The 236,156-nt window shown below is 53.9% G+C and overlaps 11 protein-coding genes across 38 annotated transcripts; 10 read left to right on the plus strand and 1 right to left on the minus strand.

Moving 5' to 3' along the window:
• The first annotated feature begins 13,996 nt into the window (after nt 1–13,996).
• Nucleotides 13,997–30,321, plus strand: MAJIN (membrane anchored junction protein). Its single transcript, XM_061158716.1, has 8 exons — nt 13,997–14,097; nt 19,892–19,937; nt 22,610–22,685; nt 22,862–22,987; nt 23,804–23,835; nt 24,135–24,226; nt 29,322–29,394; nt 30,205–30,321. The coding sequence occupies exons 1-8, from the start codon at nt 13,997–13,999 to the stop codon at nt 30,319–30,321; spliced, it is 663 nt and encodes a 220-aa protein (XP_061014699.1).
• A 2,652-nt stretch (nt 30,322–32,973) lies between these two features.
• On the plus strand, nt 32,974–34,168 carry GPHA2 (glycoprotein hormone subunit alpha 2). Its single transcript, XM_061164128.1, has 4 exons — nt 32,974–33,082; nt 33,482–33,584; nt 33,748–33,932; nt 34,044–34,168. Exons 2-4 carry the CDS (start codon nt 33,482–33,484, stop codon nt 34,143–34,145), a joined length of 390 nt encoding a protein of 129 aa, XP_061020111.1. The 5' UTR covers nt 32,974–33,082; the 3' UTR covers nt 34,146–34,168.
• A 185-nt stretch (nt 34,169–34,353) lies between these two features.
• On the minus strand, nt 34,354–43,345 carry PPP2R5B (protein phosphatase 2 regulatory subunit B'beta). Of its 2 annotated transcripts, XM_061164116.1 has the most exons (15): nt 42,829–43,345; nt 42,279–42,389; nt 41,917–42,167; nt 40,934–41,130; nt 40,239–40,340; nt 39,988–40,080; nt 39,731–39,861; nt 38,520–38,579; nt 38,308–38,416; nt 37,714–37,767; nt 37,330–37,380; nt 37,090–37,209; nt 36,138–36,265; nt 35,770–35,871; nt 34,354–35,131 (listed from the first exon to the last, which is right to left on the minus strand). In XM_061164116.1, the coding sequence occupies exons 3-15, from the start codon at nt 42,113–42,115 to the stop codon at nt 34,987–34,989; spliced, it is 1,491 nt and encodes a 496-aa protein (XP_061020099.1). In that variant the 5' UTR covers nt 42,116–42,167; nt 42,279–42,389; nt 42,829–43,345; the 3' UTR covers nt 34,354–34,986. The 2 variants fall into 2 exon arrangements, with proteins under 2 accessions (XP_061020099.1, XP_061020089.1); XM_061164106.1 differs by having other exon boundaries at nt 41,917–42,389.
• Nucleotides 43,346–53,346: 10,001 nt separating this feature from the next.
• Nucleotides 53,347–73,795, plus strand: ATG2A (autophagy related 2A). 2 transcript variants are annotated; one of them, XM_061164137.1, is made up of 41 exons: nt 53,347–53,618; nt 55,882–56,044; nt 56,165–56,317; nt 56,443–56,545; nt 56,955–57,090; nt 57,426–57,524; nt 57,827–57,923; nt 58,017–58,181; nt 58,288–58,428; nt 58,988–59,225; nt 59,311–59,455; nt 59,549–59,641; nt 60,074–60,232; nt 60,330–60,573; nt 60,920–61,016; nt 61,117–61,273; nt 61,971–62,113; nt 62,193–62,332; nt 62,427–62,584; nt 63,046–63,196; nt 63,333–63,532; nt 63,627–63,707; nt 63,939–64,045; nt 64,141–64,233; nt 65,611–65,681; nt 65,904–65,980; nt 66,674–66,844; nt 66,981–67,107; nt 67,194–67,408; nt 67,948–68,156; nt 68,405–68,540; nt 70,009–70,209; nt 70,417–70,518; nt 70,618–70,702; nt 70,799–70,934; nt 71,020–71,092; nt 71,243–71,325; nt 71,563–71,684; nt 71,818–71,972; nt 72,907–73,059; nt 73,149–73,795. In XM_061164137.1, the coding sequence occupies exons 1-41, from the start codon at nt 53,448–53,450 to the stop codon at nt 73,383–73,385; spliced, it is 5,787 nt and encodes a 1,928-aa protein (XP_061020120.1). In that variant the 5' UTR covers nt 53,347–53,447; the 3' UTR covers nt 73,386–73,795. The 2 variants fall into 2 exon arrangements, with proteins under 2 accessions (XP_061020120.1, XP_061020124.1); XM_061164141.1 differs by having other exon boundaries at nt 66,674–66,838.
• A 13,920-nt stretch (nt 73,796–87,715) lies between these two features.
• EHD1 (EH domain containing 1) lies at nt 87,716–111,276 on the plus strand. The gene is made up of 5 exons (XM_061164150.1): nt 87,716–88,240; nt 91,807–91,904; nt 102,900–103,312; nt 108,715–108,879; nt 109,333–111,276. Exons 1-5 carry the CDS (start codon nt 87,837–87,839, stop codon nt 109,855–109,857), a joined length of 1,605 nt encoding a protein of 534 aa, XP_061020133.1. The 5' UTR covers nt 87,716–87,836; the 3' UTR covers nt 109,858–111,276.
• Nucleotides 111,277–117,136: 5,860 nt separating this feature from the next.
• Nucleotides 117,137–135,870, plus strand: CDC42BPG (CDC42 binding protein kinase gamma). 10 transcript variants are annotated; one of them, XM_061164232.1, is made up of 38 exons: nt 117,137–117,318; nt 120,092–120,183; nt 120,272–120,355; nt 120,699–120,794; nt 121,216–121,364; nt 121,854–121,947; nt 122,173–122,373; nt 122,498–122,746; nt 123,106–123,185; nt 124,011–124,108; nt 124,206–124,286; nt 124,595–124,686; nt 124,787–124,966; nt 125,384–125,479; nt 125,615–125,739; nt 125,812–125,884; nt 126,105–126,211; nt 126,298–126,412; nt 126,631–126,779; nt 126,879–126,967; nt 127,252–127,304; nt 127,391–127,471; nt 127,600–127,659; nt 127,954–128,059; nt 128,344–128,477; nt 128,563–128,702; nt 128,804–128,885; nt 129,212–129,265; nt 129,529–129,745; nt 130,614–130,676; nt 130,796–131,395; nt 132,413–132,510; nt 132,722–132,806; nt 132,912–133,032; nt 133,156–133,276; nt 133,403–133,526; nt 133,648–133,733; nt 134,663–135,870. In XM_061164232.1, exons 1-38 carry the CDS (start codon nt 117,159–117,161, stop codon nt 134,717–134,719), a joined length of 4,692 nt encoding a protein of 1,563 aa, XP_061020215.1. In that variant the 5' UTR covers nt 117,137–117,158; the 3' UTR covers nt 134,720–135,870. The 10 variants fall into 10 exon arrangements, with proteins under 10 accessions (XP_061020215.1, XP_061020148.1, XP_061020225.1 ...); XM_061164165.1 differs by having other exon boundaries at nt 133,403–133,733; XM_061164242.1 differs by having other exon boundaries at nt 130,913–131,395; nt 133,403–133,733.
• Nucleotides 135,871–145,256: 9,386 nt separating this feature from the next.
• Nucleotides 145,257–151,603, plus strand: MEN1 (menin 1). Of its 3 annotated transcripts, none has more exons than XM_061164300.1 (10): nt 145,257–145,388; nt 145,787–146,247; nt 147,177–147,385; nt 147,577–147,705; nt 147,997–148,037; nt 148,106–148,193; nt 148,819–148,955; nt 149,370–149,505; nt 149,968–150,132; nt 150,324–151,603. In XM_061164300.1, coding segments are annotated over exons 1-10 (1,851 nt in total). In that variant the 5' UTR covers nt 145,257–145,386; the 3' UTR covers nt 150,807–151,603. The 3 variants fall into 3 exon arrangements, with proteins under 3 accessions (XP_061020283.1, XP_061020292.1, XP_061020301.1); XM_061164309.1 differs by having other exon boundaries at nt 145,270–145,400; XM_061164318.1 differs by lacking the exon at nt 145,257–145,388 and adding an exon at nt 145,411–145,490.
• Nucleotides 151,604–151,945: 342 nt separating this feature from the next.
• On the plus strand, nt 151,946–170,327 carry MAP4K2 (mitogen-activated protein kinase kinase kinase kinase 2). Of its 4 annotated transcripts, XR_009696491.1 has the most exons (34): nt 151,946–152,085; nt 152,238–152,295; nt 152,531–152,621; nt 152,708–152,772; nt 153,080–153,135; nt 153,457–153,504; nt 153,591–153,633; nt 154,020–154,092; nt 154,173–154,304; nt 154,379–154,441; nt 154,807–154,888; nt 154,980–155,087; nt 155,546–155,624; nt 155,921–155,979; nt 156,756–156,799; nt 156,881–156,919; nt 157,011–157,044; nt 157,147–157,252; nt 157,333–157,421; nt 157,497–157,538; nt 157,659–157,743; nt 157,837–157,916; nt 158,003–158,063; nt 158,158–158,275; nt 162,352–162,410; nt 162,528–162,631; nt 162,722–162,899; nt 163,661–163,729; nt 163,822–163,908; nt 164,152–164,222; nt 164,307–164,362; nt 169,162–169,206; nt 169,578–169,673; nt 170,090–170,327. XR_009696491.1 is itself a non-coding variant. In XM_061164282.1 (33 exons), the coding sequence occupies exons 1-33, from the start codon at nt 151,990–151,992 to the stop codon at nt 170,112–170,114; spliced, it is 2,445 nt and encodes an 814-aa protein (XP_061020265.1). In that variant the 5' UTR covers nt 151,946–151,989; the 3' UTR covers nt 170,115–170,326. The 4 variants fall into 4 exon arrangements, 3 of the variants coding, with proteins under 3 accessions (XP_061020265.1, XP_061020257.1, XP_061020248.1); XM_061164282.1 differs by lacking the exon at nt 169,578–169,673 and having other exon boundaries at nt 170,090–170,326; XM_061164274.1 differs by lacking the exons at nt 169,578–169,673; nt 170,090–170,327 and having other exon boundaries at nt 169,162–169,423.
• Nucleotides 170,328–176,596: 6,269 nt separating this feature from the next.
• SF1 (splicing factor 1) lies at nt 176,597–190,502 on the plus strand. 10 transcript variants are annotated; one of them, XM_061164338.1, is made up of 14 exons: nt 176,597–177,372; nt 178,714–178,842; nt 181,486–181,561; nt 184,597–184,749; nt 184,954–185,043; nt 185,589–185,772; nt 185,861–185,976; nt 186,078–186,185; nt 186,863–187,043; nt 187,298–187,571; nt 187,896–187,955; nt 188,076–188,255; nt 188,962–189,166; nt 189,600–190,502. In XM_061164338.1, the coding sequence occupies exons 1-14, from the start codon at nt 176,967–176,969 to the stop codon at nt 189,727–189,729; spliced, it is 2,292 nt and encodes a 763-aa protein (XP_061020321.1). In that variant the 5' UTR covers nt 176,597–176,966; the 3' UTR covers nt 189,730–190,502. The 10 variants fall into 10 exon arrangements, with proteins under 10 accessions (XP_061020321.1, XP_061020312.1, XP_061020328.1 ...); XM_061164359.1 differs by having other exon boundaries at nt 176,600–176,997; XM_061164369.1 differs by having other exon boundaries at nt 176,600–176,997; nt 177,312–177,372; nt 188,962–189,740.
• A 5,256-nt stretch (nt 190,503–195,758) lies between these two features.
• PYGM (glycogen phosphorylase, muscle associated) lies at nt 195,759–207,547 on the plus strand. Its single transcript, XM_061164420.1, has 20 exons — nt 195,759–196,077; nt 197,140–197,241; nt 197,329–197,407; nt 197,492–197,595; nt 197,971–198,102; nt 199,577–199,688; nt 199,775–199,857; nt 200,212–200,355; nt 200,679–200,771; nt 201,016–201,162; nt 201,297–201,460; nt 201,746–201,860; nt 202,396–202,497; nt 202,841–202,988; nt 203,292–203,350; nt 203,477–203,618; nt 204,062–204,269; nt 206,617–206,751; nt 206,963–207,029; nt 207,143–207,547. The coding sequence occupies exons 1-20, from the start codon at nt 195,835–195,837 to the stop codon at nt 207,290–207,292; spliced, it is 2,529 nt and encodes an 842-aa protein (XP_061020403.1). The 5' UTR covers nt 195,759–195,834; the 3' UTR covers nt 207,293–207,547.
• Nucleotides 207,548–209,071: 1,524 nt separating this feature from the next.
• Nucleotides 209,072–223,656, plus strand: RASGRP2 (RAS guanyl releasing protein 2). Of its 3 annotated transcripts, none has more exons than XM_061164441.1 (17): nt 209,072–209,182; nt 211,019–211,160; nt 211,790–211,892; nt 212,420–212,482; nt 212,811–212,942; nt 213,531–213,681; nt 213,855–214,028; nt 214,189–214,305; nt 215,810–216,091; nt 217,038–217,115; nt 217,315–217,437; nt 217,770–217,885; nt 221,176–221,317; nt 221,584–221,620; nt 222,138–222,314; nt 223,211–223,275; nt 223,442–223,656. In XM_061164441.1, the coding sequence occupies exons 2-16, from the start codon at nt 211,088–211,090 to the stop codon at nt 223,267–223,269; spliced, it is 1,827 nt and encodes a 608-aa protein (XP_061020424.1). In that variant the 5' UTR covers nt 209,072–209,182; nt 211,019–211,087; the 3' UTR covers nt 223,270–223,275; nt 223,442–223,656. The 3 variants fall into 3 exon arrangements, with proteins under 3 accessions (XP_061020424.1, XP_061020416.1, XP_061020433.1); XM_061164433.1 differs by lacking the exon at nt 209,072–209,182 and adding an exon at nt 209,368–209,931; XM_061164450.1 differs by lacking the exon at nt 209,072–209,182 and having other exon boundaries at nt 210,981–211,160; nt 211,786–211,892.
• The last annotated feature ends 12,500 nt before the right edge of the window (nt 223,657–236,156 follow it).

The following is a 236,156-nucleotide window of genomic DNA, read 5'->3' on the forward strand; positions in this document are numbered from 1 at the left end:
CATGTATGGCTGTGAGAGTTGGACTATAAAGAAAGCTGAGCACCGAAGAATTGATGCTTTTGAACTGTGGTGTTGGGGAAGACTCTTGAGAATCCCTTGGACTTCAAGGAGATCAAACCAGTCAATCCTAAAGGAAATCAGTCTTGAATATTCATTGGAAGGACTGATGCTGAAGCTGAAACTCCAATACTTTGGCCACCTGACACAAAAAACTGACTCACTGGAAAAGACCCTGATGCTGGGAAAGATTAAAGGCAGGAGGAGAAGAGGACAGCAGAGGATGAGCTGGTTGGATGGCATCACCAACTCGATGGACATGAGTTTGAGCAAGCTCCGGGAGTTGGTGATGGACAGGGAAGCTTGGCATGATGCAGTCCATGGGGTTGCAGAGAGTTGGACACGATTGAGTGACTGAACTGTACTGAAGAAAAAAGAATCCCAGGGGACAAGGCAGTCCTCAGGCCCAGAAGGGGTGCTTCTCCCACTGTCTCATCTCTGCAGTCAGTATCTCTTCCACTTCCAGCTCCTTAAGCAGGGTCATCAGCCCATACAACCCTCCTGGTGACTCACCAAAGCACACTATAACCCTCACATCTAGTTTGACCTCAGTGTAATCCCCATAATGACAGCTAACTTTGGCTTGTTCACCAAGGTATCCCTAAGGGCCCAGAACAGTGCTTGTATAGAAGTTACTCAATAACTGTCTGTTGATTGAGCAAATATTTATTAGCTCTTTATCTCACTGGCTCCAAACTCCTAAATCCACTCTAAGTTAAATACTCATGTTAGCCTCCTCCACCTCCTCCAATAATGTCACTTGCTCTAATTCCACTCCTAGAATTTTGGCACTTAGCACTCCTGCTCAGGTGTTGGCTCCCACGAAAGGGTTTCCTGTTGTCTCAGGTAAGAATGCCTCCCAGTAGCTGTATGCCTACAAAGGAGAACAGGAAAGATATATCCATCTGAATGCAGAGTTCCAAAGAATAACAAGGAGAGATAAGGAAGACTTCCTAAGTGATCAATGCAAGGAAATAGAGGAAAACAATAGAATGGAAAGACTAGAGATCTCTTCAAGAAAATCAGAGATAACAAAGGAATATTACATGCAAAGATGGGCACAATAAAGGACACAAATGGTATGGACTTAACAGAAGCAGAAGATATTAAGAAGAGGTGGCAAGAAACACAGAAGAACTGTACAAAAAAGATCTTAATGATCCAGATAACCACGATGGTGTGATCACTCACCTAGAGCCAGACATCCTAGAGTGTGAAATCAAGTGGGACTTAGGAAGCATTACTATGAACAAAGCTAGTGGAGGTGATGGAATTCCAGCTGAGCTATTTAAAATCTTTAAAAATGATGCCGTGAAAGTGCTGCACTCAATACGTCAACAAATTTGGAAAACTCAGCAGTGGTCCCAGGACTGGAAAAGGTCAGTTTTCATTCCAATCCCAAAGAAAGGCAATGCCAAAGAATGTTCAAACTACCGCACAATTGTGCTCATTTCACACACTAGCAAAGTAATACTCAAAATTCTCCATGCTAGGCTTCAATAGTACGTAAACCAAGAACTCCCAGATGTCCAAGCTGGATTTAGAAAAGACAGAGGAACCAGAGATCAAATTGCCAACATCCATTGGATCATGGAAAAAGTAAGAGAATTCCAGAAAAACATCTACTTCTGCTTCATTGACTACACTAAAGCCTTTGACTGTGTGGATCACAACAAACTATAGAAAATCCTGAAAGAGATGGGAATACCAGACCACCTAACTTGCCTCCTGAGAAACCTGTATGCAGGTCAAGAAGCAACAGTTAGAACCAGACATGGAACAATAGACTGGTTCCAAACTGGGAAAGGAACTATATTGTCACTCTGCTTATTTAACTTCTATGCAGAGTACATCATGCAAAATGCTGGGCTGGATGAAGTATAAGCTGGAATCAAGATTGCCAGGAGAAATATCAATAACCTCAGATATGCAGATGACACTACACTTACGGCAGAAAGCAAAGAGCCTCTTGATGAAGGTGAAAGAGGAGAGTGAAAAGGCTGGCTTAAAACTCAACCTTCAGAAAATTAAGATCATGGCATCCACTCCCATCACTTCATGGCAAATAGATGGAGAAACAATGGAAACAGTGACAGACTTTATTTTCTTGGGCTCCAAAATCACTGCAGATATGACTGCAGCCATGAAATCAAGAGGCTTGCTCCTTGGAAGAAAAGCTATGACAAACCTAGACAGCATATTAAAAAGCAGAGACATTACTTTGCCAACAAAGGTCTGTATAGTCAAAGCCATGGTTATTCCAGTAGTCATGTATGGATGCGAGAGTTGGACCATAAAGAAAGCTGAACTCTGAAGAATTGATATTTTTGAACTGTGGTGCTGGAGAAGACTCTTTAGAGCCCCTTGGACTGCAAGGAGATCAAACCAGTCAATCCTAAAGGAAATTAGTCCTGAATATTCATTGAAAGACTCATGCTGAAGCTCCAATACTTTGGCCACCTGATGCGAAGAGCTGACTCATTAGAAAAGACCCTGATGCTGGGAAAGATTGAAGGCAGGAGGAGAAGGGGATGACAGAGGATGAGATGGTTGGATGGCATGATCAACTCCATGGACATGAGTTTGAACAAGCTCTGGGAGATGGTGAAGGACAGGGAAACCTGGCATGCTGCAGTCCATAGGGTTGCAAACAGTCAGACAGAACAACAAGCCGCATGCCACTCTGGGCCCTCAGCGCTAGCCAGTGGAAACAACCCTGGCCTCATTACAAAGGATAGAGCACAACATGGAATTGGCACTCTCCTCAGGCATGGAGAAAATGCCAGTGGGCCACATGGGCTGAGAAGTCACCTTGGACCCACCAAGTGTTGCTTCCATGCCTCAATAGCAGAGTGTATATGTGTACATGTGTGTCTGCCAGGGGGCACTTTGGTTCAGTCTCATCCCTTCGTACTGTTTGTGTGTTCCTTTTGTTTCCCTTGACACTCCATGGTTGTAGATGACTGGTAGTGGGGTGTTTGGGCATTTGGGGTTGTAATAATGCCCCAGGGGTTTCTGCCTATTTCCCTCCAAGTTGGTTGAAACTGAGGGCTATTTATGTCCAAACAGTGGTTACTTCCTCTGTCCTTTACATCTGGCCAGGGGATCTCCTCCACAGGAAATCTTCACACACATTACACAGGTGGTCATGTAAGACTCATGACCTTCCTTACCACAATCTTAGGTACAAACAATGTCCAGGTAAATAGATAGCAAGTAACCAGCACAGGTACACAACAGTTTTCTTCAGGCTCTCAGAAGACTGATTCCTTTTCCCTGCTTTGACCCCACCTCCACCCAAAAAGGTTTTTTTCTCTTGGTTCCCAGGCATGGAGAATGGAAGGGATGTCACCCAATAGTGGCCTGAAGGTGCCCTGTGCTGGGACTCAAGCCGTATCCACTTGGTCAACTTTTACTGTGTCAGTCAAGGTCAGAGCTACATATAGGTGGCTCAAGAGCTAGGTCTGCCCACAACTGTGTTCGTTTCAGTCCACACAACGTATTCAAGTTTTTCAACTGTTGCCAACATTTTTATTCTAAAATTTTATATATTTTTGGCTGTGCTGGGTCTTTCATTGCTCTGCACAGGCTTTCTCTAGTGGAGAGCAGGGGCTACTCTCTAGCTGTGGTGCACTGGCTTCTCACTGTGGGGGCTTCTCTTGACGCAGAGCACAGGCTCTAGGGCACGCGGCCTTAGTACCTGGCTCCTGGGCTCCAGAGTACAGGCTCAGTAGATGTGGTATACAGGCTTAGCAGCTCCAAAGCATGTGGGATCTTCCTGGACAAGGGACCCAACCATTATCCCTGCATTGTAAGATGGACTCTTAACCACTGGACCACTAGGAAAGCACCGCCAACACTCTGGGAGATTTCTCAAGAAAATCAGATTGGACATTACCAGGCCACACTTCCCTTCTTTCAGTAGGTGACTGGCTGGCAGATGCCCTCTTTGGATGGCATAGGCATCCTCCTCGGATCTAGTTTCCTCTCTCCCTCCCACTCCCACTTCTTTCCTCTCTTTTCCTGCCTTGCTTTCCCAGGCCCTTGTGGAGTACTAGCTGGCAGTAGATGCTCAGTAGTCCCGAGTATGAAAAATACACAAGACTCAGCCGTCAGCATATGGAGTAGGCTTTAAAATGGGGGTGGCCTTACCGGTGCGGGGAGGTATTCCATGCAGAGGGGATGGCATGATCAGCAAAAATGGAGACCGCAGAATGCAGGACTACAGGGATAAGAGTTGTGGCCGAGGGGTATCTCCCAAGTAGGCAGGTCCATTATCAGGAACTCAGGATACCCAGTCCGACCCACTGCATGTGGGACTGAGGGGTTTAATAATTCACAACGCAGTCAGAATTTGATCAGCAGGAAGTGGATGGGAAGGGGCTGGGCTTTGGAGTCACAAAAACTCATCTGAGTGTTCGAGTCCTTGCGTGTCCACAAGTCGCTCCTGTTTCCTGGCCTCTTTAGAGCTGGGATATTAATAACTGCTGTACAGTACAAGGGTGAGGGTTAAAGGAAAGCGCCAGCACGATGCTCGACACACAGTAGGGGCTGCGCGGTCCACAGTACCCGACCCACCCACGCCAGGCACAGAAAGACCAACCGGCCGAGGAGCTCAGGAACCAAGGAAAGACACTGGGATTCTGTGCTCCCGCGGGTGGGGCCCGTGAGGCGCGGCGCCGTCCCGGGTCTCGGTCTCGCGCGACCCCTGGGCAGTGTCTCAGCGGCGCGCACGCGCAGACCGCGCCCAGGCCTCGGAGCGCGGCCTACGTGGCGACCTGGGCGCGCAGTTGCGCGTGAGCTGAAGGCCTGGTCTACCCGCGGCAAGAGTTGAGGGGCAGACGCAAGGGCGATCAGGTCAGCAAGCCAGGCTTCCTGGGAGGTCGGCGCCCACTCTTTTATTTATTTGTTTTTTTGATGAATAAAAGTATTTATTCCCCATTGTAAAGGCTGAGGAAGGAACAGTGGGGGCTTCATAAGAGAGTTTGGAATGGTTACTCAGTGTGTAAGCTTTGAGTTATTTAGTCTTGGAATTGGGGAAACTACGCTGCCCCCGCCTTTTGAAAGTTATTCTGTTTTTTTGACAAAGTTCCGCTCTTTTTAAAGAACAGATTTTAGTGGGTGCCCTGGCCGAAGCCAATTTGATGAGGCGCGAAGAACCCCTATAAGAAAGAGCCAGGCTGCGCCTGGGAGGTTCTTGGGTCTGAGGTAACAACTGGCAGCGGCCTGTTTCTCTAGTGAGGTTGGCGCCTTTCTCTGAAGGAGATTTCGGGCCCAGCCCCCACTCCGCAGCCGCCTTCTGAGGCAGCCTTAGAAGCCCCGGGCCCCTTTGGACGCCCAGCGCAGGGCCTCGTGGTTAGGGCGGCGGCCTGGAGCTCTCAGGTCGGGGTAACCAGGTGAGCAGGGATGGAAGCCAGGCAGGCGCCGAACTCTGTCCAGATCCCCTTCCACGGGCGAGTGAGCAGGGCAGAGGTGAAGGAAACCCCAGGGACAGTTCTTGCTGCCACACCAACCCAGCACAAAGTTCTGCCTCTGGCGCAGATCCAGTCTTCTGAGCCTCCCCTTACCACAGCCTCTTAAAAAAAAAAACAAAAAAAACAAAGCTGCACACAAAAGCCATCATTCTGGTTCATAACCATCCTCTAACTTAGGAGTTGGCGTGAAAACATGACTTCTTTCATCGAAATATGTCTTGTCACATCATGTCTTAATGATTTGAATGAATTTCTTGTTTTCAGATGCCTAACTGAATCTAGGAAGTTAAGTATCAATATTTGAGTCATAGCTCTCAGTGAGATCTCTCTGTTCAGCTACTTGGGTCCTTGAATCTTGGCATCTGGGAAAGGTATACTTGGCCCTATGTCCTTGACTTTTCTGAACTTTAATTCCTTAATCTGCAGATAGTAAACCTACCAAAATATCCAACAGCCTACCTAGAATGTCTAGATATCTTGTGGGCACCTTAAGATTGATCATATCCAAAAATGGACTCAGTTATCTTCTCCTCAAAAACTTACTTTCTAAGGCTCCTTTTTTGGTGGGGGAAGAGGTGTCTTTATTTTTCAATTGTTTGTTCAAGCAGCTTACAATCATCCTTGTCTGGACTTCTTCCTTACCCTGTCAAGTCACCAAATCATGACTAAACGTCTTCTAAACCAGACTACTTCTCTTCATCTCCACTCATCAGTATAAACCAGGCTATTATCAGCTTCTGCCAGGAACCACAGGAGTCTCTTAACTGAGCCTCTTTCATCTGTTCTGGTTCTGGGTTATTTCCTACATTACAATCAGAGGGATTGTTTTGATTTTTTGGTTTGTTTGTTTTTTTTTCTAAACCCACAGCCATGTGATCATGTCATCTCTTTATTATGCCCTTCAGTGCCTTCTGATTGCTCTTTGGATAGACTTCACAGTTCATAGCCTGGCCTATGAGGAAAGCCCTCTTTCCTTCTCTATCTGTATTTTCTCCCTGGATGATCTTACTATTCCAGTAGCTTCCAATACCATCTTCAAATACCATCTAAACACTGATAACTCAAGTTTATATTTCTATCCTGATTTCTACTCCTTGCATACCAAGAGACCACCCCCTTGACACATCCCCTGGGATATCTAACAGGCCTCTCACACTTACCCAGAACAGAAAGAGAATGGCAAATCTTTTTTTTTCATTTTTTGGTGTCACCAAGCAGCTTGTGGAATCTTAGTTCCCCCACCAGAGATTGAACTTGGGCCCTTGGCAGTGAAAGCCTGGAGTCCTAACTGCTGGACTGCCAGAGAATTCCCTAGAATGGCAAATCTTTTTCTTCAGAATTCTTCTCCATCTCAGTAAAGGGTGTGTACCATTACCTGTCTAATAGCATAGGCCAAAATCAAGAGCCATTCTTGATTCCTGCATCTAGTCCATCAGTCTAAAATATACCCCAAATCTTAGTAGTTGTTGACTACTGAGACCTCAAAGTCCAAATCTGAAGCATCTTTCTGCTGGACTACCACAACTCTTCAGTTCATCTTTCTCTTGGCAGCCAGAGTACTGTTTCTAAAGCATAAATCAAGTAATTACACTTCTTTTCAGGAGACCTGGGTTCGATCACTGGATTTCCCGTCCCACTGGGGAAGGGAAAGACTACCCACTCTTAGTATTCTGGTCTGGAGAATTCCATGGACTGTATAGTCCATGGTGTCGCAGAGTCGGACACAACTGAGCAACTTTCACTTTCACTAGCATAAAATCGCAACTCTACAATGGCTGGCAGCCTTTATATGATCTAGCTCTTGCCTAGCTCTCTGATTTCATTTCTTTCTACTCAAGTCTTCATTCTCTGTGCTCCAGTCACACTGACCTTTCTGTCATTTAACTACCAATCATCACAGGGCATCTGTGCTTGTTTTTTCCTGCTTGGAATGCTTTTCCCCTTGACTTTGTTGTTTCACTTTCCATTAAGGCCATAACTCAGTTTGATCTCTTCTGAAAGACCTTCACTGGCCATACTAATGTAGTCTCCCAGTCACTCTGTACTACAGAACCCTGTTTTATTTTCTTTATAATACTTACAGTACTTCAAATTACATTTATTTATATGTTTATTATTGCTCTCCAAACTTCCTGAAATCTAAGCTGTTAAAGACAAAGAATCATGTCTTTCTTATTACCCACTCTATCATTGCTGAAAGAAATGCCTGATACATAGTAGGCTCTCAAATGTGTGATGACTCACTGTTTATCTTTGTGGTCTTAGTTTGTCGCACTTCTTGCCAACTGTGTTCAGAAGTACTATACTTCTCCCTCTTGAAATGACAGTAGTCTCTCTCAACTGAGGACTGTTGTATCTGCTTTTCTTGTACCTACATCAGACGCCTCACCCATTCGCCATTTGTGTCTTCCCCAACTCATACTCATTCTTCAAATATGAGTCACTTACATAGAGTTCTCTGACTTCTATTCTAGGTTAGGATTCTCTGTCATATTCCTATGTCACCCTGTCCTTTTTTGTAGCAGTCATCATCCTTAAAATTATTTGTAAGCTCTTTGCAAGCAGTGACTGAGTTCTTATTATTCCCCACTTTATCTCCAGCACTTAAGTTTCTGGAACATAGTTGGTATGCAGATAATTGTGAACTGAATGAATAAATATTGAATGAATACAAGATTGAGAGGATCAAATCAGATAAAAATTAGGAGAGCATTTAGCGTGAAGTATAAGTTAGCTGAATCTGCCCTGCCTACTTCAATAGATGTTTTTGAATCTTGTGAGTTAGGGATAGATGAGAAAAGCATTGTATAACTGAAAGTGCTTTTATAAATGTAAGATTTTATTCATCAGATCCCTATGGTCTGATGATCTTTCAAAGTGCTAAATTTTATGTTTCTTAGAAGTTATACCTGATTCTGTTATTTCAGAGTTATACTTAGGTGGTAAAATATAAAGATATAAAGAATTGAAGCTAATATTGAGTCTAGGATAATTCATAAGGTACCTGTATTCTTGACACCCTTAATTCAGTGGGACTACCTTGCTTTAGCAATACATCTGTGTTTTAGTCTTGCTCTTGATATATGACCTTGGCCAATTAGATGATCTCCTCATGTCAGGTTTATCTTTTTGTAAACCTAGTGAATATAATTTTTATCTTCCCAGTATCTCACCAGAATTAAAATCCATAAAATATTTCAGATTTCCTGTGTAAAATTTGCTTTCTTTGTATAAAAAGTAATAGTTTTTTTATTAACTTCATTTCTTCAGACTCTACCATTTTTTCATGCCAAGAACAAAGCTGTATATTTTAGAAGCTTTCTTTTCACACTTCGTCTTTCTGTCACTAAAACCCTTGAGATAGGTACATCAAGGACTCAAAGTTTATAGCTCAAAACTGCAAAAGATGCTTCTTTCTCTTTAGCTAAGGATATTCTCTCCACCATTTGCCCTTCTGAAAGTACTGATCTTTTTTATCATTTAAAAATCTTTGCAGGTACTGCTTCAGGGCAATTCACCCAGTGGTGTAACCAAAAAATAAAATATCCCTCATTGCCTGCAATTTTACATCCAAATGCTTTTAGGATTCCTGGGATTAGGATTTTTAGAGTTCTGCAGTGAATTCAGTGTGATGTGAATGCTAATAGGTTTATCTTCATGTGGTGATTTAGTCGCTAAGTCGTGTACGACTCTTGCAACCCCTTGGACTGTAGCCTGCCAGGCTCCTCTGTTCATGGGATTCTCGAGGCAAGAATACTGGAGTGGGTTGCCATTTTCTTCTCCAGGGATCTTCATATAACAAGCCACAACTACTGGGCAGGGTGCTAAGATGAGATACCATTCTATTGCTTTTTCCAAGTAAGGAGCACAGTCCTGGACTTACTGACCAAAGATAATTCTTCCATTAGCTTTTAGGGTGGTTAAAATGGAAGTGGAAGAGCCATTTAGGTGTAAAGAGTAACTTAAGAAGTTGACTGAATCTCCTTTCTGCCCTATTGAGTTGTTCACTAAGGCCTTTTGATTTCATTTCAGGACACTTTCCTATCCCTCTGTTAGATTTAGTTACTTTTCCCCTCCCTAACAAAACAAAACAAAATCTGACACAGTTCCAGTTGCAAATATATTTCTGAATAAATGCCAGTGGTGTTTTAAAGATTGTGTCTTACCAGAAAGAGTAGGCAGAAGTCTAATGGGAAAGGATGACATCAGTAGGCATAGAAGTATCTTGGGTAGTCTTAGATCAGCTCTTCTTGTCCTATATCTTAACACTTGGATTTGTTTTGCTTTTATTTTATTTTATTTTTTTTTTAGTGGAGTGCAGTTTATTACACCTGCGGGCCCAAGGCAGAGTCTCCTCTTAGCCAAGGACCCCGACCAGCATTTGTGAAAATCTTTTATACCCCATGTGTCCAAACCCACTACCCCAATTCCTTGAGACTTACATAAACAAAGGAAGGGTAAATACAACTACAATAACCCCATCATTCACGTGTTATGTGTTCAAACAGTCAATAATCAATAAGCCCGCAGTTACATTCCAAATAGTTAATAACTGATAAGCCTGTGTTTACATTCTGATAGATAGTGTCCGGAGGCAGGGGTTGTTTTGCTTTTAAAACGGCTATTCTTTATTGAATAACCTATGCATAGAGCACTGCAATAAGCAATTATACATGCATTATTTCATTAATCATCCTAGTCACCCTGCAAGGTGAGGAAACTGAGAATAGTTCCTTTTGAAAATAGAGCTCAAAGACAAATGTGAAAGAAACGCTTTATATCCCAAGATATAATCCTAAAAAGCTTTAATCCGGAATTGCTGCATTTTGGCTTTATGTCTTTGAACCCAAATTGAGTTTGCCACCCAGACTTATGTGATTGACCAGGGTTATAGTTTAATAAAATGATCAGGTGATGTGTTATGGAAAATGTGTCAGTCAAAGGATTCAACAATCTTGGGGGCTAATCCTTGTTCCATACTGAGTTATGTGACCTATAGGAGTCATTTCCTTCTTTGATGAATTCACTTCCTTTTTGTCCCCTCCAAAATGAAGGGCACTTCAGCTATAGGCAAGCGTGAATCTCATTGGAAATATAGGTTTTCAGTGCGTTTGGATCTATTTCAGCAAAGGCAGGCAGACTTTTGAAATTAGCCAAGGACTTCTGAAGGTAGAAGGAGAAGCCAAGCTTCTGTCTTCAGCCTCAGTTCTAAAACTTGGATGTTGGATTCATAGCGTGAGTGGGATTTCCCTGTTTTTTTTCTTTTGGCCCAAACTCATTAGTGGTCACAGAGCCTGTTATGTTAGACCTGCTCAGTAAATGTATTTTTAATGAATGCTTATGAAGTCTCTTTTATTAACACTGTAGAGGGTTTTCCCATCAAGTATCACCAGATATATTTAGTGCCAGTACTTCTGTATGATCTTTATCATATCATTATCTTCATATTGCATTCAGCACTGATTCAAGTTCTGTGCATTGACCCAAATGTTTCTTTATGTGAGACAAATTACTAAAACTTTAAAAAATCTTTCCCTTTGTAACATCAATGCCTATGTGTCATTTAAATCTATTATTGGGGATTTTCAAGGAAAGAGTCTTAATTGAGATTCATCAGATTTTGTACTGATATTAAAGCTAAACACTTCTCTTGAGTTTGCTTTTCTAGTAAAGCATTAAGAGAGGAACTCTTCAAATCTATCAAAAGAGCTAATGTTAATATAATTACCCAGCGTTTATGAAGTGCTTTTTACAGCATTATTTCATTTAATCCTCACAGAAATTCCAGGGATATTCCTCTTTTAGAGATGTAGAAATTGAGAAATGAAAAAGCTATGTGACTTGATTAAGGTTGAATGACTGATAAGAGGCAGAGCTAGGACTCAAGCCTTGGTCCTCCAATTACAAATCCTGTGTCTTTCCCACTATCCTATATTGCCTATAACTTCTCTTCTTTTGTTTTAAAGGCATCATGTTTTATGATCACCTAAAATTGGCTGAGAGTCTGACCTTTCATCTGTAAGATCTCATCAACTTAATGATATGTTCCCGGGACATAGTGTCACCATGACTACAGTACTCATGTTGGAAAATAACCTTGTGAATCTTTGAACCACTGCTGCTATATGATTGTTTGGGATTATGCTGTCTAATCCTTATTTTCAAATAGAGTAATTAGTGTGTGGTGTTTGTTTCTGAAGCAGGCAGGCAGCAATTAACAGGAACAGGCCCCAGCTAGAAGAGGATTGTTTTTACTTCTTTCAGCCAGCCAGCTGTAACACAGCACATGAAGTTTCCTCTCTGAATTGTCATTTCCAGCAAATGTTCTTCATTTCCTTTGTTCTGATGGCCCCAGTCCTCAGTCTGTGGAGAGAGGTGACTGCATTTTAGAAGAACCCTCTGAATAATTAAGGGCTCAGTTTTTGTGACAGCAACCTAAGTCTTATCAGGTGGTCCCTGCCTACTTGGTAACGTCATCTAGCACCAAAAACACTATCAAATCTAGCATGGGTTCTTGCCATGCCTAGGGCATGGAGAATGTGCAAGTTTTTCTCAGAATGTGAACAGTATTTCCCCTCTGGTAACTTTGCAGTTGGCACCAACTATTTCTTTTCACTTTTGAGTGCAATTCTAGTCTAAATAGTCTCGGGTTTTGGCTCCAGCCTCCTATCATTCTAATCCCAAGCAGCCAAGATCAGACACTGGGATATCTCTTTACTGGCAGCCCCAGACTTGAACTTTGGAAATTGTGGGAAATGCCATTCTTTGGGCACATAGATCTTCCAACTGTACATATTAGAGCCCTCCCTGCTGAGTAGGTGTGGAATCAGGGTAATATGGAGGAAAGAATAATGAAAGTAGTTCTTTATGTGTGTATAATATGTTAGTACTTGCAAAATGATTTTATAGTCATTATCTTGTTGTTGTTTTTTTTTGCTTTGCTTTCTATAACCCCAAGAAGCAGGGTGGAAAAGTGGTTAAGACCACCAAGTCTCAGTTAAAACTGCCTCAGTTTGAATCCCAATTCCAAAATCCATAGCCATAGAAAACTTACTTCATCTCTCAGTGCTTCAATTTCCTCATCTATCAAATTTAGACTACTTACTTCATAGGCTTTTTGTGAGAATTAAGTAAGATCTATATATAACGTGCTTAGAATAGGGTATGGCAAAAATTTTTGTTAGTTGTTAACATACATAAGTTGTTATTATTGTATAAATAATAAAACCAAAGCCCAGAGAAACTATGTAGGGATAATGGAACTGAGATTAAAACATAAATTATTCTTACTTTGTACTTGTTCTGTCTACCTTAGCTCAGCTGCCTCTGAAATCAATACCTTGCATTGTATATAGGTAGATGTGATCCTAGAAACTCTGGACCTTTTACTCTCATTATTTATTATTTAAACTTCCATATGAAGAGACAGAAAGTACAAGGCTTATTATCTCTACTTTACAAATAAAAAGAGGCATAGAAAAGTCCTCTGAGTGCATACCAAGTGCTCTCTTGGAGTAGAAGAGGCATGCCATACTTCATTTTCCATTTCTTCTTCTGAGTTTCCCACAGAGAGGCCCTTAAGTGAGTAGAGATTCTGGAATAGGAAAAGTAAAACTCGTAAGTGCTAGGAGAATAGGGTGCATTCTTGTGGCACAGGGTACTTTCATAAGTGGTGAAGAAGAATAGTTGAGAGGTGTGGAAGATAAGGCATTCCTTGGCAAGACTTTAAAACATTAGTATACATCCTTAATTTACTGCATTGGCTGTAGCAGGAAGGTGTGCTAATTCCTAAACATCATAGAAAATTAACAGCAGAGGTGTTCCCAATTGCCTCTTATTGGTGCATCTTTTGAACTGTTTCATTGTTTGATTTGAGCCCTCTTCACGCTGGCCTAGGTTCCAGAGAAAATGGGGGCAAGGGATGAGAACAGATTCAAGAGATATTTGGGAGATAGATTTAATCCTAACAAAAACCCTGTTATCATCAGATGTTAGTATCATTACTCTCATGGAAGAGAAGTAATTTGTACAAGGTCATAAGGTAAACAGCAAAAGTTTCACTTAGGTCTCCTGACTTCAAGTATAAAGATTATCTCAGAATATCATGTATCCTGCCCATGCAGGTGGGGAAATGGTCCAGGTAATTAATATTAAAACTGAGCCTGGGACATAGGCAGTGATACTGAGAATTGGACATTATACTGATGAAGAGATGCTACAGATTGGGCAGGCTTTATTCCCTATACATAAGGAACCATATTTAGCTTTTTAGTAATTCTTTATTTTTTTCCCATTTATTTTTATTAGTTGGAGGCTAATTACTTTACAATATTGTAGTGGTTTTTGTCATACATTGACATGAATCAGCCATGGATTTATATATATTCCCCATCCCGATCCCCCCTCCCACCTCCCTTAGTAATTCTTTAATACTTCTATTTTATTTAGGTTACTGTTTGGAAGCAATGAGTTTAAAACCTTTCACCTACCCATTTCCAGAGACAAGATTTCTTCATGCAGGACCCAACGTGTATAAATTCAAAATTAGATATGGCAACAGCATCAGGTAATTTTAAAACTAGGAGGGTAGCCTTTACAAACACAGGTTAATACATTCCCACAGGTCATTCCTTCTCTGCCTTCACCAAGTCCAGGAGACTGGCTGAAGCAGCACCTTGTAAGCTCTCTTTTCCAGGTATTTTATGTTCTATATATTTATTATTCATATAAGTTTTTAAATTAGTAATAGCATACCTTTGGGGCAGTGGTTCTCAAATTACCTCAGGACCCCTTTGCACTCTTAAAATTGAGGCTTCCAAAGAGTTTTTGATTAAATGAGTCATACCTGTCAATATTTATCATATAAAAATCAAAAGAAAAATTTTAAATAATTACTTATTAACTTTAAAATACTATAACATTTTATTTAAAATAGCCATATTTTAAAAAATTAATAAGATTGGCATTGTTTATATTCCTGGGACTACCCCAGGAATGCAAGGATAGTTCAGTATACAAAAATCAATCAATATAATACACCACATTAATAGAAAGAAGAGAAAAAAGACCACATGACCCTCTCAGTGGATGCAGAAAAGACATTTGACCAAATCGAGCACCCTTTCATGATAAAATTACTCAAACTAGGAATAGAAGGGAGCGTCCTCAATATAAAGTCTATATATGAAAAACCAACAGCTGACAACATACTCAATGGTGAAAAACTTGAGCTTTTTCCTTAAGATCAGGAACAAGATAAGGATGTCCACTTTCATCCCTTCTGTTCATCATAGTACTAGAGTTCTAGCCAGAGCAATTAGTCAAGAAAAAGAAATAAAATGCATATAAATTGGGAAGGAAGAAGTGAAACTATCTCTGTTTGCAGATGACGTGATTTTTTTTTTTCTTTTTTGGCTGTACCACATGGCTTGTGAGATCTTAGTTCCACAACTAGGGATTGAACTTGAGCTTTTGGCAGTGAAAGCATGGAGTCCTCGCCACTAGACTGCCAGGGAATCCCTGACATGATCTTATATGTGGAGAAAGCTAAAGAATCCACACAAACCAACAAAAAATTGTTAAACCTTATCAATGAATTCAGCAAAGTTATACTAAATCAACATCAGTTTATTTGTATACACTAGCAGTAAATTAGCAGTAATTTCTGAGAAGAAAATTAAAACAATTTTGCTTACAGTAGTATCACAAAGAAAAAATTCTTAACAATAATTTCAACCAATGAGGTACAAGACTCGCACACTGAAAACTAATAATATTTCTGAGAGAAAGTAAAGGAGATCTAAATAGAAAGACCTCTGTGGGAATTCCATGGTGATCTAGTGGTTAGGACCCAGCATTTCCACTGTCAGAGCTGGATTTAATCCCTGGTCAGGGAATTTAAGATTCCACAAGCCATGCAGAGAGGCCAAAAAAATTAATTAATTAGATATCTGTGTTCATCGATTGGAAGACTTAATATTGTTAAGATGGGAGTTCCCTGGTAATCCAGTGGTTGGGACTCTGTGCTTTCACTGCCAGGGGCAGAGGTTTGATCCCTGGTTAGGGAACTGTTAATAAGATCCTGCATTCTCTGTGGTGCAGCCAAATATATATATTGTTAAGATGAAAACGGTAGTCAAGCAATCAGCAGATTCAATGTAATCCCTAGCAAAATCCCCATGGCACTTTTTTTGCACCTAAAATTCATATGGAATTTCAAGGGATCCCAAATAGTCAAAACAATCTTGGAAAAGAACAGATTTGGAGTACTCATACTTGCCAATTAAAAAACTTCGTACAAAGCTACAAGTAATCAAAAAGTGTGATACTGCATAAGGACAGACATATAGACCAATAAATAGTATAGAATTGAGAGCCCAGAAATAAAACCTCACTAATATCTATGGTCAATTGATTTTTGACTAGAATGCCAAGAGCATTCGATGGGAAAGAACAGTTTCTTTAACAAATGGTTCTGGGAAAACTGGATATCCACATACAGAAGAATAAAGTTAGACCCTTATCTTACACAATATACTATAGTCAACTAAAAATGGATCAAAGACCTAAATAAGAGCTAAAACTAAAACTCTTAGAAGAAAACATAGGGGCAAATCTTTATGACTTGGGATTTGGCCGTGGTTTCTTAAATACAACACCAAACACACAGGCCTCAAAAGAAATGAGATGAATTGGACTTAGTTGATTTTATAAAATTTATATGTATAAGAACACTACTAACAGAATGAAAAGGAAAACCACAGATGAGAGAAGATATTTGCAAATCATATATCTGATAAGAGCTTAATATCCAGAATATATAAAGAGTTACAACTCAACAACAAAAAGATAAACAATCCAATTGAAAATGGACAAAGGTGTTGAATAGATATTTCTCTAAAGAAGATAAACAAATGGCCAGTAAGCACATGAAAAGATGCTCTGTATTTTTAGTCACTAGGAAAATGCAAATAAATCAAAATTGCAGTGATATACCACTTCACACCTACTAGGATAGCTATAATTAAAAAACAAAACAACAGTTGTTGACAAGGATGTGGAGAAATTGGAACTTTCATACATTGCTGGTGGAAATATAAAATGATGCAGCTACTATGGAAAATGGTTTAGCAGTTCCTCAAAAAGTTGAACATAAAATTACCATCAGTTCAGTTCAGTCCAGTTCAGTCGCTCAGTTGTGTCCAACTGTTTGCGACCTCATGAATCGCAACATGCCAGGCCTCCCTGTCCATCACCAACTCCTGGAGTTTACTCAAACTCATGTCCATCGAGTCGGTGATGCCATCTAGCCATCTCATCCTCTGTTGTCCCCTTCTTCTCCTGCCCCCAACCCCTCCCAGCATCAGGGTCTTTTCCAATGAGTCACCTCTTCGCATGAGGTGGCCTAAGTATTGGAGTTTCAGCTTCAGCATCAGTCCTTCGAATGAACACCCAGGACTTATCTTTAGGGTGGACTGGTTGGATCTCCATGCAGTCCAAGGGACTCTCAGGAGTCTTCTTCAGCACCACAGTTCAAAAACATCAATTCTTCGGTGCTCAGCTTTCTTCACAGTTCAACTCTCACATCCATACATGACCACTGGAAAAACCATAGCCTTGACTAGACGAACCTTATGACCCCGCAATTTCATTCCTAGGTATATGCCCATCACAACAGGGCAAATCTTTTATGATTCTGCTTATATGAAATATTAAAATAGGAAAACTCATAGAGACAAGCTGGGTGGAGGGAAGAATGAGGAGTTATTGTTTAAAGAACACAATGTTTCTATTTGTGGAAATAAGTTTTAGAAATAGGGTAGTGCTGACTGCAAGCCATGGTCTTGAATGTAATAGCTTATGGAAAAACCTGAACGAAATTTTTGGCCAACCCATTAATTAATGCTGCTGAATTATATATTTAAAAATAGTTAAAATGGAAAAGTTGAGGTTATATGTATTTTACCACAACTTTTAAATGTGTAATATTAATTTTAAAATAATGATATACCTATTAAGTTTTAATATATTTTTATTAAAAATAACTATATACTCCAGTATTTTTGCCTGGAGAATCCCATGGACAGAGGAGCTTGCCAAGCTACAGTCCATAAAGTGGCGAAAGAGTCAAACACAACTTTGTGACTAAACCATATTTTCTAAAGCAAAAAATTAATGGGAGGATTGACATCACATTAAATTTCTTCAAATCTCATTAATATCTGGCTTAATAAAAAACTGCTAGATTATCATATTTGCTTTTACATTTATTCTGTTGTGAATTTTTTCTTTTGGTTGAATTACATGAAAAATTTAGCTTTACATATATATGTAGCCTTACATATATTTGCCGACAAAGGTCCATATAGTCAAAGCTATGGTTTTTCCAGTAGTCATGTATGGATGTGAAAGTTGGACTATAGAGAAGGCTCAGCACCGAAGAATTGATGCTTTCAAACTGTAGTGCTGGAGAAGACTCTTGAGAGACCCTTGGACAGCAAGAAGATCAAACTAGTCAATCCTAAAGGAAATCAACTCTGAATATTTATTGGAAGGACTGATGCTGAAGCTGAAGCTCTAATCCTTTGGCCACCTGATGTGAAGAGCCAACTCATTGGAAAAGATCCTGATGCTGGGAAAGATTGAGGGCAGGAGGAGAATGAGCAACAGAGGTGGTTGGATGGCATCATTGACTCAGTGGACGCGAGTTTGAGTAAACTCCAGGAGATGGTGAAGGACAGGGAAGCCGGCATGCTGCAGTCCATGGGAGTGCAAAGAGTTGGACGCTACTAATCAGCTGAACAACAAATACTTGTAGTAGGGAAAGGTAGGAATATGTTAATAGTCTTCTCAGATCATTGTGGATATTCTTCCTTGGCCCTGCATCAAAACTTGACAAGTAAAGAAAACAAAAAAAAACAGAAAAGAAAAAAAAAAACACTTGACAAGTAATAGTTGTTTATTTTGTTTTTAAATTTTTATAATTTTTTTAAATTAAAAAAATTTTTTTTTAATTTTGGCTGCACAATGCAACTTGTGGAATCTCAGTTTCAGGACCAGGGATTGAACCCCAGGCCACAGTAGTGAAAGTGCCGAGTCCTAACCACTAGATCACCAGGAAACTCCGTTTCATTTTTAAAAAATATAGTAGTTTTTTAAAGGTTAGTTGCAATGTGGAATCTGAAATTATATCACTGTACTTTTTGAACTCTGCAACATTAAAATCCATTGGTCTGTCTTGTTCTTTGAAAGCTGATCTGTCTTTTACCTAGAATGATTTTGTAACATGAAGTGTTTCTATGGTCACTTGGAAAATATTGTTTCACTAGCTTATGCAGATTGTTCAAATGTCAACACACTTCATTATACAGTATCAAAAATCAAAAATCATATTTGCTAATATCACTGCCAACCTTATCAGAAAAATGTCTAAGTATTTGGAAGTTGTCAACCCCACAGTGGTGGATAAAAGTTTTCCACAATTCGAAATTTTGCTTGAAATCCAAAAATTTACCCTTAACAACAAATACTGTCAGTTTTATTGATAAGCTCACTGTTCACTTTTGAGAAAATGTCTGTCACATTCCCAGGTCCGAATAAGCACCGTAGTTTATCTGTCAGCTGATCAGTCAAGTAAAATATGAAAAAGTAAGTGGTTCAGTTTGCAACTTAAACAGTCATGCAGGCACTTCTCCTCAGGAGAACCATCATCTTCTGGTATGCTGCAGAAACACTTTATCCATACTTCCTGTTTTAGCACATAATATATTAAAAATGCATTATTTGGGGGGGGTGAGATTTATAGAATTATTAAGGCTTTACCTCTTCCTCTAAGATATTAAATGAAATTGGAATTTTTTTTTCCTGTGTGGTGGCGAAGATGGCTACAATTGCTAGTACAGTTTAGGGCAACTGACTAGATCTGTGCTAAGGAACCAGTATTTTCACCACCACAGATTTTGCAGTACTGATACAAATGTCAGCATAGTGAAAAAGGCAAGTAATATCTTAGTATTATTATGAAACTAGTTTTGCCCTTGGAGACTCCTTGAAAGGGTCTTGAGGACCCCTGTAGGTCCGCAGATTACACTTGTACTACTGGTCTAATCAATTATTAACTTCACCGGTGGAAATGTCAGGTCTTGGCAGGGTAGTGGAGAAGATATTTTGGTACAGCCTCCTACTGGTCTGCAGTCTACCCCACCTAGTGAGCTCTTCTTCCCTTGAGCACTGAGTCAGCACACACAATTGTTATTTAGTTATGTTCCCTTAGCTCATTGGAAATGTCATTTTTACTAGAGTCTGTTGTCTCCAGAGCTTTTCTTCTTGGCTTACTTACTTCTTGTCTGTTTACCTTCTAGAGGGGAAGAGGCAGAAAACAAGGAAGTCATCTTCCAGGAGCTGGAGGTAGGGAGAGGAGCAGACAGCTTCTGGGAATGTTGTTTTTTAAGCTGAGGATGCATCCCTACTTAGCTTTTAGTTGTTTCCTACAAACTGAGTCACAATCTCTGTTTGATTACTTGACTTCTCCCTGCCACATTTCCTCTGCAGAGAAAGGTTACTGTTTTTCCAGGGAAATTAAAGCCTATACTCTTTCTCAATTTTCCTAGTTGAAGTGTCAGCACCTTTGAGGCTAAGAGTTATTTTGTTTCCACTAGAGTTCCCAGCCATGGGCAGCTGTCTTTTGTGGCGGCTGGCATAGAGAAAGCATCCGGAGGACTGCTGCCTTCCAGGCCTCTGGGAAACCTCACCATCCCAACCACAGCCTGGTACTTGACGTTCAGGAAGCTCAACTGTAAATACACAGACAAGGCTGCTGTGTCTTCATTTTAATTGGAAACATTTGCATCTGCCATATTTCCACTTCATTTTCATTCCTTTCCTACCCAACTCTAATGGCTTTAGATTTTCCCACAAGAAGAAGACAAAGAAGGTGGACAGATTTGTAAACTGGTGAAAGCATTGGACAAGGAATTAGAGTTCTGGGTGCTGGCCCTGGTTTCTAGTCCTGGCTGAGCCACTAAGAAATGTGTGAGCCTTAGCAAATCGCTTATCTCTCTGGGTCTTATTTGCCTCATTCATAACATGAGAGTTTTAAACTAGTGTATTCTTTTCTAACTTCATGACTGAGTGATCTATGACTGCTGTGATTTATAAAGACATATGCTGCCACATTTCAAAGAATTTGAATATAATTACATACACAAATGCAAAACTGTGAAACCAAGAAGTTGAGTCAAAGCCTTAAAGGTACTCTTTAGCTATGTGTTGAAAAATACATTAGGATCTTTGAGGACTCATTATAAATAACAATTATTTTAACATAGGACCATGACAGTTATCTGCTTATTTTAATTATGAGTAAAGCAAAATTTATTTCACTTTGCTTCACTTAATATGGGCAGAGAAAAGCTCAAGGCAGTAAAGGATTGCAAACAGTCATTAGAACCAATGAAACCTGGATTTGAACTCTAGTTCTGCCTTCACAGTACGATTTTTGGGAAATTTGTCTTCCTTATCTGAGACTGTTTCTTTACCTGTCAGTAGGATTGATAAATAATATCAGTTTTCAGGATTGTAGTGAGGTTTAGAAATAGAAGTATGCAGTTCATGCTGCACAGTAGTTCATCTGATGGAAGCTAGAGAACACCTATATACATTTATAATCATATAAAAATGTTGCTTTTTTAAAACATTTATTGATTTATTTGGCTGCACCGGGTCTTAGTTTCAGGATCTTCAGTCTTTATTGCAGCATGTGAACTCTTTGTTGCAGCATGCAGAATCTAGTTCCCTGACCAGGGATCAAAACCAGGCCTCCTGCAATGGGAATGTGGAGTCTTAGCCATTGGACCACCAGGGAATTCCCTAAAACTTTTTGAAGTGCTTTTTATATGCTCCTTTTTTTTAAACTCTCATTAGTTTTGCAGCAGAAGTTATCCTTTGTCATTCACTTAGAAAACATATATTGATAAGCAGTTTAGTCTAATGGTTAGGAGTGTAAGCACTGGAGCCCCAGTGCCTGGGTTCGTGTCTTAACTTCATCTTTACTATCTGTGTAGCCTTCCATAAGTCACTGTACCTCTTTCTGTCTTAGTTTCTTCGTCGGTAAAATGAGGATAATAGAAATCTTTTATCTTAAAGGGTTCTTGAGTAGTGGTGAGTGCTTGGTCATGTCCGACTCTTTGCCCATATACTAATAAGCATAGGTTAATTAGAGACTAAATAATTAAGATTTAAAGAGAGTAGAAGAAAAGGTTTGACATAAGCAAAAGCAAAATAAGTACATATAAATAAATACCAATATTATTCACTGGGGCTTTCCTGGTGGCTCAGATGGTAAAGAATCCACCTGTAATGGGGTTAATCCCTGGCTAGAGAAGATCCCCTGGAGAAGGGAATGGCTACCCACTCTAGTATTCTTGCCTGGAGAATTTCATGGACAGAGGAGCCTGGTGGGTTGCAGTCTATAGAGTCATAGAGAGTCCAACAGAACTGAGCAACAAATCCAGTATCTATTTGTTGAGGACCTGTTATGCTTCATCCACTATGGTAGAGAAGGGATGCTGAGATAAATCAGGTATATATTCTACTTCAAGAAGATTTCTTGGTAAAGAAAATAAAAATATGTGCATAGAGGGAATTCTCTGGCAGTCCAGTGGTTAGGTCTCAGCACTTTCACTGCTGGGCCAGAGTTCAATCTCTGGTCAGGGAATTAAGATTTCACAAGCCTGGAGGCACAGAAGGGGGAAAAAAAAAAAAAGATGCCGCCCAAGGCTAACTACTGTGAAATTTGAGACCTATAGTTAATTCAACTTGGGAAATCAGGGAAAATTTTGTGGAGGACATGGCTTTTGAGTTGTGCCATAAAAGGGTAAGTAGAATTTAGTCATATGATGATAGACTAAAAGGGTATTTCAGGCAAGAGCAGAGAAGTGGAGAAGTGGAAGGTATATTCAGGGAATAGCTAGTAGTTTGACTTTAAAAGAGTATAGGGTATGTGAAGAGCCGTGATAAAGATAAATTGATAGATTGGCTGAAATTAGTCTTAAAGTTATTTCACATTTTTGTTTTTTCAGGATTCTATTCGTGCAGTCTTAGGAAACCTGGATAATTTACAGCCATTTGCTACAGAACACTTTATTGTATTTCCCTGTATCCTTTCTTTCCTGGGTGGAAATGAACTACAATTCACACTGTAGATTCAAGTGGAAGCAGCAAACCCATGCAGTTTGGAGGGTAGGTCAAGGAAAGGAGATGGAGTCTTTTCTCTAAAATAGTACTCAGGGATTCATACTGGCTACATCCTCACTCCTTAGCACATTTCCCAGATAAAAGCAAATGGGAAAGAGTGTCCCATCTGAAGTTCAAACATGGGGAAACTGTCTTGGTCCCTTATCCATTTGTTTTCACTCTGTACGTGGAGATGAAATGGTTTCATGAAAATCTGTCACCAGGTAAGTAGAAGGATGGAAGTGTAGGTAGTGGAGAAGGAAAAGGGGGAGGTTGAACATCCACAGGTTAGCAGAGCTGAAATAGTGGTGAAATAGCCAGATTGAGCCTGAACACTGACACTGCAGAAGTCCGGAGCATGTCCTCCAAGCTAGACTGCCTGGTTCAAATCTTGGTGGATTTGCCACTTAAGAGTGTGTAACCTTAGATAAATTACTCTATATTTGTATGCCTCCTTTGTGAAATGGTGAAAACTAATAATAGTCATTGAGTTGTTGAAAATATTAAATGTGTACTGGGAAATGGAAAGTACAGTGTGACTTAGGGTAATAACTCAATGAAAAATAACCTATGATATAAATAATTCCTTCCATTTTAGAGTATTTAATGACTTTCATCTTAGTAATATCTTAAAGATATCTCCCAATTTTTAATCTCTGGGGGCCATTGCTATTTTTACAAATAGAGAGACAAGGAGACATCTACCAGTTTGATTTGGAAAAAAAAAGTACAAAGGCATTATCTCAAGATACCTCAATTCATTTGTCACTGATGCTATAAGTTCCACCTTTTTTCTTTCATAATAGGGATCATCCCCTTCTAAGTGACTTATTGTTATAATATTATCTGTGTCAGACTTTTTAGCTTGTAGATGACAATAAAATAAGGGAGAAAAAAAGTTTGAAGACAGTAATTCTAGGAAAAGTGATACCAGGTGAAAGGGAAAAGGGCACACACCAAAGGTTTATCTAGGACCAGTTCTAAGAAGTCAGTAAAGAAACAGCCTTGCTTCATTATGATATTCAAATTTCCTATTGTAGGAAAATCAGTGAACAGCAGTCCTCTTGGGTTGGTAAGTTTGCCTTTTCTGTATGAAATGAAAATTGCCTTTATTGCCTCTTATTATCTCATGTTTTGCTGTTGAATCTTCTTTTTTGCCCCTTGGTTGTTGCCCAGGTCCAATAAGAATTGTATACTTGAGAATTTTTTATCTTCTTGGCTAGATTTCTGAGACTTTGTCTATCCTTACTTACAAAGCTGATGTTAAAAGCTGCCTTTGGCAATTTAAAGATGGGCAGTTCTCTTAACGGTGCCCTCATGTGAGCAACTCTGGAAAAGGAAGAGTCTCAGGAAACTGGTTGCTCTCTGAAGGTCCTAGAAGAGAGGAAAGCAGCAGAAGCTGTGCTGAAGAAACGAAAACTCAGAGAAGTGCCCAGCTCCCCAGCCAGGCCAGAGCTGGACAGGTCAGTGGTGTTGGGTGAGGCGCTGAACCCTGCATTTGAGTTAGGCCTTGCCCTCTGTTGGGGCGAGTCACTCTGTCTCAGGGCTTCATTCATAGCTGCTATTTGGGTGGGTGGACTAAGGGAAGGAAGCAAGTTGGTATTTGCAATGTAATTTGCAAATCTACTTCCTCAGCAAAGTAGAATTCTTCTGTTTATTATTCTCAGTGAGGACTAAGGGAGTTCCCTGGTGGTCCAGTGGTTAGGACTCTGCGTTTCCACTGCAGGGGCCACAGGTTCCATCCCTGGTTGGGGAACTAAGATCTTGGTGGCTCAGGGGTAAAGCATCCACCTGCCGATGCAGGAGACGCAGGTCTGATCCCTGGGTCGGGAAGATCCCCCGAAGAAGGAAATGGCAACCCACTCCTGTGTTCTTGCCTGGGAAATCCCACGGATAGAGGAGGCTGGCAGGCTGCAGTCCACGGGGTCTCAAAGAGTCGGATAGGACTGAGCCGCTAAACAACAAGCCGAGCAGTGCAGCCAAAAAAGAGAAAGGAAAAAGAAAAGGCACTCAGAAGGCATAAGATCTGAAGCCCCACAGTATTATACATGAACATAGAGAAAGCCTCAAAAGAGTGAGAACGAATAAAATATAATCTTATTTTATGCAGTGAGCAGTATATCTTTGTGCCTGCTCTCACTTTTCCGGTGGTTGTGTCTGCTGCATGTGGAGCCTGTGCAGCTTTTGGAACTCTACCTTAATTTAAGAGGTAGTACAGGCCGAACATAGTTGTCTGTAAGAGGGTATGCCTCAATTACTGGCTGAAGTGCTGCAGATTACGGGGAGTGTTGAGCACAACTTTTAACATGTTGAAGTTACTAATGTAGGGGCTGCTTATTTCTTCTTTTGATTCTCTGTCAGGGACAGAATGAGTCAGTAAGACAATTCAGTTGTTCATATTAGCACCCACAGAGAGATGCTGGAATAATCCAAGGTATGGTTTGCTCCCCAACCCAAAGTGCTTTCAGCTCAGGTTCACAGAAAGCAGCTGTTCTTTTCCTGGTACTATGTGGGCACCAAGATATACAAGGGCAGTGGGGACGTATGGGGCTGTGAGGGTGGACCACGAAGGAGCTGACCCCTACACTGTCCAAACGCACATGTCAGTGAAGAGGTGGGAAATTCCTTTCCCAGACAGGTACGATGTGAGGGTGCTTGGAGGTATGAAGTTTTGCTTGGTTCTGTTTGACTGAATTTTTCACAGAGATGGGGCCTCATATCTTCCCTTTCTCTGTGTTTTGATGCCCAAGCAAATATTTCAAAATCCTGCTGTCAATCACATTTTCCCTTTCTCAACCCCTAGATTCCCAAGTGTCTCAAATTGTGATTCTCCTGTGAATTAAAGCAGCACCCAAAGAGAATTTGGCCACACAATTTATTCTGCAGGCCAGGAGTGGCATAAAAATAGCCAACCTGCTGAAATATTCATCTGGGACACTTTTGCTTGAATGTGATGATGTTGCCGCTGCCAGTAATGTTTCTTGGGCTTTTTTCTCCCACTTTAGGGCCAAGATGGGGACTTCCAGTCAAGGGCTCAGCAAAAAGAAGCCCCCTATGGAAACCAGGAGGGTATGCACCAAAATGGAGACTTCAAGACTCTTGGCTATTTCTGTTTGGTTACGAGTCAGGATTCCTGTTACCAGCACATCTTGGTCCTAAGTACAGACTGAATTCACCGCACTCATTCTCAGGTTTCCCTGTCTGCAGAACAACTTTCAGCCATCCACCCTTGCCACAGCCTGTCCTAAATGTAGCTGCATAATACACACATTGATGAATCCTTTTGTTGAAAAGCCTTCTCTTAGCTTAAAGAGCTGCTTTTTTATACTCTGCAGTTGAAAAAGAAAATAGGTCTGAGTTGAGGTGAGATCCAGTGTAGAATTTTTTTTTTTCGAAAGCTTTTTGCCCTCATCTGCACTGGAGTCTGAGTCTGGGAACATCTAATTTTTACAGACAAAATAGGTTTGTATCAGCACAGGATACTGGCAAAAGAAAACTTCATTTAGAGCAGTGATGGGTCGGCCTCAATAATACTTGATTCATTTTGTGAGGTCTGTTCTCCATTTAGATATTCATACATCTGCTACTCCTCCATTTTAGGGCTTCTTTTCCATAATAGTCCCTAAAATAATGCCCTTTTTCCTTGAAATAGCTGTTATTTGTGACTTTTCTGACTCTCCACCATAGCTCCAAAGCAACTCTGACCTTTATTTCCTAGCTCACCTCCCTCACCTTCCCAGGATCCAAAACATGATCAGTTATTGAGTAAATATTTACATATTCATTCATGCAGGAAACATTTATTGAGTATCTACTGTGTGCCAAGTACTAACAAGCACACTCTCCCCTAAAAGTGCTGAAAGTGTAAAGCTGGGCAGACAATTTATGATAAATGTGCTATGAACGGGAATAAAGGAAGCCCAGGGGACAAAGGGACCACAAAGGAGAACCTCACTGAGAAGAGGTGGATGTGAGAGAGTTCCCAGAGTAGGTCTTAAAGGTCTTAAAGCCACCTTCAAGATCACAGGAACTCCCTAAAACATTTTTAAGCAGAAAACTGAAGTGAGTTTCATTTCTAAACAATTCTGTCCCCTGTTTGCCAGGCACTGCGTTAGGTGCTGGGGTGTACACAAACATATAAAATCTAGTTTTTTTCCAGGAGTTTACCATTTAGTTGGAGTAGAGTGAACCCTCAAAGATGAAGACCTCTGCCTCTGTGGGCAGGGGCAGGGTTCAGAGTCATGTTATACCCATGGCCAACTGGCCTGTGGAGTGATTTTAGCAGATGGTTTCCCTCTATGCTCTCATCCTTTCGAGAGGGAAGAAGAAGAATTTAGAAAGTACAGGAAGAGTACATGAAGCTCTGGAGAACAAAGACACTTTATACAACCAAGATAATTACTAATAAAGAACACTTCCCTCACTCTCTACCCTTTGTACCTTCCTATTCTTAGTCTGACGCATCATTTCCCTAAAGAACCCACAGTTTCTTAACTCAACATAATTACCTTGTCAACCTGATACCGGGTTAGAAAAAACTCTGAGAAAAAAAGAAAAGGAACATGTTTATTGATTTTGACTCAAAGCCCAAATGGTCTCCATTGTAGACCCTGTTCCCAGAGAGCAGACATCTCCTAAATTAACGTGATCACAGTGACTGTTAGTGCAAGTCACTTGAGCCGGAAGAATCAAACTTGCTGCTATGGTCCAGTGCTTAATATCTTCGCTCCCCTTTGGGGGAAGTTAAGGTGTAGAAACACAGTCAGTATGGATTGTGCACATCTGTACACATAGGGAGCCTGTGCAGGGAAAGCTTAGAATACAACACATACCTGAATAAGATCTCGGTTTCATCAGAGGTGTTTTGGGAGAATGGCTAAGAAGGACAGACTCATTCCTTTTGTTACTTCAGCTCCCAGATCTAGAGATCTAGACTTTAAAAGGATAAAAAATGGAAGAGAGCAGATGAATGGTTCAGAAGGCAAACAGACTGCCGTGCATGTAGCTTTCTTTTCCACCTCTGCTTGAACTGCACTTCCAAGCAGAGGTGACCCTGTACGTACAGTGGACAGCTTTGCATCAGGTTTTCAGGGTATTGTGTGTGGCTGGATGTCCTGGATGGTACCCTCAGTTTTATTTCAGGCTATAATGTTTTTCCTCTCTTACAACATTTGCCTGAGGAAACCTCTGTCAAGATTTCAGGAGAGCACAAAGACTCTCTTAACCACGGAAATTTCCACTGGTTCAGGGATAGGCTGTACCTCTGCCCCAGGGCCTTTGCACTTCCGGTCCCCACTTCCAACCTTAGTAGATGCTTTCCTTAGGACCAATGCAACAGGATTTAAATTGCAAACTGTAGTTTCCTTAAGTTCATGAGAATCATTCCCTCAAGCTAGAAATCATATCTAGGTCCTCTAAATTCCCCTCCACCTATATAGAAGTGAGAGGTAGTCTCCTTCTGGCCCAAGAGGTCTTTTCACTTTTATAGGAGTATGACTTAGGTAGCTGCCCATGTGGTCTGGGACTTAAGGGTTTGTGGAAGAGCTTACCAGCAGTATCAGCTCATGCTTAGCATGGAGGATCTGTCCTCCCTTTCCTGGCAATGCTGTGCCTCTGCCCCTGTGATACACCCTGACAGTCGGCAGCCCCTTGCTACAGAATTCTTCACTGGCAAAATGGCTCAAGGAACTCCCCAGCACTGCTGGGTAGTCAAGCCTCAGGTTTTGCCTCAATGAGGGAAGTGACCAGTTGTCAGTGTTTCCCAAAAAGAAATTATATAAACTGTTTCTGACTATCAAGGTGTCTCAGAGAATATTATAGGCTTGGAACCAGGCTACAGAGTGTCCCCTTCAAAGTACAAAGGAAGGTCTATACGGCAGTAGCACAGGGAGAAATAATAAGATTGTGTGGTAGTATGCTGGCTGCTTATGCCACAGTCATGTTTCTGCTGGCTCTAGCCATGTTGATCATATTTACATGTTAATGGCAATGTGCCCTTGTACATCGTGTCCTTGTCTGGAATGCCCTGTTCTCTTTGACTCCTTGATGCTGTCCATTGAGACCCCACTTAAATAACACTTCCCCTGTGAAGTCTTCTGTGTCTAACCACTACCCACTCTCTTCACATCCTTCTCAGCAACCACAGCACTCTATATAGACTGATAGGGTAGTCTTATCACACTGACTTATAGTACTTAGTTTATACGTCAGTTTTACCACATAGATTACACTTTTCTCCAAGGTAAAATAAAGGTCCTCCTGATTTCTGAAACCTTGAAATTCTGTCCTTGGCAATAGCTGGCACTCAGAAACATGGAATGGTAAGGTACACCCTGCTTGGTTTGTTCTTGTCTGTTAAACATTATGATTTTAGAAGGACAGTGTTTAGGAAGCTGAAATGGGAAAAGGACAGTCCTATAGAAGGAAAAATAGATCCTGCCTGGGCAGTCTGAAGCCAGACCCCAGCACTGATGTGAAATCTCTTCACCAGCAAATAGCATTCAGACCCCCAAGCTGGAAAAGAGTAAAGTTTAAGACTTTTCTTGGTCTTTTCATCAGAACAGAGAAAGAAAAACCCAGCAAGAATGCCAGAAGACCCCAGGATTTGATGTCACTGATGTCCAGGACCAGGGTAGGTTCTTTTTTTTTTTTTTTTTTTCAGTGTAGGTTCTGAGAAATTCATATTTGTTCTCCCCTAATAAGCATCCTGTCCTCTTTAGCCCCCTGATGAGCAAAGCAGCACGGAGCTCTGAGTCTGGGCACACTCCGTGGGCGATGTGCCTTGCTCCCGTGGAGGTGCTTGTTGGCCATGCAGTCTGGGGCGTGCTCTTGGGTAATAGAAGCCCCTGCAGTTCCCAAATGCAGTGAAAGAGGCAATGCATGTTCTTCTTGTGCTTCTGATAGCAAAATTGATGCTCCCACAGTTTCAGAACATTCCATATAAGTTTTACAGAAAAGTTGGGAGGGATATGCTTTGCTTTTCTATTCCAGAGAACAATCTCTGGGAAGCTGTCTTTCCTCGTCTTCTCTTTGGGGCATTAGTGTTAATATCGAAGGTGCAGATGGTGCTCGGCAGGGGCTGGGAATGCATGTCAGGTGTCGCCCTTTCTGCTTGCTGATCTTTCACTCAGCATGAGGATTCAGTATGGATGCAGTTATCACAGATGCAGGCACATGAGCAAAGTGAGTGCTCCAACAAGTTGTCAGTCCGTGTGTAGACACACAGCCATGGTAGGTGTCTAGGATTTGAGCTGACTTTGAAAATACTCCAAGGTCAGAATAGCCCCTTACTGAGCGGGGATGAAGTTGAGAGGATCAGAGCAAGCAGTGCATCTGGCTCCAGCCACCCTGGTTTGAGGCCGCCCTTGGCTCGTGCTCGCTGTCCTGCCTCCTCCTGCTCACGTGCAGGCCGTGCTCTCCCTGCCTGAGTGTTCCCTTGCAGATCCCAAGTGGGAGGACGGCCCGGCGGGGACGACTATCCCACCACCACAGCAGAGCAGTCCACCTCCAGCTGAGGGGCCCGCAGAGCTGGGAACCAGTGGCTTCTTTGGGTTTCTGACGTAAGACAGACTTCTCTCCTGCCATTAAACTTACCCCCATGGAAGCTCTCAGGGAAAGTAGACTAGAAAAGAAAGCAGATTACCCTTATAATCTCTATTTTGTGCAGAACAAATGATGGAAATGAGATAGAGCTTTAGGGTCCTAACTAACCTACCCCACCCTGATGTGCCCAGCATTGAATCTGATATCCTAAATGTTACTTGGAAAACTATTCTTATTGTGTTTGGGTTATTCAGTTGATTTCATTACTAAAATAGTTCCATTCTTCTCTCTGAACCTAGGCTCTGTCTTCAGAGTCCTTTTTGCAGAGTACAAAACAAATCCTTTCATCTATCTAAAGCTCAGCCGTCCCATTGCTATTGTTCTTTATTTATACATCCAGAGTATAATTTAACTTGGGTACCTTTTCAAATGCTGTTTTAGACTTGAATTTCCAATCAGTGGTCCCAGAGCAGAAATGCCCTAGCTAATAATAGAGCCCTAATGGGACCTGGGAGACAGGAACTGGACCTCTGGAGTCTCAACCTGCTCTGCTCTCCTTCTGCAGCTCTCTCTTCCCGTTTAGGTATTTCTTCAGAAAGAGCAGCCAGTGAGCCTCCTAAATGCAGCAGTGGGAAGAGCATTGGCTCCCGATGTGGCCCTCCCCACTCTACTCTCTGCTTATGACGTTCCAGTCAGGGAGAACGAAAGCCCAGGCTCCCTGAGTCCTCTTGTGGGTTTGTCCTGTCATTTGCCTCTTTACAAAGGAATGTCCTCCCCCAATTTAAGTCACTAAGAGTGTAAGTTTCTAAAATGCTCTAGTCTGAGAATTTTACAGCCCAATGGGCCAGTTGGGTCTTTCATCTCTAGCACTTTGATTTCTAATGACAATAAATTATTTATGAAGCCTTATTGACTGAGTTTTCGTGGGGGTAGAGAGAGAGCACTCTTTTCTCAAGATACAGGGATACAGTGGTTGACGGAACACTTGGGGCAGGCGGGGCCTGTACCTGACCTCACATCGGCAACGCTCCCGGCGGGGCGAGAGGACGGGGCTTGCAGGGCTCCGTGTCCTGAGTCCTGCTGCCCCTCAGGGGATCATGTCTTGTCAGTTCACCCCGTTCAGCCCCAAGATACAATCTCTTGGTAGATAAATTCTTCTCAGCTAGCTACTCCTTTGGCTTTTGACAGTAATGCAGACCAGTTTACTGGATTAACTTGAAGTCAGTGTAAGTTAGAGGCATTTTTTTAACTGTAGAGATGACCAGAATTAGAATAGGCCACTTTGTAAGGTAATGAGCCCTTGTCACTCCTACTCTTTGAACAGAGCCGATTATCTGTCATGCTGGAAGTTTCTCATGGTGAATGGAGAGGTTAGGGCTGGACTGCTAAAGGGGTCTCTTGGAGACCGCTTGTTCTGATACCTTTCCCGTAGGTGGGGAGGACAGATGAGGTGGGCTACTGAAGGGCCTGGGACCTGAGGGGAGAAGGGCTGAAGGGGAAGTCACTGTGTGTGAGGACTGGAGGACTAGGGACAGATTGTGTTTACAGCCTTTGCCCTCCTGTCCCAAACACAGCCTGCTTTACAAAGCTGTCCAGAGGCTCAGCTCCAGAGTCTGGAGATCTGAGTAGTGCTATTCTGACTTCCAAGCTTACAATGAACCCTTGGCAAAGTCACTTTCCGTCCTGGTTCTTATTTTCTCATCTGGAAAATGAAAGGGTAGGATCTGATGAGCTCTCAAGTGCCTTCCAGCTCTGGCTGGCTGTGTGGTTGGCTCTGCTTCTTTGAGCAGGTCAGTGAGACTGTAGCCCTGGGGTGTGCGGAGCCAGAGTTAGCACAGGCTTCCTTCTGATTTCTCCCCTGCCCCAGCCCCTGTGGCTCTCGCTGATGTGGGGTCTTTTTCTAACTTGCCGCATTCTCGCCCCAAGTCTAATTTAGCACCATGCATGAACAGCAGATTTGGGTTCCAAATCAGCCCTGCCATGAACTAGCTGTGTGACCTTCAGTAAATTTCCTTCTCTGAACCTTAGTTGCCTCACCTGCAAAACCAGAGCCAGGGCTGGATTAAATGATTGGATCTGCTGGGGTTGATGGCTTCAGGCTCTTCCAAGAGATGGTCCCTGTTATTCCAGGAACTAGGGGGAGCCCCACCCTGCAGCTGAACCCCAGAATGAGAAGTCATCCACTTGACAGTGCAAGTGAAGCTCTGAAACGAACTTAGAACCCCCACCCCACTCTCCTCTGGCTCTGCCATGAAGCACCTCTCAGGATATCCCCACTGATACCATCAGTGAGATGCTATCACCTCCCTTGTCCATAAGAATCTCCTCTCCACCCTTACCTTTGCAGTGGGTAAAAGAGATAGGCAGGGCTGAGTTTAATCACTAAGGTTGGGCTGGCAAAGCCCGAAACAGAAGTGTCCTGCCTGAGGTCACACAGCAAAGAAGAGAACCCAGGTGGCCACAGATCAGCCCAGTCCAGAGCCCTCTCTTCCCAGGCGCACACACTGCCCCCTCTGCCTGGGAGTGGTCCTGGCCTTCCCTCTACACCTCACTTGCTGGAAAGCAGGAACTACCCTCTGAGGACCACACCTCAGAGACGAGCAGGATCTCCCAGGTGGTTTTGCTGTGAGGCTTCGGGCAGAAGAGAGGCAGGCCTGAAAGCTGATCTCCAAGAAGGCGTGGCTCCAGGATGATGGCGAATAAAAAGTCTGAGAGCCAGCACCGTCTGGAGACCAGCAGGAGGCAAGAGGAGCCATTCAAGAATCCATTCAGAAGCGGTGAGCTCAGAGACAGCAAGAACCCGGGAGAGCCTGGGGCTGTAGCGAAGGGTCCTACACGCCCAGATGGGACAGGTGGAGGGAGGCAGAGGTTTGTGCTCCAGATGGTGGAGGAGATTTCCAGGGAGAATCACTGCAGTGGGCTGATATGCGAGTCACACTGGGACAGCTGCTCACACTCATACCCGTTCAGAGAGGATGGGTACACACATACATGCACATACACATTCACCCAAAGGCACACACAAGGAAAAGGCAGCCCCTCAAGGCATGCCTCACCCCAGTCAGACAGACCAGCCTAGCCCTGGCTCATTCACCCGGAGGCATGCAGCATTTAAAGAACTCCTCCCCAACACCTGCACACCCACCTAGAACATTTATTCACCCTCTGTGTTTCAGATGCCCATGGCGTGCCCCCAAACCCTGCTCCTCTGCCTGCTGCTCCTGGTGGCCACTGAAGGCCAGAGTCAACAGGCCGCCATCCCAGGCTGCCACTTGCACCGTAAGTGACTCTAGGAGCAGAGAGCTGGGTGGAAGCAAAGAGCTGATGGACTGGACCAAGGTGGGGCAGGCAGCACCCACGAGGGACCCAGTGAGGCTCAGGCAACAGGCACTGGGCAAGCCTTCGCCACGGCACTATCTACCACTCCCCTGTCTCCTTCTAGCCTTCAACGTGACGGTGCGAAGTGACCGCCAAGGCACCTGCCAGGGCTCCCATGTGGCACAGGCCTGTGTGGGCCACTGCGAGTCCAGTGCCTTCCCTTCCCGGTACTCCGTGCTGGTGGCCAGTGGTTATCGACATAACATCACCTCCGTGTCTCAGTGCTGTACCATCAGCGGCCTGAGGAAGGTGAGGGGGCTGAGCTCGGCAGCGGCTCACTGGGGGTGTGGGGACAGAGGAGGCAGGGATCTAAGATGGCCTGAGAAAGGAGCCTGCAACAGACACGCACCTCTCCTATAGGTGAAGGTGCAGCTGCACTGTGGGGGGAGCCGGAAGGAGGAGCTGGAGATCTTCACGGCCAGGGCCTGCCAGTGTGACATGTGTCGCCTCTCACGCTACTAGCCCATCCTTCCCCATCCCCTTCCCCTTGGTCACAGGGTTTAGAGTTGGAGTGTATCCTATATTTCCTGAACCTCAGTAAGGATAACAAGTCCAACCCTCTGAGAAGAGGGGGTTTTCTGCCTCTTTCCCACCTCCGCCTGACTTCCGAACCAGCCCTTCATCAGTTCACCTCCCCCTTGTCCTGACCCCTAAATAAAGCAAGCAGATCGTGAGTTCCTCTCTTTATTAAATCTACCCCCAGCCATGGAAAGGGGAACAGACTGTGACCACCCCCCTTGTCCCAGGACACAGGGAATCTTCTGCCTGTGCCCTTACCCCTCCCCCTGCCCAATAAATAAAAAGGGGACAAGGATGTACAGGGCCAGGGCGGGGAGGGGAAGAGGGTGCCCCAGGCCCAGGATAATGTCTGTGTTGCAGGGGAGCTGGGGGAGAATAAATAGACCACGGACCCCATGGTGGGGTGAGGAAGGACCTCGCGCTGGCACAAGGTGGGGCAGGTGAGGGGCTGCGTCCCCTTGCCCTAGGCTGGGAGCGGGGCGTGGGAACCTGCCTGCAGTCTGGAGCCCGGCTTTGTGGGGCAGGGCAGTCCCCGATGGCCGCTTCCTGATCAAGTGCACCCTGGTCCAGTCCTACCAGGAGGGCCTGACAGTTCTGTTGCCAGGACCACCATCTCTCCTCCTCTCCCCCCAGAGGAAACTGCCCATGCTGGGCCAGACAGGGAGCCCTCCAAGCCCCCGCTGGCAAGGCCAGGAGTAGGTGTGTATCTCTGTGGGCCCCTGGGCAGGAGGGAGGGTGGAGGGACTGATAGCTCTGGGTTTAGCTCCTCCCCTTCTGGGGATCTTTAGCTCTGACCTCCACCGGTGACCTGGGGTGTAAGCCGCTGGAGCGGGGCCTCTTTGGCCCCCTGGGTCCCCTGTAACCGGCGTAGCCGTAGCTCCTCCAGGCCTTGCCACAGCTCCTGCCGTTCCCGGGCCTTCTGTTGCTCCCTGGGGAGAGAGGGAGAGGCAGTTACCCTTCCTGGAGCTCCAACTGCAATCTAACTCCCTCACCACCACCCCGTCTGCAAGGAGACTCAGTGGGAATCTTCCACTTGGGGAGAAAACACGGAGGAGAGACGGGTCCCAGCCTGTGGTCATGGAGTAGATGGATCAGCCTGGCCTTTAGAGGCCCGGCCTGAAGGGTTGTTGTTATGTTGTTGTTTAGTTGCTAAGTCATATTCGACTCTTCTGCAACCCCATGGACTGTAAGTCACCAGGCTTCCCTATCCATGGGATTTTCCAGGCAACAATACTAGAGTAGGTGGCTATTTCCTTCTCCAGGGGATCTATCTGACCCAGGGATCAAACCCGCATCTCCTGCATTGGCAGGCAGATTCTTTACAACTGAGCCACCAGGCAAGTAGGAACCTCTAGACTAGGAGGAAGTACTTGGGAGGATAATTGGAGGATGCAGTGGATAGATGGGCACAGATGGCCCAGCACGTGACAAGACCATAGGGAGAGACTTTAAACATCTGACCAGATGGGATATGGGTTGTCCTTTTAGCTCCCCTCCAACCCTTAGGAGCTGGTCCTTTTCCTGCTTTTCTCCCCTCTCCCTCCATGCCCAGCCTCTCAGCACTCACTGCTGCTTTTCCAGCTTGTAGGAGGCTGTGAGCTCATCAAACAGCTTCCCATTCATCTCCATGAAGGTCTTGAGCACATTGTAGATCAGAGACACAATGGTTCTTGGCAAGGACAAGGATGAGGTGAGAGATGAGAGCAATTTCAGTTGGGTCCCACCTCCCTCTCCAGCATTCTGTCTATCTCTGTGTCCCAAACATAGCCTGCCGCCCTGAACACCACAAGCACCACCCTTCTCCTTCCCCTTTCACCACCCCTCCACCACCTTCAGATGCCTTCTCTGATCCTCTCCAGCTACCAGTAGCCCCAGTTCTGGACTGGCTGGCCCTGCCCCAGCCTCTGTGGGTGAAGTCAAAGCCTGGGCACTCACTGATTCCAGTGCTCCTTGGAGACTTGGTAGAGGGTCCCGAACACAGCAGGCAGCACAGTGTGGCAATTGTCCTCAATGAGGCTCAGGATATACTCATTGTTCCAGAAATACAGAGCCCGCTCTGCAACCTGGGGCAGCGAGATGGCAGAGTAAACGCCTCAGCGGCTTCCCTGCAGGTGCCCGTCCTGGAATCAGACCCAGCCACAAACCCAGGGCATGCTGTCCTCCTTACACCCCATCTTCAGGGTTCATCTGACCAACGTGGTGAGGTGCAAAGAACACTGGATTTGGAGTCCAGTGCTCAAAGGTGAATCCTGGCTCCACTACACACTGGCCACGTGACTTTGGGAAAGGCAATTTACCCCTCAGCCTCAGTTTTCAAATCTACAAACTGGGGCTAATAATAGCTACCACCATATGGCTGTTATAAGAATCATATGAGGTATTTAGTAAACTGAAGTGCCAGAGTACCAGGTTATGGCTTATAAAAATGAGAGAAAGTCTGCATAAACTCTCCTGCATACATGTAGGAGAACTCTGGCTACATCCAGCCTGGATGGAGTGGGTAAGTCTTGCTGGTCTCTGTGAGGCTAATGAAATTTAAAGCCACCAAGAAAGGGGGAAAGTGATGACAACCATCCGTCCCATTCATGGACATTTGGTAAACATCCATTTCAGTTTACCACATGTGTTTATGCTACCATCTCTTCAGTTCTCCTCCCCACCCAGCTGGCCCATCCTACAGATGAGCAAACAGATGAGGAACCAACTCAGAGTGGTGAAGTGATTTACTCAAATCTCCTCAGCCACTGGGAGGTCTCCTGACCCTGAGTTCAGCATCTCCACATTATCAGACCCTGGAAGGTCCAGAGGAGAAACAGGGCAGAGGAAGCTGTGTGAGGTCAACCTCCCAACCTTCTAGTCCATACCCTGGCTCTCACCCGACCCGTACCTGGAAGTGGGGGCTGGACACACAGCGGGCCACCTGTTTGAAGAGGGGCTCCTGGATCTTCACGAACTGCGAGGGCTCGATAACATCCAGAATCTCCTCCATCTCCCCCAGAAACATCACCTGGGGTGGGGTCAGGGACACAGGGACGGCGGTTCCCATCTCCCCCGACACACACCCGACTGCCTTCCAGAAGCCAAGCCTTCCCAGCCTCCCTGCAGGGGACATCAGAGCCCTTCATACCTCTTTCTGGGTACAGGTTTTTGGCCAGTATTTGAGCAGCCCCCGGATCACCTGTGGGAGTTGAGGCAGAAAGGAGTCAGGCCTGCCAGGGTTGGCCCCCAGGGTGGCCTGCCAGGACACCAGGTTGCCTCCCCCGCCAGAGGTACTTGAGGGCTTCCCTGGTGGCTCAGTGGTAAAGAATCCACCGGTAATGCAGGAGACGCACAAGATGTGGGTTTGATCCCTGGGTTGGGAAGATCCCTTGGAGGAGGGCACGGCAACCCACTCCAATATTCTTGTCTGGAGAATCCCAAGGACAGAGGAGCCTGGAGGGCTACAGTCTATAGGGCCGCAAAGAGTCGGACAAGACTGAAGCGATTTAGCACCCACATCAGAGGTACTCACATGCTCTGTCAGGGTGGCATCCTTCTCCAGGAACTGCACCACACAGTATGCCAGCTGCAAGGGAGCGGGGGCGGGGTGGTGGAGGGGGAGGCAGAGAGAAGGAGGACAGGGGTCAGCAGGGGACCAGGACAGGACACCAGATACTTGCTCATGTGCTCTTCACTCATTCACCAAGCATTTACTGACCACCTAGGACATACCAGGCGCCGTGTTTGATGTGCAGGGACACAATAATGACCCTACAGGGGAAATATTCAGCAAACTAGTCCTTATAAATTTTATAAAAGGTTCCATATCCAAAATCTGTATTATGATCTACGGGAATATAGAAAGAGGAGAGCTTAATCCTGCCCAGAGCAGGTTAAGAGGGAGGGGGCTGGGAAGTCTTCAGAGAACTGATGTCTAAGATTGGCCTGAAAGGATCGTGGCAATTCTCTAAGGTAGATGGAAGAGAATTAATCAAGAAAAAGATGAGAGAGGATCCCATGAGTTAATGTGCCTGGAGTCAGAGTGTCAGGCTGACCCTGCCAGTCCAGGTGGCTGCCCTGACCCTCAGGACCTCTCCGCCATGGCAGGGCCAGGCCTGGGCCTTACCTGGGCATGAAAGACAGACAGCGACTTGACAGAGTGCAGGGGAATCAGGACTCGAACCAGGAACTGCTTGTGCTCGGTCTTCAGGGGCAGCGCAAAGCCATTGATGATGCTGAGGAGGGGACAGGAGAGATGAAGAGGGTTGGGATGACTGGGCCTCTGTCCCTCCTCCCAGAATCCTCCAGATGCGCCAGCTGAGGCCCAGAGAGAGTCACCTTCCTAAGATCTCCAGCAGTTCAGCCACGCCATTGAAGTGCTCGAATTCATAGATGAACCTTTGAGAGGAAGAGAAGGATGCACAAGAGTTCAAGATAATTGGAGCAGGCCCAACCCTCCTCTCAGCCACCCTGCCTACCCACCCGAGCCCTGCACATCAACCCAGCTCTCTCCCAACCCACAGGCTGTGCTCTCTTCCCCAAACCCCAAACCAGGCCCACTGAGATCTCTATATCACCCTCTCAGCCCAGCCCCACTGCCACTCTGGGTCCCAGCTCAAACCTCTTCTGGAAGCATCGTCTGCCAGACCCTAACTCTCATTACCTGGTCCTCATCCAGTCCACAGGCACTCAGCCCGAGTCCTTCACTCTTCATGCAAATCAACCGAAAGAATGACAGAGTGTCTATTCTGTGCTATGTTATTTCTCAAAATCATCCCAAGAGGTAGAGCTTATTAGATCCATTACACAGATGAAGAAATCAGGGCTCAGCAGCTCAATCAAACTTGCCCTAAAGTTAATAAGCAAGGAATCTAATACACTGAACTCCTGGAGGACAGGGATCATTCCTCACCTATTTCGTAGCTAATAACAATAAGAGCTAAGGTTTCAAAGTTCTAGCCTTGGTCCAGGAGCTATAGTGAGTGAAAGCATTGCCTCATTTCATCTTGACAACTGTCTCTGTGTTAGTAGAGTTATCATTCCCATTCTAGAGACGAGGAAGCTAGGAAAGAGCTTAAATACTTTGCCCAAGTTCACCCAAATATTTGAACCAAACTCAAACACAGGCCATCGAGCTCAAGAGTCAGTCTCAACTACAAGGCCATATGGGCCCCTGATGCCAAGTAGGCAGCGGTGCTCAATACATATTTACACAAAGAATCCCTTTCTTTGGGTCCTATGGCCTGGTATGACAAAAATCAAAAGATTTAGATCCCAGGCCCCCTGAACTGACCTAGTCCCTGCAAACCATTTCCTCTTTCAGCCTCCATTTTCTCATCTGTAAAATGGAAATAAATACCCTTTCTCTGTTGATCTCACAGGATTTGTATAAGCAGTACTACTGGCAGTAGTACATGCTGCCAAGAAAATACTCAATAAACCATAGTTCTACAGGGTCCCCCAGCCCAGAAGCCTTTGCCTCTGTCTTCTTCCCACAGCTCTCCCTGCTTCCTCCCCAGGTCTCAGCTGGGCAGGAAGCAGGCACCCACCGGAGGAAGATATGGCTGCACTGTTTGCGGATGTAGGCCCGGAGCCCCAGGAACTTGCCGTAGACCCGGTGCAAGATGGTCTTGAGGTACTCACGCTCCCGGGGGTCCTCGCTATCAAACAGCTCCAGGAGCTGTGGGAGCCGGGATCAGGGGTTAGGAAAGAGACCAAGCCAGGCTACTTCCGTCCTATCCCCATGCCCCCACAGAGAGCCTGCCCCTGCCCCATGACACCACCCGGCCTGGGTTCCCCACTTCACCATCAGGACAAACTTTTGATCCACATATCTCTTGGCCACAGAGGGCTGGAAGTCTGGGCTCTCCAAGAAGCGCAGGAAAAACTCATATACCAGCTGGAGGAGGGGACAGACAACATGGTGAGTTCAGGAACAGCCTCCCCCTTCATCCTGCACTGTGGCCCTCAGCCAACAGCCCAGGACCTCACGAGACCCTCTACCCCTCCTTGGGTCTCTTCTGAAACTCATATCCCTGTCTTCCCCAGCCCTCCTACCTGAAGATGTGGCCATGAAGGCTCAAGGTTGGGCTCATCCTCCTCAGGGTCAAATTCAGGGTTCTCACTGGGCGGCAGCGTCCGAAAGATATTCACTGAGATCTGAGGGGCAGGTCAGGGTTCTTTAAGGAAGAACCCTCTGAGGCAGAAGCTAGGACATCCCTCATCCTAAGTCTAACGGGTCTCAGCACCTGCCTCAACAAGCAGTTCCCTTCTTTGCAATCACTGCCTGAACATCTGGTTCATGGAAGACCTGGGCTTGGGGTTGGGGATTGAGGGGCAGATGAGACACATCCCCACCCTCTATCAGGTGCAGTCCAACAGGGAAGACAAGATGAAAAATGGTAAGGTCTACGGACCTTCTAAGCAGCAAAAGGGAGATTTCTAGTTTGGGTGCTGAGAGAGGCTTCATGGAAGAGGCAGCAGCTGAGCTAGGCCGTGGCACAAGGAACGTGGGGAGTGCACACCGGGCCTCAGGAGAGCGTGAGCAAAAGGGCAGGGTGGGACAAGCCCAGGAGGCACGGAGGGACCCACACTGCAGGGTGCTGGGCAGGAGTGGGGCTGGGAGACCAGTCAGGCGGGAAGACACGGGCCCTAAGGCCAAGCCAAAGAGTATGGGTTTATTCTCTGCCCGGGAGCTCCGCGGGCAGGCAGTAGGGTTCCCACGCGCACCAAGCCCTGTGCCAGGGGCTCACCATGCGGATGATGTCTGGGTAGACAGGCTCAATGAGGACCCCCCGGGTGCTCCCCACGCACTCCACCAGCTCATTGAGTGCCGCCCGCTTCACCTCCTTCCCCTTCAGGTCAGCCACACAGTCCAAGAAGTCAAACATCACCCCACACTGGGCCAGCTTCCGGCTCAGCAGCTCATGCAGCTCAGAGGCTGGCACATCTGGGGAAGGAGGAGGGGTCTGAGCCCGGGCTGCAGCTGCTGCAGCTCTGGGCAGGGGTGGGCCTTCCTAATCCCTAGGGCAGGCTCCTCTGCCCCCATGCCCCATGCTTCTGGGCCATCTCCCACTCCATGCAGAAAGTAAACCACTTCTGTCCCATCCTCCATTCTTGTGAGGTAAAGGAGCTTCATCTCTTCATCCTAACTGAGGCCCAGAGAACATGACGGCGTGATTGGAAAGCATAGTTACAGACCCTGGATGACCGGGCCTTCCACAGGTGCCCCAAACAGCCATGGCCTCCCTCTCCTAAGTAGCACTCTGTTCTAAGAGCCAGAAGTGGGGAGAAGAGGCAGGATTAGGAGTCTCTCGGGTGCCCTCTGCCTCAGCTAGTGGGGCCCTGTAGCCAGGGGTGGGGGGAACGACACCATGATTGTTGCAGGGAGCCATGCTGAGCACCTGCTCCAGGACCCTGGCAGCAGCCAGGCTGCTAGCGGCTTCCTGGAACCCAGGCTGTAGGCCCCACCCTTAGCCCTGGTCTGCCCCCCAGGGTGGCACCACCTCCAGATGCCCCACCTCCAAGGATGACAGGCCAGTCCGGCCATGCGTCAGCACAGAGGGCGAGAGGGCTGGGGGTGGGGGTCAGCTCAGGTGGTTGGGTCCCTTGCTCGGAAGGGGCCATCCAGACTCCGTCGGATCACAGCTGCCAGCTGCTTCTCACTCCCCCACCCCCAAGGCTCGCTGGCCCACTCCAGGACTCAGGTCCCCTCGCGGCCAGCAGCCGGGCTCACCTTTGAGCAGGGGCAGTGGAGTGAGTTCTTGCTGGTTGCTCTGATAGCGGAACTGAGAGGAGCTGTGGGAACGCCGGGGCCGGGCCCGGCGGAGGGAACGGCGGGAGAAGCCATCCACCTTGTCGGGCGGGGGCACAGGGGATAGCCCCGGGGAAGAGGGGCTGGTGGGGGTGCTCGCCGGGGGCATTTTCGTCTCCATGGCGGCTAGGCGGTGGGTCAAGCCTTCAGAGCCTCTGAGCTTCCCTCTGGGCCTGCAGGATGCTGAGTGAGGCTGGGTTGACTAACTTGGGCCCATCCTGTGCGCTGGGGGAGGGGGGGGGGATGGGGTGGGCACAACCACAGTCCTGGGCCCCCCCCAGGACCTTTGGCAACTGCCCAGTCCTGGGGGGCAAGCACGGTAGAGAGGAGGATGGCTCAGGTTTCAGGTCCTTCCTGAGGGTCCGAAGAGTCCAGCTAGGGTTCCCAGCCTGGCTCTTTTGAAAAAGAAGTCAGGGCAGAGAGGTCGGCAAGAAAGAGACAGAGAGCCTGTCAGTTCTTTCAGGACAGCCTGTGGGGCTGCCTCTGACAGCCCGTCTTCCTGCCCTCCGACCCTGGCCCAGACCCTAAACGAGGTGCAGGTGCCTCCCTTCTCCCAGACATAAAGGCCCCAGGCTCCAAAACAATCCCCTCAAAATAGGGCCTCTCCCCCAAGCCAGACCCTGTCTAGAATGGGGACGTTGGCCCTCATCCCTGGCCCCTAACAGAATAGGGACTGCATTCCTGCTCCACTAATCAGGGTCACCAGGGACTCTTCCAAGAATGGGAACCCTATCCTCATGCCACCCCCCTCCTACAACCCGGCACCCTCCCCAACCTCAGTTTCTCCTTCCTCACCCCCAAATCTCATCTGCCTCCCACTGGGGGGACACTCACTTCTCGGATGCCCAGACTTAGGTCACGGGCCCTCCAGTGGCTGCCTGTGGGGAGGGGAGCAGCTGCTCAGGGTTCCTTCGAAGCGGTTCGGTTCGGGGCGCTGGCGCTGGGCGGCGGCGCTCCTGGGTTCTCTCTCCGGCTCCAGGGGGGCCGGAGCATGCCCCCAACTCAGCCCCGGGTCGGGGCGCGGGCTCCCGGCGGGCTCCGGGTTGGCCGGGGCAGCGCGCAGACCTCTCCTCAAGTCCGGGGACCCGACCCGCGCGGCACCGCGGGAGCCCAGGCTCTCTGCGCACCGGCACCCGCCGCCCAGCTTCTCACGATGACATCAAGTCACCTCCCCCAGTCGGCCCGCACATCCCCACGGGTTTGGGGGGCGGGGGAGGGGGGCTGCGTCAGGAAGTTCCCGCCGGGGGCAGCTGGGAGATGTAGTCCCTGCACCAATTAAAGCGGCTGCCTGACCGAAGGGGTAATTCCTGCGGGCACCAGGGAACAAGACTAAAGCAGAGTGGGACGGGGTCCAACTGGGACTGGGGTCCTGGGCTCTGGAAGGGAGAGTGCATACGGAGAAAGGAAGACTCAGGAGTCTGCACCAGGAAGCTGGGGGCAATGCCAGGACTCTGGCAGCAAAGAGGCCCAATCCTCTGTCACACCCAAAGATTTGCCCTGCTCCATCTGTGCCCCAGGCAGTCCACTCACAAGGGAATGCCACTCTCACTCCAGAATGGCGGGACACTTTAAAACCCCAGTAGAAAATGGCACTGGACTGGTTAATAGTCTGCAGTGAGCCAGTGCCTGCTGGGAGGGGTGTGGTGCCCCCAAGGCTGCTGGGAAATGAAGTCCTTCCTCAGCCTGCAGTCCCCCTCCCGTACCTCGCTGTCTAAGGTGACATCATGGTCTGGGTTTAAAGGGCCAGCCTAGGAGTGGCAAAGCATCAGAGCTGGAGGTGCTCCCTGGTGCTGCCACACCACCCCAGCAAGCTAGCTCCTCTGGATGGAACTCCCAGCCTCTCTGGGACCTAAGATGTGCTCTTGGGGTCTCTAGTTCCAAACCCTGCTGCAGGGACTCCAAGGCACAGGTGGAATTCCAGGAGTTTGGCATTCCTGCCAAAAGTTCCCAGCTTGTACTCCTGGGCCCCTTTCCTAGAATCCTGGACCCCAACACCCTTCATTCCCCTGGACTCCATCCCCTACCCTATACTGCGATATCTCCACCCAGAAATTCCGCCCAAATGAACAACTGGTCCATGGAGCACCAGGAGTGGGCAATGAAACCTGGCGATGAAGTCAGGAAGGGGCTGGGGTCCTTTTCAGAGTCTTCTCACCCTGCCCTAGGCCTTATTGGCCACTCTGCTGCCTTAGAACCACCCAGCCACCTTGCCTGCTGCAGAGGGAGCCTGGGTGCCCAAAGGGCGCCCACTTACTTGAGCAATGAAAAGCAAAGGCCGCAGTTTAGCCAGGCTGAGATCCAGAGCAGAACCCTTTGCTCAGTAGGCCTTGTCCGTCTGGCCCTTGTGACCTCATCTGTCAAATGGAAGCCCATACTCTCCTCCTTGCCCAGGCTCAGGAGATGAAGCTTCTCCAACACCCCTACAGAAAAAAGGCTTGGTGGGCCTTTTACAACCAGATGAGGTCCCTGAGGAGCAGAGAGAAGTGCTTTGCCCACAGTTACATACCCTACCATTAAAATCTGGGACCGCGGCCCAGATTCCCACCTCCCAGCCTAAGTCAGGAGCACACCAGCTCCAGCCCACAGCCCAGGTCCTCGCGGCCACTGCTCTGAACTCTGAGGGTCTCCAGGCCAGAGTGGCTGTGGAAGGTTGGTGCTTTGTACAACGCTCAGACTGAGGACTGGGGCTCTGAAAAGTGGAAAACACAGGTAAGATTTTCTGCAAGAAATAGCCTTTGAACTGTGTCTCAGAATAGATACAATGTTAAATGGTGGTTGGAGAGTTGAAAAATATGTTTTAAATAATTTTTTAGTATTTATTTATTTTCGGTTGTCCTGGCTTTGTTGCTGTGAAGGCTTTTCTTTACCTGTCATGAGCAGGGACTACTCTCTATTAATAGTTTCAGTGCAAGGGCTTCTTATTGTGGTGGCTTCTCTTGTTGCAGAGCAGGGACCCCAGAGCAAGGGCTTCAGTAGTTGTGGCACATGAGCTCAGCAGTTGCGGCTCCCAGGTTCTAGAGCACAGGCTCAACAGTTGTGGTGCACAGGGCTTGGTTACTCCAAGGCATGTGGAATCTTCCTGAATCAGGGATCGAACTGATGTCTCCTGCATTGGCAGGGAGATTCTTTAGCACTGAGCCACCAGGGAAGCCTGAAAATTATTTTTTAAATCATCTTTATTGAGATATCATTAACACACCACAAAATTCACTCATTTTGGTGTTGCTGTTTAACAAGTATAGAATATTGGTTTTGCAAGATGAAAGGTTCAGGAGGTTAGTTGTACAACAATGTAACCACGATGGTGTGATCACTCACCTAGAGCCAGACATCCTGGAGTGTGAAATCAAGTGGGCCTTAGGAAGCATTACTATGAACAAAGCTAGTGGAGGTGATGGAATTCCAGCTGAGCTATTTCAAATCCTAAACGATAATGCTGTGAAAGTGCTGCACTCAATATGTCAGCAGATTTGGAAAACTCAGCAGTGGCCACAGGAATGGAAAAGGTCAGTTTTCATTCCAATCCCAAAGAAGGGCAATGCCTAAGAATGTTCACACTACCGCACAGTGGTGCTCATTCACATGCCAGCAAGGTAATGCTCAAAATCCTTCAAGTTAGGCTTCAACAGTGTGTGAACTGAGACCTTCCAGATGTTCAAGGTGGATTTAGAAAAGGCAGAGGAACCAGAGATCAAATTGCCAACATCCGTTGGATCATAGAAAAAACAAGAGAATTCCAGAAAAACATCTACTTATGCTTCATTGACTACACTGAAGTCTTTGACTGTGTGGATCACAACAAACTATGGGAAATTCTTAAAGAGATGGAAATACCAGACCACCTTACCTGCCTCCTGAGCAACCTGTATGCAGGTCAAGAAGCAGCAGTTAGAACTAGACATGGAAAAACAGACTTAGTTCAAAATTGGGGAAAGAGTACATCAAGGCTGTATGTTGTCACCCTGTTTATTTAACTTACATGCAGAGTACATCAGGCAAAATGCTGGGCTGGAAGAAGCTCAAGCTGGAATCAAAATTGCCAGGAGAAATATCAATAACCTCAGATATTCAGATGACACCACCCTAGTGGCAGAAAGAAAAGAGGAACTTAAGAGCCTCTTTTTTTTTTTTTTAATTTTTATTTTTTTTCTTAAGAGCCTCTTGATGAAAGTGAAAGAGGAGAGTGAAAAAGTTGGCTTAAAACTCCACATTCAAAAAACTAAGATCATGGCATCCAGTTCTATCACTTCGTGGAAAATAGATGGAGAAACAATGGAAACACTGACAGACTTTATTTTCTTGGGCTCCAAAATCACTGCAGATGGTGACTGCAGCCATGAAATTAAAAGAAACTTGCTCCTTAGAAGAAAAGTTATGACCAACCTAGACAGTATATTAAAAAAAAAAAAAGCAGAGACATCACTTTGCTGACAAAAGATCCATCTAGTCAAAGCTATAGTTTTTCCAGTAGTCATGTATGGATGTGAAAGTTGGACCATAAAGAAGGCTTAGCACTAAAGCATTGATACTTTTGAACTGTGGTGCTGGAGAAGGCTCTTGGGAGTCCCTTGGACAGCAAGGAAATCAAACCAGTCAATCCTAAAGTACATCAACCCTGAGTATTCATTGGAAGGACTGCTGCTGAAGCTGAAGCTCCAATACTTTGGCCACCTGATGTGAAGACCCAACTCACTGGAAAAGACCCTCATACTGGGAAAGACTGAACAGTGTAGAAGGAGAAGAGGACAACAAAGGATGAGATGGTTGGATGATATCATCGACTCAATGGACGTGAATTTGAGCAAACTCTGGGAGACAATGAAGGACAGGGAAGTCTGGTATGCTGCAGTCCATGGGGTGGCAGAGTCGACACGACTAAGCAACTGAGCTACAACAAAGGTGAATATGCTTAGCACTACTAAATTGTACTTTTAGAAATGGTAACATTTTTTATGTATATTTTACCACAGTTTAATATTTATATTTATTTATTTGGCTGTGTCAGGTCTTAGTTGTGGCATGCAGGACCCTCCTGTGTTTTTTAGTTGCAGCAGGTGAACTCTTAGATGTGGCATGTGGAATCTAGTTCCTTTACCAGGGATCCAACCTGGGCCCCCTGTATTGGGAGCATGGAGTCTTAGTCACTGGGCCATCTATTGTCATTCAGTCGCCGGTATCAAGATTGCCAGGAGAAATATCAATAGCCTCAGATACACAGATGACACCATCCTAATGGCAGAAAGTGAAGAGGAACCAAAGAACCTCTTGATGGACCACTTGAGCAGTCTCTATTTTAGCACAATTTAGACAAAATGCAAAATCCAGGCCCTCCCCCTCGGCTAAGTTAAAAACCATCCCACTGGCCACCTTCTTTGATCACTTTTACACCTATCTTGATCCCAGTATAGATCTAGGGGCTTCCTCTGGGTGGACCATTCCTATCTAAGGGAGAACCTTCCCCCAGGACCCCTGAGACCTACAGCACCTTGTTTGTCTGACAAGTTCCCACCTATCTGATGTGTACAAGAAGCCTCCCAAAGCCTGGCCTTCCCCCTTTTCTTTCTATGAGGAGGTAACCTGGCCCCATGCTTCTCCAGGCCCCTTGAGTTCTCTGGGATCCAGCTGTCCACTGCCCAGGGCCACTGTATTTGTTGGATTTCTGTGGAGCTCACTCTATATTGTCTAGGGTAGGGAACCTCCCACTTCTGGAATCTAATGCCTGATCATCTGAGGTGGAGTGGATGTAATCATAATAGAAATCAAATGCACAGTAAATGTAATGCACTTGAATCATCCTGAAGCTGAAACCATTTACCTCAGGGTAGGTCCTGATCCCCTGTGCTGGAACTCAAACCCAGCCTAAACCCTGCCTGGGACTCTTAACGCATGTGGCTGGGACTCAAACCCAGTCAAAACCCACAGTACCTGCTTTCAGAACCTAATGAAGCTCAGGTTCTTGATGTTTCATCAAAAAACAGTTCAGTAAGAGACAAAATGATAGGTAAGAAGTGGAATTATTCAGAGAGAAACACACTCCACAGACAGAGTGTGGGCCATCACAGAGGGCAAATACAGTGGCCTCAAACTGTGGTGTGGTTAGCTTTTACGGGCTTAATGGGGGCTCAGGTGGTAAAGAATCTGCCTGCAATTCAGGAGACCTGAATTCGATCCCTGGGTCAGGAAGACTCCCTGGAGAAGGGAATGGAGAATTCCATGGACAGAGGAGACTGGCAAATTATATATAGTCCATGGGGTCTCAAAGGGTTGGACATGACTCAGCAACTAACATTTTCAGTTTTTTTTCAGTTTCAATTTCATAGGTTAATGAGTGGGAGGATGATTCCAACTATTTTGGGGAAGGAGTGGAGTTTCCAGGAATTGGGCCACTATGTGGTTTTTTGATGGTGGGTTGGAACTGTCATGGTGCCTCTGGGTATGTCATTTCGCTGATCGAGGATCAAGATCTAGTTAAGTTGACTTGTCTGCCATCTTGGACCCATATGATTCTAATCAGTTTATGTTGTGTCCTCACGCTATGTCATTTTTCAAAAGTTGTGCTCTGCCCCCTCCCCTCCTGTTCCCATAGTGCCTCCCTCATGAGCCTTTGTGGTGAAGAGTAGATGAGGTCATGCCTGTAAAGTGACAAGCCCAAGGTCCAGACTTCACATGGGCTCAATTCATAGTGTCTTTTTTTTTTTAAGATTTATTTATTTACTTGAGCTTTCCTGGTGGCTCAGACAATAAAGAATCTGCTGCAATGCAGGAGACCCAGGTTCAATCCATAGGTGCAGAAGATCACCCGTAGATCTTCTACGGTGATGGGAATGGCTACCCACTCCAGTGGGAAAGGAGTATGTCAAGGCTTATATTGTCACCTTGCTTATTTAACTTATATGCAGAGTACCTCATGAGAAATGCTGGGCTGGATGAAGCACAGGCTGGAATTAAGATTGCAGGGAGAAATATCAATAACCTCAGTATGCAGATAACACCACCCTTATGGCAGAAGGCTAAGGGGAACTAAAGAGCCTCTTGATAAAAGTGAAAGAGGAGAGTGAAAGAGTTGGCTTAAAACTCAACATTCAGAAAACTAAGATCATGGCATCTGGTCCCATCACTTCATGGCAAATGGATGGGGAAACAGTGGAAGCAGTGACAGAGTTTATTTTTTTTGGTTCCAAAATCACTGCAGATGGTGGCTGCAGACATGAAATTAAAAGACGTTTGCTCCTTGTAAGAAAAGCTATGACAAGCCTAGACAGCGTATTAAAAAGCAGAGACATTACTTTTCCAACAAAAGCTAGTCTAGTCAAAGCTATGGTTTTTCCAATAGTCATGTATGGATGTGAAAGTTGGACTATAAACAAAGCTGAGCGCCGAAGAATTGATGCTTTTGAACTGTGGTGTTGGAGAAGACTCCTGAGAGTCCCTTGGACTGCAAGGAGATCAAACCAGTCAATTCTAAAGGAAATCAGTCCTGAATATTCACTGGAAGGACTGATGCTGAAGCTGAAGCTCCAATACTTTGGCCACCTGATGTGAAGACACTTGACTCATTGGAAAAGACCCTGATGCCGGGAAAGATTGAAGGCGGGAGGAGAAGAGGACGACAGAGGATGAGATGGTTGAATGGCATCACCAACTTGATAGACATGAGTTTGAGCAAGCTCCGGGAGCTGGTAATGGACAGGGAAGCCTGGCATGCTGCAGTCCATGGGGTTGCAAAGAGTGGGACATGACTGGGTGACTGAACTGAACTGAACTGAGACACTCCAGTGTTCTTGCCTGGAGAATTCCATGGACAGAGGCGCCTGATGCGCTACAGTTATGGCGGTGCTGGGTCTTTGTTACTGCCTGTGGGCTTTCTCTAGTTGTGGCCAGTGGGGGCTACTCTGCACTGTGGCGCTCGGGCTTCTCTTGCGGTGGAGCGTGGGCTCTAGATGCTCGCGCTTCAGTAGCTGCAGTGCAAGGGCTCAGTAATTGTGGCGCGCAGGCTTAGCTGCTCTGGGCACGTGGGATCTTCCCAGACCAGGGATCCAACCTGAGAAATAGAGTATTACCTGCCACATCAGTCAGCAAGGATGTCACAGTCATCAGGATTCCCAGTCTCCAAATGTGAACTTCTGAGCCCTAAGGGCACTCAGGAAAGAGAAAAATACCTCAGATATAACAGCCATTAGATTGCAGCCACTCCCCACGCTGAGCACTGAGGAACTCAGGAAGTGAAAAGCACAAGATACTGGCCCCAGATAGCTGAAGTGCACAGGAAAGGGATGATCTCAGTGAGGCCAGACTCTTGCATCTTCCCATACAGAGAAAAGCACTTAACTCCTTAACTTGGGAGTGCTGGTTTTCTCTAATTCACAAAAATACTTTTGATGTTCAGACATTCTGCTCTTTGTTGCAAACTTCTGTTTAACCTGATTCCCCACCCCCCACCCCCGACCCAACCCAACCAATCTCAGGGTCACCTGAAATGCTGTCTCCCAGATAAAACATGACTCTCAATTTTTGTTATTGTCCAGTCTCTAAATTGTGTCTGCCTCTTAGTGACTCCATGGACTGCAGCATGCCAGGCTTCTCTGCCCATCACTGTCTCCCTGAGTTTGCTCAAACTCATGTCCACTGAGTCAGTGACGCCATCCAGCCATCTCATCCTCTGTCGTCCCCTTCTCCTCCTGCCCCCAATCCCTCCCAGCATCAGGGTCTTTTCCAATGAGTTGGGTCTTCATATCAGGTGGCCAAAGTATTGGAGCTTCAGCTTCCGCACCAGTCCTTCCAGTGAATATTCAGGGTTGATGTCCTTTAGGATTGACTGGTTTGATCTCCTTACTGTCCAGGGGAGGACTTCAATTTTTAGATTCTGGCTATTTTTCAAGTCAACAAACCCCTGTCCTCTGCACTGGCAGGCAGATTCTTAGCCACCAGACCACCAGGGAAGCCCTGTTATCTTTATTATTAATTTAATAAACACTCGATGAACACAGCTCTGCTCCTGGCCTATCATGGGGGTCAGGCAGACCTCTTGACTCATTATACAAGCATCTTCTGAGCAGCATCTTATTAGCTGGCCTCCTAGAATGGGGCCTGCCTAGGGTTTCTAACAATTCTCTCAGAGGCTGTTTCTCAGTCTCTTCAGGTAATGAGCTGTCTAACCCAACCCCAGGTTAAAGGGATTAAAACAGGCTCACCAATAGGAGCAGTGACTTGCCTAAGGCCACACAGGGCTGGGATGGGAATCCAGATCCCTGACCTTTGGGCTTCAGGCCAACTTTTGGTTTTAGATTTCAGTAGAGTTCATCTCTCTTGTAAGACTAAAATGGGATTATAATTACCTGTGAGTATCTCTTAAGTCATCATGATGCAAAGGGTCTTGTGTGACCAAACCGGTAAGGCAAGAGTGGGCAAATTTTTCTTAAAGGGCCAGAAAATAAATATTTTAGGCTTTGCAGGGCTCTGTCTCAAGTACTCAACTCTGCTGTAGCAAGAAAGCAGCCCGAAGGAGTTTCCTGCTAGTCCAGTGGTTAAGAATCTGCCTTGCAATGCAGGGGACACAGGTTCGATCCCTGGTCAGGGAACTAAGATCCCACATGCTGAGGAGCAACTAAGCTTGCACTGCAACTAGAGAATCCGTGGGCTTCATGACACAAGGAAGATCCCACGTGCTGCAGCTACACAGCCAAATTAATTCATTAAAATTTTTAAAAAGAAAGCAGCCTTAGAGTACTTAATCAAATGAGCAGAGATATCTTCCACTAAAACTTTATTTGTGGACACATGTGGATTTCATACGCTATTTAGGTCATGAAATCTTACTCTTCTTCTGGTTATTTCCACCTGTTCTAATATGTAAAAACCACTCTTGGTTCAAGGGCGGTACAAAATAATAAACCCCTGTTCAAGGGGGTTAGAATCCATTCTTTATTGGATTTTAGGATTAGAGATATTAAAAGTTATTATTATTATCACAGGGAGAGAGGCTGGAGGCCTGACCAAGTACAAAGAGAAGGGAAGATCCCTTAATCTCCTCTCAAGCATTCCAGGTGAGACCTTCTTCATTATGGGCTCATAGCAACCTTTATAAATCTGTTTCCTTTTCTATAAAATGGTTACAATAGTCTCCCTGTCCATCACCAACTCCTGGAGCTTGTTCAAATGCATGTCCATCAAGCCAGTGATGCCATCCAACCATCTCATCCTCTGTCGTCCCCCTGTCCTCCCGCCTTCAATCTTTTCCAGCATCGGGGTCTTTTCCAATGAGTCATTTCTTTGCATCAGGTGGCCAAAGTATTGGAGCTTCAGCTTCAGCATCAGTCCATCCAATGAATGTTCAGGACTGATTTTCTTTAGGATGGACTGGTTGGATCTCGTTGCAATCCAAGGGACTCTCAAGAGTCTTCTCCAACACCACAGTTCAAAAGCATCAATTTTTCGGCGCTCAGCTTTCTTTATAGTTCAACTCTCACAGCCATACATGACTCCTGGAAAAACCATAGCTTTAACTAGACAAACCTTTGTTGGCAAAGTAATGTCTCTGCTTTTGAATATGCTGTCAAGGTTGGTCATAACTTTTCTTCCAAGGAGCAAGCGTCTTTTAATTTCATGGCTACAGTCACCATCTGCAGTGATTTTGGAGCCCCCCAAAATAAAGCCAGCCACTGTTTCCATTTTTTCCCCATCTATTTGCCATGAAGTGATGGGACCAGATGCCATGATCTTAGTTTTTAGAATGTTGAGTTTTAAGCCAGCTTTTTCACTCTCCTCTTTCAGTTTCATCAAGAGGCGCTTTAGTTCTTCGCTAATATCCCAATGAATATTCAGGACTGATTTCTTTTAGGATTGACTGGTTTGATCTTGCAGTCCAAGGGACCCTCCACAGTCTTCTCCAACACCACAGTTCAAAAGCACCTCACACGTAGCAAAGTAATGCTCAAAATGCAAATGTTTTCACTTAATTGTTTCTAGAGATGAGTGCTGGGGCTCTGACACTAAGTAGTTCTCTAAAAAGCTTTTACCAAGTTTAATGGGACACTGTCGCTTTAAATCCTCTTCAACCACCTCAAGTACCAATTGGACGAGTCGGCACATGCGCATTCCTTTGAAGGGCTGGCACCTCAGGCTACAGCCTTCCCGGAGCCCGTAGGAGAGGTTAAAGGTCCACCCACACAGAACTTGTACGCAAGCGTAAATCAATATCGGGAGCTCTATATCGTACTGGGAGCCCAGTCCCTTTTTCGCGCCCGAAGGCTCCGCCCCCGCGGCCAATCAGTAGGCCTCGCCCTTTGCAGTGACCAATGGCAGTGAGCGTGGGGGGCGTGGTCGGGCGTCCGGGGGTGCGGCCTGGCGCTAAGAGAAGCGGCGGGGTGAGCCGGGGGCTCTAGTGAACAGCGCAACCGGACGGGGAACGCTGGCAGCCGGCGAGTGGAAGCGGCCCGGGCCCGGCGGTCCCCGAGATGTCACGATGGCTGTGGCCGTGGTCGAACTGTGTGAAAGAGCGGGTTTGCCGCTACTTGCTGCACCACTACTTGGGTCACTTCTTCCAGGAGCACCTCAGCCTGGACCAGCTAAGCCTGGATCTGTACAAGGGCAGCGTTGCCCTGCGCGATATACATCTGGAGATCTGGGTGAGGATCCGAACCCGGGAAGGGTCAGACTCGGGGGGCTCAGCGGCCTCAGGCTGCCTGCGAAAGGGTCGACCTAAGGGACCAGGCACCGGAGTGGCGAGGCCTTGGGCTTCCGGCCCTTTCCAGGGGTCAGAGGGACCCCAGCCAGTCGCGTCCAGAGCCAAAAGTTAGACGGGAAGGGGTCCCTGCCTCTTCTTCGCAGGAAGAGAAACTGAGGCTGGGGAGCCGGATATCACTTCTCTGGAGAATGCTAGGATAAGCTATCAAACTGGGGGCCAGAGTTGAGGGTGGTGTCAAGGGGCTACGGAGAAGGTGAGGAGGGATTGCAGGAACTTGGGGGCCCTGGTGGGACCAGGCCAGGGATGTGGCAGAGTTGGGACATACAGCTGGTTGGGGAAGTCTGGAAGGGGTCCAGGACCCTGCTGTGGGCACCTGTGGGAAAGGTGCCCTGACCTCCTGACCCCACGTCCCAGGCTCAGTGGGTGGTGTTCATCTCCGGATATGGATGTCAACAACCGCGTCAGCACCCTTGTTGATCAACACTTTGTGTGACTGCCACTGCTGCCTACTTCCTGCTTTGGGGAGAGTGGGATGGACCAAATGGGTGTTTGGGGAGGGGCTTGGGCATCAGCATCTAGCATCACCTAGAGGAAAGCCCTGGAGGAAAGGTGGAGAGGTCTGGCCTGAGGCAGAGAGGAGAGAGATTCTGGGCAAGCAGAGAGGAATAAGGTCTGGGTCAGAGGCCTGAGGCTGGGGGCGGTGAAGAGCTGTGACTCATGTACAGCTGACCTGGGAAGTTGCAAAGGAGCTTCCACGTAGAGGCGAAAGACAAGTCCAGAGCAACAGGGGTGGGCAAGGGGACAGGTGGTGGTTGGTGGTTTAGTCGCTAAGTTGTATACTTATATTCTTTGCGACCCCATGGACTGTAGCCTGCCAGGCTGCTCTGTCCATAGGATTTCCCAGGCAAGAATACTGGAGTGGGTGCCATCGAACCTTGGTCTCCCGAATTACAGGTGGATTCTTTACCAAATGAGCCACCAGGGAAGCCCCCGTGAGGACAGGGGCTTCTCAGTTTTCTAGGGGAGCAGACAGTGTGCCTCACCTCAATATAGTCTGGGCAGGAAGAGTTGGGCTTTACGGTAGACCAGGCCTTCCTGAGCAACTGGAGCAGAGGAGACCCCCAGGCCCAGAGTTGGTGACACTTCTTACCTGTGAATCCCAGTGCAGAAGACCTTTTCTGACCTCTAACCTCAGCCTCTTAGGCTGGCCCAAACCTGTAGGCTGCGTCTTTCTACACTTCCACCTGCCCTACCCTCTGGTTGGGGAGTGCATTGACTCCTAGCTAGGCTACTTTCCTTCCAGGCTTCCAGGGAGGAGTTGACCCCTGGTGGAATGCCAGTTCTTTCCCCATATGCCCACCCTTCTCCAAGCTGCTAGGCCTGCAGCCCCTACCTTGTGGATCCCCAGAGAGGCCTGGTCCCTGGGGACCCTGCAATAGGAGGAAGAGAGAAGCCTGGGCCTCAGTTCCCAGAGTACACTGGTTGACTAGACGAGTCCCTTCTGTTTAGGCCTCAAGTTTCCCCACCTGTGGATCTCTGGCTAAGGAATTTGGACTTGATCTCTGTGTACCTTCTGGTTCTGCCATGTATTTTATTCATGGATCCAACAAAGGTTTACTGAGGCCCTCTCCGGGTGGCACCACACAGTGCCTAGAGTCACACCGAGGAAGCAGGTGGGCTCCTGCCGCCGGGGAGCTCCCAGACTGGTGCAGGGGGCTGCCCCTATATTTGTAACGGGAGGCTCTAGCCTTGTGCCTCAGGGAGAGGTGCAGCTACACCAGGTGGAGTTGGGCGTCCCCCTCCAGCTCAGGTCAGCCCCTGCCTGCCTCTCCCGGACACTCCCCTTAAACCCCATGCTCGCCCAGGTGAACATGGGCTGTCGTACTCTCGGCTGGGCCTTTGCGCATGCTGTTCCCATGCCTGAAACCTTCCCTTCCATCCCCTCTGCCTGGCTCCCTCCTCTTCCTCCTTCAGCTCCCCCTTCCTCAGGTTTGAAAGACTGGGCGTGTTGGACTGTACAGTAATAGGGCAGCCAAGAGTAGTTATCAGTTGAGCAAAGGTAGGATTTTGTAAGTAGCACGTGGAGGGATGGGAGAGCAAGGGTGCTCTCCAAGGTGGAACAGCCTGGTGAGGAGTGCAGTAGCCAGGGAGACAGCCAGGTTTGGGAGTTCCCTGAGCTGGCTTTGTCTCCTGTCTGCTCCCAGTCTGTGAATGAGGTACTGGAGTCTATGGAGTCACCACTGGAACTGGTGGAAGGCTTCGTGGGCTCCATTGAAGTGGCCGTGCCCTGGGCTGCCCTGCTCACCGACCACTGCACTGTGCATGTGTCAGGCCTCCAGCTCACCTTACAACCCCGCCAGGGCCCAGGTAAGAGCAGGGTGAAGCTCAGGTGGGGGGGTGGGGGAGGGGAGCAGACAGTGGGAGTGGGCCTGGGCACCCAGGTTCTGACTAGGCCCACCTGCCCTGAGACCCTCTTCCTACCTGCAGGGCCGGGGACCACTGACTCACAGAGCTGGGCCTCGTGCATGACCACGAGCATGCAGCTGGCTCAGGAGTGCCTGCGGGACGGGCTGCCTGAGCCCTCTGAGCCACCGCAGCCCCTGGAAGGACTGGAGATGTTCGCTCAGACCATCGAGACTGGTGAGCAGACCCTTCCACGGCCCTTAGCACAAGGACCTCGGGCAGCACCCTGCTGCCTGATGGGGAGACTGTCTGGCCCTCACTGCTCTGCCTGACCTGAGACTCCCCCCACTCCCACCCCTCAGTACTGCGAAGGATCAAGGTGACCTTCTTGGATACTGTCGTGAGGGTGGAGCACTCGCCGGGCACTGGGGAGCGTGGCGTCGCAGTGGAGGCCCACGTGCAGAGGTAGGGGCAGGCTGAACAGGTGGGCTGTGTGAATGGGGAGGGGAGCGAGGGGCTGCTGAAGGGCCCTGGCCCTGCCCGCATCCCCATCCCAGGCTCCTAGGAGGTGTCAGGGCAAGTCTGAGTGGGCCTGGGCTGTGGCCGTGGCAGAGGGAGGTGGACTGTGCTGGGAGCCTGGAGTGGTGTCCAAGGGCCAGGTAGTGCAGGGCCAGGGTGGCTGGGCCCCCAGGACCAGGTCACACGGTGAGGGTCTGAGGAGTAAGAGCTGGCCGTGGAGTTCTAGGATGGCCTGGCTACGATGCAGTAGCTCTGCAGGCCAGACGTCACTGACCCCAGACTTCTAGAATACGGTGCATTGCGGGGAGCCCCAGCTTGCAGTGGTCTGGGCACTGTCTGATCCTCCACTCCCCAGACTGGAGTACTGCGATGAGGCGGTGCGAGACCCCAGCCAGGCGCCCCCGGTGGATGTGCACCAGCCTCCTGCCTTCCTCCACAAGCTGCTGCAGCTGGCGGGGGTCCGCCTGCACTTCGAGGAGCTGCCCCAACAGGTGGGCCGACTCTGGTCCTCACAGTCTCTTTCTCCATCGAATCCCTGTCCTCGACCCACCTGTCCCTCTCCACCCCTTCTGACCATGTGCGTGCTCAGTCATGTCTGACTCTTTGCGGTCCCTTAGACTGCAGCCCTCCGGGCTCCTCTGTCCATGGAATTTTCCAGGCAAGAATACTGGAGCGGGTTGCCATTTCCTCCTCCAGGGGATCTTCCCGACCCAGGGATTGAACCTACATCTCTTGTGTCTCCTGCATCGGCAGGTGGATTCTTTACCACTAGTGCCATTTTGACTGCATCTTTTCAACCCCTCCTCTCCTATATCTCGTCTCCCAGGAAGGACCCCCAGAGCCGCCCTTGCAGATCGGCAGCTGCTCAGGGTGCCTGGAGCTGACAGTGAAACTGAAGCAGAATGAGGCCTTCCCAGGCCCCAAGGTGGGTCCCCAGGCCCCTGGGGATGAGGAATTATACCCCATTTCAGCATCCTTCTCAGCAGAGCTGGTCTTCCCTGGGACAGAGCGAGGTCATTGGGGCGGGGGCGGGGGGAGCTCACTGCCTTCTAGGCAACTGGAGAAACAGGGAAACAGGCTCAGAGTGGTCCAGTTGGGGCCAGGGTCGCACAGCTAGTTGGTGGCCTAGCTCAGCGTGGCAGCTGGCAGGCTGCTTCCTAAGGGTGAGGGCAGGTGGGTGGCCGCAGTGGCTGGCATGGGCTCCATGGTTGCTCCCTCCTCCTCTAGCTGGAGGTGTGTGGACAGCTGGGCTCCCTACATCTGCTCCTGACCCCACGGCAGCTCCAGCAGCTTCAGGAACTGCTTGGCGCCGTGAGCCTTGCAGGTGAGACATCTGGGTAGTCCTGGGGGCAGGGGGGGAATGCCTGGGAAGGGGCAGGCAGACAGGACTGACTCAAGGGCATGTCCTCCCCTGCAGACCCCGAGAGCCTGGTGGACAAGCTGAACAAGAGTCGCCCACTTGGTGCTGAAGACCTGTGGCTGATCGAACAAGATCTGAACCAGCAGCTGCAGGCGGGGACTGGGACTGAGCCCCTCAGCCCAGACCCCCTTTCGAACCCCCTTGTCAACCTGGAGAGCACTGGTGGGTGTGGAGCTAGACCTGGCAATTGACGGGGGAGTCTGGTATGGGTGCAGGGGTCGGGGGGCCGAGCCCGGCCGTCTCTGAGACACCTTCCTCTGGCCCACAGACCTCTTCTTCTCCATGGCGGGCCTCACAAGCAGTGTGGCCTCAGCCATGTCCGAGCTCTCGCTCTCCGACGTAGACCTGGGCTCCTCTGTGCACAGTACCACAGCCTCCCGGCGGCTCTCTGCCCAGGCTCCCCCAACCAGTGAGTCCTCCTAGGTCAGGGAGAGCTGGAGGAAGGCGCGGTGTCGGGTCATGTTGCTTGTGTGCGTGCAGAAGGCCTGGGGGTCCACCGTTGGGGACTTGGTTCTGGGGGAACACTCAGGGGAGGTGGCAATGTGATGGACAGAGCCTGGATTTCAGAGTCAGTGACCCTGGGGGACTCCTGCAGGGCTCAGGCAGTAGAGTCGGTGACATTGGCCCAAGCACTTAAACTCTTGGAGACTCAGTTTCTCCTTTCATGAGGGATGAGATCTGACCCTGCCAGGCTGTATGTTTGGGAGCTTATATGTGTCAGCTACTGGGTAAGCGCTTTATCATCTCCAGTTTGTCCAGTTTCCTTGAAGGGGTTGAATCGAGCCTGGACTCAGTGTCTGACATAAACAAGACTTCGTGTCACCCCTGCCTGGCCAAGCTCCCGGCCGGAGTCAGGGTTCACTTCAGCCAAGGCTTCTCCCAGCCCCGAGCCCAAGTGTCTGACTGTCGCTTGACCTGGGGTCCCCACGAGCTCTGGGGAGCCTCTGGTGAAGCCTTTGTCCTCTCAGGCAGGACAGCCCCGGTGCCCCCCTCGAACTCCCTGCGCCCCGACTCGCTGCTGAAGATGACCTTGGGGGGTGTGACCCTGACCTTGCTTCAGACATCTGCCCCATCTTCTGGACCACCTGACCTCACCACCCACTTTTTTGCTGAGTTTGATGCCACCGTGGATGGGTCCTTCGGCTCCCATGACTTGCACCGTCTCCGACCGCGCTTCCAGAGGGCCTGTCCTTGCAGCCATGTCCGGTACAAGCCCAAGGCAGGCCTGAGCACAAGGGGACTCCCCGAGCCCCTGCAGTACCCCCTTCTGAGGCCAGCTTCTTCCCCGTAGGCTAACGGGTGCCGCCGTGCAGCTGTCCTGGGAGCTGCAGACAAGCCGGGGCCGGCGGGTCTCCAGCACGGAAGTGCACTTCGGGCAGCTGGAGGTGCTGGAGTGCCTGTGGCCCAGGGGCGCCTCGGAGCCTGAGTACGCAGAGGTGAGGGCTGACAGCCTGTGCGTGTGGTCGGCTGGGCCTGGAGGTGAGGCTGGGGTCGGGGGCTCACCCGCCATCTTCCCCGTCCCCGCCCAGATCCTGAGCTTCCCCAACAGCCTGCGATCCCAGGCCTCAGCTCAGCCCTGTGCTCACCTGCGCCACACACAGACCCTGCGCCGGGTGCCCAAGGTAACCCACCCGACCCCAGGCCTGGGGGCCCTTGGCTGTTTGCTGTGGGTGTTGCCCCCCACCAGCCACCCCTGGTGCCTCCCTGCTGCCACCCTCTACCCCATTCCCTGCGCTCCATCCAGAGCATACCCCCCCACCCTGGAGCCCTGAAATGCCTCTGGGCCACGTGCATGCCATCCTCTCGGCCCCTCTCCTGGCTCATGACAAAGCCCTGCCAGCCCATGGCGGGGGGTGGTAGGTTCTGGGCAGCGTGGTTGTCTGACTCGAGCAGTCCGTGACACCCCACTCCCCTTCCGGGTCCCTTCCCCGAGCTCGTCTCCTCTTGGAAGGGGCTTTGTGTTCTTCCTGTTTTCGCTCACGGAGACTCCTGCCCATCTGCCCTCACCTCCCCCGCCACACAGCCCTTGCTGACATGAGCACCCTCCCCCTCAGAGCCGGCCCCGGCGCCCACCTGCCTGCCGTTGTCACTCAGAACTGGCCCTGGACCTGGCCGACTTCCAGGCAGATGTGGAGCTGGGGGCCCTGGACCGGCTCGCTGCCCTGCTGCACCTGGCCACCACACCCCCTCCTGAGCTGCCTGCGGGCCTGCTGGTGAGAGGCCCAACCAGGGTGGAGAGCGGGGCACGCATCCTCTGGCGCCTGACCACGGGGGTGGGGGGCTGGCTGCAGCTCTGATTCTCCCTCGCAGACAGAGCCCCCGCCGGCAGCCGAGCAGCACACGCTGGTGCGGCTCTCAGCACCCCGGGCCACACTGCAGCTGCGTTTCCCTATCGCTGACCTGCGGCCTGAGCGGGACCCCTGGGCAGGCCGGGCCGTGCGGGCTGAGCAGCTGAGCCTGGAGCTGACTGAGCCCCAGTTCCGGTCAGAGTTGAGCAGTGGGCCTGGTCCCCCAGCCCCCACCCGCCTGGAACTTACCTGCTCTGACCTGCATGGTAAGACTCCCCCAGGAGACAACCCCTTGGGCAGGGGGCTGAGGGCTCTGGGAGAGGTGGGCTCGGGGCACCAGAAGGGGCTGGGTCATGAGTGGGGTCCAGGCCTCATCTGCTTTGTGTGGCGCCCTCACTGCCTGTTCCCTGGGCTCCTCTGCGCAGTGGGCAGAGTGGACCGTTTATCCCAGGGCCGTTGCAGACTGTGGGTGCAAGGGAGGGCACAGGTCCATAAACAGTAAAACACAGCTCTCGTGGGCAAGGCTCCAGGCCCCCACTGACCCACCTGGCATTGAGGAAGAGATGGGGAGAGGTGGCAGTGACGACCCCCACTCCTCCCCATCCCCTCCAGTCACCTATGAAGATGGAGAGAAGCCGCCCGTCCCCTGCCTGCGGGTCTCCAAAGCTCTGGATCCCAAGAGCCCTGGGCACAAGTACTTCCTGCCCCAGTAAGTCGGGGCTCTGCAAGGAGCAGGCAGGAGAGGAGGGCTTTGCTACCGAGGGCAGAGGGAGGCCCCGCAGGCCAGTGACAGGCCTGTGCCCTGGCAGGGTAGTGGTGACCCTGAACCCCCAGCTCAACGCACAGTGGGAAGTGGCCCCGGAGAAGGGAGAGGATCTGGAGCTGTCGGCTGAGAACCTGTGCGACCTTCGGGAGCCCGAGCCCTCGCCCTTCTCCTCCAAAAGGACCATGTACGAGACGGAAGAGGTGAGGTCCAGGCCTTCTGAGTCTCTCAGGAGCCACTTGATGACTGTGGGTCAGGGGGACAGGACCACCTGCAGGGCCAGATAGCATGTGACTCAGCACCAGTGAGAATTTCATGTCTTCCACTGTCTCTGGTCAGTGAAGAGTCAGAAACACCACAGCTTGTGGGGCCTGAGAGTGAGGGCCGTGGCGAGGGCAGCGCCCTGGGCCTTGGGCCTTGGTGGGAAAGATATGACCCCATCCCATCAGCCATTTCTCAGCAGTGGACATTTGGGCCACAGGATCCTCTTCTCTGAAGGTGCTGAGGGTCGACTGAGAGGCAGTTAAGGGCCTGGCCTCTGGTCCAAACGGCCTCGGTTCGAATCCAGGCTCTGCCACTCAGTGGCTATGTCATCTCAGGGGATTGTCCAACCTCCTGGAAAGTGAGCTCCAGATGAGCTTCTGCATCTGAAGAGTGGGTGTAATGACCCGTCTCACGGGCCTGCTGTGAGGATAGAGGAGGTAACATAAATGAGGCCCCTTGGAGCAGGGTTCTCATGCAGTCAGTCCTTCAGGCCAGACAAGATGGCTGCCACACATCCCAGCAGAGGAGGCGCGTGTGAATGATGGCTGGAGTTCAGGAAGCAGATTCTAAGTCTGGCAGCAGGCCCTGACCTCTCTCACATCCCCTTCCCTGCTCTCCCCACCCGCCCCCCTCAAGATGGTGATCCCTGGAGACCCTGAGGAGATGAGGGCCTTTCAGAACCGGGCCCTGGCGCTGTCCCGCTGTAGCCTGGAAGTGATCCTGCCCGCCGCCCACGTCTTCCTGCCCAGCAAGGAGATCTACGAGAGCCTCTACAACAGGTGATGGTGTGGGCGGGGCGGGGGCGGCCAGGGCCTGGGCCGGGCCCCCCTCACTGCCCTGGTCCAACCGTCCTCCCAGGATCAACAACGACCTGCTCATGTGGGAGCCCGCAGACCTGCTTCCCGCCCCTGCCCCTGCTGCACCCCCGGCCGGCTGCCCAGATGCCTCGGGCTTCTGGCACGACAGCTTCAAGATGTGCAAGTCTGCCTTCAAGCTGGGTAGGAGGCATGCTCCGGTGGGTCCCGGGGGCCGGGGCAGACCCTCCCCCACCTCCAGATCTTCTTGCCACACGGCTCCTTGATCTCACCCTAGACTCGGACTCAGACGACGAGGACACCCACTTCTCAGCGGGGGTGTCAGGTGCCCCCCAGCCCCTTGCCCGTGAGTCCCGGAACCCTCGCTCCCAGAGTACCTTCTCTGCACTGGTGACGGTGCTGAAGGGCCGGATCACCGCCCACTGTGAGACCAAGGTGAGGACCGCCCAGGGGCAGGGACCCCCGACTCCAGAGCCACTGGCAGGAAAACCAGGCCTGTGCGAGCTGCTCCGAGTTAGGAATGTGGGAAACAGAAGCCCCACTGAGGTCTGAGTGTGGCCTGCTCAGCCATTAGCACCCACCTGCCCCCCAGACCCACCCATGCCACCCCACCCATTCCATCACACCCCATCAGCCGCTTACTAGCACCTGCCGTGTGTGAGGCACTCAGGGTTAGGGTTAGGTAAGGCTCGGAGTCCAAGCAGGCACCATCCAGTGCTTGGAGGTAGACAGGGAGGGTGACCCTTCTCCTCTGGGTGCTGCCCCGGACCTCCAGCAGTCTGGAGAGCGGCCAGAGCCAATCCCATTCAGATCGAGGCTCGGAGGCCCCCTGACCCCGAGGGAGTAGGGGCTGCCGAGTAAAGCCTCTGAGGCCAGGCTGCGCGCTCTGTCTGCAGGACGAGTGTGGGAAGCGGCTGGAGGGCACCCACGGGGAACTGGTGCTGGACGTGGAACAAGGCACTATCTTCAGTGTCTCTCAGTACCGAGGCCAGCCGGGGCTTGGCTACTTCTGCCTGGAAGCTGAGAAGGCAGCACTCTACCACCGAGGTGTGAGGGCTGGGGGCCAGTTGCCATGGGTCCCAGGGGTCCATGGTCAGGGGTGGTCTCTCAGGAGGGATGTGTGCCCTCGGTAGAGTGGGTTGTCCACCAGCTGGGCAGGGGAGCTCACCAGATACCTCCCCAGCGGCCATGGATGACTACCCACTGCCCGGTCGCCTGGAGCTGCCCACCTTTGCTCCCCCGGCCCAGCTGGCCCAGACCATCTACCTGTCAGAGGGCGGGGTGACTGAACAAGGAGCCTCGGGCCACAGAGGCCAGGGCCGGGGCCCCCACATGCTGTCCACAGCGGTGCGCATCCAGCTGGACCCTCACAGGAACGTCAAGGTACAGGCCCACCTGCTTCCGGCCCACCTGTCTGGTCAGGGCTGTGCCTCCCGGGTCCCTGGGGCTCCCGTGCTGACTCTGCCCTGCCCCCCAGGAGTTCCTGGTGACCCTGCGGCTGCACAGGGCCACCCTGCGCCACCGCATGGCCCTGCCGGAGCAGAGCTGGCACTCCCAGGTGAGCCAAGGGGGGGTAGCGGGCAGGTCTCCAGGCCTGGATGAGGCAGGTGTGAGGGGCAGGGGCTGGGCCAGAGCTGACCTTGGACTGGAGCTGACTTGTGGGTGGAGCCCCTGGGCCAGGGTGTGGTGGACAGCTGGTGGGCAGCAAGTAGGGGACTGGGCTGGGGTCGAGGGTTGGGGAAGGAAGAAGCTCCCTCACCCTCATGTACCTCTCTTCTGGCCCCCAAAGCTATTGGAGTTCTTAGATGTCCTGGATGACCCAGTGCTGGGCTACCTGCCTCCAACGGTCATCACCATCCTGCACGTCCACCTGTTCTCCTGTGCCGTGGACTACAGGTACCCAGGCTCAGGGGCCTGGGGGCCTGGGGCTGGGGCCAGGCTCCCATGAGCAAGGACCTGCCCCAGCCCAAACGTGACCCCTTCCCTCCCAGGCCCCTCTACCTCCCCGTACGTGTCCTTGTCACTGCTGAGACCTTCACCCTCTCCAGCAACATCGTCATGGACACCTCTACCTTCCTGCTCAGGTATGCAACTCCTCCTACCCAAGCCCCCCATCCATCCCACCCCAAGTCAGCTGTAGCTACCCCTTCCCCAGGGTCCCACATACCTGCTGTGTGTCCTCAGGCCAGTCTGAGCCTTTCTGTGCATCTGAGTGATCCCTCTCTGAGGAAGTCTAGTAGGTTTCACCTACCTAGAGGCAGTCAAACCTCTGAGGCAGAGCATTTGAGCTCTTGCCTGATAATCTCACTTCTGGAGGTCGTCCTCAGGACAAAAGGATAAGAAGGGTGAAATATAAAGCCTCCATAGTATAATTTAAAATAGTCAAAACTTGTAAACAATTTAAATGACCCGAAATTACGACCTTAGTCAGTAAACATGGCCTTGTGCTCAGTCACTTCATTCATGTGCGACTCTGCGACCCCATGGACTGTAGCCTGTCCGGCTCCTCTGTCCATGGGATTCTCCAGGCAAGAGCACTGGAGTGGGTTGCCATGGCCACCTCCAGTGGCTCTTCCTGACCCAAACATGGCCTACCCAACCATTAAAGTCAAATTTAAGAATAACATTGAAAAATGCCATCATATAATATTTACTGAAAAAAATAAGATATAAAGCCATATATACATACTTTATTAAAGATTTTTGGGGCTGCGTTTATATGTCTCCGTGTCTTCACGGAAAAGACTGGAAGGAGATGGATAACCATCCCTCAGTATCCACAGGGGCTTGCTTCCAGGACCTCTCGTGACACCAAAATTCAGGGGCGCTGAAGTCACTTATATAAAAGGGTGCAACATTTGCATGTATCCCATGCACATCCTCCCATATTCTTTAAGTCATCTCTAGATTACTTTTAACACCCAACACAGTGTAAATGCTACATAAGTAACTGCTAGCATGCAACAAATTCAAGTTTTGCTTTTTGGAACTTTCTGGATTTTTGTTTGTTTTGGTCCCCTGACCAAGAATGGATTTTTTTAAAAGTATTTTTGATCTGCAGTTGGTTGAATCCTCAGAAGCAGAACCCACAGATAGGAAGGGGCCAAGGTTCTCTTCTCAGAATCTGAGATTAGCTATATTCTTACATATTTAAAAGCAGTGGGGGGAACACAGGACATTTCCCTCCCAGGGCTGCTGTGAGTTCTGGGTGAGGTAGACAGCTGGATAGATGTTCAGAAAGAGAAATGCTGCCCAGTGTCCCCGAGTGCCTGCTGGCTGGGCCTGTGGTCTCCCCATGGTACAAACAAGAATGCCAAGGCCAGAGAAGGGCCAGCACTAGTTTCTTGTCAGCTTGGGATGCCCTGTCAGGGCCCCCTCTACCTGTCTCTACGAGCCCCACCTTCTTAGGAGCTGCGGCCCTGCAGCGGCTCCCGGCCCTTCTCAGCCCTGTTCCCTGCCAGGTTCATCCTCGACGACTCCGCCTTGTACCTGTCCGACAAGTGTGAGATGGAGACCCTGGATCTGCGGCGAGGTGGGCAGGGCCTAGACTGGGCTCCCTCCCCTCTGAGGGACTGTGGCCCCGGCCACCCCCAGAGTGGCCAGACGTCCTCCCCCAGCTGCTGGCCAGGTTCTCAGGGCCCACAGACACGCGCACGCACACCAGGGCGGCACCCACTCAAACCCCAGACTCTCCCACCAGGGCCGGGGCTGGGTAGGAGGAGGCAACAGGGCCCTCTTCTGCCTTCTGCCTCAGATTATGTCTGCGTCTTGGACGTTGACCTCCTGGAGCTTGTGATCAAAACCTGGAAGGGGAACACTGAGGACAAGCTGGTGAGTGTGACTGGCGCCCGGGGTCCACCAGGTTCCCCAGAGCCAGAGCAGGTATCTGGGCGAAGGAGCCCTCCGGGCATCACTTTTCCCCACCTGCTGTCTTTTTCGTTTCTGCCCCGGGGCCTGGGCTCAGGTCACAGTCGCTGGCAGCCCTCCCCGGTGGTTATCGGCCCTCCTGGGAGCCCTAGATAGACATCCCTCTGTAGGAACCCCACCAGCACAGGGCAGTTGTGGCCCAGGAAGAGCAGGACCTGAGGAGACAGCCCTTGGGGGCCCCTGATTTCCCTGTTTGTAACAGACAGATACTAGGCTTGGTGGCTCACTTGGTAAAAAAATCCTCCTGCAATGCAGGAGACCCAGGTTCTATCCCTGAGTGGGGAAGATCCCCTGGAGAAGGAAATGGCAACCCACTCCAGTATTCTTGCCTGGAAAGCCCCTTGGACAGAGGAGCCTGGTGGTCTACAGTCCATGGGATCGCCAAGAGTCAGACACGACTGAGCAGCTAAACACCCATCACAGGCCCCGGCTCACCGGGCTGAGGTGCGGGACTCCGGGGCCTGGAGGCACAGAAGAGCCCCCGTGCCTCCCCGACAGCCCTGGGCGAAGCCGCTTTTCCCCTCTGGCTGAGTGCGCCCATGCTCTCAGCCGGTTGTTGACTGGCCACCGCAGGCTGACCCCCGCCCCACCCCGCAGAGCCAGCCGCTGTTCGAGCTGCGCTGCTCCAACAACGCGATGCACGTGCACAGCTGTGCCGACTCCTGCGCCCTGCTGGTCAACCTGCTGCAGTACCTGACGCGCGCAGGGGACCTGCACCCCCCACCCCGGCCGCCCAGCCCCACGGAGATCGCAGGCCAGAAGGTGCAGGTGAGGCCCCGCCCCTCCGGCTCCCGGAGCCCTGCCCAGGCCCCGCCCCTGCCGGGGCCCCCACCGGTGATGGGGGCGCCCTGGGGCCCGCCCCCGCTCCTAACTCGAGCTCACCAGTCCCCCCTGCCCGGCCCAGCTCTCAGAGAGCCCCGCCTCCCTGCCCTCGTGCCCTCCGGTGGAGACGGCCCTCATCAACCAGCGGGACCTGACGGACGCCCTCCTGGACACGGAGCGCAGCCTGCGGGAGCTGGCGCAGGCCTCAGGTGGGGTCGGGGTGCGGCGGGGTCCGCAGACGCAGTCAGTACTCACACCAGGCAGCCCCTTCAGCCGGCCCCTCCCTCCCCCACAGGCGGCCCCTTCTTCCAGGCCTCTCCAGTGTCCGTCTACCTGTTCCCCGGAGAACGGAGTGGGGCCCACCCCCCCTCACCTGCTGCTGGGGCTCCCACTGGCAGCTTGGGGTCCCGCTCCGGGGCCAAAGAAGCTGAAAAGGAAGAGGAGGGGGATGGAGACACTCTGGACAGCGATGAGTTCTGCATCTTGGACGCTCCTGGCCTGGGCATCCTGGTGTGTGGTGGGCAGGCTGGGCAGGGCCAGGAAGAGGGTGCTCAGTTAGGGGCCCTCCTAGAGCTCCCACTGTGAGAGAGGCAGGAGGTGGTCACCGTCTGAGGGGATGAGGGTTGGAACCACAGGTAGGGCTGAGAAGGGCTCCCTGGGGAGACAGCCCTCACTGTGGGCTTGGAAGAAGTTGACGAAGGTCCAGAGGAAGTGATAAGGCATGGTGTCCGGGGCAGAGGGGTGGGGACTTTGAGGGTCAGAGGGAGAGGAGCAGGGCAGACAGCAGGAGGGGGAGGGGACCCATTCGCTGTGAGGGCGCTGGCCTCCCGGCCGCCCAGTGCCAGTGAGAACGTCCGAGCTCACTGTCACACACAAGCGAGACCTTGGTTCAGGGAGGCAGGAGCGCGGGGCACTCAGGCCCCTCCAGGTCATGAGACTCATGAGACTCCCCTTTTGTGGAATGGGAGAGGGGAGAGGGCTGTGAGGACGGGGGAGAGAAGCGGCCTGGACCGGGGAGCAGCTGTGTTCACGTGGCGTCCCCCCTGCAGCCCGCCGACGGCGAGCCCGTGGTGACGCAGCTGCACCCAGGCCCCATCGTAGTGCGGGATGGGCACTTCGCGCAGCCGCTGGGCAGCACGGACCTGCTACGGGCACCTGCCCACTTCCCCGTGCCCAGCAGTCGAGTGGTGCTGCGTGAGGTCTCCCTCGTCTGGCACCTCTATGGCGGCCGAGACTTTGGCCCCCACCCTGGCCACAGGTGAGAAGGAGCAGGTGCGGGTGGCAGCAGGGCCCCCAAGAGATGGGGCCCAGGCTGGGGTCCCGGGCCAGTTGACCTTTGGCAGCTGGTGACCTTGAACCCAAGCCTCATCTTCTGACCTTCAGGCTTCCTCTTCCCCATGCCCCGCCTACCTCCCCGGGGGAGGGTCGCTGGCCCCAACTCTAACCAGAGGGAGTGTGGGAAGGGGATTCCCCCTGAGTCAACTGGTCCCCTGTTCCTCTGCCCAGGGCAAGGGTCGGCCTCTCAGGCCCCCGGAGTTCCCCTTCTCGCAGCTCCGGCCCCAACCGGCCCCAGAACTCCTGGCGTGCGCAGGGTGGCAGTGGGAGGCAGCACCACGTCCTTATGGAGATCCAGCTTAGCAAGGTGAGCAGGGGGCTCAGGCGGAGGAGGCAGGGGTGGGGGACCAGAACAGGCCCTCCCCTGCCCACTGCCCAGCTAGCGCTTCACTCCGTGGAACCCGCGAGTCATGCACTTGGTCAGCTGATGTGCTGTTCTAAGTGCTGGATGCAGCGGTGAGCGAAGCAGACAGAAACCTGCCTTCCTGTCCCTTGCGTCACAGTACAGGGAGCCTGATAGGACCCATGTGTGTGCTCACTCACTTCAGTTGTGTCCAACTCTATGGACAGGCTCCTCTGTCCATTGGGTTCTCCAGGCGACAATACTGGAGTGGGTTGCCATGCCCCCCTCCAAAGACTATATACACATATACTTAAATGTGATGAGTGCTTGGGGAATGTGAGCAGCGAGAGGCCTCAGGGAGCATGGGGAAGGGCTGGAAAGTCCTCGTGGAAATGTGCCGTTTTGCACAAAGGTGTGAGGAAAGGAGCCCAGAGGAGGTTTTCAGGCACAGGGCACGGCGTGAGGGCTATAAACCAGGAGCATCCCTTGCATGTTCTGGGACCAGCAAGGAGGCCAGCGAGACTGCCGCTGAGAAGGGAGGAGAGCAGTAGGAGATGAGGCCAGAGATCCGACCCTGGGCAGGCTCCATAGGCCCTGAGGACCACGGGCGGTTCTGGGTTTTACCAGAGGGACGGCGGAAAGAACCACAGGATGGGCTGCTGGACTGAGTGTCCTTGAGGGAGAGAGTGGTCCAGGCTGGCCTGAGAAATGGTGCGGGTCAAGGGCCGCTTAATGAGAGCGAGCCCGCACAGACCCACTCCCCGAGCTCACAAGGGCGCAGGTGCTGAGAGAACTCCGGGGGAAGTGCTTCAGAGGGGTGGCGAGGGTGCCTCGGACTCCAGACAGGCCCGGGGGCTGGTGACAGCACGGAGCGATGGGGAGAGAAGGCCGGGGCAAGGGCCTGCAGCTGAGGGAGGCTTTGACCTGTCAAGGGCAGAGAGGCCAGGGTGCCGCACATCAAGGGCAAGGGCCAAGGGCGGGCTTGGAGGGAGAGCGCAGCCTTTCCAGGCCATGGGGAGGAGTCTGCAGGCGTGGAGTGGGCGGGCGAACACTTTACAAAGGTGGACAGAGAAGGGGCTGGAGGGGATGAGCAGGGGGTGTTCAGGGGAGGGGGAGCGGCAGCCCCGAGGCCAGGGGCGGCTGCGGAGGTGACAGACATGCGGAGGGACTGGATGGATGTGTAGAGGAGGCAGGACTGACAGCCCTGGTGATGGAGAGATGCCGGGGGAGGACCGCACCCTCAAGAGTGACGGGGGGTGCAGGTGCCACTTGGGGGATGGGAGGGCTGTGAGAACGGGGCCGGCGGGTTCACCAGAGGCTGTGCGGAGCGTGCCGTGTCGGCGGGACAGCTGCGTGGGGCCGAGACTGGGGGGGCCGGGGGAGGGCTGAGAGTGCAGGGAGCTGCCCGCTCAGGCCGCTGTGCGCCCCACAGGTGAGCTTCCAACACGAGGTGTACCCGGTGGAGCCAGGCCCGGTCGCCCCCGGCCGGGAGCTGGAGGAGCAGCCGCTGTCCCGCCAGGTGTTCATCGTGCAGGAGCTGGAGGTCCGCGACCGGCTGGCCTCCTCCCAGATCAACAAGTTCCTGTACCTCCACACGAGCGAGCGCATGCCGCGGCGCACCCACTCCAACATGGTACGGGCTCCGCCCGGGGCCACACACGTCCACACACGAGCCCGCAGGCACACACACACACACACAGAGAATTGTGAGTCCAGGAGGGTGGGGGGCTCACAGGCGGGCTTCACTGAGGGAGCGGCCTCTGCAGGACCAGCTGGGTGAGCGCTGGGGGGGTGGGGGCCTGAGGCCCAGCGGGGCCCAGAGCTCACCTCCTGCCTTCAGCTCAAGGTCAAAGCGCTGCACGTGGCCCCCGTGACCAACCTGGGGGGCCCCGAGTGCTGCCTCCGCGTCTCGCTGCTGCCCCTGCGGCTCAACGTGGATCAGGTGAGCAGGCCACATGGGGACGGAGCCTGAGCCGAGCCCGCTGCCCCGCCCCCCGCCCCCCGCCCCAGCCTCTGACTCTGACCCCCTTGCTCCCCACAGGACGCCCTGCTCTTCCTCAGGGACTTCTTCACCACCCTGGCAGCCAGCATCAACCCCATGGTCTCAGTAGAGACCTCCGCCGAAGGTGAGCAACTGGGCCGGCAAGGGGAGGGTCCGGGCCTCCCGCCTCACCACCATGCCTGGGCCCACTCCTGGTCTGTCCCCACCATCTCCCGTCCAGCTCGCCCTGAGACCCCGGTCCCACCCAGCGGCCCCCAGGAAGGGCAGCCCGAGAGTGTGGAGACCACCAGTTCCCAGGAAGCCACAGGCGGTAGGCACGGCGCCCCCTCTGCCGAGCAGCAGCCCATCTACTTCAGGTAGGGTGTTGGGCCGGGGACCCGGGGCCAGGCCGCAGGACGCCAGGCCAGTGACCTCAGGACCCTCTCCCCACTCCCCCTCCAGGGAGTTCCGCTTCACGTCTGAGGTGCCCATTTGGCTGGATTACCATGGCAAGCACGTCACCATGGACCAGGTGGTGAGTGGGCTCTCAGGTCCCCGTCCTGCTGTGGCCTTGGGAGGCCAGGGGGCAGGCAACACTGGCCGCAGTCAGCCTCTAGAGGCTCCGGGGGGCTGGACCAGTCCCTGGGCCCCAGGGTGTAAACTCCAGCTCCTCTCCCCTCCCCAGGGCACTTTCGCAGGCCTCCTCATCGGCCTGGCCCAGCTCAACTGCTCCGAGCTGAAGCTAAAGCGGCTCTGCTGCCGGCATGGGTGAGCCTCCAGGTCTCTCACAGGGCCCTCTCTCTGTTCCTGACTCGGGCCTTGGCCAAGACCTCACTCTTCTGGCGCCTCAGTTTTGTCCTCTGTGAAATGGGCTCAGTCAATCCCTCCATACAGGGCTGGGTGGAGCTGCGGGGCATGTTGGGGTGCCTTGGGTCCCTCTGGCCCTGTGACCCCTCAGTGAGTGGGTCTGCTTCGCCCTGCCCTCCTCTCCCCGCCCCATCCCAGGCTCCTGGGCGTAGACAAGGTGCTGGGCTACGCGCTCAATGAGTGGCTGCAGGACATCCGCAAGAACCAGCTGCCTGGCTTGCTGGGGGGCGTGGGCCCCATGCACTCAGTCGTCCAGCTCTGTGAGTATCTGGCTTTGGGGGCTCTGGAAACTGCCACACTCGGGCAGCCTAGAAGCCACCCTGGGGAGTTAAGTTCCCGCAGCAGGGTAGGTGGAGGCGGCCTCGGGCATCTCTGACCACCCCATCCCCCCAGTCCAAGGGTTCCGGGACCTGCTGTGGCTGCCCATCGAGCAGTACAGGAAGGACGGTCGCCTCATGCGGGGGCTGCAGCGGGGCGCTGCCTCCTTCGGCTCGTCCACAGCCTCAGCCGCCTTGGAACTCAGCAACCGGCTGGTGCAAGCTATCCAGGTGAGCAGACCCCCAGCGTCCAGGGCGGGGAGGCTCTGCTCCACGGTGCCCAGTTCCCTCCTTATAGCTCTACCAAGCGTGGGCAGTCTGGACGTGTGAGATCTTAGGAGGAACAGTCACAGAGACAGGAGGCCAAGTGACCAGCCTGGAGCCCCCGTGGCTCCCGTGTGGGAGCGTCAGGCCCCCAGCTCTAGAGCCCGCTAGGTGTCCGTTCATGGCTCTGCCCTGACGGGGAGGGAAGGGGCTGGTTCTCTTGAATGAACCAGAGATTGACCCTTGCGCTTCACCAGGCCTGGGGGGGGAAGTCCGGGGGTTACCCTGTGAGCAGCTGTAGATGAGCGCCCCGGGTTCTGGAGTAGAGGGATGTTGTGTCCAATCTCAGAAGTGAGGGGGAGTGTGCAGATCCTCGGGGCAGTTGGGGAGGAGCAGGCAGGATCTCTCAAGAGAAGGCTGGAGGGATACGCGGGTATCTGAGGCCCTCCCAGGGCAATGAGCTGGGGTGCGGCCCGGCCAGGTGAGGAGGTCGGGTGAGGGGAATGACGCTGGGGGTGAGAGAACAGAGGAGCCAGCAGACAGACAGTCACCTCTGTGATAGCTTGGTGATCTGTGGGGGTGGGAGAGGGAAACCCAGGTCTCTGTCAGGGCTGCCCCTGGAGCTCTCAAGGAGCAGGTGGGGAGGACAAGGCGCTGGACTCAGGCTGCATCTGTAGCACCCCAGACGGGCAGGAGGAGGGTTGTGGGTCCAGAGGACATTCGGGGAGTCCCCTCAGGAGGCATGAGGTCACCCGAGAGCCCCCTGACCTGGGGGTTGGGATCTTGGCAGGACCCCAGGAGCAGCACATACAGTGTGGCTGTTGGGGAGGCAGGGGTGGAGGGGCGGTAGTGGGCTCCCTCCTGGCCCTGTCTCCTCATCTGGTGTCCCCCATGTGCCCAGGCCACAGCTGAGACCGTGTATGACATCCTGTCCCCAGCGGCGCCCATCTCACGCTCCCTGCAGGACAAGCGCTCCGTGCGGAGGCTGCGGAAGGGCCAGCAGCCCGCCGACCTCCGGGAGGGCGTGGCCAAGGCCTACGACACGGTTCGAGAGGTAAGGAGGCCCAGCCCCGCTCCCAGTCATCCCACGTCCACACCCACACCCCCACCACGGACCCCCGCGCTGACTGCTGGCCTCCACAGGGCATCCTGGACACAGCTCAGACCATCTGCGAGGTGGCGTCTCGGGGCCACGAACAGAAGGGGCTGACCGGCGCCGTGGGGGGCGTGATCCGCCAGCTGCCCCCTACCGTGGTGAAGCCCCTCATCCTGGCCACCGAGGCCACGTCCAACCTGCTGGGGGGGATGCGCAACCAGATCCTCCCCGACGCGCATAAGGACCACGCTCTGAAGTGGCGTCTGGACGAGGCCCGGGACTGAGCGCGGGCCCCGGGACCCCACCTCACACGGCCAGCCCAGGGGCACCTCCAGAGCGCTGCAGCCCCCTGCTGGTTGGGCCAGGCCTTCAGAAATGGACCAGGAAGGACCCTGATGGGCCTACTCGCTGCCAACCGCTGTGAGAGTGGACCTTCCCTGCCTGGGGCCTTAGCCCCGTCTCTGCACTTTTCCTCCCGGGAGAAAGGACACCGCGCCCCACCACCACCTGGGCCCACACCGCTGCCTTGTTCCAGAATGGAGGCTCTTGGACCCCGACCCACTCAGCCAAGTGTCTTTCTGTGTCTCGGCGGGAGATGGGGGCACAGACACCGTGTGGCTCAATGTATTTTTAAGCTCCTTGAGCGTGTGGGTCAGTGTCTGCATGACGTGGAATAAACTGCCCACTGCCAGCCCCTCCTGTGTCCCTGCAGTGCCCCCGCCTCAACCTGCACCGCCCCGTCCCCGGCTCTGTCCCCAGCACCGCCCAGCTCACCACCAAGGGTGCCACACCCTCTCCACCCACCGGGCAGGTGAACAGCCCACCGCCCCGGCCTCGAACCCCTCCACCTGCCCGCCTCTGTGCTCCTCCCCTCCGCTGCCCTGTTGCTATGCTGGGCCCCTCGCCCCTCTCCTGGGGGACTGCCACCCTGGCACCACTTGTGACCTGGCAGGCACTGAGTGGAGAGGAGAGGAGGAATGGTCCTTGGAGCCCACCTCACCCAGACCACATTTCTTGGCGCCTCCCCCAAAAAGCCCAATACAGCCCTCCCTGGGGCGCTGGGAGGGCGCTGGGAGGGCACTGGACCAGAGCAAAGGGTAGGACTTTGCAGGACCCCAAGGGGGCTCAGGCCCCGACCCTGTGACCTGAGGCCTCGCCATCCGTCTCCGAGCCTCAGGCCCCTCCCAGTAATCTCTGCCCAGCTGACCCAGGGGCCACGAGGGTCAGTCAAGGCCATTCCTGGAAGGCTGGGCCCTCTGGGGCTGCGCCTGCTTTCCTTAGCAGGTTTTCAGGTGACTGGAACCTCTGCCCTGGGGTCCCAGCTGCACCCTGGAGGGGGAAGGGGGCCTGACAGTGAGTTTTGCAGAGAAACACTCGGGGTCGGGGAAGTGGCTGTCACCTGCCCTCTCCCAACACCTCTCACCTTGTTTCTGGTGAACAAGGAAGAAGTGGCCACTCTATCGGGCCCCTCCCCACCCCGTTCTCCAGGAGCACTGCGCTGAGATGGGAGGGCCTGTGGGGAAACAGGCCCAGGTTAAGAGGCTCACCCTTCTGGGGCGTCAGTAAAGCCCCCCCAGCCCACTTTGTGCCCCTGTGGCCCCTCCTCGGTGAGGGCCTGGGCACCTAGTGAGCGGGCAGAAGTTTTGTCCTAGGGGCCCCCCTGGCCCTCACTGCCCACAGTCGCGTGGGGCGGTGGGCCACGCCCTGACAGGGGAGCGGGGTTTTGATGGCTGGGATCCTGATGCCACCAGGAGAGGCAGGTGGGGCCCAGGCTGATGCTTCCTGGAACTGCCCCACCCTACCCGAGCACAGTCCAGGGTTTGATGCCCTTCGAACTGCACTTGTGATCGGTATTGACAGGCGGCGGGGTAATCATTAACTGCGGCCAGGGGCTGGGCCAACGGCTCAAAAGGCGCTGGGTCCAGAGTGGCCCCACTTCCTCCTCGTGCCCCGAGGGCCAGCCCAGCACCCAGGTAAGAGCCTTCCCTGAGGGGTTAGGTCCCTGCAGCCCCTCTGCCCTCCCACCCCAGATGCTCCCGAGCCCAGCCCCTCTAAGAAGAAAGGAAGGGACCCGAGGCAACTCCTGGGTGACCCAAGCGAGTCCCTTCTGCCCCTGGGCCTCGGTTTCCACCAACGGGACAAGGGTCAGGACTCCTGAGTGGACGGTGGGCGGCATCTCTGCCGCTGCTCCTGCCTCTGCCAGACCAGGTACTTGGTCTTGCCTGTGGGTCTTCGAAAGAGCCTGCTCTGTGACCTTGGGCAGCCTCCTCTGCCCGCCAGGGCCTGTTTCCACTGCTGGGAAAGGAGTTCATAGCCTAGGTCCACTCTAAAAGCTCCAAGTCCCAGGTCCTCTTTCTCCCCAGAAGCTTTGGGGTCTCCAAAGAATGCCCTAGGCCTCACAGGACCGGCATTGTAAGGGGCCACAGCCTGTTTGGTGGGGATGAGAACACTGCAGGAGGGAGGCTGTTCCCCCGGGGCCCTGGGCCAGCTCAGGGACCCCAACCAATACCCGGTTCTCCCCACTGGGGGAGCAGACCCAAAGGTGGAAGGGAAGGTGGATCCCCAATAGCGCCGGCCAGGGTGACCTCACACGCCATGGTATGAGAACCAGCAGTGGCTCAGAGAGGTTAAGCCACTTGCTCAAGGTCACCCAGCTCCCACGACCCTGCTGGCTGTCAGGCCACTGAGGTGCTGAGCACTCTCCCAGAAGGCAGCGGCTCATAGCCTTGTGCTTAGCACTGTCGGGGGTGATGTCTCAAGCACTTTCTCCGGTTCCCTGTGCTCCCCGCCCCCCAGCTCTGTCCCTTTCCCGTTCTCTGCCTGCCCCTCTCATCGCCCTCTCTTGGCCCCCCAGCCTCACTCTCCCACTTTCTCTGTCTCCCTTTCTCTGTCCCCCCACCATTCTCTCCGTCTCATCTCCAGCTTCGTGTCTGGCACCCTCCTCAGGGTTCTGGGCATTCAGAGGTCCCTGGAGATCGCAGATGCCCAGTGTTCCCTCACTGTTCCTCCGCCCTGTGGCTGCAGCAGGAAGGGTGGGCAAAGGGCACAGAGAGGAGGCCGCAGCAGCAAACCTGAACCTGGGGCCCAGCTCTAGTTGGGAAAGAAACAAGGAAACAAGGAACTTGGGGAGAGGGTGTGGGGGTGTCAGTGGGCAAAGGCTGCCCGGGAGCTGTAAACGGGAGCCACTCCCGGCTTTATGAGCAGATCTGGGGTTGAGCCTGGACTTCGCCCAGAAGGAGTGCTGGCATCAGACTCCAGGTGTGGGCCCCAGATGATAAGCCTCCATAAAAAGACTGTGGATCAGGGGCAGTGAGGACAGGGCCCAGGCCTCCAACTGGCTCCCACCCCCTGTAACAGCAACTCCATGTGGAAGTACCACTAATTCCAGTGGGGCTGCTGTTATCTGGGGTGGGGGTCACGCCCACGGAGGAGGCGAAGCGGCGACTGCCCAGCACACCAGCAGGGACCCCCACCCCATGGCCACACTCCCAGCACCAGGGTGGCGACAGGCGGTGGGCTGTCAGCAGGCTGCCGAGACCGAGTGCACAGGGCTCTGACCTATGAATTGACAGCCAGTGCTCTCGTGTCCCCTCTGGCTGCCAATTCCATAGGTCACAGGTATGTTCGCCTCAATGCCAGCCACCAGGACCTGCGGGGGAAGGGGCGGGCTGGGGGTGCCTGGTGGGCCGTGAAACCTGTCGACCACAGTCCTGCCCCCTTCCGCCCTTTCCATTTTCCTTCTTGCGCGGGGAAAATGAATGAATGGCTTTAGGGCTCCACCTCCACTGGCTATGCTGTGTGTCTGTGCTCAGCCCATGTGGCTCCCTCTGAGCACCCTTCCCAGCCTTTTTGTCAGGCTTACTTACTGTTAATAACTGTTCCAAGCTTTGCTGGATCATTTGCTGCCTCTAGGAAGCCTTCTTAAAGCCCACTTGACCGGAAGTGCCCAGCGAGCACCCCCTAGCACCCCATGCTTCCCGCAAGCACTGCATTCTCCCCGTGTTTCTGTTCTCCCCACCACCTATGCCTCAGCCCCCAGCCCAAGCCAAGCCCAGGTGTGTGCTCAATAAACTTCTGGACTGACCCTGGGCCTCCACCTTGCACCCTGAGGAAGCGCCAACGGTCCAATGTGGCCAAGAGGAGCCAAGAACTCTGGGTTGCAGTTTGGGCTGGAGCACCCCAGGAGCCAGGCCCCGGCTCCGCCCACCCCTTCTGCCCTCTTGGCTGCCCGGGCCCCGCCTTGGACAGAAGCACGGCCCCCACCCCTGCTCTGGCTCCCATAGTAGCCTCATTCCTGCCTGGTTTTTATAACATGGGGTCCTGGGAACATTTTCATTTGAATAAAAAGGTTTCTGCTGCTAAAAAATTAGTATTTAAACATTGGAAACACAGACCTAGGGATAAAGTCCAAATTGCTTAGTAAATGGAATGTTTTTGAGCCCTTTCTGTGTGCTGGGAGCTTGCCTACATCAATCATCTGGAATCACCCCAGCAGCCTTGTGAGGTAGCTGCCGTGAGGCTGGTCTGGGAGACGAGAAGATGGGCTCAGAAAGGGTGAGCATCTCGCTAAAGTCACAGAGCAAGTCGACCTTCTCCCTCTAAGGACTTCCCGCGGCTGGGAAAGGATCGGCCCCCTTTCCCTTGCTCCTTCCCACGTGCAGCTTTGCTCTCGGTGTCTGTCAGCTCCAGATCCCTGGGGCCCCATCCCTTCTGCTGGGGGCCCTCCAGGATGACCCTCCTATGACTGAACAATCTGCTCCCCCAACCTGTACCAGCTCCTTGGGCCCCTCTCTCTGCCTCCTTATCTCATTCTGTGCGGGGCTGAGCGCTCTAAGAGCTTATCTTATCCTTGTGTTGATCCCAGACTCCTCGAGGGCAAAGTCCGGGACTCATTCATCTTCCCTGGCCTGGCAGCCCAACACAGTAGGTGTTCGACACACTCTGGCTGGGGGGAGGATCTGAACTCTGATCCCCTCGAGGCTGTCAGGCCCCAGGCCTAGAGTGCTGGCTTCTGGGGGAAGGGGTAGCAGGCAGCCTCCTGTTCTGGGTTTCCTCCTCCACCTGCCTCTACGGAGCCCTCTGAAGGCTCTCAGAGGCCAGAGGCAGACCCAGCTCCCTCTCCCGGTTCCTCCATCACCACTGACTTATGGCCTTTCCCCAGCAGGCGCCGGGCCTGCGCACATCTCACCTAGCCTGGAGATCTGCAGGGTGCCTCCCAGCTCACACTAGAGCCGGCTTCGCCCTCTCCCCCACTCACTGGTCCCCAGGGTGCTCGTGGCCTGTCTTAGAGCTCCCCTGACACCCCATCACCAACACCCGGCTGCTCTGCCCCCAGACTGAACCCCGAGGAGCAGTGGCCACCGACTTTGTTTCCTGCAGCCTCAGAGTGGCACAGAGTAGGTGTTTGAATAAATGCACACTGAAGGAGCAGGTCTGTGAATGAAGATGCCTGGGGGAGGGGCGGCAGAAGCCTGGAGCAGTCAGCACAGCGCCCGCAGGGAGGAGGCCCTCAGTAAATGCCAGCCAGCCGCTTCCTCACCATCTCCACACATCAGGGACCAAGGCGATGCTGCCTAGGGTGGCTGAGAGTACACACAAATTAACTGTCCACCCTCAAAGAAAGGACGTCAGGGAAGGAGTGGTCAGAGTTGGGTGCCCTTGATCGGGACAGGTTCCCCGAGGAAGGTGAGTTGAGTTCAGCTTTTGCTGAGGTGAAGCCCAGCAAGAGGTCGTGAGCACTGGAGGGGCGGAAAGAGTGACAGGGGCAACGGTGGGTGCAGAAAGAGGAAGCCGGCATTCATGCGGTCGGCCCGGGAGCCCGCTCTTCTGCAAGCCGTACTCCCAGCGGCCACCAGCAGGGGGCGCCCCGAACCGCCTCCCCGCCCAGCCCTGGTCCCAGCGGCCATACCCCGGCCCCGCCCCGCCCGGACCCCTCCCGGTCCCCTGGACACCGTCAGCGCCCAGCACGCAGCGGCGGGTCCCAGGTGTTCAGCGCGCATCTCACACTAAGTGAAGTTTCTGGTGGGACGTTTATTGTTGCTTGTGTATAAAACAAATGCATAGTATATATTCAATGAGTATAAAATGAGTCCATGTGTAACACCATTGAAGATAAGAAAATCTGCCTTGCAGAGCTTCCTTGCAGGTGTCCTTGAAGGTGGCCCCTCCCCAGGTAAGCAGAATGCTGACCTTTACCATAACCATTTCCTTGCCTTTCCCTGCGGTCTATCACCCAGGTACCTAGCCCAGAACAGTGTGTGTTGATTTGGCCTGGGGTCGTTTATTGAATCAGTGGAACCTTGCAGCTGGGTGGATGCCAGGTGGTTCCTGGAGCCGTAGTTTGTTCCCATTGGTTCACTGCCCACAGTGCTCCATTGCATGAGTAGAATCCAGTTGATTCATCCAGTGGACTGTAAAGGGACCTTGGTACTACTTGGTAATGAAGGAGCAGATATCGGAGAAGGCCACATGGTTCCTGAGAGAGGGGTACCTTGTTATAGCGCATCACGGCTGGCTTTCGGGAGCTTTTGGATCTTTGTTCGACCAGGGATCGAACCTGTGCCTGACTTCCAGGGAATTTCCTTCTTTTTGTTTTTAACAGTCGAGAAACTTTCAGAAAAGCTGCGAGAGAAGTACAATGACCATCCATATACCCTTTGCTCAGATTCACAGAAATTATCATTTTGCCACATTTGCTTTCTGTTTCATACACATTGTTTTTCTGAACCATTTGGCAGGAAGTTACGTAGGTCGTGACCTTTCACTCAAGTATTTCAACATGTATCTCCTAAGAAAACTGACATGTCTTACACAACCACAGTAGTTACCAACTTAGGCCTGGCAACCGTGATGCAACACTGATGCAACCCTGGGATATGATATGCCAGCCCCTCTCCGGTGTCTCTGTCCCAGTGAACTGGGATTACGCCTCACGTTTGGTTGTTAGGTCTCTTTAGTCTTTAATCTGGAACAATCCACAGCCTTACTTTGTTTTTCAAGACTTTAACGTTTGTGAAGAACAGAAGAGCTGCGGTCCATGGGGTCGTAAAGAGTCAGAAAAGACAGTGACCAAACAACAACAACATTTTTGAAGAGTACAGGGCAGTTGCTTTGTAGAATGTCCCTCAGTTTTTTTTCCTCTTCTCCCCTCCCATTAAGAAAATCAAAGTAAAACAAAAGAAGAAGAAAATCAAATATATCCATCATATAAAATTTGGACAATATAGGGAAGTAAACTAAAAGAAATAAACCAAGGGGATCAAACCAATTGATCCTAAAGGAAATTAACCCCGAATATTCATTGGAAAGACTGATGCTGAAGCTGAAGCTCCAATAGTTTGGCCACCTGATGCGAAGAGCTGTCTCATTAGAAAAGACCCTGATGCTGGGAAAGACTGAAGGTGGGAGGAGAAGGGGACGACAGAGGATGAGATGATTAGATGGCATCACCGATTCAATGGACAAGAGTTTAACTCCAGGAGATAGTGAAGGACAGAGGAGCCTGGTGTGCTACAGTCCATGGGGTCACAAAGAGTTGGATGCTGCTTAGTGACTAAACAACAAGGGCAACAACAAAACCAAAATTGCCCCAGCTCCTCTGACGCAAGAATAGCCCTGTAGATATTTCCTGTGAGCACTCGGGTTAGTTGCCTTTGCGGTCCTGTGCACTCTGTACACTAACATTTACTTCTAAGAGGTGGGTGCTTTCCTTAGCTCTATTTTACAGCCTGTCCCAGAGACTCTGAGTCTTATTAAAGATCAAGTTCAAGGTATGACTCTAACCTGATGGTGCACTTAGCCCTTCAGTTCAGTTCAGTTCAGTCGCTCAGTCGTGTCCGACTCTTTGCGACCCCATGAATCGCAGCAAGCCAGGCCTCCCTGTCCATCACCAACTCCCGGAGTTTACTCAAACTCATGTCCATCAAGCCGGTGATGTCATCCAGCCATCTCATCCTCTGTTGTCCCCTTCTCCTCCTGCCCCCAATCCCTCCCAGCATCAGGGTCTTTTCCAATGAGTCAACTCTTTGCGTGAGGTGGCCAAAGTATTGGAGTTTCAGCTTCAGCATTAGTTCTTCCAATGAACACCCAGGACTGATCTCCTTTAGGATGGACCGGTTGGATCTCCATGCAGTCCAAGGGACTCTCAAGAGTCTTCTCCAACACCACAGCTCAAAAGCATCAATTTTTTGGCGCTTATGCTGCACTATCTCTCCATATTGGCTGGTTTTGTGTGTGTATGTGCATGTGTGTGAACCTCCACCCTACTGACATTTTGGGTCAGGACCAGGTATTTCTTGGCTGTGGGGGGCTGTCCTGTGCCTTATAAGATCTTAGCAGCATCTCTAGACTCCACCCATTTGATTTCAGCAGATCCCTCAAGTTGTGACATTCAAGAATGTCTCCAGACATTGCCAAGGGTGTCCCCAGGGGAGAAGAGTCACCTCCAGTTGAGAGTCCTTTTGTGCGTGTGTGTGTGTGTGTGTGTGTGTGTGTGTGTGTGAGTGAAACCAGGTGACTTTATATTCAGTTTGATATCTTCTTGAATGGCTACCCACTCCAGTACCCTTGCTTGGAAAATTCCATGGACAGGGGAGCCTGGCGGGCTACAGTCCATGGGGTCACAGAGTCAGACACAATTGAGTGACTAACACTTTCACATTTTCACTTTTCCCAGTTACCTGTACTCCACGATCACTCTAGGTTTCTTTCATTTTTTTCTCATGTCCTGTTGCCAGGAGTTGCCAGTCCAATAAACGGTTGACAAAAAAACAAATCCATTGCAGTAGGAGTCTTCTGTTGCCGCACAGCAAATAACCACAAACTAAGTGGCTTAAAACAGTAGTCACTTATTAGCTCACGAGTCTGTAGGTCAGAAGTCCAGTCTCAAAAGCTGACATCACGTGTTGGCAGGGCTGAGTTCTCTGGGGGCTCTGGGAGGCATCCACTTCCATGCCTGTTCTTGTTGGCTGGCAGGGATGGACAGGATTCTGTCCTTGCGACTCCAGATGTGAGATGCCCATTTCCTTGCTGGTTGTCAGCTGAGGGCTGCTCTAGACTCCTAGAGCACCAACGTTCTTCTCCAAGTGGTCCCCTCTAATGCAAGCCAACAAGGGCACATCCTTTGCCATTCTTCTTGCACTTTGAGTCTCTGACTTCCTCTGCCATCAGCCAGAACTCTGCTTCTAAAGAGTTCGTGTGGACTTCCCTGGTGTTCCTGTGATTAAGACTTGGGGCTTCCTCTACACGGGGCACGGGTTCGATCCCTAAGCAGGGAACTAAGGTCCTCCATGCTATGTGGTGTGGCCAAAAACAACCAACCAAAACAACAAACCAAAAAATAAAGAGCTTGTGTGATGAGGTCAGGTCATTGGAATAACCTATCTGAAGTCCACTGTACCATCAAACATGACCAGATGCAGGAGTCATATTCATCATATTCACAGGCTTTATACGGGTGTGCGCACCAGGGCGGGGAGTCTTGGGAACATCTCAGAATTCTGCCTACCAAAATTACCAAAGGGCAAAGGGCTCTTGCAGGGGGAGGACTCGGGACCAAAGGGGAGGAGGCCAGGTTGGGTGAGCAGGAGATGGAGGCACCACCCCGACTGGATGGTGCCAGTTGGGGTACCATCTGGAGGTACCAGTTGGAGGCTCGACCCCAACTCCAGGAAGGGTCCTGCTGCATTCCTGCCCCTCGAGAAGCCCCAGCATGTACTTCTGGGACCGATCATGGATCCTGGGCAGACATGAGTCCTCTCTTCTCCCCCACTTCCAGTCCCTTTTCAGATGACCCTGATCTGTACTGAAGATCAGGATGAAGGCTAGGTCAGACGAATGTTCCAGCAAGGTCAAAAGGGAGGTGAGAATCCGACTGTTGGCAGGGAAGGTGAGCTGGGGCAGCTGCGTGGACCACCCAGCTCTGAGCGACCTGGGTGGAGACTGACTTGGGGAAAGGAGAGAGGTGTTGGTTAGCAGAAAGGACTGGAGGTGCTCCGGGACAAATGTCTGCCCCCACCGAGGTGTGGGTGTGAGGGGCTGGGCCAGGGACCAGGGAGCCAGGCTTGTTAAAGATGAAGAGGTTTCTGTGCCATGGTGGCCGAGTGGGGCGCACAAGTAGAGACAGCATTACTCACCAGTCCCCAGCCTGGGGGGCCCATGGTGAAGCTCAGGGCAGCCCCCAGTCACCGGGGAACAGGGTAGAGAGGCTGTGGGGAGGGAAGGGGCAGCTGGAGCAGGAGAACATGCTTGGAGAAGATGTGGGAAAGGCAAGTGGTGGCACTCCCCCACGGAGGGCTAGGAGCGTGGTCACCCAGGCAGCAACATCCACAGGGCTCACGTGCATTCTCAGTCTTCTGAGACCACAGGGACATTGGGGTTACAACCACCATTTTCACCAATGTAGAGTAAAGGGACCCCAAGACCCTTACTTGAGAGCCCCTTAGACTGCAGGGATATCAAACCGGTCAATCCTAAAGGAAATCAGTCCTGAATATTCATTGGACGGACTGATGCTGAAGCTGAAGTTCCAATACTTTGGCCACCTAATATGAAGAGTTGACTCACTGGAAAAGATCCTGATGCTGGGAAAGACTGAGGGCAGGAGAAGGGGTTGACAGAGGATGCGATAGTTGGATAGCATCATCAACTCAATGTACATGAGTTTCAGCAAAGTGTAGGAGATGGTGAAGTACAGGGAAACACACTGTACTGGCGTGCTGCAGTCTATGGGGTCGCAAAGAGCGGGACACGTCTAAGCGACTGAACAACAAAGATGCTGCGAAGGGAACCCTGATGGTACCACTGTGGAAGGCAGACCTCTCATGTGAAAATGATAAACCACTTCCCCGGAAGTCCCCACACGTGATGTGTCCACAGCAAAGGCCTGGAGGGCAGGGCTGGGATGGCAGCCAAGCTCTCCAGGGAGTTTAGGTAAAAACTGCACCCCTGAGATCAGATGGGCAGCTCCTGCAAAATGAGGTCAGAGGCCGCTAAGACTGGGACTGTTTGGAAGCCCAGCAGTGGGTGGCCTCCTCCAGCCTCGCAGTGTAGTTTCTATCAAAAGTGCTTGAGGCCTCTGCAGCTCAGCGCTGTAAAGCACCACGTGGCTATACGTACACAGTACCCTGGCAGGGCCCCCCTGCCGCAGAGCGAGGGCTGCTGCTTCAGGGCAGAGTTCACCCCAGCTGGTACCTGGGCAAAGGCTCTTCAGACCCACTTGATTTGCTCTGCTACCAGCCCGACTGTGCAACTTCAAATGGTTTGGGTGTGGAAAGAACACAGTGTTAAGATTCCAAAGGTCCAGCTTCTCATTCAACCTGGGTGACTTCAAGCAAGTCACTCAACATCCCTGAACCTCGGGCTTTTTCTCACTGGGATCTGAAGGCAGAGATCCTCAGCAGCCCTGACGCTCTGTTCCCTCCAAGCTGGACCATGTCCTGACTGCTGCCGGATACCTGCAGGGGTCTCTGGAGCCCAGCAACCCTCCCAGAGCCCTAGCGCTAGAGGCATGTCCTTGAGTCTTCCAAAGAGCGGTCCCTTATAGGTGGAGAGGATACCCTCTGGCTGGTGCTGGAGCCCCCAGCCTGCAAAAGAACAGAACTCCCTGGTTCTTTTTTTTTTTTTTGGCCACACCCCAAAGCATGTGGAACTTCTCCAACCAGGAATTGAACCTGTGCCCCCTGCACTGGAAGCTTGGAGTCATAACCACTGGACCACCAGGGAAGTTCAGAATTCCCTGGTTCTTTATTTTGTTTTGGCAAAACTGACCTGTTGGCCAAATCTATTCCTCATGACTGAGAGAAAGAAAACTGTGCTTATATGCAAACTTTCAGTGGAAAGAATGAACCACTTCTGATCCCAGGGACAAACCTATGTGTTATTGGATTTTTCCAGCCTGATGCTTCTGCCATATTTGGAGAAAAAGTCTGTTTTTCTTTTCTTTCTTTTTTTAAAAATTGTTTTTAGGAGTCATGTAGACACTGCTCTAGACCAGGCCATCATGGGGCTGAGCAGACTGGTTGGAGGGTAAGCAAGTAACCCGCTTCTGGGTGCTAGCTGGGAGCAGAGGAGACTTAGCATCACCCAAGACAGGGTTTGGCAGGTGGTGTATGTGAATTTGAAGGAAGAAAATACTGGGAGTGGGGGAATGGCCATCATTTCTGAGAAAAGGAAAACATTTAACTTCTTCTTTAGCCTTTTGTCAGGGAACCAGGTAAAAACAGAAAGTAAAAGGGGAGAAACCAAAAGTGAAATTGTTCATTCATGTTTGATGAAACCTTCCCACCAAACAGAAACTAGCCTACACAAAAATGAAAAAAGGAAAGAAAGTCAGGACATTTTCACAGTCTGGGGCATCATTAGATACAGTGACCTAGATACACTAGAAGCCACCCAGGACCCAGGTGCCAACTCGGTGAAACTGGGGAAACTAATTTCCACACACCTGAGCCTCGTAAGGGAGCGAGCTCCCTTCTTCCAATCCTTTGAGTCCTTGGAGAAAGTCAAGTGGCCATACATAACCAACAGGGGCTGGTTTCATTTATAAATAACCCAGGAACATTTTGTTGTTTTCAGTTTTTTAGGACTGGGTTTTCCCAGCATACAAGGCTCTAGGGAGACGTGAAAACCATGACAGGTCAGTGTGAGAGCTACTGGGACAAGCTTGGGCCCCCTCATTCAGGCCATTAGACAACCACCTCTTTCAGGTTCCTCAGCCTCAGGCCCTTCCCTGGAACACCCCAGAAGTTGTATCTCCGGGGCGGACCCCTCAAAGCACTATGGAGGAAGCAAGTCCTTTTGGCTTCTAAGGCTGGCCCCGGAAGTCTGGACGGGTGACAGCCCTGCCTAGGAGTCTCAATATCCTCTTTTGAGGAGAAAGCCAGAGTCTCGTGGTTTCTGTGTTTCACTGTGATTGATGAAAAGAATGCTAATGAAGTCCCAAATAAAAGCAGTTAAGTCAGAGAGCTAAGATTGCAGACAGGGCTGGAATTACTCAGCTGCTCTCTAATGGGGTGAGGTGGGGGGTGGAGGGCAGGCAATCAATTTAATGTGGTTTATTCCCTCAGAAGGCGCTGAGACCTGATCCTACAAGGGGTGGGGGACCAAACCTCCCATCTGGCCCCCTCTGATTCCCACCTGACTCAGCACCCTGATATTCTGCTGAGTCTCAGATCTGAGTTCCTGCATCTGTCCTTTTAGCCTGCCAGCCTGCTCTCTTCCCTGATAACAGGTGCCTGATAACAGGTACCCAGCCCTTCAGGTTCCCACACTTCCCAGAAGCCAGAAAGTTGGACGGGAGGCCTTCACACTCTCAGGTACATTTTAGATTTGTCCAGGAGCGTCCCCCTCACCCCCCCCCCTCCCGCCCCGGCCACTTTGGTGTCCTGATACCGGTTACATAACAATCACAGTCCTCAGAGCTCTGACCTCACCCACTGAAGATTCTCACTGGCCCCGACAGCCAAGGGGGCCTATGTGTGGCCCGGGATGATGGTGGGGGAATGAGCCTAACAGAAGAGCCAGGAACTGGTAAGGGCAGGAGGCACAGATCAGAGTAAAGCATGGTAACTGGTGGTGACCCAGAGAGGAAAGCGGAAGTATTTGGGTTTTTTAATTCCCCCAGAGTTCCCACAAGATTTCACTGTTGCCCCACATTTCCCCTCCACCCCACATAGGGAATTTCTGATGAACTTCCTCAAAACTCGAAGTGCCAGAGGGCCTAACTTCCTCTTCACCCTACTTCCCCACCCAGAGGCAGCCTCTTGAGGGAGGCGGTATCTTTTTCCTTGCGTGTTCTATGTCATGTGTGTCCTCCACTGCAGTGTCCAGCTCCCAATTCCTGGCCTGTGGGGAGCTCAGGTCTCTTGCGACGGCTCAGACTTTCCCCACCAGCCTCCTCCCTTCCCATTTTTATTTCCCCAGTCAACACCCCGCCTTGGATAGTGTACTCCCTCAGCTTTCTCCACTACCTCATTCCTGTCTCTCCCTCTCCCAGAACAGATAAAAGACGAGGGGATGAGAAGGAGTGTCAGGGAAGCAGGGGCGAGAGGAGGAGGCAAGGAAGGGCAGTGCAGACAGGGGACGCATGGCACCAGGGGTTCCCCCATGCTTTTGGGGATTCTGAGTGGGAGGAGGAGGGCCGTCCATTGCGGGAGCTGCGGTGGGGCGCGTATTCAGGGTACTGGGGTGTCCTACTGGGAATCTCGCGGGGGAGGAAGGCGTGCAGACCCTAGAAGCTCCGCGCGCCGCCCTCCGGCCAGCCGCCTTCGTGACCGCAGGACTTCCGCGAGTAGCCCCACGAGGGGCGGGGCGAAACAGGTGCGGTTGCCACGGCACCCGGGCCCGGGGTGGGGGTGGGGGGGCCTCAGCGGAACTAGCGGCGCTCGCGAGATTTGGAATCGGCCAATGAGAGGCGGGGGAGGGGAGGACGTGGCGCGGAGCGCGCGGGCGGGGCTCCTCCTTCCCTCTCCCAGCTCCCCGCGGCCCCGAGTGGCGGCGGCGCGCCCGCTGGGACGCGCGGCCGGGCCTTATAAAGAGCGCACGGCTAGGCGCGCGTTCCACTGTACAGAAGGGCACTCGGCTGGCCGCGCCGTGCGCCTGCGCAGTGCGGACCGCTCCCCGCCCCCCTGCCCCACCGCCCCCTCAGCCGGCCGGCCCGGCCCAGCCTCGGCTCCGCGTCCTCGCCCGGCTCTCAGCCGCCCCTTCGCCCCGCAGCAGCCAGCCAGGTGTCCGGCAGCATGTTCAGCTGGGTCAGCAAGGATGCCCGCCGCAAGAAGGAGCCGGAGCTCTTCCAGACAGTGTCCGAGGGGCTGCGGCAGCTGTACGCGCAGAAGCTGCTGCCCCTGGAGGAGCACTACCGCTTCCATGAGTTCCACTCGCCCGCGCTGGAGGACGCTGACTTCGACAACAAGCCCATGGTGCTCCTCGTGGGCCAGTACAGCACGGGCAAGACCACCTTCATCCGGCACCTGATTGAGCAGGACTTCCCGGGAATGCGCATCGGGCCCGAGCCCACCACCGACTCTTTCATCGCGGTCATGCACGGCCCCACCGAGGGCGTGGTGCCGGGCAACGCGCTCGTCGTCGACCCGCGGCGGCCCTTCCGGAAGCTCAACGCCTTCGGCAACGCCTTCCTCAACAGGTAGCCACCCCTCGACCCGGGGGAGGGGGCCGCCGGGGTCCCGACCGTCCAGTGACCACTGCCTCCGCTGTTCTTTGTCCGAAGCCCCCGCGAGACCCCCCCAGCGACCACTCCCCGGAACTGGGTCCCTTGCCGCTTTCCAAAGAAAACCCTTACCAAGGGGGTCTGCGAATGGGCGTCGCCGGCTCCCGCGGCTCTGTCTCCGCCCCACCCCCCGAATTTCCCAGGTTATCGGTTTAACTCCCAACCCCCCACCCTGGCAGATCCCAGACTCCTCACATCCCTCAGGTAATCTTGGTTTCCACCTCCTTCCCTGAGTCTGGGCGCACCTAATTCATTCAAACCAACCCCCTCACCCCCTCGCTTCAAGGGTCTGTTTCTTAAGTGTCCTGGAAAAGTACAGTGAAACTTTTAGATATTCACTTTGCTGGTGTGGTGTGTCTCCCCGGGGACCGGTGGTTTGTGGAGGAGGGACCGGGGAGATCTGCTGTGGCCTGCTGAGTTTGGGGCGGCCTGCAGAGGCAGCAGACAGAGGGGAGCCCCAGCACTTCTTCCAGGGGCAGCTCTGAAGGGCCTGTGTTGCTTTAAAGGTTTCTGGGGTAAGGGTCTGGGCTGCCAGGCCGTGGCCCCCGGAGCCCTGGAATGAGATTCCAGCCCTTGTAAACTCCCTAGGATGTTCCCAAACCTACTTGGGCCTCCGTTTCCCAGTTAAATGGGTAAATGAGGGTAACCCTGTAAAGGTCTAACCTTCAGGATGCTATGAATGAAATACGTCAGCCTGCTCTCTCAGGAGCGCTACAGCCTGGTTCACTTTTCTCTAAAGGAACTCAAGGTCCCAGCTCAATGGGGATTCTAAAATCCCTCCCCCCACGCCCCCAGGGGACATACCAAAGGACTTCACAAATCTGCTGTCCTCTCTGCCAAACTCCATTAGAGGAGTGACTTTACATGCCTTTCAAAGTCCCTTCTGGGGAAGGGCCTAGGAAGGAATCCCTGACTCTTGCCTTCCAGAAGGTCCCCGCCCTGTGTGATCACATTCCTTTCTAGACACAGTCCAGCCCCACAGGGTAGACCAGCTCACCCTTGATCCCAGCCAGTGGCCAGGCTGACCTAGGTGTGCAAAGCTGACCTTTTAACCGAGAAGACAGGCGGGCTTCTGTTGTCTTTTTGCCTCTTCGGGGCATTTAAACCTGCCTTCCTGTTTCATGGCTTCTGGTGTTGGTGAGTTAGGGCCAGAGTAAAGTCCTTGGAGTGAGACTCCTGAAGAGGCAGGGTCCTCCTGGCCAGGAGCCAGCCTCGGAGGGATACTGGGGTTTGAGACCTGTACCTGTAGACGGGCAGCTGGCTGACTGTCACCTGGTGGGCGCCGTACAGTCTTGTGGAAAGTTTCCCTGCCAGGCTGGGAATTCCGAGACTCTTAGGTCTGCTCTCCCGGAGAAATTTGGGAGGCTAGAAGGAAGGAGCTATATCTCCTTCTGCTGGCCTTAGGTGTCCACTATTGATTGCGAGAGCAGACCTTTTTTGTAAGGAGAAGTGGATGTATGACCTGTTTTCTGAATTTGGAGACCTAAGGTTTCAGAGCTGGAAGGGACCTTAGACATCATCTTGTTCAGGAAACCGCTGCTCAGGGAGCCCAGCCGTTGACGAGTTCACCACCGAGCAAGTTAATGCAGCGCCCTTGCAGAGCCGACTGTCTGCCTTTGTGCAGCCAGTTACCTCCTCCTGCTGCTTCTCCCTGGGAAAAAAAAAAAAAACAGAACAAAACAGCAGTTCAGGAATGCCGAGTCGAAGAGAGGCACCTTGACTATGCTGGTGCCGCAGGACCCCAGAGCTACGCTTTTATTTCCTCTGCCACTGCTTCATCGCCAGAGGGTCCCAAAATACTAACGACCTCACCGGAAGGGGCCTCATCAGCCGAGGGTGGGGATGTGGCCTTGCGCTGGAGCCGAGGCCCGAGCTGTGTCAGCCCGTGTAGTACACCAGCGCCGCCGGCCAGCCGGGGCACACAAAGGGGGCTCTTCACTGGCTGACACAGCCTCTCCCGCACCCTTAAAGAGACTCATTGAGTCATGGACTTGACTTTCCGGCCTCTTCCCCCTGAGTGGCTGCTCTAAGACTCAAATCAGAGGCAGGGCGCAGCCTGGGTACTTGTAACTGGTACTTGTAGCTCGAGATGAAATCAGCACGTCCTTGTTGGTGAGAAAACAGGATGGGACGCATCTACACTGCCCGCTCCCTTTCATGTTTGCAGCCTCACTCCCCGAGTTTTGCAGAGCACCTGATCTGAACAAATGTCAACTTATTGGCTAGGCTCTTGACTAGACCGTTTTACGTATGTTATGTCTCCGAGCCAGCTGAAAATCCTCCCGTTTTGGTTTTCTCGCTGCTGACTCCTTCCCTGGCAGGAGCGCCAGGTCGTGCGGTTTATTTGCAGCATGTGTGCTCTGCTGCTGGCACAGTGAGGATGAGGCTCAAGCTTTCTTCATCCTGAGGGTCAGCAGCTTCTGCTCGGCTGTGCTTGCAGGCAGCACCCCTTGCCCCCGGCCAGCGGCCCCTGGCCTGTGGGCTGCGGTCACTTAGGGGGTTGGGGCCACAGGGAGAAGCTCATCTCCTCAGATTCCTAGACAATGGGCCAGTATTTTCTTTGCTTGCAGTACCTTTTCTAGAGAAGTGTTTAAAGGACTTCTCTGTGTCCAGTCGAGAATCTCTGGTATCAGATGGGACAGTCCCTCTGGGCTGTTTTGAGCTCGGTGGGAACTCACGCACACAGAGCTGAGCCCTCGCCCGTGACTCTGTGGCTTCCTTCCTCCCCACTTTGCTTTGACTTTCAGAGAATCTGGTGTCTGTGCTTCCCTGCCCCACCATCCACCAGCTTGTGTGGTCCCCTGACTGTCGCTGGCCACCGCAGTACTTTCACCCGAGCAGCTGGGTGGGAGGGAGGGCTCCCTCCCACCATACCAGCCAGCCATACCAGCTGGCTCCAGCAGGTATAGGAAAGGGCCATCTCTCTTGGTGTGTGGAAATGTAGCCAGGTGGTTGAAAATCTGAATATGGAATTCCAAGGTCCCCGTTTGTCACTCTTCTCCCTTCCTTCTGGATTTGAATGGTGACTGAGGCTTGTGCGTGCAGTTTTCGCTAACATGTCAGCAACTTGGAAGTTGAACTCTCGAACTCTGGGGGGAAGAGCTCAGTAAGGGAAATGCTGATGTCTGTCAGTTGGAGCCTGCTGGTTGGATTCCCAGTTAAGACAATACGAGCAATCTGCTGGCCACCCCGGAAACCTTTTTTTTTTTTTTTCTGGCCACACGGTATGCAGGATCTTAGTTCCCCCACCAGGGATCAAACCTGTGCCTCCTGCAGTGGAAGTGCAGCATCCTCAACACTGAACCGCCAGGGAGTTCCCACCCCTGGAAACTTAAGACAGTAGAGAAACCTCCTTTAGGTTCCTTGCTTCTTAAAGGGAAGCCAGAGGCAGAGATGAGGGAGTACAGAAATCACTGCTGTTTGACCCAGGGCAATGATACCCGAATCTTGACCTCGCTCTTCGGGCTCTTGCTCTCGTGCAGGTTCATGTGCGCCCAGCTGCCCAACCCGGTCCTGGACAGCATAAGCATCATCGACACCCCGGGGATCCTGTCTGGAGAGAAGCAGCGCATCAGCAGAGGTAAACAGGCTCTGACACAGCCCGGGGCACCCAGTGTCACCAGACGACTTCGGTCTGACATCAGGGACGTGGCCCAGAGGCTGCTCGAGTCTCTCCCAGCCCGAGTGAGAACCCTTTTCCCACCAGCCTTGCTGTCTGCGTGGCGGCTTCCTTTGCTGAGGATACAGGAGCTGTCAGGGTGGGCCGACAGCCAGCTGTCCCTGGGGCCTTCTGGAAAGGAGGACAGGATCCTGGTTGGCTGGGAGGCCCAGGTACCCCGGTCAGCATGGCTGCTCTGAATGAGCCTCTGGTTCCCCTGGGGCTCATTCACCTTAGTTTGAAAACTTTGCCTCCCAGAGGTGTATAAATTCCTAGCGAGTCCAGCAGGACTGGGAGAGAACAGTTTGAATTGAAAGAGCGAGCCAAAAGGAGAAGCTGGCAGGGATCTGTTAAACATTTTGGGCTGTGGAAACATGTTTAAATTTGCTTAAATGCTGTTCATCAGCAGCCTCCCTGGGTGCCGTGCGTGGTGGTAAGTTTTACGTGCTGAATATTAGTGCACCAGGCCCATTCTAGTTGTGTAAACTCCTGTCCCAACTTCGCCAAGCTTTTCTAAAGATCTGGTTCAGGATGTGCCTGAACTGGGTTATATTTCTGCTGCTGCCTCTTTCTGTAGAGGGAGGGGAGCCTCAGGGTTTGAATGCTTTCTGGGAGGAGCATGGGGGCCAGCTCGGAGCAGAGCCTGCAGCTGCAAATGTAAAAGTGAAACAGGATCAGCCTCAGAGGGGGTTGAGGACAAGTGGCCAGATTTGTTTATCATTAACTCGCAGGCCTCTCCTGTCTCTCCCCCTTTCCCAGCGGGCTGCCTGGCATTAGTGAGCTTCGCAGCAGAAGCCAGCAGTCTGAGATTTGGGAGGCAGTATATCTGTGAGGGGGTGGGGGCCCTGTTTTCAGTGCTGAGAAAGCCTGCTGCTCCTTTTTTTTTTCCTGGCTTGTGGGCCCCTGTCGATAGGGGATTGCATCAGAACATGCTGAAACTGCTCTCTTATCTCTCCATCTGGTTTCAACTTTTAGGTTTTCCACCCTGATGATAGTTACACTCTAAGGGCTCAAGAGAGCAGATTTGGGGGCCTCTTTGAAAGTGGCGGGGCCAGTTTTTTCTTTCTTCTTCTTGTTATTGTTCCAACCTGGTTTTAAGAAAATGCCTGATAAACAAGGCTCTTGTCTTGTCATTTGCCAAAACAAGCCTTGAATATGTGATTAAGTTACTCTTAAAGAGAGACCCAGAAAAGGGAATTTCTTCTCCATCTCCCTCCAGGACTGAGCTACCCTGGGGGAACTTTCTTTGAGGCTCTGTAGAGTTCTGTCTTTAATGGCTTCAGGGAGTAGGCGGGGAGAGGGGTCTCCTGACTCCGGGAAGTCAGATCAGATTGGTCAGTTGATGTGAATGCATCTTTGGATAAGGCATAATAATAGGCTTCATAAAAAGGGCTTCCCCAGTGGCTCTACGGTAAAGAATCCGCCTGCAGTGCAGGTAGCAGCAGGAGACACAGGTTTGATCCCTGGGTCGAGAAGATCCCCTGGAGGAGGGCATGACAACCCACTTCAGTATTCTGGCCTGGAGAATCCCATGGACAGAGGAGGCTGGCGGGCTACAGTCCATAGGGTGGCTCAAAGTTGGACATGACTAAGGTGACTTGGCACGCACACACACATCCTCCCCAAACGCCACCCTCTTACAACCTTCAGAGCTGGCAGTTAAGGTATTTAAGGAAAAGCATTTAGGGTTCTTGTGGTCCCTGTTGTCTCCTGAAAGGGAACTCGGAAAGAGCAGTTTTCCACCAGTGCTGTGAAGTTCCCCTGCTGGGCAGTTTTTGAAACTTCAGGCAGGGGGCTTAGAGCTCAGGGGACTGAGGAGTTGGGCGTATCTGCCTCTTTCTTTTTTTTTTTCCCAATATTTATTTACTTGGCTATACCGGATCCCCAGTTGCAGTACGCAGGCTCTTCAGTCTTCGCTAGGGCATGCAAAGTCTTCTTGTGGCATGTGAACTCTAGTTCCCTGACCAGGGATCGAACCCAGGCCCCCTGTATTAGGAGCACAGAGTCTTAGCTGCTGGACCACGAAGGAAGTCCCATGAGTGTCGGTCTTGCTGCATAGGTTTCCCTGGCCCTGCCTGCAGGGGTGTTTCCCTCCCCTGCTCCCCTTCCGTCTGCTTCCTCACCCCATCCCTAGAAAGGCAGGCAGTGGTGTCCGGACTTGCTGCCTGCAGGGCAGGCACCGAGCAGGGCCTCAGCGTGCTCTGCAGTCAGGCCGTATGCATGTTACTGGGGACCAGGCCGTCCCGGCCCACTTGGTACCCATGCACATGGCAGATACTTGGAGGAAGAAGCTAGCAGGAGACTGCTGTATTCCCCCATCATGGGCAGGAGGAAGGAGGTTGGCTTACAGATAAGTGCATCACTTTGATTGAAGGAGGGCTGTTCTCCTGTGAGGGATCCAGCTGATTTTATCCACTGTTTCTTTCCCTCTATAACTCTAGTGGTCTTAAAGTATTCTACTAAAAGTTTTGGGCTTCCCACGTGACACTAGTGGTAAAGAACCCGTCTGCCAATACAGGAGACTTAAGAAATGTGGGTTCGATCCTTGGGTAGGGAAGATCCCCTGGAGTAGGGCATGGCAACTGACTCTAGTACTCTTGCCTGGAGACTCCCATGGACAGAGGCGGCTGCGGGGCTATAGTCCATGGGGTCGCACGAAGTCGGACACGACTGAAGCGACTTAGCGCGCACTAAAAGTTACCAAGTTGGGATTTACTGTGGGCTATGTTTGGGGTCAACCTTTTATCAGTGGAGAAAGGCCATCGGACTGGACCTCTTAGATGTGCTGGGTATGGCCTCCGGGGTGGTGTCCTCCAGGTGGACACAAAAGCGGTTGGCTTCTCCTTGGAGACCCCATTCATCTGTTGCCGCAGAGGTCCCGTGTCCCCCGGCAGAGGAAGTCGGGAGGGCAGTGCATTCCAGGCTCCCTGGTGGCCACCCCTCGCTCCCGGGGCCGACAGGGTGGAAAGCAGGTGTTTCCCTCTCAGAAAGATCGGGTCCACAGCACACGTGGGTCCCATGCAGGCAGCAGGCACTTCTGCGGTCTGCTGACCTCATTCCCTGGAAGTCGAGCAGCATTCTGGAGGCTAAAATTGGCGTCACTTATTGCATTTACCTCCAGTTCCCACCCTGTTGGCCTGACCCTCCTGACTTTTCCCCTTTCTGAACGGGGCCTAGCGTGTGCAGGAAGTACTGGGTGGGAGATAAGAGGTGGGGCCCGAGCAGGCCCAAAGCAGTCAGGACCCAGCCCAGGCCCCGCAAGAGACGCCTGAGAAGTGCTGCAGGGAAGAGTAGGGCCTCAGGGGGTCTTGGGCTGCCCCCCCACCCCCTTGTGCTAATCTCCTGAGTGCCTCTGAAGATAAAGTGCTCTCATGTCAGCGGACAAAGGTGACCTGCCGGGCCGGCATTCATTCTTGGGTGCTGCCCGTGTGACTGATACAGGGCATTCCAGAGGGCACATGGGGCCCGTGGGGCTGACACCTGGGGCTCCCAGGCTGCTGGCTGCCGGCACGGCCTGGGCAGGAGTGGGTCTTCCCACGCCGCTCCTCGTGAGCAGCGGAGGGAGGCGCTCGGTGGAAGCAGGGGCTGGGCCAGGGCACCCCCGCCACTGTCACAGCGAGGCTGTGAGCTGAGCCGCAACTTTTGTGCCTCGTTTTCCCCCTCCCCGTGGGAGTGGAGTCAGCAGGGGCCAGTCGTTTTGAGTTGCATTAGGGTATGGAGCTCGGCCGGCCAGTGTCTGCTTTCTGCTTGACCTCTGCGCTGGGAACCAGCGCCACTCGCCGGCTGCAGCAGCTGCCTCTGTCAGGAAGCCGCCGCTCTTCAGATGAGGAAACAGAGGCTTAGCACCATTAAGCAGACTAAGAGGACACGGGCCAGCACGTGCTGGCGCTGGGATTCAAACCCAGCAGAGGCTTCAGTGTGCCGGAGGACGGCGCTCTGGGCCGAGGAGCTCTAAGAGCGTGGCTCCGACAAGCCCTGGGCCCTGCTGTGCCGGGCTCGGCTCCCCGGAATGCGCAGGGTCTACCGTCTTTCTCTCCCCACCTGAGACCAGATTCCAAGTCCAGAAATGGGCCTGAGGTTCAGGGCTTTGAACAGCAATGCTGAGATTTCTTTCTGCTTTTTTTTCCCTCCCTATTCTCTGCCTCCAGCTTGAAATCTGTCCCCGCCCCCAGTCGTCCACGGACAGGACCTGGGAGCCCTGGCTAAGGCTGGATTCTTACTTGCTCCCTGCTAACTGGCCCTGGATCCCAGGCTCCATCTAAGCTCAGGAGCCATCCCTGGCCCAACCCTGGAGCCCTCTGACCACAGGTGGCCCTTCCTGCTGCCCGCTCCTAAGAGGCCCTGGCCCTGAAAGCTCACTAGGTTTTCCGTAGCCCATTGAACAGCTCCATGAGGCTGCCTTGAAGCCTCGTGAGAGGCTGAGTACTGCATCCCTTCTGGGTTCCAGCACCCCCAGCACAGATGATGGCAGAAGGTTTGGGTCCCAGGTCAGTGCTTAGGAGCTGGGGCCCTCGGGGGTTGCTGTGCCCCCAGGAGCCACGTCAATAGAACAGGGAGAGCCACCCAGCCTCCGGATCCTCATCGATGGCCACAGGAATTTGCATGTGTTAAGCTTTTGCCCTAGTGCCCACTGCCCAGTTCAGTGTTCCACAAATGTCAGCTGAAGAAAAATACACTGAAAAACCCAGGGATTCCCAGACTGTGATGAGGAAGGCCTTTCTCTGAAGAACATCCCGAGGAGACTGGAGGGGGGGCAGCACTGACTCAGCAGGCATTTCCCTTCAGACTCCAGGACCTCCTCTGGGGGCCTGGCTTAATTCAGCACAGCTACCCTCCTCAGGGTCTTCCTCTCACTACCTCCCCCCACCCCCACCCCCCGTCCCTGTCCAGCTTTTGGCCACTCTGCCCGCGGGGGCGTAGGACCAGCCCATGCTGGATCCCCACCTGTTTTCAGGCAGCTGCCTGCAAACGCTCAGTTTATATTTGGGGTACAAGGCATTCTTCACACATTAGAAGTCATTGCCCACACAGCCATCAGAATTTGAGCTCCTTGGGCCCAAAATACAAATCCTGTGAGTAAGAGATTGCAAACATTTACGGAGCGCTTAGGGCGGGTCAGGCACTCACTCAGTCACAGTGAAACTTACCACCTTCACATTGCAGATGAAGAAACAGAAGCTCAGAGAGTAGAAGGTCCAGGCCTGACTCCAGAGTCCATCCACCCACCCCCCCGCCCCCCCACCTGTTCTTTGTTGCTTATTTCTAGGCCAGATTTATTGAGGTCTTGTTACATACGATAAAAGTTCAGCCAAGGCAGCAGTTGTATAACCACTACCACCATGACCGAGATACAGCTTTCATCACCCCCAGAAAGTTCCCTGCACCCCTTTGTAGTCCCTCATCTACATCCCTCATCAGGCAACCGCTGATCTTTGCCCCAAGGTCGTGCCTTTCCAGAAAGTCATAGACGGAATCATGCAGAATAAAGCCTTTAGTGTCTGTATTCTTGCACTTAGCATGTGCTTTTGAGGCTCATTCATCTCTGAGAGCTTGCAGTTTATTCCTTTTTGTAGCTGTTGTATCCTGGGGTATGGATATACCGTAACTTGTCATCCATCCTCCTGTCGAGTGACATCTGGGTTTCTGGTTTGGAGCAGTTTTGAATAAAGCTTCTGTAAACGTTCGTGCAGGGTGCTAATTTTAATTTCTCAGTTCTCGAGGCATATGGGGTCTTAGTACCCTGACCAGGGATCAAACCGGTGCTCCCGCAGTGGAAGTGCCGAGTCTTAACCACTGGACCAGGGAAGTCCCAATTTCTCGGTTTCTTTGGGTAAATGCCTAGACTGGGGAGGCCCCATTCTGCCACCTCTCTGCCCTTCCCGTAAGAACTGTAGCCCAAGGAAACTCTGAATAAGTCCTCACGGTGTGTATTCTTCGCTCTTTAATCTCTCTGGTCCTCCTGCACCCCTTCCTCCTGGCCCCGGTGCAGGTTAAGCATATGTGATGGGAGCTGTGGCAAGAAACGCCAAGGCCCACGCAGCTTGAATGGCAGGAAACAAAAGTCGACTGGAGACAAACCCTCTATTGTTTGCATTCTAGAAACTTCTGGAATATCTGAAGCAGCTTTCCCCCCAGCTACTGGAACTAACCTGTGTTTGGAGGGTGCTGGGCAGGGGCAAGGCTGAATCCCAACTCTTCCCTCTTCACCTCTGTGCCAGAGGGTGGAGAGCGAGACTCTTGACTGGAAGGCAGACCCCGTCTGGAGGGAGCCAGAGCCACAGGGGCAGAACCCCTGCAGCAGCTGGGACCTGCAGGAGGCTCGGTGGGGACGGGGCCAAGGCGAGGGGCAGGCTGGGGCCTCCTGTCTACATGCCTGTGTAAAATATGCATGAAAGTGTCAGTCACTCAGTCGTGTCTGACTCTTTGCAACCCGATGGTCTGTCAATGGATTTCTCCAGCCAAGAATACTGGAGTGGGTTGCCATTCCCTTCTCCAGGGGATCTTCCTGACCCAGGGATCAAACCCTGATCTCCTGCACTGCAGGCACATTCTTTACCGTATGAGCTACAGGAAGTCTGAAATATGCATAGCATGCGGTTTACCATTTCAACCATATTTTAAGTGCACAGGTCAGTAGCTTTAAGTACATTCTCATTGTTGCACAAACACCACCACCACCTATCTCCTCGCTAACTTTCTTCCCCTTCCCAAGAGAAAACTCTGTCCCCGTTAAAGTACAGCTTCCCTCCCCATACCCAGCCCCTGGCCCCCACAATTCCACCTTCTGTCTGTGGGTTTGACTCGAGGCACTTCATACCGGTAGAATCATCCCCCGTGACTGACTTGTTTCATCATTTCATAATGTCTTCAAGGTCCCAGAACCTCCTGAGCCAAGCTTGTCTCTTATCCGCGCTGGCTTTTACTCACACTGTAGGCTCAGCCCTGTCTTTCCCGCTCCTGCCCCCGACTGTGTGGTCTGTGGCCTTTGTGGGTGTCGGCGCCCTCATGACTGCCCCTTCTGAGATGCCCGAGGCTGCAGCACGGTGTCCGCACTGGTGCGTGGAGCGTGGTGTCCTCCTCACTGGGCGCACGTGCCTTCCTGCTTCTGCGTGGGTTGCTGTGTGTGAGGCCTGATCCTGCTGCCAAGGCTGACCTCTAGGATGTCCCAGAGCCTGGAGGCTCAGTGCCTGGGGCAGTGTTGGGGTCCGAGAGTTCCTTTCTAGACGTGTCCTTGGTCCCAGGACTTGTCACCTCCCACTGAGCCCCTTGGGACAGAGCGCAGACTCAGTCGCTGCTCTCAGCACCCCTGATGTGGGTCGGTCCAGCCCTTTGGTGCCCATGGAGACACACAGGCTGAGGTGTTGGGGGGCCCTGCGTGGCTGCAGCCACGTGGTAGGACGTGGTCCTCCATCTGCAATGACGTCTCGAGTCTGAGCATTGAGACCCTGTGCATGACCTGTGAGCGTGCTTGGCCAGCCACCCGGTCTCTCTTACCAAAAGTGTGAGCACTTTCCATATAAACAGGAAATTTCATTCACCTGCAAAAAAATGGGCTCCGCTCTGTTGGCTCCAGCTTGAGATGGCGGCGAGTAGCTGGGTTTGCAGGCAGGGTCGCGGTCACTCTGGGCAGGGCTGGTGGACCTGGTGCCTCGTTCAGAGGCGATTCCTCCTTCTCTTTCTCTCGTCTTCCTGCTCCTTTCTCTCTTCTCTTCTCTCCCCCCATCAGCTCCCTCCACCCCCCCCATGCTGGGTGGGGTCCGGGGGTGACCTCAGCTCCCCGCATGCCGTGCTGAGTCCCAGGCCAAAGCGAACTGGGCCTCGAGCCCAGCCCATCAGGGCGCCCCTCTCCCAGCAGCTCGGTTTTGGCATCGCCGCCTCCCCAGCTGTGGGACTTGGGTCGTTTGGCGGTCTGAGGATGAACAGTGTGCCGAGGGGAGAAGGGGGGCCTCATTTTTTGCCGAGAGGGAGCAGCCCTTCAGTCCTGAGTCACTGCCTTCTCAGCACTGACCTGCCGTTCCCAGAGCCGGCCATAAAAGGCGCTGGCGGCGAGGCTGGGGCCAGCCCGCTCCCGGCTCCTCCAGGGCCCTGGGGACCTTGTACTTTGGAGCTTGCAGCCTGGCGGTGGCGGGCGGGGAAGTGACCCGGCCCTTGCCCACTGCCTTCATACACCCTCTGAGTGCAGGGAATCTGGTAGCCCGGCTGTTCCTTCGTCTGCACAGCCCCTGGAAGGCTGATGGCTCCCCTGCCCAGGCTCAAGTTCACATTCACAGGGGCTTTGCTGCCCCCGACTCCACCTCACTCCCACCCTGTTCAAAAACTGGAGAGGGCAGGCGGGCGGGCGGATCCTCCTGTCAGAGCGTCCTGGTTCCCCGCCCCCCGTCCTGTGGTGGGAACGGGTTGCCCTGGCCAGGCTGTGTGCTAAGTTGACGGAAGTCATACATTTGGGGTTTTCCTGAAGTTTCGGTGTCTTCCCACAAGGGTCAGCGCTGGCCTCCAGCCTTAGAGCAAGGCGGTGATGCACCCGGTGACCCGGAGCCTTGTTGCAGGGGGTCCTGCCCCCTCTCCCCGGCCTGAGCCTGCCTGACCCGCATGCGGTGTCATGCGGTGCCGGGGCCTGTGCTGGGAGCCCATTTAGTCCTCTCTGTGAACTTAGGAGAAGGAATTGTAATTTGACTTTTACAGAGGAAAAAAAGTGTAACTCAGAAGTTAAGAACTTCAGGTCACAGAGTCAGTGGCCTGAGCCGGGAATGGACTCCAGGGCTTTCTTACTAAGGGCCTGCATTGCCTCTGCGTGTCTCCGGGTGCGGGCAGATGCCTGCATGGCTGTGGCTTCAGGCGGGCAGGCAACCCTGGAGCCCATTTGAACCAGGGGCTGGGCAGCCGGAATGTTTGTCTAACCAGGCATAGCTTCACCGCCGGCAGGCCCCGCACGGCCTGGTTTATCTTAAAGCACCCCCCGCCCCCGGGGAGTGTTCAGGCTGGAGGGGAGGCGGCCCACGAGGCTGGACTCACGTTCAGCCCTGGAGGCTTGGCGGGACAGCTCAGCCGCCGCCTTACAAGAAAGCAGGGAGGATGGCGCTCTCTGTGGCACCGTGAGTCACTCTGGGCCTTTTGTTGACACTTGGTCCTTTTCTTTGGTCTCCCCCTCTACCTGCTACTTTGCTGTTTCCTGCCTCTAGAGAAGGCCTGTTTAAATCCCAGCCTGGTTGGGGTGGGGAGTGTGGGTACATCTCTGCAGTGGAGGGGGGGCTGGTTTCTGGCCTATTTCCGGGCAGTGTCCCAGGCCCTTCTGTAAAGGAGTGCTTTCTCTGGCACCTTCTCAGGGGCGTGACTATACTCTGGGAAGGACACAGTGGTTCCTAGGAGGGCCGGCCTGCATTTGGGGTAGCCTCTGGCCAGCAGGTAAGGAACAAGGGGACTTGCCCAGAGTCATGCAGAGAGTGGCGGCTCGAGGGCTGGGACCCAAGCTTCCCAAAGACTCTTGAGGCCTTGTTTCCATGGCCTTCCTACCACTCCTTAGTATTCCTAAAAGATAAGCAGAAGTTTTACTTCTGGGGACAGTACAGGTAGAAGCATTTTGAGGTAGCATAATTGTAAAAAGGGGTTACAAATTAAACCAGTATTGCAGAGACTCACAGATCCTTGGCTTCAATGAGGCATCTGATAGTTTGTGTGAAATACAATAGTTCTGAACCCAGAGTAGGTATTCCAGCTCCTGTCCTTACACCTGCATTCCAGTCCCTGGGGAGGGAGACAGGACAAAGGGTTGGTGCGCCTTTAATGGCTTGTTCGTTTCTGCAGCAGAGAGGCTGGGAAGTTCAGTCTGAAGCTGGGGGACCAGGAATTCAGCTGAAACCAGACAGTTCTGTCAGCTGTGCAGCCACAGACCAACAGCCTTAATTGTTGTTGGGAAACAGCACAGAATAGAGTTGGGAACCGGGGCTTAGTCTAGCCGATTCATTTTAGAGGGGGAAGTGGTTTGTAGCACTTCATAGGTTTATAGAGCAAGGGTCAGCAAGTATTTTCTCTTAGGGTCAGAGTGTTCAAAATGATTGGCTTTCCAGGCCTCGTGGTCTCTGCCACAGCCGAGCTCTGCTGTCGTTAGCATAGAAACAGCCAGAGACAGTGCAGGTGAGCAGGCTGTGTTCCAATCAAACCTTATGAGACAGGTGGCGGGCCACATCCAGCCCCTGAGCTGTGGCTTGCCAACCCCTGTTGTAGAGGGTGGATGCCATTCCCTGGGCACGGAGCCCTGGGCAAGCGGCAGCTGCAGGTCTTCCTGCTCCTAGCGGTGGCTGCCGTGCAGGGCACCCAGCTGATGGCACCCAAGTCTGTTCTCACCGCCTGTTGCTGAACTCTGCCGCTCGGCCTCCTCCTTGCTCTTGCCATAGTTGTACCCACTTTAGGACTTGGACTTCATGAGTTTTTTTCCATTGTTTGGGCTTTATCTTTCTCTATTTCTTTTTTTTTTTTTTCATTTCCATTATTATGGGCTTCCCTTGTGGCTCAGCTGGTAAAGAATCCACCTGCAATGCGGGAGAGCTGGGTTCAGTCCCTGGGTTGGGAACATCCCCTGGAGAAGGGAAAGGCTGCCCAATCCACTATTCTGGCCTGGAGAATTCCATGGACTGTATAGTCCCTGGGGTCGCAAAGAGTTGGACATGACTGAGTGACTTTGACTTTCACTTTCCATTATTTGTTTGTAAAGCACCTCTTAGTGCCAGATGCTACATGGGTGAGGGCGTTACCATGGTGGGTACGGAGGTAGGGGGTGCCTGACTGACCCGCTGCCCTAAGGGTGCTGCGCTGTCCACAGGAGTCCCTTCTGGAAACTTAGGCTGAGAAGTGCCAGGCCAAGTCAGAGATGGGAGCCATCAGACCCCCAGGGCCCCTGACCCACCCTTTCTCTTCCGGCAGGGTATGACTTCGCAGCCGTCCTTGAGTGGTTCGCCGAGCGGGTGGACCGTATCATCCTGCTCTTTGACGCCCACAAGCTGGACATCTCCGATGAGTTCTCAGAGGTCATCAAGGCCCTCAAGAACCATGAGGACAAGATCCGCGTGGTGCTAAACAAGGCTGACCAGATCGAGACTCAGCAGCTGATGCGGGTCTACGGGGCCCTCATGTGGTCCCTGGGGAAGATCATCAACACCCCCGAGGTGGTCCGGGTGTACATTGGCTCCTTCTGGTCCCACCCGCTCCTCATCCCTGACAACCGCAAGCTCTTCGAGGCCGAGGAGCAGGACCTCTTCAAAGACATCCAGTCTCTGCCCCGAAACGCCGCCCTCAGGAAGCTCAACGACCTCATCAAGCGGGCGCGACTGGCCAAGGTAGGCGTGGGGGAGCGACCGGGGGCCAGGGTGCCCTGGGGCAGCCGCTCAGGGCCCGGGACTGGGCGCCCCAGGCCCGGACCTGCACTCACTGCCCACACTGTTCCGCGCCTCGTCTGAGTCTGTGCTCTTGTGCACCCGTGGGTGCAACCTCTTCCTCACTGAGATTCTTTTTAACACATAAACATCAAAACAAGAAGGTGCCACTCTACTGAGAGGCGGCCTAGGGAGTGGAGAGTGAGTGGGGGAGCCGCTCAAGGCCTCATCGGCTGCCCCCCCCCAGGCCTGCCGAGCGCTGAGTGCCTGCAGCACATGCCGGGTGCCGGGGATGCAGTGGGAACTGCCAGGTTCCCACTCTCCCAGCATTTGTCCGCCGCACGGGGGAGAAAGCACAGTTTATTTTTATTGTCTTGGTTGCTACGGAAGCGGATGGCTGGGGAGCTGTCCTGAGGAGGGTGGACCAGACTGGGGGGACCTGGGCGGGAAGTGGTGCTTCAGCTGGAACAGGAGGTAGTTCGTGGAGAATTAGGGCAATGGCCTGCGGGCCCAGGGAGACCACTGGCTGGCCTCCATCCCAGAGGCCTTGTAAACCATCCCTACCCTCCGTGGAAGCTCAGGGTCTGCTGGCATCTGCACACAGCATCTGAATTGCTCGAGTTTGGAGCCTCAGTGCCTTGCTGACCACTTCACAAGACTCCGGGGTCTGGGAAGGGAAGGTTAATGCTGCCAGTGGACCCTTCAGACATCGAGGAGCAGAGCATGTTCCCTTGTGTGTCTGGGCTCACACGCTCAGTCGCGTCCAACTCTTTGCGACCCTGTGGACTATTGCCAGCTATGCTCGTCTGTCCGTGGAATTTCCTAGGCGAGAAGACTAGAGTAGGTTGCCATTTCCTTCTCCAGGGGATCTTCCCACCCCAGGGATGGAAACCATGTCTCTTGAGTCTCTTGCTTTGGCAGGCGGACTCTTTTACCACGGGATTAATGGCATGTTCCCTTAGGACATATGATTTATTTTGGATAATGCTGCATCGTGAGCATCTCCAGGGGCAGGCCCTGTCCTGGGAGAGCCAGGCAGCCCCCAGGCCGTGCTCCTGCCCCCAGGGAGCTGACTGCCTGTGTGTAGCCCAGAGGCTTTGGGACTCTGTTGCGGGCCAAACACAGTGACTCAGGGCACCCACTGTCTGAGGCCTGAATTCAGGTAGCTCTGGGTGCTCCCTGTCCCAAATAATGGGCAGTGACCCTTCATCCTTCACCCCTTGGTGTGTCTCCATCCTGGTTACCCAGAGTGCCCCAGGACCAGTAGACTGGAGCTTGCTAGAAGCACAGGTTTCTAGGTCCTACCTCTGCCCTACTGAACCGGGATCTGCACTTGGACACAGTCTCCTGTGACCTACTGTATGCTTAGTATAGAGGGAGAACCCTGCCCTGGAGGACTTGGGCTGGACTAGAAGAACCCTGCCCTAGAGGACTCGGGGCTGCTGGGTTCTCTAGCTGTCTCACTTCTGGAACCTTCCTGATGAGTGAGCTGGTTCTGAGAAAGGAACCCATTAGAACATCCATGTAAGTGGCTCCTGGCCTCAAGGGACAAGTGGCGTCCTGAGCTGAGGAAGAGAGTGGTGAATGGAGGGGAGTGCTAGCCTCCTGTTTCCGGTCCAACTTCTGCTTGGTCGCAGGAAAGGACCACGCCACCGCCGCCCCGCCCTCCCCAGCCTCCAATCCAGCCAGGGCAGGGTTCTCTCCCAGCCTCTCAGGACAGAACGAGGGGCAGGCTTCGGGCCCCTGCCCGTTCATCTGCAGAGATGGCGTGTAATGGCACGGCCCTCGGGCACATTGAGTCACCATGCCTGGAAAGCCCCAGCTTCTCCAGTTTTGTCCTGCACCTGCTGTTGTGAGACTGTTTCCTTTTCCTGAACTGAGTTGCTTAGTCTCTGCCGGCCTCTAATGAGCAAAGCTGTGACTGTGACCCTGTGACCAACCTGCTTCCCTCGGCAGTTCTCAGCCAGGTTTCGACCCTGCAGGATAGACAGGGTCAGGCCAGTGGAGGGGTTTTTCAGGGTGGAGTTGGCAGGTCTGGGAGAAGAGGGCGTGAGGCTGGCTGGCCGCAGCCCTCCTTGCTGGACACTGCTTGGCAAGGCAACAGGATTAGAGGGCTGTGCTCTGGCCGGGTTGCCAGTGTTACTGCCCGCTGTAGGGAAGGGAAGGGTGTGCCACCCTAATTGGCAGGATGTATGTTAGGTATTGGCAGTATGAAAAGGCAAAATGATACGATACTGAAAGAGGAACTCCCCAGGTCGGTAGGTGCCCAATATGCTACTGGGGATCAGTGGAGAAATAACTCCAAAAAGAATGAAGGGATGGAGCCAAAGCAAAAACAATACCCAGTTGTGGATGTGACTGGTGATAGAAGCAAGGTCCAATGCTGTAAAGAGCAATATTGCATAGGAACCTGGAATGATAGGTCCATGAATCAAGGCAAATTGGAAGTGGTCAAACAGGAGATGGCAAGAGTGAATGTCGACATTCTAGGAATCAGCGAACTAAAACGGACTGGAATGGGTGAATTTAACTCAGATGACCATCATATCTACTACTGTGGACAGGAATCCCTTAGAAGAAATGGAATAGCCATCATGGTCAACAAAAGAGTCTGAAATGCAGTAGTACTGGGATGCAATCTCAAAAACGACAGAATGATCTCTGTTCGTTTCCAAGGCAAACCATTCAATATCACGGTAATCCAAGCCTATGCCCCAACCAGTAACGCTGAAGAAGCTGAACGGTTCTATCAAGACCTACAAGACCTTTTAGAACTAACACCCAAAAAAGACGTCCTTTTCATTATAGGGGACTGGAGTGCAAAAGTAGGAACTCAAGAAACACCTGGAGTAACAGGCAAATTTGGCCTTGGGGTACGAAATGAAGCAGGGCAAAGGCTAATAGAGCTTTGCCAAGAGAACACACTGGTCATAGTAAACACACTCTTCCAACAACACAAGAGAAGATTCTACACATGGACATCATCAGACGGTCAACACTGAAATCAGACTGATTATATTCTTTGCAGCCAAAGATGGAGAAGCTCTATACAGTCAGCAAAAACAAGACCGGGCGCTGACTGTGGCTCAGATGATGAACTCCTTATTGCCAAATTCAGACTTAAGTTGAAGAAAGTAGGGAAATCCACTAGACCATCCAGGTATGACCTAAATCAAATCCCTTATGACTATACGGTGGAAGTGAAAAATAGATTTAAGGGACTAGATCTGATAGACAGAGTGCCTGATGAACTATGGACGGAGGTTCGTGACCTTGTACAGGAGAACAGGGATCAAGACCATCCCCCTGGAAAAGAAATGCAAAAAGGCAAAATGGTTGAGGAGGCCTTACAATTAGCTGTGCAAAGAAGAGAAGCGAAAAGCAAAGGAGAAAAAGAGAGATATTCCCATTTGAATGCAGAGTTCCAAAGAACAGCAAGGAGAGATAAGAAAGCCTTCCTCAGTGATCAATGCAAAACAACAGAATGAGAAAGACTAGAGGTCTCTTCAAGAAAATCGGTTCGATAAAGGACAGAAATGGTATGGACCTAACAGAAGCAGAAGATATTAAGAAGAGGTGGCAAGAATACACAGAAGAATAGTACAAAAAAGATCTTCATGACCCAGATAATCAGGATGGTGTGATCACTCACCTAGAGCCAGACATCCTGGAATGTGAAGTCAGGTGGGCCTTAGAAAGCATTACTACGAACAAAGCTAGTGGAGGTGATGGAATTCCAGTTGAGCTATTTCAAATCCTGAAGGATGCTGCTGTGAAAGTGCTGCACTCAATAAGCCAGCAAATTTGGAAAACTCAGCAGTGGCCACAGGACTGGAAAAGGTCAGTTTTCATTCCAATCCCAAAGAAAGGCAATCCCAAAGAATGCTCAAACTACGGCACAATTGCACTCATCTCACACGCTAGTAAAGTAATGCTCAAAATTCTCCAAGCCAGGCTTCAGCAATACGTGAACCATGAACTTCCATTTGTTCAAGCTGGTTTTAGAAAAGGCAGAGGAACCAGAGATCAAATTGCCAACATCCGCTGGATCATTGAAAAAGCAAGAGAATTCCAGAAAAACATCTATTTCTGCTTTATTGACTATGCCAAAGCCTTTGACTGTGTAGATCACAGTAAACTGTGGAAAATTCTGAAAGAGATAGGAATACCAGACCACCTGACCTGCCTCTTGAGAAACCTATATGCAGGTCAGGAAGCAACAGTTAGAACTGGACATGGACCAACAGACTGGTTCCAAACAGGAAAAGGAGTACGTCAAGGCTGTACATTGTCACCCTGGTTATTTAACTTATATGCATAGTACATCATGAGAAACTCTGGGCTGGAAGAAGCACAAGCTGGAATCAAGATTGCCGGGAGAAATATCAATAACCTCAGATATGCAGATGACACCACCCTTATGGCAGAGAGTGAAGAGGAACTAAAAGGCCTCTTGATGAAAGTGAAAGAGGAGAGTGAAAAAGTTGGCTTAAGGGTCAACATTCAGAAAACTAAGATCATGGCATCTGGTCCCATCACTTCATGGGAAATAGATGGGGAAACAGTAGAAGCAGTGTCAGACTTTATATTTTTGGGCTGCAAAATCACTGCAGATGGTGACTGCAGCCATGAAATGAAAAGATGCTTACTCCTTGGAAGGAAAGTTATGACCAACCTAGATAGCATATTAAAAAGCAGAGACATTACTTTGCCAACAAAGGTCCATCTAGTCAAGGCTATGGTTTTTCCAGTGGTCATGTATGGATGTGAGAGAGTTGGACTATAAAGAAAGCTGAGCGTCGAAGAATTAACGCTTTTGAACTGTGGTGTTGGAGAAGACTCTTGAGAGTCCCTTGGACTGCATGGAGATCCAACCAGTCCATCCTAAAGGAGATCAGTCCTGGGTGTTCATTGGAAGGACTGATGCTGAAGCTGAAACTCCAATACTTTGGCCACCTCATGCGAAGAGTTGACTCATTGGAAAAGACCCTGATGCTGGGAGGGATTGGGGGCAGGAGGAGGAGGGGACGACAGAGGATGAGATGGCTGGATGACGTCACCGGCTCGATGGACATGAGTTTGAGTAAACTCCAGGAGTTGGTGATGGACAGGGAGGCCTGGTATGCTGCGATTCATGGGGTCGCAAGGAGGCAGACACGACTGAGCAACTGAACTAATGTTAGATATACCTAACTAAGGTACTGAGTTTAGATAAAGTCTGAAACATCTAGGAATAGCCTTGTGGGAGTTTTCTAATCCTTAGTCATCCCTTAGGCTGTCCTGATGATCATGCATAACTTAATCAGGCCACGCCCTGAGAAGGTGTCCGGGAAGCACCTGACTCTGCCCCTTCCCTATCTTGTCAGGTCCACGCCTACATCATCAGCTCCCTCAAGAAGGAGATGCCCAATGTCTTTGGGAAGGAGAGCAAGAAGAAAGAGCTGGTGAACAACCTGGGCGAGATCTACCAGAAGATTGAGCGGGAGCATCAGATCTCCCCCGGCGACTTCCCCAACCTCCGCAAGATGCAGGTACGGCCACCCCCTTGTGCCCCGGGAGTGGGCTGGTGGGGATTGGAATGCGGAAGGCTCGGGGCACTGGGGCAGTGATTCTGGAGGGAACCCCAGCTCCACGGGGTGGGGCCTCCCAAAGTGGAAGCAGCACCCCACCCAATCGGAAGCTGACCAGGGGAGAGGTGGACCCGGGCCGTGACACCTTGCAGGGGAATGTGGTGACTCACCCAGAGGGGTAGGGAGAGGGCGGGGCCGTGCCAGGCACCCCAGCCTCCTCCCAATTGATTCTTGCCTGAGTCCTGCCAGGAAGGGATTGTTTTTACCTCCAATTTAAGAGATGGGGGAGCCAAGATTGAAGCGGTTGGGGCCATGGAGCCAGCTCTTTTTGCTTGGGGACCCTTTGCTGCACCTGCAGTGCCAGAGCCCGGGAGGGCCTGACCCAGGCCTGTTCGCCCTTCCCTGCCCCGACAGGAGCTCCTGCAGACCCAGGACTTCAGCAAATTCCAGGCCCTGAAGCCCAAGCTGCTGGACACAGTGGACGACATGCTGGCCAACGACATCGCCCGGCTAATGGTGATGGTGCGCCAGGAGGAGTCCCTGATGCCCGCCCAGGTCGTGAAGGGCGGTGCCTTCGACGGCACCATGAACGGGCCCTTCGGGCATGGCTACGGCGAGGGGGCCGGTGAGGGCATCGACGACGTCGAGTGGGTGGTGGGCAAGGACAAGCCCACTTACGACGAGATCTTCTACACGCTGTCGCCGGTCAACGGCAAGATCACGGGCGCCAACGCCAAGAAGGAGATGGTAAAGTCCAAGCTCCCCAACACGGTGCTGGGGAAGATCTGGAAGCTGGCCGACGTGGACCGGGATGGGCTGCTGGATGACGAGGAGTTCGCCCTGGCCAACCACCTCATCAAGGTCAAGCTGGAGGGCCACGAGCTGCCCGCCGACCTGCCCCCGCACCTGGTCCCGCCCTCCAAGCGGAGGCACGAGTGAGCGCCCCGCCGCCGGACTCCAGCACCTCAGTGCCCGGCCAGGCGGAGGCTGGGGGGAGGGCCCGCAGTTCCCAAGACCATAAAGACTGAGTGCTGTTTGCTCAGCTCGCAAAGGAGAACCACCATCTTTCTCTTAAGGCTGCTCCTGGGGAGGCAGGGGTGATACTCATATGTGAATGATGGAATTTTGTGCATAAGAACTATGGATATTTTTAATATATAACGTTAGAGGCAGCGCTCTTTCTTGCCTCCTCCGTCTGGCAGCCCCACGCATGCAGGGCCTCTGTCCTCCCGTCCTCACCTCCCGAGGAGGGGGGTCGCCCTGGCTCGCCCCTCCTGCAGCTACAGCCTCTGTAGACAGGGATGCAGGGTCCCTGTTTGTTTCAGGCTGAGTCGCTCCGTCAGGCCAGTGGCTCCCTTCCCCGCCCAGCCCGGCCTCCGCCCGCGGTTCAGTTGGTTCTGTGCCTTCCTCCTTCCCTTCCCGAGGTCCCCTGTCCACAGGCCCTGCCCTTGCTCGCGCATCCCTCTGACTTGGCATCACAGAAGCCAGGCCCAGCTGCCCTTTTTGCAGGGAGTCCAGGGGCACAGGGTGGATGGGGTAGAGAATGTCTTTCAGAGAAATACGTAAGCTAGTTTTTCTTCTATAAAGTAACCCCTTTCGTACTTGACTGAATTTTCCGGTAACTTCCGGCCACTTGTTGAGAAGCTGTGAGTTGTGTCTCCTTCCCCACACTCCACTCAGGAGCCATGGGAGGTGGGGTGCGTGTGGCGCACACCCCGCCAGAGACCCCAGAGGCGGTGTCCCCTGCTTCACCCTCTCACTTCCCTGGAACATTCTGGCACACCTCCCTGCCCCACTTTGGTGAGCGGCGGGTCCTCAGGAGCCTAGTGTGGCTCGGTGTTCCAGCCCGGGCCTGGTGGCCAGACAGACCACGGATGGTCCAGCCCCTACCCTCTCCCACCTGCCTTCCTCCTAAGGAGCGCTCCACTTGGACGTCCTTAGAAAGGCACCCCTAGGCTGATTAGCCCGAGCCCACCGGGGCCAGTGGACATTCCCGTGGGCCAGCGGTTGACCTCCAGGGCTGTGATCACAGAGTCCCTGTGGCAAGGGCAGCCAGCTTCCCACCGGCACACCCTCAGGGGTCTCAGGGACTCCTTCACTCTGACATCTGACCTGGCCCACCCTCCCAGGGCTGCTCTCTAGGCCTCTACTGGGTCTGCGTCCCCAGGAACTGGCCTCCTTACCTGTAGCGGGCCTCGGCCCCCACCCCACACAGTGTCAGGAGGATGGAGGTGGCTGCCTCGTTGGGAATTCACTATCGGAAGTTTCAGAGGCTTAACCACGCTTGCCCGTGGGGAGATAAAGCAACTGATGACACGACTTTTTTTCTTGCATTAAAAAAAGTTAAATTGTGCTGAAGCTGGCTTCTGGCTCTGAGATGTCTCTTCCCAGGGCCTGCTCCCCACAGTGCCTGTCGGGGAGCTGGCAGAACAGCCAGGGGGTGGGGGCCAAGATACCAGCAGAGACAGATTGGCAAGCCCAGCTGGGTCAGGTCTGCAAATGGGGCCAACAACCCCCTTTCCTTGTGCTTGGTGGGGGCTGAGCAGGAATGGTTTATTTGGGGGAAAGATGGGATGAAAAGGTTGGGAGAGCCTCTGATGCCTGGGGACTAGGCTTCCCTCGCCCCCATGGGTTGGGGGAGCAGGTGCCCCCCCCCCCATGATCTTCAGCACATCACCTCCAACCTGGGCTCCACCCCAGCCGTGGACAGACAGGTGGGCGCCCACGGGCAGCTGGGGGGGGCAAGCAGACACAGAATACTGGGCTCTGTGCTGGCCCAGGGTGGTTTAGAGACAGGAAAGGCAGTACTTTGAAGGCAGACCAAGCAGATAACACCAGCAACAAAACTACAAAGGGTGGAGCCAGCCAACGTCACAGATGGGGGACTGTTTGTACCCGCAGAAGGGAGGGTGACAAATTGGAGCCGATGCCGCGGAAGTGCAGATTTGAGGTGCAATTGGGGTGGAATCCGCTCCAGGCACGTTTGTGGCAAGAGGCAGGATGTGAGCAGGTGCCTGTGGGTTTTGAGGGCCAGGCTGAGTGCACCACTCAGAGGGTTGACCCTGATCCTTCTGACCTGGAAGGTCAGCATTCTCTGCATTTGACAGCCAAGAACCTGAGACTCAGGAGAGCTTGAAGAGCAAGTGTGGCGGGTCCGCCCAGCTCCAAGAGCACGCACACCACCGAGTTTCCAATAGAAATTATTCTATAAGAGGAAAAGCAAAGCTGACAGGTCACTGCATCCCCCAAAGCCTGCAGCAGTAGATGCAGGCTTGAGAAACCCACCTTGAAGACTAAATGTCACTCAGTCCTGGGATCCTGAAAGCTTGGGGCAGCCCCTTGATTTCTAGTCACTTGAGAGGCGGAGATGCTCGTCCAAGCTATTAAAAAACAGGACTGATAGGTTCCCTTGTACCTTGAGTGTGAGAAGTGCTGTCTGGCCACCCGGGGGCTTCCACCCCTGCATGTCCCAGCCTGGGAATGCTGCTCTGAGGTTCGACCAGGGGCCGAGGGCAGCCCCAGAATTCATGCCTTGGTTTGGGTTTTACAGGTTGTGGGGGAGTGGGGGAGTCCTCTCCCAGCCATGATGGGGTTCAGGAGGGCCAACAGGTGTGGCCACCCTCCAGGGGAGGGCCAGCCTCCACCCTTTGGCTTTGCCTCCTCCTCAGCTCCCTACCTGACCAGGGTGCTGGGTGAAAGGCTACCTCTTCAGAGGCTGGACTGGGGTCAGGTCAGGGTTCCAGCTGCCTCCTAGCACTCCTGGAGTCAAGAGACATTTGGGGCAGTCTGCCCACATGGTACCTCAGATCCCAGGGCGCCTGGAGAGGAAGGGGATCCACTCACTGCCTCAGGGACCCACACAGCAGCTCTGTCTTAAACCTGGAGGTTCCATGTGAGAGCAATAAACAGTTCTTCTGCTCTTTAATAAAAAGATTAACCATGAATCCCATCCTGTTAGCTCAAAGGGGCTGGTCTGAGAATGTGCCCAAGGCCACCCGACTGTGAGAGGATTAGGCAACCCACCCATCCATCCAGCACCTTAGGGCAGGAGTTCAAATCCCAGCTCTGCCACTTGCTGGGGCTCATCTGTCCTTTCCTCTCCCAGGTCTGTTTCTTCAGGCACTGAAGGCAGACAGTGACCCCTGCTTCCCAGAGGCAGGGCCCATGGACACCTAACGAGTGGCCGCCTTTCATGAGCACCTCAGGGAGGCTGATGAGGGTGGGAGTGAGGGTGCAAGGAGCCCAACACCCCACCCAATTCCCAGAACAAAGCAGGCAGGACCCACCCTTCCCTGAAGCAGTTCCCAGACTTGGTGGCGTCCAAGGGCCAGAGGGGGTGGTGGCCAAGGGGGCTTGGGCCTGGCTTCCTGTGCGCCCAGGATTGATAATTAGAAAACCACATGGGGCTGCAGCCGCTGTGACTGTGGGGCGTGGGAGCCCCTATGGCTTGCAGGAGCAGCACAGAGAAGGTTTTTGGAAGAAAAGCCAGGATGATGAAATCACCATATGTCCACCCATTTGGAGCGTGGATGTTTCAAAGGATACACCCCTGTTGTGCTGGGGTGGGTGGGGGAATGGGCCTGTGAGGCTGCCAAGGACTTGCTTGGGGAATGGGGACCCTCAACCCCACCATCTGCATCAGCCCCTCCCTCCAAAACACCCTAGCAAACACACTATTTGGGGGGGGGGGGGGGAGGTGCGGCGGGTGTGTGTGGATTTTAGTTCCACGACCAGGGATTGAACTCGTGCCATCGGCAGTGAAAGCCCAGAGTCCTAACCACTGGACTACCAGAAATACACACATTTAAGTAAAACCCAGAGTTCTGAGCCATTGTGAAACTCTACATGAGCTCCCAACGCTCCAACCACGTGTTCGTCCTAGAGAGACAAGCTCCAGCCGCCACTGGAGGGCGCTCCCAGTACCACGGACCGCCCATACCTGAGCAGGAGCCGTTCTCAGTAGCGCACAGAGACGGAGACTCAGAGAGATGGAAATCACTCAACACTAGGCAGGGCTATAGGATCCCAAGGCTGCCCCTCCTTGTTCTCCGGCTCCTGGGCCAGGAGGGGGCGCTGCACTTCCGGCGCGGCCAAGGGCAGGGTTAGCTTGCCATTCTAGTTACCTGCCGGGCACCTGCTGAGAGGCGCTTCTGGGGGCAGGGCTGGGAGAGGCTCATCCCAGTCACCAAGCTGGACCTTGGCCTTGGGGAAAAGGGTGCCACAGATCAGGGTCGGGAGGCCTAAGAAGTGGGTGGGGCTGTGAGCCGGGAGCCTGCCTTGTGTCTGGGCCCCCCCAGACCCAGAGGGCTATCCTCTGTGGGGGTCAGAAAACCGGGGTTCCCTGCCACTCATTTGCCTTCGTCCTCTTTGGGTCCCTCCCTTATCTGAACCGTCCCTTCTGCCAGGCCTGGGTCATTAAATTGACAGTTTCTAACCATCTAAGACCCTTCTCAGAAGCCTACCCGCATCAAGTCCAGTGCAGGCTGGCCTTTCCTTGTCCCTCCCCAGAGTCTGGGTGCCACACACTGCCCTTCTGCTGCCAGGCACTGGCCTAGGCCTGGAACCCGGGTAAGGAGCGCCACCCGCCACCCACCTCCCCAGCCTCAAGGTAGCAATCTGTTAATGAGGGAGGGCATTGCTAACTCCCTCCTTCTGGCAGGACCCTAGTGAAGATAACAGATCTACATTCACTTTGAAATGCTAAGAAGCACCATAGGAATGCAAGCTCTGCTGCCCCCAGGGCTGAGTGAGAGCTAGTGCCAGCAACCCCATGCCAAGGGCACTCAGGGGGGAGAGAAGTTATTCGGGGAACAGGTGGCCCTGCAGAGTGTCGGAGATGGCAGAGGTCTCCTGTTCAGACTCCCTCCTCCGTGGAGTACCCACCTGCTGGTCCAGGGTCCTTGCTACACACAGGGTCAGAGAACAGATCTGCTGGGCAAAGTGGGCCCACGTGCCAAAGCTGTTTCTGACAGCAAGGAAGGACGCTGCTTGTTGAGGCCAGAAGAGGGGTTCAGACACAGAATGAGTCCTGAGGGGCATTCTGGCCTTACAGCTGCAAAGGAATGGGCAGGGTCAGACCCGACCCCCTTTCATGGACAAGGAAACTGAAGCTTGAAACAAGAATGTGACAAAAAAGCGAATACAGGACCAAATAGAATCACGTACCTGATGGGTGGGGAGTCCCCAGTGCCAGTCCCTGCTCTGCCCCCGGGAAGACCCCAGCAGAACTCAGTTTTTGGTGTCAGGGGCTCAGTTTTTCCCTCTGCTGTACTGTGGGGATGGAGTCTGACGTGCTGGGGGATGGACTTCTTTGAGAACTTGGCTTTCAGAGAGGCTAAAGGTCACAGAGGGAGTGAGCTAGACTCAGAGGCCTCACCTCACGCTGGCCCTAGAGTGCTGACCCCTGGGGCCATAGTGGGGGTGCAGGGATCAAGGTGTCCCAATGGGGCAGAGGAGGAACAGCCCATCTTCCACCAGGACCCTCGCCCTGTGTCTTCAGTTCAGTTCAGTCGCTCAGTTGTGTCTGACTCTCTGCGACCCCATGGACTGCAGCACGCCAGGCTTCCCTGTCCATCACCAACTCCAGGAGCACACTCAAATTCATGTCCATCGAGTTGATGATGCCATCGTCCCCTTCTCCTCCCGCCTTCAATCTTTCCCAGCATCAGGTCTTACTCCTCAGGAAATGGAACTTGGTCCTGTCCCGAGCACCGGGCCCTCCTCTGGTCTCTGGCTCCCCCCTGTGGCTACAGAGGGTGAGAACCCTTCCCAGGAGCTCTTCCTCGGCCCTGGCCTTTAAGGAAGCCTAGCCTGCCTCAGGTGAGAGCCAGGAGTGCTCAACACGGCCTCCGATCCTTGTCCCCTGCCCCCTCCCAGGAGAGACAGAGGCAATGACAGCAGCATCCCCAGATTTGGGTTTGAATCCTGGCTTCCCTTCCCCCACCTGACTGACTTGGGAGAGACAGACCATTGCACAGAACTTGGAGACCTTGGCCCTGCCTCAGGGCAGGTCTCTGAGCAGAGCAAATGGGAGACTGCGAAGGAAGCCCCCTGTGTGCTACCAGGGATGTTCAGTCCAGCTCCACAGACCTTCACAGAGCGGCTCCCTGCTCAACACGGACAAACCAAGGAGGCAGGCAAATCTCCAAAGAGATCTTTTAAAGGAAGAATTTGTTGTCTGAAGCCACTAAAATGCCCCACCCCTTGATCCTTCCTCTTGGACAGCCCCATGTCCCCATGGCGTCTAGCCCAGCCCAGCTGGAGACAGCTGGGCAGAAGTCAGAAATATCCCTGGACAGTCCGACCCTCCCCTCTCCCACCTCCTCTGGCCCAGCCTCGACCTCTCCTTGGCCCTCGTCCTTACGTTCCAGGCCGGCCGCCCAAGCTTAAAAAGCCTATGGTGACATTACCAGGCCAGCCCCCTCCAGGATCTAGCTTCGGAGCTTCCTCACCCCTTGGTCCCTCAATTCACCTTCGTCCTTCCCAACCCTGTGCGTCATCTGCCACATGGGTGGAAGCATCCTTGCCTCACCTACCCGTCTCCCAGGTCGGCCGTAACGATGCAAACAAAATTTTGAAATCATAAACTAGCCAGGGGGCTGGGGGGCGGGGGGTGTGCCAGGAGGCCGGCATCCCAGGGAGGGAGCGGACTACAACTCCCATCCGGCTTCGGGGCCGCAGGCGTCCCCAGCCCCTCTCCCCACGCTGAGAGGGCAGGCTCTCCGGAGAGGCTGCCCCTGCCCCAGGGGGCGAGGGGAGCTGCAGTGCCCTGGGCATCCCCCACCTAGGACAGGCGCCGGCGAGGGCCCCGGTGGGGCTGGGGCTGGGGCCGCGAGAGGACCCGGTTCCCGTCCGGGGTGCGATGGGACCCCCCCCCCCCCGCCCCTACCCCTCTCCTGGCTCCGCCCCGCCCAGGAGTTACTCTTCGGGGCCCGCCCCCCCACTTCCTGGCCGGGAGCTGGCCCCGCCCCCGCGCGCCTCCGCCCTCCCACCTTCACCTCCAGTCCCGTCTCCCATTGGCCGGGGCACACCTGCCCGTCCGTCGGGGGGCGGGGCGGAGGGTGGGGAGCGGCGTCCAGGTGAGGGCGCGCGGGCGGCAGCGGAGGACGGTGACAGCGGGGAGGGCGGGAGGGTGGGGGGAGGACTCGCGGACCGACCCGCGCACTGATCGACGGACGGACCGACGGGCGGGCATGCGAGCGGCCCGACTCTAGCCCGGGCTCGGGGCTCCGGCCGCAGCCATGGAGCGGCGGCTGCGCGCGCTGGAGCGGCTGGCGCGGGGCGAGGCCGGCGGCGGCCCGGGGCTCGACGGCCTTCTGGATCTGCTGCTGGGGCTGCACCACGAGCTCAGCAGCGCCCCCCTGCGGCGGGAGCGCAATGTGGCGCAGTTCCTGAGCTGGGGTGAGTGGCCCGGGCGGGACCGTGGGGGGCGCGGGGGGTGGGTGGACAGAGGGACACCGCGCAGGGAGCCTCTGCCTCCCTGCTCCCCGCTCGCAGGCCCTCCTCGCACTCCCTCAGGTTCCCCCCGCCATCCCACGGGAGCTGCATTGGCCCTGATAAGTGCCACCGAACCCCCATCCCCCGGCCCTCTCCTTCACCTGCGTTCTTCACCGTCATTCAGATTCACCCACACACTTAATCCCACTCCCAGAACCTGGCACGTGGGCCCCACACACATCACACACACAGAAACTTGGTGCCAGGTTTCTCCAGACACATGTACACAGCACACGCTCATACAGTCACCTCTGGACCCGTGAGGACACATTCTCACATGGAGACCCTTGTGCATGGGACCCACTGACACGTACGTTTTCTCTGGCTCCCACCTTCCACGGACACGCTGAAACACTCACGGTCAGCTCCTGGAGGGACCCAGGGAGCCCTGCCGACCACCCCACCCACGCTGGCTCTGATACACACTTATCTATGTTCACTCACAGCTCCGTAGCATCCCCCACTCCCAACACACACACACACACACACACACACACACACACGCTTCCACTTACCCACACACAGGACCACCCTCCACTCACAGCTCCGTAGCATCCCCCACTCCCAACACACACACACACACACTTCCACTTACCCACACACAAGACCACCCTCCACTCACAGCTCCGTAGCATCCCCCACTCCCAACACACACACACACACACACACACTTCCACTTACCCACACACAGGACCACCCTCCACTCACAGCTCCGTAGCATCCCCCACTCCCAACACACACACACACACACACACACACACACACACTTCCACTTACCCACACACAGGACCACCCAAGACCGGGCACAGTCACTGGCCTCAGACCCTTTGTGGGCAAGTGGCTGACCAGGCCTCCTGCAGGCTGTGCCCCAGGGCTGGGGAAGGGGGCCAGGCTGGAGGTGGGTCTGCACCCTTCCTGGGGTTGACTCACCTGAGTCACCAAGAGTGGCTGGCCCCAGATGACCCTGAAGCCAGTGCCGGCCCCCAGGGCTCTCTAGTTACACCTGGCTGGGCCACGGGGGAAGGCCACGGGGGCCTGGCTTGGAGGGTGGGGTGAGGTGAGTGTTTGCCCAGTGGGCGACTAGCATTCCTGGTATGCCTGAGCTCTGGGCAGGCGCGAGGCCCGGCCTGGCACAGCTGGGGGCCTGTGAGACATGCCCCAGGCCTTCCTCTAGGCTGAGGGCAGTCAGAGGGCCCTCGGCTCTGCTGCCCGCCTCTCTCCCCGGGACTCCCGCATCTTGTGTGTGTGTGTGTCTGACTGTGTTGTCATCACCCCCATGATGCCCACGTGCTCCTCCCTGCCTGCCTCTGGCACCTCCGCCGTGGACCCCGGCATGGGGGCCTGTCTGTTGACATCTCCTGAGGTAACTCGCAGGGCGGTGACTCACTCTGCTCCTGCCTCAACTTGTCCCTGCTCCTGCCCAGAGCCCCCATCCCTGCAGCGTCATGAGGGGACTGGGCAGCCTGTCCTGGGGGCCTGGGTCCTCCTGGCTCTGGGCCCCAGGCTTCAACTCCCGTCTGGTCAGTGGGGTAGCTGCCCCCACCTCGGGTTCCCCCTTGGAGGCCTGCAGCTGCTCCTCCCCAGCTATACACACAGACCCAGGAAAGAGACAATTTATTTCAGTAATGAGGTTTCCACACCACCCCTGCTGCGGGGGTTCTGCTTGATAAACCTGTGGAGCAGCTCTCTGTCCCACCCACAGACCTGCCCATCTGGCAGGGAGTGTACCTGCTGGCAGGGGGAAACTGAGGCAGGGAGCCCAGACTGTAGCGTGCTTGACCCCAGCTGCTCCCCCTCACCTCCCTAAGTCTCCAGGCCCCAATTTCCTCCCCCAGGCATGGGGCTCCTCCAGGCCTGGGAAGGGCCAGGGAGTGGCTGGAGATGTCCTTTCGGGGAGTGTCTGGGGCGGTAAGAAGGAGGTGCTTGGCCAGGTACAGGCCGCGTCCAGAGAGGGAGGCAGGGCTCAGAGTCATAGGGCTTCTCAGGCCTGGAGGAGATCCCAAGTGCTCACGCCCTCAGGTGCCAGCATCGGGTGCCAGAAAAGGTGTCTTGGCCCTGTTATTGAGTCTTGTGCGAACCCGGGCAGACCTCTCTGTGCCTCCGGACCAAGGAGGCCCCACTTGGGGAGCACAGAGCCTGCCCTCCCAGAGCCCCGCAGAACCGTGCCCTACCTGCCCTCCAGGGCAGCCCCAGGCCTCACTCCACCCAGGTACCTCTGTGCCTACAAGGGACCCACAGCTCCTCGGTGGCATAGAAGCCTCTCTGGGGACAAGGAATGTTGCCAGTCCAGTTTCCCAAGACAGGCTCTGGCCTGGTCCTGCTCAGGGGCCAAGGACTGCAGGCTGGGGGTGGGAATGGTATCCCCATCATTCCAGGGTGACCTGGCCCTCCAGGGTCAGCCCCCAGGCAGGGGAGGACTACAAATCCCATCAGCCCCTGGGACAGATGCCACCTGGGAACCATGGATTCAGGGAGATCAGGGGCCAGGTGGTCAGCAGAGCCAGCACGCAATCTTCCGTGCTTCCTGATCATGGCTGAATGGGCTGCAGCTCCTGTCAACCCCTTGGCCAGAGGCCATCGCTGGGGAGGTCGTCCCTGCCCTGGCCTCGTGGGAGGGCAGGTGAGAGGGAGCCGGGCCCTTCGCACAGGCTCTCTGAGCCCCTCTCTGTGCCCTCAGTCGGTCCCTTCGTAGCAAAGGTGAAAGAGCTGCGACTGCAGAGAGATGACTTTGAGATCTTGAAGGTGATCGGCCGAGGGGCCTTCGGGGAGGTGAGCAGATGTCCCTGGAGTCGGTGGGGGGAGGAAAAAGGTGTTTGCCCCCAGACCGGCCTGACCCCAGTGCTCTCTGTGGCCTCAGGTTGCTGTGGTGAGGCAGAGGGACAGTGGGCAGATTTTTGCCATGAAAATGCTGCACAAATGGGAGATGCTGAAGCGGGCTGAGGTCAGTGCTGGGTTCCGGGGGGACTTGGGTTCCCTGCAGAGGGGAGTCTACAGGCCTCTGAGACCTGCAGGGGAAGTGGCCGGGCATGGCTGCCAAACAGGCAGAGGATCCACCCCCAGCAGCACGGGTTCCTCCCATCCCTTCCGCACAAGAAGCCTTTCTTAGTAAAAGCAGGGTTGTTCTATTTTTCTTGTGATAACACCGAGGCTCAGGCTAACACAGGCGACCTTGATCCCCATTCCTAGCCTTACTGAGTCTTCCTCCATCCCCTGAACTGGCAAGGTGGGGTTCGTGGGCTCTGATTCCAACCCTACCTACGCCCTATTCCCCCAAACCGTTACAGACGGCCTGTTTCCGGGAGGAGCGGGATGTTCTGGTGAAGGGGGACAGCCGCTGGGTGACCGCTCTGCATTATGCTTTCCAAGATGAGGAGTATCTGGTGAGGATGCTCAGAAAGCTGGAGAGGGGGGTGGTGGTTGTTCAGTCTGTGTCCGACTCTTTGCGACCCCATGGACTGTAGCACGCCAGGCTTCTCTGTCCTTCACTAGCTCCCGGGGTTTGCTCAGACTCATGTCCTTTGAGTCAGTGATGCCATCCCTGGGGACAAAGGAGAAGACCTTTGGGGGCCAGAAGCCTTGATTCAAGGAGAGAGAGACCCCTCCTCCTGGGTCTGAGAAGTTTCCACTCCCCACCAGCGCAGGCCTGGAGCCTCTTGCCTGAGCCTTGGCTGGGAGCTGGCCGCCCCAGAGCTGCTGGGAGACATGGCCCTGCCTTTCCAGAGCCCTGCGGGACCCCTGTGAGGTGTGTGGGAGACAGGTGCCCCCCCATCTGATTCTTGCCCCCCACCCACCACTGTCTAGTACCTGGTGATGGATTACTACGCTGGAGGGGACCTCCTTACTCTGCTGAGCCGCTTTGAAGACCGCCTCCCGCCCGAGCTGGCACAGTTCTACCTGGCTGAGATGGTGCTGGCCATCCACTCACTGCATCAGTTGGGCTACGTCCACAGGTGGGGCCCCCAAAGCCCCTGCTGTTTTTGCCAGCCCCTGTTGACAGCTCTGGGGAAAGCACATATATGCCAAATCCTGTGCTGGGTGCTTCGTATGCAGAGAACCTGTGACTCTTCCCACCCCAAACGTTGTGTCATGGGAGCTATCCTCATCCCATTTTATAGATGAGGAAGTCAGGGCTTAGCATAGGTAAGCACCCAACTTGTGGTGACTCAGCCACTCGGACACTGGGGGAGTCTAGCTCCTGTGTCCCCCACGGCACACTCAGCTGCCTCCAAGGGTCCTCTCCCCAACTTAACCACCGTCTTCCTTCTTGGGAGCCAGGAGGCCCGACCACCATCCTTCCCCCCTTCACACACCGGCACATGCAGGAACACAAAGTGTGTGCATACACACACTGGTGTGTGCACATGCACGCACTCACACACCCAAGAACGTGCCTAATTGCATATCCACACTCACAGCTTACTCTCCCTGCCCTCCCCCAGGGATGTCAAGCCAGACAATATCCTGCTGGACATGAACGGGCACATCCGCTTGGCCGACTTTGGCTCCTGCCTACGTCTCAACAACAGTGGCATGGTAAGAGCCCCGCCCCATATGGGACAGAGGACACCTGGCTGGGAGAGCTCTGAGCGGAATGGGAGCCACCAGGCCTGGTGCGGGCAGCATGAGACTCCCAGGGGAAGGAAGGGCTAAGCCCAGGACCTAGGTGAGGGCACTGGGCCAGCCCAGCCCTAGGGAGTGGGGGAGCTGGGCCCAGATGTGAGGCCGTCTTTGTGGCGCCATCAGTATCACCACCCACAGGTGGACTCATCGGTGGCAGTGGGGACACCCGACTACATCTCCCCTGAGATCCTGCAGGCCATGGAGGAGGGCAAGGGCCACTACGGCCCACAGTGCGACTGGTGGTCCCTGGGGGTCTGTGCCTACGAGCTGCTCTTCGGGGAGACGCCCTTCTATGCTGAATCTCTGGTGGAAACCTACGGCAAGATCATGAACCATGAGGTCTGGCTGCCAGGCCCTGGGATTCTGGGAGGGCCGCGGGACTCCTGAGGCTGTGAGGTTGGAGATGCCCTGGGTGGGGGTAGCATTCTGGACACTCACCTGCACCCGTCCCCCGGGACCCCAGGACCACCTGCAGTTCCCCCCAGACGTGCCCGATGTGCCGGCCAGTGCCCGAGACCTGATCCGCCAGCTGCTGTGCCGCCAGGAGGAGCGTCTGGGCCGCGGAGGGCTGGACGACTTCCGGAACCACCCCTTCTTTGAAGGCGTGGACTGGGAGAGGCTGGCAACCAGCACTGCCCCCTACATCCCCGAGCTGCGCGGACCCATGGATACCTCCAACTTCGATGTGGATGATGACACCCTCAACCATCCAGTGAGTGGAGGGACCCACAGCAGCAGGACAACTGCCTGGAGTCTCAGTGTCTGCAGGACCCTCCCCTGCCCCTCAGAGTTCCCCAAAGCAATTGCTGGGCTGGGGATGGAGGCCCATGGGAGTTATGGTTTACCTGGGCTGGTTCATCTGCACTGAAGTGGGTTGTGCCAAGGGAAGGATCATTGACCACAAGTGTCATCCTGTCAACCAGACATCCTATAAGAAGACTCCCAGCAGCACCTGTGTGGCCAGAACCTCAAAGACTTGTGGGAGTTGTAGTCTTTTGAGGGCTCCTGGGTCTCGAGTCTCCACCTGGAGCTGTATATCTTACTCTGACTCTCCTTCCCCACTTTCTGCAGGGAACCCTGCCGCCACCCTCCCACGGGACTTTCTTAGGCCACCACCTGCCATTCGTTGGCTTCACCTACACCTCAGGCAGGTGAGTAGTCCTCACACACGTGGTGGGAAGCTGAGGGCTGCCTGGCCTGGAGAACACTGGGAGCACAGCTCATTAGGACCCCGGGAAAGTGACTGAATGGCTCACCTGTATCCACATGAGACAGATGCTTGGCAAGTTTGCTCTGAGCCCCCAGTAGGACAACCCTTCATGTCCTCAAGTTCCTGGTGAGGCCATGACCCCTACCCTATGGGTTTCTGCCCCAGTATTTATTCCTCATGGGACCCTTCATGACAGGCTGTTTAGTGGACTCAGAGCCAGAGATCTAGTACTGCTCCCCGAGCCTCACTTTGTACCTCTGTAAAATGGGTAGATGCTCCCAGCCCAGTTCTGCTTGTAGGGCTGGCCTGAGACTGCAGCGAGGCCCTGGGGGAGTGGGAACTGTGAAGTATAAGCAGATGCCTCTGACCTTTATTCATGAAGTGCTCCCTATGTCCTGGGCCCATATCACTGAGTCCTCTTGACAGCCCTTTCGAGAGCCCCTAGCATCACCTCCCTTTTCCTCTGGGGAAACTGAGACCCTGATATATTAGGTTATTGTTCAAGGTCACACAAACAATAAGGGTCAGGGCTGTGGAACCAGCGCCCAGGGGACTCTGGAACCATTGTCCTGGCCGCCACCCATGGTACCTGCCTGGGACCTCCTAAGGGCAAGGTGTGGTCTCATCTGTCTCTCTTCCCAGCCCAGACTTGGGTACAGAGCTGGTGCGCAGTGAGCATTTCTTAGATGAATGAATGCTGGATGCAGAAGGATAGAGGAGGCTGGGGGTGATTCTCTGCCAATTTGTGTTGCCCTGCTCTCCCCAGTCCCGGCCCCGAGAGCAGCTCTGAGCAGTTGGCTCCCCTGGAGTGGAAGCTCCGCTGTCTGGAGCAGGAGAAGCTGGAGCTGAGCCGGAAGCTCCAAGGTATGGGTGCCATCAGGGCCAGGGCAGGGTGGGTCTGCCCCTGGGGCTGCTGCCGCAGGACGAGCTCCTCAACAATATGGGTGTCCCCACACTGCAGAGGCTCTGCAGACCCCCTCGGACCATCGGGAGCTGGAGCAGCTGCGGAAGGAAGTGCAGACTCTTCAGGACAGGCTGTCAGGTACCCCGCCCCCAGCACCTCGTCTCTTCCCCTCCCCTCATCTTGGGGGCTGAGCTGGTTTCCCAGCACACCTGAGTCCAACCTGGGTTCCAGTCGTGTCCCTGGGTCTGTACATGCTGTGTGATCTTAAGGAAATATCTTAAACTCTCTGACTCTGCATATAGAAAATGGACCAAGGAAATCCACACCCGCCCCCCCCCCCCCAACCCCTGCCCCTAACCAAGCTGGGGTAAGGGTTCCATGAGACACTGCAGGTAGAGCTCCTGGCTGAGGCTGTACGTACAGGTCTCAGTGACAATTCCTGGCAGAGACGCTGGGGGACAGCAAGGCGGACGGGTGTCCGACTGGCAGCCCAGGCCAGGACGGTGACCTGCGGCAGGAGAGAGATCAGCTCCTCCAGGTGGGGCATGGTGAGATGGGTGAGTGGCCCAGGGCTGGGTGCTAAGGAGGACCATGCCCTGACTTCTGGCTGGCCTTCCCCTCGCCCACCTGGACCCCAGGAGCTGGCTGAGGCTCGGGCGGGGCAGCAGGCACAGGCGCAGGAGCTTCGTGAGGCCAAGGGGCGGCAGGAGGAGCTGCTCCGGAAGCTGCAGGAGGCCCAGGAGAGAGAGGCAGCCATGGCCAGCCAGACCCAAACCCTGAACTCCCAGCTGGAGGAAGCCCGCGATGCCCAGAGCCAGGTGAGTGATGGGGTGGGTGGGGACAGCAATAGTGCCCTGCCCTCGTGACACCTGGTGTGGCGGGAAGAAGCTTGGGGAGTGAGGTTTGAGCTGCTGGGAACACCAAATGCCTTGCATGCCTACTGAGGCTGGCTGAGGCCTGAGCAAGGGAGCAGGTGGAGTGGGCAGGGGTCCACCACTTCCACTCCTGCTGCAGCCAGCAAAGCCCGAGAATCTGGAGCAAGGTCAAGAGTTAGGGTGGACAGGGACTTCCCTGGTGGTCTAGTGCTTATGACCACGCTTCCAATGCAGGGGGCACAGGTTCAATCCCTGGTCAGGGAACTAAGATCCCACATGCCGTGAGGAGCTGCCACACACAAAAAAAACAGAGTTGGGATGGACAAGGTCAGCACTGGCTGACTCTGCACCCCATCCCAGCTGCAAGCTCAGGTGGCCGCCCTGAAGCGAGATGTGACTCAGCTCCAGAGACAGCGGGAACAAAGCCCGGAGAAGGCGTCTACCCAGGTCAAGGTGGTGAGGCCTTACACTCTGCCCAGTGGCATTTCTCTTAGCCTGACCCCATTCAGGGTCTATCAGGGCCAGGCCCCAGGGGTAGGGTAGGTCATGGCGTCTTGGACCCCTGCCCTGACCCCTCTCTGCGTCCTCTAGACCGTCCACACCACCTCTGAGACCAATGGCATGGGATCGCCTGAGGGTGGCGGGCCCCAGGAGACACAGCTGAAGCAGGAGGTGGCCGCGCTGCGTGCACAACTGGAGCAGGCCCGTGACCAGGGGTGAGCTGGGCAGCCGGGGCAGGGGACAGGGTGGGGGCCTGAGCCAGGGGGTCACCCAGTCCTCTTTCCCAGGCCGAACGGCAAGGAGGAGGCGCTGTGCCGGCTGCAGGAGGAGAACCGGCGGCTGAGCCAAGAGCAGGAGCGGGTGAGTGGGGCAGACAGAGGGTCGGAGAGACCTGAAAGTGGTGGGACAGGTGGGGAGCCGGCTGGGCGGGTGAGCAGAGCTGCCAGGGACGTGGGCCAGATGGGGTGGGTGAGCCAGGCTGGACATGGGCAGGCTCAGGGCTGCTGGGGCCCCCGGGGGCTGATCCCCGCCCGCTTCCCACGTGGCACGTCTGTGTCTCTTGAATCTCCTTCCCTCCCAGCTCATGGAAGAGCTGGAGCGGGAACAGCAGAGCAAGCAGAGGCTGGAAGGTGAGCGGCGGGAGACGGAGAGCAACTGGGAGGCCCAGATTGCTGACATCCTCAGCTGGTGGGTGCCCGGGGCCTGGGGGCAGGGGCTGAGCCCGGGCAGCGCTGAGGGCATAGGCTCTGACCCTGAGCCCCCTTCCCGATCAGGGTGAATGATGAGAAGGTGTCAAGAGGCTACCTGCAGGCACTGGCCACCAAGATGGCTGAGGAACTGGAGTCCTTGCGGAACGTGGGCACCCAGACTCTCCCTTCCCGGCCGCTGGTGAGCCCCAGGGACACCCGGAGGGAGGGGTGCCGGGAGCCGCACTCCTCAGGTAGGGACACGGAGCTCATGGAAAGTCAGGGACTTGCCTGAGCTCCCGCCGGGCATGCAGCAGAGGCGGGGCTTTGAGCCTGGCCAGGTGGTGTGGTGGGAGGTGGGGGGCCTGGACGGCAACCTGGCCCTGGGGGCATTGCACGTTGATGCCCCCTGGCCACCAGGATCACCAGTGGAAGGCACGGAGGCTGCAGAAGATGGAGGCGTCAGCCAGGCTGGAGCTGCAGTCAGCGCTGGAGGCCGAGATCCGGGCCAAGCAAGGCCTGCAGGAGCGGCTGACGCAGGCACAGGAGGCCCAGCTGCGGGCTGAGAGGTGAGGGCAGGGGCCGGTGCGGCGAGGGGCCCAGGACGCAGGTGGTGGCCTGTGGCAAGCCCTCAGGCCTGTGGTGAGCCCCCACGTGGTTCTCCCCAGCCGTCTGCAGGAGGCCGAGAAGCGGCACCAGGCCTTGCAGCAGGAGCTGGCGGCGCTGCGGGAGGAGCTGCGGGCGCGTGGGCCGGCGGGTGAGTAGCCGTGCGCAAGCCTGTCTGTCCCGGAGCAAGACCTCCTCTCCAGGTCACCAGGGGGATCAGCCGGGCTGAGGAGACAAGACTCTGTTCCAGACTCTGCTGCCTAATCTGCTGTTAGCTAGTGCTCACTGAGCCCCCACTTTAGGCCACCACCTCCTCCTTTCCCGCCTGCAGTGAGGTGGAAACTGAGGCCCCCACCCTGGCCCCTGCTTTCTAAGGAACAAGTGTTAAGGGCGGGGGGCTCCCTGGTCCCCGTGACACATGCTCTCTGTTTGCAGACACCAAGCCTTCAAACTCCCTGATTCCCTTCCTGTCCTTCCGGAGCTCAGAGGTAAGAACGGGTGTGGGGCTGGCCGGGGAAGACCCCCGGGAAGGACACAGGCACGGCCTTGATGCTGCCCCTGTGCCGTTCCCCAGAAGGATTCCGCCAAAGATGCGGGCACCTCCGGAGAGGTGCCGGAGCTGAGGCCGGAGGGCCGCCGCAGCCTGCGGCTGGGGGTGAGCATAGACAGGAGGCCCGCGGCGGGGTGGGGGTGCTGGGCTGGGCTGGGCTGGGCTGGGCTGGGCTGGGCTGGGCCCCACCCTCCCCCTGTGCTCAGCTCACCTCTTTGCTCCCTCCCCTGCAGGCCGTGTTCCCCAGGACGCCTGCTGCCACCACACCCCCTGCAGAAAGTCCCCCTGCAAAGGTCAGTGCCCAGCGGGGCGGGGCGGGGGCACCAAGCCATTCTGCCAGGTTTATGAGCTCCCGCTTGGGGTTCCCCGCACCCCCCACCCCGTGCCGGCAGACCACGATGGGAATGGTGATGGTGGCACTGAGTTTTGAGCACGACCAGATCCCCTTGGAGCGCAGCGTTCACACTGCCACCTGGCTCATTCGGTGGTCTTGCCTGAACCTCGGGGTGGCCTGGGGGGCCAAGTGGGGGGCTTGGGGGCCTTGGGTTTAGGTCAGGCCTGGGTAATGGGCCTGTCCCCCTCGCCAGCCTGGCTCACACACGCTGCGTCCCCGGAGCTTCCCATCCCCCACCAAGTGTCTCCGCTGCACCTCGCTGATGCTGGGCCTGGGCCGCCAGGGCCTGGGCTGTGACGGTGAGACCCTCAGCGCCCCCTGCTCACCGGCCTCCCCTGTGCCAGCCACAGCCCCCGGGTGCGGGGAAGGGGGAGCAGCCCCCATCCTGCTGCACCAGGCGCCCCCCCGCCTCATCAACATTTCCCACTGCTGCTCAGTTTTCTTTTTCTTTTCTCCCTTCACGGGGAACTGGCGACGGCTCGGGGCCGTGACAGCCTGAGGGGCGCTGGGCTGGGGCTGCCCGGGGTCCCCGCTCCCCAGCGGTCCCCCGCCCGCCTCACACTGCCTCCTGCTTTCCCCACAGTCTGCGGCTACTTCTGTCACCCGACTTGTGCCCCACAGGCCCCCCCCTGCCCTGTGCCCCCTGACCTCCTCCACACAGCCCTGGGAGTGCACCCCGAAACCGGCACGGGCACCGCCTACGAGGGCTTCCTGTCGGTGAGCCGGCGCTGGGGGAGGGGCGGGCGGGCAGGCAGGGGGCCGGGGCCTGGTGGGACCTTCGTGCCTGCCTGCCTTCCCCCAGGTGCCACGGCCCTCGGGTGTCCGGCGGGGCTGGCAGCGAGTGTTCGCCGCCCTCAGCGACTCACGCCTGCTGCTCTTCGATGCCCCAGACCCGAAGCTCAGCCCAGCCAGCGGGGCCCTCCTGCAGGCTCTGGATCTGAGGTGGGTGCCAGGCTGTAGCTGGGGGCAGGGGCCGGGGGGCGAGTGGGTCGAGGGGGCGGCTGGGGCCGGCAGACCTCTGACCTGCTCTGTGAACCTCCCAGGGACCCCCAGTTCTCAGCCGCCCCTGTCCTGGCCCCTGATGTTATCCACGCCCAATCCAAGGACCTGCCTCGCATCTTTAGGGTGAGTTCAGGGATGGGATGGGCCAGACCTCTGTCTGCCTCTGTGCTGGGCCCACGCCAGCTGCTCTTCTCCATCGCCACGGCTGCCCCCTTCATCCTGCACCCCATGCCTCCATTCCTGTCTGTGTGGCTACACTTTGCCCTGCAGTGCAGAATTTTCCACACATGAAGCTGACTGTGCCCGGCCTTGTTTAGGGCCCTTTGGTGGCTCCCCATCGCCCTCAGGGTGCTCCTAACCATAGCCTTGCAGCCCCACATTTCGGACCCTGCCAGCTCCCTGCCCCTCCCTGACTCTGAACACTCCTGGTTACTCCACTCGTCCCCCAGGCTCCAGCAGAAACGTCTCTTCCCCTGGGAGTTCGTCTCTCACGCTTAGCCTGGGTGAGCGGGCCCCACCCTGTGTTCCCGCGAGGCCCTGTCCTGCCCTCTCGGTGGCCCTGGTCCCAGGGCTCTGGAGTTGTCCCCATGCTTGTGTGACCACCCCGCCTGGCTTATCACCTGCTGCCAGACAGCGCCTGACACTGCGCTGGGCAGGCCCAGCTGGTGCTACAGGGCATCAGCGATGGACAGAGGGACGGGAGGAAGGAGAGCTGGCTCCTGGCGCTCTGCCCTCCAGCCTGGGTTCCCCCCCGACCCACCTGTAGGTGACGGCCTCCCAGCTGACCGTGCCGCCCGCCACGTGCACCGTGCTGCTGCTGGCGGACAGCGAGGGCGAGCGGGAGCGCTGGCTGCAGGTGCTGGGCGAGCTGCAGCGGCTGCTGCTGGACGCGCGGCCCCGGCCCCGGCCTGTGTACACCCTGAAGGAGGCCTACGACAACGGGCTGCCGCTGCTGCCCCACGCTCTCTGCGCCGCCGTCGTTGGTGAGCCTCACGCGGAGGGGGCGCCGGCCTGCCGCGGTCACTCGGGCCGCGGTCACTGCCCAGTCCCTGCAGCCCTGGGCTGTGGACCCTCTTGCACACGTGTCCTCCTCGCCACTCCTCTGGGCATGGCTGTGAGGGACCTGGGCTGGGGTGGGGCGCCTAGCTTCTGCCACTTTTTGTGCCTCCCTTTCTGCTTAAGAATCTCAAGTGAGTGTAAAGAGCCAAGGCTTTAGTAAGAGATAAAGGAGGTTCCCCTCCAGGCTCTCAGCAGCCGCCAGGTGACAGGGAGCCTCACACTGTCCGCTGTGGGGCTTCTGCGTTCACCCGGAGCCTCGTGGACAGTGGGGCCTCTGCAGCAGACCGCTGGGGAACAGAAGAGGCTCCCTGGCTGCCCCCGGCAGCTGGGGCTGGGGCTTCTCCCTGCCGTCACACAGGACGGAGCCACGGGAGACAGGCCCTGCGTCCTCCAAGTCCCCTGTGTCAGCCTGGAGCCAGGGGACAAGGGCATTTATTGAGCAGAGTTGGCTGTGAGCTTAATGCTCACCCTGCGATGCTTCATCTCTTTGCAGCCTCATAGCAGCTCTGTGAGAAAGGTACCATTATCAGCCCCATTTTACCAAGGCTGCGAGAGATGACGTGACTTACCCCCAGATCCCACAGCTCAGGGTGGGAGAGGCCTCTCATCCTGACTCCTGGCCCCGGGGCACTTCCCCATTAGCCTGGACTCGGGGACAGAAGGGTCCAGGGACGGTGGGATTGTCAGTGGGATTGTCCTCTCCGAGTCCTCGGCAGGGGCAGGCAGACTGCCCAATCTCCTGCCTCTTTGGATGGGCCTTCTGACCCCTGACCCTCTCCCTCCCTCCACCAGACCAGGAACGCCTTGCTCTGGGCACCGAGGAAGGGCTGTTTGTGATCCATCTGCACAGTAACGGTACCCGCGGGCGGGCCAGGGTGGGCGTGGGCGGGGTCAGCCCTCAGGGACAGAGGAGGCTGGGCCCCGGGTGCCCCTCACCCACCTGCTGGTGACACTCTCCCTTGCCAACCCCGCAGACATCTTCCAGGTGGGCGAGTGCCGGCGGGTGCAGCGGCTGGCCGTGAGCCCCGCTGCGGGCCTTCTGGTCGCACTGTGTGGCCGAGGCCCCAGTGTGCGCCTCTTTGCCCTGGCAGAGCTGGAGAATGTGGAGGCGGCTGGCGCCAAGATCCCCGAGTCTCGAGGCTGCCAGGCCCTGGCGGCCGGGCGCATCCTACAGGCCCGCACCCCTGTGCTGTGCGTTGCAGTCAAGCGCCAGGTGCTCTGCTACCAGCTGGGCCCAGGCCCGGGGCCCTGGCAGCGCCGCATCCGTGAGCTGCAGGCACCAGCCCCCGTGCAGAGCCTGGGGCTGCTGGGCGATCGCCTGTGCGTGGGCGCGGCTGGCACCTTCGCCCTCTACCCGCTGCTCAATGAGGCAGCGCCCTTAGCACTGGGGGCCGGTCTTGTGCCTGAGGAGCTGCCCCCGTCCCGCGGGGGCCTGGGCGAGGCCCTGGGCGCCGTGGAGCTCAGCCTCAGTGAGTTCCTGCTGCTCTTCACCACCGCCGGGGTCTACGTGGACAGTGCCGGCCGCAAGTCTCGCATGCAAGAGCTGCTGTGGCCAGCAGCACCCACGGGCTGGGGTGAGGCCTGTGGAGGGGCAGGCTGGGTGGGGCCTGGTATCGGAGGAAGATAGGGTCCTGCCCAAATTCCTGAGCTTGGATTTGGAGGCCAGTATGTGCCCTCCTGCCTGACACACCTTGGTGGCTTGTACGGGATCTTCCTTCCTTCATCTTCCTCTTGCACGGGACCTTGCTTTCATTCAAGCTCTTCCCCTGCCTGAACTACTGTCCTTTTTGTAACGGGCCACCTCTTCAGTTTGCAAGTCCAGCCCCAGGGTCGAGAGCTAGTGGGCCCTCCATAAATGACCCCCGTGATTGCTGTCAGTTTCGTTACCGATTTTACACTCCTCCCCCCCCCTCCCCACATTGGTCCTTTGCTCCTTTTTGCTCCCCCACCTCCATTCAGATCTCTGCCCTGACTCCCAGCACCTTCTTATTACAATGACTGGTTTGGTACATGGGGGGCCTGCAGTGTTTCATCACATCCAGCACGCAGCCCAGGCAAGCATCCCCCAGGAGCTATCATGTTTGGAGGAATGAATGAGTGAACAGGGCAGCAGGGGAGACTCAAACGTCCACAGGTAGCTGATGTGTTGAGCTACAGGCTGGAAGAGAGGGACAATGCTCCTTTCACAGTCGCCCTTCTGGGGTGGGGCCTGTGGGTTGGGTGTAGCACAGACACTGTGTGTAGGCGTTGGATCCAGACTGCCCGGGGCCAGTTCCCAGCTCTCACTCACCACAAAGTGAGACTTAGCTCTGGGGTTTCCGTCATCTGTAAGTTAGGGACGATAACATTACCTGCCTAGAGTTGTTTGAGAATGAAAGGAGGAAAAATACGCCGCATGGTTACAGGTGGGCCTGACAGGGCTTAGAGTGAGTGCTCCCTGTTGGTTCTTTCTGACTTGCTGTGGAGCATGGGTGGGGCAACCCAGAAGTTACAGCGCTGTGAAAGTGCCCAGGATGAGCCCTAGGATACAGCCCAGAGAGGTGCCTGACTTGCCTGGGGCCGCACAGCAGTGTCCCACCCTGGTTATGCAGGTTATGCAGCCCCCTACCTGACAGTGTTCAGCGAGAATGCCATCGACGTGTTCGATGTGAGGAGGGCAGAATGGGTCCAGACCGTGCCACTCAAGAAGGTGAGTGCGGGGACTTCCCTGATAGTCCAGTAGCTAAGACTCTGCGCTCCCAATGCAGGAAGCCTGGGTTCAATCCCTAGTCAGGGAACTAAGATCCAATGCAGTGAAATAAATTGATTAAAATTTTAAAAGTGAGGCCTGCCCAGGCCCCTGGGGCTGGACGGGGTTGCGGTTGGCTAACATGGTGTGACCTCCGTGCCTGCTACCTCAGGTGCGACCCCTGAACCCAGAGGGCTCCCTGTTCCTCTTTGGTACCGAGAAGGTCCGCCTGACCTACCTCCGGAACCCGCTGGCAGGTGAGCGAGTGTGGGGGTGGGAGGAAGGGGTTGTGACCCTGAGCACCAGCTGACTGGGGCCGTGGCGCCTTGGGAGCACCGCCCAGCTCTCTGCTTCTCTGGCAGAGAAGGACGAGTTCGACATCCCCAACCTCACGGACAACAGCCGGCGCCAGCTCTTCCGCACCAAGAGCAAGCGACGCTTCTTCTTCCGCCTGTCGGAGGAGCTGCTGCTGCAGCAGCGCAGGTGCGCATGCGCGTGCGGCGGGTGGGCGGGGCCTCCCGCTTTGGGGGCGGGGCGAACCCAAGCCTCGCCTTCCTGGAGAGGCGTTACCTTTGCCGCTCACCTCCCTTCCCCCCACCCCCGTAGGGAGATGCTGAAGGACCCTTTCGTGCGCTCCAAGCTCATCTCAACGCCCACCAACTTCAACCACCTGGTGCACATGGGCCCTGCAGACGGGAGACCCAGCGCCAGGGACCTGCCCCCGGTGGTGAGTTATGAGTCCTCTGGAGCCGATCACCAGCCTCTCCTGACCTGGGTCCCCGGACCTCCGCACGTCCGGGCCACGTGCAGTTCGTGCGCCCTGGTCCCAGCCCTTCGCGCTGTCCCCTCACAGGCTGCGGAAGAGAAGGGACGAGGTGCCCGCGGCTCTGGCCCGCAGCGGCCCCACAGCTTCTCCGAGGCCTCGCGGCGCCCAGCCTCCATGGGCAGTGACGGCCTCGCTAAAGACGCAGACCCCAGTAAGGACAGCCTCACCGCCTCCGCTACCTCTGCGTCCCTCCCCCATGTTGTCACCCCCTTTGGACGCTTCAAATCTGACCCTGGATTTTCGTCCCCTCGCTCATCCTGCTCCTGGAGCAGTGAAGAGGAAGCCTTGGACTTCTCTGTCCAGCGAATCTGTGTCCTGCCCCCAGGGATCTCTGAGCCCTGCGGTCTCCCTGATACAGGTGAGCCTCCCCGCTTCTGTCTTGTGCTGGGACCTGAGGCCAGAGAACAACCTGAGGCTACCCCTGCCTTGGATGCTAAGAGATGCTGACTCCCCCTGTCTGACCCCTTAGTGGGTCCCACCTGCCTGGAAGCAGGTCAGCCTAGGCCTGACTGTCTTGGCTCTGACTGTCTCAGCAGTGTGGCCCCAGGTGACATGCCCAGCCTCCCTTAGCTTGTCTCACCTGTAAAATGCGGTTATCGTTATGAGACCTGTGTCAGGGGAAGAATCCTGAGCACAGTGCCTGGCACAAAGGGAGAGCACCGCAGAAGGGGAGCTCTTGGAATTCTGAGCACAGGTCCAGCCCTCGGGCAAGAGGTCAGAGGAGGGAGCAGTCCACTCTGGCTGGGGACCCGGAAGATCTAAGGATTTGGGAAGTCATCCGCTCACCCTCCAGCCCTGTCTCCATCTGCCACCCCCATTGCAACCATAGCAGGTCACTCAAAGCCCTGCGACCGCCGTGTTCTCTCACACCTCCAGGCCCTTATCCCTGCCATCCCTGCTGCTCCTCTTGGAATGCCCTTTCTGGTCCTCCACCTGATTAAGGCTCAGGCCATGCTCAAGGCTCTGCACCAATATCACCTTCTCCAAAGACCACTTGGCTACCTGGTCAGGTGGTCACTGTCTCCCTGGGGCCGGTGCCACCTCTGACACCCTCCTCCCTCCACCCTGTCCTTGTCCACCCTGCTGTGCTCTCGTTTTCCTCTGAGGTCCTTGATCGCGAGGGTCAAGTTTGTCTTCTGCCTGGAGTAAAGCCTATTTGTTGATTGAATGTAGAATGAGCAAATGAACAGATGAGTCCTGGGAAAGCCTCTGAGAGGGGCTGACCTGGTAAGAGAGGAGTCCTGCTTTTCTCTTTCAACCCTGACTTCCGTTTCTTTCCCCCTCCAGGTCTCAGAACGACCCCGGAGCCTCCCCCCAGCCCCTGAATCTGAGAACTCCCCTTGACGTCCTCTGGCAGGGCCCAACTCCCTATCCCAGGACCCAGAGAGACATGAGGGAGCAAAGAGCTTGAGAAATGCCAAACTCCGGCTGGTCCGGGACATGTGGAAATTGGACTCAGGGAGGGTCTGGGCTGGGCATCCATGGCCTGGGTTTCCAGGCCCCTGTGGGCGGGATAGGGGTGGGGGTCTAACTCCCAGCCCTCATCCTGCCCTTTCCTCTGCTTGCAACCCCAACCTGTGCTAGCCACGAGGAATAGGATGGCCCCCTCCATTCTGGGGGCCCCTCTGCCCCATCATCCAGGGGTAATTGTGCCAAAGCTCTCATCTCCAGGGCTAAGCCCCAGGAGGCCTATGAGAGTCCGGATGAGGGACAGAGAAGGGCTGGACTCCTGGGAGCAAGCCGGGGTCTTGGCTGTGGACTAATGCCCAGCAAGGCCGAGTAGGGGCATATCCCAGTCTCCACTCAAGGGCAGGACAAGGAAGATAGACTCTGATCCAGAGTCCGAGGTAGAGAAGGAGAGAGGATGTCGGTGAAGGTAGTGAGACGGTCAGGAGAGGAAAGGAAGTGCAATAGGAGAGGATAGTGATCGGAAAGAAGTGAGAGCCAGCCAGAGGAGAAGGCGAAGAAGAGAAGGATAAAGGAAGAGCAGTGGAGAAGAGAGAGGCCAGAGGAGAGGGCTGGAGGGAGTGGGAGCTGGGAGAGCACAGACCCAGGCCCCTTCGCTCTGCAGGGAGCCGGTGGGGGCCGGAAGAGGGAGGGGCCCCAAGAGCCAGCTAGCATCCATCAGCCATCTAATCCGTCCAGGAGGAAGCAAACTCCAGCCAGGGATGGGATGGGGGGTATTTATAAGGGCTACTTGGTGGGAGGTGGGCACCCTATGGGTCTCCAGGCACACTCTGGCCCTTCCCAGAAAGGGGACGGGTCCTTTTTCTCAAAGCTTCAACCACCTGTGTATTAGGGGATCATAGGAGTATTTTATTATTGATCACAGTCATTATTATTTTATTATAATACTATTTTTATTAAACGTCCCCCTACAGTTGAGTAGGGGGCAAAATAAGTATTTATCTTCTCAAATGCCATATGCCCGGGAGGGATCAACCCTGACGCTCTGTGAGGCAGTAAGAAACCAATAAAAACAGCTTTGTAACCTGCTGGCCTGCCCGCCTGGATCTGTCTTCCTGGGGTTCAGAAAACAGAGGGATCAGGGAGGAGGGAGGGGATCAGGGACAGTTAAAGACCAGGTTGTCTTCCTGTGTCTTCACAAATCAGATGATGTTCACATGGGGGGGAAATGAGAGTTTAAAAGTGAAGGGACAGGGACTTCCCTGGTGGCCTCATGGCTAAGACTGTGAACTCCCAATGCAGGGGACCTGGATTCTATCCCTGGTCAGGGAACTAGACCCCACATGCTGTAGTTAAAGATCCTGCATCCCTTAACTAAGACCCGGGGCAGCCAAATAGATAAATTTTTTTTTTAAAGTCATAATATAAGTGAAGGGGCGGTTTACAAAAGTGTGGGCGGCATCAGGGGAACCGACCAAGGAGTGGTGGTGCTCTGAGCCCTGGCAGCAGCGAGGAGCTATTATCACCCCCAGGTCAGCTGGGCAGGGAAACGCAGGTGTTACCAGCGGGAGTTACGGCTCTCAGTGGAAGCACTCGGCTGTGGCCAAGCAGGAAGGCAGCCCAGGAAATTAATTCCTATACCTCACTCTACTCTCTCCCTCCCATCCATCTCCTGCTTCCTTTTGTCCAAACCCAAGCAACAACCAGAGGCCCCTAGACCTGTTTCTGCAGATCTAGAGGGCAGGCTTTAGGGTACAGAGCACGGGGCAAGGGGTAAGAAGTGAATCTGGAGGGCACAGCCTGCTGTCCCACCCAGGTGAGGCTGCTGGTGGGGAGGGAGGGGGTGTCTGGGAGGGGTCTCCTTGTTCTGAGCTGGGGTGTCCATGACTGGGCAGGACTCTGGCCTGGAGGCAGGGCTGGATGAGGCAGGAGGGTAAGACCTGGATTGGGGCAGGCCTGGAGCTGATGACTATGCCCTAGGGCTTGTGGATGGCCCTAAAGCTAAGAAAAATAACCAAGAAGGGACCTAAGTCTTGCTAGAGATGGGGATCAGAGGGGGTCCATGAAATTCCAGGGCCTGGTTAGGAGTGTAGCTTTGATTCCAGTCTAATGTAGAGGATGAGATGGTTGGATCTCATCATCGACTCAGTGGACATGAGTTTGAGCAAACTCAGGGAGATAAGGAAGGACAGGGAAGCCTGGCATGCTGCAGTCCATGGGGTCACAGAGACTTGGACATGACTGAGCAACTGAAGTACGACTGCAGTTACGGGCAAATTATCTGACCCCTCTTAAGCATCAGTTTCTCCATCTGTAAGTGGGGACCATAAAACCCATCACGGGAGGTTCTAGTAAGACTTTGGTGAGATAATCAGTATAAAATGCCTTCAACTCACTCTCTGCCTATGGAGATGCCAAAGCCTGAAGAGAGAGCCTAGGGCAGGGATGCCAAGGCTCCAGGCTACAAGGCTCAAGGGTCAAGGCCACAGGCTCCAGCCATCCTCACCAAATTGGAGAAATGGCCATTACCCTAGCACCCTTTAATAATTTAGCCAACAGGTTTTCACAGTTTCACATTAAAAAAATTCTTTTTCTCCCAAAGTTTTATGTTGAAAAACTTCAAAAAAGGTTGAAAGATTATGAACTCCCCACCCTCTTCTGGATTCACCATTGTTCTCATTTTGCTGCTTTTGTATTTCTCATGTACTGATGTATTTCGCTACCATCTGAAAGTAAGTTACACACAACCTGAATTTTGCTAAATACTTTGCAGACATCTGTTAAGAAAAAGGAACCACTACCAAGGGAATTCCCTGCCAATCCATGTCGAACCCGTGGCCTTGGCAGTGGAAGCATAGAGTCCTAACCATTAGACCTCCAGGAAGTTCCCAGGGCATATCTTTTTTTTTCTGACTGTGCTTTGGCAGTCCAGTGGTTAGGACTCCATGCTGTCACTGCTAAGGGCCCCTGTTCAAGCACTGGTCAGGGAACTAAGATCCTGCAAGCTGCGTGGTGAGGCCAAAAAAGAGAGAAAAAAAAAAAAGAATAAGGAACCACCAGAAGTCACTCTCACAAGATTTAATGTTGATACTCTGTATCAATCTGTTATGGGTTGAATTATGACTCCTAAAAATGAAGTCCTATTCCCAAATATTTCAGAGTGTGACCTCATTTGGAACTATAGTCATTGCAGACGTAAGTAGGTAAAACAAGGTCATTAGGGTGGGCCCTAATCCAATATGACTGGTGTCCTTTAAAGAAGGGGGAACTGTAGATGCACACAGGGAGCGCACCAAGTGAAAGTGAAGGCAGAGATCAGGTTGATGGTTCTATAATCCAAGGGATGCCATAGGTTTGCCAACAAACCACTAGTAGCTAGGAGAGAAGCCTGGAATAGATTCTCTCACAGCTCTCAGGAGTAACATCCTGCAGACTTTTTTTTTTTTAATTTATTTATTTTTAATTGAAGGATAATTGCTTTACAATATTCTGTTGGTTTCTGCTGTACATCAAAATGAATCAGCCATAGGTATACCTATGTCCCCTCCTTCTTAAACCTCCCACCTTCCACCCCATCCCACCCCTCTAGGTTGTCACAGAGCCCTGGTTTGAGTTCCCGGAGCCATACAGCAAAATTCCCACTGGCTCTCTATTTTAGATATGGTAGTATGTATGTTTCTATGCTACTCTCTCCATCTGTCCCACCTTCTCCTACCCCTCACCCCACTTCCATGCCCGTAATTCTGTTCTCTATGTCTCCTGCACACATTTTGATCTTGGACTTCTAGCCTCCACATCTGTGAAGTGATACATTTCTGTTTAAGTCAACCAGTTTGTGGTATAATGGTGTCAAAAATATTCTTTATAGCATTAAAAAAAATTGAGTATCCAAATCTAGATCACATGTTGCATTCAATTCTTGTGTCTCTTGGATCTCCTTTGACCTAAGACAACTTTCTTCTTCCTTTTTAGGTCATTTTTTATGATGTTAACATCTTTTTAATAGTCCAGGCCAGTTTTTTTTTTTTTTTTTTTAGTAGAATAACTTGCAATTTGCATTTGTCTGATTGTTTCCTCATTAAATTCACATTCAATACTTTTGTCAAGACATAGCAGATGCTACTTTAAATTAATTTTGATTACAACATTACACATTTTTTTTTCTGATAAATTAGAGGCTGAACTCTCATTTGGCTCCCTGCCCTCCCTCCATGACGTTAATTTATGTCAATGTCATTGGCGAGCATCAAGAGGAACCTCCCTCCCCTAGCCTCCTTGTCTCCATCATCAGGAATCAAGCTGGATCTTCAGGACCCTCCCTGTCCTTGGCAGGAAGCCCTGACCTCCTTGCTTGCAGCTGCCCACCACCCAACCCCTACCTCAAGACCATCATACCTGGTCCTACTCTTTGTCCCTGTTGCTCAGTTTCACTGCAGGGGCTGAGGCCTCTCGGTTCTCCATGGCTCTGGCCATCCCTTTTTCTGACCCTGTCTCCACCCTCAGCTCCTGAAAGCTGTTCACCATGAGCTCTAGAGCTGATGGTCCAACTGCAGCAAAATCCCCTGTGTCCTCGCCCCCTTTTGCAAATGGTCCTTAGCCCTCCTGCTCTGGTGGAAACTTTGCCCTTTGGGGTCATGCTCACTGCTTCGTGTCCCACAGACTTTCCACAGCCCTCCTGCCTTACGGCCTGGAGATAGGGTAGGTGTCCTTCCCGAGGCCACTTGTAGACATCCTCCTCCCTCTTCCGGTCAAACACTTAGGTTTGAACTCAAGTTACCGGCTTTTACCACTCACTTTGTCTCAATGTCTCTCAACCCATGCATGGCTCATTTCTCAATAATTCTAGCTCCTGGCTTGTTGCCACTCTCTCTATCCAACTCCTGTTTTATTACATTTATTGATTTTGGCTGGCCATGCTGTGCAGCTTGTAGGACTTCAGTTCCCTGACCAGGGATCAAACCCAGGCCTTTGGTGGTGAAAGCGCTGGTCCTAACCACTGGACGGCCAGAGAATTCCCTCTATCCTACTTCCCTGGTGGCTCAGCTGGTAAAGAATCCGCCTGCAATGTGGGAGACCTGGGTTCAGTCCCTGGGTTGGGAAGATCCCCTGGAGAAGGGAACAGCTACCCACTCCAGCATTCTGGCCTGGAGAATCCCATGGACCATATAATCTATGGGGTCACAAAGAGTTGGACTTGACTGAGCGACTCTCAATTCACTTCACTTACTACTATTTTAATTCTTAGACACTTTGATGTACACGTGGATGATCCAGCTGCCAGGCCTCTCTGTTCCTTGAGCTCATCTTGTCCCACGATCTGACCTTCCTATCACTCACTCTCACAGCCATACTGGATAGCCACACTGTCTTATATGGGAGCCACTGGTCACATGTAGCCCCTGAACATTTGAAATGTGACTGGTGTGAGTTGAGATATGCTGTGTGTATAAAATGCATACCAGATTTCAAAGGCTTTGTTGTTCAGTTGCTAAGTCATATTGATGAATGGCAGAAACTAATATTGTAAAACAACTGTCCTTCAATTGTTGTTGTTGTGCAGTTGCTAAGTCATGTCTGACTCTTTGCAACCCCAAGGACTGCAGCATGGCAGGCTCTCCTGTCCTTCAGTTACTTTCCAGAGTTTGCTCAAACACATGTCCATTGAGTCAGTGATGCCGTCGAGCCATCTCATCCTCTGTCACCCCCTTCTCCTTCTGCCCTCAGGCCGTCCCAGCACTGGGGTCTTTTCCAATGAGCTGACACTTCACATCAGGTGGCCAAAGTATTGTAGCTTCAGTTCCAGCATCAGTCCTTCCAATGAATATTAAGGGTTGGGTTTCCTTTAGAATTGACTGGTTTGATCTCCTTGCTGTCCAAGGGACTCTCAAGAGTCTTCTCCAGCACCGCAATGTGAAAGCATCAATTCTTCAGGGCTCAGTCTTCTTTATGGTCCAACTCTCACATCCACACATGACAACTGGAAAAGCCATAGCTCTGACCATACGAACCTTTGTTGTGTACGGAACTAAGTCTTGTTCAAAGACTTAGTGTGGAAAATACATAAGTTGTCCTTAATAATTTTATATTGACTTGAGTTGAAATATATTTTGATATATGTGATAAAAGAAATGAAAACAAAAAAATGATATATGTGATAAAAATTTATCTTCTTGTATCTTTTACTTTTTCTCATGTAGCTACTAGAAATTTAAAATTTATACATACAGCTCCAATTAGGTTTCTACTGGAAGCACTGCTCTAAAGTTTTTTTTTTTTGCCTCACTGCGTGGCTTGTGGGATTTAGTTCCACAACCAGGGTCCTCACCAGTGAGAGGGTGGAGTCCTAACCACCGGACCACCAGGAAGTTTCCCTGAATATTTTCACTGCCAACAATGACAGCAACCTTCTCCCCATAATTTCGATGCCAAACATCTCACTCTCTAACTAACACCCTTATCTTTCCAGCTCTCTCTAGTATCCCAACAACAATAAAGATTTAACCCTACTGGAACCTACAATCCATTTATTTATTTATTTTTGTCTGTGCTGGGTCTTCATTGCTTCAGGGACTTTATCCAGTTGTGACGGGTGGGGGCTACTCTCTATGATGTGCAGGCTTCTCATCGTGGTGCCTTCTCTTGTTGAGCATGGGCTTCAGTAGCCGTGGTACGTGAGCTCAGTAGTCGCAGTTCCCATCCTCTAGAGCACCGGCTCAGTAGTTGTGGTGCGTGTGCTTAGTAGCTCTACAGCATGTGGGATCTTTCCAGACCAGAGATTAAACCCATATCTCCTGCCTTGCTCGTGTGTGTGCTCAGTTGTGTCCAACTCTTTGTGACCCCATGGACGATAGCCCACCAAGGCTCCTCTGTCTATGGAATTTCTCAGGCAAGAATGCTGGAGTGGGTTGCCATTTCCTCCCCTAGGGCATCTTCTCAACCCAGGGATCAAACCTGTGTCTGCTGCATTGGCAGGCAGATTCTTTACCACTGAGCCACCAGGAAAGCCCTGGCAGGTGGATTCTTAACCACTGGAGCACCAGGGAAGTTCAATAATCCATTGATTTTGCCACACTTTTGCTGTCCCTCATTCCTCTTGTGTCTGTACTTCTGTCCCCCGCCTCAAACAGCCTAAATTCTGGGCCAGTGATTATAATCACTCTTATGAATGAATGTATTTGTTCATTTATTCAGCAAATAATTGAACATCAGTTATGTACAGGACACTATTCTAGGAACATGGAACACATCCATGAACAAAACAGACATGTTATCTGTCATTGTGGAGCTTACATTTTGGTGGTTTGAGACAAATAATAAATAAATCAAGCTATGGTTTTTCTAGTAGTCATGTACAGATGTGAGAGTTGGACCATAAAGAAGGCTAGTGCCAAAGAATTGATGCCTTCAAACTGTGGTGCTGGAGAAGACTCCTGAGAGTCCCTTGGACTGCAAGGAGATCAAACCAGTCCATCTTAAAGGAAATCAACCCTGAATCAATTCATTGGAAGGACTGATGCTGAAGTTGAAGCGCCAATACTTTGGCCACCTGATGAGAAGAGCTGACTCATTGAAAAAACCCTGATGCTGGGGAAGACTGAGGAAGGAGGAGAAGGGGGCAACACAGGATGAGATACTTGGATGGCATCACTGAGCCAGTGGACATGAGTTTGCACAAACTCCGGGAGATCGTGAAGGACAGGGAAGCCTGGCGTGCCGCAGTCCATGGGTTGCAAAGAGTCAGACACAACCGAGTGACTGAGCAACAGCAACAGTTTTGGAGGACCCTGGTGGGCTACAGTCCACGGGGCCGCAGAGAGTCAGACATGACTGAAGTGATGCAGCACTTTTGAGATGCTGGAGAACTGGTTCTCAACAGCGAGCAATTTGCCCCCCAGAGATATTTGGCAATGTTTGGAGACATTTCTACTGTCACAACAGGGGGAGGGACATCTAAAAGGGGGAGAAGCCAGGGAGGCTGCTAAGCATCCTACAGGGCACAAATCAGTCCCCAACTACAGTGACGTTAGTGGTAAAGAATCCACTTGTCAGTTAAGGAGACGAAGGAGACATGAGTTCGATCCCTGGGTTGGGAAGCTCCCCTGGAGTAGGAAATGACAACCCGCTCTAATATCCTTGCCTGAAGAATCCCATGGACAGAGGAACCTGGTGGGCTTCAGTCCATGGGATCTCAAAAGTCAGACATGACTGACTGAGCACGTATACGGATACAAATGTCAATAGTGTCCCGGTTGAGAAACCCTGTTCTAGAAGCTGTTAATGCTTTAGAAGAAAACATTTTGGAAAGCAGAGTGGAGGGGAGGGGTTAGAAGAAGCATTTTGGTTGGAGAGTGTGATTTTAAGTAGGCTAGTTAGGTCTGGGTCAGCCTCATTGAGAAGATGGCGCTTGGGAAGAAGACCAGCTGGGCTTCCTATGTGTACCTTACCTTATCTCCAATTATTGTGACTAGACTGTTCATGCTACTAGCAAAGGGCAAGCCTGAAAATTGTGGGGTTTTTTAAATTAAAAAATTTTTTTTCTACAGACCTGCAAATTGGGAACTCCCATCCTCTCTACTTGTTCAAGGTCATCAGTCCTGCCTCTCTCCTATTAAACAACAGCAATGTTGCACTCGCCCTCTGCGATGGCCCACACTCTGTCTGTGGAGTGTGATTCTCCATATCTGAATAAATCCACTCCTCACCTATCACTTTGTCTGAATTCTTTCTGCGATGAGACATCAAGACCCAGCCTATAAAAACTAACCACACCAGATTTCGGGGCTGCACTCGCCCTCTGCAATGGCCCAGACTCTGTCTGTGGAGTGTGCCTCGCTCTGTATCTGAATAAATCCACTTCTTACCTATCAAAAAACCCCCCAGAACAGCCACACCACCAGGACCTCCTTTGACCCTCTTCTACCTCCAGTTGCCAGCTTGTTTTTTTCTTCCCTTCTGCAAAGCTCCCTAAAAGAGTTGTATATTATCATGTCTCCAAATTCTTTCCTCTCATTTTTCTTGAGCCCGAGAACTCTGGGCTTTTGTTTCCAAACCACTCCTAAGGTGGTCGCCAGGGGTTCTCACAGAGCTAAATGCAATCAGTCCTTGGTGCTCAACTTGCTGACCTGTGGGCAGCACCCAACCCTATGGTTCATTCCTCTGCCTTGGTCTTCTAAACCAAATGCCCATGTGGCTTTTCTCCCATTTCTTTGGCTGATTCCTCTCAGAATCCTTTGCTGGTTCCTCCTGGTTTCCCAACCTCTACATGAAGGGGTACCCCAGAACTCAGTCCTTGATGATCTAATTCCCATATATACCTCACTCAACTTCCCTAAATGTTAACATCTTACACAACACAGTACATTTATCAAAACTTAGGGATGAAAATTATAAATGAAGCTACAGATATTTTTGAATTTCATAAGGGCTCACAGGTGCCCAAGACTTGACTGGTTTAGTTTTAAAACTGAGAGACCCACTCCCCTGAAGTCCCCTCAGACTTGGTCAAGCTGGGCCAATTGGCCACTCTCTTCACCAGTTTTTCCACTAATTCCTTTTTCCTCTGGTCTAGGATTCAACCTAGAACACCACGTCGGTCCTGTCTCCTTAGTATCTTCTAATGTGCAACGGTGTCTCAGGCTTTCCTTGTCTTTCATGACCTGAACACTTTTGAGGAGAGCTGTCAGGTATGGCCAGTCTGAAAGTCCTGCAGTTTGTGTTTGCCCAAACTTCTCTCATGATTAGGCTAGATTTACAGTTTTGTGGGGGGAAATGTACAGAAGTGAAGTAGGGTAGGAATTTGATCTGGTTTACTCATTGCTACACAGCCAGTGCCTGAGAGCTTGGCCCATTATAGGCAGCAAAAATCTGTTTCCTAAATGAATAAGTGAGTGACTGATTCTGTAGAAATTATTTAGTGTTACTTTGAAGTTTTTAAATGGTAATATAAATACTACTCCATCATATATATTGTTCTGCAGCCTCTCCCCCTGTGTGCCCTGAAGATCCATTTTAGGATGCAGAGAGTTACTTTACTCTTCTTTTGCCGTATTACAAATAACTACAGTGGTTCTTTAGATGTTCTTCTTTGCACACGTGTCAGATTTACCCCGTGGACAGAAAGCTAGACATATAGTAGGCACTTTAATGTGTTAATGGATACTGATAAATAGCCAACTAAAGTGGCTGAACACGTTTACAGTACTCCAGCAGTGTTAAAAAGTACCCGTTGTCATCACATCTTGCCAACAAGCAACAACCTGCAGAAGCGCAGACACTGCCCGCTCACTCCCCGGACTACATCTCCCAGAAGGCACTGCGGTTCCTCGGCTACCTGGGTCTGCGTGAAATGGAATGACCAATCCCTGAGGCCCTCAGAAAGGCGCGGCTGCCTCCGCTCTTCTCCGACCTCTGGGGCGCCCAGAGCAGCGGGACTACCACTCCCATAAGCCACCGCGGACTGGCCGGCCCGGCCACCATTTCAAGACTTGGCAGGGACAACAGCGGGCCTTGGACTCCACTTCCCGGCAGGCACTGCGGCCCGAGGGGGGCGGAACTCCATTTCCCAGCAGGCTTCAGGCGGCGGGCGCCGCGGTGCCTTGTGTGGGATGTAAGCGCGGAGGTGGGCGCGGGGGACCTAGGCCAGGACTCTCCTTGGGATTTGGGGGGACTGGCCTAGGGGCGCCTTCCGGCGGACTCTAGGGCCCCGGGGGTATGAGCGCAGAGAGGGGGCGGGAAGGCCATTTGGAGTGCTCAGCGGGGGTCCTAGGGGCTCACCTCCTTCGGGGCCGGGGCTCCTGGTGTTGTGGGGGACAAGAAGGCCCTACAGCCTCGGCTGAGGGGTCTCTTCGACGAAAGAGGGGGAAGAGATGAGCGGAGCGTGAAGGGGCGGGGAAGCAAGGGTTGGTGTCTGTGAGTGTGTAGGGGGGTGTGGAACGCTAGCCGAGCCTGGGAAGGGATTCGTGGGCCGTGCCCACCCGACCCTTTCTCCCCTCCGCTCGCCCGCAGGCCGAGGGCCGCCGCCATGGGGCTGAAGGCTGCCCAGAAAACGCTGTTCCCGCTGCGTTCCATCGACGATGTGGTGCGCCTGTTCGCTGCCGAGCTGGGCCGAGAGGAGCCGGACCTGGTGCTCCTATCCTTGGTACTGGGCTTCGTGGAGCATTTCCTAGCTGTCAACCGCGTCATCCCCACCAACGTGCCTGAGCTCACTTTCCAGCCCAGCCCTGCGCCCGACCCTCCTGGTGGCCTCACCTACTTCCCGGTGGCCGACCTGTCCATCATCGCTGCCCTCTATGCCCGCTTCACCGCCCAGATCCGTGGCGCCGTTGACCTGTCTCTCTACCCGCGAGAGGGGGGCGTCTCCAGCCGTGAGCTGGTCAAGAAGGTCTCCGATGTCATCTGGAATAGCCTCAGCCGCTCCTACTTCAAGGATCGGGCCCACATCCAGTCCCTCTTCAGCTTCATCACAGGTTGGAGCCCGACAGGTGGCAAGAGACAGGTGGCTGTCTCACATGAGAATCTTGGCCCCCTTCTTCCCAACACTGTGGTTTACAGAGCGCATTGTAGACCTGTAAACCTTGTGAGGTGGGCCAAGTATTATGTCCCGCATTGCAGCTAGAGAAACTGAAGCCCCGGGAGAGAAACTGATCTACCAAAGTGACAGAGTGACAGGGCTGGGACTGGACCTCAGTCACTTGACTCCAAATCCATTGAGCCCACCCTGTGCCCCTTCAGCACCTCGGCTACTGCAGCCTGGGGCACAGAGGGCAGCAGAAGATTTAGGGGGTGACGAGCCAAAATCAGGCTATGTTTCATGGAATTGAGACAATCCATGAAGTATCTATGAACACATTTTGAAGGTGAACAGACTAGGGCTTCACCTTAAGAAGCTGAAGGCTCAGGACTTGCAAAGAGCTTTCCTCTTTGTTTTAAGGCCAGTTAACTGGCAGTCAGGTCCTGGAGTGCCATATTGAGAAGGAATCTGAGGCTGCTTCTGAGCTTAGCAAGAAAAGAGGACAGAGATAAATTAGGAGTGGCCATCAGTGGGTGTGTAAAAAAAGTGTTGGCCAGTGTCCTGGTTATAACCTAGTACAGTAAAATGAGGAAATGCTTAAATTAGCAGAAATATATAACACAGTTGCAGAGAAAGAGAAAAGGCAGGGTCAAAAGCTGGGGTACTATGAAAAATTCAAGGTCTCCTGTTGAAGATGGGGAATGTAAGGAGGGAGGGAGAGGCCCTGAACAGTTAGGCGGAAAGAGATAGAGGGAAGTCTGGCAGGAGTGTCTGAGGGCAAAGGTATGGAGTTGAGGGTGGGAGGGAACATGGCCTATCGCTGTCGGGTTCCTTCCCACAGACCAGAACTCAGAGGACCCTCTTTCATTACTCTCCCTTCCACAGGCACCAAACTGGACAGCTCTGGTGTGGCCTTTGCCGTGGTGGGGGCCTGCCAGGCTCTGGGTCTCCGGGATGTCCACCTGGCCTTGTCCGAAGACCATGCCTGGGTAGTATTTGGGCCCAATGGAGAACAAACAGCTGAAGTCACTTGGCATGGCAAAGGCAATGAGGATCGCAGGGGCCAGACAGTCAACGCGGGTGTGGCTGAGCGGGTACTGCACTCCCCTACCCCCCCATATTCTAGCCCAGGCAACCCAAGGAGCTCTGCTTTCTTGGGCCACGCTCCCCTCATCCTGTCACCACCTCCATATGTCCGGAAGGGGAGGGCCCTGTTCCTGATGTCAGTCCCTACAGCAGGCACTGGTGGGCCATCATAAGACATCTGGTCTTGTCCTCTCCCAAGAGCTGGCTATACCTGAAAGGATCGTACATGCGCTGTGACCGCAAGATGGAGGTGGCATTTATGGTATGCGCCATCAACCCTTCCATTGACCTGCACACCGACTCCCTGGAGCTATTGCAGCTGCAGCAGGTGAGGGTACCTGTGGGACCCTGGGCCAGGGTGCTTTCCCTTGCTGAGCTTCAGCTTCCGCATTCTGTAACGTGGGTGAGTCATTCCTGGCCTGGACTTTCCTGGGGCTCTTGGGAAGGGGGAAATTGAGACATGAAAGTGCTTTGACTCCAGTCAGGGGCTAGTTCCTGAATTCTGGCTTTTCCCACCTGGGGGAGAGTCCCCTACTGGTGCTGGACTGCTCTCTCTGCCTGGTAGACTGAGGTCGCGCCTCAGTTTCACCAGCTCGCACTTTTCTCCTTTGGCCCCTAGAAGCTGCTCTGGCTGCTCTATGACCTGGGACATCTGGAAAGGTCAGTAGGGGGAGTGGCCAGGCTGGGCCCCAGGGCGGGGACAGCCTGGACTTACGAGCTTTTCCCAGGTACCCGATGGCGCTGGGGAACCTGGCGGATCTGGAGGAGCTGGAGCCCACCCCAGGCAGGCCGGACCCACTCACGCTCTACCACAAGGTGGGGACATTGTAGGTATAGAAGGGCGGCCCAGCGGTGGCTGGGGTCCCCTTCTACCTGGGAACTGGGGGGGCAGATGAGGAGAGACCTTCGTGTGTGTTGTGGGGTATCACCCATCCAGTCCCCTTTTTGTATTTACTGCGTGCATATTCAATACAGTCAGGGATGTCTGAGAGGTGTTCTGGGTTCTCTGCCTGGGAGTGGTAGGTCCTAGAGTTGTCCCCTCAGCCCTACTTTTTCTGCTGCCTGTCATTGTCCTTCTGGGAGTATAACAGAAGTCAAACGTGGTGAGAGCACTGAGGTGGGAGTATTAAGTTGGTGGGGCTGGGGGCTTCTGGGCTAGGAGGGACATTGGACTGGATTTGGAAGGCCTTGGTGTTTGTAAGCCTTGCCCCTTCCTCAGCCTTGGTCTGCAGGGTGCCTGCAGCAGTCTGGCCCAGGCCTGAGCAAGCAGACCTGCAGACCAGGGGAGGGGCAGCTGGTAGAGAAGATGATGACCAGGGTAGTAAGGTCTCATGGGAGGGGACTTTCTGGAATCTTCCTGATGCCCCTCCCAGTTGTGATTCAGTGGAACATTTGTGCCATCTGGGGCCGCCTCCTTGATACCCCTCTGCTCCATCCCCAGGGCATTGCCTCAGCCAAGACCTACTACCGGGATGAGCACATCTACCCCTACATGTACCTGGCTGGCTACCACTGTCGCAACCGCAATGTGCGCGAAGCTCTGCAGGCCTGGGCCGACACAGCCACTGTCATCCAGGAGTGAGGATGCCCCCACGGGACCCCAGCCCGGCCTTTCTTCCCCTTCCACCCAATTTACAACCCCTCTCATCCAGGAGGGAGGCCTGGGTCCCAAGTTCTATCCCCTCTCCTTCCAGTCACTAGGCAGCCAAGACCATCATCGCCTGAGAGGTAGGGACCCTCTCTGAAGACCTCTGGCCTTTCCTTCCCTCCCCTCTCCTGATTTCTGACCACTGCCATCCGGCTCTGTATCCCCAGCCCCCTCCTCATTCTTGCTCTGGGCTGATACAGCACCATCATCTCGGAGTGAGGACCCCAACCATTCACTCCAGTCCCTGGATGATCCCGGAAAAGAAACCAGGGCTCCCTCCCCTGCCAGGTCCCTGGGGGTACCCGCCATGGCTGAGACCCCACAGTGCCCTGCTGCCCTCACAGCTACAACTACTGCCGTGAAGACGAGGAGATCTACAAGGAGTTCTTTGAAGTAGCCAATGACGTCATCCCCAACCTGCTGAAGGAGGCCGCCAGCCTGCTGGAGGCTGGCGAGGAACGACCTGGGGAGCAGACCCAGGTGAAAGGCTGGGCTTCAGCCTGTGCACACCTTCCCACCTGAGCAGGGCTCCCAGTCACAGGCCGTGGAACCGCTGCATGGGACTGGGGGCGGCAGAGGACAGGGCGAGAGCTGTGTTCTCTTACACAGTAGCTGAGGGCCTGGGTCTGGGTTTAAGGAGCTGAGGTAAATGGGATGGAAGCCCTTCTCTTTCTCCGTCAGGGTCACTCATTCAGTTGAGGAGGTGAAACTGAGGTAAAAGGTGGTTCCCCACTTCCCCCAAGTCCAGGCTAAGGACTAGATTTATAAAAGGAAGGAATTTCTTAAAAAAAAAAAGGGAGTTTCTAAGAATTCTCTCCATCCCTACTCACCTCCGCCAGGGCCAGGGCTCTCTGTCCAGGCGAGAGGTCTGGCCTGTTCCCCCTGGTGAGGGGTGAGTAATGGGGTCTGAACTAACTGTGCCCTCCTTTCCCCCTTTCTCAGGGCATGCAGAGCCAGGGTTCTGCCCTCCAGGATCCAGAGTGCTTCGCCCATCTGCTGCGATTCTACGATGGCATCTGCAAATGGGAAGAGGGCAGCCCCACGCCCGTGCTGCACGTGGGCTGGGCCACCTTCCTTGTGCAGTCCCTAGGCCGTTTTGAGGGACAGGTGAGGGGCAGCTGTGCAGCGTGGCAGGGAGGGCAGGTGGTGACAGCAGCTCGGAGGAGTCAGAACCTTTGTAACCCAGCGGGGGATCCGCCCTTCCCCTTTGGGTGCAACGCCCCAAGATGGCCGGGCCGCGGGGTGCCAGCCACTGGCCTGCAACCTTGGCCTTCGCTTGTCCTCCCCATGCGGCCCAGGTGCGGCAGAAGGTACGCATAGTGAGCCGAGAGGCGGAGGCGGCCGAGGCTGAAGAGCCGTGGGGCGAGGAAGCCAGAGAAGGCCGGCGGCGGGGCCCACGGCGGGAATCCAAGCCAGAGGAGCCGCCGCCTCCTAAAAAGCCGGCGCTGGACAAGGGCCCAGGCGCGGGCCAGGGTGCGGTGCCAGGACCCCCTCGGAAGCCCCCAGGCACAGTCCCCGGGACTGCCCGCGGCGCTGAAGGCGGCAGCGTGGCTCCAACGCCGGCACCTGCCGCATCACCGCCACCCGAGGGTCCGGTGCTGACGTTCCAGAGCGAGAAGATGAAAGGCATGAAGGAGCTGCTTGTGGCCACCAAGATCAATTCGAGCGCCATCAAGCTGCAGCTCACCGCGCAGTCACAAGTGCAGATGAAGAAGCAGAAAGTGTCTACACCTAGTGACTACACGCTTTCCTTCCTCAAGCGGCAGCGCAAGGGTCTCTGAAGTACCCGGACTCCATATCCGCCTACCGAGAGCCCGCCCTCAGCCCGACGAGGCTCCACCCCTGCCTCTTGAGCCCAGGCTCCACCCCCAGGCCCCATTCCTACCCGGAACCCAGGCTGCAGGTTCCCAGAGTACAGACTCTGCCCAGCCCCCGAATCGAGGGCTCTGCCGTCATTGGAATATAGAGCCCATCCCCTAGGGTCCCAGCCGGCCATCTGAAACCTTCCCTCTGAGCCCATCAGTCTTTTAAAGGTCCAGCCACGGGAAACAGCATTCACCTCAGAACCGAGGCTCTAACCTTCGTCCTGACCGGTATTGGCTCAGGGTTGTTTCCAGCCCATGGGGCTCTTTCACTCTAAACTCTAGAAGCACAGGTCCCACCTACTGCCCGGGAACCAAGGACCCCGCCCAGCTCCTAGGAGAACGTTTCCGCACTTCAGAATTCCATTCCTTGGGAAATCCAAGCCCCCTACCACAAAGAACCTAAGAAACGCTTCCAGAATTTGGAAATGCTAGCTTCCTTCTCTGTCGCATGGGTCGGGGACACGAAACTCTGCCCCCGGCCTGTGAGTCCTGAGCCCTGCCCCCTCCCTGCCCAGACTGGCCCTAAATCAGAGCAGACCTTTATTCCGACCCTCTGGGAACCTCCCCGAGGTCCAGCCTGTCTCGGGGGACCCTAGAGGAAATCTACAGGGGTTTGTTTGCGAGTGGGTGAGGGGAGCCTGATCTCTTCCTGTTTTGTACATAGATTTATTTTTCAGTTCCAAGGAAGATGAATACATTTTGTAAAAAAAAAAAATACTTGTCGGTGTTTCATCTGGGAATTTTGGGGTGGAGTGTCCCCTCTTTCTTCTGCCTTCTGGCCCTGCGGGCTTCAGGCTCCCCAGTTGTAGAGCTCGAGGAACCGGTGGCTGACGGAAGAGCCTCAGCGCCGCCCGCTCCGCCCGGGATCGGGGCTTCCCCTTGCCGCCGAGGGTCGGTCCCGCGGGCGCCTCCTCCCGGCCGGGCGGCGGGGCATCCCCGGCCTGGCCCCGCCCTGGGGCCCGGTCCCGCCCCCGCGGCCTCGGAGCCACCGGCGCCCGCCCCGGCGGTACTACCCCGCCCCGCCCGTCCCACCCCGCCCCGCCCCGCCCCGCGCCGCCCCGCGCCGGCTCCGCAGCTCGCGCCTGCCCGGCGCCGGGCCATGGCGCTGCTGCAGAACGTGTCGCTGCAGGATCCACGGGACCGCTTCGAGCTGCTGCAGCGCGTGGGGGCCGGGACCTATGGCGACGTCTACAAGGTGCGCCGGGCGGCGGGCCGGGCGGGAGAGCGGAGAGCCGAGAGCGGGGATACGCGCTCTGCGTCTTGCTGCGGGAGCTGGCCCCCGGCCCCGCCTCCTCCTCATCCCTCCTCACCCCCTCCTCATCCCTCCTCAACCCTCCGCCCCTGCAGGCCCGCGACACGGTCACGTCCGAACTGGCCGCGGTCAAAATAGTCAAGCTAGACCCAGGTGAGGGCCGGGAGCCAGGGCCTCAGCGCTGGAGGGAGGGCAGAGCGCGTCGCGGGCGGGCGCGGTGTGAGGGGCGGAGAGTTGACATTTCCAAGGTCCCCCTGAGAGGCAGGCCCCAGGAGGTACTGTCGGCTGGCACCTGTCTGGCCTGAAGAGAGGAGGCACTCTGTGCCCATTTTGCAGATAGGGGCACTGAGTTAAGGCGGCCCCCTTGATGATGCCTTGTGTTTCCCAGGGGAGGACATCAGCTCCCTTCAGCAGGAAATCACCATCCTGCGTGAGTGCCGCCACCCCAACGTGGTGGCCTACATTGGCAGCTACCTCAGGTGAGGCTGCTTCATCCCCTTGCCCGCCCCCAGGCAGCCCCCATGTGGCCCTGCCATGTGCCCACCCCAGCTCTGTGTCACCCCAGGAATGACCGCTTGTGGATCTGCATGGAGTTCTGCGGAGGGGGGTCCCTGCAGGAGATTTACCACGGTGAGGGCTAGGACTCCAGGCCCCAGAGGGCCACAGCCTTCTTCCCATCCCCCTACCCCAACATAGGGCAGGAGGAGAGCACTGAGGCCCTGCACTTGGGCCCCTCTCCACGTTTCACTGGCTGTGTGACCTTGAGAAAAATGCTGTCCTTCTCTGGGCTGTATATCCTACCCTATGTCGGGAGGGGATGTGGCCAACTCCCCTTTTGCCAGCAGTGCCTGCTGCTTCCCCTACACAGGGTGGAGCCTGGGTGGGTCAGCGTATCACCCCCAGACTCCCAAGCCAGCCCTTACCCCTTCCATTGCAGCCACCGGGCCCCTGGAGGAGCGGCAGATTGCCTATGTCTGTCGGGAGGCACTGAAGGTAGCTGGGCCCATAGGACTGCTCACACCCTCGTCCCCAGGAGCAGGGCAGGCAGCCCAGCAGGCCCCTGTGTGTGTTGGGGTGGGGTGGGGTGGGGTGGGTGGAGTCCCTCAGGCTGAGCTGCCTGAGGGGCTGTGGGTCCTGGGGGGGAAGGGGCCCCAGCCCTATTGCCGGAAGCAGCCCATTTCCCTTTTGGCTCAGTCACTTCCTGTTTGGGGAGAGGGGTGGAGGAAGCTGCTTGGGTGGGGGGCCCCAGGCCTGGGGGGTCAGGAGAGGGGAGGTACACGGGGCAGCTGCTCTCAGAGGCTCCTCTGTCCGCAGGGGCTGCATCACTTGCACTCTCAGGGGAAGATCCACAGAGACATCAAGGTAGGGGTCTGGCCAAGCGCATCGTGGGCGGGAGGAGGGGACTCTCGGGGGCACCAGACGGGACTCTCTCTTCTCCATTCCCACAGGGAGCCAACCTTCTCCTCACCCTCCAGGGAGATGTCAAGCTGGGTCAGTACCCTGGGGACACCATCAGGGCGAGGGTTCTGTGGGAGCTTCTGGAGTCTGGGAGCCTGCTTGTCCTCGGGCAAGTCGTTTTACCACTTGAGCCTTGGTTCCCCATTTAGAATGTGGCACCGTTCTCCCTTCCTGCTGGAAAGTTGGATGTGGTTGGGTCTATATGGAGTCTAACCCGGGACCGGGCACTGGGTCAGGGCTAGAAGGTGGTCGACCCCTCCCAGGAGGGAACCTGGCCTTGCCTCGTGCCTTTGGCCGCTGTGGCTGAGCCTGGGCCACCTGCTGTCGGAGCCCCGCCAGGTGCATCCTGAGCCTGTGCCCTGGCCGTGGGTGGGGAGTGGCAGCCTGAGGTGGGGTGAGAGCGGCTTTTCTCCCTGCAGCTGACTTCGGGGTGTCAGGCGAGCTGACAGCGTCTGTGGCCAAGAGGAGGTCTTTCATTGGGACTCCATACTGGTGAGGCTGCGCCTCTGGCTGAGGGGGTGGGGGCCATGAGTGGAGGCCCCTGGCCATCTCATATGTGAGCTTGCCTCCAGGATGGCCCCAGAGGTGGCCGCCGTGGAGCGCAAAGGTGGCTACAATGAGCTGTGTGACGTCTGGGCCCTGGGCATCACCGCCATCGAGCTGGGCGAGCTGCAGCCGCCTCTCTTCCACCTGCATCCCATGAGGTCAGCAGAACACTTGCCCCTGGCCTGGCCCAAGAGCCCTGTAACCCTTGACCTCTGACCTGTGGTCTCCCCAGGGCCTTGATGCTCATGTCGAAGAGCAGCTTCCAGCCGCCAAAGCTGAGAGACAAGACTCGCTGGTAAGGGCCACATCCCCTGCTGGGGCCCCCCTTTCAGTCCAGCCCAATGCGGGTGGAGGAGCTGTCTGCCGGCTCCTTGTGCAGCCTTGAGGGTCTGCCCATCCTGGGCCTCCACAGACCGTCTGCAGGAGTGGGGCCTGGGCCCTGCCTCCGCGCCGGGGACCTGTGTGGACAAGGAAGAAAGGCAGATGGCTGATGATGGACGCACTGCCATGTCGCAACAGCAGTGTTGCTCAGGCCAGCTGCCCGCGGCCTCAAGCTGGCTCCTTCCTGGGCAGGCTCAGCAGAATCCTCTGGGGTGGGGGCAGGATGCTCTGCTGAGGGCTAACCTGGGCTGGGATTGGGGGGACTCTTGTACCCACTAGGACCCAGAATTTCCATCACTTTCTCAAGCTTGCCTTGACCAAGAATCCCAAGAAGAGACCGACGGCAGAGAAGCTTCTGCAGGTGGGAGGCAGGAGGGTGGAGCAGGGGTCCTGATGCTCAGAAGCAGGGACCGGAGGCCAGGGACCAAGCTGCGCCCCCCTCCATCCTCCAGCACCCCTTCACGACCCAGCAGCTGCCTCGGGCTCTCCTCACACAGCTGTTGGACAAGGCCAACGATCCCCACCTGGGAACCCCCTCTCCAGAAGACTGTGACCTGGAGGTAGGTGAGAGCCCCTGGGGACTGGGTCTTGGCCTGGTCTGCGGGTGAGGAATACAGAGGTGATACAGTCACATCCCTTCAGCTTGTCTGTTTGCAGCACAGGGAGCTTTGGTCTGCTTGAGCCTACCCTTTAGGAATCGTCCCTGAGCTGGTTTGCCTCCTTTTCGCCCACTCCAATAGGTGCTTGCCCTTGGTCCTGTGAAGTTTAAGGGCCACCTTAACTGAAGGTCCTTAACTGAAGATCCTTAACTTAAGCCACCTGTTTTCTCTGTGATCTTTGGCAAGTTCCTTGCTTCTCTGTGCTGGTTTTCTCACCTGTGAAAGGAAGGTCCATTTAATCTCTGTAATCTCAGAGCGTTATTGTGAATACAAACACGTCAGTGTGTATAAAGCACCTCAAGGAATACCTAGTAGGAGTTGAGTGTGGGCGTGAGTCCACCGTGTGTGTTCTCTTGTAGACTTATGACATATTTCCGGACACCATTCACTCCCGGGGGCAGCATGGCCCAGCCGAGAGGACCCCCTCGGAGATCCAGTGTGAGTCTGTTTTTGGGAGGGGGAGCTGTGGGTGGATTGGGGGGCTGTGTATATGGATTTGGTGGGGGGCTGTGTGGATTGGGGGGCTATGTATGTAGATTTGGTGATGGAGGGCTGAGTGTGGACTTGGTGGGGGGCTTTGTGTTTGCCTTGTGGGGGGCTCAATGTATAGAGTTAGGAGAATTGGCAGAGGGCTATCTGTGTGGAGTTGCTGGGGGGCTGTGTGTGGAGTTGGTATGAGTTTAGGGATCAGTCCTGAGTCTCTGGTCCCCTAACCCCTGGATCTGGGCCCCCAGTTCACCAGGTGAAATTCGGCGCCCCACGCAGGAAGGAAACAGACCCACTGAATGAGCCGGTGAGGGGCTGGCTGTGTGGCTGGGTGGTCCTTGGGGCAGGGCTAGGGAGCTATGCGGGCAGCCATGCATCTCAAATCCAGGAGCCTTGACACCGCAGCAGTCTGGCCCTTAGGCCTGGGAGAGCCGTTCTAACAGGCCTGTCCGTGCAGGGACCGGGAGGGCTGGGGTATCCTTCCTGGGGCAGGTTGTTTGGGACAGTTGGTGGAGAGTGGCAGAGAGCGATCATGCCTTTCTAAGATGTGGGCCTGGGACTTCCCTGGCGGTCCAGTGATTAGGCCTCCATGCTTCTGCTGCAGGGGGTGCGGGTTCTATCCCTGATTGGGGAACTAAGATCCCATGTGCTCCATGCAGCATGGCCAAAAAACACACGTGGGCCTGTCACTCGTTGGAGGACCACCCCCCCTCGCCCTGCCACCTCCTTCAGCACGTTCCTCTGCCTCAGTCGCTGTGACTGCTGGGCTGTCTGACTCACCGTCTCTGCTCTCTCGCTGTCTCTTGTTATCAGCATCTCTCTTCACCCCCACAATCTCAGTCTCTCCGCGCCTGTCTCTCTCACAGTCTCCTTCTATCTCACTCTTTGTGCTTGTCCCTCTTTCACAGTTTCTTTGTCTCTTGTCTCTCTCCCAATTCTCTGGCCTGTTATCATCTCACTTTCCATCTGTCCGTCTGTCTGTCTGCCTTCTCTCTCTCTTCCCCCATCTCTCTAGCACCCTCTCACGTTGCCTGTCTGTCTCTCTGCCTCCCTCCCGGCCTTTCTGACTTGGTTTCTCCACAGTGGGAAGAGGAGTGGACGCTGCTGGGGAAGGAAGAGCTGAGCGGGTGAGTGAGGGGGAAGGAAGCTGCAGGGGGGCAGGAGCAGGAGGGCAGGCTGACCTCTGACCCCTCCCCATCCCTGCCCAGGAGCCTGCTGCAGTCAGTCCAGGAGGCCCTGGAGGAAAGGTGAGGGCCCGCAGCCCGGGGAGGTGTGGGGACCGGGCTCATGACCCCATTACACCTCACATCTCGTCTCCCTCCAATCTGTCCCCAACAGGAGCCTGACCATCCGGCCAGCCTTGGAACTCCAGGTTCAGAGTGGAGGGGAGCTGGGGATGGGGGTGCTGCTGGCTGAGAGTAGGTTACAGGGTCACTTGCTAACAGCAGGCTGGGTCCCCTGACCCTCTTGCCAGGAGCTGGACTCCCCAGATGACACCATAGGAACCATCAAGAGGGCCCCGTTCTTGGGGTCATCTCCCACTGAGCCTCCAACCAAGGACCTTCAACCCAGTCTCCCAGGTAAGCCCAGATGTGGGGGAGCAGGAGGCTGGCCCAGGGGTGGTCTGGGACTGGAATTCACAGCCACCCTATGCCTGCAGGAACTCCACCCCTACCGCACCCAGGCCCTGCCAGTCCTCCCCTGCTCCCCACCGCCTGGGCCACCATGAAGCACCGGGAAGATCCTGAGGTGAGGGGGTGCTGAAGCGGGGTGGGGGAAATGGGAGTCCGAGGGTAAGACCCTGACTCCTTTCCTCCCTCCCAGAGGTCATCTTGCCATGGGCTCCCCCCGACCCCCAAGGTGCACGTAAGTGTTTGTCTCATAGCTCCGCCTCCTGGCCGCCTGCTGTCCTACCAGCTGTTGACTGCCCCCCCACCGCCCCCGCCGCCCCTTAACTTCCTCATCAGCCTCCTGCCTCCTCTCCAGATGGGCGCCTGCTTCTCCAAGGTCTTCAATGGTTGCCCCCTGCGGATCCATGCTGCTATCACCTGGATTCACCCTGTCACCCGGGGTAGGCAGGGATAGGGAGGAAGAAGGAGACTGGGAATCCCTGGCTTGGGCCAGGGGATGTGGCTGACCTCTGACCCCATACCCCAACCTGCAGACCAGTTCCTGGTGGTGGGAGCCGAGGAAGGTATCTATACCCTCAACCTGCATGAACTGCATGAGGATACACTGGAGAAGGTGAGGCCCGGCAGGCAGGGGAGGGCTGGGGGCCGGGGGAGCCTGGGGGGCTGACCGCTGTCCACCTGTCGCTCTGTGGCCTCCAGCTGATTTCGCACCGCTGCGCCTGGCTCTACTGCGTGAACAACGTGCTACTGTCCCTCTCAGGTACCTGGGGGGTGGGGGGGCCCGGCGGGCAGGGGCGGGGCCAGCACTCTGCCCACCAGCTCTGATCCCTACTCCCTTCCACCTCCCTCCGCAGGGAAATCCACACACATCTGGGCCCACGACCTCCCAGGCCTGTTTGAGCAGCGGCGGCTACAGCAGCAGGTCCCCCTCTCCATCCCCACCAACCGCCTCACCCAGCGTATCATCCCCAGGTCAGCGACCCTGGGGGAACCCGGCCCTGCGGGATGGGACCACCCGGGGAGACAGAGGGACAGAGCCAAGGCTGGAACATGGCCTTTCCTGGTCCTGAGACCGTTGGGATCTTAGTCATGTCACTTGGCCTCTCTCTGAGGCCCAGTTTCCTCGTTGGTCCATCCAGCTGGTAGCCTCCCCTCCCGCTGCCCCCAGGCCTGTTGGGAGGGAAGGAGACAGTGGATGTGAATGTCAGGTGAGCCCTTGACGTCGAGGTGGGTAGGCTGTGGGGCAAATGTCTCCTGAGCACTGGGAAATGGCAGTTCTTAGGCTGGGCTTGGGGACAACAAGTCCCATGAGTCCTTAACACTCAGCTCTAGGGACTGAGGTGAGCCAGAGCTGGGAGGGGCGGGGAGGCCTCAGAGAGGCCAGGCGAGCTTGTGGGAGTTGACAGCATGTGGGGGTCTTCCAGGCAGATGCGTTAGAGAACAGCCTTCCAGCGAGGGAGGAGTACGTGTGAATTCTCCTAGGCGATCTGGGGAGGTAGAAGGTGTTTGGCCTGAGTGGGGAAGGGGGGCAGCCCAACGGGAAGTCGTCCAGGTGGTAGAGCCCTGCCCTTGATGCCAGGCTGGGATCTGGGCTTTGTCCAACTGGCAGTGGTACCAGGAGCATCTGAGTAGGATCCCTCTGTATGTTAGTCGGGACTCTTCCTGTTGCGGGTGATTTCACTCACTGGCTTCAGCACAAAGGGGAATTTAATGCCTCGGGTAGGCGTGGGGTCTGGTGCTTCCCTGGTGGCTCACAACAGTAAAGAAACCATCCGCTATTCAGAGACCCAGTTTCGATCCCTGAGTTGGGAAGATCCCCTGGAGAAGGAAATGCAACCCACTAAAGTATTCTTGCCTGGAGAATCCCACGGACATAGGAGCCTGGCGGGCTACCGTCCATGGGGCCACAAAGAGTCGGACAGGACTGAGCGACCAAGGACTGACATACAGCACTGACGGAAGCAGGGTCAGCTGCAGGCCCCGCTGGACCCAGGCTGCGGTGGCTCCCGTAGGCGTCTCCTGCACCTCCTGGCTCTGTTTTCCTCCTGTCACCGACATCCTCAAGTAGGCTTTCCTGTCCGGTGACAGCTACCTGCAGATCCACCCAGTGTTCCACTAGCTAATAAACCCGTGGAACTGGAACCTCTGTTTCCAAGTAATTCCCCCCACAGGCTGGGGCCAATTCTCACGGGCCTAGCTGAGGGCTGTGCCCACTTCCGGGCTGGTCACTGCGGCCACGAGATGAGGAGCCAGGGGCCAGGCAGGCCTGGTCACGTGCCCTCTCCTGGCGCTGGGGAGGGAGAGAGGGGCACGTCTGGGCAGATGGACACAGGAGCGTCTGCCAACGGCTGTGGTGACAGCAGGAAGGATGAACGGAGCGGGAGACCGATGAGAGGGCCTGGAAAGGAGGCCAGTGTAGTGATCTGAGACGAGGGAGGGCAGTGGGAACTGGACGGACCCGAGCAGTATTTAGGAAGTAGGGTTGACAGGATTTGGGGACTAATGAGAGTGCGTGTGAGGGGAAGGGAAGGACTGGGAGACCCCCAGTGAGCAGACTGAGGTGTGCTTATGAGGTGGTGTGTGCGTGCTAAGTCTCTTCAGTCATTTCCGACTCTGTGCGCCCCTCTGGGCTGGAGCCTGCCGGGCTCCTCTGTCCACGGGTGGTAGAGGCCCTCATTCAGTCGTCCAGCACCTGGTATGTGCCAGGCAGTCTCCTGGGCATGAGAACCTCCTGGGAACTAGAGACCCTTGTACTCTCAGACTCTGTCAAGAGGGACAGACAACAATGGACATGAGGAAGGAGTCAGTGCAGTGGTGACGTGGAGGAGGGTCAGGAGGCGATGTTCATCAGGGTGGTCAGGAAGGACGTCCCTGAGAGGGTGCTGTTTGAGCAAAGACTTGGAGGGGGTGACGGGGTGAGTCCTGAGAATATCTGGGGGGGTGGGGGGTAGGGGCTGGAGCCCAGGGGCCAGGCCTGCTTGTATGAGGAACAGCAAGGAATCAGGGGGTCCACGTGGAGGGAGTGAGAAGGGGCTGGCCTCCGAGGGCCCTGTCGCCACAGAGAGGCCTTTACCCCTGACTGAGTGTGCCCTGGCAGAGGTTCTCACAGGTCAGTCTGGCTGCTGCGCTGGGAGGAGGCTGGAGGAGATGCAGCCGGAAGCAGAGGCCTGTCAGGGGGCTGGTGGGACGCGATGGCACCTTGGGCCAGGGTAGCGGTGAAGGACAGAGGCAGTTAGATTCCAGTTTTATTTTCAAAGCCAGACCAACAGGATTTCCTGACAGTTGGTGGATGGGAGAGAAAGAGAGGAGTCAAGGATGACTCCAGGGTTTTGGCCTTGGCAACGGAAGGATGGAACTGTCATCAGCTGCGGGTGGAGCAGAATTCAATGGTGTCACGTGGAGTTTGAAATGTACTAGACAGGCCTCAGCTCTTGTCGGGGAGTGGGGGGTGGCCCTGAGATCTGAGCGGGCAGGTGGGCTGTGGGCTTAGACATCGCCATGACCAGATGGGTGGTGGAAGCCAGTGGGGAGGGTGGGGGAGGCTGGGCCGTGACTGCATCCACCGGGGAGCTGAGGGTCCCAGGCCCTTCGTGCAGCAGGCTTGCTCGAGGACCACGTTGGGAACCCAGTGGCCTCAGGGCTTCCCAAGCTCAGTCCCAGGCCAACCTCTGCTTTGGCCCAGGACCTGCAGGAAACAGGCCCAATACAGCCCCGAGTCACAGGCAGCTGTGGGTGTGTGTTCGGGAAGTCACAGAGGAGATCTGGAATTGTTGGAGAAAAAAACAAAAAAAGAAATCTGCCTCTGTCCCATCTGAAGGCCAACTGGGAAGAGAGTGGAAGGAACAGGGGAGAGAGGAGCGAAGGCAGGGAGAGAGAAGGGCTGGCTTCCTCGGCGGGGCCCACGTCCCAGCAGAGGGTGCAGACAGGCCCTGGATCACAGGGAGAGGTGGGTGGGCTGCTGGCATGTTGCCCTGTTCCTCAGAGCAAGAAACGGGTTCGGAATGTCCCCTGAGGGCTTGGGGGACAGCAAGTGACCAGAGCAAGGACCTTGCTTCTCCGTCAGCACCAAAGGACGCCACCCATTGGCCACCCCGGGGAATAGCTTCAGCAGAAACAGGAGGGCAGGGCGATTGCTATTTTCTTGCGAGTCTCCATCTTCTCTGGCCAGCTTGCCCACCTGTGACATGTGGCATGGGGGGTGGGAACTGGCCCCAAGTGCTCTGGCTGAAGGAGGAGCTGGAGCCTGAATCAGCTCCCAGCCCTTCCACACCCTCATTTCTTCATTCATTTCTTCATTTTGGGCTTTCTGAATGGCTTAGTGGTAAAGAACCCGCCTGCCAATGCAGGAGATTCGGGTTCGATCCCTGGGTTGGCAAGATCCCTTGGAGGAGGAAGTGGCAACCCACTCCATTATTCTTACCTGGGAAATTCCATGGACAGAGAAGCCTGACCAGCTATATAGTCCATGGGGTCACAAAAGAGTTGGACATGACTTAGCAACTAAGCAACAACATTTGCATCCTTCCTTTCCTTAAAAAGGATTTTCAATGACTGAAAATAGGTGGGAAAGTATTAATAGGGGATGAGAAAAGCTAGCCTTCTGTGAGGGCACCTGCTGTGGCGGGCTCTGCTGCAAGCCCTCTGCTGAGTTAACTCATACAAACCTCACTGTGATCCTGCAAGGTGGGTTCCATGGTCACACACACCCCCACCCCACTCCCACCCCCAGCCCCCGTCTGCAGAGGAATCAGCTGAGGCACGGAGAAATGAAGTGCCTTGCCCCCCAGTCACGGTTAGAGGTAACTCTGTGAGCCAAACCCCTGGTCTGGATGTACGGGCTCCAGGCTGTCAAGTTGGATGCTGGAGCCACAGGCCCAGCATCAACGTCCGCTTCTCAGTTACTCCAGCAAGTGGCTTGGCCTTCAGAGTCTCAGTCTGCCACCTGTGAGGCAGGGAAGGTGTTAAAACCCATCCTTAGGGCTCTGCGGGGGGGCGGGCCTTGCCCAGGATGGCGCCGGGGACACCTGCCCTGGTTGCTGTCCCCCCAGGCGATTTGCCCTGTCCAACAAGATTCCTGACACCAAAGGCTGCCTGCAGTGTCGTGTGGGTAAGAGCTGGGGGGGCCGGCGGGACGAGGTGGGGGCGGGGTAGGGGGCGGGGTGGGGCGGGGCTAGCTGGGCACAGGCGGGAACAGCCCCTGGGCCCACCGCCGCCTCTCCCGCAGTGCGGAACCCCCACACGGGCAGCACCTTCCTGCTGGCCGCGCTCCCCGCCAGCCTGCTCCTGTTGCAGTGGTACGAGCCGTTGCAGAAGTTCCTGCTGCTGAAGGTGCGGGGCCGGTGGGGGGACCCCCCCCAGGCGGGCGGCAGCGGGGTCTGGGGGAGGAAATGAAGACCTGAGCGCCGCTGCTGCCCCCAGAACTTCTCCAGCCCCTTGCCCAGCCCAGCAGGGATGCTGGAGCCGCTGGTACTGGACGGGAAGGAGCTACCGCAGGTGTGTGTGGGGGCCGAGGGCCCTGAGGGGCCCGGCTGCCGCGTCCTGTTCCACGTCCTACCGCTGGAGCCTGGCCTGACACCGGACATCCTCATCCCACCCGGTGAGCTGGAGGGCCAGGCTCTGTGTGAATGAGTGTGTGTGCGCGCACGTGATTTGTATACATAGAGAGTACCCCACGGTTTACAGCTCCACGGAGACCTTGGGGACCCTGAAGCTCCCAGCTTCCCATCAGCCGGGTCTACCCATAGAAGATGTCACTAGACCAAAGGGCTCAGCAGCTAAGACGACCTGACGACCCCGTGGGGGCTGCAGGGACAGCCAAGCTGGGGAAGGCAGGACCCAGAGGCCTTCATTCTGAGCAAGGAAGCAGGATCCTGGGTGCTGAGGCAGCTCAGGGAGTGAGGGGAATGGCGGTGGGTGAAGGAAGGGGAAGGCACCCTGGACCATATGGTGCCCAAACTCCCAGCCAGGGGTCTCATGAGATTTCACTCTTGATTCTCACAATGGCCCTGCAAGGTAGGCATGCCTGGGTTACAGTTAAGGAACCTGAAGCTCAGAGATCCGAGGTCACATAGTGACTGAGTCTTGAAGCCTGGCTCCCCTGACTCTCGGGTCCCTGCTCTCCCGTGGCTCCCTGGGGTTCAGCCCGGCTCCCTGTGAGCCTACGGATGGGTCACTCTGGCACCAAGCCTCAGTTCCCCAGCTGTGCAGTGAGTTCCGGCTCCATGATGCCCCCCGCTCTTGTGGATGCTCTTGTGGTGAAGGCTGCCTAACAACCCACCCCCCGCCCCATGTCATCCTCTTGGGGCCAGAGCGGGGCTGGTGGCTCAGCCAGGCCGTGTCTCCCTTCTCTAACTGCAGAGGGGTTCCCAGGCTCAGCCCAGCAGGTGATCCAGGTGGACAGGGACACGGTCCTGGTCTGCTTTGACCGTGAGTATTCCTGGGATCAGGGCCAGGGTGTTGGAGGGGGTGGTGAGGGAGCCCCCCCACCCATCAGCACCCCTCACCCCGCCACTGTGCAGGCTGCGTGAGGATCGTCAACCTGCTGGGCGAGCCCACAGCCACGCTGGCGCCCGTGCTGACCTTTGACTTCCCCATTGAGACTGTGGGTGAGTGAACCGGACGCTGGGGGGTGGGGATGGGTGCAGAAGATGCCAGCCTGGAGCACATGATGTGGCCCTGGGGCTCGGGGCTGGCAGCAGAACAAGGAGGCAGGTCCCCCAGCCCCTCTTGAGAGCCATCCTGGCCACCTGCAGTCTGGTCTGCGACCCAGTCTTGGGCCCGGGGTGTAGCTGGGGGAACCAGTGGCCCCCGGGCAGGCAGGGGGCTGATGGTGGCCTGGCCCTTCCCAGTGTGCCTGCAGGACAGCGTGCTGGCCTTCTGGAGCCATGGGATGCAGGGCCGCAGCCTGGACACCAATGAGGTGAGGGGGACTCGGGAACCTAGGCCTTCCCACCTTCTAGGAGAGGATGCGCTGGTGTGGCCTCAGCGCCCCATTTCTTCCCAGGTGACCCAGGAGATCACAGATGAGACGAGAATCTTCCGAGTGCTCGGTGCCCACAGGTAGGACATGGTGCCCGGCCTCCCCATCAGTCACCCCCCACACACACAGCTGGTGGTGCCATGTGCCTTCCCACCTTGCTCACCTCCATTCTCCCTCCCCTCCAGAGACATCATCCTTGAGAGCATTCCCACCGACAAGCCCGGGGCTCACAGCAACCTCTACATTCTCACAGGCCACCAGAGCAGTTACTGAGCAAGTCACCTAGCTGGCTTGGCCAGGGGCACCCCCGCCTGCCCCACACAGCAATTCTTTCAGGCAGGGGGCCCCTCCGAGATCAGAGGAGCTCAGGCCCTGGTTCTGCTGGTCTGAAAGGGCAGAAATCCTGAGAAGAGTCTGGGGGCTGGGGAAGGGAGGGGCCCGCAGCCCATACCTCCGCAATAACTGGACCAGAAGAAGCTGCTGTCATATCCTCCTCCCAAGCGGGCAGCTGGTCCCCAGAGCGCTGTGGCAGGGCCCTGAGCAGTTTGGGGGCAGCCCGGGGCTATCCATTCCATTTTGTTCCACTTTTCCTTTCCACTCATCCTGCCAAGAGCCTGCCCCTGCGCTCCATCCTGGGGAACGTGGTATTTAAAAGAGAGACTATATTGGCATTAAAGCTGGTTTGATTTTATTCCACTGGTCCCTCTGGGTCAGGGGACGCTGAGCCCACTGCCTCATTTCCCACCACATCTCCCTCCAGCACATCTTTCTTGGCACCAGGGGCTGTGGATGAAACATGGAAGGGGGGCCACCAGTGTTCTGGTGCCTTTCTCATGGGGAGCCAGGCAGAGGTGAAGGGGAGGCCTCGGCCCCTCGTGAGAGCTCAGGGTCGCTGTGTCTTCCTGGGCTCCCCTGCTCAGGATGAGCGCCGCCCCCCCCCCCCCCCCCCCCCGCCCTGCCTTGCAGTGTGAGGTCTCCTTTGTGGCCCAGGAGTTATGCTGATGGGGCGGGGGGAGGCCCCGAACAACGGATTCATCTAGAGGACCCCTGTCCCAGGTGGGGGCCCGACAGGTAGCCTGTGGAAGGGCCCAGAAGGGGCCAGCCCAGGGCTGCTCTACCCAGCCCCAGGGAGGCTGCAGCCTGTGGAGACAGCTTGTCGCGACCTGCATCCCGCGCCCAGGCCTGGGGCTGCCTCCCACCTGCTGTCTGCTCTGTCAGGCTGGGATTACTAAACACGGGCGTGCTCATCAAGCTAGGCTCTGGGACAATTAGCCTGTGTCCATTTAACAAGAGTTCCTGGGCTCCCAGAGGGATTCCCTACCCCGATGTGGGCCAGCCCCCAGTGAGGGCAGCTGTCCTCCTTGCTGGAGCCTGCATCTCGAGGGCACATCCATCCACCTGTTGCCGACTTTGGGCTTTCCATGGTCATTCTCCCATGTGTCCCTCTTAGTGCTGTACCCCCAGGCCAGGGAGCCCCGAGTGGTCCCAGACACTAACCAGGCTGCCCTTGAGCAGAGTCTTTGGGTAGGTGAGGCAGGACCAAGGTTACAGAGGGCGGGGAGGTCTGGGGCTGGGGGAGGAGCCTGAGCAAAGGTCCAAGGTCAGTTTGGCCCTGTCGCCTTCCTTCTGATGTTCAAGTGCTGGATGAGAACTCTGCAACTGTGGGCCCTTGGTAAATATTTGATAAATGAATGAAGTGCTGAGTGGGTGGGCAGATGGCAGCCCCATCCCTAGTGCTTCTGGCAGGGGACCCTGAGCCATCTCGTGTTGGTCACATTGTCCCCTTGTCCACCTTCCTGCAGAGGTTTGACTGCTCTCTTAGGGGCAAGGGAGGGTTTCTCAACTGAAATGGGGGCTCAGATCAGGAGCGGAGACAGAGCTCCTGTGTTCGACCTGAAACCCAAAGGAAGGCAAGAGGCACCTTCCAGGTTCTGAAGGTTTGTCTGCACCCACTCAGGGGGCATTCGATGGGCCAGGTGGAGGAGGTGACAGGAATATGATTCCTAACTTCCATTTTTCCAGATTTCTTGGCAGAGGTGCAGGATTGAGGAGTGCCAGGGTTGGGGAGGTGAGCTTCCGCTCAGTGGACACAGACCCCAACCTTTGACGCCCAGGTACCCCGGGAGGACTTTCAGCCGAGAGCAGCAGGCAGCAGACAGTGCCACCTTGTGGCTGGCCAGTCCCCCAACACACTAAAGCAGTTGGGGGGTGGTCAGACTGTAAAGTGTCAAAAGCAGGGGGCCTGGGAAAAGCAGGGACCTTTGATAAAATATTTGCTGCCAGCAAAGGCTGGCTGCCAGCCAAAGAAAGGTCAAGAAGCCAGGGAATATGCACTGAAAGACCAAAATTGTTATTTTATCAGTGTTTTTTAATAGATAACCCTTGGCCATGGCACATAGATTTTTTTTTTTTTTTGTGGGGGAGCATAGCAGGTGGCCTGTGGAACTCAGCCCCCGCTGCCCCTGCCCCAGACCAGGGACCGCTGAGTCTTAACCACTGGACCACCAGGGAAGTCCCACAATTAAAAAAAAAAAACAAAAACTAGATAACAATGACAAGTCTCTTATCCAGGTCCCAGTTACTTATGAACTCTCTGGAAGTACTCATGCATGTTTAAGCAGTTCAGCATGCATTAGTCTTTCCACACAGTGGAATATATCTTGCCCTTTAAAATCTGTCCTGGAGAGTTGGAGAGAATTCCCTGGCAGTCCAGTGGTTAAAACTCTGTGTTTTCACTGCTTGGGGCCCAGATTTGATCCCGGGTTTGGGAACTAAGATCCCATAAGCTGTGGCCAAAAAAAAAAAATCTGTCCTGGAGAACTTTCCTTGATCAGTGCCTCCACCTTTGTTCTTTTATAGCTCATGATGTTCCACTGTATGGGTTTCCCATAACTAATGTGAATTAACCATAGTTAGATCCTATTGATGGAAATTTCAGTTGTTTCTATTAGTGTGATACTACAAATGATGCAGCAATAAATACTCCTAAGCCAGTGCCACTCTGTACATACTCAAGTGCCCCATAGGATAAATTCCTGGAAGTGGCCTTGCTGGGTCAGAACTGGCTTTGTCCTTGTGACAGCTACTGTCACATTGCCCTCCCTGGGCAGAAGCCAATGGGATGGGTCAGATCAGCCTCTCTAAGCCATCCTGTGGGTAAGTGGAAGAGGCAAGTCACCCCAGGGTGTTTGGGTAGCTGGCCCATACCCCGAGTCAAGTGAGGGTCAGGGTGAGAGGTAACAACCAGATGTGTGCTTCAGGACAGCAGGGCATCTGCTGTGTTCACGGTGGCATGTCCAGTCACTGCTTGGTACTCAGAAGGCTTTTTGAGTGAAGGAATGAACGTGACATTCTGACAAGGAGGCCCTGCAGTTGGGTCCCTGGACTGGGTGAGCTTGCTGGGCTGTATTTTCCCTAGGCAGACCATATCCTATATTGACCTGCAGGGTGTAGGGAGAATTGGAAGTATTGTAATACACATAATCCAACAAGACAGATGAATCATAGAGATGTAATGTCAAGTGAAAACAGCAAATTGCATAAAATGACACACAGCATGCTGGCAAAAATAAGCAAAACTAAACTATCTATTAAAGGACCCACCTGCAATGCAGGAGATGTGAGTTTGATCCCTTGGTTGGGAAGATTCCCTGGAAGAGGGCATGGCAACCCACTCCAGTATTACTGCCTGGAGAACCCCATGGACAGAGGAGCCTGGCGGGCTACGGTCCATGGAGTCACAAAAGAGTTGGACAGGACTGAAGCCACTGAGCACACACACGTGATCAGACGCTTAGGAGATCAGGGGAAGAAAAGCACAAAATTCAAACGGCGGTCCCTGTGAGGGGAGTGGGACTGGGGTAAGGAAGGACCTCAGGAATTTGCGAAGGTAATATCTTGGTTCTCAGGCTAGCTGGTGGGGGTGGGGTGGGGTGGGGTTCATGGACATTCAATTATAGCTCAGTTCCTAACACATGTGAGGTTCCGCATACTTTTTGTCTGTATCAAATACTATGTAAGGGACTTCCCTGTGGTCCAGTGGATCCATGCTACCACTGCAGGGGGCGAGTTCCATCCCTGGTCAGGGAACTAAGATCCCCCATGCCACGTCACAGGCTTCCCTGGTAGCTCAGCTGGTAAAGAATCCGCCTGCTATGCAGGACACTCCAGTTCAATTCCCAGGTCAGAAAGATCCCCTGGAGAAGGGAGAGGCTACCCACTCCACTATTCTTGGGCTTCCCTGGTGGCTCAGATGGTAAAGAATCCGCCTGCAATGCAGGAGACCTGGGTTCGATCCCTGGGTTGGGAAGATCCCCTGGAGGAGGGCATGGCAACCCACTCCAGTATTCTTGCCTGGAAAATCCCCATGGACAGAGGAGCCTGGTGGGCTAGAGTGTATGGGGTTGCAAAGAGTTGGACACGACTGAGTGACCAAGCACAGCACATGCCATGTCATAAATCCAGAAGAAAAAAAAAACTGTAAGAAAACATAAGTTTGAATATTTTAAGGCAAGCACTCAAAAAACTCAGCAATGGCTTAGAAAACAAAACCAAGAAGCCAACATTTCCTAGACGATGAAATCAAGTGGAGATAATGAAACCAATGTTCTGTGACAAACTATGGGCAGGTCCCTTTCTCTGTAGCTGCTTTCTTCTGTTGCTTCTTTTAAAACAGCTTTATTGAGGTATAATTGGCAATGAACTGCATATATTAAAAATGTACTGTTTAATGACTCTCACACACATATACCTGTGAAGCCATTATTGCAATCAAGATAAATGTTTCCATAGCCCCAAAAGCTTCTTCTTGGTAATCAGGCCCTCCTGTTCCTCCTTGCCTCCCCAGCCCCAAGTAACCACTGATCTGTTTTGTCACTAGGCATGAATTTGCATATTTCAGAATTTATGTAAATACAAACGTATGGTATGTACTCTTTTTATCTGGCTTCTTTCACTAAGCATCATTAGTTTCAGATTTATCCATGTTGTTTCATATATTAATGGTCATTCTTTTTATTGCCAAGTAGTATTCCATTGGATGGATGTTCCACAGTTTGTTTAGCTAATTGCCTGTTGATATACATTTGGGCTGTTTCCAGCTTTGGACTATTTATTGCAAATAAAGTTGCTATGAACATTCACATACATGTCTTTGTGTGGATATAAACTTCCATTTCTCTTGAGTAAATGCTTTTGAGTGGAATGGCTGGGTCATGGGGTATGTGTTGTTTCACTTTAAAAACTTTTTTTGTTCAATTATGATTTTTAAAAAAAAATCTTGTTTCACTTTTTAAGAAAATGCCAAGCTGTTTTGCAAAGTTGTTGGACCATCTGCATTCCAACCAGCTGTGCAGGAGAGTTCTAGTTCCTCCAAGTCTTCGTTAACACTTGGTATTGTCCGTCTTGTTTAATTTTAGCCACTCAAATAGGTGTGTGGTAGTATCTCATAGTGGTTTTAACTTGTATTTCCCTCATGACTAATGATGTTGAGCATCTTTTCCTATGCTTATTTACCATATAGAGACACACCTCAGAGATAGTATGGGTTCAGTCCCAGGTCACTGCAATAAAGGGAGTCCTGTGAATTTTTTGGTTATAAAGAACATATGACAATTATATTTATACTATACCAAGTCTATTAAGTGTGCAACAGCATTATGTCTTTAATGTACATACCTTAATTTAAAAATATTTTATTGCTAAAAAATGCTAACCGTCATCTGAACCTTCAGCAAATGATACCTTTTTGCTGGCTGAAGGTTTGAAATATTGTGAGAACTACCAACATGTGATGTTCCCTTCTCCAGGGGATCTTCCCCACCCCGGGCTTGAACCCAGGCCTCCCGCATCACAGGTGGATTCTTTACCAGCTGAGCCACCGGAGAAGCCCTCAACGTGTAACGGAGAGATACAAAGGAGACAAACGCTTCTGGAAAAATGGCACCGATGGACTTGCCTTACAGAGGGTTGCTACAAACCTTCAATTTGTAAACACAATCTGCAAAGTACAATAAAATGAAGTGCAATAAAGCGAGGTCTGCCAGTATACATGTGTATGTTCAGTCACTCAGCTGTGTCCCACTCTTTGCGGCCCCATGGACTGTAGCCCGCCAGGCTCCTCTGTCCATGGGATTCTCCAGGCAAGAAGCCTGGAGCTGGTTGTCATCTCCTTCTCCAGGGGATCGTCTCAACCCAGGGATGGAACACGTGTCTCCTATGTCTCCTACATTGGCAGGAGGATTCTTTACTACTCATGCCACCCAGGAAGCCCGCCGGTATACATATTCCTTGGTAAAGTGTCTATTCAAATCTTTTGCTTTTAAAAATAGGGTTGTCGGACTTCCCTGGTGGCTCAGTGGATAAGAATCCACCTGCCAATGAAGGGAACGTGGGTTCCATCCCTGGTCCAGGAAGATTCCACATGGTGCGGAGCAACTAAGCCCTTACACGACAAGTAATGAGCCTGTGTGCCACGACCACTGAAGCTCGTTCCCACAAGAGAAGAAACTGCAATGAGAAGTCCAAGCACTGCAACGAATAGTCGTCCCTGCTCACCGCAACTAGCGAAAGCCGGCTCACAGCAACGAAGACCCAGCATAGCCACAAATAAATATTTTTTAAAATAGAATTAAAATTCCAGCTTTGAGATACAAATGACATAAAACATATTGAAAGGTTAAAGTGTACCATGTGATGATTTGATACACACATAGTGTGAAATGATTACAACAGTAAGTTTAGTTAATACCACATGAGTTGTCTGTTTTCTTACTGCCGAGTTTTGAGAGTATGGATAAAAGTCCTTTACCAGATATGTGATTTGTACATAGCTATCTTGCTATTATTTCTAATTTGTACCCAATTCACAAATTCCAATACCTATCAACCCCTTGTTCAAATTAATACCTTTAATAGGAAGGTGTAAATATACATGGTTTTCCAGGAAAAAATTATGAAAAGTACTTGGTGCATCATGTGTGCTCACTCGCTGGTAGACATTCCTAATTTGGGCAATGAAATCATGTGTGAGGCTCTGCAAAGGCTGGACATGGTGGGGGAAGAGAGGGGTCAGAAACATCCCATGGATTTGCTCCCTCCAGGCTCAACTAGCTCCACGATACTGCTTCTCAATCTTGCCAGGGGCTTGGAGTTTCTGAACTATCAAATTAGAATGAAATGATGCCAGGGACTTGCAGGGTGTCAAAACTTCTTTTTGGCTGCACTGCATCATATGCAGGATCTTAGACCCCTGCTGCTGCTGCTAAGTCACATTAGTCGTGTCCGACTCTGTGCGACCCCATCGACGGCAGCCCACCAGGCTCCCCCGTCCCTGAGATTCTCCAGGCAAGAACACTGGAGTGGGTTGCCATTTCCTTCTCCAGTGTGTGAAAGTGAAAAGTAAAAGTGAAGTCGCTCAGTCATGTCTGACTCTTAGCGACCCCATGAACTGCAGCCTACCAGGCTTCTCCGTCTATGGGATTTTCTAGGCAAGAGTACTGGAGTGGGATGCCATTGCCTTCTCCACTTAGACCCCTGACTAGGAATCAAATCCGTGCCCCCTGCAATGGAAATGCAGAGTCTTAACCACTGGGCCACCAGAGAAGTCCTAAAACTTATTCTTTACTTTCTGACACTGATTGTCTGACACAACTGGATGTTCCACAGTTCAGTTCAGATATGAACTACCCCGAGTTGGTGAAGATCCCACACGTTAAGGGGTTCAACCACAAGACCTGGGCCTCCAGGCTACCCACACCTCTGACCAACTTTGCTACAAATTTGGTAGTTCCCACAACCCACTTCAGGTTCAATAAGTTGCTAGAATGACACAAAGAACTCAGGAAAGTGCAGTATATATGACTGCTGCATTACTTTAAAGGCTACATTTAAATGAAGAGCTAGAAAAAGAGATGCATTGGGCAGCAAGGTCTGGACGAGTCCTGAGGTCAGGAGCCTTACCCTGATGCGTGCAATCAGGGTGCATCACCCTCCTGTTACATTCGTATGTTCACCAACCTGGAAGTTCTCCAAACTTCGTTGTTTAGAGTATTTATTGAGGCTTTATTACATAGGTGTGATTGAATAAATCACCAGTCATGTGATTGAGTGCAATCTCCAGGCTCTCTCCCCCGCCCAGAGGTGGAATGTAGGGCTGAAAATTGGTTGGTTTTTCTGGTGACCAGTGACCATCCTGAAGCTCACTCAGGGACCTCAGAGCTGGCAGTGAGTCTCCCTGTTAGCATAAATCCGGCTATGGGTCCAAAGGGCCTCATTATGAATAATGAAAGACACTCCCAGCACTCAGGAAATCCCAAGGGTTTCTGGAGCTCTTTACCAGGATCTGGGGACAAAGACCAGATAGATGTGTTGCTGTTTTTCATTATACTGCACCCTGGTTTAAAATCAGGAGGCATCTGTGTATAATTCTTGACCCCACAGCTCAGGAGACAGTCCATTAATACCAACCACCACGCCTCCGATCTCATTCTATCAGTGCAGTGCCCTCTACAGTAGCACTAATGTCCATATGCTACAGACAAAGAAGCTGAGATGCATAGACAATAAATGACTTCCCTAGTTGCCAGCTGGTGGGTGGCTGGCCTGCGTCTGTAGGACTCCAACTTGCCTCAACACTGGGGAGTCTGTTCCATGGTCCTCAGCCAGAAAACAGCATGGCCAACATTCCAATCCAGTTCTGCCAAATAGGTGTCTTGGACCGACAGACTACACTGGTTAAGTTGTGTGACCTTGGGGTAGTTATTTAACCTCACTGTGCCTGGGTTTTCTCATCTATAAGTAACAGATAATACCCATCTCTGAAGGTGGTTGTGAAGATGAAATTAGCTACTACAAGGGAAAGAAGTCAGAACAGATCAGGAAGTAGCCAACATCCAAACTCAATTTTAACTATTCATCTGTCCTTAGAACACTTAGAAAAATTGATCATATACTTGACCACAAATGAAACTGTATTTTTTAAGATTAGAGATTTTAAGACCATATTGTGAAGAATCTAAAAAATATATAAACTAGTAAAAGGACAACCAAAATATTTTAACTTGGTAATTTTTTAAAAAACACTCTCACAAAAATCCTAAAGGAAATGACTAGAAGGCAGTGACAATGACTACCCCATGAGAGTCACAACTGCAGCCTTTAACATTATTAGTACGATAGTATCATTAACAGTAATAGTACATTTTTGTGTGTGTGTTAGTCTCTCTCCTTTGCTAGACCATGATTTTCTGGAAGCAGGGGCTGAATTTTATTCAGGGTCATACCTGTCAAGCTGTTTTATATTTAGTAGTTGCTCAAACATAGAAAGATTCTTTTCTCCCCTCCTCCCTAGAATTTGTTGTATTTACTGGTAATGTTTCCTTATTTTTCAGATGATTTAAACATTTCTATTTTTCCTTTTATGTCCACAGTATTAACTTCATTTTTATTAGTTACACTTGCTCAGTATAAAAAGTTAAACGTAATACATAGAAATAGGAGAAAAAGTAAAAATTACCTAAGATCCCACTAACAGTGGAAATTTGGTGATTGTCCTGTCAATGCGTTTTTTTGTTTCGCAGCATGGCTTGTGAGATTTTAGTTCCCTGACCAGTGATCAAACTTGGGCCCCTGGCAGTGAAAGCAGCAAGTCCTAACCACTGGGCCATAGGGAACTACCTCAATGCATTTCTTTATATCTATACAGTTGTATAGGAGCAGGCAATGGCAACCCACTCCAGTACTCTCGCCTGGAAAATCCCATGGTTGGAGAAGCCTGGTAGGCTGCAGTCCATGGGGTCTCTGAGAGTTGGACACAACTGAGTGACTTCACTTTCACTTTTCCTTTCATGCATTGGAGAAGGAAATGGCAACCCACTCCAGTGTTCTTGCCTGGAGAATCCCAGGGACAGGGGAGCCTGGTGGGCTGCCGTCGATGGGGTCGCACAGAGTCGGACACGACTCAAGTGACTTAGCAGCAGCAGCAGCATACAGTTGTATGTTTGTAAATGCTTTTGAACTGTGGTGTTAGAGAAGACTCTTGAGAGTCCCTTGGACCGCAAGGAGATCAAACTCGTCAATCCTAATGGAAATCAGCCCTGAATATTCATTGGAAGGACTGATGCTGAAGCTCCAATACTTTGGTCACCTGATGTGAAAAACTGACTCATTAGAAAAGACCTTGATGCAGTGAATGATTGAAGGCAGGAGGAGAAGGGGACAACAGAGGATGAGATACTTGGATGGCATCACCAGCTTGGACATGAGCTTGAGCAAGCTCTGGGAGTTGGGGATGGCCAGGGAAGCCTGGCGTACTGTTTGGGGTCACAAGACACAGCTAAGCGACTGAACTGAAATGGGATCACATCATATATTTTTTAAAAACATGAAAAATATTTTAAAAATATGTTGGGTTCTTAAAATGTATTGGATAACTTCCAAGTACCTATTTCCCTCTTCAGTGTCTTAACTGATGACTTGTGTATCCTTTGTGGCTTTCTCCATACTCATATAATCATACGCATACACATGTATGGACTTTGTTTTACAAAAATAAGATCATGTAATAGCTATTTCTCTGCTTCTTTTCTTATTCAATAACAATATAGCACAGAAGTCCCTCCAGATCAGTAGGTATGGATTATCTCCTTTTCAAGGCTGCCTACTAATCCAGGTTATGGATAATCTACTTCATTTAACAAATCACATGTTGATGGTAGTTTTGTTTCCAGGTTTCTGCAGTTACAAACAAGACTGCGGTCAACGCAATAGAAGACTTTGAACACATTACATTATGTAACCACATGCCTTGTGCAGGGGCAGATTCCCAGGAGTGGGATTACCACATTGAACATGTTTTTTATTTTTCTCTGAAAGGGGTACAAAATTTTTTTTAAGCCACACCATGCAGGATTTTAGTTCCCCAACCAGTGCCCCCATGCGTTGGGAGTGCAAAGTCTTATCCACTGGACCACCAAGGAAGTCTTGAGAGGTACAATTTTAATAGATAATAGGATGCTTTTCAAAAAAGAATTCAAAGTAGTAACTTAGCTTTTTTTTTTCCTGATTGTTGACGATGTCTCATATCACCTTTAATTTGCATTTCATCCTTAGGAGGTTGGTACTTTTCATGTTTTTTTGGCTATTTGGATTAGATCTTCTGAGACTTGTTTATTCAGTCTTTGCTCATCTTCTGTTGTTTTTCACTTTTAAATTATTTTTAAGACTTCTTTGCATATTACAGATATTAGCTCTTTATCATATGTATGGCAAGTATACTTTCTTAATGTATTATTGTCTGTTGACTTTTATCATAGGTTCCTCTGGTAATTAACTTTTTTTGTTTTCTGTCTTCATAAAGTCTCTAACCCTAGATGACTCCGATAATATCCTAAATTGTATTGTGTCTGTTTTATTCTTTAAATTTAGGACTCTATATACCGTTTACTAGCTAAATCTTTTCCTTACTGAATTGAAACACCACCTTTTTGGTTAGACTCCATCCTATTGAACTAATCTGTCTCTCCTACAACAATACCACATTGTTTCACTAGTGTGTCTTTTGTATTCTATTATTTGGAAAGGCAAGCTCCTCAACCTCGTTTACAAATTTCCCCACTATTTTCAGTTATTTTATTTGACTTAAAAGATGATCTAATCAATCTCAATTTCGCTGGGATTATAATCAAAACGCACGGTATATGCAAACTAATTTTTGAATTGATAACTTCATATTGGTTTCCACCAAAGATCTATGTACCTCCATTGGCTCGGATACCGTTTCTAATTCTTCAATAAGACTCTATTTTATAGCTCCTTTTTCCTTCCACTTTTTATTTTTTTCAAAAACAGGAAGTCCCCTTTTACCTGTGTTGTCGACGGATCCGGTTTACCGGTCCGCGCCAGCCCCTCCCCCGTCCCTCGGTTCCGGGTTACCATGGGAATCGAGGATTGACGTCACCAAGGGCTTCCGCGCCGGACCCGAGGGTCAACGGTGAAACCAGGGACAGAGACACGGCTTTGCCCCATCTATGCATGCGCGCTCCTGTTCCGCTCCTCCCCGACCCCAATTCTTGTTCCGCCACGGCTTTTCCGCCGCGACCTCTAGCTTAAACCCAGCGAAATTACTCCCCGGGGAAAGGGAGCGAGGAAAAAAAAAAAATCGAACCAACGACAGCCAATCCCAGGACATTACGACGCAACGAAATTGATTGACTCCACCAGCCCAACCAATGGGAGAGCTCTTGGCCCTATACGTCACAGAGTTTACCCCACCTTATCCCTCCTTTCTGGACTCCGAGCTCAGTTCGCGCAGTAACAAATGAAGTGCGCGCTGCGACACCTCCTAGCTCTTCAGGCTCGGCCGCCATTTCCTCGCCTGGCCTAACGGTCCGGCCAATCCCAGCGCTCATCGAGAAAGGCTAAGGCTCCACCAATCGGAGCCCGCCGATTCCGACCCTTTGCCTCAGCTCGGCCCAATCCAGGCCCCGGCCCCGTCGCCCCCGGTCCGCCCCCGCGGAGCCCTCTCTCCTCCCTCTTTGTGCGTCTCGCGCCGCCGCCGCCCGCCGCGTGAGAGGACGGGTTCCGCGCGCTCCGCGGCAGCGCAGTCGGGTCCCCTCCCCCCAGAAGATTCGGGAAGAAGAAGCCGCTGCCGAAAAGGAGTCGCCGGTGCCGGTCCCTGGGGGCGCCATGGCGACAGGAGCGAACGCTACGCCGCTGGGTAAGCTGGGCCCCCCAGGCCTCCCTCCCCTCCCTGGCCCCAAAGGGGGCTTCGAGCCGGGACTACCGACTGCCCCCGGGCCTGGGGCGGGGCTGCTGGTGTCCGGGCCGCTGCCGCCCCCGCCCGTGGGCTCGGTGGGGGCCCTGACCGCGGCCTTCCCCTTTGCGGCGCTACCTCCGCCGCCGCCGCCGCCGCCGCCCCCCCCGCCTCCCCAGCAGCCGCCGCCGCCACCGCCCCCCTCCTCGGGCTCCTCGTACTCGCCGCCGCAGCCGCCCCCTCCGCCGCCGCTCTACCAGCGCGTGTCGCCACCACAGCCACCGCCACCCCAGCCGCCGCGTCAGGACCAGCAGCCGGGCCCGGCCGGCGGCGGAGGAGGTGAGTCGGGCCGAGAGAGCGCGCGAGGCGCTGCGCGGATGGGCCCGGCCGGCTGAGGGGCGCGCGGCGGCGGCGGCGGCGACGGCGGCTGCACGCGGCAGGGGCGCGCGCGCGCGCGCGCACGGGGAGGCCCGGGCGGCGGAGCCACGGGGCGCGCGGCCTGGTTCTCGGGCCTCGAGTGCGCACGCGCCTCAGGGGTGGGGGCCCGGCGGGAGGAAGTTTGTTGCGCGCAGGCGCAGTTTGGCGACCCGGATTTGGCCAACCTAAAAGCCGAGATTGGGGGGACCCCTTGTTGCTCTCCACCTCTGGTGTCCGGGAGGGTTGTGGAGAAGGGATCGAGTGGGTGGTTGGGGTGTCTCATGTGCAAGTCTGCAGGGCGGGAAAGGGTCAACTGATGTGGAGCGTCCTCTTCCTGGTTGTAGCAGAGTTCTAAAGGAAGAAAATATCAAGATAAGCTCTTTAAAACTTCTTTAATAAAACAGGGCTTTCGCTTCACAACCAAAATGGATGAAAGTCTTCAGGGGGTGTTTAGGTCCGATTTTTTGTGACCCTTTTTGGCAAGGATGTTCTGTTCGTTTCGTCATCTCACTTTATCTACCTAAGAAGTATGACACGCCTTCTTCTCTTGAGGCTTTTCTGCTGGATCTGGCCCCTGAGGAGGCACCTTTGTGTATCAAACGCCAGGGAGTTTCTGCTTGTGTACTGGGGAAGAAAGATTTGGCTCCTGTTGTATAGCTTGTTCTTTGTTGAACTTAACGATACGTTTTTTAGACACTTAAGGGTCCAACTGGCCAGGAAAATGCTGACCTTAGCTAAACTTTTGAGGAGAAACGTGATTTTCCTGAAGAATCCAGGTTTTTCAGTTGATAACCATAGATTTAGTTGTGTTTTGTCTTTCTCAGGTGACTGGTGGGGAGGTAGGAAGAGTCAGCAGTTACCAATATTGCTTTATACCCTTGAATATTCAGTCTGCTCTTATGTCCTGGGGCTGTTAAGAGGTTTATGGACAACCATGTGGTATATTAGTATCTCAACACTCTTATTTCACTACTTGAAACTTTGTGCACTGAGATTTCTTGTTTACATACACATTTCATAGCATTTCTGTGGACAAAAATTATAAATGTGCAATGTTAACTTTTCAGACCCAGGTCCCCTTCTAGTGGCCATGTCTTTTGACTTTCTGGGTTTGTCTTCCATTCTCTGCTGTTTGTTTTTAGGTCAAGTTCTCAGTTTCATAGTCTGCTGAGGTTGTGTGTAGTATCATAAGTATCCTAAACCAACTGTTGGTAGTTACTCTGCTGGTTTATGTTTACATCTTACGAACTTCATCTCTCTTAGACTTCCCCAGTAAGAAGCGGAAGAGGAGCCGCTGGAACCAAGACACAATGGAACAGAAGACGGTGATTCCAGGAATGCCTACAGTCATCCCCCCTGGACTTACTCGGGAACAAGAAAGAGCTTATATAGGTAAATACACGTTCTGCACTCAAATGCATTTTCAGATTGTTACTGAACTTACAGTTTTCTCTTTGAGAGGAGCTATGGTCAGATGACTTTGATATAATCCATCAGTTTTTGCTCTGTGAGTCCTGCATTTGTAGTTCCTTGCTTTGGTCTGTTGGTAACAGCAGTGTTCTCCATGAGTGCCAGAAGGGTAGAGGGGCCCGCTTAGGAATGAGAATAGTTCCCAGCCCAGCACCCAACCCCACCCTTTTCAGCTGCTGTTCATTACCAGTTGATGAGGTGAGTGTTACATGCCTCTCTGGATTTGGCCCCAGTGGAGAACACTGCAGGTATTGTAAACCAAGTACCTTTTTCACAGCCTGGCCTTTCACCATAATTTCATATTCCTCCTTTCCCTAAAATGTGGTCTTTTATTTTTTTATAGGTACTTTCTGAAAGGGGAAAAAACTCAGTTTAATCAAAAAGTGGTTCCGAAAGTGTGTTTTACCCCCTTTTACGATTTTGTTGAATTTAACCTTTCCTTCAGCATCTTTTCTGGTTTGGTCTTTGGAGAGCTGTCTTAAAATGAGGGCTCTTGTGTTTACTCCTAAGGAACTCTGCAGGGAAAGGGGTACTGCTTGGATCTGGAATAATGAGGTGGTTAGGATAAAAGATCTTAACTGTTGGGAAATTTTGAGAATTACGAATATCCATAGTAGAAATGAAACTAACTTAAAAATTACCTTTTTTAAAAAAAATAAAAGGTTTTTAATGCAAGTTTTACATTCATTTATGTACCTGTACAGCTGTCTCAAAAAAGTTTACTTGATACACATTTCCTACTAACCAAATAAACATTGGAGTAAATTAGGGCAGAAGCCTCCTAGACCCATGAGGTTGTGTCCTTCATGAGTAAAAGACCTCAAGGCCATTGTTGTTCTTGAGGATCTTCATCTCTTTTCTAGATGGCTGAAAATTTTGAGGTGTTGAAATTGTCTTATCTCCTTTTTACAGTACTAATAATTCTTCTTTCCCTACTGTTGAGTCTACTTCCACCCATACTTTTATGTCTTGTATTTGATTAGTCTGGGTCTTGATAACCTTATGAAAATGTCCCTAGTAGAGTGATATCCCAAGGACACAAGCAGATGTAGGAAATGGGAAAAACAGACTCATTCTTTACATTTCCAGCTCTCTTCCTTTGGAGGAAGTTACTGCTCTGGGTCCTAAGAGCGTTTAAAGGTGTAATCAAAGCCTGGGCTAGTGTAGGCCTCTTCTCCAAGGAAGATAGCAACCTTTAGATTCAGGTGCCGGTGGTCTCCTCAGATCAGAGCCCACATCCCTGCTGTCCAGTTATGAGAACTGCCTACCTCCATGAAGGTGACTCTCACCTTGAGCAGTTGAGCTTAACACTTGACTGCCAAGTCAGAACTTCTCTAGCATAAAACAACTTGGGGGCCCACATGTGTCTTAGTGCTGTTTTATCGCTCTTACACAGGAGGTCCCCAATATCCTCTTTTGATATTAATGTAGATTTTCATTTCTTCTGAGTTGGAGGGGATGTGGGGTATAGCCCTGTGGGTTGTATTTAAAATTAGAAGGGTGTCTGGGTTTAGACATGCATTAATTCTTGGAGTCAACTCAGCTTGAACCCAACCCATTAAGACTTGCCCTTGTTAGAGATAACCTGCTTAGGACACTCAGATGCTACAAAGGTAAGAAACAGGTGGTCATTAAGCATGCGAAGAGAGTGATCTGCCTTCACACTTCCCATTATCTTGAGAAAATCAGCTGGGTAATACTTCCCTGGAGTCACTGAACTTTTGTGAAACCCTCATCTCTCTTTTTCATATACAGCCTCGTTTGTCAAGGTCTTAGGGCCCCACATAACTCTCCTTGACCCACACTTTTCATTCTCTGCACCCCTACTTTTATTCCCCATGTAAGGAGCGAGTCTAAACTTCTTGCATTGTCACTGGTGTATTAAGGTATACGGATTGTTATAAAATTTGAATGAAAACAACAGGTATTGGGAGATCCTTACTAGTACGGATCTGGTTTTACAGAAAGAATATGCACAAACTTACATATGAGACTGTTGAATTGGTTATTAAATGTTTTGTTTAAGGAATTTTAATCCTGGTATCAGTGAAAATGATCTTTGCTTAACTGGTGTTTTTCCTTGTCCCATGTTAATTGAATCTCATTTTGGGTTATGTTTTAAGTTTTGATGAAGGAAAAATAAAATCTAAGAGTCTTGCACTCAAGAATGTAATTTGGTGGGAACAGGGTATTGGTGATAACATACATGGTTTAGTTCTGAGTGCCAATTGTATAGCAAGCCTTGGTGGAGAGGAAGAGGTAAAAGGCCTCCTAATAATTGTTTTGATGTTAGCCTTAGTGAACAGTCTATACTGCTAACCCCTCTTCCAATGAACTGTTTGCTTCCTTAAGTGATAACCATTTTGAAGTGAAAGATACTTAGAGATGTAAGTGGACTCCTGCCAGTAGATGGTTGGGAGTTTTTGCCTCAATGTGTTCACTGATCAGTCGTCCCTTTCAAAGTCTCCGAGTTCTTCATGCTTGTTGTTGAGATTTGAGATGTTTTTTGGTAACATTGTCTTTTTTCCATCCTTTTTTTTTCTTTCCTAACCTGGTTTCTTCCAGTGCAACTGCAGATAGAAGACCTGACTCGTAAACTGCGCACAGGAGACCTGGGCATCCCCCCTAACCCTGAGGACAGGTTGGGAAACAGTTTTAACCAGCTGACAGTAACGCTTTTACCTTTTTCTCAATACGTTTTACTGGTGGCAACATGTTGTGTCAGTTCAATAAAATCCTAGTAAGAAGACTGGTACTGTGACCATTCTGGGAACTAGAGTGTAAATTAGCAGTATATATGGTCAGTCATCAGTTAGCAAATTGAAATGAAATTTAATTACTAGCAGAATCAAAAGTTACAGGAAAATGGACAACTGGTTTTCAATTGAAAAGCATGTAGATTTTAACCTGATTTACCCACTAGTAGGGAGAGTGAGGTGGCCCATTAACCAGCTATTTCAGTATTTCCTTTGGCTGAAAGCCCAGATGTAGCATTTTCCTCACAGGTACTACACAATGTAGGGAATAAGAATATTTTTGAGCATCACTGAATTTGAGCAGGCCAGAAACTCAGTCTGGTCAGCTCATGCTGCAGTCTCGTGCTCATGGTTTTGAAATAGACAAAATTCTAACCAACTTCCTTCATCGCTGCCAGTTAATTTTCGGCCTTGGCTATTGCCTGGGGTGTTGGGAGGGGCCAGAATATTTTCACATGTTTTGGGAAGGCAAGCAACCAACCAATTACTTTTTTTTTTTTTTTTTTTAAAGGAAGTGTGGTCCTCAAACAGCTGTGGTCATGTCATTTCAGTTTGTAATTTCTCTCACCTCTAAAAAGTAAAAAGTCTACAAAGTTTGAGGGAAATGAAATTTTTTAACAGGAATTTTATTGGCAGGCCAATATATGAACAGCTAAAATCTGGTCCATTTAATAGAAAGGCAATGTGCCTCCCCAGTGAAGTTTCTTTTAGTACATGCAGCATGGTTGAAAACACTTTGCTTTAAAAAGTAGTGTTTTTGGCTTGCTGCCCATTTTAATAACTTTTTAAATCAGGAACATAATGTAATGGTTTTAGAAGCCACTCACTTAAATAAGCACCTTTTTGGTGCCCTGTGTCAGAAAGCAAAGTAACTTCCATAGTGATGCTTTACATTTGAGTTAATTAAATTTTTTAATGTTTTCACCTGTAGATTTTGGTTGGAGGGTTGTGTTATGTTTTATATTTTGATTTTTTTTTTTAGATTTGCTTTATAGATTATAGACCACAACTGTTTAGTGCCTTTTTGGCCTTTTTTCCTTTAATAACATGTCCACAGGTTACCAGGCAGTTCCTCAAAAAGTTGAATTTTTAACAAACCTTTGTTTCCTGGAGAATTTGGATTAGAAATTAGATGACCTCTAATACTCTTCCTATTCAAAGTGAAGAAGTTGGGCCAGTCTGACCTCTAGAATATTGGTTTTTGCCTTTCACTTCCACAATTTGGAAAGAGGTTACACTGTTGTGGGGCCTTTAAATGACCAATTTGGTACTGGTAAAGCTTCTTTTGGTGATACAGCCAGAAGTGCTTAATTCTAGACAGCTATGAATGAGGTGGGAATTAGAAATGTCAAGCATGTTAGAAATAAAATCAGAGCAGAGTTTTTTTTTTCCTCCCTTGAATTCAGTTTGAAAGAGGCCCTAATTAATGCCTGATGGTTTTGCTTTGAAAGAGCCCAGGTTGGAGGGAAATGCAAGAGTTTCTCATTGAAGGTTATTTCTTAAAAAGGTGTATTCTCAATATGAAGCCACTTTATGCCATTTTGATGTTGCTTAAGTTGCACAGTTAAAAATGTTTTAAAACCTGTAGATTTAAATGTATAAGATGGTAGTCTAATGAGCTGGGGTATGTTTGTCTTTGTTCACTATTACTGGATTGTGCTAACAGTTTATACAAATGCTAGAAACGGAGGTGTCATTTAGCCGTCATTAGCCATGAACAAACCTGACCTTTTATTCCATCGTGTGTGTAATGTGGTATGACATGATTCGCTTTAGGCTGAAGACAGTGGGAGCAGCCGAGTTCAGTCCTTGCTCTCCAACTAGGCAAGGTTCTCTCAACTAAACAAAGGGTATAGGAATCTTGACTACTTTCAGGATGTTTTTAAAATAACCTGATCCACATGGTCTCTTCCCTTCTTGCAGCTGCTACTAAATTTTCATTCACAATATCAAGCTATGGTCCTTTTTGTAATCTTAACTCAGAATTCTAGGAGTGTAACTTTTCTTTTTTTTTTTATTACCGCAAAATCCAGCTGTGGTAAACTGATCATTTTATCATTGCTATTTTTTACTTGTAGCAACAGCATTTTACTCCTTTAAAAAAAGAGAGAGAGAAAATCTGCTTTCTGGACTTGTAAACTCTGGTGGAGAATCATAGGTTTTCCCCTTGCTGTTTGCAGGTTCAGACCCTAGACAAATACTTGACCAAATCTGCATTTGCAGCCTCTCAGAGAAGCTGCTTTAGCAATTTAACGGTTTTCTCTACCCAGACTCCCTAACCTCGAACAGCCAGAAAACAGGTTGACTCCTGGGCCTTGGACACAGCCAGCCAGGCCATTGAAGGAAAAGCAGAGACGAAGCCTTGAATCATCTCTCTCCATTGTGGGGGCCAAGTAGCTGCAGTAGCCTTGAGTCCCAGTTGTATTGGGTTAAAGAGCTCATACTTACTATGTGGTAGGGGTACAATCTCTCTTCCTGTTAGGTCATGAGCTCTGCAAGAGTCGTTTAACATTTTACCTAAACTTGGGGTTTCCGTGGTTCATGAAGTTGTAATATGGGTTTTTTTTTCCCCCAAACAAAAGAAAATTCATATTTGGCAAGAAGACTCCAGAGGATGATACAGTCCTTGCCATTCACAGTCTAGAGATTTTCCCTTAGAAGGACTTTTTTTCCTCTCATCACTTTTAGAACAAAACCACTTTTTTCCTTTCTCACACACACCCCAGTCCCCCTGATGCTAAGCCAGTTTCCACCTCCCTATTTCACACGATTTTGAATAGCACACGTTATGGTCGGTTCCTCCGAAGAGTGTTGTGTTAGGGTCTTGAGAGGCAGAGGGGCTGGGGAAGACTTATTTTAGCCCGTGTGGGAATGAGAGTAAAGTGAAGGCAGAGGGGTGACGGTGGTCTGTTTCCCACAGGTCCCCTTCCCCTGAGCCCATCTACAATAGTGAGGGGAAGAGGCTTAACACTCGCGAGTTCCGTACCCGCAAGAAACTTGAGGAGGAACGGCACAATCTCATCACGGAAATGGTTGCCCTCAACCCTGATTTCAAGCCACCTGCAGATTACAAGTAAGCCAGGGGACTGGGTGGTCTGGGATAAAGACCCCAGCAGATTAGGTGTGGTCTGCTAGAGCATTGTGGATACTAACCTCTCACTCCTTAACCCCTGTCACCTATAACAACATGTGGTACAGAAGGTTAGTTCTAGAAGAGCTGTTGTTTATCTGTCTCACCTCAGAAGTGTGCAGAGTCTATGAGTGTTTTCTTTCTTAGACCTCCAGCAACACGTGTGAGCGATAAAGTAATGATCCCACAAGATGAGTATCCAGAAATCAATTTTGTGGGGCTGCTGATTGGGCCAAGGTGAGTACCTGTTGTTCTGTGGAATACAGAATTCCCAAGGACCTTGGGAGGGGCTCCCTGGGTGGCTTGATGTTAAAGAATCTGCCTGCTAATGCAAAAGATGTGGTTCGATCCCTGGGTTGGAAAGATCCCCTGGAGGAGGAAATGGCAGTGCACTCGTGTTCTTGCTTGGAAAATCCCATGGACAGAGGAGCCTGGTGGGCCAAAGTCCATGGGTGTCACAAAAGAGTCAGATGCGACTTAGTAACTGAGCACGCATGCAAAGACCTGGGAGATGTCTGTCTTGTGCCTTTTTGGGTACCATCTTCCTGTTTTTGGTATGATGTTCACTTGGGCTGAGTGAATACCTTTTGGTGAGAAAATTTTCTGTTTCACCACAGAGGAGTCAAATCTTGAGGATTGCTGTCTGTGACCTTAACTTAAAGATCATGGAGCTGTTGGTGGGAAAATCCCATTCTGTACATTCATGGTTTCCTATCACTGCCCAGTGAGCCACTCTGAATTCCCATGTTGGGTATTAAAACCATCTTTTCTGCCTCTGATAGAGGGAACACCTTGAAAAACATAGAGAAGGAGTGTAATGCCAAGATCATGATCCGGGGGAAGGGTTCTGTGAAAGAAGGAAAAGTTGGGCGCAAAGATGGCCAGATGCTGCCAGGAGAAGATGAGCCACTTCACGCCCTGGTCACCGCCAATACCATGGAGAATGTGAAGAAAGCCGTAGAACAGGTAAGGGAATCAGGAAGGAAGCCTCCAGCCAGAAATCTAGGTGGCAGTCCCACGACTTACATAACTGTTCCCGTTGCGTCTCCACCAGATAAGAAACATCCTGAAGCAGGGTATCGAGACGCCTGAGGACCAGAACGACCTACGGAAGATGCAGCTTCGAGAGTTGGCTCGCTTGAATGGAACCCTTCGGGAAGATGATAACAGGTGTGTATGTGATTGGTTTAGAGGGACATGCACAGAAACCAGAACCTATGGAAGAAGGGTGATTGGCCGTAGCCCTTGAGGTGACCTTTTTCTCTCAACAGGATCTTAAGACCCTGGCAGAGCTCTGAGACCCGCAGCATTACCAATACCACAGTGTGTACCAAGTGTGGAGGGGCTGGCCACATTGCTTCCGATTGCAAGTTCCAAAGGTGAGGGTTTCCTGGTAGCCTCTGGTGTATAGGACAGCTCGTGTTAACTTGCAGACCCAAGAGCTTCCATTCATTGAATTTGGTCTATTAACAGTGTGGTGCAAAGCCCAGGATGATTAGAAACATCCCTAGTTTATTGCTTATCTTGAGCCCAGGGAACCTGAAAACTTCCCTTCTGGGTATAGGTGTTTTCACTGTGACTCATTGCTAACTGCTATTTGTTGCTTATGGTTGGTATTACAAGACAGCTTGTAGTTTTGACCAGTTGCAATCCAGCATTTGATAGGAAAGTTTTTCTACTTCGAGTGGCACATATAAAAAGCCTTGTTAAGGAAGGAAGTTTTGGCAGCTGCTCTGGTCTTACATAGATTTTCCTTCCCTGATACCTGCAGTGTGGAAATTGATGAAACTTGGTGTTTTGGGAAAACCTGGACTTTTCCTGGCTTCCTTTCTCTTCTTGCCCAAGGGTCTCTGCTGTGGCAGAGGTCCATGTGCTTTCCCCAGATGCAGAGCTAGGCACAGAGCTGAAGAGCTGATGGGACTATTTCCAGGAAGGGGTTAGAAAGGGTGACTGAATACCTCTGAACTTCCTCTGTGTAAATTCCTCGAAGTAAAGGTTTCTATCTTAATGAGTCTTCTCCACCTCTTTTCTCTTTGTGTCCCTAACCCACCTTTAGGCCTGGTGACCCCCAGTCAGCTCAGGATAAAGCACGGATGGATAAAGAGTACTTGTCCCTCATGGCTGAACTGGGGGAGGCCCCTGTGCCCGCATCTGTGGGCTCCACCTCTGGGCCTGCCACCACACCACTGGCCAGTGCACCTCGGCCTGCTGCTCCCGCTAACAACCCACCTCCACCGGTGAGTTTCAGGGGGTGGTTCTCATAACCTGGCCCCCTCTTCTCTTCCCGTGAGATGGGACGTGGCCAGGTGCTTGGGGTAGGACAGGTGGACATGGCCGGCAACACTGTTCTTTCGGGCCATCAGGAATGTTTGGGGACCTCTCAGTTCGGGAACGTCTTGGCCTTGTGTCCTGGTCCTGTGGCACAGCCGAAAGAACAGTGTTGCCGCCAGAGGGAGCAGGCAGGGACGCTGGCGGGAATGCTCTCACGTAGTCTCTCATGTCCACTACCCAGAGCCGCCCACCCTGGATGAATTCTGGGCCGTCAGAGAGTCGGCCCTACCATGGCATGCACGGAGGTGGCCCTGGTGGGCCCGGAGGTGGCCCCCACAGCTTCCCACACCCGCTACCCAGCCTCACAGGTGGGCATGGTGGACATCCCATGCAGCACAACCCTAATGGACCCCCGCCCCCCTGGATGCAGCCGCCACCACCACCGATGAACCAGGGCCCCCACCCACCTGGGCACCATGGCCCTCCTCCAATGGGTAAGTAAGTGTCAGACCAGAAACCTTGGGGCTTTGGGGTAAGCAGGGCTTTACATGGCTGGGAGCAGGTCTCAGGGGTTGAGTGTCAGTGCTGAGTCTCGTGCCGAGGCTTTGGTTTCCAGGTCAGGAGGAAGTCTCCCTTATGGTTCAGGAAGGGATTTCTATGTGGGGTATACACAGACCTGCCTCATAGAGACAGCATTCAGAATGGCTCTTGTAAGGCAGCGATGGCCATCTCTGCCAGTGACTGAGCTATTGGTGGGGTGTATCTTCACCAGTCACTTCCAATGTCCTGCTAAGTCCCTGCTCTTTCCTTCCATCAAGATCAGTACCTGGGAAGTACGCCTGTGGGCTCTGGGGTCTATCGCCTGCATCAAGGAAAAGGTAACAGAGCCTGGTTGGTGCTTACTGCGGGGTGTTGCCTGCCTAGGCTGGGGAGGCAGTGGGAGCCCTGTGGCGAGCCCGTCTCCTCTCCTCAGGCCTCACCTCTCCACCTCTCTGCAGGTATGATGCCGCCGCCACCTATGGGCATGATGCCGCCGCCGCCGCCGCCTCCCAGTGGGCAGCCTCCGCCCCCTCCCTCTGGTCCTCTTCCCCCATGGCAACAGCAGCAGCAGCAGCCTCCGCCACCCCCTCCGCCCAGCAGCAGTATGGCTTCCAGTACCCCCTTGCCATGGCAGCAAAGTGAGTGGAATATTTTGGGCTGGTGGGGGTGGGTGGGATTGGGAGGGTGGGGCTGAGAGGAATGAGAGACCCTCACATCTCAGGCAGGCAGGCAGACACCTTGGGATGAGACTCTGGTCTCTGCTGTGGGGTGAAAAGAAAGGGCCTTGTGGCCCCTGGGGGTCTGGGGGAAGAGAGCTGATGTCTGGCGAGGCTGTGTCTGGAGAGAGGTTTGTGGGGGCTGGAGGGGAGCCTGCCATAGTAGGCTGGGAGCCGCTGGCTGGCCCACGCCTGCGCCTTAGGCCCAGGGTGGGGTGCATGCATGCTCTGGAGAGGGATGTGACTGGGGCCTGAGAGACTGCAGGGATGGGACCGGGGAGCAGCTGTGGCCTTGAGGTTGAATGTGCCGTTCGGTGGTGGCGGCGGATGGGCGGAGGGATGTCAGAGCCGGTTCTTGTGTCTGGTACCTTCCCCTTGGCCCTTCCAGGGGCATTGGTGACAAAAGGGCTTACTCCGCTAAGCCTAGAGACCTTGAGGCTGACCCCAGGGTAGTCCTGCCCACCCCTCCACCCCCATCGCCAGGACCACCCCGCCCGCCCGCCCCCCACCACCGTACCGCATGCCAAGCAAGGAGCAGGCATCCCTCGCCCCCCATCCCAAGGCAGCAGCCGCAGAGAGCCGCGGTGTGCCCCCGCGCGTGTGACCTTGGGCTTCTTTACCACCCCAGATACGACGACTACCACCACGAGCGCTGGCACAGGGTCCATCCCGCCATGGCAACAGCAGCAGGCGGCTGCCGCAGCTTCTCCAGGAGCCCCTCAGATGCAAGGCAACCCCACTATGGTGCCCCTGCCCCCAGGGGTCCAGCCGCCTCTGCCGCCCGGGGCCCCTCCCCCTCCGCCGCCTCCGCCGCCTGGTTCCGCCGGCATGATGTATGCCCCGCCCCCTCCTCCTCCGCCTCCCATGGACCCTTCTAACTTTGTCACCATGATGGGCATGGGGGTGGCGGGCATGCCACCCTTCGGGATGCCTCCAGCTCCCCCACCGCCTCCACCACAGAACTAGACTTGGTTTTTTAAGAAAATATATATTATATATAGAGAGAATTGGTCTCGTTTAAACACACGCCGAACCTCACCATATGGAGCCAGACATTGGGACGCACGCATGTGATTGTGTGCACGCATGTGTGTGTGTGCACGCACCGGGCTGGGCCAAGCGACTGAGGACTCGCTTGGGAATGGGCAGGTGGTAATAGGGGCGCCAGCTTGGGCTCTCCTGGCGCCCCGTAGCATCGAGTGTCTTCTTTGTCTTCTTTCTCTCCTCACCCAAATCCCTTTGCCTCTCCCCAAACTGGGCCGCCAGGATCCCTCCCCGCGGCGGCGATGGCCCGAGCCATGAGAGTGAGGACTTTCCGCGCCCATTGGTGACCCTTCCAGGCAGACAGCCTCAGCAGCGCCCCTGGTGGACAGGATGGTTCGGCAAAGCAGCCTGAGTTATTTTTATGGACGGAATCGGAACACGCTGGCTCCATATTGTGAAATTTTTATTAATTTTTTCTTTTTTCTTTGTTACTTCCTTATCTCTTCCTTTCTTCAGACTCCGTCCAAGGAGATGCTCTCCCCGGTCTTCTGCTGCAATTAGATTCCTTTCCCTTTTCTCATTCCTGGTTCTTTAAGGAGAGAGGAACAAGTGGTTTTTAGGCAGAGACTTTGGGCCATCAATGTGGCGGGGTGGGGTGGGTGTCTTCTTTGGTTCCAAGATTTTCAAACTGCCATATTTTTTTCAAGCTGAGATATTTTTTCCCCTTTAAGTGCGGGGTTTTGTCTCTGCCACCCATGTGGAGTAGTGGGTTAGTCCCCAGGTTCAGGGTCTATAACCATCCTGGCACCCCTGCCCATGGTAGGTGAGGCCACGTAAGCTGCCTGGGGCTTGTCTGCAGCCTGCAGAGCCCTTTCAGCGCTCCCTGAGCTGCCTCAGATTCCATTTGTTCCTCTCCTTCCTGGAAGGCTACCTTTTAAAATTTATTTTAATCCCAAATGTCTGAATGTTCTGCAGTGTCGAGGGGTTTGAGCCCCTTATTTTCTTCGTTCTGCTTCCTTCCTTTCCTCCTCCCCTCTTCATGGAGTGATTATGTTGACAATAATGTATGATGCGCGTTCTCTTCACTGGTTTATCAGAAATTTCTCTGGGCTTTTTGGTGTATGATTCAACACTGCGTTAAAGGGGGGTGTTCCATTGAATAAAAGAGCAGTGTGGTTTTCCGGGTCTGTTGTTTTTCTTTTCTCTTACACTGCTGCCACTGTCAGTGCCACCACCAGTTAACGAAGCTGTGTTCAGCGCCTGGTCCCCCTGTCCCTTTCCCAGGGGAGCCTCTGGAACCTTCATTAAGGAAGCCCCCCGCCCCCCCTTGTTTCCCCGTTCTCCCTCCCTGTGCAGGTCTGCTGGGGAAGCTGCTGTGTGGGCGGCCCCACCTTCTCCTAGCTTACTGATTAATCGCTGAAGAGCAGGTTCCCCCTTCCTGGTCTCTGTCCTTTTGAAGGCCTTTCCCTGGGGCTCGGACCCCCACATTCGATGAGCTCCAGTTGTGATTCGTTCCTGGAAGCTGCCACCTGACTGAGGCCCTGGGCCTGGGGAGGCCTCAGCATGAAAGGTCAAGCCCCAACTAATCCTGCCTGTCAGGCTCCAAGCTGCTAAAATTAAAACCGCCAAGTGGCTTTTTCTCTCTCTGCTGGTGACTCGCAGCCTGCCAGCACGGCAGGCTTTGGGGAGAGGTGGGGGCAGGAGAAGAGGCCCCACCTTGTGCTCTGTAAGCACTTCACAAAGGGTCTCAGGCTGTTTTGTTCTCTTGTGTCTGGGCTAGTGGACAGGCCCACTGTGGCACCAGGAAAACCCAGCTCAGGACTTCTGGGGCAGTGAGTGAGGTCCTTGTTCAGTGGCTTCTGCTTTGCTGCAGTTCCTGGGGTAGTTGCATGGGGGCCCACGCTTCCCACCACCTTCCCTTCCTTTGGGCAGGTTGAGGCACAGCAAGCTCTGCAGCCCACAGCACTGGGCCAGTGGGGACAATGCTGGCCTGGGCTTTTCTGCAGCTTGGAGCTGGGGCTAGCCCTGCTGTTTATCCTGAGCAGGCCCTTGGTGTTTGAGCCCTGTCCAGCTTGCCTGGGCTGGTTTGCTGTAGGCCTGCAGGGGTTAATGGAGCCTCAGAAGACAGACCTATTCACTGGGTCTCCCCAGGCAGGCCCTAAAGGTCCCTTGACTGAAAGGGAGAGGGGAGATCTTTCCTGTCCTTAGACGACAGAACGGGGGCAGGGCCTGGGGCCTGGCAACCCTCTTTCACCTTGGCTTCACCTCATTGCTTCCCCCACAAGCTCCGTTTCCCTGGTGGGCTCATTGGGCGGTTAATTAGCTCTTTGAAGCTCTGGAAGAGGCAAAGTGGCGCTATGTGGGTTTTAGAAATAAAATCAATAAATGACTTAACCACAGCCCAGCTATCTCCTCTGTCTCTCTCCCCTGGGGCCAGCTCCATTCCTGTGCTCGCTCCCTCTCTGCTCCCTGCCGTCAGCTTTTGTTAAGGTTTTGGTGAGTAACAAAGTGGCTGACTGGGGCATCAGTCTCCAAGGCAGCAAGCACCTGCCTTTGTGGTGGAACCAGAGGGGTGAAAAGGGCTTTCCCAGCCGCCTTAGACCCCTGTGGGAGGGCAAAGCCCTCCACTTGACCCTGCTCCTGTTCTGCTGCAGCAGCAGTGTCTTCCCTGCCCCCTCAGAGCCGGTTGGTGGAAGGAATGTCCTTTGGGAAAGGTCAGTGTTAGGGCTCTGTTACTGAGACCCTGCCAAGTGCTCTGGAGAAACCCAAGATTGGTCCCAGGAAGGAGACAGGATTTCTGGGTGGAAATTTAGTCGGACGTAAACAACCTTTGAGTTAGTTCGTGTATCTGTTTAGAAACCATTGGACATAAACAACATAGAGTTAGTTCAGAGTTCAGGCTGGGAAAGTGTACTTTCAGAGTTCTTTAAATCTCTAAAGGGAACTTCCCTGGTCCAGTGGCTAAGACTGTGTGCCCAATGAAGGGGTCTTGGGTTCGACCCCTGGTCAGGGAAGTAAGATCCGACATACTGCAACTGGAAATCCTGCATGCACCCACTGCAACTAAAGCTCTTGTGTGCAACAAGAAGACCTGGCACAGGCCAAATAAGTAAATGAAGTATTAAGGCTTCCCAGGTGGCTCAGTGTTAAAAGTCTGCCTGTTGATGCAGGAGACATAGGTTTCTTCCCTCATCTGGAAAGATCCCAAAACTAAGGAGCAACTCAGCCTGTGTGCCACAACTACTGAGCCTGCACTCTAGAGCCTGGGAGCCCTGGCTACTGAAGCCCAAGCCCCCTAGAGCCCATGCTCCACAACAAGAGACGCCACCTCAATAAGAAGCCTGCACATGGCAGGTAGAGGGTAGCCCCTGCTTGCTGCAACTCGAGAAAAGCCTGCACAGCAATGAAGACCAAGCACAGCCTAAATAAATAAGCAAAATTATATATATATATATATATAAAATATGGATGGATGTGAGAGTTGGACCATAAAGAAAGCTGAGTACCAAAGTATTGATGCTTTTGAACTGCTGTGTTGGAGAAGGCTCTTGAAAGTCCCTCAGACTGACTGCAAGGAGATCAAACCAGTCCATCCTAAAGGAAATCAGTCCTGAATATTCATTGAAAGGACTGATGCTAAAGCTGAAGCTCCAATACTTTGGCCACCTGATGTGAAGACACTTGACTCATTGGAAAAGACCCTGATGCCGGGAAAGATTGAACGCGGGAGGAGAAGGGGACAAACAGAGGACGAGATGGTTGGATGGCCTCACCGCCTCGATGGACATGAGTTTGAGCAAGCTCCAGGAGTTGGTGATGGACAGGGAAGCCTGAGGTGCTGCAGTCCATGGGGTCACAAGAGTCGGACATGACTGAGCACCTGAACTCATACATAAACCTATACACACAACACCAATAGGGAGTGAAACGGGGGAAGGACTTGGGGAAGCCAGTAGGTCAGTTTCAGTCTTCAAGTTCCCATCATGCTGGGCTGGGGGATGTGAAATGAAGGGTCTCCTGGCGTGGCATTACCCTGGAAAAGACTGGAAAGTTCCAGTGGATGCCACTGACACAACAAAAGCCAAAAGAACCCAGGAGAAAGGTAGCCGGAGAAACCAACTCAAAGTATTACATTTGTTTCCCAACAGAAAGAGGTTGTGTCCCAGTTCAGCCAGTTCCTTGAGTGCAGGGGCAAGGTGATCACCCAGTTGATGAGCAGGGGGAGGGGTGTGGATTGAGTTGACTTGGGGAGCAGAATAAGATAGGATTGTGCTCTGTTGGGGGCAGGTTCTTAGCAGCAGAAAATTAGGGGTCAGTGCAAAGAAGGTTTGCGTGGCCAAAGCATGCAGCCACAGTTGGGGCATGAGGTGACAACATGGACAACTGGTGCCAAAATGCCTCTGAGCTCTCTTTGGCACTCCATAAAGAAGGCAGGCCAGGTGGTCCGAGATGCTGGCCAAGCCCGGTGCTTGGTTGGGGGTGGGGGTTGGGGGGGATGAACCTCCCCTGAGGCACAGCTCAGGAGGAAAGGCTGAGGATGGGAACTGTTACACAAGGAGAGCCACCAGGCATTCTTTTCAAATGCAAGGTGTAGAATACTTTAAAAATGCAAAAGAAAATTTTCTATGTTCACACGACCTTGGTGTAGGTGTGTTTTGGTGTCCTCTTCCTGGTCTTTTTTTCTTTGAAGCACACACTTTGGAAGACCATCCTAGACGCTATCTGGGAGCAGAGGCAGAGCAGGGCTTGGCCTTCAGAGGACTAGGAGTTTGGCCTCCACGCTAAGCTGGTATTTCCAGGGTTGAGTATGTTGTGGCTCAGAAACAGCTGGGATGTCCTTGAAACAGACTCTGTGGCATCCTGCAGCTGGCCAGGCCTCTGATGTGCTTCCTTGGTGCTCAGACTGGAACACCCAGGCTCCTCTTCCCCAGGTCCACCACTCTAGGAGGCCCAGCCTTCTTTGAAATAGCACCAGGCCCTGGGCTCCTTTTGCTCAAAGAATAAAACAGGGGACTTCCCTGGTGGTCCAGTGGCTAAAACTCTGCACTCCCAGTGCTGGGGCTCAGGTTCCACCCCTGGCCAGAGAACTAGATCCCACATGCCGCAACTAAGACTTGGCTCAGCTAAAAAACAGGAACAAAGCAGGATCTATGGCCAATGTAGACAGCATATTAAAAAGCAGAGACATTATTTTGCCAACAAAGGTTCATCTAGTCAAAGCTATGGTTTTTCCAATAATGTATGGATGTCAGAGTTGGACTATAAAGAAAGCGGAGCCCCGAAGAATTGTTGCTTTTGAACTGTGGTGTTGGAGAAGACTTGAGAGTCCCTTAGACTGCAGGGAGATCAAACGAGTCGATCCTAAAGGAACTTTAGGAACCACGTGACCCCGGGTGGGAGAAATGAATGGGAGAAGGCCTTCACTCACCAGCAGCACGGGGAGAGTTGATACCACTGTGTATGTGTGTGTGTCTGTGTGTATGTGTTGTGTTTGTGTGTGTCTGTGTGTATCTGTGTGTATATGGGCTGCTTCAGTTCTCCTACTCCTGTGGGCCACAGGACTACAGTTCCCAGGGGCCCCTGCTCCAGGCTGCTGGCCCCTAGCCAAAGCTGGCCTGTAACCTGACCATCCCTCTTGAAAGGTCACTTCAGAGCTCCTTGAGGGACAGCAACAGGGGGAGCTCTGAGTGGCTGGACTTCGGTGGGGGATGGGATGGGGGCAGTGGCCCTGCCTCAGGCGACCTCTCCCATACCACCTCTCCTGGAACTGAGAGTCCCGGTCCCCCTTTTCTCAGATGCCCAGTGTCCTCCGCTAGCTTCACCTTTTCTGCTCTGGGCACCCTGATGCCCTGTGCAGGTGGCCTTCAGCCACAACATGTGTCCTTCCCACCCAAGGGTAGGGCCACCATAGAAGCTTGACCAGAGAGCATCCCGCCCGTGGTGTGCAGCCCATTGTGTGAAAGTTGAGAACCGAAGCCAAGCTGCTGTGCTGGAGGCTGGGCCTCCCGACACCTGCCCTCTTTGACAGCCTCCTCGGCCTCTCCAAGGAGCCCTGATTGAGGGCCCACAGTCAGGCCCCATCCTTCATCCATAACCCGAATTCAGGGCAGCCTTGGCCAAAGTCACAGCCGAGTCGCTCCAGGTAAGTCTCGGGCCTCTGGAGCCAGCACTCTGACTGCTGCATCCTGACTCCGACCCTGCACAAGGCCGGCCGGGGGACAGAAGACAGCAGACCCCAGTGCCAGTGTGCGAGAGGCCTGGAGGAAGTGGGTCAGTGCAGGGCTGCGAGGGAGCCAGGCTGGCCCTGGCCCTGCCCTGCCCCTCCTCTCCTCCGCTCACCCCAAAATAGCTCCCTAAGGAGCCGGGCCAAGACCCTCCCATCGAGGGAGGGGGTGGGGCAAGCTGCCCTGAGCCAGGCTTTAAAGCACCAGCTGGCCGGGGATCTCCACTCCCTGGTTGGAGGCACCGCTCAGGCCGCCCGTCTGCACAAGCCAGTCCGGCCCACCCTCTCGCAGCCATGTCCCGGCCCCTGACAGACCAGGAGAAGAGAAAGCAGATCAGCGTGCGTGGCCTGGCCGGTGTGGAGAATGTGACCGAGCTGAAGAAGAACTTCAACCGTCACCTACACTTCACCCTCGTGAAAGACCGCAATGTGGCCACCCCGAGAGACTACTACTTCGCGCTGGCCTACACGGTGCGCGACCACCTCGTGGGCCGCTGGATCCGCACGCAGCAGCACTACTATGAGAAGGACCCCAAGGTGCGGCTTGGGGCACCCCGGGTGGGGAGTGGGCTGGGGGCCCTGCCTGGGGGCTGGGAGATCTGGGCCAAGTTGAGCAGCCCCTCCCGGGGTCAGGACTTCCTGCAGCAAAAGAAAGGGTGCCTCCAGGCTCCTGAGGTTGGATGATTCAGGGGTGCCAGGTGCAATGGGTGCTGGGACCCATTCTCCCAGGGGGAGAAACCTGGAGAGAGAGGCAGCTCAGGGGCCTCGGGTCAGGTAGGCTGGTTGCAAAGGCTCAGCGCTCAGTCAGAGAATGGAGAAGCTGCTGGGGGTGAGCGGGAAGACCCTGCAGCCTGGGCTGGATCCTAAGTGGAAGAACATTCTACCTAACGCGTGTGTGGTGTGCTGGTGTGCCGGGTGGGGCACAGCTGGGGTGGCGAGATCAAGTGTCTGTTGGGGTCACTGGTAAATGTCAGCAACCTAACACTGCTGGGCAAGGGTGGGGGAGGGGTGGGGCGGGGACCCAGGAAACCAGGAGACCAGGCACCATCAGCATCCTGGATACTAGAGTCTCTCCGCCCCCCTTCTTGGGACTGAGGCTTGAGGGCCAAGGGGAGCTGGACACTGCAAGGAAGGGAGATGGCCGACTCTAGCCCTGAGTCATTGTGTGACCTTGAGCCAATGACTTCTGTCTCTGGGCCTGGTCTCCCCTTTTCGGGAGCACTTGGTGGTGCTTCCCTGTGTCCTGACTTCCTGATGGGCTCTTGGCAGGACTGCGGGCGAAGGAAGGGGTTCCCAGCTCTCCTAAGCACCTCAGCCCCCTGAGGTGGATATGGCCCCATTTTTCAGATGAAGAAACTGAGGCTCAGAGAAGAAAAGTGATTTGTCCAAAGTCAGAAGAAATGCTGGGACCAGTATCTTACCTGCTGGGTCCCAAAGCCTGAGAAGGCAGGCAAACTGGAGGCAGGGCTGGAACCCACTGGGGCCTAGGAGTGGGGCAGGAGGTATGAGAGGTGCAGGCCCAACTGGGCCTGGCTGAATGTCAGGGGGGTGGCCTTGACCCTCCTTCCCCTACCCCTCCCCGTCTGTTTCTCTGGACAGAGGATCTACTACCTGTCTCTGGAATTCTACATGGGCCGGACGCTGCAAAACACCATGGTGAACCTGGCGTTGGAGAACGCCTGTGACGAGGCCACCTACCAGGTGTGTAGGGGTGGGCGAGCCTTCAGGATTGGGGGATTGACCTGTTGGCCCTTGGCCCTGACTTCTGTTATACCCTCCCACCTCTAGCTGGGCCTGGACATGGAGGAGCTGGAGGAAATCGAGGAGGACGCAGGACTGGGCAACGGGGGCCTGGGCCGGCTGGCGGGTAAGTGAGCAGGGTGCCAGGGGACTGGACAAAAGTGTACCTTTGGGTTGGGTCTCTGACATCCACCTCCGTGCACACCCCTAGCCTGCTTTCTGGACTCAATGGCAACACTGGGCCTGGCTGCCTATGGCTACGGGATCCGCTATGAGTTTGGGATTTTTAACCAGAAGATCTCTGGGGGTTGGCAGGTGAGTGACCTTGGGCCCTGGCCTTGTGGTTATAATGAAGATGGCTATTTGTTCATTCATCTGCACATAGATCCCAAAGCAGTCCCAGCCTGGGTGGAGAGCATCCTTGCCCCTTCTCCCTGGCCCCAAGCCAGCTGTCAGCTCCTGGGATAGGAGGTCCATGGCTGTAGAATGTCTCAGACTCTTATACACACACCGAGCCCCCGTGGATCTTCCACCAGACTGGGGGCCCACCTACCCCAGAGCCGGTCATTCACGCCCTCCCTGTATAGGGCACACCAGGGCTGCGGGCTCCTGCTATACCCACCACCTGCTGTGGTGTGAGCCTGGCTCTGACTCTGCCTTCCTTTCTCCCCTGACCCGCCTTCGGTTCAGATGGAGGAGGCTGATGACTGGCTTCGCTACGGCAACCCCTGGGAGAAGGCCCGCCCCGAGTTCACGCTGCCGGTGCACTTCTATGGCCGAGTGGAACACACCAGCCAGGGGGCCAAGTGGGTGGACACACAGGTGAGGGGGAAGCCAGGGAGCAGGGGGAAGATCTAGTGAGGCAGGGGGAGGAGGAGTGGAGGTTCTGGAGGAAACAGGGAGACGCAAAGAAAGAGCCTGGAAGCTACTGGACCGAGTGCTATTTGGTAACGGAGGCCACAGAGGAGTTAAGTGACTTACTTGAGGTCACACAGCTGGAACCCAGAGAGGCTGGAGACAGGGTCGCAGGGGAGCCAGACGACGTGAAGAGCTGGGAGGAGGAGGGACACTGCCCTGCTCTACCACTGCTCCTCGCCTGACCTGCCTCCTCTCCACCCAGAATAATCACAGTCTCGGCTCCCCTGCATGTCTGAGCTGGGGGCTTGATGGGAAATAAACCAACAGCCCAAAAAGGGGGACAGGAGAGAAAACTAAAGCCTAGGAAAGGCAAATGACATGTTCAAGGCCATAGAGCTGGTCGGCGGGAGCCTACCGCTAACCCAGGTGTCCAAACCCCGGCTCTGCCACCAGTCCTTCTGCTGTGGCTGCAGCTCACCGGCCTCCAGATGGCTGACAGCATCCTCAAGGCTTTCGGAACCGGGAGTTTGTTCCGCTGTCATCCACGCTAAGGTCCCGCCGGGCTCCGGCCGTCCTCCTAGCTGTATGCTCTTCGGCCAGTCCATCCTCTCTCTGAGCTGCAGCATTTGCTCTGCTCCAGTCAGGGGCTACTTAATGCTGGGGAGGGAGGTGTGGCTGCACCCCTTTCTCTGTGGTAGCTGGCAGTTATTGGCAGCAATTATTGATGTTTGCGGGCTTTTCCAGTGGCTCAGTGGTAAAGACTGCTTGCAATGCAGGAGAACGGGTTCGATCCCTGGGTTTGGAAGATCCCCTAGAGGGAGGCATGGCAACCCACTCCAGTATTCTTGCCTGGAGAATCCCGTGGACAGAGGAGCCTGGTGGACTACAGTCCATAGGGTTGCAAAAAGTTGGACACAACTCAGAGACTTAGCATTCAGCATGCATGCACATTGATGTTTGCTAATTGTGGGAGGTGGGGCCAGCATTAGTCACTGCTAATTAGCCCCGTGGTTAACCTTTGGATGGACTTGACCTCTCTGACCCCCTCAGCCAGGCCCCATGATACCCCAGTCCTTCCAGGAGTCCAGAGGGTCCTCTAGGTTGTGCTCAGGGCAGGTGGCCAGAGCATCCCCACCCTGGCAGAGCAGCCACCAACAGAGGCCCACCTTGGTCTCTGAGCTCATCCCTGCCTCCTCCTAGAATCCTGACAACAGCCCAGCAAGGAGGGCCGGCAGGGGTGTGGGGAGGCACCGGGATGTCCTCTCTTTATGGCTGAGGCCCAGAGAGGTTGGTAGGGTTGCTTGTGGTCCAGAGTTGGGACTGGAACCAGGGGTTGGGGGTTGGCGGAGCGCAGGGACAAAGCATGCAGTTCCAGCTCTCAGGGCCTCTTAGACACAGCAGATGCCCACCTCTTAACCACAGGCTGGGTGTCCCACAGGTGGTGTTGGCCATGCCTTACGACACGCCCGTGCCTGGCTACCGCAACAACGTCGTCAATACCATGCGCCTGTGGTCTGCCAAAGCCCCCAATGACTTCAACCTCAAGGACTGTGAGTTCAGCCGGAGTCAGCAGCCCCCTCCCATTGTTGTCCCCCCTCGACCCAAGCCTGACCCTGTTCCCACTTTTGTCCCTTAGTCAATGTGGGTGGCTACATCCAGGCTGTGCTGGACCGCAACCTGGCTGAGAACATCTCTCGGGTCCTATACCCCAACGACAACGTATGTTACCCCCTGGGCTGGGGACAGGAAGCCAGAGTGCGTGGGAGAGGGCAGGAGGGGGAGTGACACCTGCTGGTGCCCTAGTCACACTCAGGGCATTTTGCTGGCCCCTGAGTGTCCTGTGCTTCCCCCCAGTTCTTTAAGTGTGAGGATGCTTGGATCCGGGGGTGTAGCCCTCCCTCCTGACCCAACTGCATTGCTGCTTCTTGGCGGAGAAAGACTCTTGGGTCCCTGAGGTGGAGCAGTTCAGGGCTCAGGAATCTCGGGGTGGGTGGGAGTCTCTCCTGGCCACGCCCACGCAGTGTTAGACCACGCCCACCACCTTGACTCCGCCCCACCTCTCCCTGTCCTCAGTTCTTTGAGGGGAAGGAGCTGCGGCTGAAGCAGGAGTACTTCGTAGTGGCTGCCACGCTCCAGGACATCATCCGCCGCTTCAAGTCCTCCAAGTTTGGCTGCCTCGACCCTGTGCGCACCAACTTCGATGCCTTCCCGGATAAGGTACCAGGCCCCAGGGAGGGTCGGTCTCTACACCTCCTGTGAGTGGTGCCTTCCCTCCCACCTCCAGCCTCAGCTTGCAACGCCCATTTTATAGATGGGGAGGTGGAGGCTGGGGGTGGGTGTGAGGGTTATCTGCTTGAGAATCCTCAGTATAATCCACTCTCCTCTCCCTCCTGCTCCACAGCTGCTCCCATGAGGGCCTCCACCTAGAGAACCACAAGGGGCCTTGGGCAGGGGGTGCTCAGTAGGGGCAAAGGACAGTGACCATAGTCTTGGGCCCAGATTGACTGCAACCGCCCTCCACCCTCCCCCCCCCCCCCCAGGTGGCCATCCAGCTCAATGACACCCACCCCTCCTTGGCCATCCCTGAGCTGATGAGGATTCTGGTGGACCAGGAGCGACTGGAGTGGGAAAAGGTAGGCTTCGGGGCCCTCCCCCACTCCTGCCTCACCCTCTCCATCTCAGGGTTCCCTTCCCACTCTGGGGAGGACATAGATGTGGGTGGAGCCCCCACTGAACACGGTGGTGTGAGGCCCAGAGGCGGGTGTCCTAGAACCTGGCCTGGCAGCGGCAGGGCTAGGGCTCTTGGCTGCACAGTGTGTGTGGAGAGCCTTCCGGCTTAAGCCCCGGGGGCTCCTGCCTCCCCATCCCACCTGTCAGGCATGGGAAGTGACTGTGAAGACTTGTGCCTACACCAACCACACGGTGCTGCCCGAGGCCCTGGAGCGCTGGCCTGTGCACCTCATAGAGACCCTGCTGCCGCGGCACCTCCAGATCATCTATGAGATCAACCAGCGCTTCCTTAACGTGAGTGGAGAAGGCCTGGGGTGGAGGGTGGGGGCGTGGAGGGCCTGGTGAAGTCTATGGGCGGAGATCTGGGGGTAGGGGCTGGGGACCGGTGTTCTGGGTCCCCGTCCTAGCTCTGGTCTCCCCCGGCACAGCGGGTGGCGGCCGCGTTCCCAGGGGATGTAGACAGACTGCGGCGCATGTCGCTGGTGGAGGAGGGCGCGGTGAAGCGCATCAACATGGCACACCTGTGCATTGCCGGGTCTCATGCCGTCAATGGCGTGGCTCGCATCCACTCGGAGATCCTCAAGAAGACCATGTGAGACCCGCTCCCCAGACTCCGCCCCTCCAGCTGGGCCCCGCCCCACTGCCCGGTACTGGCCTCTCAGAGCCGCCCTCTGCTGGCCCCTTCCACAGTAGCATGGCTCTTACAAGGGTCATAGGCTTGCTATCCGGTCCAGTCCCGTTCTGGGATGTCCACTCTTAGACACAGCATCCCCCTTCACCTCCAGGACCCTTTCATCAAGAAATCAGGGTAGGGGCCCCAGGGAGAAGACTCTCATTCCACAGGGGTGACTGATGCCCTTCCAACCCTATCCTGTAGCTTCAAGGACTTCTACGAGCTGGAGCCTCATAAATTCCAGAATAAGACCAATGGGATCACCCCTCGGCGCTGGTTGGTTATGTGTAACCCTGGGCTGGCAGAAGTCATTGCTGAGGTGAGAAGTCATGTATGGCCAGTAGGGGTCAACACAGTCACTGCAGGCTGCAGCCGGGTGTGGCTGTGTATGTGGTTCACTGTAGGGCGCCCAGTTGAGGACTGAAATCCATCCTGCGCGGCATTCCCAAGCCTTGCATGTGTCTGGAGGAGGGAAACTGTCTTTTTATGTGAGCTAATGGAGGCCCTGGCTGTGAAGGTCAACCTGAGGAAGTTCATAGCCTAATGGAGGGTTATCAGCAGGTCACATCTTAAGTAAGACCAGAAAGGGGCAGAGATTGCAGGCCCTCAAAGTTACTGCCTGTCAGAGGAAAAGGCCAGGATGAGGGTCTGTGGGGGTCAGATGGGCGTCAGCCATCCGAGCTCAAGGTCAGGAAGGAAGGAAAGATGTGTGGACATGCCCTTCCCCCCAGGTGGGAGGCTGCAGAAGAAGGCACTGTCTGCAGTGGACTGTGCTTGTTTGACCTGGAAAAGGACCCCTTTGTGAAGGAGGACGGGGGAGGCCATGGGCCTAACTGAGCGCCATCTCCCTACAGCGCATCGGAGAGGAATACATCGCGGACCTGGATCAGCTGCGCAAACTGCTCTCCTACGTGGACGATGAATCCTTTATCCGGGATGTGGCCAAAGTGAAGCAGGTGAGGAGCAGCGCTGCAACCTGGGACAGACACCTGTGCTGGGGCCAGAGTGGAGAGTGCTGGAGGGGCTGGATGTCCAGGTCAGGAATGGCCCATGGAGCCCTTCTCTCCTGCAACCTCAGGCCATGGTAGAAGTTGCCTGGAATCAGTCCATGGTGGGAAGGCATCATCTGACCTCACTGAAAGACTGCTGACGTTGCTTAGCAATGTCTGTCCTGATGCAGGAGTGGATGAAGGTGGCAAGGGGGCCTTCTATCCTCACCTTATTGGGAAGGAAATGAGACTGTAGGATTTCCTGAGGCTGAGGCCTATTGGTGAGCTCTTCCCCTTCTCCTGCCTTCAGGAAAACAAGTTAAAGTTCTCTGCCTACCTGGAGAAGGAATACAAAGTCCACATCAACCCCAACTCGCTCTTCGATATCCAGGTGAAGCGGATTCACGAATATAAACGCCAGCTCCTCAACTGCCTCCATGTCATCACACTGTACAACCGTAAGTGGCAGGCTTCCCTCTGGCTCCTGTTCCTGCCTCTGTGTACCTCCCAGCGTACCACATACTTCTCCATCCACATCTCCTTTGGACTCAGGGCAACTCTTGGGACACAGAATTATCCCATTTCACAGATGGGCAAACCGAGGCTCAGAGAGGGGGGACATGACAGATATGAGGTCACCAACCCAGCCCAAGTCAAGCCTACTATCGCCCAGCCCAGTCCTGGCTGGCTGGATGCCGTCAGGTGCTACAGCCCAGAGAGAAAACCTGGCCCACTCACTGGATCCCTCTGTTTCTCCATAGGTATCAAGAAGGAACCCAATAAGTTTTTTGTGCCTCGGACTGTGATGATTGGAGGGAAGGTGAGAGGCCGAGCCCAGATCATGGCTGTGGTCCTTTGATATCCAGGTTGAGGTCAGCTTGGTTGGGTTGCAGGATGGGGGTAGGAGGCCAGGCCGTGGAGCTGACCCCAAACTGTGCCCCCACAGGCCGCCCCTGGGTACCATATGGCCAAGATGATCATCAAACTCATCACAGCCATTGGGGATGTGGTCAACCATGACCCGGTGGTGGGAGACCGCCTCCGCGTGATCTTCCTGGAGAACTACCGAGTCTCACTGGCCGAGAAAGGTAGGATGCCGCCAGTGGGGACCCTAGGGAAGCTCTGATGAGTTCAGTCCCTGGAAGAGATATTAATCTCCTCTTCCTGGGGTACTGGTACTTTAAAGAAGAATCTGGAGAGGACAATACTCAAATCATGAGGATGTTCCCTTAGTGGTGGAATGTCATGCAATATGGGATGAAATTATAGGGGAGAGGGGCCTCAGTAGTGCCCTTCAAATCACACAGTGGAGCTGGGGGGGTGGGAGGAGTCCAGGTTAGATCCCAGATGTTCAAGAATCAACAAGAGGTGGGGAGAGGTCAGTGAGAAGGAGACAGTTGGTGAAGACTGGAGGGCTGGAGGGAGGGAACTCTAAATCTGGCCAGATCTGGGACCAGACTAACTTCAGAGCCTCCAGCTGACAGGGGGGCTCTTCCTGGAGCTGAGCGTGTCCCCTGCTGTCACCCCACAGTGATCCCGGCCGCTGACCTCTCCGAGCAGATCTCTACTGCAGGCACTGAAGCGTCAGGCACTGGCAACATGAAGTTCATGCTCAACGGGGCTCTGACCATTGGCACCATGGATGGGGCCAACGTGGAGATGGCAGAAGAGGCAGGAGAGGAGAACTTCTTCATCTTCGGCATGCGGGTGGAGGACGTGGAAAGGCTTGACCAGAGAGGGTATGGGCTGCAGAGTTCATAGTCCATGGGCAGGAGGCGCCAAGGTGGGACTGCTGGAGGGTAGAGCTGGGAGTGAGAGGCACAACCGGGAAGGCTGGTCCGGGATGCGCAAGGTCTTTTTTTAAATTTATTTGGCTGCCTTGGGTCTTAGTTGCAGCATGTGGGATCTTGGTTGCGTCATGTCATGTGGGATCTTTTGTTGTAGCGCACGAACTCTCTAGACTCTCTAGTTGTGTTTCGAGGGCTTGCTTGCTCTGAGGCTTGTGGGATCTTAATTCCCCAACCAGGGATCAAACCTGCGTCCCCGCCATTACAGGGTGGATTCTTAACCTCTGGACCACCAGGGAAGTCCCAGTACAAGGTCTTAGTTATGGCCATCACAAGTCTAGAAAACTTTTGAGATAGCATAACAAATAAGATGAATGAAATGAGAAAAGACAGAAGTAACACAGAGTTGAAGGAAAAGGGAGAGAAAATAATACCCACCCAAATTAATAATATCATTTCTGGAATTGAGAGTAAAATGAAATTCTCAGCTCCCTGGCAGCCATGGCAAAAAGGGAAACATGAGTACAGTAGTTATACCTGGGCTTGTGGTCAGAAATGCAGATCTTCAGAGATGATCTTCCTGGCATTACATTTTTAACATTTTACTTTAAAATATGATTTTTTTTTTCTTAGCATAGAAGCAGGCCATACTCATTAATTGGAAAAATACAAAGCTACAGAGAAGAAAACAACTGTTGTTCATAATCTCATCCCCCAGATTTAAAGTCACAGTTTTCTTTTTCTTCATGTATTTATATGTGTGTGTGTATATATATATATATATGGTTTTTAAAAAATTTAATTTTTTGGCTGCACCGTGCTGCATGTGGGATCTTAGTTCCCTGACCAGGGGTAGAACCAGTGTCCCCTGCATTGGGAGCATGGAGTCAACCACTGGATCACCAGGGAAGTCCCTATGTAGTTTTTAAAAGTTGGAAATAATGTATGTACAATATTGAATCCTGTTATCTTAACATTGGTGAAGCATTTTCTATGTCATAGTCTTTCAAATATTTTAAATGTTTGTATAGCATTCCATCCTATGGATATACCATACTTATTTAACTAATTCCATATGGTTGGACATGAAGGTTGATTTTCCTCATTTGTTAGTATAAATGTCCCTTTGATGACCAGTCTTTTACACTGATGTCCACATCTCTGATTATTTCCTTAAGATAATTATTGTGCTTGCTATGTGCTAAGTCGCTTCAGTCCCATCCGACTCTTGTGACCCTATAGACTGTAGCCTGCCAGGTTCCTCTGTCCATGGAGTTCTCTAGGCAAGCATACTAGAGTGAGTTGCCATGCCCTTCTCCAGGGGACCTTCCCGACTCAAGGATCAAACCATTGTCTCCTGTGTCTCCCTCATTGCACACAGATTCTTGACTGCTGAGTCACTGGGGAAGCCCAAGATAATTATTAGAAGGGGATATTTCTGAGTCAAAAAAGTATGTGTTCTTAAAGCTCCTGATACACATTGTCAAATTGTTTCCGAGAAAGTTGGTACCAGTTTACACTCAGCTTACAAGAGCGGGCACTAAATATTAAGAAGAATCTCTCCTGTGGGGTTGACTAGAAAGTTCAGACTTGGTCCTTTGGACAAGAGGGAAATGTGAAATGTTTTGAGCAAAGTCCAACATGTTCAGAACTAGACTCCAAACAGACACTTTTGGCTGCAGGATGGAGGCTCGACTGGAGAAAGGAATGTCCAGTTGGGGGAACAGTGTGGGGCTGGCACCAGACGGCAGGGGGAGTCCCCTACAGCAGGCCAGTGCTGGGGACGGGGGTTAGGGACACTGTTGAGGAGGAGGCCATGGTTTCTGGTTGGAAGAGGGGAGGGAAGGAGATGAAACTGGTCTGGAGAGATTTGAACCTGGGTGACTTGGGGAGTGATTGTGCTGCCCCAGGAAGTCGTTGGGTAGGAAGTAGTTCCTACCCCAGGGGAGGAAATTTGGTGCCAGGACAGTGATGAGCGTGGCTGGACAGTTTGAGTTTAAGGATATTCCTCAGGATGTACCTGTTGGCTCCTCCTGGAGCCTGAAAGTGAGGCCAGGGATGGACTCAGGATGGTGGGGAAGAAAAGCCATTTATGGAGGAAACAGACCTGCTGGGAGACAGTGGTGGTGTGTGGGAAGAAGAGTGGAAGGACTTCTGGAGCAAGTGCCACAGCTGTAGGGAGGACAGTAGCAGGCTGGACCTGAGTTTTCACTCTGGGGCTTGGAACTTCCTGGATATTTGCTGGGGGAGGAGCCAGGAACCCTTTTCCGTGGTGCCGACTATGGCTCTTCCCCCACAGGTACAACGCCCAGGAGTATTATGACCGGATTCCTGAGCTTCGGCATGTCATTGACCAACTGAGCAGTGGCTTCTTCTCCCCCAAACAGCCTGACCTATTCAAGGACATTGTCAACATGCTCATGCACCATGACCGGTGAGCTGGCGGGCCAGGGACCTGCACACATGGGGTTGTGGGGCTGAATAGGGCTCAGGAGCGGTGGAGAGGCTGGACAGGGCTTTGGGGCAGTTGCGGCCACATTCCTTTGGAAGTAGCATCACTGTCTAGGTCCCCAGGAATCCAATAGGACAGGATAGACTTGGCCCTCGACCCCAGGAGACTTCCCCACTTCTCCACTCCCCTCCAGGTTTAAAGTCTTTGCGGATTATGAAGAGTACATTAAATGCCAGGAGAGAGTCAGTGCCCTGTACAAGGTGAGGGGTCCTGGGCCAGGGGTTGGCAGGGCTTTGGTGGCCCTGGTTGGGATGAGGTGGAAGGTGGGGATCCCACCTGCAGAGCAAACCCAGAACTTCCTTGTGGCCTCTAGAACCCGAGAGAATGGACGCGGATGGTGATCCGGAACATAGCTACCTCTGGCAAGTTCTCCAGTGACCGCACCATTGCCCAGTACGCCAGGGAGATCTGGGGCGTGGAGCCGAACCGCCAGCGCATGCCGGCCCCAGATGAGAAGATCTGAGCCTCTAGACCAGACCCAAACCTGCCCCTGAGTCTGTTTGCAGTCGCTTGGGCCAGCTCCAGCTCCTCGTCCAGAGGGTGGGGTGCTGGAGTTAGATCTCTAACCCTCTTCTTGGAACCCCCATTTCCCATCAGCCTCGAGCGCCCAGTGTTCAGCGTGACGAAGGACACTGCTCCCATCCTGTCCTCGGGCTCCCCAGCCCCTCCTGTTTACGGGTCTGACCAACTGCACCCACTCCCTAATAAATTGATTCTCCTGGGGAGCCTCCTTACTCCCCTCTCTGCTAGGAAATATTTTTAGCTCTGGGCGGCACAGCAGCCGCGCAATCACCGTGCCTTAGCCCCAGCCGCGGCAGGTGCATCCCCTCAAAAGGGGGGCGGCCTGTGGGGGTGGGGCCCGGGACTCTCCTGCCGGCTTCCAGGCGTCACCCTGCACGCCTCTCCTCCCAGTGCTGTGTCCATACTAGGTCAGCGGCCCGCGAGGCTGGCCGGGGGCGTGGCGTCCGCCCGGGTGGGGCCCACCCGGGACGGGAGCGGGGCCTTAGGCTGAGGCCTCCCGCACCGCCGAAGGAAGATCCACGCTGTCGGGGGCCGGGGCTCAAGAGGGGGAGGAGCCCTCGGGTGGTTGGCGCCTTCTTGACTCCGCCCTTAGCCCCGCCCCACTGCGGCGTTTAAGGGTCTCTAAGCAGGTGGCTACGCTAGGTCCAAAGTAAGGGGAGTGTTCGGGCGGGGGCCGTCTAGGCTGCGCCAACGTTGCCCCTCCTCACTTGGGGAAACTAAGGACCAGAAAGGGCCTGTTTCTAGGTCCCATATTACCAAGATTGAGTTGTGGGGGAGGTCCCGCCTCCCCAGCGCGGTAGCAGGGCGGGGCAAGTCTCAGAGATTTGTTTGGGGCCGGTGGTTTTACAGCGAGTGTTTGAACCTGAACGGCCGGAAATGGTTACCGGCTCCCCTCGGCCCGGCTTGTGGGGACCCCAACCGCCTGCGGCTACCCCTCCCATGTGCTTCTCTGGAGCCAGGCCTCCGGGCTCCAGTCTTCTAGCTGCAAGAACCCACCGTCGCTTGCAGCTGCCCCTTTTCATCTGGCCCCATGGGGAGCCAGGCTTCCGGAGCCCCAGTCCCTCCGGTGTGAACTGGAGCTCCCCCCAACATCCCCAGACCCCGAGGCCCCTTCTCCCGCTAGCCGCGTTTTCATTCTTCCCCACAAACACCTCTCAAATGCTCCCACCTTGTCCTAGCCCCTCCCCCAGGCTATCACAACGACCCGCTGCGCCCACGCCCCCATCTCTGCCAGGCCTCCCGCTGCCCGCAGGAAGACGCCCGGCCCCGGGCCGGGTGAGCCCCGTGGGAACGGTTTGTCTCGAAAACAGGAACCCGGGCCGGGGGCTGGGCGGGGCGCCCCTTCCCCACCGCAGTCCGCTTCCTGCCCCTCCCGGCTTCCTCTGCCCAACACCAGGCAGGGCGGAGGGCATGGGGGTGTCTGGGGTGGGGAGAGAGGACCCCTGGTTTAGTTTCCCCCTCCGCGTCCCGCGCGGCCTGACCTCCGCTCTCCCACCCTTGGCGCGGCTCGTGGCGCAGCCCCCCCGCGCCCGCGGCCCTGGCCTCCCGGGCGGCGCGGCAGGGGAGGGGTTAAGCTGCCGCAGGGACCGCCGCGTGCGGGGCGAGAGGGAGCCCCCGATGGGGGAGGCGCAGCCGGCGGTGCGGAGCCCGGCGCAGGGGCGGGGAGGAGAGAGGAGGGGGCGGCCGCGGCGCGGGGGCGGGGCGGCGGGGAGCCCGGCCGCTGCGCGGAGAGCGGGCGGGAGCCGCAGCCGCAGAGAGGTCGGCGGGCGGGAGCGCACGGAGGTGGCTCCTGCCGGGCCGGGTGCGGGCTCCTTGCCGCGGGGTCCCAAGTGTGAGTGAGCGAGCGCGGGCGGGGCGCGGGGCAGAGGAGGCCCGGCCCATAGGGGCCCCCCAGGGCGGCGCAGACGGGCTGGGGGCGGCGGGTGGGTTGGCCGGTGGGGAGTTTGTAGCCCGGGTCGGGGGTGGGAGGGACCTACCGAGAGATCCAAAGCCCCCTGGACAACGGCGGGAGGGGGCGGCGTCCGCGGCGCACCCGGGTCTTCCTAGCCACGTCTCAGCGGGACCTTCCTCGGCGAACCCCCCATTTGACAGATGAGAAAACCGAGGCTCTGAGAGGCCGAGTAACTCTCAAGGTCACATAGGGAGGAAGCGGCCGAGCCGGGCGGGATGCCTCTGGGTGGCTCCTAGGAAAAGTCTACTAGAGAACTCCATAGAGAAGCCCCCCTCCCCCGCTCCCCACTCCCTGCCCGGGGGAGTATTGTATGGGCAGGGGACCTTGTGTGGGCAAGGCTTTGCCAGTGTCCCGGGGCGAGGGCTGTCAGGTCGTTGGGGCCGCAGGGCCGGCCCTGGATCGCAGATGAAGGGGGCGGGGGTTGGAGTGGGCGTGTGTGCGCACCCACCGGGCGTGTGCATGTGTGGAAGAGTGTACATGCGTGTAGGTGCACTGTCTTGCGTGTGCGCACACGTGTGCGGATATCAGCGCTGCCGTGGCCTCGGAACTCCAGGCTGGTCTGGTCTAGTGAGCAGCACGGCCGGAAGCCAGCCCCTTCAACGGTTTTGCTTTCTGGGGTAGAGGACTGGGTATGTGTGCCCGCGGGTTCCTTCGTTCAGGTGTGCGGGGCTGTGGGGTGCCATTGGGTGAGTGAGAGGATGGGAGGTAATTGCCTGAGGCCCGGCTGTTTGGGAGCCTCAGGCATTCTTGCACTCCGATGTGGGTCCCTGGCCTGGGGTGTGGAGTGAGTGTGTCTCTGCCTGGGTGCGTAAATCCCCTCCAGTGACTAGAGTTGCTGGTGGAGTCCAACAGGGGCACTCCACCCTCCACGGCGGTAGCGCCCCCTTCTGGGCACCCCACTCTGCCCGAGTGTGGAAGGCCTGTGTGTGCCCCCACTTCGACTGTGCAGTACGAGGGGCCTGCGTCAGAGACTGGGGATGAAGAGGGCCTGCAGAACGGCTGAGCCGGGACCCTTGGGGCCTTCACGGAGGAGGTGGTTCGGGAGCGCGCAGTTCCCAGGCCCAAGCTTCCCGCTGACGCCTCCGGGCCGCAGGGGGCTCCCCCCCTCCGCCCCTCTTCCCCCACCCCCACCCCCCGCTCCCAGGAATGTTCCTCTCCACCCCAGCCCGCCTCCCCGAGGGCAGGCCCCTGGGGGCTGCCGCAGCCCCGCCTCCTCTTCCTGGGAGCCCGGGAGGGGGCGACGCGGGCAGGACGCCTGGGTTCCTCCCCCTTTCTCATCCCAGGGAGAAATTCCTCTGAGGTCCCCTCAGGCTCTGGGTTCCCAAAATAACCCTGCGGGGGAAGGGAGGCTGTTGAGGGAGGGAAGCGGGAGGGGGCGCAGAACTGAGCTGCGGGGTGCTGCAGGTGCCTCTGGGGAGAGGACGTGAGGAGAAGAGAGGGCCTACGGAGAGGGCGACTGGGACACCGACCATCCCTGGGGAGTCCCTCGGCCCTCCCGCGGCTCCCAGGGTGGGCCGGAAGCTTCTTGGCCAGTTCATTTCCCAACTGGTGGGTTGCACCATCCCGGGCCAGACCGTTTAACCCCGGGGCGTGGCCGCGGGGGAACGACTCCGCCCCTGCCCAGCAGGGGGCGTGCCCGCCCCGCCCCGTTTCTGCCCTCCTGGCCGCTCCGCTGGCCGGCGCCGACTCCGGCTCTGCCTCTCTCTCTCCGGACAGGGGTCCGGTCCGAGCCCCGTGGGAGGCTCCCGGAGCGCAGCTCGGCCGAGCCCACCCGTGCCGGCGGCCATGGCGGGCACCCTGGACCTGGACAAGGGCTGCACGGTGGAGGAGCTGCTCCGTGGTTGCATCGAAGCCTTTGGTGAGTGGCACGGGAGGACACACCCAGCCCGAGCCGGGACCCCTGCCTCCCTGGGCAGATCTCGGCCCTGGACCCACCCAGCCTGCATCCTGCAGCCTTTTTAGCGAAAATCTCCCCTTCATCGCAGGGTGGAGAGGTCCACATGCTGCAGAAAGAGAAAATGTTTCCCTTCCCTAGCATGCCGGCTTTGAAGGGAGGGATGGCGGGGTACCCGGACTCTCTAACAGGAGAATTATCTGTCTCCCCGGGGGATCCGGAGGCCCCCTCGCTATCTCGGTCTGGGAGCTGTTTCCGGCTGATGTGGTGGGGTGGTGAAGGGGTGCCCCTTCCCTAAGCACTCAGGAAATGACCTCTGGATTCTTAACCCCGGGGAACCCAGGCTTCTTCCGCCCCAGCTGGTTCCCCTCCGGACTCAGGCCTGACCCAGACTGCTCCTATCCCGCGGTTCCTCGGATCCTGCCTTTGTCCCCCTTCCACCCCACTTTTTCTTTATAATGCGCCTCCTGGTTTCGGAACCCTGGGAAAGCAGGAGGCGGCTGGGAGCCACATCCAGCAGGCTGCAGGGTAGGGACCTGTAGGGACCGCGGGACGAAGTGTCAACCCGCTTCTCTTTGGCCCCTCGGAGTTAGATGACTCCGGGAAGGTGCGGGACCCGCAGCTGGTGCGCATGTTCCTTATGATGCACCCCTGGTACATCCCTTCCTCTCAGCTGGCGGCCAAACTGCTCCACATATATCCTTCGCCGACTTTGCCAAGGGCCCTGCAGTCGGAGTCCGTAAACGAGCCCCACTGCCCAGTCCGGGCAGAGGATGGGCCTCCCTGCTAGACGTGGGCCGCCCCCACTTGATAGGATTCAGGATGGGCCCAGGCTTCTGCTGGGCCCAAGCCCCGCCCCTTCCCTCCCCTTAGAACGAAGACCTCGCCCCCCCTCTCCCTAACCTTGGCCTTGCTGTCTCTTCTACAGCCTAGGACCGGTCCCTACTCCCAGCCCAGGTCCCGCCTCTTGCTTCTCTTCCAGAACCCAGGTCCTGCTCCCAGCCTGACCCCCATTCTACCCAGGTGCCCTCCCAAAGCTCACAGCTCACCTCTGCCTTCGGCTCCTTTCCAGAGCTTGGGCCCTGCTCCACGCCAGACACCATCCCCCAGATTTCTTCTAGTACCAGGCCCTGCCCTCTGCCTCCCCGGGGAGCTCAGGTCCCATCCCCTGCCTCCTTTTCTAGAATAAGCCTCCATCCTTGTTTTCCTTAACTCTCCTTCACCTACCAACAATCCCGGAAGGACAACTCCAGCTCGCTGCAGGTGAAAACATGCCATCTGGTCAGGTGAGTCTTCCTCTTGGGGTTCTGGCCCCTCCTCTGCTCCCTTCCCTTAGGCTTCTGATTGGCCTGAAGGAGTAGAAATAGCATGTTCTGGGAGCTGGTCATGTGGGTTTGAACCTGGGCTCTGTCCATGGTGGGTGTGCTGCCACAGGCTTGCCCCTTCCTGGCTCTGCCCGGTCCCCATTTTCTGATCTGCCCAATGGGGTTGGGGAAGGAAAGAGCTGGGTGAGGGGGATCACAGTTTGAGGCCCTCTCCCCCTCTTTGGGGGAATGACCATCCTAGGGGAGGTGGGGGAAGGCCTGCCCCTGGGTGACTCTGAACCTCCACCAGGTACTGGATCTCAGCATTCCCAGCTGAGTTTGACTTGAATCCTGAGCTTGCTGAGCAGATCAAGGAGCTGAAGGCTCTGCTAGACCAAGAAGGGAATCGCCGACACAGCAGCCTCATCGACATCGAGAATGTGTGCGTGGGGTGGGGGGTGCTCGCAGGGCTGGGAGGGGCGCTCAGCATCCCACACCATTTGCGCTTAATAAACGTTCGTTGATTGCAGTGGTGTGAGGGTCGTGTTACTCTTGCTGAAAAACTTCGTGTGGCTCCTCCTATCTTCTTCAGAATGCCTCGGTTGGGGATTAAGGCCTTTCTTAGTCTCAGGCCAGCTTGGCATTCCCGCTGCATCTTCCACAGCCCCCCGCCCCGACCAGGCGCCTCCTCCTGCAGCCTTTGGGCCTCCGCACCCACGCCACGCTGTGTTGTGTTTGTTTCTGCGTCTGTCTCCCCCAGTAGACTCTGAGCTCCTCACGGGCAGGAACTGTGTCTGGCTCATCTCTGTAACCCCAGCACCTGGTGCCTGGCACAGAGTTAGGTCTTCCATAAATCTGTGTGGAGGGCATGGCAATGGGGGGAGATGGCAGGAGTTTTTTGCTCAGATGGGGGACATCGGTGTCCTGCCCAGTGTCTCGCCGTGAACTTGAGTGGCGTTGAGTGTGGGGCAATGAGGGGTGAGGCATCTCCGGCAAAGGACTCACTGCCCCTGTCCTGCCCACCCCCCAGCCCCACCTACAAGTGGAAGCGGCAGGTGACCCAGCGGAACCCCGTGGAACAGAAGAAGCGCAAGATGTCCCTGCTGTTTGACCACCTGGAGCCCCTGGAGCTGGCGGCACATCTCACCTATTTGGAATATCGCTCCTTCTGCAAGATCCTGGTGCGGGGGCTTTCAGTCAGGAGTCGGGTGTGGGCTGGGGAGGGGGTGTCAGGAGGGACGGGGTCGCAGGGCGGGATCTGGGGCCACAGGGTAACTACCAAAGGGCAGCTGGAGGGGGAGGAGCAGCCATCGGTGAGGGGGGGCCTTGGGTGCTGAAGCCCCTGCGCCCCCAGTTCCAGGACTATCACAGTTTCGTGACTCATGGCTGCACAGTGGACAACCCGGTCCTGGAGCGATTCATCTCCCTCTTCAACAGTGTCTCGCAGTGGGTGCAGCTGATGATTCTCAGCAAGCCCACAGCCCCGCAACGGGCAGTGGTCATCACACACTTCGTCCACGTGGCAGAGGTGTCCGCCCCTCCCCCACCCCCAACTCCCCCAGTCGCCCCTGTTGGGCCGAGTCCCTCCTTTCCCCTAACCCACTGCCAGATCTTCTCCAGAAAAGCTGGGCCAAATTCTGGGCCCTCTCAGTGACTCACTGCCTCCTCTCTCCCCATTTATCCCTCAGAAACTCCTGCAGCTGCAGAATTTCAACACGCTGATGGCAGTGGTTGGGGGCCTGAGCCACAGCTCCATCTCCCGCCTCAAGGAGACCCACAGCCACGTGAGCCCGGAGACCATCAAGGTGCCTGAGACCCGGGGATCAGGGGAACAGCCTTCCTAGGGATGGCCTCGTGAGAACTACCAGCCCAGCTGGGGACTGGTCACTCCCTCTTCATCTGATAAATGAGGTCAAACTGAGGCTGGGGGTTCAACCCTTTCCCAGGCTGCACAATGAAAGATGGCAGAGAGGGGTCTCACGGGTGTGCCGAACTTCAAAGCTCATGCTTTTCTCTTCTCCTGCTTATTTTATTTTATTGGCCATGCTGTGCAGCAAGTGGGATCTTACTTCCCTGACCAAGGATTGATCCTGTGCCCCCTGAAGTGGAAGCCTGGAGTCTTAATCACTGGACCACTTGGGAAGCTCCTATTTCATTTAAAAAAATACATATCTGGTGCCATGCATATAGACAAGTCTATAAAACACATGTATGGATTCCTCTCCAGGGGATCTTCCCAACCCGGGGATCAAAGTTGAGCCACAAGGGGAACCCAAGACTACTGAAGTGGGTAGCCTATCCCTTCTCCAGGGGATCTTCCCGATCCAGGAATCAAACTGGGGTTTCCTGCATTGCAGGCAGATTCTTTACCAACTGAGCTATCAGGGAAGCCCTCACAGTTTAAAAAAACTAGAAAGAAGACAGGTCAGAAAAAAAAAAAAAAGAAGACAGGTCAAGAAGTAGAACATTGCCAGCTCCTGAAACTCCCAGCCCTTAGAGGTAACCTCCCTCCTCATCAGAGGTAACCAGCGTCATGACCTTCCTAAGGATGATGACCTCCTTTTCTTTTAAAAAATATTTACTTATTTATTTATTTTGGTGACACAGCACGGCCTGTGGGGTCTTAGTTCCCCAACTCGTGCTCCCTGCAGTGGAAGGGCAAAGTCATAACCACTGGACCACCAGGGAATTCCCAACTTTCCTTTTCTTGATGGCTTTACCACCTGTATATGCATCTCAAAACCATGTGGGTATTTTGTTGTCTGTTTTTGAGCTTCTTATAAATGAAATCATGTTGTGTGTGTTATTTTATTTCTTGCTTCTTTCATTCTTACATTCTGCTTTGCACAGCAATTATTCATTTGTTTCCATTGCTGTATAATATTTTTGTCCACTCGATTTGTGTATCTCCTCTACTGTTGAACATTTGAGGTCTTTCCAGTTTGGGCTGTTAGGGATGACACCGCTAAGTACACTCTTGGAAATCTTTCTCCTGCGCTGCTCTGCCTCTGTGAGCCTCAGTTTCTTCTATTAAATGTTGATAATCTGTGCCCAGGACTGCTGGGGAGGTGTGTTATTTGGTAGTGGGCACCCCTTTGGACTCATGACCTATGAATTTGGATTGCCAAGGGCTAGGGGAGTCAGCCTTGGGGGACAGGAGGGAGGCTTTTGACCTTTCACCCATCCCTGACTCTGACTGCTTAGGCTCTCCCACGTTTCCAGGGCTGGGCAGGGAGAGGAGAGCCTGTGATATGCTCTGTGTATGTGATGTGTGTGTGTGTATGTGACTCTCTGCCCTTTGCCCTCCAGCTCTGGGAAGGTCTGACAGAACTGGTGACAGCCACTGGCAACTACAGCAACTACCGGCGCCGGCTGGCGGCCTGCGTGGGTTTCCGCTTCCCCATCCTGGGTGTTCACCTCAAGGACCTGGTGGCCCTGCAGCTGGCATTGCCGGACTGGCTGGACCCCGCCCGGACCCGACTCAACGGGGCCAAGATGAAGCAGCTCTTCAGTATCCTGGAGGAGCTAGCCATGGTGACCAGCGTCCGGCCCCCGGTGCAAGCCAACCCTGACCTGCTGAGCCTGCTGACGGTGAGGGGCCGGGCCCCTGGTCCTGCGGGCTTGGCCTTGGGTTATCACTTCTGGTCGAGGAGCCGAGACCCAGCCTGGGCCCCTGGGTTGGGGTGACCTTGGAGTGGGGTTCCAAGCTCTGGATGGGGTTGTGGACCCCTGAGGCTGGCATGAGGGCTTGAGGCTGGGTCTGAGCCCTGGGTTGAGTTCCTAGCGGTGGGTTATGTTCAAGGTTTGGGGTTAAACTCTGGATTCTGGGTAGAGGGGTGGCTTTTATTTTATTTTGTTTTTACTTTTCGGCTGCCCCACACATCTTGCGGGATCTTAGTTCCCTGCCCAGCGATTGAACCCTCACTCTCAGCAGAGAAAATGTGGAGTCTTAACCACTGGACCACCAGGGAATTCTGCAGGGGTGGCTCTTAAACATGGCCCTGAGCTCTGAAGTTCTAAGCTTGGTGTTAGACTTGAGCTCTGGAGTAGGAGCTGGGTTCTAGTCCACATCTGGACTGGGTTCTAATCATTGGGCTGGAGCTTAGGTTTGACGGTTTGGTATGAAGCCTTAACCTATTTCTAGGCTCTGGGCTGGACTGGGGAATTGAAATCTGAGCTGGAATCTGGTTGCTGGGTTGGGTGCTGTGTTGGGAGCGGGGATTTCAGAGCTCTCTGCTGGGTTGTGACCTGAATTCCTGGCTGAGAATTTAGCAGCAAGTTGTCTTCAAGGCCTGGGGCCAAGCTCTGGGTTCTGGGCTGTGTGCTGGGCTGGTGTGTGGTTGCTGGGGTGTGTTCTAGGCTGGCCTTGGTCCTCAGTCTAGCTTCTGGGCCAGACTTGGGGCTGGGCTGTGACCCTCAGGTAGACCTGGGGGTCTGGGTTCTGGGCGTTGGGCTCCTGAGGGCAGCACAGACAGTGGGTGTGATCAGACTGGTGTGTCCCAGGTGTCTTTGAATTAGTCTTTTCTTCCCCCCCCAGGTGTCTTTGGATCAATATCAGACGGAGGATGAGCTCTATCAGCTGTCCCTGCAGCGGGAACCGCGCTCCAAGTCCTCGGTGAGGGCAGGAGCCACTGCCTACCCGCTTAGCCCATTCTCTTCCTCCCTCACCTTGGCCCTCCCAGGCTTAGAGGCTACCTCACCCATCCTGCTTGTTGGGCAGGCTTCCTTGTCCCCAGAGCTTGGCCCCGCTCTCCTCCACTGGGCCCTGGGCTCCCTCACCTCTGGCCTTCACTCAGCTTTGACCATTTCCACAGCCAACCAGTCCCACCACCTGCACACCGCCTCCCCGGCCCCCGGTGCTGGAGGAGTGGACCTCAGCTGCCAAACCCAAGCTGGATCAGGCGATCATGGTGGAGCACATTGAGAAGATGGTGGAGGTGAGACTCTGTGGCCACAAGCTCTGTAGCCTGTGGGGCAGGGGGGACAGGTCCGTAGTGGTCAGTCAAGGCTGGTTTGACCAGGGCACTGCCCTGGGAGCCACCAACAGTGCTGGGTTCAAGGGCCAATGCTCGGTCGACAGAAGGCATGGGATGCAGTTGATGGGTGGCCTTGGGACCGGGGTATGGAGAAGGGAGGTGGTGGGGGAGAAAGACAGCTGCCCGCCTCTTAGATGCCGAGGCTTCCTAACTCGGACTGGGAGTGTGGGCAGGATGGGGCCAAGGCCCCCTTTACCCTCCCCGCCCCCCACATGTCCCTCTGTGTACTTCAGTCTGTGTTCCGGAACTTTGACGTCGATGGGGACGGCCACATCTCACAGGAGGAGTTCCAGATCATCCGTGGGAATTTCCCTTATCTCAGCGCCTTTGGGGACCTCGACCAGAACCAGTGAGAGGCCTGGGGGCAGGGGCAGAGGGAAGGCAGGTTCATTTCCCCTTGGGTTTTAGCTTCCTCCTGAGAAGGATGAGGCCATTGAACCAGATGATCTTGGCAGGGGAAGCCACCCATGTGGGGAGGGGCTCTTATTTTCTGGGAGGCTGCCAGCTACGGAGGCTCAGGGTTACCTCGCTTATTCAGACCGATGAGCCAGAGGGTGGGGGGCATCTCCACCTGAATCTTGCAAGGACTGTGGCCTCCTGGGGACTCTTGCTACATAAATGCCACTTTATTTGTGGGGCTCACAACCGAGAAAATGTGTGGGCAAGCTGAACTGGGTAGCATGTCTTAATGAATAGATAAGAAAGGCCTGTAACTCGCGGCACCCACTTGCTTATCACCAATTCATATGCCGACAATTTGGACAAACAGCTGGTTCTCTGAAGTAGGTTATACATGTCCCCCTGAACCGTGTTCACACCCCTGTTTTGCTGAGCAGACAAAATTCCAATCAAAATTTATAGTCCATCCCAAGTTGACTTTTTAATGTTATCCAGATTTCAAAAAGCTGTGCTTTTTTTCATATTATAAAAACCCACTGTTAAAAAAATCCAGGTAATAAAATAGATTTATAGTGAATGAAGTGTATAAGATAAGAAGCGAAAATTCCCTTCCTCCTTTCCCACTTAAGAGGTTGTCAGTAGTAACTACAACATTAGCAACATTACTGGTGTGGCAATGCCTGTATCTTTCCAATCTTTTCCATGGATGGTGCAAATTGATAAGAGAATTTGTTTGTTTGTGTCTGTTTCACAGGCAAACCAGATTATGGTATAAATCTAGTTCTACCAGTAGCATGCATTATAGTTAAGTTGTTTCTTCTCCTAGAGTTGAGAACAATAGTTGAAGACAGTTTTCTCTGAGTTGAAAACAATTCCCTATCGCCTCCCTGGGTCGGGTAGATTTTTTTCCAGGCCACACTTTTTAGGGTGGGTGCAGCCCTTGCTTCCCTGCAAGGTGACTCAGAATTTGCCTGCAATGCAGGAGACCTGGATTCTATCCCTGGGTTGGGAAGATCCCCTGGAGGAGGGCATGGCAACCTACTGCAGTATTCTTGCCTGGAAAAGCCCCATGGACAGAGAAACCTGGTGGGCTCACAGTCTACGGGGTCACAAAGAGTCAGACACGACTGAGTGATTAAGCACAGCACAGCCCTTGGAGACGTTCAAGACCCTAGCTTCATGCAGGCATCTCAGCCTTAACTCCCCATCTCCTGCAGGTCCCAGGCAGGTATCAAAACCCAGCACCTGGCTCCTGGGGCAGCTGTACCATCAGGTCCCAACTCACTGCCTCAATTTGAAGATCTCTGTTTCTGGAACTTGGGAGTTTCCATTTCTTGCAAATTCACCTGTGCATTTAAAACAATTTTTGATATATTTAAACCAGCATCTAGGTTTTTGTAGCAGTAGGGTTCTCAGGGCTTTTTTGTTTGTTTGTTTTTGTTTTAAAATCACTGTCTTGACAGAATCGCACACTTTGTGTTTTTTCTTTTTTACTTTTGTTTTCCACTTAAACCCTCATCATGGACATCTTTCCAGGCCGATTCAGGCAGGACTACCTCATTCTTTAGAACAGCTGCAGAGCATCACGCTGGGTGGCGGGGCCGTCATCTGCCTCCCCATTCTCCTGCTGATGGACATGTAGACTGTTCCCAGTTTTTCGCTATTAATATCCGCTATGCTGCTGTGAACATTGTACTGATGCACTCGGGCCACTATTTCTGTAGGAGAAATTCCTAGAAGTGGGATAATTGGATCAAAAGATATGCACATTCTAAATTAGGAGAGAGACTGCCAAAGTGACCTCAGGCAAGGTTGTGCCAGCTTGCACCCCCATCAGCAGTGAACAAGAGCCCATTTCTCAGCTTCCTTGCCAACAGTGGATGCTATAATAAGCTTTATAATTTTGCCAGTCTAATTGGCAAATGGTGTCTTGGTTATATTTGCATTTCTTTAATATTAGTGGGGGTAGGATATCTTCCTATGTTTATTGGCCACTTCTATTTCTTCTGTTAATTGCCTGTTCATGTTCTTTGTCCATTATTCCACTGGGTTTGTGAGTCTTTCTCATTGATTTCTCTGTTAATGGATATTAACCCTTGGTGTTGAATATGTTTGCAAAATATTTTTTCGCAGTCTGTCATTTATGTTGTCCTTTTCCATATAAAATTTTTAAAAAATGTGTGCTCAATATGTCAGTCTTTTCCTTTATGGCTTCTCGGATTTGTGTTATGTGTAGAAGGGCTATTATCCCCTCCAGATGACAAAATTCTTCTCTTAGACCTGTTCAGATACTTTGAGAATTTTATTTTTTTACATTAATGTCTTCAGTTTAGCGGGAATTTAGTTTTCATGCACAGTATGAGACAGGAGCCTAAGTTTATATTTTTGAGATGGTCAGTTGTCCCAACGTGCCATTGATTTGAAGAACCACCTGGACCACCCAAATACTAATAGGCAGGAGTTTCTGATAAAGGCCACCTCTGACGGAAATAGCTCCCAGTGGCCCGGCACCTATTAGCCTTTACAGACACTGTTGTCAATGCTTCGTGTGCCATCTCATTCAACTCTTAACCCAAACCCCTCTGAGATGCAGGAACTATCATCATCCCCATTTATTGAAGAGGAAATCGAGGCACGGGGAAGAAGTCACACAGAGAAATAGAGCCCAAATTAGAACTGAGTTCTATCTCCAGAGCACAGTGCTCACTCTTTCCCTAAAATACCTGAATAGATGAAAAGAGGGCTCTGTGGGAAACCCCGGATTACCTGTCTGGCAGGATTCTGCAGGAGTGAGACAGGTGCAGCTTTTTCCAATCTTACCTGGTCCCCAAACTCATCAGAGAGCTCCTGACTCTCAGGAATCCCAACCGGTGTTCCATAGAGCTCACTTTGGGAAACAGAAGCTGATAAGCCCACGGGAAAGTGCAGAGCAATTTTAGTTTACTCACCAGCTCTGTGAAGTGGGTAGGCAGGAATTATGATCCCCATTTTCCCAGCGAGGAAACCCAGGGCAAGTGACTTGCCCAAGACCACACAACTAGTTAGAAGCTGCTGCTACATCTGCTGGACTCCAAGTCTGGTGCTCTTTCTCTTTCCCGCACGGAAGGTCAAAAGTCAGGAGTCCCGTGATGACCTTTAATTTGGTAGGGCTTTTCCCAGTAGGCTGGGTTAAGCGGGTGGTGGGTGGTCCCAGGGAGGCCCCCCGGAGCTGAGGCCCTCCCCCCGACTTCCCCCGGACAGGGACGGCTGCATCAGCAAGGAGGAGATGGTCTCCTACTTTCTGCGCTCCAGCTCTATGCTGGGCGGCCGCATGGGCTTCGTACACAACTTCCACGAGAGCAACTCCTTGCGCCCGGTCGCCTGCCGCCACTGCAAGGCCCTGGTGAGCCCCCGCCCAAGCCACACCGCAACAGCACCGGCCGGGTTCTATTCCCGCCCCGCCCTCCCTCCTGGCCCCGCCCCCCTGCCGGAGCCTTCTCAGTCGAGGCTAGCCTTAATTCCACCTGCCTCTCCTCTTGCTGGTCTGAACCAAACCCTGAGGGGCCTAAGACTCCAGAAAGGGTCAGTTCCAGTCCCTGTCCATAGAATGGAAGAAGAGTCATGCCCTCTAAACCGCTCCTCCTACCACACCCCCCTCCTCTATTTCAGATCCTGGGCATCTACAAGCAGGGTCTCAAATGCCGAGGTGAGATGGAGTTGCAGGGCTGCTGGGCTGTTTTGGGGGAAAGAATTACTATCTGGATGGAGAGTCTTATTTTGGTAGGGCAATTGTCAAGGAGTAAAGTACCTTAGGGCCAGAGAGGCATGCTGATTGAGGTGAAGGGGGTAGCCTTTAACTTGGTTTTGACTGGGACTTCCCTGGTGGTCCAGGGGTTAAGGCTCTGCTTCCACTGAAGGGGGTGCAGGTTCCATCCCTGATCATGGAAGTAAGATCTCACATGCCTTGCCGCATGGCCAACAAACAAACAAAAAACATACCCCAGGGTTTTTATTTTAGTGAGGCAGCTGCCCAGAAATCGGGAGTTTTGGAGAGGGCACAGACCGGCAAGTAGGAAGAAGAAAGCGTTTGGAAAGAAAGCTCTTGTTTTGGTGGGGCAGCTGCTTAGGAGCAAAGGGACCTGGGGAGAAGTGCAGGCCTGCAGAATGGGATGAGGGGTGGTCTGACCAGTGGATCTGGCTGGGCTGCCCATCTGCCTCCCCAGCCTGTGGTGTGAGCTGCCACAAGCAGTGCAAGGATCGCCTGTCAGTCGAGTGCCGGCGCCGGGCCCAGAGTATGAGTCTGGAGGGGTCTGCGCCCTCTCCCTCACCCACACATACCCACCATCGCGCCTTCAGCTTCTCCCTGCCCCGCCCTGGCAGACGGGGCTCCCGGCCTCCAGGTAAGAGGGGTCCCTTTCTGTACTGGCCTGTGGAGGGAGGGAGAGAGGGAGGCAGGTCCATGGTGGCAAAGTATGGAAACTTTTCCAGGATGGAAGTCATTGCAGCGTTTGTAATTGTTTTATTTGGGGGGTGGGGGAGGGAGGTGATAGAGGAGGGCTGGACAGATAAGGGTGCCAGGAGGTAACCAAGGAGCCCTCAATACTTTGAGGCTGATGAGGACAGAGACTCATAAATAAAAACAGAGTAAAAGCAAAAGAGACTTCAAGATTCCATTTACACCCTTATTTGTTAGGGGGATTGACAATGGGCTTGGAGAAGGAATTTTTTAAACCACTTGCCTGTATTTCCCTTTTTGGCTGTTTTGGAGGCTATTCTGAGAAAAGTCCATTGCCCCCAAATCTCCCAGCAGCTCTCTTAGAGTCATTGGTGGTTATAGGTCAGTTTTCTGAATGACAGTTCCTCAAATGGTTATTTTGCTGAGAACACTCTGAACAACCATGTTAAACTGGGATGTAAGGCAGTTGACTACAACTGTTCAAATTGGCATAAGTCTTCAAAAATAGAGGCAGGCACAGGGCATAAGTTCTCAAAAATAGAAAAGATAAAACCATTTGCTTCAAGCCTTCCAGAAGTGCTGGGGTCTAGAATGTGAGACACACACAAAATTGATGTTTAAGCAAACTGCACCGATAAATCTGTGGCTGCGAAAAAGCTGTGGCAAACTGAAAACTTAGAAAAAGAGCCTCAAAAATTGGGGTTGTTTAGTCATTCAGTGAATTGATTTCCGGTGGATGGTTCTGCTTCTGGATTGGGTCAGGGTGCCTTCGATGAGGGGGGCAGGACTGCTCAGGGCACAGGGGCCCAGGAGTTGGTCCTGCAACCCCCCTCCCTGCAGAGATCCGAGAGGAGGAGGTTCAGACAGTGGAGGACGGCGTGTTTGACATCCACTTGTAATTGATGGTAAGTCCCCCTGTACCCTGCCCAGAGCCTCCCTACTCAGGGCTAGGGCAATGTGCGGGGGAAGAGGGGGTGGGTGCTCTGTCCAAATGACCCAGGCTAGGCAGACTCCAACATTTTTGGGGGGCGAGGAGGCTCTTCCTTACAACCTCTGCTTTTCTCTTCCCAGCTGTGACTGGATCAAGCACTCATGCCTGCCTTGGAGAAAAGACTTGGACCAGAGCAGGGAGCCTGGGGTGCTGAGGCAGCAGGCTGGGGCTGGGGGGAGGGGCATGAGGGTAGCATGTGGCTGAGGGCAGGGCCAGGACTGGTGTCCCTAAGATTGTACAGACTCTTGTGAATATTTGTATTTTCCAGATGGAATAAAAAGGCCCGTGTAATTAACCTGGACCATCAGCGCCTAGAATCCTCATGGGGGATAGGGGTCTGTAAATCATGGGGACTAGAACTGTGGAGTCTAAAACCCTGTAGTCAGAGAATCTTGGGACATCTGGAATCTCATGTGCTGGAATCTTGGGGGGACTAGAATTCTGGGGGATAGAGCCTTAGAACCAGGAAACCTCAGAACAGGGAGTTTGGGGAGGGTCTAGAATCTCAAGGAGTCCAGAATTTTGGTGGGATAAGACTTGAAAGTAGAATTGCTGAGCCTGGTAGTCATGTAGAGCCATAGCCTTCAGTCTGAAGCTGAAAGTCCCTTGCGTGACAGGTGGCATTGCTTGAATACTTCCAGCAATGGGGAGCTCACTACAGAGAATCATGTGAGGGCTAGGGCCACCCAGAGTGCTGGCTGTGAGGGAAGGGGGCAGGTGGGGCTGCACTCCTTGGGCTTGCACCCTCCTGGCCTGGTGCTGCCGGCCGGAAGGACAGTGACTTCCAGAGGAAATGCATATTGATCCTGCTCTGAGCCTCTGGCTGTCTCTCCTAACACAGCTCTTCCCTCCTGAGTCTGCAGCATGATGGAGGTTTGGCGGGGGGGGGGGGGGGGGGGGGGGGTCACCTCTGCCTGAGGAAGGCTAAGGCCACTTCGAAGGCTGGTCTGGGTGAGAAGGCGGGGCTGGGGGGTCTTCCAAAGGTCCTGAAGCTGGGTCAGGCTGCCCCTGGGGTCAGGAGACTCTAGACAGCCATCTGAGAGTGGGGGCTACCTCCCCCGGCCCCCTGCCCCAAGCTGAGGCTTGTCCTACAGCAACTGCAGGGTGTCCTGGGGGTGGAGGCACCTAGCTGCCACGGGCAACATCTGAGGACCTGCCAATGGCCTCAACACCTCTCTCAAAGTTCCTTGATCCCAAGCCCATCTTTGCCTTTGAGACCACACACCCCTGGCCTGTTCCTCACCTGGGGTACCTCCTCCCACCCTGTTACTTCTCAGCTGCAGCTTGGCCACCTGTTGGGTATTCCCACCCCCCACCCCCCACTGCCCCTCCTTTCGTCCTCAGCCCCCTCCCGCCCTTCCCCCTCTCGAGGCTGTAATATCCGTTTCACGATTTGGGGGCTGAGTTGCTATAACAACAGACGGCGATTGTGCTGTGAAGAGCAGCTCGCTCCCTGCGCAGCCTCCCGCGCTGCCTCCATCCTGCAGCCTGGTCGGCGCCCCTCCCTGCTGCCCCCCAGCCCCAGCCAGCCTCTCCCTGGTGTGTGTGTGTGCATACGGGTGCCCAGGTTGGCTCCAGCCAGGAGAGTGTGACACGCGACTGCCTTTTCTTGGTTGTCCATGTGAATTTGGCGGACGAGCCTCCCATTGTGTGCGTGTGTGCATGTGTGTGCACGGGCACGCACGCTGTGTTTGCTGCATTCCCCTCCACCGTGTGTCCTCACTGGACTGCGCGTGGGAGAAGGGCCACATTGAGTGGGTGCCTACTGGGGGGAGGTGTCTGGATGCAGTGGGCCCCAACTATATCCGGCAGTCTGAGCCTTGGACCTAGGTGGGGAGAGACATCATTGTAGCTGGGGGAGGGGCAGGGAGGTACAGCAGCTGCCAGGTGACCTTTCCTGCCCTTGGTGGGGAAAGGTGGCCCAGGGAGCTGGGGGGAGGGTGACCAGAGACAAGTGCTCACTCTTCCATCTCGCCCCACCCCTGCACACACCCATCCATAAGGGTTTGAGGGAGAGTCTTTGTGAGTCACTTCCCCCGTCTGCCCACGTATGCCCTGGTGCCCCATGGCACAAGTCTATGTGTGTGCCATGTGTGGGGTGTGTGTGTGTGTGTGTGTGTGTGTAGGCTGCAGGGAAAGGGGCAATGAGGGATGGGCAGGGCAGTGGGTTCTGGGGTCACAGAGGCCATTTCACATCCACTGGCCCTGACTCAGCTGTTCCCATTCTCTGGCTCAGCTAGTGGACTTGGTGGAGGCCATCCTGAGGGTCTGTCCAAGGTCAGAGGGGGCCCCCCCAAGTCTGGAACCTGGCTCAGGGATCTCTCTTTCCAAGCCCTGGGGCCCTATGGCCTGGGTCCCCCCTCTCATCCCCTCACAAGCTGGGGAGAGAGCTCTCTTGGGGGAGTGTGGGTCCCCATACATCTACCCCATTGACCACTCTGTGCAAAGTGCCTCAGGGGCCAGGATGACCTCGCGGGAAGGTCCTCTGTGTACACCTGTTCCCCTAGGCATGCACTTGCCCCAGGCTCCTATGTGCACAAGTTTGTGTGTGTTCTTGAGCAAGCATGTGTTTCCTGTGGGTGTTGTACCATGGGGGGGGTGCATTTCGGTAGCTGTCCCTGTGTATCCCTTTGGGGATGTCTATACACACATGGATAGGTGTGCATGGCCACGAGTACGCCTCTGAGTGCCTGTGCTTGCATTAGTGGTCGAATGTGAGTGTTCTCGCATGTAGCCTCTGGCTAAGGAAGTGCCACCTAGCACTGGCTGTGCAGATCACAGACCCTGCAACAGAAATCAGGGTCAGGGAGTGAGTTGGCAGAATGGTCATTCACACACACACACACACACACACGCTCTGCCTCATTCAGAAACCCAGTGTCCAACTTTGTGATACACATGTTGGGTGCCAGGGTCCACCTTGGGTTGGCTGAGTGAATGAGGGGTCCCCTTTCTTCCACATTCATACCCATACAGTGATGCTGACGCTCTCACGGGGAAAACCTTCACTCCAGCACCACATTCACTCTGAAACTTCTGGTTTCAGAGTTCTGGTTGAAGGGAGCTGCTGCCAGCTTCCCTTCAGTGTTCCAGACTGTGTGCATCCACGGCCCTGCCCCTCAACCTGCTGCTAGTCCAGAGCTCCAGGCAGGACTGGGAATCAGGCTTCAAATTCTGGGATTCCCATGAGGCAGGGCTGGGAAACCCCAAGCCCCTAGATCTACCCCGACCCCATCTCTGCCTTTCCCTCCCCCACCGCGCCTCTGTCCCTTTCCCAGGAAAAACCTTCCCTCCTCACTTCTAGGGGCAGCCAGGGGGCCCTTGGGCAGTAAGAGGCAGAAGCCAAGCAAGGGCTGGGAAAGGCACCTTACAGGCGCGGGCGGGGTCCTGCTTCCCTAGACTCCGGGCAACCCGGGCCCGACGCTAGGCGTGGCCAGCAGAGGGCGCTGCGGCCCGGGCCCCGCGAAGGTCCTGCTCCCTCGGTGCCCGAAGTCTGGGCCCACGGCTTCCCCTTCGGCTCGCCCCAGCCCCGGGCGCTGCCACGCGGTCCGGCCGGCTGGGGGGTGCGGGACCCCAGGGCAAGAGGCTAGGGCGACTGGGTTTCTGGAAAAGTCATTGGGGCTGGTTTCGGATGTCTGCTCGGTTTCGGGGCCCAGGCGCCAGGGCTAAGGACCTCGAGAAGCGGGAAAGAACTCGGATGCCCTGAGACTGGAACGCCTGGGTCCCTCGCGGGGGAAGGAGGTGGGCCTGTGGAGCAGCGGCGGGCACCGGCGGCCTCTGCGCCTTCGCATTGGCTGAGCCGCTCGTCTGTTAGCGCGGCATGATCCAATGCGCGCGCCCGGGGGGCGGGCACTGGTGCTGATGCTGCCGTCAGTCGGTGTTGCAGGGATGCGGCGGCGGGAGCAGCCGCCCTGACTCGCGGAGCGTCCTCCTCTGAGCGGCACCGCGGCGGGGCGGGTGGACCGGCAGGCGGGCGGGGACGTGGCGGGGAGCGAGAGAGGCGCGAGGCGGCCGACGCTGCTGGCCCTGGTTCTGCCAACCGCCGGAGACGGGGCGGCCCCGGGGTTCTGATCCCCACCCTCCTCCTGGCGCCCCCAGAACCAGGTACGGGGTGGGGGGGGGGGGGGCTGCGGCGGAGACGGGCGGGGGGCGGGAGCCGATCGGGGAGAGGGGAACGATTGGAGGGGCGGGGGAGGCAGGGAGGATGGATTGGGGGGCGGGGGCGCTACCGCGCTGAGAGGGCTGGCTGGGTGACAGCGAGGCGGCTAAGCGGCTGGGGGGGTTGGGGATAGGAGGCTCCCTGTAGAAGGGGCACTGGCCCCGAGCTGGGGTGAATGGAGAGGGGTGGGAGGGATGGTCACTGAAGAAGGAATGGGGCGAGAAGGAGGTGCATCCGGAGGGCTTGTGAGGGAGGCTCTGAAGGGGGGGTCCCCAGCCTATGCTCTAGCCCCAAGGGCTGGAAGCAGTGCTCGTCCAGAGGGAATGGGGAGCTGTTGTGCTCTGAAGGGTCTGCAGGGGAGAGATCAGCGAGGAACTGGGCTTTCTGGGGAAAAGAGAGGGGGCTGGAGAGGGGAAAGGAGAGAAGTGGAAAGACAGGGAGCACAGGGCCAGGTCAAGAGCTCCATACTGGGGGGCACCACGGAGGACCAGGCTTTCCTGGGGGATGGGAGCCAAGGGGAGAGGAGGTTATTGCGAGGCACCAGAGGGGAAGGGGCCAAGGTGCTCCAGGCAGAGATGGGTATGTGCTAGTGGAGAGCCGGGAAAGATGGGGGGCCTGAGGGATAGGAGCGGAAGCTTGCGGGGGAAGGTTGGGGGTGATGAGAGAGGGAGACTGGGAAATCAGTAGGAGGGGGCTGTGCTGGGGTGGGAACGCGCTGGGGGCGGCGAAAGGGTTATGGGCAGAGAGTGCTGCAGGGAGAGGAAGCTGCAGGGCCCTGGGCTTGCTCCCCACCCCCAAAGAGGAGGGGACCATTCCTCACGTCCCAGCCTTCTCCCCAGTCAAGGAGCCATCTCTCTGCCCTGGGTTCTTTGGGCTGGGGTTTGAACCCTTGAAGCCTTGATGGGCCCTTGGAGGCTAAACTGGCTTTGGGGGGCTGTTGTCTTCTCTACTCTCCACCCCCACCTGAGTCCTGGGTGAAGGAATTCGGTGCCTCCTTGAACCAGCAAGGGCTGGGAGGGGACTCTTCATTGGTGCCTGGAGGTGAAGGGGGAAGCTGTCCAGACCTGGAGTGATGAAATCCGTCTTAGGGTGTGGGTCTCAGGTCTCCAGTCCTCTTGACTGCCTCGAGGCTTCCAAACACTTCTGGCTTTTTCTGTGCTGGGGGGTGGGGTCATTCATTTCTGCCCCTCCCTCTTGTCCACCTTGCCAGTGTCTAGGTATTCCTTTCGGGGCAGGGTAGACTCCTGGGCCTTGCATTCTCTATCTTCTGCCAGAGAAGTAGAAAGAGAGGAGGAGAGAGGAAGAAAGAGAGGAGGGAGGTCGGCTGATCTGTTCACCGTAAGGCCATCTGTTTTGTGGGGCTTTGGCCACTCAGGTCCCTAACTCCTCCTGCCTCCAGGAATGCTGGAATCCGAGGCTGGGCTGGATCTTTCTAGGGGCCGGGGAAGAAGTGTCTGGCTGGAGAGGTTCCTTCATTCCTGCTAGAGGAGGTGTTCTCAGATCCATTGTGGCCTCCGATCCACAGGGGTGGGCAGGACTGACTGGCAGGCAGAGGCCAGGCGGGCGGTCACAGCATGGCTGGGGAGTTCTCTCTGGGAGCCCGGGCCTCTGCTGGCTTCTCAACCTGGGCTGAGTCTGCACTCTGGGTTCCTGAGAGGAGGGGGCTGGGTTCTAGAGGGGATAGCGGGGATCTCTTTCCCCTCCAGGCCCCCAGTCTCTATCCAGCTACCCGCTCCTGCCCGCCCTTGCCAGTGACACAGACAGCTTGACACGGATACGTATGCTTGGTGACACCCACCCAGACACACACCTACACAGGCACACACACCTGCGTACACAATACGCCTCCTAGCAGCACACCGCCTACACTCCCCGCCCAGAGAGACAGCCACCTCGCTGCCTGCCTCAGAGACCTCCCCCGGGTGCCCTGCTCTCCTGTGACACCCTCGGGGCCCCCACGAGCCCCCAGAGCCCCAGGGCCACGCTGTCAGCTCTCACCCTCGGATGCACGCAGCCCCCGCTCCATCCAACCAGGCACCACCTCAGATTCGTAGAGCCATCTCAGACACACCTGTAGTCTCCCGACAGACCTTCACTCCTGAGACACACCCTCTCCTCACAGAGCGCCCCCCTCCCATCATTGAGTACCACGTTCTCTCCTGGGTCCTAAGCACTTTGCCCCAGGCTTTCATGCGCGTGACCACAGCCCCTTTAGGTCTGACCTGGTACTCAGCCACACCTGTCTTCCTCAGATCCTTCCCATTTCTAGGCCCCCCGCCCCCAGCACTAATCCTCACGCTTGGGGCCCTACCCCCGCCTGGAGCCAAACTATCCATTCATTCTCAGCCCCCCGTGGGGACACCGCACCTGACACCTGAGTGTGAGCCCTCTGCATCTACCCTGCCGCTCCATCTGCCCGGGCGGCCCCTGGCCTGGGCCTGTCCACACCCGCAGGGCTGCAGCCCTCAGAGACTCATTCAGCAAACAACCTGGCATGTGCACAACACCTTGATCCTTCCAGAGCCCTCTCTGCTGCTCCCATGGTGGGGTGGGGTCAGAGAGAGGCCGTCTGGTCTCAGCTCTGACTGTCCGTGAGCCTCAGTTTCCTCATCTATAAAATGGGGGGGGGTCCCCATCTACCACATGGGGTTCTTTTGAGGAGTAAGCCAGATGATCATGATGACAATAATAATAACAATGACTGTATTCACAGGCATTCTTTGTTTTATTGCGCTTCACAGATAATTCTGTTTTTTGCAAAGTGAAGGTTTGTGGCAACCCTTCATTGTCAGATGACGGTTAGCGTATTTTAGCAATAAAGTATTTTAAAATGAAGGTATGTACACTGCTTTTTTAGACACGATGCTGTCACACATGGGACTATAGGATCATAGGCTACCGTACAGTGTGACTGGGAAACAAAAAATTCGTGTGACTTCCTTTATTGCAATATTCACTTTATTGTGGTGGTCTGGAACTGAACCCGTGGTATCTCCAAGGTTTTGCAGTGGGTACACTGTCCCTGCCATGAGTCTGGCTCTGTGTTAAGCACTCTGTGAACTTTGTCTGATGTGTTCGTCCTGCCCCCAGTAAACGGCAGCTATTTCCATGTTCATCACGACCTTCCACGTGCACACATACACCTGTCATGGGTGCTGTTAGGATCGTTCCCAGGCACCTCCTGCTTACTCATAAGGCCACCCCTGGAAGCCGTTTGTCCCCTCTGAATTGCTGGGATGTACGCACCCGGGGCATCATCCCTCAGCTGTGCACAGCACGGGGTGGGCACGGGGGTGAGCTCACGCCTTTCACCGCCTACCTCAAACACCCTCGCTCCGGCCCCCAGTGTATCGAGTCATTCATTTGCACCTCATTCCCCAGCCCATCCGTCTCCTCAGCCCCACACACCTGGCAACTGCCTCGTCATGCACGTCATGAGCTGCCACTCTGGTGCCCAGACCCTTTCAGGCTTCTCTCCATGAACATGAACACCTGCTCAGGGGGACCCTTGCACACACACACCCACTCCCAGCCGTGCTGCTCTGGGACCTCCACTAGTCTCCAGACCCATTCATCTCTTTCCCACCTTCCTCGGTAGGAAGAAGTCCCTGGCAGTGTGGGGAGGGCCCAGGGGACAGAATCCTAGTCCCAGCTCTGCCCCGACAAGCTGTGTGACCTTGTGGAGTCTGCCTTTGGTCAGCGCCCTAGCACCCACTACCCACAGGTGGACTGCAGCCTTGAGCCAGTGGGGATGGGAGCTGGGGGCGGGTAGGGGTGACCAACTGCCCTCAGAATCTCCATCCTCTCTTCCCCCGCAGAATCCTGTCCCATAGAGATGGCCACTCAGAGGCCCCTTCTTGTCTCTTGAGTGTGTTTCCCCATTTGTAAATGGGGTGCAGTTATAAGGTCCGCCTTGCTTACTTCTCTCACCCCACTATGGTGAGAATCAAAGGAAGCAAGAAACACATGGAGTTTTGCACACTGTAAAATGCTGAGATGAGTTTTTAAAGTGATTGTTAATACAACACATACTTCTCCATGTTAGTCTCTATGAGGCACTGTTTCAAGTGCTTTACATACATCAATTCACTTTTGAAAACACAACTAATATCTCTATTTCACACATAAGGAAACTGAGGCCCAGAGAAGCTAAGCAACTTGTCTGAGGTCACACAGCTTAGAAAGGAGTAGAGCTGGCATGAACCCAGGCTCCTGAGTCAGCGCCTCTAATCCCTGCACTTTCTCGGTTTTGCTTTTGCCCCCAGCTGAGATGTGTCTGAACATGGACTTGCCGGAGGTCTTCCCTTGTCACTTCTAGGTCATCAGGGCTGGAAGGAGGGAGCAGGAAGCGGGGGTGGGACTTATTCTTTGCTTACTGATCTTGCCTGAGGTTTTGGGGAGGAGAGAGGACCCTCCAAAAAACACCTTCTACCACTGAAAGGGCCCTCAGAGCTCGAGCTGTCTGATGCCCCCTCCCCTGTGATTCAGGAGCCCCCCGCTGAACACCTCTGAGTGGTAGTCATCCTTCCTCAGCTCACACACCTCCACAGACGGGGAACTCACCCCTCCCCCCGACCGGAGGCAGCCTACTCCACTGTTGGCTGCTCTAGATTGCCGGCAAGTTTCTCTTTAGCTTGAGCCAAAAATTCCCTCCCCATAACACACACTCTCCCACCTGTCCACAGGCTGCCTTCTGGGGCCACCAGAATGTGTGTAAACCCAGCTCTTCCTCCCTGATGCCTGGGGGAGGCCCCTGCTGTCACACGCCCAGCTGGCGTGAGAGAGAGCAGAGCCAGAGAGAGGCTGGCGTTCCCATGGCTGGAGGTGTGTGTGTGTGTGTGTGTGTGTGGTGTAGACATCAGAGAAGGGACCGAGTGGATGCTGGGAGAAGACCTCTAGACGGGCTCTGCCAGAGTGGATGTGGACAATCTAACCCTGAAATTCACATCCGATCATTCAGTTTGTGCTCCTGGTGTGGGGGCGGAGGACTTTGGTCAGACTGGAAGGCCCAGGAGTGGAATAGTGGGTACACGGGAAGCGTTTAGAATGGAAGTCCAGCGACCTTCATTTTAGTCTTGCTTCCTCCATGGCCCTAGGGCTGTCGTTGCTCCTCTCTGGGACTTGAGGGATGAACTCTTTGAGCTCTGCGGTCTGTCTTTTGGTGCCCCCCGGGGCAGACTCAGAGTCTGGGTTGTCTGAAGCGGGCAGGGCCCCAGCGAAGTCAGGTCAGAGAAGGGTGAGCTGTCTGAGCCTGACACTGCCCTGTGGCCTGGGGCCGGTGCAGGGCAGAAGAAAGGCCACAGGTGTTGGAGCCAGCTGACCCTCACCTGCTCTTGAACTTGGGGAAATGAATCCATCATTTGAAGCTCAGTGTCCCTGTCTGCAAGCCTGGGGTGACAAACTACGTCCTAGCACGGGAGGATATATAAGACAATGCTGTGGTGGTCCAGCCTGGCACCTGATGAGCACTGGAAAGCCCCAGAGTCACAGCCCAGATGCCATGCTGGCACTGGTCTGGTCGTGGGAACATGAGCAGGAGGCTGTCAGGGCCCAGAAAGAATCTGTGGGACAGGATTCTGTGGGACTGAGAGTGGGCTGAGGTCCTGAGAGCCGCTGAGTCACCCCACCCCCACCCTGTCTAGCTCCTATCACCGCTGACTCAAGGCTGCAGAGTCCACCTGTGGGTAGGGGGTGCTAAGGAGCTGACTGGGGGGAAGAATCCCTGATGGCAGGGGAGAGGTCTGTTCCCTGGAGGAGCAGTGGCCCTGGGCCAGCAGTGGCTGGCGGTGTACGCTACACTGATGCCACTCAGCAGGCAGGATATCCCAAGGCTGCTTCGGCCAGTGTCTCCGCGCTGGCAGTGGGCACTGGAGAAGCATAGATCTTGGGGAGCAGAGCCTGGACACTGCGGGTGCCAGGGGGCTTCTACTGCGAGGCATGAGCATGGGGGAGGGGCCGTGCTCAACCCCAGGGACCGTTTACTTGACGTAGCTGTGCAAGGCCCTGGCCCTGGCCCCGGCCCACGGGGAGCAAAGCTGCATGCCAGGAGTTGAGGAAGGACGGAGCATCCTAGGTTAGCAGGAAGCCCCTGTGTCCGGGGAGGAAGAAGCTTGGTCCTGGACTGGAGGAGGCTGAAGGGAGGGGACAGGGGTGGTGAAGAGCAGCAGGTTTCTTGGGTGCTCTAGGGTGGGGTGGGGTGGAAGGACTCAGGTGTCCGCTTAGCTCACACTTCTCTTGGGGTTATCTTTGCCTGGCAAGCCTGAAGCTGCCCCAGTGGTCTCCGGAGAGAGGATGCAGGGAGGGCGGGGGCTTCCTCCCAGCCAGCCCTGCAGCCCCTGGGCCCCGGCGCTGAGCCAGGCTGGTCCGTGCTGCAGAGCTGCGGGCTGTGGGGAGAATGAGTAATGAGCCTTGAGGGGCCGCAGGCCTGGCCCCTGCCCCGGCCCCTCCCTGGGTCACCGCAGAAGCCCGGGTTCTGCCCCCACAGCCGCTGCCAGGCACCTGCCTGCCCACAGCACCCGCTCCCTTGCCACACTCTCCCTCCACATCTGGGCACACAAAGACCCCTAGAGTCATCTTCTAGACTCTTAACCACTTTGCCACCGCCACTTCCATCCCCCAAACAGGTAACATTCCTCTGATCTTTAGGACCCAGGCAGCTGCCTTCCAGCCTCGGGAGGCCTCCTCCGCCATCCTTCACTGTCTGCACCCCCCCCCCTCCCCGCCAACTTCCTGAACCAGGGAGACCCTGCCCCTAGGCTCTGTCAGCAGGGACCCTCTCTCCAGAGGGTGGGGTATGTGAGCAGACAGAGGCACTGGGTTGGGGGGGCGGCGCCAGGGAACGAATCCCCCTCCTTTTCCCCCTGGCCAAGGGGTGACTGGACAGCAGCACGAAATCCTATTCCTTCTGCCAGCAGAAATCGATAGCTAATTAATTCCCTCCCAAAAATAGTGTCCGGAAGTAGGGGTGGGGGCTGGGAGAGAGGCCAGGCTAGACTGAGACCCTGTTGCGGGGGGGTGGGGATGGCTGGGGGGGTGGGGGGGGTGGGGAGGCGGGAGGATGCCATTCTCTGGCGTCTGGAGCTGCACCTCTTCTGGGGGGTCTCTGACTGCTCCTTCTGAAGAAGAGGGGGTTTGGTCTTTCCCTCCCCAAGCCTGAGGGTCCCTTTCCCCTGCCCTGGACTGGGGTGAGGGTGTGTGTGTGTGTGTGTGTTGGGGGGGTAAGGGCGTCAATCAGGCTGGGAGCAGGTGCTGCATTTAATTTGATTGGCTAATTAGCCCGCGCATGTTAATTATCTCTATTACCCAATGAGGAGAGGCAGTGGCAAAGCTATATATAACCAGCGACAGTGTTTGGAGAGAGAGGGGTTTGCCTGCCTGGACTGCCTCCCTTCTTGCCTGGGAAAGGGCAGCCCTTGGAGGGGGGCTGGGGCAGGACTGTAGAGACCCTCTTGGAGGTTGTAGGGTTGGGGAGGGGGGAGTCAGAAGGAGCCAGATGGAAGGACCTGAGAGCTGGATTTGAGGGTCTCTTGGAGGTGACTCCTCACTCTCTACTGTCAGCCTCCTGAGGCCTTCTCTGCCCCATCTTCTTTCTGCATGCATATCGCTCCAACCATCCTGTCCCCCAACTCTTTGCTCACCTTTCACCTGTTTTTTTCAGGGGAGCCTTAGCTCTCTCTCTCCCTTCATACCCCTAGCTTCCTCCCATGGAGGGAGGAGACACCTCCATCCAACCTTCTCTCTCTCCAAGGATCCGTCTTCTCTTCTTTTGGCTCACACCTCTTTGAATTACACCTGTGGCTGCCCTGCCCTTTGTCATGCTGGAGTCAGAGACACATGGATCTAAGTCTCAGTTCCCTTCTGACTGGCTGTGCGGCCTTGGGCAAGTCCCTAGACTTTAATATGTGGGATTCCCCAGTGGTTAATGGGAATAATGGGACCTCTCAGACTGATTAAGTAAAATGACATTTGTAAAACTGCTCAACATCCAGGGTGTTGATAAATGCTGTTGGAATTTGGAATTTAATTTTCTCTCTCTTCTCGCTCTTTTTTCTCCCCAACAGACCTTCTGTCTCATCCATTATTCTTCTCTTTCATGTGATTTCTCTTTTTCCTCTCCCCCTACCCCTTCAATCTTTCTCTGTCTCTTCCTAAACTCTGGCCTTTCTCTGCTTCTCTCTCAGACTTCACCCCACCTCTTTCCCTTCCTCCCTCCCCAAAATAAAATCAATGCAATATTCAGGAGGGTTGTTGGATATAAATAATTACGACTCGGAGTTTAACGAGATGCAAATTCCCCTCCCCGTTGTGGGGTATAAATTGCTCTCTGACAGCCAGTTACAAGGGTAATCATTTCAGAAAGACAATTTTATGCAAATTAGGCTGCCTGCCTCCTGGTGGCTCCCCCAGCCCTGGGTCGGTAGGAGGCTGGAACCCAGGGGTGAAGTGAAGGCCCAAGTATCAGCCTAGGTCCCAGGCTGAAGACTGGGAGCTGAAGCTTGATGGCGACAGACATTTAGGTTCAGGAAGGACCTGGGCTGGTGAGCAGTGGGTTGGGGCCCAGAAAGGGGGTGAGTGTGGTTTTGGGGGAATTGTAGACACAGAATCAGGTGCCTGAGTCCTTGCATGGAAGGAGAGGG

This window comes from Dama dama, chromosome 2, assembly GCF_033118175.1.
Source record: "Dama dama isolate Ldn47 chromosome 2, ASM3311817v1, whole genome shotgun sequence".
Taxonomy (NCBI): Eukaryota; Metazoa; Chordata; class Mammalia; order Artiodactyla; family Cervidae; genus Dama; species Dama dama.

Excerpts from the sequence above, each read along its gene's own strand:
- MAJIN (XM_061158716.1), top strand. The coding sequence starts at position 13,997 with ATGAGTTTAAAACCTTTCACCTACCCATTTCCAGAGACAAGATTTCTT. Across the intron at positions 19,938-22,609 it reads TCATCTTCCAGGAGCTGGAG|GATTCTATTCGTGCAGTCTT; the intron begins GTAGGGAGAGGA and ends TTGTTTTTTCAG. Across the intron at positions 29,395-30,204 it reads CACTGATGTCCAGGACCAGG|ATCCCAAGTGGGAGGACGGC; the intron begins GTAGGTTCTTTT and ends GTTCCCTTGCAG.
- GPHA2 (XM_061164128.1), top strand. The coding sequence starts at position 33,482 with ATGCCCATGGCGTGCCCCCAAACCCTGCTCCTCTGCCTGCTGCTCCTG. Across the intron at positions 33,585-33,747 it reads CCCAGGCTGCCACTTGCACC|CCTTCAACGTGACGGTGCGA; the intron begins GTAAGTGACTCT and ends GTCTCCTTCTAG. Across the intron at positions 33,933-34,043 it reads CCATCAGCGGCCTGAGGAAG|GTGAAGGTGCAGCTGCACTG; the intron begins GTGAGGGGGCTG and ends CCTCTCCTATAG.
- PPP2R5B (XM_061164116.1), bottom strand. The coding sequence starts at position 42,115 with ATGGAGACGAAAATGCCCCCGGCGAGCACCCCCACCAGCCCCTCTTCC. Across the intron at positions 37,768-38,307 it reads TGTCTGTCTTTCATGCCCAG|CTGGCATACTGTGTGGTGCA; the intron begins GTAAGGCCCAGG and ends GCTCCCTTGCAG. Across the intron at positions 36,266-37,089 it reads TGTCCAGCCCCCACTTCCAG|GTTGCAGAGCGGGCTCTGTA; the intron begins GTACGGGTCGGG and ends TCGCTGCCCCAG.
- ATG2A (XM_061164137.1), top strand. The coding sequence starts at position 53,448 with ATGTCACGATGGCTGTGGCCGTGGTCGAACTGTGTGAAAGAGCGGGTT. Across the intron at positions 58,182-58,287 it reads TGTCAACCTGGAGAGCACTG|ACCTCTTCTTCTCCATGGCG; the intron begins GTGGGTGTGGAG and ends TCTGGCCCACAG. Across the intron at positions 59,642-60,073 it reads CCCTGCGCCGGGTGCCCAAG|AGCCGGCCCCGGCGCCCACC; the intron begins GTAACCCACCCG and ends CCTCCCCCTCAG.
- EHD1 (XM_061164150.1), top strand. The coding sequence starts at position 87,837 with ATGTTCAGCTGGGTCAGCAAGGATGCCCGCCGCAAGAAGGAGCCGGAG. Across the intron at positions 91,905-102,899 it reads GAAGCAGCGCATCAGCAGAG|GGTATGACTTCGCAGCCGTC; the intron begins GTAAACAGGCTC and ends CTCTTCCGGCAG. Across the intron at positions 108,880-109,332 it reads CCAACCTCCGCAAGATGCAG|GAGCTCCTGCAGACCCAGGA; the intron begins GTACGGCCACCC and ends CTGCCCCGACAG.
- CDC42BPG (XM_061164165.1), top strand. The coding sequence starts at position 117,159 with ATGGAGCGGCGGCTGCGCGCGCTGGAGCGGCTGGCGCGGGGCGAGGCC. Across the intron at positions 133,033-133,155 it reads CTGCTGCTGCAGCAGCGCAG|GGAGATGCTGAAGGACCCTT; the intron begins GTGCGCATGCGC and ends CCACCCCCGTAG. Across the intron at positions 133,734-134,662 it reads CTGCGGTCTCCCTGATACAG|GTCTCAGAACGACCCCGGAG; the intron begins GTGAGCCTCCCC and ends TTCCCCCTCCAG.
- MEN1 (XM_061164300.1), top strand. Across the intron at positions 148,194-148,818 it reads CACTCACGCTCTACCACAAG|GGCATTGCCTCAGCCAAGAC; the intron begins GTGGGGACATTG and ends CTCCATCCCCAG. Across the intron at positions 148,956-149,369 it reads ACAGCCACTGTCATCCAGGA|CTACAACTACTGCCGTGAAG; the intron begins GTGAGGATGCCC and ends CTGCCCTCACAG.
- MAP4K2 (XM_061164265.1), top strand. The coding sequence starts at position 151,990 with ATGGCGCTGCTGCAGAACGTGTCGCTGCAGGATCCACGGGACCGCTTC. Across the intron at positions 157,422-157,496 it reads AGCACCGGGAAGATCCTGAG|AGGTCATCTTGCCATGGGCT; the intron begins GTGAGGGGGTGC and ends CCTCCCTCCCAG. Across the intron at positions 163,909-164,151 it reads CTTCCCCATTGAGACTGTGG|TGTGCCTGCAGGACAGCGTG; the intron begins GTGAGTGAACCG and ends GGCCCTTCCCAG.
- SF1 (XM_061164329.1), top strand. The coding sequence starts at position 176,967 with ATGGCGACAGGAGCGAACGCTACGCCGCTGGGTAAGCTGGGCCCCCCA. Across the intron at positions 181,562-184,596 it reads CCCCCTAACCCTGAGGACAG|GTCCCCTTCCCCTGAGCCCA; the intron begins GTTGGGAAACAG and ends TGTTTCCCACAG. Across the intron at positions 188,256-188,961 it reads CCCCTTGCCATGGCAGCAAA|ATACGACGACTACCACCACG; the intron begins GTGAGTGGAATA and ends TTACCACCCCAG.
- PYGM (XM_061164420.1), top strand. The coding sequence starts at position 195,835 with ATGTCCCGGCCCCTGACAGACCAGGAGAAGAGAAAGCAGATCAGCGTG. Across the intron at positions 200,356-200,678 it reads TCGATGCCTTCCCGGATAAG|GTGGCCATCCAGCTCAATGA; the intron begins GTACCAGGCCCC and ends CCCCCCCCCCAG. Across the intron at positions 202,989-203,291 it reads TGTCATCACACTGTACAACC|GTATCAAGAAGGAACCCAAT; the intron begins GTAAGTGGCAGG and ends GTTTCTCCATAG.
- RASGRP2 (XM_061164441.1), top strand. The coding sequence starts at position 211,088 with ATGGCGGGCACCCTGGACCTGGACAAGGGCTGCACGGTGGAGGAGCTG. Across the intron at positions 211,161-211,789 it reads TGGTTGCATCGAAGCCTTTG|ATGACTCCGGGAAGGTGCGG; the intron begins GTGAGTGGCACG and ends CCTCGGAGTTAG. Across the intron at positions 212,483-212,810 it reads AAAACATGCCATCTGGTCAG|GTACTGGATCTCAGCATTCC; the intron begins GTGAGTCTTCCT and ends AACCTCCACCAG.